This window comes from Rhineura floridana, chromosome 6 (genome assembly GCF_030035675.1).
Source record: "Rhineura floridana isolate rRhiFlo1 chromosome 6, rRhiFlo1.hap2, whole genome shotgun sequence".
Taxonomy (NCBI): domain Eukaryota; kingdom Metazoa; phylum Chordata; class Lepidosauria; order Squamata; family Rhineuridae; genus Rhineura; species Rhineura floridana.
The window spans coordinates 121,212,125-121,455,917 of NC_084485.1; the positions used below are offsets into that span (position 1 = coordinate 121,212,125).

Sequence of the window (243,793 nt, forward strand, 5' to 3'; positions counted from 1 at the left end):
CAGATGTTCTGCTTCTATCCCATGCCTCCCACAGGCAAGGCCCCAAAGCACTGGGATGGGAGGAGGACCTGGGGAGTACCAGCAGCTCATGTCAACCACTGAGGTTGGGCAGCCCCCCATATGAGAGTGCAGGGTGCCATGTCATATGTCAGGGGGAACCTGGCCCTGGCTGGGGTGAGGGGGGCTGCCCCCTCACCACTGACAATGCCACTTCATCCACAGTGCAAGCCACCAGCGCAGTGTGCCTCCTCCTCACCTGTACGTGCTGCCTCCACCTCTCCAGCTGCACCTATTCAACCTCCACCTGCCCATCCTCCTGGTCTATCTCCTTGGCCAGCAGTCATGTTGCAGGGTAAGGAGGTGTCACATACAGTGGTGTGCTCTGTATTTCTCCAGGAAAAAAAATCCAAGCTGGATTTAGAAAGGGAAGAAGCACCAGAGATCATATTGCAAGCACATGCTGGATAATGGAATGGACCAAGGTATTTGAGAAGAAAATCACCCCATGTTTTATAGATTACAGCAAAGTCTTTGATTGTGTAGATCACAAAAAACTATGGAACAGTTTTAAAAGAAATGGGGGTACCACAGTATCTGATTGTTCTGATGCACAACCTATACTCTGCACAAGAGGCTACTCTGCACAACCTATACTCTGGACAAGAGGTTAGTGTAAGGACAGAATATGAAGAAACCAATTGGTTCCCCATCGGAAAGGGTGCGAGACGGGTGTATTTTATCATCCTATTTGTTTACTCTATATGCAGAACACATCATATGGAAAGTGGGATTGGACCAAGATGAAGGAGGTGTGAAAATTCAGGGAGAAATATCAGTAATTTAAGATATGTAGATGATACCATACTCTTAGCAGAAACCAGTAATGATCTGAAATGAATGCTGATGAAAGTTAAAGAGGAAAGCACAAAAGCGGGACTACAGCTGAACGCCAAGAAGACTAAAGTAATGACAACAGAAGATTTATGTAACTTCAAAGTTGATAATGAGGACATTGAACTTGTCAAGGATTATCAATACCTTGGCACAGTCATTAACCAAAATGGAGACAATAGTCAAGAAATCAGAAGAAGGCTAGGACTGGGGAGGGCAGTTATGAGAGAACTACAAAAGGTCCTCAAATGCAAAGATGTATCACTGAACACTAAAGGCAGGATCATTCAGACCATGGTATTCCCAATCTCTATGTGTGGGTGTGAAAGTTGGACAGTGAAAAAAGAAGATAAGAGAAAAATCAACTCCTTTGAAATGTGGTGTTGGAGGAGAGCTTTGTGCATACCATGGTCTGCGAAAAAGACAAATCATTGGGTATTAGAACAAATTAAACCAGAACTGTCACTAGAAGCTAAAATGATGAAACTGGGATTGTCATACTGTGGACACATAATGAGAAGACATGATTCACTAGAAAAGACAATAAGGCTGGGAAAAACAGAAGGGAGTAGAAAAAGAGGAAGGCCAAACAAGACATGGATTGATTCCATAAAGGAAGCCACAGACCTGAACTTACAAGATCTGAACAGGGTGGTTTATAACAGATGCTATTGTAGGTCGCTGATTCCTAGGGTCGCCATAAGCCGTAATCAACTTGAAGGCACATAACAAATTTCTGAACTCTCATACCAAATGGTGGTTGCCTTAGAACCACTCTGCAGTCTTCCTCAATGTCTTTTAGCCATAAAAGGAGCCTAAAATTAGAGCATTACATTAGAAAATTGACCATGATGTGAATCACTCAAAACTAAAAGAGAGAGCAAAAAAGAAAAGAAATAAATGATTGCAAGATAACAAATTAAATATGCCCTTTCTTTTTAATCATTGACATTAGGCAAGTGCCTTCATTATATTCTTTTCGGCGCCTGCTTAAAACTCTTTTGTTTAGGCAAGCAGCAGCCTATCCAGATGCATAGATGCTGATGTTTGTGGGGTTTTTTTCTGTTGCTGTTTTTAATTCATTTAAAAATGTTTTTAAGTGTTTTTAACTGTTTTATCAATAATTTTAATGTGTTTTGTAAAACTCTTAGAGGTTTTATATAATTTTTAATTAATAAATAAATATATTCATCAGGATGGAAGTTTTCAATAACTATCAGGGTTTAATTACACATATATAAAATAACAGAACACAAAGAGAAATCTCAAAAATTAATTGAGGTATGCTTGACATATATGACCTGGAAACTTGATTTTTAAAAAAATGAATAATAATTCTGCCACTAGCATAGGATATTGACATTACTTCTTGTAGTTCTCCATTTCCCTGTCTCTAGCAACTCAGTCCAATAAGAGGAAATGCACATGCAAATGCATGCTACATGCACGTTTTCCATCAATCATAAAGTCCAATAACGAAGCAGTCAGGCTATGCTTGGTACCACTTATCCATTTGGGGGGGGAAGGGAAAGACTAAATCTAGACTTCCATTATGTCCTCTTGTCTGAACTGATGATCAACACTATTTAACATAATAGCTTGTATCCAATGTATTGAGTCATGGTCCCATCAGTGCAAAGATTTTTGCTTGAGCGATAGGATAGGATGTCCCCCCTCTCCTTCCCCCATGCACCCTCTAAATTTGTTGTAGGGGTTTCCCCAATCCTCCAGAACAGATTTGAGAAAGGGGGATATGCAGAGGGTTGAGGCGGGAGTCTTGTTGTGCAAATGGAAATCCTTGCATTAACACGATGTGTTAACTGAATACCATCCAATATGATGGTTTCTGAAAAGGGCTTCTAAGCCAAGGGTAACATGCCCGTTTCATCCTATTAGTACTGGAATTATTTTTCTTGTACTGTTTCTAGGGAAGGGGTAGCCAATATGGTGCCCTCCAGGTGGTGTAGACTACATCTCCCATAATCCCTGACAATTGGCCGTGCTGGTTGTGGCTCATGGGAGTTTTAGTCCAAAACAATGGAAAAGCACCGTGTTGGCTAGCCCTGTTGACAGACCCTAGGGGGACTGTCAAAATTACTGTTTTCAAACAATTGCCAGTGTCAATTAAATAGTTAGAAGCCAGAACCATTAGTCCTAGAAAGCTGCCCTTCAAAAAAAAAATACTCTCAGATTATCAAGATTATTTTAACAGCAGCTAGATTTTGCTCTCTAGTTCTGGCAATATTCCACAATCCCAGCACAATTGCAAACCATGCACATTTCCATTGCATGATTGGCCCAGAATGGTTAAAAAAAGAATCCTGTATAGCACAACATGGCAAAGTACATGAAAAGAATTGCTGCCATCTCAAAATGAGTAATGCTAATCACTATAATTATATTTCTTAAAACCACACTGAGCGGTGTCATTTGTAGCCCTACCCCAAAAAAGGCAGAAAACAAATTTGGTGTTGGGGTAGGTCAGCAGTGATTACAGGAATTGCTTGTTTCATTATTTCCCAGTTTTCTTGTGCTGTTGACAGAAACAGAGCGGGGGGTCGGACAGGGAGGTGAAAGAGCGGGGTGGGGGGGCAGTAGGGCGAGTGCGAAGTTCACTCCTGCAAGCCGGAAAGGGTAACACACACACACAAATCATCGTCACTCACCTCCACAGCTCTTTACTTCCATTCTGCAGCTGCCTTCTCCTCTTGCTTTCTCCCTCCACCGTGGTAGCATTTCCCCCCTCTCTCTCCACTTCCTTCCTCGTGCCTCCTAACGCAGAGCACGAGGGAAGAGCAATGCCGCCTGGAAGCAGAGCTTGGAAAAGTTACTTTTTTGAACTACAACTCCCATCAGCCCCAGCCAACATGGCCACTGGATTGTGCTGATGGGAGTTGCAGTTCAAACAAGTAACTTTTCCAAGCTCTGCTCAGAAGCCGATGCTTCTGGCACATGTCTTTCATCCACAATCAGAGGAGAAGACTTCCCCTGCTCCCTCTGTTAACAACCTGCTCGCAAAATTCTCGAAACTCTAACAATCGGCTCTCGCGAGCCCATACGAGCCGGCTCCAGCACACCACTGTCACAACATACCTGAGCATCTCCAGGCCCTCACCCTGACTGACCTGTAATGCTGCTAGTTCTTCTGACTAGACATGGAAGCCATCAAGGAGCTGTGCATGATGCTGGCCCCCACCTGCATGCCCAGCACCATGCCCACAGCAACAACCCTGTGCTCCAGAAGGTGTTTCTAGGTCTGCGCTACCTGGCCATGGGGGACTATCTCTTATTTACCAGTATGTGTTCATTCCAGGCGGATCCAGCACCTTGGCCATTTAGCCACAGACTACCGTATAACTGGATAGTTTGCCTTAAGGCTCCAAGACAAAGAGTGCATATTTGGCTCTTGTCTTTTGGAATCCTTGGCAGGTTTATTTCTTGCACTTTGGGTTTCCCCTTGGCCCAGAGTGGGTGATCAGGTTTAAGAGGTGGTGGCAGTCTACCTACCTTACAGGGTTGCTGTTGGTTTACCTCAGCACTGGTCAGGAAAGTATGGGTTGTGCCTGGCCAGGATCAATTGTCTTGGGTTTGGGAATTGACCCCCGGCAGAGTTCTTTATAATGTTGATTTATTGTTAGCAGATGATCTTATAAACAAGGCAAAAATAATTCTAAATACTTTAAAGTGATGATCATCTTTGGACACAATTCACTGGAAATTTCTTCTATTCAGGCCCCAACTGGGAGCACAAACTTCTTGGTGGATTGTGCCCCTAGTCTATGGCTAAAAATGGAAATTAAAGTCTCTTAACAATCAAAAGAACAGTAAGAATATATTGCAAAAAGAATGGAAGCAATTCCCTAAAGTATGCAGGACAGATTATTGATGAGCAGCATATGAAAAATGAAGGGAATATTACACAAGGAGAAAATGTTATAAAAAGCAACTTTGAATTTATCTTTTGAAAATTAATAACTTTTAAGAGTGAAATAAAAACATTAATAACTACTAATCCCCTTGTCGGGCAAGATTTAATTTAAGAGGAAAGAGAAAGTTACTTGGATAATAACTTTTTCCAAGGTGTTATCAGCAATAATAATAATAAAAAAACTATCCCAAGTCTTGTAGAATATGAAGACTTTACTCCATTCATTTTATTTTAGGTCCCAGCCAAACATTATTGATGATTGTTACAAAATTCAAAGTATGTAAATAATAAGCCCAAGTGGGTCATTAGGCTGCTGAAACGTGATTTAAGTTGGTTAATGGTTTCCACAATGGTGGGACTAAACCCTGGTATGCTGTAAACCATTTTATAAGTTACACCTGAGACCATGGCCATTGGCTACCACAAATATGAGGAAATCACCCACATATTACAGTTCCTACCTAGGATTATTATGAAGGAAGAAGAACAAGCATTTAAGTATAATTTAGATTTAATTCTTAACTTACATATTGATGGACTAAAATGATAGAAAATACCTATTCTCTTGTTTCCTTGGCTATATTGGTCACTGGGGCACTTTGGTGCATACTGTGGGTTTTTTAGAATCTTGAAGATCCTGGTTTTTATCTTTCAAAAGGATTGTGAAATGTTTGCAAAGCACTTCAAGGGTAAAGAAACTCACCTCCATAGCAATCTTGATGCCAAGTGCACATTCACTGCAGTCTCCAGTGAGGTGTCCATTGCAACATGTACAGCAACTTCTCAGAATCAGTCTCAGTTGATGAGGCTTGATGACGTGGACAAGGTGCTTGTGAAAATGAGGCGAGCAACATGTCTTCTCATTCCTTGTCCCTCTTCGCTTATTAAAGCTTGCTGGGGGAGATGACTGAGTGGATCCAGGGTGTAGTCAATGCATCCTTGTGGGATGGAGTGGTCCCAGCCATCCTGAAAGAGGCGGTGATCCAGCCACTCCTGTAAAAACTCACCCTAGACTCATTGGTTTGTGACAACTATTGTCCGGTCGCAAATATCCCCTTTTTAGAGAAGGTGATCAAGAGGATTGTGATCCACTGATTGCAAGCACTCTCGGATGAAGCAGATTATCTTGACCCATGTTAATCTGCATTCAGGCCTGATGGATAACCTTTATCGGGAGAAGGACAGGGGGAGTGTAATTCTTACTTGATGTCTCAGTGGCTTTTAATACAATTGACCATGGCATCCTTCTGAGCCAGGTTAGTGAGATGGTTATTGCAGGCACTGTTTTATACTGGTTTCTATCCTATCTCCAGAATCAATTTCAAATAAGAGCACTGAGTGATGGGCTTTTGGCCCCCTGGCATTTGTGCTGTGGGGTGCTGCAGGGTACCATCTTGTCTCCAAAATGCTATTTCACATCTATATGAAGCTGCTGGGAGTGGTCATTAGGAGATTTGGGATGAGGCATCAGCAGTACACTGATGATACCCTGCTCTATTTCTCGGTCACATCTGAATCAGGAGAGGATGTGTGCCCTCAACAGGTGCCTGGACTCAGTGGTGGGCTGGATGAGGGCCAACAAATTGACTCTGAATCCTAGCAAGATGGAGGTGCTGTGAATAGGCTACCCATTTATGGGATTCTTTAATGAGATGGGTCTGTCTCCATCATTATTAACTTTCAGGAGGAATTTGAAAACATTCCTGTTTACCCAGGCATTTGATGGCTTTGTTCCTGGCAACCTGATGAAAGAATGCTTTAAACCCGTGTTTTAAAATATTTTAACTGTGTTTTACAATGTTTTAATTAGAATTGTTGTTTTGGCATGTTTTCAACTGTTTTTAGTATGTTTTTCTTGTTAAATTGTTTTGTTTATGTTTGCTGCCCTGGGCTCCTTCGGAAGAAAGAGTAAGATGATGATAATGATTATGATGATAGGTGGTTCCTGAGTCCGGATAATTGGTCACTTGCCTGTTTTGGATGGGGTTGTATTGCTGGATCAATCTTTGTTGTTAGATAGGGTTGCCAGGTCTCCAGTTTTTGCCCAGAGACTCCAGTTTTTTTGGGTGCTCTCCGGATGTCTGGGTAAATCACCTTAATCTCCAGACTCTCAGCTTTTTTAAAAAAAATTAAGTTTCTAGGTGGTCTGGCTTCCAAGATATACACCAAATGTCAGCCACCACCCCCCACAATGTCAGTTAAATAAGCTCATAGCTGGTTGCTCTAATCCTACCCTTTTAGATGTGTAGCCAAATAAGTGAAGTAAGGGTTGTGATTGACAAGGCAGTAACTAGAGCCCTTTGCAATTCAGAAAACTTGTTTTTTCCTGCTTTTCTGAAAATCTCATAAATTGAGTAAGCTTTCAATCTTTTTCTCCCTTGTGTGCAGGAGTCAAACAAATGTAACATTTCCTGGGCTGTTGATGAGGGCACTGTTTTGAAAACCTTCCCAATATGAAGCTTTAACCCAGTACTTGCTTTTCTGGGAGTAAAGCTGCAATGCTAATCTCACATACCCAGAGTAAACCCCATTGAATTGGACTTACTTTTGAGTAGACATGGTTAGGATTGTGTTGGTGTTATAAATCTTTCTCTTCCTCTCCTATTTTTTAAAGCAATTAGGAAGGGCTTACATAGGTATCACTGCTTTTATTATGTAGGAAACTAATATGGATTTTATTTTATTTTTAAAAAAATGTTCTGCAGTGACCAACTGGTTTTAACAATAAACTATTACATGGGGTGTATGTATTTTTACATCTCCAGTGTGTGTGTGTGTGTGTGTGTGTGTGTGTGTGTGTGTGTGTGTGTGTGTGTGTGTGTGTGTGTGTGTGTGTGTGTGTGTGTGTGTGTGTGTGTGTGTGTGTGTGTGTGTGTGTGTGTGTGTGTGTGTGTGTGTGTGTGTGTGTGTGTGTGTGTGTGGAGTCTTTTCAACAATCCTGTGAGGCAGAGTTGCAACCAAGGCAGCTCATAATAAGAAATAAATCCCTTTAAAATCCAATAACCATAAAAACAAGCATAAACAGTTGCAAAACAGCTTAAAGTGGCATGATGCTGAATTTTGGGTTGGATGAATGAAGTTCCTTATCATTTGAGGTTGCAGTTCTGTGCATGCTTCCCTGTTTGAGTAAGCCCCACTGAATACATTGGGACTTACTTCTGAAGAAACAAATGTAGGATTGCACTATACATATATTTACAGGTTGTGTAAATAATAAACATATTTGATAGTCATGCTTATATCAATACTCCTTCATACTATGCCCTGATAAGTACCTGATTTCACACTATGGTTGTACAATATTACTTCCCCTATATTTTCAGTGTGCCCTTCTTCCTTGGGATGGTCATGGTTCCCCTCTGTTGTTTTCATCCTGAGGGGCAGATTAGGCTGAGAGATGGTGAGTAGCCCATGGTCACCCAGTAAACCTTATAGCTCATTTCCATTTTAAAAAATTAATTAAAACAATTTACATGCAGGCAAAGTTTATTAAATAGATCTAGACAATATGTTTAAAGCACATCCAATCTGCATTTAAAGCACATGCCTTCCCCTAAAGAATCCTGGGAAGTGCACACCTAACATGGTGAGGGGGTTTGAGAGTGTTGACAAAGCTAAGAGCAATGCCATCAGGAGTCTAGACCAAGAGCCTAGACTCCTAGCAGGGGCACCCAAGGTGGAATGGTCAAAGCTGAAACACCAGACAAAGATGCATCCAAACTCAGAGGAAGGCAATGGTAAACCACCTCTGAATATCTCTTACCATGAAAACCCTATGAACAGAGTATCCAAAATGCAACACAAGATAGTGCTGGAAGATGAGACCCCCAGGTCAGAAGGCACTCACCAAGCTACTGGGGAAGAACAAAGGACAAGTACGAGCAGCACTGTGACTAATGATGCAGCTGGGTCAAAGCCAAAAGAAAGCCCAGAGGCTGATGCACACAGATGTGAAAGGAGAGTCCACAGTTGTACGACGCACACAATAGGAACATGGAATGTGAGAAGCATGAACCAGGGAAAGTTAGAAATTGTCAAGCAAGAAATGAAACGTATCAACATTACAATACTTAGTGTGAGTGAATTAAAATGGATGGTAATGGGATATTTTCAATCAGGCAACTACAAAATATTTTATGCAGGAAATGAGAAATTAAGAAGAAATGGGGTTGCTTTAACAGTGAGAAGTGATGTAGCAAGAGCAATTTTCAGTGGTGGCCCCCGAATTATGGAATGCCCTCCCAGATGAGATACGCCTGGCGCCTTCTTTGTTATCTTTTCGGCACCAGGTAAAAACCTACCTCTTCGCCCAGGCATTTTAAACTTTTAAACTTAAATTTAATTTTATTTTAAACATAACTGTAATTGTATTTTTATTTTATTCGCATTTTAATTTTGTTTTTAAATATGTTTTATATTGTATGTTTTAATCCACACTTGTTCGTTTTTTAAATGTGGTTTTATTTTGCTGTACACCGCCCTGAGAGCTCATTGCTATAGGGCGGTTTAAAAGCGTAATTAAATAAATAAATAAAATAAAAATAATTAGGAGCTACAATGCAAAGTCTGAGTGAGTTAGGCCTGGTTTCAGGCCTGGTTACGGGACATAGACAGCTTTGGTCGCCTTGGTGGATGACCTTCGCAGAGAGCTGGACAGGGGGAGTGTGTCCCTGTTAGTTCTACTGGACCTCTCAGGGGCTTTCGATACCATCGACCATGGTATCCTTCTGGACCGCCTTGCTGGGATGGGACTTGGGGGCACCGTGTTACAATGGCTCCATTCCTTTCAGGAGGGACGAACTCAGAAGGTGATGCTGGGGGACTCCTGTTCGACTCCTTGGCCGTTGACCTATGGGGTCCCTCAGGGTTCAGTTTTGTCCCCCATGTTATTTAACATCTATATGAAACCGCTGGGAGAGGTTGTCCGGGGGTTTGGGGTTCGGTGCCATCAGTATGCGGATGACACCCAACTCTATTTCTCCTTTCCACCTAAAGCCAAGGAAGCTGTCCTGGTCCTGAACCAGTGCCTGGCATCAGTGATGGACTGGATGAGGGTGAACAAATTCAAACTAAATCCAGACAAGACAGAGGTGCTCCTGGTCAGTCGAAGGGCAGATCAGGGAATAGGGATTCAACCTGTGCTGGATGGGGTTACACTCCCCCTGAAGACACAGGTTCACAGTTTGGGTGTGCTCCTGGACTCAGCTCTGAACTTGGAGGCCCAGGTCTTGGCCGTGGCCAGGAGTGCCTTTGCCCATTTAAGACTAGTGCACCAGCTGCGCCTGTTCCTGGAAATGCCTGATTTGACTATGGTTTAGTTACATCCTGTTTAGACTACTGTAACGCGGTCTACGTGGGGCTGCCTTTGAAGACTGTTCGGAAACTTAAACTGGTACAAAGAGCTGCAGCCAGAGTGAACAGGGGCTGGTTACAGGGACCATACAACTCCCTTGTTACAACAGCTCCACTGGCTGCCAGTTTGTTTCCGGTCACAATTCAAAGTGCTGGTTTTGACCTTTAAAGCCCTATACGGCCCAGGTCCAGGCTATTTGTCAGACCGTATCAACCTATACGAGCCTGCCCGGGCCCTGAGATCTTCAGGAGAGGCCCTTCTCTCAGTCCCAACACCCTCGTAAGTGCGATTGGTGGGGATGCGAGATAGGGCCTTCTTGGTGGCTGCTCCTAAGGTTCTGGAACTCCCTTCCTAGGGAGGCATGAATGGCCCCCTCCTTGCCATCCTTCCGTCGGCAAGTAAAGACTTTTTTATTCCGACAGGCTTTTGGGATAGAAGGTGTTTAGGATTGGGCTTTACAAGGCTTGTTTTATTGTTTTATATTATTATTTGTATTATTTTAAATTGTTTTTAGATTTTTAAGTGCCTTTTAAGGTTTTAAGGTTGTGCATAGTTTAATTGTATTTTAATTGTATGTTTTTCTATGTTTTTAACTACATGTAGTTTTATTTGTAAGCCGCCCTGACTTCCAGTTTGGAAAAAGGGTGGGGTAAAAATAAAGTTTCAATCAATCAATCAATCAATCAATCAATCAATGAGATTAAATGGCAAACCTATCAACATTACCATCATCCAAGTCTATGCTCCAACAGCAAACACGGAAGAAGAGGAATTGGAGAGATTTTACGCAGAAGTACAGGAAGAAATTGATAACATAGAAAAACATGATGTGCTGATAATCATAGGGGATTCGAATGCAAAAGTAGGGAACAGAGAAGAATTAGGAATTGTGGGGAAATGGGGCCAAGGAGACAGAACTGAAGCAGGAGAAAGACTTATTGAATTCTGTGAAGCCAATAATTTGTTTCTTGCAAACACATTCTTTGAGCAACTGAAAAGATGACTGTACACATGGACATCACCAAATGGTCAATATAGGAATCAAATCAATTATATAATTGGTAGCAGAAGATGGAGAAGTTACATACTTTTTGCGAAAACAAGACCAGGAGCAGACTGCGGTACAGATCATGAACTGGTAATATTGAAAATCAGAGTAAAGCTAAAGAAGAACTGCAAAGCAATCATAACACCAAAATACAATTTAAATAACATCCTAGAAGCATATAAAGATCAAATAAGGAACAGATTTGAGGCTTTAAACTTAGTTGACAGAGAACCAGAAGAACTATGGAATGAAGTCAGAGACGTTATCAAGGAAGAATGCAAAAAGACAATACCTCTAGTTAAAAAGAGAGAAAGACCTCAATGGATGACTGAAGAAACTCTTAAAATGCTTAAAGAGAGAAGGAAAGCAAAAGCAAAAGGAGATAGAATCACAGCAAACCCTAAATGCAACGATACAGCGACTAGTACATAGGGACAAAGAGAACTATTACAATAGTTATTGTATAGAAATAGAAGAGGATAACAAAAAGGGAAGAACAGGAGTCCTATTCCAAAAGATTAGAGAAATGAAAGGGAAATTTAAACCAAGGGTAGGGATGTTGAATAATCAACAGGGAAACACACTGACTGACCAAGATGAAATAAAAGGAACATGGAAGCAATACACTGAAGAACTCTATAAAACAGATGCCAGGACGACAGTTTCATTCACAGGGGAATCGTATGATGAAGAACCAGAAATTTTAGAATGTGAGGTGAAAGCTGCTCTTAAAATACTTGGAAGAAGCAAATCACCAGGAATAGATGGCATACCAATAGAGTTGCTACAAGCTACTGAGACTGAATCTGTCCACATTTTGAGTAAAATCTGTCAAGAAATATGGAAAACTAAACAATGGCCCACAGACTGGAAGCGTTCCATATACAACCCAATTCCAAAGAAAGGGGATCCCAGGGAATGCAGTAATTATCGAACTATTGCCTTAATATCCCATGCAAGTAAAGTAATGCTCAAGATTCTACGACAAAGGCTCTTACCATATATGGAGCGAGAAATGTCAGACATCCAAGCTGGATTTAGAAAGGGAAGAGGCACCAGAGATCATATTGCAAACATACGTTGGATAATGGAACGGACCAAGGAATTTCAGAAGAAAATCACCCTGTGCTTTATAGAGTACAGCAAAGCCTTTGACTGTGTAGATCATGAAAAACTACGGAACGCTTTAAAAGAAATGAGGGTGCCACAGCATCTGATTGTCCTGATGCGCAACCTATACTCCGGACAAGAGACTACTGTAAGGACAGAATATGGGGAAACCGATTGGTTCCCCATCGGAAAGGGTATGAGACAGGGGTGTATTTTATCACCCTATTTATTTAATCTATATGCAGAACATATCATATGGAAAGCAGGACTGGACCAAGATGGAGGTGTGAAAATTGGAAGGAGAAATATCAATAATTGAAGATATGAAGATGATACCATACTACCAGTAATGATTTGAAACAAATGCTGATGAAAGTTCAAGAGGAAAGCACAAAAGCAGGACTACAGCTCAACGTCAAAAAGACTAAAATAATGACAACAGAAGATTTATGTAACTTTACAGCTGACATTCAAGGATTATCAGTACTTTGGCACAGTCATTAACCAAAATGGAGACAATAGTCAAGAAATCAGAAGAAGGCTAGGACTGGGGAGGGCAGCTGTGAGAGAACTAGAAAAGGTCCTCAAATGCAAAGATGTATCACTGAACACTAAAGTCAGGATCATTCAGACCATGGTTTTTCCGATCTCTATGTATGGATGTGAAAGTTGGACAGTGAAAAAAGTAGGTAAGAGAAAAATCAACTCATTTCAAATGTGCTGTTGGAAGAGAGCTTTGCGCATACCATGGACTGTGAAAAAGACAAATCATTGGGTGTTAGAACAAATTAAACCAGAACTATCACTAGAAGCTAAAATGATGAAACTGAGGTTATCATACTTTGGACACATAATGAGAAGACATGATTCATTAGAAAAGATAATAATAAGAACATAAGAAGAGCCTGCTGGAACAGGCCAGTGGCCCATCTAATCCAGCATCCTGTTCTCACAGTGGCCAACCAGGTGCCTGGGGGAATGCTGGGGAAAACAGAAGCCAAACAAGAGATGGATTGATTCCATAAAGGAAACCACAGACCTGAACTTAGAAGATCTGAACAGGGTGGTTCATGACGGATGCTCTTGGAGGGCGCTGATTCATAGGGTCGCCATAAGTCATAGTCGACTTGGAGGCACATAACAAGAAGAGAGATATGGACAAAGACAAAAATCAACAAACACCCAGTCCTGAGAAACAGTTGTCTGTTAAACCTCTGTTTGGCAACACAGACAAAGCCTGTTTCAATTGTGGATTAATTGAGCATATTAAATCTACCTGTCCCCGAATGGGACCTAATAAAGGAAAAACCACCTCAGTGAGGCATGTTCAGGTTCAGAATAACACCTTGTCAGAGTAACCTGAGGGGTTACAATGTTATATGTTGAAGTGGAATAAAGTGACTGAGTTTGACAACACTCTTAAGGAAAAAGTGACAAAAATGGAAGTGATTATTTAGCAGTTTTGAACACGGGCAGAAATATCTCTCATATGCTCAGATTTGATTATTTCCAAAAAATATTTTACCTCAAAGACCATTACCATCAATGTATAAGTGGAGAGCCTGTTCAAATAGCTTCAGCAAGAGTTATTGTAAACTGGAGAGGTTTTGAGGGAGAATACAAAGTAGGGGTTAACAATGAGCAAAACGAATCTTTGATTCTGGGGAAAGATTTTATGTCTCATAAAAGACAGGTATACATTGTCACCAGATGCCAGTAAGAAATGGTGGAGAAAACTCTGGTGTTGGCTGAGAAAAATGAGGCCTGTAACAATGTGACAGAAGTAATCAGTTACCTAGCAACCAAGGAGAGGCCCAGTATTTGGATACAATTGCCCTGGTGCCTTCTGAAGCCCCAGCTCAAGTAGACAGAGTTTTAAAATGCTACTTTGAGTGATGACAGCTTAGAATCTCTAAGATCCTTGGCACAGAAGAATGAAAGCTCTTTTAATGAATCCCAAAGAGAACAACTCTTCTGGGAGAATGGTTTACTGTACAGAAAATGGCTGGCAGCTAACAGAGACAGGAGCTGTGAAGCTGAAAAACAGCTAATAATTTCAAAGTCATACAGACTGCACCTACTGAAATTGGTCCATGATGTACCTGTGGCTAGGCACATGGGAAAACATGTAGACATTTAGTAATCAATTTCTCTTGGCCAAATGTCTCTAAAGATGTTACAGGGTTTGAAAGGGAGGGGAAAGGATTAAAGCTCCCTTACAGCCATTGCCCTTAATTGGGAAAGTCTTTTTAGAGTGGCTATGAACATAGTAAGTCCATTTACAAAACCTAAGAATGGATTTTTTTTTGTAATTACAGTGGCTGATTTTGCAATTGGTGCCCAGACGCTGAAGCTCTCAGAATGTCAATGGCAGAGTCTCTATTAAAAAATATTGCCTCATTTAGGATTTCCACATGAACTGATGTCTGACAGGGGAACTGTATTCCTTTCAGATGTAATCAAATGTTTGTGGAGGTGTTGTGGTATAAAGTACCTCACAGCTACAGCATATCATCAGAGCTTGGAAAAGTTACTTTTTTAAACTACAGCTCCCATCAGCCCCAGCCAGCATGGCCACTGGATTGGGCTGATGGGAGTTGTAGTTCAAAAAAGGTAACTTTTCCAAGCTCTGCATATCATCCCCAAACAAATGGCCTTGTTGAAAAATGCAATGGTACTCTAAAAACATGATTAAATCATATTTAGCAGAACATCTGCAAAATGTGCTAATTGCCATTGGGAAAGCAGGTTTAACTATAAAAGCCTTTAAGTGCCAGTTTGACAAAAGAGAAGTGGTTTATTTAGGGCACAAGGTGAGGAGTGGCTCTCTAGCCCTACTAGAAGCTGGATGGTATAAAAATTGGCCCACACTTGCAACCAAAAACATGTCAGAGCTTTCCTTGGACTTGCCAGTTATTATTGCAGATTTATTCCAAAGTTTTGAGAGACTGCAGCTTCACTGCATGAGCTAACCTAAAAGTTGTTTTGAAAACATAACATGGACTGAAGGTTGTCAGCTTGTTCTTGAACAACTAAAGCAAATGCTGTGTAAAACTCCTTATGGTGTCTAATTTTGATTAACTATTCATACTAGCCACAGATTCTTCAGAGCTGAAACTGTTTCACTTAAGTTTATAGAGAGAGAGAAAAAATTACTCCTCCATACAAAAAGTGTGCTTAGCAGTCATCTGGGCACTAGAGAAGTTCCAACCTTATGTTTGAGGCCAGAGATTTATCATACAGACAGATCATCACGCTTTTATGTGGCTTCAAATGATGAAGAATCAAAATCAACTACTGCAACATTGGTCCTGAAAGCTACAATACCAAGCAAGCATTCAACATGTAGCAGGAAAAGAAAATGTCACCTTGGATGGATTGTCCAGAAGAAAGGCAGTGAATTCTACAATCAACTCAGGACTGAATATCAGTAACCTGGACTGTGGTACTGGTTTGGTTTTGGGTGGTGTTTTTTTTTCCTCCCTTTACAGAAAATCATCTTACCATCAAGGACTATTGTTAAGGACTGTTCTTGTTGAGAGATTGGACTCTCTTGCAAACCCTCCAGACAGACCTTTGTGTGGTCAAGCTCCATCCTCTGTATTTATAATTGATGGGGGAAATTGTAACAAAATCAGAATTATTTATATGTTTAAAACTGTTCTGAAATAGTGCTCGGGTAAGAAAATGTTAATAGAATGTTAGTAGGTGCAGATGAGGTTTGACTAGAGTTGTCAGGTCAGAAGCATCCCAAACTCTGAGATTTCAGGGGCAGCCCCTAGTGATGTCATGGGGGCATGCCCTAGTGATGTAATAGGGTGGGCCCTAGTGATGTCATTAAGAATTATACATTTAGAATCAACCACAATTGCTTGGAGATTATCACTTCAGGAAAAAAATTATCTGATTGGAAATTAAGATAGAAATCTTAACTACAGTAAAAGAGGGTGTCTCCAGGTCCAGCTGAAGTGATGGGATCATTCCTTTTCACAAGCTTAGAGAGCCTGGGTAAGGAACATTTAATCTAACCTACTTGCTTGTGGCAAGAAGGGTTTAAGTGCCCTCAGGCCAGGCCTGTCACCAGAAAGCCATTGTAGGAAGAAAGCCTAATGTTGTGGTGATGTTAGATGGAAGCACTCAGAAGTAAAGATGGATGCCCTGAAGGCTGCAATTCTAAACACACTTACAAAGCCCCATAGAACTCAACAGAACTCACTTCTGAGTAGATATTGTTAGGATTGTGCTGTTGATAAGGATCCTCTGCAAAGATATCCATATCAAAGCAGGGTTAGCAACCCCTTGCCTGCAATGCCCTGCCTCTGCCTTTTAACGTAGCTACTCCAAACTTCTTTACAGAATTGACCCTTCACTGCAGAGAGAGGTTTGAGAAATGAGTAAGAGTTAAGAAGATTCTCTACTCTTTCCTGCCTACTCTGTGGGCTGCTATAAACTCACTTTGACAGCCAACCCAATTCCAGTGAGTAATAACTGACATAGAGAAAATACACATGGTTTGCTCTACCTTTATTAGTAGCAGCTTGGGAACAACAATTGCAGCCACACTGCCCAATACGTGAATTCTCTTTTACCACTATTGGGCAAGAAACAAACCATTATGCAACCAACAAGGTGCATCATCAGTGGGTTTAAGAAGGTTGAGCGGAGCGCATGGAACCACTGTTGTTGCTTCTATGGATGTAAGGGAGTAAGGTCAAAGGTAAATGAAATGCAAATAGAAAAAGAAAAAGACAGTGATGATTTCCTAAATGCAATACCATACCAACCACAAGAGACCTATGAGGAATACAGAAAACTCAGCATCCCACAACCAGTCAGGGTTCCTAAGCAAAACTAAAAAAAATCCGGCAGCCAGTCAGCCAAGGTCACAGAAATCCCCATGCAGCAAAACCTGACCCGGGAGCTGCAGTTAGTGCTGAATGCTGTAGCACGACTGCTGACATGAGTGAGACCCTATTAAGCACATAATACCTCTGCTCTGAAATCTGCACTGGTTGCCGATTTGGTACCAGGCCAAGTTCAAGTCATACTTTCCATGTTACAGGTTCCACATAGTACTTGTTCTGCTCTTGTAAGAAATCGATTCTTTAGTGTGGCAGTACCTACACTTTGGAACTCCCTGCCTATTTCCACTAGGCAGGTGCATCATTGTACTCATTTTGGCACCTGCTAAAAACATTTTTGTTTAGGCAAGCCTATGCAGACATGTAGGAGCTATTATGTTTTTTATCTGTTTTTAACTCGTTGGTTTTATTATTTTGGTTTTTAAATACCTGTCTGTTTTTGCCAATAATTTTATTGTTTTAATTCTTTCTATAGACTGCTTTCAGTTTTTTTACAATAAAGTGGTGTATAAATGTCAAAGATATCGCAATATCCCACTGCTAGGCAGCACCACCAGACACTTCCAGTAAACAATAATGCCTTGAGACTGTGCCTTAGTCTCCTCCTGGCTTATTGCTACTTTGTGTCTGGGTGCACTTACAGGCCTCAACCCCCCTGTATCTTTGTGCCTATAAAGATTACAGCCCTGGGTTGCTCTGGATACCTGATGATGTTACACTATCTCTTCACTGCTGCCACCATTGATACTGTTTCCCAATCTTGGTATATGCCCTGCCCACCCTTCTGGTCTGTGTAAACCCAGCCAAGGATCAGGCATTTTGGTAAACCAAGAAATATTTATTTATATACACAGGGAATCACAAGATTACTTAAAGGTTTAGTCAACAAGTGTGTGGTTTCATAAGATGCATTACTCTTTATGTTTCTTAGTCATCAATAACCTGCCTCACTACCCGCCTAATCCAATCCACCCTCCAACCCTCAGAACCAACCAAACCAACCGAAACAAACCAACAGAACCCCCTCTCAACTGTCCTCTCATTTTTACCTTCAGACACTCAAACGCTCAGCCAATCATAATACAACACTCATCAACATTCCAACCCATGTACTCCCCCCTCACTTAGTATACTTACCACATATACTCTAATAAACCGGCACTTACCATATTTACAGTATTATATATATACAGGGTCATCACAGACCACCCCAAGGAAGCAGGGCACACTTAAAAAGTAGAGGAAATAATAATTTGTAAATAATAATTTACAACCATAGTGTGAAATCAGATACATATTTGAATATTAGGCAGGTGCCATCTCTGCTATCTTTTCAGCGCCTTTTGAAGACTTTTCTTTTTCAACAAGCCTTTTAAGTTGAGAGCTATCCCAGTCTGTCTCTGTGTCAGATTTGCTTAATATGTTTTTAATAATGTTTTTAACCTTTTAAAAAAGTTTTTAACACTGTTTTGTCTTAATGTATTTTAAGATTTATTTTTATGATATTTTAAAGTGTTTTTTAGTGCCTTGTTTGCCGCCCTGGGCTCCTGCTGGGAGGAAGGGAGGGATACAAATTAAATAAATAAATAAATAATACATATCAAGATATCGTATGAAGAAGTATTTATATATGCATGAATGCTAAAGATGTTTATTATTTACACAACCTGTAAAGATATTTATAGTGCAATCCTATTCATGTTTATTCAGAAGCAAGTCACAATGTATTCAATGGGGCTTACTCAAACAGGGAAGCATACACAGAACTGCAATTTAGTGATAAGGAACTTCACTCACCCAATCCAAAATTCAGAATCCTGCCACTTCAAGCTGTTTTATGCTGTTTTATACTTGTTTTATGGTTATTGGATTTTAAATGGCTTTATTTCTTATGAGCTACTTTGGTTTCCGATCCTACCTCACAGGATTGTTGGAAATATTCCATATACACGCACACTGGAGATGTAAAAATACATATACCCCATATAATAGTTTATTGTCAAAACAAGTTGGTCATTGCAGAACATTTTTTAAAGAATGTCTTTCCTGCCAAATAAAAGCAGTGACACCTCAGTAAGCCCTGCCTAACTGCTTTTTTTTTTTAAAAAGGATCAGATTGGGACAGATAGATTTACACCACAATCCTTTTCTATGTTCACTCAAAAGTCCCATGGATTTTCAGTCCATCCTAACCATGTCTACTCAAAAGTAAGTCCTACTGAATTCAATGAGGTTAACTCCCAGGTATGTGGAATTAGCATTGCAGCTTTTACTCCCAGAAAAGCTTCATATTGGGAAGGTTTTCAAAACAGGTTATGAATAAGACAAATAAACTGCCCTCTTCAGCAGTCCAGTAAAATTTAAAGTTGTTTGACTCCTTATACAACTGCAGCATGTACTTTTTTAAAACTGCTGTTCAAAAATGATTTGAAAGACAAAATGTATAATATGCCATTTTTGCAAGTAATTAAACAAAACTGCATGTACACTTTTATTATAAGTAAAAAATTTTTTTACTGTATATGCCCACCAAGATCCTTCTGTGATCATCTGTTGTAGTGTAATCCTATGCATGTTTACTTAGAAGCAAATCCCAATCCTGTACAGAGAAAGCTATATATTTACTGAATTCCAGATGTGAGACAAGCAGGAAAAGGAAACTGTTTTCAGAACTTGAAATGGGGTTTAGGTATTGCCAGGGATCAACAAATCTTGTCAATCACAACAGGTTTTCAAAACTTATTGGCTAAAACTCTGAAAGGGCAGGGATTAGATCAGCCGGTACTAACAGAAGTTGCAGGGGGCGGCAGAGGCTGACATTTTGGTTTATATCTTTTGAACCAGACCACCTAGAAACTTAATTTTTTTAAAATGAAAGCTAGGAGTCCAGAGATTAAGGTGACTCACCCTGCAGAGGACTCCCAAAAACTGGAGGCTCCGGAGGAAAAACAGACACCTGGCAACCCTAGGTATGACTGACAGGTGTGAGGGATGTGTGAGTGAGAACTCTGAGGGGAGTTTTAAAGAGAAAAACCGTTGGGGTTTGACGGGGAGTAGATTGGATGAGGGATCAAGAAGAGAACATCTAGTTAGAAGGCCTGGGGTTTGGGGGTCAGATCTCATTGGAATTAGTGGGGTAGAATAGGTAGGTAGGATAGGGACAACTTGTTCATTTAACATCTTGTATATAATAAAGTTTATTTGTTGATTCAAAATTGCATGTGTCAGCTTGGTCAAGACTCCTGTTCTGTACCTATACCTATACCAATTTTACAGACAGATTACACCAGTGGCCACCTTTGGGAAAAGGTTGTGGGCCTGAAGCTTGTGGTTCAGAGGGCATATCTGACTCAGGCTGAGATGGACTTCCTGGGGATTTTCTGATTCAGGCGTTTGGGAATCAGAGGTGGTAATCACAGAGACATAGGAACGTCACATGCTCTATGTGGGACTGCCCTTGAGATTGGTCCAGAAGCTGCAGCTGATGCAAAATGTGGTGACCCGACTGCTCACTGGGATCACCAACATGTTACTCTGCTGCTCAAAGAATTGCACTGGCTGCGAGTTCAAGGTGCTGGTTTTCATGTATAAAGCCCTATACACCTTGGGACCAGGATACCTGAAAGATTCTCAAAGATTCTCACTCCTTATATACCCAGTCGTTCACTGCCCCCTGCAGATGAGGGCCTCCTACAGTTACCATCTCATCAGGAGGTCTGTTCCGCACAACATAGGAATTGGGCATTTAGCATTTTGGCACCTACCCTTTGGATTCCCTCACCTTAAATATTAAACAGGTGCCATCTCTGTTGTTCATTCAGTGCCTAAGACCTTTGTCTTTCAACAAGCCTTTTAAGTAGGTATCTTTATCCCAGTCTGCATCTGTACTGGAATTGTTTTTAAGATGTTTTATTGTTTTATCATTTGCTGTTTGCCGCCTTGGGCTCCTTTTGGGAGGAAGAGCAGGATATAAATTTAATAAAGAAAGAAATAATAAATTGTTTATAGTCTTCATGATGATACAAACATGTCTGAACATGTAACGGCAATGCATGTGAAAGATTCAGGAAATGACAATGGAATATTAATACCATCTTAGTAGTGACATAAAGGACTTCAATCACTTTCACTGATCCACTCAAAATTAGCACTGAATAACTGCTATAGTTTTCTGCATTGTATGAATTCTATAAATAAACAATGGTGCCATGAGTAGATGCTTATATCTAATGGCCAGCATGGTATAGCTTATTTTCCCCTCAGTACCCTTTCTTTTTATAGAGTTCTGCTCAATCTTGGGGAAGGACTTGCTGGAGTGCGTGAAGCTGTCACCAGAAGGAGGAGCTGAAAAACTTCCAGGAATAGCAGTAAGATCTGTTCACATATTTATTTAGATGTATCAAAGCACCATTTAGCAAACCTAGTTTTTGTGGTAATATTCCCTTTGTCAACCTGAACATAAGTTTTGCAGTGTTTCTGAGAATCTTTCTTCACTTACAATGTAAACACATTGGGTTGAATTCATAGGTTCTGTTCCTCTCACAGAAGGAGAGTTCTGCTCATTGAAAGACTCCTTCCACTTTTAGAAACTTCATCTGTGAAGAGAAGTACCTTCCATTCACTGAAAGGTACAAATTCTGATTATGGTACTTAAAAGAAAACAAAGATTGCAAACCAACTTTTTTCTATTTTATTTTAAAATCTCATTGTTTCACATAATGAATAGTCATGAAATTAGTTTAATGTGAGTAATACTAAAATATAAAAATCCCACCAAGAAGATATCTTTCCAGGGATAACTCAGGCACTGTTCACAAATGTATTTACTTAGGAAATGCATATTACAAAGATAATCTTATTTCCCCAAATAAGACTGGGTATAATTTGAAACAAAACAAATAGCTTGGCTCAACAACAATCCCCTTTAGTAAATGGCTTTCTAAGAGATTTATCTTCTACAATATTATGAACAGCAACCTTCTATAAACAAAGATATTTAAATAACTCTACATTAAGTAGTGCAACTAAACCATATAGTATTTTGGTCATTATAGTAAAATTGCCTATTAATGAACTACTGTACATTAAAAAAGAAAATCCCAACTTGGTATTTGAAGATCTCATCCTTAAAATGACTGCTTATGCTTCATCACTAGCAATGTAACTTGCTTACTGTTAGAAAATGCCATCAAATATCCCAATAAAAGGCTTAATATCATCATCAGAAAGCTGCTGCCTAGGAAGAAGAAAGCACAACAGAAACATTTCTGTTTACTATACCAAACCTTATAAAAGCAGATTATTTTATCTGGAGCACAATATGTAGCACTTTTAAACCAAACTGTTGTGTTAAAATATAATTATTTGCATAGAAAGCTGAAGACAGGCAGTTGTAAGCTTATGACCTTTCTGAAATATTGTTTACATACAATTACACAAACAGTAGACCAAGCTCTGGCAGTATCTACACAATTTTTTCATTACCTGAGATCAGCCTCTCCTGTCATTTTCCTGTTAGAGATAAAAAAGTCTCCCTTTTCAATAACGTGGTAACAACCTGAAACTGTTTCTGAGCTTGCAGTCAACTGCGCATTTTCAGGAGGATTGTATTCTTCTTGAATGGCAAACTATAATGCAAAAGTCATAAGAAAAAATATGCATTTCAAAACAACCAGCACTGTCACACAAATAGATTAGGCTTAAGGCCCAATGTGTTTGTGCTAGCACATAAGCAATTCCATGCAACAATTTGTAGACTGCCGGAAACATTATAAGCTGATCCAGAATGCTGCTCTGTACAACCATTGATCGAAGTTACTACAACGGCAATAACCTTCTTATGCAATCAAGGCACATGAAATCGGATATGGGAAGAAAGATGAAGCTCAAAGATATGATAGCTACTACAGCATAATTAGTACTCCTCTTATGTTTGGTGTAATCGGTTTTAACACAACAGCAACTGTCACATATTGTTTGTTATTGCCAACCCTAAATGCCACTACAACTTTGCTGGTGCAAGAAACTGTGCACTGCTCATACATATACCAGAGGGCCTTCTCAGTGGTAGCACCTCAATTATGAAGTATTCTCCCCAGAGAGGTCTGTTAGGCACCTACTTAAGTGTATTTTCTGAAGCCTTTTAGATATAATTTTAAACTTCTTGATTCATGCTGCTTTTATGGCCCTTTGTTATAGTTTTATTTATTTTTACAATTCAGTAATTTTATTATTTCTTGTAAACTGGGCATGTGACTGAAGGGCAGTATAAAAGGGAAGAGAGGAAGGGCCATAGCTCAATGGTACAGCTTGGCATCTCCAGGTAGAATTGGGACAGACCTCTGTCTAAAACCCTGGGGAGCTACTACCAGTTAGTAGCTAGATAGGCCAGTGGTCTGACTTGGTAAAGCAGCTTCCTGAATTCCAATTAATTAATATCTTTAGCATCAGGATATGAAATATGTAACCAAACATTTGGCTTATCTGAATCGCAGCTGTAATTATCAAAATATTTGAGTCAGTACAAATTCTTGTTTTGCAGATTGCAAACCTAACCCTCAATATAGCAGGGGGTACAAAATTAATTAAATGGGATTTGAACCTGCAGAGAAATTTCAGGATTTTAAAACTGGAAATGGCAGATAAACCAAAATGTACAGGTACATTCCAGAAAATGTACATGTAATAAAACTCTAAGCATTCAAATAGCCACAAAGAAACAAAACAGACACAGGAATTTTCAGAAGCAATCGATAAGCATACTCAAAATATGTATGTCTACATATATACATTCAGCAGAGTACTGGCGGGCAAGATTATCAGATCTGTATTTTCACTTACAATATTTTTATTTCCATATTCAGTGAGTGGTTTCACATTTGATGGTGGAGTTAATGAGGGAGAGTCAGATTTTTGTAGGATGATATCAGATTTCTCTTTAAATATGGAAAAGCTAAACAAACCAAAAGAGAACCCAAAGCAAAATTAAATGTTCAGAAATAAAACCAGAAATTGAGGGTTTATATAGTTTAAAGTATGGCAAGAGGCTGATGAGTTATGCATCATTTTAGGACACATTTTGAACATATAAAATATGCACATTTTGGGTAGATGTAGCAAACATGTATATCTCTGCACTTCTCTCTTTCCCCATATTTAGGATATTTATGCAAAAGCTCATTTACAAAATCCACTAGTCACTGAGAAGATCGGGTTTTCATGGACCACAGCATGTGCTGGTCCTCCACTCAGCCTAAGCTAATGTAGACTTGGGTGTCTTCATTATAGATCACATGGTAGTGGCACACATGTTGCCCTGTAAAGGTACCTTTTTTCTCTCTGAACATTTGAACGCTAAGACTTTTTCTAAAGCACTGAACTAGTAGTACAGAAATGTTCCATACACATGTACCCTTTTCCACAATAATTATCCTCTACAAGGAGGTAGCTAACCTATGGCCCTCCAGATGTTGCTGGACTTCAGCTCCCATTAGCCCTAGCAACCATGGCCAATGGTCAAGGATGATGGAAACGATGGCCCGGCAATAACTAGAGAGCCACAGATTAGCCACTCCTCTTGTAAAAAATATGGCCATGCTATAGGAAAAGTTTGATTCTGTAAAGTGCTTTCCTCACTTATTCATGCAGAAATGTGAATTTCAGTTCTGGGCTTCAGAAACTTTTACAAATCTTAATGGCCACCACAACTACCTGAAGTGATTGTGTGAAGTGGCACTCACTGGGCCTACTTCAGGTATTGTAAATGCTCTTATTCACATGGCAGATTGTTGATTGAAACTGGCAGATGGGAGCTATCAGGCCCATGGAGCAAGGCCTTGAAGGATCAGCCCAGAACAACAGGTGCACTTAGCATGAGTATCTTTGCTGAGGTAGCTGAATAGAAGATAGCAAATATAGACAGAAGCAGCATCTCCAAGACCAGATCCAGTCCTATGTAGCACATCATTGCTCCAGTAAGGGCAATGCTGACAGTGTTATGTGTCCATTTCAAATGAAGGGCTACAGGCAAATGAGAAACCTTGAGCAATTGGTACACCAATGTAGAAGAGGATTCAGATTTCTCACTAAATTGCTAGTTTAAACTATAGTCTCAGGATCAAGAGTCCAGGAACATGTCTTCTTCCTCAGGGAGGTCTGCAAATTGTTCCCCTTTGGACTATGTTTGGAGTGGACTGCAGGAGTTTTCTATAATGAGGTACACTTGTGTTTGACAGTATAATGTACTGCTAATTAAAAGCATTCAGATAATTGAACTCCACATACTGCAGGGTCTGTTCCTTCTTTCCAAAATCAAGTGGATTTAAACAAGACAGACCCTTAGTCCTCCCACCTGGCAAGATTTGGAAAAGCCCAGTTCCCAATAGGAGAATCCCTGTTAAGACTCTTTACTAGGAATAAGAATAAAAAATGTATCAGAACTATGTATTTGAACTAATGTACAATATATACTATACATAACGGAGGCTCAGCTACATTGACACAAACCATTGCTTAGCATCACTTTGTAAACTTTTCTGAATTAAAAAAACATGTTTCCTCATTATTCAGTGTTTTCTATTTTACTGTTCCAAATCTAAAAATTCTTGTTAATAGTTTACATGTAATGATAAATATAATATAATTGGCTCAGCCTCTGCGCCTCTGCTCCACCTTATGCCTCCTGTTCCCATTATGGGCAGTGATCCCTGTGTTAGGAAGCCAGTTAAATAATGCCACCCCATCTCAACCCACTCCACCACCTGTTACTGGATTGTGTGTATGTACTGTTGGTACCACGTTATACGTACCTTTTAAAAAGTGCACCAGGAGGTTTGCTCTGTGCAGTCTGGGAAAGGGAGTTCTGGAAACATGTGTTCATAGATCTCAGGGGAGCGTATTCTAAAACATAGAAACAACCCCAAACATCTTGCAAGTAGAATCTAAACATATCTGAAACATGATCTTTAGTTTTTAGTACTCCAAAACAAAAGCAAATCAATCAGACGATCAGCCTAGTAGATATTCAAAGGGCTGAATCTAAGCTTCTTCTTCAGTGATATTTCACAAACTAAATGGGACCAAATTCTTGCTGCTTTACATCCATAAATTCAATAGATAAAAAGAGGAAGTATGATTAGCAACTACTAACAACTAACAGAGCAATGGAAACTCCAGATCAGTTTGTTGTAGGAAGAGCCCCCTATTACACTTATGAATAGCTTCATGACAGCACTTCTACTTCTGATGCTTCTTCTACCAGCAGTAGCTGGTGACAGGTCGTAAAACCACCTAAATCAGGTGATTTAGGGACAAATCAGGTGATTTAGGGACAAATCAGGTGATTTAGGGACAAATCAGGAGAAGGGCAGGAGCAGAATGGAGTGGGCCTTGGATGCACTTGATTCAGAGAAGCTCTCATATCAGCCCACCCCTCACCATTAGCCTGAAGCTAGCATACCTAATTTCCTTTCTACTGGAATCAGACTGACTGACTGACTAAAAAATAAGTGGGTGTCAAAATCTGTACAGAGAAGAAAACAGTAAATCTGCTTCCCAGCATCTCCTACCCTGGCTGGCACATGTCAGCAGGGCTTTGGAAGTGGTATCAATTCACCACTTCACCCTACATAGACAAATATACACCACTTAGGATTACACCATCAGATGGACATAAGTACTACAGCCTAAGTTTTGATATTTATCTTGACTATCATGAGAAAATTATGGTACCTTTCAAAAGCTATATTCTGCCCTTTACTTTCTCCCTTCCCACATAGCAAAAGCCAATTTGAACCATTTTTGTATCTTTTGTATATCATGGTTGGGTTTGGAGATTACTTGATTTTTCTTCAGATGCCAATGGTGTGAATTCTGCAAACACACTAAGAATTGTTTTATACCATAAATGTATGTTACGGACAGTTGCTTTACCTGAATTCTTCATTTTCTCCATATCAGCACAAAATATGCTGGAATAAGCAAGGCTCCCATCATCATAATCATTCCAAACCTCATCTCCCAATTCAAAATTTACATTCAAGGGTTTTGAAAACAAAGAGCTGCTTTTATCTGCATCAGTCAAGTTGCTATTCATTAAAGGTTCTTTGAAATTTTTGTTTGAAATCATTATCCGATGGCTCTTTTCATTCAAAGTTACAGGCTGCTTGCTAACAAAGAAACCTATAATTGAGCATAATAATAATATAGGTGAAACAAATTAATTTCTCCAACTTTTTTAAATTTCTAGAGAATTTATACAAGGCAAGTGTATCCTCCACACTGTTTTAGGGAACAGCGTATCCAGCATTTGCAACAGGAATGAATTTAGGTCTGAGCTGCTTCATCTCACACTTATAAAATGTATTCTAATTGCATTTGGATTTCACAAGCGTTAAAATTGGCATCTATTGATCCTAAACATTCAAAATCATAAGGCTGATCAAAAGACCAACTTGGAAGTGAAGAAAATTTTAGCATAACCAAATGCAGCATTCAGTTTCAGAAATCTACAACAGTAGGAATGTATTAGCTACCAGTTGAGAAGCAGGACAAAAATGTACCATTGGTCTCACCTGAAAGGTGATTTTCATAGGAGGTATCCCATCACTGCGGGTATCAGCTCCACCTATCATGCGAAGGCAAGAATGTTTTTTGAAGTCAAGACTAGGACCGTCAGGCTCCTCCCACTCTCCAGTTCATTCGCAGCAAGTCTAAAGAGAAATATCTAAAAATACAATAACAAGACCAACAGGCCTAGCAGCAGGAAAATAACACAATAATAACATTCATAATAATGTGACTCCACATAGCGATATAACAGAACTAGAAGTCTTGACTTCACTCTTAAGGTTAAATATAATAACGTAACAGGAATATATAACACATGAGAAAATATCTAGTCATCCTGCAACTGGGAGGGTCGTGATGGGATACCTCCTATGAAAATCACCTTTCAGGTGAGACCAATGGTACATTTTCCATAGGAGGTATGCCATCACTGCGGGATGTACCAAAGCAGCCCATACAGGGAGGGACCACCCACATGCTAATCCTCATTAAGAACCTGTTGCAACACTCATCTGCCAAAAGAGGCGTCAGCAGAGGCATAGCGATCAATTTTATAATGCCTTATAAACGAGTGTGGGGTAGACCAGACTGCAGCCCTGCAAATATCAGCAACAGGAGCATTGGTAGCAAAAGCAGCCGTAGTAGCCGCTGACCTAGTTGAATGAGCAGTTATGCTAGCTGGCACTGGAAGCTTAAGGGATTCGTAAGCTAAGGCAATACAAGCCCGCAACCAGCGGGATAAGGTAGAATTAGCTATTTTATGCCCTATAGAACGTGGGTTAAAGGATACAAACAGAGACTCAGTTTGTCGTATATCCTGGGTCCTAGACAGGTAGGTTTTTAGAGCCCTCCGGACATCCAACGAGTGCCAAGCCTTCTCGAGAGGATGGGTAGGATTCGGGCAAAAGGAAGGCAAAACAATGTCCTGGTTGCAATGGAAAACTGAGTCAACCTTGGGACGGAAGGATCAGTCTTCAATACAACAGAGTCCTTATGGAAGACACAGAGATGTCGAGGAGAGGACAATGTGCCCAGTTCCGAAACGCGTCTCGCAGAGGTGATTGCGATCAGGAACAAGACCTTGAAGGACAGCAGATGTAGAGGCACAGTCCTGATGGGTTCAAACGGGTGGCGTTGCAAAGCCTGCAGAACCTTCGACAAACTCCATGAGGGAAACTCCATGGCGAGTTAAGCAGCAGAGCGAAAAGAGGGTAAGTAGCTCCCATTTATTCCATTATTTAATTGAAGTAAAACAGCTCAGAGCAATAACTAATAAGGGCAGCCCAAGGTCACCCTGAGCTAGGAGCCAAATCCTGAAAGAACCTATATCTTAGGAGACAGATCCTAGGAGAAGGAAGCCTATAGAAAGCTAGTTTTCAACACCACCCTAGCAGGAAAGCTTCAGGGGACACTGTAAACAAGGCTAAATTCCAGTCGGAGAGAAGGGGGAAAAGGAAACTCCACCAATACATACAGGGAGAGAGTCAGCTCAGTCCTTGCTAAAAAGGGCAGCTTCAGCCTTCCTGAAACACAACCACAAGCTCTGTTTCCCTAGGTTAAAGAAAGGTCAGGCTGTTCTAGGTGGGAAAACAACAAACACAAAAGACTTGCCTGGAAGGCGCAGCCCCTTGCTGAGATTAAAAGCAGCCAAAAGCTTAAACAGCCCCGCCCCTCGCTCAGGAAGGAAGCCTGAGAGAATACTAAAGAGTTAAGCCCCAGCTGATAGCCATCAGCCTCAAGGAACACATCATTGGCTGGCAGCAGTAGCTGGGAGGAACCAGCCACACATATAAAGTCAGAGCACCCTAGCGAGGGAGCCTGCTCCACGAGCTAGAGGGAGCCCCAGCTGACGAAGCGTCAAGGCAAGTTAAGCAGCAGAGCGAGTTCGGCAGCAGGGCGAGGAGGCCAGGGCCCCCCACTCTGCCCGTCTGTTCCCTGACCTCAACTAAACCGCAGTCTCCAACCCATTGACGTAATAAACCTTAAACAAAACTATGCAGGTAAGAAGCCAGCAGGGGTGTGGGGGCTTTCCAGTGTTTTGCACCGCCTGCAGCATGTACGACTATCTGCCTGTTGGACAGAAGTCGTGGGTATGCTCTCGGTGCAATGAGCTCCTGGCTCTCCGGGAACGACTTCATTTCCTTGAGGCCAAGGTGGCGGACCTGGAAAAGCTGAGAGAGGCAGAGAGGTGTGTGGAGGAGGCCTTCAGGGACGTTATAGCTGTGTCCCACTCCAACGATGATAGCTCTCCTGCTATCATGGACAACGATGGTCTCGGGGAAGGAGAGCATCCAGCTGAGGAAGAGGGAAACGATCCCTTAGAAGGGACCCATTCCTTGGGGGATGAGCAGCTATCCTCTCGTGCCGAGGATATATCTCCAGGGGGTGGAGGGATCCTTGTAGTGGGTGATTCGATCATTAGGAACATAGACAGTGGGGTGTGTGATGGGCGTGTAGACCACAAGGTGTTTTGCCTGCCTGGTGCGAAGGTTGCGGATATCGCCTGTCGTTTAGATAGTTTGGTAGACAGTGCCGGGAAGGAGTCAGTGGTCGTGGTGCACGTTGGCACCAACGACATGGGGAAATGCAGCTGTGAGGTCCTGGAAGCAAAATTTAGGTTGCTAGGTAGGATGCTGAAAGCCAGGACCTCCAAGGTGGCTTTCTCTGAAATGCTACCGGTTCCACGTGCAGGACCAGCCAGACAGGCCCAGCTTCGCAGTCTCAATGCGTGGATGAGACGATGGTGTCGGGTGGAAGGGTTTGGATTTGTTAGGCACTGGGGAACATTTTGGGACAAGCCGGGCCTGTACAAAAGGGATGGGCTCCACCTGAACCAGAATGGAACCAGACTGCTGGCACTTAAAATTAAAAAGGTGGCAGAGCAGCTTTTAAACTGACTGAGGGGGGAAACCCGACAGGAGCTGAGAAAGGTCCGGTTCGGAATAAACCTCCCCCCTGGGATAAAAACCAAAGAAATGATGAAATTTTAAAAGGGGTAGGCCTAGAAGTAGGCATTGTGAGAGCAGGGGCACAGGATATAAATTCAGAAGAGCAAAATTACCACAGGCCTAACCACAAGTGCCAAAGACACTTGAAGAGAGACACTGCTTACAAGTGCCTGTACGCTAATGCTAGGAGCCTGCGAACCAAGATGGGAGAACTGGAGTGCTTGGTCTTAGAGGAGAGCATTGATATAGTGAGCATAACGGAGACCTGGTGGAATGGAGAAAACCAGTGGGATACGGTTATCCCTGGATATAAACTATATCGGAAGGACAGGGAAGGATGTATCGGCGGCGGAGTCGCTCTATACATGAAAGAAGGCATTGAATCCAGCAAGCTCGAAACACCAAAAGAGGCAGACTCCTCCACAGAATCGTTGTGGGTGGTGATACCATGCCCCAGGAGGGACTTAATACTAGGAACGATCTATTGTCCCCCTGATCAAAATGCTCAGGGAGACCTTGAGATGAGATATGAAATTGAGGAAGCATCCAAACTAGGAAATGTGGTAGTAATGGGTGACTTCAACTACCCGGACATAGACTGGCTGCATATGTGTTCCAGTCATGACAAAGAAGCAAAGTTTCTAGATATTCTAAATGACTATTCCCTAGACCAGTTGGTCATGGAACCGACCAGAGGGACGGCAACCCTGGACTTAATCCTCAGTGGGGACCGGGACCTGGTGCAAGATGTAAGTGTTGTTGAACCGACTGGGAGCAGTGACCACAGTGCTATTAAATTAAACATACATGTAACTGGCCAATTGCCAAGAAAATCCAACACGGTCACATTTGACTTCAAAAGAGGAAACTTCACAAAAATGAGGGGATTGGTAAAAAGAAAGCTGAAAAACAAAGTCCAGAGGGTCACATCACTCGAAAATGCTTGGAAGTTGTTTAAAAGCACTATATTAGAAGCTCAACTGGAGTGCATACCGCAGATCAGAAAAGGTACCGCCAGGACCAAGAAGATGCCAGCATGGTTAACGAGCAAAGTCAAGGAAGCTCTTAGAGGCAAAAAGTCTTCCTTCAAAAAATGGAAGTCTTGTCCAAATGAAGAAAATAAAAAAGAACACAAACTCTGGCAAAAGAAATGCAAGAAGACAATAAGGGATGCTAAAAAAGAATTTGAGGAGCACATTGCTAAGAACATAAAAACCAACAACAAAAAATTCTATAAATACATTCAAAGCAGGAGACCATCTAGGGAGACAATTGGACCCTTGGATGATAAGGGAGTCAAAGGTGTACTAAAGAACGATAAGGAGATTGCAGAGAAGCTAAATGAATTCTTTGCATCTGTCTTCACAGTGGAAGATCTAGGGCAGATCCCTGAACCTGAACTACCATTTGCAGGAAGGGATTCTGAGGAACTGAGACAAATAGTGGTAACGAGAGAGGAAGTTCTAAGCTTAATGGACAATATAAAAACTGACAAATCACCGGGCCCGGATGGCATCCACCCGAGAGTTCTCAAAGAACTCAAAGGTGAAATTGCTGATCTGCTAACTAAAATATGTAACTTGTCCCTCGGGTCCTCCTCCGTGCCTGAGGACTGGAAAGTGGCAAATGTAACGCCAATCTTCAAAAAGGGATCCAGAGGGGATCCCGGAAATTACAGGCCAGTTAGCTTAACTTCTGTCCCTGGAAAACTGGTAGAAAGTATTATTAAAGCTAGATTAACTAAGCACATAGAAGAACAAGCCTTGCTGAAGCAGACCCAGCATGGCTTCTGCAAGGGAAAGTCCTGTCTCAGTAACCTATTAGAATTCTTTGAGAGTGTCAACAAGCATATAGATAGAGGTGACCCGGTGGACATAGTGTACTTAGACTTTCAAAAAGCGTTTGACAAGGTACCTCACCAAAGGCTTCTGAGGAAGCTTAGCAGTCATGGAATAAGAGGAGAGGTCCTCTTGTGGATAAGAAATTGGTTAAGAAGCAGAAAGCAGAGAGTAGGAATAAACGGACAGTTCTCCCAATGGAGGGCTGTAGAAAGTGGAGTCCCTCAAGGATCGGTAATGGGACCTGTACTTTTCAACTTGTTCATTAATGACCTAGAATTAGGAGTGAGCAGTGAAGTGGCCAAGTTTGCTGATGACACTAAATTGTTCAGGGTTGTTAAAACAAAAAGGGATTGCGAAGAGCTCCAAAAGACCTCTCCAAACTGAGTGAATGGGCAGAAAAATGGCAAATGCAATTCAATATAAACAAGTGTAAAATTATGCATATTGGAGCAAAAAATCTTAATTTCACATATACGCTCATGGGGTCTGAACTGGCAGTGACCGACCAGGAGAGAGACCTCGGGGTTGTAGTGGACAGCACGATGAAAATGTCGACCCAGTGTGCAGCAGCTGTGAAAAAGGCAAATTCCATGCTAGCGATAATTAGGAAAGGTATTGAAAATAAAACAGCCGATATCATAATGCCGTTGTATAAATCTATGGTGCGGCCGCATTTGGAATACTGTGTACAGTTCTGGTCGCCTCATCTCAAAAAGGATATTATAGAGTTGGAAAAGGTTCAGAAGAGGGCAACCAGAATGATCAAGGGGATGGAGCGACTCCCTTACGAGGAAAGGTTGCAGCATTTGGGGCTTTTTAGTTTAGAGAAAAGGCGGGTCAGAGGAGACATGATAGAAGTGTATAAAATTATGCATGGCATTGAGAAAGTGGATAGAGAAAAGTTCTTCTCCCTCTCTCATAATACTAGAACTCGTGGACATTCAAAGAAGCTGAATGTTGGAAGATTCAGGACAGACAAAAGGAAGTACTTCTTTGGACTTCCGGGAAGGGTGACTTAGCCTGTGCCTGCTTTTGAGACGGGCTCCTGCCTCAAAAGAAGCTTATTCAGATATATCAGTCAGTTTTTTCTTTTTTTTTTGACTGATTAAACTTCTCCCGGGTAGGGAGAAACGAAGAGATTAACCTCAAAGCCTATTTTTGTTGGGACGACCAGATCTCATTAATTTATGGGACGAGGTCCAGCCGACGAAGGTGGGACGGATTTTCAACAGCAAGCTCTATCTGTTAAAGCGAACGTTCATCTTATCTTCTAAGAGAGAACGCACTAACAGGCAAGCACCCTTCTTTCTATATTTTTCTTTTACTTGACTTAAATTGTTGCTGTTTAAAAGAGATTTGCCAGATTGATCGGTTTTTGACATCTCACTGGGGAGCCATAACTTCTCTCTGCTACGCACTAATTAATAGCTTATCTCTGTTTTTGTTGCAAAAAGCTGTCCTGGATTTGCATTCTAAAGATATACACAGAAGAGGGATTTCTATTCCAGATTTTTATTTTGAAAAATATTATACTGTTTTGAGACTACTTTCTTTTTGGTCTATTTTATTTTGACGAATCTGTTTCTTGACGATTGCCATTAATTGTTTCGATCCTGGGAACTGCATTTTGTTTACTTAACTATTGGAGAGATAAGGCTGTCTGCTCTGTTTATACTGTGATGTCACCAAGTTTGGAGTATTAACCCAATTGTTGCTGAAATAAGAAGTGGTTTTCCTATATTTTTCTTTTAAAATGGCAATTAAGAAAGTGGCTGAGAATCTGGAAATAACTATGTTTCAGAAAATAATGGATGAGATTGAGATAACGAAAATTGAATTGAGTAAAATGAAGCAGGAGATTAAAGATATAAGGGTCCCTGTGAGAGAGGTGACCCTGGAAGGGGTCCCTGTGAGAGAGGAGACCCCGGAGATTGGAACAGGGGTCCCTGTGAGAGAGGAGACCCTGGAGACTGGAATAGGGGTCCCTGTGAGAGAGGAGATCCCGGAGATTGGAACAAACGTGGAACAGGAACAAGATTTGGAGTCTATGGACTTTAGAAATAAAATCTATTGTTTGGAACTCAATGTTATCTTTGAAGAAATTAATGAAGATTCTAGAGATAAAGTTATCAATGGCATGGATAATCTTCTGGACTGGAATGATGTGATGGAGCCCAATATAGAGAAAATCTATGGAATTAACTGCAGCCATGTGACAATGGAAAAACTTTTAAGAGATGACCCAGTGTATTTTGAAAAAAAGAACAGAGATATGATTTTACAGCAGTATTTCAGCAACCTATTCAGAATGGATGGCAAGAAAATATTTGGGATAGAGGTAATTCCCATCAGACTCTTACTATATGACTATGGCTTTGACAGCAAGATTATTATGGAATACTGATAATGGAAGATTGGATATTGAAATTACTGGACTTAACAAGACTACTGAAGATGGAAGATGGAAAATGGAACTAATAGAGATAATAGAACAATGGCTACTGAAATTACTGAACCTAACAGATTCTGATGTGATGGATTAATTGAAATGTTTATTTTGACTATGGTTATGACAATAAGATTATTATAATTAGTAATGAGATGGATTAATCGATATGCTTATCTGGAAAAAAAAATTGATAGATATATTTCTTAAAGAATTGAAACCTCTCTTTGACTTTTTGTGGAAAGAATAAAGTAATGTTTATGAGATTTGATGATTAAGTAAGATAACTACTGGAGGAAAGTGATTTTATAATATGACTTAAGAGACAGGATTGTTATATATTATAGACTTATAACTGATTTGATCTTTGACAAATGGGAAGTCAATATTTTACTCTTTATTTTTTATTTTTGTTTTTTTTTTCTTTTTTTCTTTTTGTTTAATTATTTTTGATTTTGTTTTTTGTCTTTGAATGTTTTATGATTTTGTCTTGTATGTTTTATGAAAATCTGAATAAAAATTATTGAAAAAAAAAAAAAAAAAGGAAGTACTTCTTTACTCAGCGCATAGTTAAACTATGGAACTTGCTCCCACAAGATGCAGTAATGGCCACCAGCTTGGACGGCTTTAAAAGAAGATTAGACAAATTCATGGAGGACAGGGCTATCAATGGCTACTAGCCATGATGGCTGTGCTCTGCCACCCTAGTCAGAGGCAGCATGCTTCTGAAAACCAGTTGCCGGAAGCCTCAGGAGGGGAGAGTGTTCTTGCACTCGGGTCCTGCTTGTGGGCTTCCCCCAGGCACCTGGCTGGCCACTGTGAGAACAGGATGCTGGACTAGATGGGCCACTGGCCTGATCCAGCAGGCTCTTCTTATGTTCTTATGAAACCGATGGACCACAGCCGGAGAACGTAGAGCGACTCCCCTCAGAAAGCGTTTGATGAACGGATGTGAGGAAATAGTCGCACCAGAAGAAGACACTGAGAGAATAGATGACAAAGTCGAGGCATGTCGACGTAAAGTGTTGGGTCTAAGTCCCATCATAAAGCCGTTATGGAGATATTGCAGCACCTGTTGCATGGTAGCCTGTGATGGATCATGGTGGTGGGACTGGCACCACTTGGAGAAAGCCACCCAAGTATGTTGGTAAATACGAGTGGTAGATGGTCTTCTCGAGGCCAAGATAATATCAATAACAGCGTCCAACAGGCCAGCCGACCTCAAATGTCCCCATTCAAACGCCACGCTGTTAGATTGAGCCAAGTGGGGTCCTGGTGCCATACTGGACCCTAGGATAGAATGTCTGGCCTTACTGGAAGAGTCCAAGGATCCATCACTGACATTGCAAGGAGATCCGAGAACCATGGTCTGCGTGGCCAAAATGGTGCTATCAGGACCAACTGTGCCCTCTCGCTTCGCGCCTTCCTCAAGGTTTTGGCTAACAACGGTATTGGAGGGAAGGCGTACAAAAGACCGTCTGGCCACGGTATTGACAGAGCATCCACTGCTTCCGCTGTTGTGTCCAGGTATCAAGCAAAGTACCTGGGAAGCTGGCAATTGCGACTGGAAGCAAACAGATCGACTGAGAGGACGCCGAACCGACACTGGAGACGATGGAAAATAGTTGGATGAAGTTTCCATTCTCCCGGAAAGACCTGTTGTCTGCTGAGCCAGTCTGCTGTCACATTCCAAATCCCTCTGAGGTGTTCTGCTTTTAGGGATTGTAGATGTTGTTCTGCCCAGATGAAGATGAGGGAGGCTAAGTCCTGCAGAGGACGGGACCTGGTGCCCCCCTGTCTGTTCAAATGTGATTTTACACAGGTGTTGTCCGTTCGAATGAGAACATGGTCCAAAGGGAACAGAGATTGAAAATGAAGTAGAGCTAGGTGGACAGCCTTTAGCTCCAGCCAGTTGATGCTCTGAGTCTGCTCTGCGGTGGACCAAACCCCCTGAACGTACTGGGAGTTGCAGTGGGCTCCCCAGCCGATGAGACTGGCATCTGTGGTAACAACAATCCTGCGGGGTTCTCTGAATGGAGTGCCCTTAGAAAGATGTTGGACCCTCGTCCACCGGCAGAATGAAAGGCGCAGTGCGGGGCTCAAGGGAACTTTGCGATGATTGGAGCTGGCAATGTCCTGTTGAAAAGGCAACAAAGTCCACTGAAGGAGACAAGTGTGGGCGTGAGCCCATGGCACAATATGGATGGTAGAGATGAACATTCCGAGCGCCCTGGCTAGGAGCATGACGTCTGCGGATGTTTGTTGCATCAGGGACCTTGCGATGTGTGTGATGGCAATGATGCGATCTGGAGACAGAAACACCATTGCCTGCAGAGTGTCCAACATCGCCCCTAGATGAAGTAGGCATTGGGTTGGTTGAAGATGGCTTTTGTCGAAGTTGACAAGCCAGCCGTAGGCCTGCAAGACATTGAGGGTGAGCGTTAAATGACAATGAGCCAGCTCTTCAGAGCTTGCCCGTATTAAAAGATCATCCAGGTATGGATAGAGATGGACCCCTTGAGTCTGGAGATAAGCCACTAAAATGAGTAGCACTTTGGTAAATACTCTCGGAGCAGAGGAGAGGCCGAATGGCATCGCTCTATATTGAAAGTGCTGGTGGCCAAATGCAAACCGAAGAAACTTTCTGTGGGCTATGCAAATAGGGACATGGAAATATGCTTCCTTTAGGTCGATAGAAGCCAGGAAGTCTCCTTCATGCAGGCTTTCTGTAATGGAGTGGAGGGATTCCATTTTGAACCTGCAATATGTTACAAAGCGGTTGACGAACTTGAGGTCCGATACTGCCCTCCATGATAAATCTCGTTTAGGCACAGCAAATAGGAGGGAGTACACCCCTTCCGACCTCTCAGTTGTGGGGACTGGCTCTATCGCCGCTATGTCCAAGAGGTGATGTATAGCTGTCTGCATGATGCTGTGCCTGGCTGTTGCCCTTGGACAAGGAGACGGATGGAATTTGTTTGGTGGGGTCGCCCAAAACTCTATAGCATAGCCATAACGAAAAAGGTCCCTGATCCAGGAGACCGTAGTGAGGCGTAGCCACTGGTCTCCAAAAATAAGTAGTCTGCCACCGACGGGAGGTGCATTAATACTGCTTGTGTTGGCGAGACCCTCCCCTATATGAGGACGATGAGGAACCCCTGCGCCCTTGGTACTGACCTCTGACCTGGAAACGCCGGTTCCAGGATCCCCTGAAGGAATTGGGGTCATATGATCTGAAGTCGTGTCCTCGTCCTCCCGGCCGCGTTCCTCGAAAGGGCTGGTTAGTGCAGAAGGAGGGAAATCGCCTGAAATGTCTGTGATCGATGTTCTTGACAGTGGCCAAAACTGGTTTGTGGGCGTCTTTGGGATCGACCAGCATTGCCTTTAGAGCTTCCTCGCCGAAGAGCAAAGATCCGGAGTAAGGAGCCCTAGAAAGATTCACTCTGGCCGTAGTGTCAGCTTGCCAGTGGCGAAGCCAGAGGGTCCATCGAGCAACTATCTGGGACGTCATGGCTCGTGCCCCCAGTTGAGTGGCATCCAAAGTGGCATCAGCTACAAACGCCGCTGTCTTATGCAACTTTATCAGTGACCTTCTGAGGGAGACAGGATCAGGGTTAGGGTCCTCTAGAAGATCATCTAGCCACTGGAGAAGACGGAAGCTGATGCGGAGGCACGCATGGAAAAGGCAGTGGCCTCATGATTTTTGCGGAGAGCGAAGTCTAGTCGTCACTCAGTAGCATCCTTGAGTTGGGATTCACCTACCCTAGGCAAAAGAGATCGTGAAACTAGGCTAGCGATCGGTTCGTCTATGCCGGGGAAGGCTAGCTTAGTGGCAAAGTCAGGGGCTAAGGAGTACAGTTTGTCAGCCAGGTTCTTGAAACGGCGAGTTTGGAATGGATGAGACCATTCTTCGGTGGCCAGTTTGGCAATGGGATCCGGCACCGGGATGTAGTGCTCAGTTGGTGCAGGGGATTTGAGGACCCTGGCCCCTTTAATAGCTGGAGTGGTAGTTGTTGGAGTCGCAGCTTGGAGACCAAGGGTGTTAACTACCCTGCGTGCTAGAGGCTGATAATCTGAGGCATTAAATAGGCGATACGATGTATCCTCCTCATGTTCTGAACAGTCGCTCCAGTCGTCTCCGTAAGCGTGATCAGCAAAGGTTGACTCCTCCCCATACGAAGCTTCGTCAGTACACCTGCCTCTGGCTACGTCAAAAGGATTTGGGGAGCAAGAAGGGTTTGCCTCATGACACACACGTTGTTCCATAGCACGTTGAGGTATGGCAGGGACTTGTGGTGGTGACTGCATTTGAGTGAAAAATGACAGCATGCCCTGAAGTTGTGAAAGGAAATCATGGGACAGCTGCAGCCCCGTTGGAGCAGATGTTTGTGCCTGAGTAGGTGGCTCCGTGGGTTGAGTCGGAGGATAAGCCCTGGGAGCCAACATGGGAGGAGGCTGGCTAGGCGGAGGCTGATTAGGAAATCCAGCAAAGTCCTCCTCGTCAGAAGAAGCATCGGGGGAGTGAAACATGTCCGTTAGCTGTTCCTGAGCTGCTGTGGTGGGGGTTGGCACAGAAGCATAGCGTGGACGCTTGGGTTTGCTATGGCTTGCAAGGTGTTTGGTCTTAGCCAGTGCTTTAGCATGCTTAGTCTTAGTTGCATTAGATGGTTGAGGCTTGGCTGTCTGAGACATGTCTGACTGTTCCGCCATCTTATATTTACTTTGGGTGCAGTACATGGCCACAGCGGGGGCAGGATGTAGAGACCCGAACAGGCACAGTACACGACCACGGAGGGGGTAGAATGCACTGGCAGATGGCTAAGTACATGGCCACAGAGGGGGCAGGATGCACTATGGTATCGGCGTCAATATAATGCAGACTAGATTTCAGGCTTGGTACACGGCCACAGAGGGGGAAGAATGTACAATGTATACTTCAGGTTTGGTACACGGCCACAGAGGGGGCAGAATGCACTATGGCATCAGCGTCAATATAATTCAGCCTAGGTTAGGCTTGGTACACGGCCACAGAGGGGGCAGGATGTACCAAATGGGGCAGAATGTAAAGTCCAGCCACTGAGATCAGAGCCACAGCCTTAATGATACAGCCACAGAAGTGTAAGTTCAAGTAGTTGTATAGCAGACAGTCATAATGAGCAGCAGCAGGAGTCGTGTGTAAAGAACCTTAGTATAGCTATAGGGTCCTATCTGCAACACACATACAGGGAGCCCTGCAAGGAAGATCTCCTTTGGTTAATAACAGGAAATAACAGAAAGGGCGGGAAAAAAGGGACAAACAAAATGGCGCCCGTAAAAAGAGCGGGAAAAATATGATCAAAAATGGCAGAGATGAAGAAGGAGCAATGGCGGACTCGTGCCAGCGAACTGGGGGAAGAGGCTACCTAGTACAATCTCACAGTAGCAGCCGCGGGACCTAAAAAGCGCACTCGCAGCTCCGAAAACCCAAGGGGGGGGGACGTCCGGGAGAATGTTGTAACGGGTAAGGCAGCAGAGAAACGGCCGCCACCGACTACAGAGTGCTATTGAGAGAGCCGCAGCCGCAGACTACAATGGAGCGCGGCCGAACCCAGGAAGGTATTGACTCGAGCGGTTAAAAAACGTGGGCAGGGAAGGCTAGAAAACGGGTGGCGGGACAACGCAGGGAGCCGCAGCTGCAAGCTCCCGCCTGAGGGAAGAGAGAACCGCAGCCGCGGTCTCTCTGGGGACGCCACAGAGCACAGCTCAAGGCAGCCCAACAGAGAAAAGCCGCTACGGTAGAGTTGCAGCCGCAAGCTCCCGAGGGAAGCGGCAGAACTCGGAGAGAAAAGACTCAAATACGGCCTGAAACGTAGAGAACCGCAGCCGCGGTCTCTCTAAAAGCCGTCAGGTAAGCCAAAAAGGGGAAATAAACTGCCCGGGCAAGGGAGAACCCCCCCCCCCAAGAGAATTCCCCAGGAATCAATTAAACAGTGTTAACACAAGACAGAGGGAGGAAAACACTTGGTAGACACACAGGTAACAATACACAAAGAGACACCAAAGACTTAGCTAAATGCTACGTTATAGATCTCAATCTTGTTCGTACGAAGGCAAGAATGAACTGGAGAGTGGGAGGAGCCTGACGCTCCTAGTCTTGACTTCAAAAAACATTCTTGCCTTCGCACGATAGGTGGAGCTGATACCCCGCAGTGATGGCATACCTCCTATGGAAAATATCCCAGTATTTCCTGAATGTCACCCATGGCAAAGAAAAAGCCACAAGTAAATTTCAAACTGTTAAAAAACAAAAACATAGAATCATAGAATAGTAAAGTTGGAAGGGGCCTATAAGGCCATCAAGTCCAACCCCCTGCTCAATGCAGAAATCCAAATCCTGCCTCTTGAATGCCTCCAGTGTCGGAGAGCCCACTACCTGCATGATGCAGCTAAAGTAAGGCACTTTAAACAGATCTGTTTTCGCAACGGGATGCCTCGGGATGCAGTCCCACTACTTTTTTTGCAGGCAGCCCTCCTGGCCCCCTCCTAGAGTGCCAATCATTTTTTTCAATTCCCAAGTGCAGAACAAACAAGTGGGCACGTTTTCTGGTTGCCTTGGGAAAGACAGGCCTTGAATCCAGCGAGGTGAGCAGTCACTACAGCCAATAAGCAGTCAGCATGGATCCCCCTTGCACACTGTTTGGGTCCTACCATTTGTTGTTGTGGGGAAAGAGAGAGTCATGAGGTCCTGAGAGACAGAAGTTTATGTAAAGAGGAGGGTGGACAGCCAAGGCCAGGTACTTACTTTCTTATGATCACTGCAAGCTCAGGCTGCGAGCCAGGAGCAAGCTTTGGGGGAGTGATTGGGGCTTGCTTTTATAAAAAGTTGTGATGGGAAGGATGGAGCAGTGGATGGGTCCCTGCATGCTGAAGATGTTGTCTGCTAGCAAGTGCTTCCTTTCCTTTGCCCCACGGAGGAGTTTTCTTAAGTGGGGGGGGGGGTTGTTCAAGTTGTGTGTGTGTGTGTGTGTGTGTGTGAGAGAGAGAGAGTGAGTGAGAGATCTTGTTCGGTGGGGATGTACTCTTAAGTAAACGTGTGTTATGATAGCCTTACATCCCAGTCCTATTCATGCATACTCAAAAGTAAGTCCTACTGTGTTCTGTGGGGCTTACTACCAGGTGAGTGTGTAACTCAATAACAACTGTAGGAAGTTCATCAGAAAACTCTGACAATGCAAATGTAATACCATGCAACTGATCTTTGTTGTGTGTATGTGGTGGGGAGCTCCAATTTAAACCAGTAAACAGAAACCTTCTCAGATTGGTTGCTTACTCTTTTGGAGTAGAGAGAGAGAAAGTGTAGTGCTAACTCTGTTTCATTTTTTTAAGGGGCCACCTGCAAAAGGGTGTGTGTGTGGTTTTGTTCCAGCCCAAAGCCAGGAGTTAGGAAGGGAAAAAGAGAGAAAAATAGGTTGGGGGAAGTGTGTGTGTGCGTTGTGTGTAGATCCATAAAGCTGGGTATGTGTCTGGATGTTTCTATTGGGTAGGTGGAGTTATGTTGCTGTAGGTCTTTCACCTGCTACATTCAGTGTGCAATCAGGCATTGTATTTTAGATGGAAGGAGTTGAAAATGATTTAAGATTTATAGCAATTCTGTTCAGATGCTCACGCTGGGATAAATTCAAGATTTAAATAGTTAAAAATCAAGCACTGATTCATTTGTTGTGGTTATTTATTAATACTTAATAATAACTAAAGCATTTTTTTGTTTTTTCATTTTTAAGCAAAAAGGATTTGAAATCCCCCTCAGCCATGAAGCTCATTTGGTGCCCTTGGGCTCAACCTACCTCACTGGTTAGTTGTGAAGATCTATAAGGAGGTGTAAATTGGTTGCAAAGGTGGACTTAGTGCTTGTATCAGAGGCATCAAATTTTGCTTCCTTTACCCAAAATGATGCATCTTTATAAAGGAAAGGACTTTTTTCTCTCTACCCCCAACCCCCCCCCTTAGTACACCTCCAGGCTTCAACCAATCTGGCATGATTGTGTGCTTAAATGCATGCATAAGCCAATTGTATTCAAGTGTGCTTATTCCCAGGGTGGTGTGTACAAGGAGCCCTTTCACCAAGAACCCTCCTCTGTCCCTTCCTCACAAGAAATCCTAGGCTCCCTTACCTGGGAGTAAGTCCCATTAAACACAAAAAGACTTGCTTCTCTGAGTAGAGATATATACCTTGGGATTTTTTAAACTTCCACTCACACTTACTGTATAGTAGAATCTGCAGAAAATAATTTATAAGGTGTACCTGATCTCACATTGAGATTACAAGGAGACAGAAGCCACTAGCTAAGTGTTTTTTAAGGGGACACCTGCAAAATGGGGGGGGGAGAAACAGCAGCTCTTTGGTACCCCAGAGATTCCTGGTGTCCAAACAACTCATTTATCAATTGCAGACACTGAAAGCTTATTTTTACTGAATAAAATACAGTTTTATTGTATTTCCATCCTGGGCTTCTTTGGGAGGAAAGGCAGAATATAAATTTAATAAATAAAATAATCGTAGAAGGTTGCATAATCTTAGGAGAGGGAATGGCTGTGAGAGCTGTGAGAGGGCGTGGTGTGACTATTATGAAGGGGCCCGGCACTCCTAAATTTGCCACTACACTACTGCTTTTAAATGCCATTGTTTGCAACTGAAATAATTTCTCCTGTTGAAACCTATAGCATTTGAAGGTGTTTAACTATGGCTGAATTGAACCCTAGAATAATAAACCTTGGGTATCATTAATAACTTACTAGTCTCTTTGGAACTTTCATGTTCCAGACAAAATCTTTCATGGAGATCAGAATCATTCCTCTCTTCCAATGAAATGAACTCTGAATGTTGTACATACTCTGACCTTTATAAAAGTGAACAAAATCATAAGAAACTTTAAAAATTAAATCTAATTTTATATAGAAAATAAACATTAAGATTGTTGATAATAGACCATACAATAAACTGGATGACAGATTATTGTTATGACAGTACAGTACCTTGACAATCTTGGAAGAAAAGATTTAGGAGTATAACCAAATTGTTTAAAATCCACATTTTGAGATTTATTTGACATCTGCATCTAAAATATAGGGAGAGATTATTACAATGGACATATACGATGGAATGGGTTTGGTTTATGTATGTACAAATGAAACTAGAAAATGAATACTTCTGACACCTTGTCAGGAACAGGAAAATCATATATGAACAGCATTATTTTTCCGCACTTTATAAGAGGTGTTTTCATATGGTAGAAAAAGGTGTATAATATTTTTTTTAAAAAATATGAATTAAATGAACAAATTTATTCAGCAGTGACTTGGAACTATGCAACCGTCTCAGCAAGCCTGGGCTGGCTGTAATCTATAGTTTGTTAACCACATTTCATTCCCTGTTATCAATTGTCCAAGTCATTTTTCACTAGGAAAAAAATCCTGCAGGAAGGAAGAGCAGTTCCACACTCCTTTGTGTAATTTTACAAAGAGCAAAGAATGAACAGCTGTCCTGCAGTGGTACAACTGTTCAGCTTTGATAGAAAAAATATATATTTCATCCGAAACTTGCTAACAAGAAGTCTTAACTCTGCCCAAGTTTTAATTCTACTGAGTTCCAATACAAAATATGTTAAGAATAATATATGATGCCCCATCTTGGTTTTCAAACCTTGCACGCTCAAATCAGGCAGCATTTCTAGATGTAAAATTTGATGTTTCCATACAATGTATAGCACTTGCATCCCAGTCTTTAAGCTACTTCCTCATAAATATTGATTCCAGCCTTACAGCCAGATCCTAATTTCCAAGGAAATAAATTCCAGTAATTACAAATTATCCCAGCAAACTTAACTTTAAAATAAGTCTAATTATAATTTACAATAAAAGTTACTGTCAAGTAAGTTTGCTGGGATAGTTTCCATTATAATGGTTATCTTTATTCTCTTCTAGGATCTTAATCATTATATACAGTTTTGCCTCTCTGCCCACTACATGTTTGACCTGAGTGACTATTTCACTAATAAAACGCTTTTAACTACAGACATACATTTTATGAACAAAGTGAAAAAGCAAAGAATTACTGCATCTGTAAACCTTTAATCGTTTGACTGGAGGAACAGCTGATACTGTATTTCTGTTTCTCAAATCAGCAAGATAGGAAGAAAACTTTGAACCTTTCTTCATTTCAGATTTCTGTGAAACTCCAATTTTACCTTCAAAAGATAAAATGATACGTCTTTTGTTTATTTTATATTTGTATTCATTTAAAATATTCTTGTCACACTAAGTTAGGAACATGACATTTTAAGGTACAGAAATTTCAGAACATCCGTTGGTAAATATGGATCTGAACAACCCGATAATCCGCCTCTATTTCTAAGGAGTAAAGTTGCATGTAGCTACCATTTATTTCATCTCAGACACTTCAGGTGTAGTAGCTTAGACCACAAAGTTTTGCACTAAAAACCCAGACATGTCCTGCTGTATATTCTGTATCAGGGAATCATTCCTAAATCATATTATTCCATTATGTAATTTCACAGCCAAGCTTCCTAAAAATATATATCCAAGTTTTTGTAAATGATCTTTGATTAAGAGAAGCTATGTTCCCGGTACAGAGGGAAACATTAATTTCTTTCTCAAAAATTATTATTTTTTGCGTTGAATCTTCTGTAGCCAAGAAAAAATATGATCTGCCTGCCTGATTAACTGGAGTATAGGCTGGTTCGGATATCACCCTAAATCATAGTTTACTGTTATGAGAATGAGCTACACGCAGTCTTGGGCTCATATACTCCCTCTCCAACTCTAGTGCAGCCACAAGAAAGCATTTAGAAGCTTTCACTTCTGTTTTAGGTTAACTACAGTGTGTCATGTCATCTGAACCTGACAAACTGTGGTTAATCTTAGCCATGATTAATGGAAACAAGCCTGCTTCAAACTATAGTCTGTTAACTTGACTTGTTTCAACTAACACAGATTGATCACAATTTAGGGTTTAAATGGTGGGTGGGGAACCCCTGGCCCTCCAGATATTGTTGAACTACAATTCCCATCATCCCCAGCAAGCGTGACCAATGGCCAGGATGGCAGATCACCTAGGACCTACATGTATGCCACTTCGGATTTCTAGATGAAAGAAAGACAGGATATATATGTAAGAAAATAAATAAATAAATAGTCCAAAACATTTGTAGGATACCAGGTTGGTGAACGGCAGAATAGACAGTTATAGTTGATGAACGTAGATTGTGGGCAGGACTTGCTGCTATGATCCTTCTCCCTTCTATGTGCATACATACATACATACATACATACATACATTTATTTAAAATATATACATATATTTGAAAAATATATTTCATCTTTTAAAAAATATATACTTGACTGTGAAAAACCTATAAGCAGTTTACAAAAAAAACCCTATATGCATATTCGTGTGAGCAGTGCTACTGTTAAAATCACAGGAACTTCTAGAAGAAAAGGGAAAGTAATGTGTCCTGAAGCACTTCTTAAACATACCAAGGAGCCCTTTTTGCTCTTTAACCTAGCAACTGGTGAACAGTTCCTGATTTGGGGTTTTGTGGGGTGAATTTAGTTCCAGTACTGTAGATGAAGTAACTACATACCTGTCTAATCTAATTTACCAAGTAACTCCTGGGGCACTCTCCCTTTAGAAGCCATGGCCCATGTGGCTTTAGCTAGGTATTGGCTGAGATTGGACCACTGGTCTCACCTGAAGGGTGATTTTCATAGGAGGACGGCCATCAAGCGGGTTATAGCTCCACCTATCGTCCGAAGGCAAGAATGTTTTTTGAAGTCAAGACTAGGGGCACTAGGCCCCTCCCACTCTACAGTTCATTCGCAGCGAGTCCAAAGAGAGATATCTGAAAATGCAGGAAAAAAGGCCAACGGGCCTACCAGCAAAGACATAACACAATAACAATAATCATAATAATATGACTCTAACGTATCGATATAACATTAATAGAAGTCTTGACTTCACTAGTAAATCTAATATAATAGCGTAACATGAGTATATGAAGAGGCCCCCAAAAATATCTAGGCATCCAGTTATCCTCCACTGGGAGGGTCGTGATGGGATACCTCCTATGAAAATCACCCTTCAGGTGAGACCAATGGTCCATTTTCCATAGGAGGACTGCCATCAAGCGGGATGTACCAAAGCAGCCCATAACAGGGAGGGACCACCCACGTCCTAATCATCATTAAGAACCTGTTGCAACACTCGTCTGCCAAAAGAGGCATCGGCAGAGGCATAGCGATCTATTTTGTAATGCCTTATAAATGAGTGTGGGGTAGACCAAACAGCAGCTCTGCAAATATCAGCAACAGGAGTGTTGGTAGCAAAAGCAGCCATAGTGGCCGCTGACCTAGTGGAATGCGCTGTTATACTAGCTGGAACTGGAAGCTTAAGGGACTGACAGGCTAAGGTAATACATGCACGCAACCAGCGGGATAATGTGGAATTAGCTACTTTATGCCCCATAGAACGTGGATGAAAGGATACAAACAAAGACTCAGTTCGTCGTATATCTTGGGTCCTAGACAGGTAGGTCTTGAGCGCCCTCCGAACATCCAATGAATGCCAAGCCTTCTCTAGAGGATGGGTAGGATTGGGACAAAATGAAGGAAGAACAATGTCCTGGTTGCAATGGAAAACTGAATTGACCTTGGGACGGAAGGCAGGATCAGTTCTCAGCACAACAGAGTTCTCCAGTATGGAGTCCCGCAGGGGTCAGTTTTGTCCCCCCTGCTTTTTAATATCTACATGAAGCCGTTGGGAGAGGTCATCAGGAGTTTTGGAGTGCGTTCTCATCAGTATGCTGATGACACGCAGCTCTACTTCTCCTTTTCATCTTCCTCAGGTGAGGCTGTCAATGTGCTGAACCGTTGCCTGGCCGCGACAATGGACTGTATGAGAGTTAACAAACTGAAGCTCAATCCAGACAAGACTGAGATGCTGTTGGTGGACAGGTTCTCTGATCGGATGGTGGATATATACCCTGTCCTGGACGGGGTTACACTCCCCCTAAAGGAGTGGGTTCGTAGTCTGGGAGTCTTTTTAGACTCTTCCCTCTCACTTGAGGCTCAAGTAGCCTCGGTGGCAAGGAATGCATTTTACCAACTTCGGTTGGTAGCCCAGCTACGTCCCTATTTGAGTAAAGAGGACCTTACATCAGTGGTACATGCTCTGGTAACCTCGCGTTTGGATTACTGCAATGCGCTCTACATAGGGCTACCTCTGAAGACAGTTCAGAAGCTACAGCTAGTGCAAAACGCAGCAGCCAGACTGCTAACAAGGACCAAGTGGTCCGAGCATATAACACCTGTTCTGGCCCGCTTGCACTGGCTGCCAATATGTTTCTGGGCCAGATTCAAAGTGTTGGTATTAACCTATAAAGCCTTATACGGTGCAGGACCACGATACCTTGCAGAACGCCTCTTCCAATATGAACCGGCCCGTACACTACGTTCTACTACGAAGGCCCTCCTCCGGGTTCCAACTCATAGGGAGGCCCGGAGGGTGGTGACAAGATCTAGGGCCTTCTCAGTGGTGGCCCCCGAACTATGGAACAGTCTCCCCAAGGAAGTGCGCCTGGCGCCGACTCTGCTTTCTTTTCAGCGCCAGGTTAAAACCTTCCTATTCTCTGAAGCATTTTAATTTAAATTGATTTAATTTTAAAAATGTTATTGTATTGATTTTAGACTGTATTATTTTGTATTATATTGTGTCATTTATTGTATTTCCTATGTTATTGTATTTCTATGTTCACCGCCCAGAGAGCTATTGCTAGTCGGGCGGTATATAAATTTAATAAATAATAAATAATAATAATAACAGAGTCCTTGTGAAAGACACAGAGATGGCGTGCAGAAGACAATGTGCCCAGTTCCGAAACTCATCCCGCAGACGTGATCGCGATCAGGAACAGAACCTTGAGTGACAACAGGCGTAAAGGCACAGTCTGAAGGGGTTCGAATGGAGGATGTTGTAAAGCCTGAAGAACCTTCGACAAACTCCATGAGGGAAAACGGTGGAATACAGGCGGTGAGCGTAGAGCGGTTCCCCTCAGAAAACGTTTGATGAACGGGTGCGAGGCAATGGGAGCACCAGCGGAGGACACTGAGAGAATGGACGACAGAGTGGACGCATGTCGACGTAAGGTGTTGGGTCTAAGTCCCATCAGGAGGCCCCTATGAAGGAATTGCAGCACCTGTTGTATTTTAGCCTGGGAAGGATCGAGGTGCTGGGACTGACACCATCTGGAGAATGCCACCCAAGTATGTTGATAAATACGAGTGGTGGATGGTCGTCTCGAGGCCAAGATAATATCAATAACAGTGTCAGACAGGCCAGCAGACCTTAAATGTCCCCGTTCAAAAGCCACGCTGTTAGCTTGAGCCAATGGGGATCCTGATGCAATATTGGGCCCTGGGATAAGAGGTCTGGCCTGACCGGGAACGTCCATGGATCCGTCACTGACATGGCAAGGAGATCCGAAAACCACGGTCGACGGGGCCAAAATGGTGCCATCAGAACCAGCCTGGACCTCTCGCGTCGTGCCTTCCGCAAGGTTCTGGCTAACAGTGGTATTGGAGGGAAGGCGTACAATAGGCCATCCGGCCACGGTAGCGATAGGGCATCCACCGCTTCCGCTGTCGTGTCCAGGTATCGAGCAAAGAACCTGGGTAGCTGGCAATTGCAACTGGAGGCAAATAGATCGACTGAGAAGACGCCGAACCAACACTGGAGAAGATGGAAAATGTTCGGATGAAGTTTCCATTCTCCCGGAAAGACCTGTTGTCTGCTGAGCCAGTCTGCTGTCACATTCCAAATTCCTCTGAGATGTTCTGCTTTTATAGATTGCAGATGTTGCTCTGCCCAGTCGAATATGAGGGAAGCTAGGTCCTGCAGAGGATGGGACCTGGTCCTCCCTTGTCTGTTTAAATGAGATTTGGCACACATGTTGTCCGTTCGAATGAGAACATGGTCCAAGGGGAACAGAGACTGAAAATGGAGCAGAGCTAAGTGGACAGCCTTCAGCTCTAGCCAATTGACGCTCTGCGTCTGTTCTGCTGTGGTCCAAACCCCCTGAACGAACTGGGAGTTGCAGTGGGCTCCCCAGCCAAGGAGACTGGCATCTGTGGTGATAACGGTCCTGCGGGGTTCTCTGAACGGAGTGCCCTGGGTGAGATGTTGGACCCTCGTCCACCGGCGGAATGAAAGGCGCAGTGCGGGGTTCAAAGGAATTGCTCGATGATTTGACCTGGCAATGTCCTGCTGAAACAGCAACAAAGCCCACTGGAGTTGGCGAGTATGAGCTCGAGCCCATGGCACAATACGGATGGTGGACACCAACATTCTGAGAGCCCTGGCTAGAAGCATGACGTCTGCGGTTGCGTGGTGCATCAGAGACCGTGCGATATCTGTGATAGCAGTTATGCGGTCTGGAGACAGAAACACCGTCGCCTGGAGGGTGTCCAACATCGCCCCTAGATGTTGTAGGCGTTGGGTTGGTTGGAGATGGCTTTTGTCGAAATTGACTAGCCAGCCATAGGCCTGCAAGACATGGAGCGTGTTAGATGGTAATGAGCCAGCTCCCTGGAACTCACCCATATTAAAAAATTGTCCAAGTAGGGGTAGATATGGACCCCTTGAAGCCAGAGGTAAGCCACTAGTATGAGCAGCACCTTGGTAAATACTCTCGGGGCAGATGAGAGGCCGAACGGCATCGCTCGATATTGAAAATGCTGGGGGCCGAAAGCAAACCGAAGGAATTTTCTGTGGGCTATGCAAATAGGCACATGGAGATACACTTCCTTTAGGTCGATAGAAGCCAGGAAGTCTCCTGCTTGAAGGCTTTCTGTAATGGAGTGGAGAGATTCCATTTTGAACCTGCGATACTTTACGAAACGGTTGACGAACTTGAGGTCCAACACCGCCCTCCATGACAGACCTCGTTTGGGCACAGCAAATAGGAGAGAGTACACCCCTTTCGACCTCTCTGTTGTAGGGACTGGCTCTATCGCCGCTATGTCCAAGAGGTGATGTATGGCTGTCTGCATGATGCAGTGCCTAGCTGGTGCCTTGGGACAGACAGAAGGGTGAAATCTGTCTGGAGGGGTTGCCCAAAACTCTAGTGCATAGCCATAACAAAAAAGATCTCTGATCCAGGCGACCTGAGTCAGCCACAGCCAATGGTCTCCAAACAGAAGCAGTCTGCCCCCAACTGGTATCGCGTTAATACTGTCTGTGCTGGCAAGACCTTCCCTTATATGATGGCATGGAGGTACCTCTGCGCCCCTGGTACTGACCTCTGCCTGGGAAACGCCTGTTCCAGACTCCCCTGGAGGAACGGAAATCAAAGTTTCGGAAATCGCGGCCTCGTCCCCCGGGCCGCATTCCTCGAAAGGGCTGGGTCATGCGGTATGAGGTGAAACATCTGAAAGGCCTGCGATCGACATTCCTGACCGTGGCCAAGACAGGCTTTCGAGCATCCTTGGGGTCAACAAGCACAGCCTTTAGGGCTTCCTCACCGAAGAGTAATGAGCCGGAATAAGGTGCCCTTGATAAATTAACTCTGGATGTAGAGTCCGCTTGCCAGTGACAAAGCCACAGGGTCCGTCGAGCGACTACCTGAGCTGCCATAGCTCGTGCTCCCAGCTGATTTGCGTCCAAGGTAGCGTCAGCCACAAAAGCTGCTGTCTTGCGCAATTTCATCAGGGACCTCCTGAGTGAAGCAGGATCGGGATTGGGATCATCTAAGAGGTCATCCAACCACATCATCGCTGCCCTGGAAAAGATGGAAGCTGATGCAGAGGCTCGCATGGAGAAAGCGGTGGCCTCATGATCCTTGCGTAAGGCAAAGTCCAGCCTCCGCTCAGTGGCGTCCTTTAAATGTGAGTCTCCTTCCCTCGGCAGAAGGGACCTAGAGACTAGACTGGAGATCAGCTCGTCTATGCCAGGGACGGCCAGTCTGCTTGTAAAGTCCGGAGCCAACGAGTAAAGCTTGTCCGCCAGAGCGTTAAAACGGCGTGATTGTAACGGATGAGACCATTCGTCCTTGGCCAGTTTAGCAATAGGATCTGGCACAGGAAGGTAGTGCTCTGCTGGCGTAGGGGATTTCAGGACCCTGGCCCCCTTGATAGCAGGAGTGGCAGCTGCAGGTTGTGTAAATTGGAGACCAAGGGTGTTCAATACTCTGCGAGCAAGGGGCTGATAATCTGAGGCATCAAACAAGCGATAAGAGGAATCCTCCTCATGCTCCGAATGATCACTCCATTCGTCTCCTTCGGCTTGTACAGCAAAATGTGACTCCTCCCCACAAGAAACATCATCCACAAACCTGCCCCTGACAATGTCAAAAGGATTTGGAGAGCAGGAGGGATCTGCCTCATTGCGTACATAGTGGTCCACACTGCGCTGAGGAATGGCGGGGACTTGTGACGGTGACTGTGTGTGAGTAAAGAATGACAGCATGTCTTGTAGTTGTGATATGAACTCATGAGACAGTTGCAGCCCCGATGAAGTAGAAGGTTGCACTTGTAGAGGCGAGGTTATGGACAGCTCAGCAGTCTGTGAAGATGAATAAGCCATAGGTGGTAACATGGGGGGAGGGTGGCTGGCTGCTGGTTGGTCAGGGAAACCAGCAAAATCCTCCTCCTCGGAGGAAGCAGTGAGAGAGTGAAATAGGTTCGTTAACTGTTCCTGGCCCGCCCCCTCGGGTACCGGAACAGAGACATAGCGTGGCCGCTTGGTTGCGCTGTGGCTGGATAGACGTTTAGTTTTGGCAACCGCCTTGATGTGCTTATGCTTGAGCACCTTGGATTATTTCGGCTTAGTTGCCTGAGTTGTAATTGGCTGTTCCGCCATCATATATTTTCTAGGGGTTTCAGTACACGGCCACGGATGGGGCAGAATGTACAGACCTGAACAGGCTCAGTACACGGCCACGGATGGGGCAGAATGCACCGGCTCAGATGGCTAAGTACACGGCCACGGATGGGGCAGAATGTACTATTTCAACAGCGATGGTACACGGCCACGGATGGGGCAGAATGTACGATGTCAACAGATTTGGTGCACGGCCACGGATGGGGCAGAATGTACAGTTCAAACAGCTTGCACAGTATCAACAGCCTTAGTACACGGCCACGAATGGGGCAGAATGTACAGTCCAAACAGCCTTGGTACACGGCCACGAATGGGGCAGAATGTACAGTCCAATCAGCCTTGGTACACGGTGGAAGAGGCAGAATGTACAGATCAAACAGCTTTTGCACAGTATCAGCAGCCTTAATACATGGAGCCTTGATGAGACAGTCACAGATGAAAACTAAACAGGTTCAAATAGTTGCAAGAGGCAGCAGCAGTAGTAGACGTAGTAGAGGAACCTATGGAGGTCTATAGGATCCTATCTGCAGCACACAAACAAAGGTTAGATCGCGCTGTGGGAGCTAACTTGAAGCCTCTGGCGTTGCTATCCACAACCCTGGTAAGCTAAACCCCCTTTTCAGTAGTGAATAGGTTTAAACAGAAAGAGTTGGAAAAAGGGGGACGAACAAAATGGCGTCCGCAAAAAGAGTGGGAAAAAATGTTAATCAAAATGGCGGAGGGAGGGGAAGGAGCAATGGCGGACACTGAGGAGCACCAGCGAGCTGAATGGGCAGAACGGAAAAAAGAAATGCGAGGGAAACTGCCTCAAATACGCTCTACAACCGCGGGGCTGAGAGATGCAATCGCGGCTTTGAAAGCCAGGTGGGAGAGACTCCGCGAAGGAGGTAGGGCGGTCAGCCAAAATCCCCGTAGTAGTGGGTAGTGGCAGGAAAACTGGGAAAAAACCGCAGCCGCAAACTCTTAGACACCGTCGCGGCGAAGATTTTAAAGTCGCGGGACGAGTCGGGAGAGGCAGAGTAGCCCAACTGCTAAGAGCCGCTAATAGGGAATGAAGAGGAGCCGCAGCCGCAGGCTCCTGGAGGGGGAGTTATGAAGGGACCGCCTCGTAGAAAACAGCCGTGGTAGTAAACGAGAAGGCGGCAATCCAACAAACAAAGGGGACTGAAGAAAAGGGAAGCCGCAGCAGCGGGCTCCTGGGGCAGGCGGCAAGCCGCAATGGCACGAGAAAAGCGGCAGAGTAGACCAGGAAGCTGCAGCCGCAAGCTCCTGGTATAAGACAGCGTCCGCCGCCTGAGAAAGAGGGAACCACAGCCATGGTCTCTCTAAGGCGCTGTTAGGCCAAGCACTGGGGAAAAAACACGGGCCAGGGAGAACCCCCAAAGTAATTCCCCAGGAATAATAAGACAAAACAGGTTGAGACAAGACAGAGGGAAGGAAATAAAGTGGAATACACACACAAAACCTCCACACCCTGTCACACAAACACACAAAAACTTATCTAAACGCTAGCTATATATCCAACTTGCACGGACGAAGGCAAGAATGAACTGGAGAGTGGGAGGGGCCTAGCGCCCCTAGTCTTGACTTCAAAAAACATTCTTCCTTCGGACAATAGGTGGAGCTATAACCCGCTTGATGGCAGTCCTCCTATGGAAAATGGTGGGTATGACAGATTCGCGCTTCCCAAAAAAATGTTTTGTTGAACAATCTCAAAACCCTTCACAGAAGAGCTCGTTGACTTGGACTAAATCTATACTGTCCATTTATGGGATAAGCATAGAGTCTTCCCCCTCTCATTGGTCGAGGCGGGCAAAACAGATTCTAAAGGAAAGAATTTACTTATATGCAAAAAGATGGGACCTACAAGCCTCCACCCAGTCCTCCTTTTCTTGTTGGTACTCCATCTTCAAAACTACTTTTGTTATGGAGCAATATTTCATTAATCTAAATGCACCACTGCTGAGAAGAGCCTTTACGGCTCTGCGTTTTCAATCAATGCCTACAGCAGTGCTTGAAGGGAGATACGCCAAAATTCCAACTTAACTTTGCCTGTGCATCTGTAAATCTGGCGCGGTGGAGGATATCGTACATTATCTCCTGAATTGTCCCCTGTATAAAGAGCCGAGAGCCAAATTCCTTTCCCCTATTATTTGTTCTTTGTCAAGTAGGCCTCTTTTGGAACAAATTAGTGTTCTATTAGCTGGTAGAGATATGTTCCTAACCAGGCAAGTGGCAAACTTTGCCCTTGCCGCAGGTAAAATCAGGTCCAAGTATCAAAAGCAAGTCATACCTTAGGCCCTCCAGTAATTCTGCTGTGAATCTGAGTCTGGAACGACTATTTTAGCTGTAGATTAATCACCGATTCTGGTTTTTAGGATTACCATGGCTATACAGCCTTTGGTTTTAATGGTTTAATAATTTGTTGTATTGTAATTTTTGTATGTAATTGTGAGTTTGCATTCTATTGTGGTGGCCAATGGCCATGAGCAATAAAGCTATTCTACATCTTCTACATTCCTGGGGTAATAAGGTACAGAGAGGAATAAGGACTCTCCAGAGCTCCCCAAAGACATCACAGTTATATATTTTGTATTTTTAAAAGTTAAATGTATATACTTTGTAAAAATATTATTCATTTTATAAAATCAATTTAATTTGCATATGATGACATATTCCTTGTTATAAATCTTATTATTTTGCAGTAACATTCATTCTGTAACTACTTATGGTACAATCCTTCTTTTGCCATCCTTCTCTATACTGCTCCACATGTGAGATTCCCTCCAGCAGATCCATTGTCTAAAATTCAGAGCTTGGAAAAGTTACTTTTTTGAACTACAACTCCCATCAGCCCAATCCAGTAGCCATGCTGGCTGGAGCTGATGGGAGTTGTAGTTCAAAAAAGTAACTTTTCCAAGCTCTGGTCTAAATTCATAAAAGAGTGCAGATGTGTGCAAAACTATGCACATTTCGATGCTCAAAGAGGACTGCATCATTCTCACCTTCACAGGTAAAGATACCAACAAAAATGGATGAAACTCACAGCAATCATGTCCACAGATTTCTTTATTTTTGCAGTGATGGTTGCATTTTCTATTCCCGTGCTTTACGTTGAAGATCTCTTGGCTACATGTGCCTCCTAAAGAAATATATACATATTTTAAAATATTGATTGTATTGATGTTCATTAGGTGACATGGAGGTGTGGAAGAAACGACCTTTGCTGATTTTTCCTGCTCTTTCCCAATAAATTGAGAACTCACATGCTACATTATCCATGTGATATCTGCAGATATAATTTGCAAACTTGAAAATGTAAAACTGTTTTCATGCATTTATCATAGACAAATGCCTGTTACCCTGTCAGTCAATTCCCTAAGATGGGAGGCAATTTAAGAGGTAGTAAACCTGTTGTACGTTTGCTATCACTTAAAGAGAATTGTGAATCTAAGCTTAGTCTCTGTCCCTACATGAATTGAAAATTTAATGTCATGGAAAGAAAGAAGAGCAATAAAAGCAGCAACACATGAATATTTTGTTTCTTCCAATTAGTCAGTGCCAATGAATATCCTACTGAGGTGAATGTGGCTTTCACTGGAAATGCTGTTTGTTCCTAATCCCAATTGTTTGTAAATAAATACCATTTAAATCAACAGGACATACTTCCAAACAAACATATATAGAAGTAGGGTGCCGTCAAGTATTTTATTTTAACTCTTTTATTTATTTATCCATTTGTATCCCACCTCTCAAAAAAAGTTTGGGTAGGCTCATAATAATTAAAATCTTAAGAATGTAACACACAATTTAAAATGTCATTTAGGAGCAACAAACAAAACAACAAAAATCCAGCAGTGGAACTTCATCTAAAGGCAATTATAAATAAAAAGAAACCTGCCCCAGACATATCTCATAATGCCTGCTTAAAAGGTGGTCTTGGCATTTTTTTCTGAAACACATTGATGCTTTTTTTCTGCCAATTCATCCCAGAGCCTGCAAGCAACAACCAAAAATGGTCTGCACCCTCCCTATAGTTGTTCTAGTATCCTGCAAGAAAAAAACTTGCAAGCAGGGCATCAGCCACTGAGGATAGAGGAATTCATGCAAGAATAGGTGCTGTCTGAGATTATGCGGCATTTTCATTTGCTTGCAGTCAACATTTTAGAGCCAATTCACACATTATGTAAGATTACACCAGGATTTGCTAACAAGTATATTGTGCGCACCCCAATCTCTGGGCCGTAAGAGACTTCCAGGTGTTCCAGCACTTACCCAGGGTTCGGTTTCCTTGTAATGAAGGTGACTGAAGACTGTGATGTCTTTGTGATATACGGTTTTATTTACACATATATAAAACCTGAGCATAAGACGAAAGGGGCTTACAGCATTAACACCCCAACAGATCTTGCTTCCCCATTAGGCTTCCAAGGAGGTATCCCAAAGCCATGGCTTTGGATTTAGCACAGAGTACAAGCCTGTGTCTTTCCAGCTCCCAGCTCCACATATGACTGAAACACACAAATACTACCTCTTCACCCTAGGATCAGGGGGCAGGATCCAGCCAGGTAAGGGGAGAGAGCTACCCTTGTTCCTATGGCAACACATCTACTCTTTACCAAGTCTTCAGACATGTGAATCAGGTCCATCAACTTAACTAAGAAATTGGCTTGACCAGTTCAGCAGGTCCTTTTTTACTACAAACTTCACCCCTATAGATACAAAATTATGGGCTTGGAGGGTACCCACAGACATCACCCAAACCAGCCTCCCAATCCTATAACACTATACACAACTGTAGCCAACCCTGGCTCTCAAATCCAATATTCAATACAAAACTATTGCTTACCTTTATTGATTCCTGCTGCCGATGACCCTTCTGAGGAAGTCTGATAACTATCAAATGAACATCCACTTTCTAATTTTCCATGTATGCTCATCATTTGATTTCCAGACATCTTTGGTCCAAGGTAAAAGGCTTTATATTTTTGTTGGATATCTAGACCAACTTTTGCAAAAAATACAAAGTTTTACCAATATTTATACATTTGTACAATTATTTCCTTAATAAACTGAGAGTAATATTAAAATGTCAACAGAATGTTATGGTGCAAGTACAAAGAACAGCTATATCAGGCAGCTGCCTTTCCGAATCTCAGGCTGTAAACATTTTGGTCAATGACTGTGCCAAGGTATTGATAGTCCTTGACAAATTCAATATTCTCATTCTCAACTTTAAAGTTACATAACTCTTCTGTTGTCATTACAGTAGGGCCCCACGCATATGGCAGGTTACATTCCAGGCCTCTGCCGAAAAGCAAGAACCGCCGGAAAGTGGGGCCCTACTGTACAGGAATACCCCACTATACGGACCTTCACTTTAAGGACAGTCGCAAGTACGGACATACTTACTGTAGCACCATTCCCATTTACGTACGCTCGCTTCGCAAGAACGGACACTTAACCTTTGGTTGTGGCCTGTTCTTTTGGTGTGTGGGGGGGTGGAAAGAGACGCGATCACTCGACCGCAAATCAGCTTGGAGGCGCAATCGTGATCAGCTGAGAGGCATGGTGGCGCAGCAGCAGAGGCGCCGCAGCACAGCAGCAGAGGCTTTAGCGCGGGGCTTTGAGGCTTTGCATGAAGGAGAGGTGGCACAGTGGCGGCGCAAGTGAAAAAAGGTATTGCTTCACTTTAAGTACATTTCCAGTTTACATACTCGCTCTGGACTCATTGCATACGTTAATGTGGGGTATTCCTGTATTCCAGCTCCCACTCTCCAGCTGACAGCGATCAGCTGTAGCACGAGAGCTCCCCGTGCTCCAGCTGGCAGCGATCAGCTATAGTGCGCAAGCTCCCCGCACTCCAGCTGATCAGCAGTATTAGCGGAACACCGAAAAGCAGGGCCCTACTGTACTTTAGTCTTCTTAACATTCAGCTGTAGTCCTGCTTTTGTGCTTTCCTCTTTAACTTTCAACAGCAATCGTTTCAAATCATTACTGGTTTCTGCTAGTAGTATGGTATCATCTGCATATCTTAAATTATTGATATTTCTCCTTCCAATTTTCACACCTCCTTCATCTTGGTCCAATCCCGCTTTCCGTATATGTTCTGCATATAGATTAAACAAATAGGGTGATAAAATACACCCCTGTCTCACACCCTTTCCGACTGGGAACCAATCAGTTTCCCCATATTCTGTCCTTACAGTAGCCTCTTGTCCAGAGTATAGGTTGCACATCAGGACAATCGGATGCTGTGGCACCCCCATTTCTTTTAAAGCATTCCGTAGTTTTTCATGATCTACACAGTCAAAGGTTTTGCTGTAATCTATAAAGCACAGGGTAATTTTCTTCTGAAATTCCTTGGTCTTTTCCATTATCCAATGTATGTTTGCAATATGATCTCTGGTGCCTCTTCCGTTTCTAAATCCAGCTTGGACATCTGGCATTTCTTGCTCCATAGATGGTTAGAGCTTTTGTTGTAGAATATTGAGCATTACATTACTTGCATGGGATATTAAGGCAATAGTTCAATAATTACTGCATTCCCTGGGATCCCCTTTCTTTGCAATTGGGATACATATTGAACGCTTCTAGTCTGTGGGCCATTGTTTAGTTCTCCATATTTCTTGACAGATTTTACTCAAAATTTGGACAGATTCAGTCTCAGTAGCTTGTAGCAACTCCATTGGTATGCCATCTGTTTCTCGTGATTTTCTTCCAAGTATTTTAAGAGCAGCTTTCACTTCACATTCTAAGATTTCTGGTTCTTCATCATACGGTTCCTCCATGACTGAATCTGTCATCCTGGCATCTCTTTTATAGAGTTCTTTAGTGTACTGCTTCCATCTTCCTTTTATTTCATCTTGGTCAGTCTGTGTGTTCTCCTGTTGATTATTCAGCACTTCTGCTCTTGGTTTAAATTTCCCTTTCATTTCTCTAAACTTTTGGAATACGGCTCTTCTTCCCTTTTTGTTGTCCTCTTCTATTTCTATACAATAACTATTGTAATAGTTCTCTTTGTCCCTATGTACTAGTCGCTGTATCGTTGCATTTAGGGTTCTGCCCGTGTTTCTATCTCCTTTTGCTTTCCTTCATTTTAAGAGTTTCTTCAGTCATCCATTGAGGTCTTTCTCTCTTTTTAAGTAGAGGTATTGTCTTTTTGCATTCTTCCCTGATAATGTCTCTGACTTCACTCCATAGTTCTTCTAGTTCTCTATCAACTAAGTTTAAAGCCTCAAATCTGTTCCTTATTTGATCTTTATATTCTTCTAGGATGTTATTTAAATTGTATTTTGGCATTATGATTGCTTTGTGGTTCTTCTTTAGCTTTACTCTGATTTTCAATATTACCAGTTCATGATCTGTACCGCAGTCTGCTTCTGGTCTTGTTTTCGCAGAAAGTATGGAGCTTCTTCATCTTCTGCTACCAATTATATACAGGCATACCCCGCTTAAAGTAGCTTCACTTAAAGTAGCCTCGCTATAAAGTACATGCTCCATACTCCACCATACCCCGCTTAAAGGAAGTGCGCTTTGCAATAACGGACACTTTATTGGCACGACGTCGCTGCCATCTAGTGGTGATTGCGTGCAGTACAAGTGAAGATAATTGCTTCACTTTAAGTACATTTTCACTTAAAGTACACTCTCCAGTCCCATTGCGTACGTTAAAGCGGGGTATGCCTGTAATCAATTTGATTCCTATATTGACCATTTGGAGAGGTCCACGTGTACAGTCATCTTTTCGGTTGCTCAAAAAATGTGTTTGCAAAAAACAAATTATTGGCTTCACAGAATTCAATGTCTTTCTCCTGCTTCATTTCTGTCTCCTAAGCCCCATTTCCCCACAATTCCTAGTTCTTCTCTGTTCCCTACTTTTGCATTCCAGTCCCTCATGATTATCAGCACATCTTGTTTTCGAGTGTGATCGATTTCTTCCTGTACTTCTGCTAAAATCTCACCAATTCCTCTTCTTCTGCATTTGCCATTGCAGCATAGACTTGGATGATGGTTATGTTAATAGGTTTAATCTCATTGATATCACTTGCTCAGACCTTGCATTGTAGCTCCTAATTGCTTTTGGTACATCACTTTTCACTATTAAAGCAACCCCGTTTCTTCTTAATTTCTGATTTCCTGCAGAAAATATTTTGTAGTTGCCTGATTGAAAATGTCCCATTACCGTGCATTTTAATTCACTCACACCAAGTATTGTAATGTTGATACGTTTCATTTCTTGCTTGACAATTCTAACTTTCCCTGGTTCATGCTTCTCACAGTCCATGTTCCTATTGTGTGCGTCGTACAACTCCGGACTCTCCTTTCACATCTGTGTGCATCAGCCTCTGGGCTTCTTTTTGGCTTTGACCCAGCTGCATCATTAGTCACAGCACTGCTCGTACTTGTCCTTTGTTCTTCCCCAGTAGCTTGGTGAGTGCCTTCTGACCTGGGGGGTCTCATCTTCCAGCACTATCTTGTGTTGCATTTTGGATACTCTGTTCATAGGGTTTTCGTGGTAAGAGATATTCAGAGGTGGTTTACCATTGCCTTCCTCTGAATTTGGATGCATCTTTGTCTGGTGTTTCAGCTTTGACCATTCCGCCTTGGGTGCCCCTGCTAGGAGTCTAGCCTCTTGGTCTAGATTCCTGATGGCATTTCTCTCAGCTTCTTCAACACTCTCAAACGCCCTCACCATGTTAAGGTGTGCATCCTAAAGGGGGTTTCTTAAGTTAAGTTTGCATTATAGTATAAAACTAGAATGCAGTTTTACTGCAGAATGAACAAAATTGCTTTAAGTCTTACATCACATAAATTAACTTACCATATTCAGAACTGATTAGATTTATACTAAGCTCTTCAGACTTAACGGCTCTTCTCACTTCAATCTTTTTAGTCCAATTTTGAATTTTCAGCAAAGCAGAATCCCTGCAAAGTATCAATATACTGATATTAAATATATACAAACTGGCAATTTTTTAAAGTTTCAAAATGATTTGAGTATACTCACATAATCTTTTGCTTAAAAACCACCTGATTATCATTATCTCCTATTATTAAGGTTACATAGTGAAAATCCGGGGCAGTTCTCTTTCTCTGCAGCTGTTCAAAGTTCATTAGTACGACCGTCACTAGAATTTCAGCTATTGCTTCACTGTACTTTGCCAGCTTGAAAAAGATATTGTATATTTAAAAAATAAAGCTAGTTTTTCACATATGTAGTAATACAAACACCCTCACTTTGCATATATTGGCTACATTCTAAGGTAATGCTAAGCTATGGTTTAATGTTATATGCATTCACCTTGGGGTCAGAAGCTCCCCCTTCCCCTCTCCTCCAGCTTGGCCACAAGGAGATTGCAGCCTTTCACTTCTGCTTTCAAATAACCAAGATTTGTTGTTCTATGCAAACCCTTTAGTCTTTATGTTTGGGTAAAACACCAACTTCAGTCTGTCCCTGATTCTGAACTGTTTCCCTAAACCATAACTGCATCAAATGAGTTTGCACACAACACGCCATGGTTAATTCAAAACAGAAGTTAAAGCTTTCAGTCTACTCCTCATAGCCACACTGAAGAGGAGAGGAGAGAGCTCATGAGCTCAAAGTTCATTCACATAACACTAAATTATGTTTCAATGTTACATCCAAAAGCAGCTATTCAAAACACTATTCAGGGTGGTGGGATGCTTCTCACTAAGGAGAACTGAGCTAAAATTGCATTTCTGTGATGAGCTTGCTGGGCAGCTAGACTGCATCATACCTCCTGTTTTTCACAGGATATATTAGAAGCAACTGGATTACTTCATGGGTTGCATACAATTAAGCCCTACTCAGAGTAGACCCGTTGAAATTAACGAACCTGTTAATAATTTCTATTAACTTCAAAGGTCCTATGCTGAGTAGAACTAACATTGAATACCACCCTATATCTGCTCCTAGATGAAGTCACTTGTTACAGTTCTATTCCTAGCTAAGAGAACCAGTGTGGTGTAGTGGTTAAGGTGCTGGACTACAACCTGGGAGACCAGGGTTCGAATCCCCACACAGCCATGAAGCTCACTGGGTGACCTTGGGTCAGTCACTGCGTCTCAGCCTCAGAGGAAGGCAATGGTAAACCCCCTCTGAATACTGCTTACCGTTATATGAGTAGATGGTTGCAAGTGCAAGCCCCACCCCTAATGCCTTGCATGTGCAGGGCTACTACATGTGTTTGACTGAACATGCTTAGAAACCTCTGCTCAATCAGGAATCTTGAAGTAGGGTTCCTGATTGCCCAAGCTTCTAAGTGCATGCAGTTGAATACAAAGCAGCCCCCTTTAGACCTTCACACTCAACAACATGCAAAGGTTGGAGAGGAACCAATATGCAGGGATATTGGAGCCAGGGCTTGTGTCTGCACCCTTGTTGCTACACATACTTTTAACCCTCAAACACTCTGCCAAATCCTAAAAGAGGGTGTTGCCACTGTCAATTTATTTTCTGTGAGAGAAAATGGAAGTCCTACCCAGAAACAGAACTACCCCAGTCAGTCACTCCAAATAGCTAGATACTGTGCCAAATCCAAAGTTGGTCTGCTATCTAATCTTTTGTATTTTAAAATTTGTATATTTGTTTTTATTGTTTTTAATTGCTGTAAACCGCCCAGAGAGCTTCGGCTATGGGGCGGTATATATATGTAATAAATAAATAAATAAATCTTCCTGTACTTTTCTTTGTATGCATATACTGCAAACATGAAGAGAACTGCACAAGAAGAAACAGGAACAAATGAGAGACTGCAAGGGGCAAGATCAATGGTGCAGACAAAACTTTACACAAGTCACTGTGTCCCAGGCTTACTTTCCCATTTTATAATTAGAAGCTTCTATGAAATCACTGTAAGCCTAGGGATCCTTAGATTGAGGACCTTCTTTGAAATTGTTCAATGCACTACACATGTCATGAGAGTACTTAACCAATCTGTATGAAACTTAGGAACAGAGTTCTCCTAGAACTTTAATCTCCATACAACTGTTCGGGGGGTGAAAGGCAGAACAAAAGTGGAACTGGACCGAAGTATTTACCTGTTCTACAGTAAGTTCATACTTTGGAAGGTGTGCTACTGATTCTTTAATTTGATTTCCAAAAGGAGGATGCCTATTCAAAATCTGGAAATTTAATTTCAGATAGAGTTCATATTAATTTGAAATATTCATTAATTTGCAACATCCTAACACAAAATAGCATCTACTTGTAGTATAGGCTGGTCTATTGGGGTGAATGGGGCACTGCCTCACCAACCTCATTCTGTCCTTAGCCAGCCCCCATTGGCCTGCCTTCTTATTTGCAACCAGCCCAGGGAAATGGCCTTCACTATCAGCTTCCTTCTCCTTAGTCTCAGTGCTGCCCTTGTAGAACTCAGCAGGGAGGATGGTTCTGGGTCCAATAACTGTTGGGCTTCCTGTCTTCCGCCCCACCAGTCCTAATGCACAACAGCCACAGCTATCTATTTGAGAGAGATTGCCCCTCTATATTATCATTGCTAACGATTTCCCCTAAATCCATCAAAATGGCAAAAGCATAATTTTGGGATAGTTTAATTAATCTGTTGGCTGACAGTCCTAATTTTATGAATTATCCTAGTACACATTCCACTTTCTCACTAACCACCAATAACAGCAAACTACAGAGCCTCTGTACGTGCCTACATCCCCCCCAGCACATACTTATTTTTTATTCAGGTGATCCTATTTGGTGCCATGTATAACAACGGTACAATGGAAGTCAGAAAATAAATAACAATAAAAACCTACCTTACTCATTCTGCTCAATTTCATGTTCCAAGCCAGCTTCCCACATCCAACCACCTACTTACCCTCCTTTCTAATTCTATGGTGTCATTATTGCTTTCCCCTTCTGCCAATTAAATGCTGTAGATCAGTACTTTTAACAAAACGCACAGATTAGAAAACAAATACCAATTCAAGTTCCCTTGCATTTATATCTTCTATTTTTTTAAAGGATGTCAGACCTGCATTCATCATTGCATTTGACAGTGTCATACCTGTTGAAAATTGAACAGTGTTAATTGGGTTTTATTTTTTAAATAGCATTTTCTAATAAATTATAATTATGTTCATTAACAGTAAACAAATGACAAAGTCTGGTTTCCGGCCATGTCAGAAAAAAGCTAACACACAAAGTTTGTTGACACAGAGAGATATCAAGAAAAAAACACTTTGTATCCAGGCTGGTTTGACTTTATTAAATAAATAAACGAGGGGGCAAAGGCCCTAAATACACAGCAAGGTATGCAAGTTTATGGAATTCTTTATAGCAAAGAGAATGGACATCAAAGATCAGTGACCAATATCTTGGGAACTCTGTGCTGCATACTATGGAACTTGTGAAAACAGACAGAATAATCAGAGTAACAACACTGACTTTTGTTTTGTTTATTTTTATTTATCTTTGTAGTGATTCTGGGGATTTCTTTAACGTGTTTGTTATTTATGACCTGTAGCCTTGTCTTTTACAAAATCGTACCAGCACATATAAAATACAAAACCCAAAACAATATAAAACTACAGTCCTGTAACTATGGTATAAAAACACTCAGACCCCAAATCTCAATATGTTGCAGAAATTCCCCACAGAGTCCTTTGGGTTCTGTAGCAAATATTAGGGGGGGGGAAAGAATCTTATACATTCTTGTTGACTCTGGTACCTACCAATTTTTTCCAGTTGTTTGGATACATATAGTGAGTTTTCCCAAAGCCTACATCTGAAGCACTTTGCTAAAATTAAAGAGTTTAATAATGCAAGGAAGTTGTTTTGACGTGAGGCCAGAAATTCAGACAACCCTACACAGGAAAACAAACATACAAGTGAAAAAAACAGCTTGCAGTGCAGACTATTATTAAATAATCCAAAAGTAAAAAATTAAATTTTACCATACATTTTGTAACTCTTATGCCACTTCTGAAAATCTTCCCTATATCTTGTGCCAATGTGAAATCTTGCATGGGAATACATCCTAGCTGTGCCTGAATAAGACTGAAAAATACAGTGAATTCTTCAAAATATCAAAACCATCAGAACATAAACATTTAAGCCAGGAGTACTACTGAGAAAAAGTTCAGAATAAAATCTAGAGAATATAGAATGTCAAGAAAAGATCCTACAAGAATTAATTTGCCTGAAACTTTATCATTGTCTTAAATGGCAGCAAACAACAGTTTTATTACTGTTTGATTACTATTTAAAAAAATAAAACAGCATAAGATGCTTACCAATTCACTTTCATTTCTCTTGTTTTTATCTTTCCTTCCATTGGATGCCTGTATATGAAACACACCATATGGCTTTCATTCATTTAGATTGGAACCTTATACACATCAAAATACTCCAATGGAAAACAAAGAGACATGGCTTCAAATGTGGCACACTGTCTATAGTAGGATGTAGTAAATATCAGCAAAGTACATATGTAGACTGTCCCATGCAATTATATATATACATGTCTATTTTAGTTAGTGTTCCTACATCAGGCCTGAAGAATTTGAGATCCACCAAGCCAAATGCAGCCCAATAATGCTTCTGGTATTGCTGTTTGCCTGGAACAGAAAAAGATAATGAAGTTATCAAGCATCTCTATGGACTGTATTTGACTTATTAGGTCACAAGCTGTAACTTGTAGAAGCCTGTCTCAAGTACATGCAAGGAAGTACTGTTAAAATCAAAAGAAGCTAGATCCAACTGATACCCAAGACATAAGAACCTACACATGGGCAGAAAACTCCATTAGATACAGCAGCTGTTGGTTCTGACCAGTGCTACTTCAATCTGCCAGAGAACCCCAGTCCAGTTCCTTCTCTCTGTCATCCTTCTCACACTCCAGCATACCTGGGGATTCTTCTTGCACCACCAGAGAAAAACAAGGAATTACAACATTTCAGTAACTTCTTTGTTCAGTAATTTCTATCATATTCCAAAATGAATTTCTGCACTGTTGCAGAATAAGTGAGGGGTAGCAGAAAGAGGGCTGAAATAGGGCTCTCCAGCTGCTTGCAATACCTGTTAGAACAAGTAGTTGCTACAACCAACCAAAATTTTGACCACATGGAGACTTATATCTCCTCTGTGAACTGGAATTAGCATTAAATAGGACAGAAATTATAAGCACATGTAATTGTTCAAGAAAGCAACAATGGTCTATAATTAGAATGATAATTTATTTTGGATATTTCACCTTGTACCTTATGCTTATTCTGTTCTTGTCTTTATTCAAAGTATTCAATATTTTTTTCTCATTTGTTCTTAACTTGATGTCTGAAAATTCATTGCAGCTGGATATCAATGTGACCTGCAATAGTTTCTTTCATTAATTTTAAATTCTCCTATCTTGGCCTTTTCTAATTATCTTAGTACTGTTTTAAGCACTTATTTTAGAACTATCTATTCATTTGGATGTATCTACAAAGAAACAATATTCAGAGTTCTCTGTGATTTCAGTTGTGAAAGGGCCTGAAAATAGCAGTGTTATTTATGCTACTTCATTGGTGAGTGTGTAATAAATGTGACAAATTATAGATATCAAAGGTTCAGATAAAATAGTTTTGATCCATACTCTAAAATATTACACTATTTATCCAGAACTGGAAATTTCATATTGGGTACATAAGGTAGGCAACATGGTAGCTTTGCAAAACTACCTGACGTCTGAACAAGAAATTATGTACTAAGAAAGTCACATTTGGGGATGATTCATACGTAATGCTAAACCGTGGTTGGACACTACAGAAATGAGTCCTATGTTCATGCATGTCCTCCTTTGTGTTTGGTTTTATTAGTTACTTCCTGGATTGCCGGTTCAGTTGAACCAGCAAAGCATGGTTTGAGTTTGCCCTGAAAATCAGGATAAAACTTGGTTTACAATGCTCATTTGCACAATTAAATGCAAATAATAATAATAATAATGAGCAAGCCCTAACTTGTTCATGTAACATCGAAGCTGGATAGGAATTACATGGGAACTGGCCATTTACATTTCTAGCATTTACAGACCACAAGGAATGATCAATGGCTAGACCAGAACCATATCAGTGTATACAAATGCTGCAAGAATCAATGAAAAAATGTATGAGAAATAACCAGAAGGATGAAAAGAATGGCACCCATGCAGAACTAGTCCATTATTGTTGTTTATTTTAAGGAGTTTGGATGGGAAATGCTGTGGTATCTGGATAACGAAGTTTGACAAAAGTTATACAAGAACTTTGTATAAAATATTATAATATGGTAATATCAAGGGCTTTATTATTTATTTATTAGGTTTTTTAAAACTGTCCATCATAGCGTCCCAGAGTGGGTTACAACAATATAATATACAATTATGAAACAGATAAAACTGTTACAATTATAAAACAAGAAAATAATTCCAAATGGAACAGAACAGGGTTGAATCCAGGCTTGGTCACACTTAGAGCAGACCCATTGAAATAACTGGAATTTCAGTCAGTCATTACTAACTTAAGTATATATTGAAGATGACATTACACATAATGGCTGTGATCCAAAGGTGTCCTTCTGCTAGTTAAAAGTTTCTTCTGAGGGTCATTTCTAACCTAGTGGAAGAGCACTGCATGATAGTATACTCTCAGGGGTTATTCTGTTTGCACAATCTCTTTCCCAAGGTCTTTGTATAATCCACTAGTAAATCCTGATACAATGTGGCACCACACAGCAAGAAGTATTCCACTAGTTGTGCAAGAGCTAATGCAGGGTGTGGGGAACCTTCGGCCTACCAGATGTCTCTGAACTACAACTTCCATCAGCCCCAGCAAGTATGATAGTTGTAGTTCAGCAATATCTGGAGGGCAAAGGTTCCCCACTCCTGAGTTAATGGAACAGCACCAATATATTTTCTCTTTCTGCTCATGATTCTTTAGACCCAAGCCAAAGTAACCAACACTATATGTTACTCATAAAAAGATAACAGTGCCTTGCAAAAGTAATCAGACCCCTGACCAATGCTCTCATATTACTGAATTACAAGTGATACATTGTAATTTCGTTCTGTATATTTTATTTTGAAACACTGAAACTCAAAATCAATTATTATAAGGTGACATTGGTTTTATGTTGGGAAATGTTTGTAAGAACATAAAAAACAAACATGTTGCTTGCATAAGTATTCAACCTCTATGCTGTGGAAGCTCCCAATTTACACAGATGAAAGAAATTGCCCTACTGAAGACAGATTTACCTTACCATTGGCCTCCACCTGTGAACCATTAAAGTTGCTGTCACACTGTCAGGATAAAAAACCCACTGTTAAAGGATCACTGGTCAAGCTGTGGATCTGAAGGAAAATGAAGACCAAAGAGCATTCTATAGAAGTGAGAGATAATGTAATACAAATGCATAGATGAGGAAAAGGGTACAAAATAATATCCAAGTGTTTGAATATCCCAGTGAGCACAGTTGGATCCATAATCAGGAAGTCGAAGCTGCATCACACCACCCTGGCACTGCCAAGAAAAGGCCGTCCCTCAAAACTCAGCACTCGAACAAGGAGACTTGTGAGAGAAGCCACAGAGAGGCCAGCAATCACTTTGAAGAAGCTACAGAGTTCAGTGGATGGGAATGGAGTAATGATACACCACTCAGCCATATCAAGAGCTCTGTATAACACTGGCCTGTATGGGAGTGTGGCAAGAAAGAAGCCATTACTCAAAAAGTACCATCTGAAAGCATGTCTGGAGTTTGCCAGAAAGCATGAGAGTGCCCTAGCTGCAATGTGGGAAAAGGTTTTGTGGTCAGATGAGACCAAGATAGAGCTTTTTTGGCCAAAACTCAAAGCACTATGTGTGGCACAAACCTAACACTGCCCATGCCTCAAGACACACCATCCCTACAGTGAAGTATGGTGGTGGCAACATCATGCTGTGGAGATGCTTCTCATCAGCAGAGACTGGATATCTTGTTAAAACTGAAGGAAGAATGAATGGAGCAAAATACAGGAAAATACCTACAAGAGAACCTGCTTTCAGTCCACTAAAAAATTGAAGCTTGGGAGGAAATTCACTTTTCAGCAAGACAATGACCCCAAGCACACAGCCAAAGCAACACTGGAGTGGCTCAAGAACAAAAAGGTGAATGTCCTCAGTAGGCCAGTTAAAGTCCTGATCTCAATCCCATTGAGAATCTGTGGCGTTCTTTGAAAATAGCAGTACACAAGCAACATCCAACCAACCTGAACAACCTGGAGTGAATCTGCCAAGAAGAATGGGCCAAACTCCCTCCGACACTGTGTGCAAAGCTGGTACATACCAGAAGAAGGTAGGCAGACATACCAGAAGAAGGTAGGTAGCCAAGAAGAGGTGGTAGATGAGGCCTTTCTCAAACAAATCTCTGAAATCTCAAGGAGGCAAGAAGTAGTAGTGATGGGGGACTTCAACTACCCGGATATCTGCTGGGAGACAAACTGCGAAGCACAAAGCCTCCAACAAATTCCTGATGGGCCTTGCTGATAATTTCCTCTTTCAAAAAGTAGAAGAAGGAACAAGGGGATCGGCAATCCTGGACCTGATCTTAACTAACAGGGATGAATTGGTCACGGGAATTAAAGCGGTCAGTACCTTGGGGGAAAGTGACCACGTAATGCTGGAATTCGTGATTCTGGGGAAAGCCAAAGAAGAATATAGTCAAATATGGACCTTGGATTTCAGGAAAGACGATTTTAGCAAGCTCAGGGAAAGGATGGGTAGGATCCCGTGGCTAGATAGAAAAAAGGAGCCCAAGAAGCGTGGGAGTTCATGAAGAACATATTACAAAAAGCGCAATCGCAAACAATTCCAAAGAGGAAGAAAAACGGAAGACATCGGAAAAAGCCAATGTGGCTACACGGAAGACTGCTGGAGGAGGTAAAAGTAAAAAAGAGCATGCATAAAGAATGGAAGGAAGGACGCATCACCAAGGAAGAGTACCGACGAGCGGCTCGGGCTTGCAGGAATAGCGTAAGAAAAGCTAAAACCCAAAATGAGCTGAGGCTGGCGAGGGAAGCGAGGAACAACAAAAAGGGGTTTTTCAGATATGTTTGAAGCAAGAGAAAGAACAAGGAAACGGTGGGACTGCTGCTCAATGAGGATGGCAAAATGTTGACAGATAACAAGGAAAAGGCAGAACTGCTCAACGCCTATTCTGCCTCCGTTTTCTCCCAAAAAGGGAACAGTGTGCAACCTTGCATCGGTAGCAATCCCAGTAAGGGGTCGGGATTGCAGTTCAAAATTGATAAGGAGATAGTCAGGAAATACCTAGTTAACCTAAATGAGTTCAAATCTCCAGGGCCTGATGAACTGCATCCCAGAGTATTGAAGGAACTTGCGGATGTACTCTCAGAACCTCTTGCCATCATCTTTGAGAAATCCTGGAGAACTGGAGAGGTGCCGGAGGATTGGAGACGGGCAAACGTCATCCCGCTCTTTAAAAAGGGTAAAAAAGAAGATCCGGGGAATTACAGGCCGGTCAGTCTGACTTCAATACCGGGAAAGATATTAGAACAGATAATAAAAGAGTCCATTGGCAACTATCTAGATGACAATGCTGTGATTAGTAGGAGCCAGCATGGGTTTGTCAAGAAAAAATCCTGTCAAACTAATCTCATCTCTTTTTTTGATCGGGTCACTAGCTTAGTAGATGGTGGAAATGCTGTAGATGTCATCTATCTAGATTTCAGCAAAGCGTTTGACAAAGTCACCCACGACCTTTTGATTAGCAAACTAGTCAAATGCGGACTAGATGGAAATACCGTCAGGTGGATTCACAACTGGTTGGAAAACCGTACTCAAAGAGTGGTCGTCGGTGGCTCTGCTTCGGACTGGAAGGAGGTCTCGAGTGGAGTGCCACAGGGTTCTGTCCTGGGGCCGATACTCTTCAACATTTTTATCAATGACTTAGATGATGGGGTGGAGGGAAGCCTTATGAAGTTTGCGGATGATACGAAACTGGGAGGGATAGCTAACACAATGGAAGACAGGAATAAAATCCAAAGGGACCTGGATAGACTAGAAAATTGGGCTGAAATTAATAAAATGAAATTCAATAAAGACAAATACAAGATTCTGCATTTAGGCCACAAAAACAAAATGCATGGGTACAGGATGGGAAATACCCGGCTTAGCAGTAGTGCGTGTGAGAAGGACCTTGGAATTGTAGTGGATCGCAAGTTGAACATGACCCAGCAGTGTGATGCTGCGGCAAAAAAGGCAAACGCGGTTTTGGGCTGCATAAACAGAGCTATAGTTTCCAGGTCGAGGGAAGTAATAGTCCCACTATATTCTGCATTAGTCAGGCCTCATCTGGAATACTGCGTTCAGTTCTGGGCGCCTCATTTTAAGAAAGATATAGACAAGTTGGAGCGGGTTCAGAAGAGGGCAACGAGGATGATAGCCGGTATGGAGAACAAGTCTTATGAGGAAAGGTTGAAGGAACTTGGGATGTTCAGTCTGGTGAAGAGAAGGCTGAGGGGTGATATGATTGCACTCTTTAAGTACCTGACGGGCTGTCACATAGAGGAGGGTACAGATTTGTTCTCTGCTGCCCCAGAGGGTAGGACTAGGTCTAATGGTTTTAAGTTGCAGGAGCGTAAATTCAGATTGGACATTAGAAGGAACTTCTTGACAGTAAGGGCAGTTCGGCAATGGAACCGACTGCCTAGGGAGGTGGTGGGATCCCCTTCGCTGGATGTCTTCAAGCAGAGGCTGGACAGCTATCTGCGGGAGATGCTCTAGCTGTGGATTTCCTGCTGTGAGCAGGGGGTTGGACTCGATGGCCTACAAGGCCCCTTCCAACTCTATGATTCTATGATTCTACCCCAAAAGACTTAAAGCTGTTATTACAGCAAAAGGTGGCTCTACCATATATTAATGAGTGGAGGTTGAATGCTTATGCAACCCACGTTTCAGTTTTTTATGTTTCTTACAAACATTTCCCAACATAAAACCAATGTCACCTTACAATAATTGATTTTGAGTTTCAGTGTTCCAAAATAAAATATACAGAACAAAATTACAATGTACTATTTGTAATTCAGTAATATCAGAGCATTGGTCAGGGGCCTGATTACTTTTACAAGGTACTGTATATATCTAAAATTAAAAGGACCTGAATTTTCAATTCTGTTGAAAGTTGTAGATATTTCATTTCATATTTCATTTGAATAATGAACCTACCAGTTCATATAAAGTCTCCGTTCCATGAATCATGAAACATTTTTTCATGGTATCAAATGCAATATAATACCAAGCCATTAGTCGTCCAGTTTCTGTAGAAAAAAATATACATAAAGCAGTTAGTACTTTAGGTGTAGCATTCCATCCACTTTTTCCCTGCATATTATAACCCTTAGCACACTTCCTAGTTTTTAATTACTCACTTTTACAGAGTGGAGACAACACATCATTAAGCAGATTTAACAACAATACTATGGCTTGCTCCATTAACTGGAACTCCAATAACAGAATTTCAATTAATTTTAAAGGGAGTAGTTATGTTCTTATTTACAGCTATGAAATTATACATGTTCATAGGAGCTTTCCATGGCCACAAATTAGCATGAAGTAGCAGAGAACACTTCTCCAACACTATACTTCGGGTGATGTAGACAGCTCCATCTGATCTGGCTGTGCCTTTCTTCAAAACAAATATGGGCACAATGTGGCTTTCAGGAACCATATGTTCTCTCTTTGTTGCCCAGTGGCTGATTCTGTGGCTAAATTCCATAATCTTCAGAAGAGCTATGAGCTCCAGTGGGGCCAGTTAATAATGTATAAGTTTTATACTCTAGCCTTTGGCCATGTCTTTACTGGCACTGGTTCTTAATATCTCTTGCATCTGATTTGAACACTGAAGTCATTTTCTATTTCCCGTAGTTCATGCTTGCAATATAGATGTACTAGCAAGACGCTGCTCTTATCATGGAAATCACAATGGGCTACAGGAAATGAATCTGTAAGATATCTATGGCCCCAACCATTATAGTGATAGTCCCCTATTGAGAAAACATTCTAAACCTTTGAAAAATTAAGCTTCTAACATTTGTAAAATGTAGGTTATGCAGTAAGTATTACCTGTTGGCTTAAAACAAAGTTTATCATCCATCTTGATCAAATCAAATGAGGATAAATCATTCAAATTCTTCAAACATAATTCTGTTTAAGTTGAAATAATAATTATATAGTACATACAGAAAAAATACATTTTGTAGGTACCTAAGGTCACTTTCTAGCTAAGATTAAGCACTTTTAGGTGTCATTGGAAATGTTAAACTCTCCTACTGAAATCAACAAGTATTTGCTAGACTGCATTCACAACAACTAGCATATTTTAAGCAATTTCAGCAATTCGAAGTCAATTAAGGCCTAGCTTACACCTTTATTAACATGGTAAAGTCTTCACATGGTGACCTATTGCCTATTGCATTCATTTTAAAAATGACTATGCTTCCATCTTCTGTGATACACTGCTGTGAAGAAAGCGGTAGATCTGAAATGAAATCTAGGCTGATGTATCAGTCAAGTGGAAATATGGTTTTTAGTGTATTTTCAGAAGAAGAAATAACTACTATGCAGGGGAGAAGCAGTTATCATGACATTTAACAACTTATTGGAATATTACCTACGCTTTGGACAAAATGTATACAGTACTATACTTATAAAGGCATCAGGTATAAGGAAGAAAGAGTGTACAGGTTTAATACAGTGGACAGGAACATATGTAAAATGCATGGATCTCTGTCTTTTCAAGTACAGTGAAAAGCATCTAACCTTGCAGTTTTGCTTCAATTCCACTTCTGTCTAATCCAGCTGGAAAACCTTCATCAAAAGAAACATTTACATGTGGTTATGGATTTGATTTGTAGCAGAACAACCCTCAGGTCTTTCACTGCACAAAATATGCAAACTCTTAAATAAAAATCGTTATCTAAGTTCAACAGATTTGTATAATGAGCATATATGGAGAGCTATCTGCCATGAATGAATGTTTATTTCGGTGCATGACCAGCAAGTAAAATAAACACATACAAAAAACATAAAACACACGTTTCCAAATCCATAAAATACATATTAAAATGGTAAGAACAGGGATTAAAGTGATTAGACCAAGCTCTTTCTGCAGGCTATGGCCGCAACACAGAATCTAGATACCATATCAGTAATGAATGGGTCATGAGCCTCAAGTAGAGCGTGGAAGGAATTTTCTTCTAATATTCTAGCTCTTTTAAGAAGACACGGGGCAATGAACAAAGTACGTAAATCAGAGTAAAGGGCACAGTCCAATAATACATGTTCAACGGTTTCCACCGCACCAGAGTTACAAATACAAAATCGCTCTGAATAAGGCACTCTCTTGTACCGCCCTTCCAATAAGGCTGAGGGGAGTACATTACATCTTGCTAGAGTAAATGCCTTTCTATACTTAGGGATACACAGATTAGATAAATAGCCCACCGAAATAGGTACATTTACATTGACCCAAGTATTAGGGAAAGCTGCCAAATGAGCCAGATTATTTTGAAGTTCAATATCCCTAATACGTTGTGAAATAAGGTCTTTAGCCTTGAAGTACCCAAGATGTAATACTGCTGCCTGAGAAAAACCAAGTGACTGGAGTTTGGAGATCACCGCAAGTTTCCATTTAGATTGGTAAGTATCAATGAGAGTTAGCGGAGCAAGTCCCACGGGAGACAAAGTTAATTTTAGCCACAAATTCAACCTCTGGACCCAAGCCCTAGACTCAATCAGCAGGGTGTCTACTTCCCGGCGGAGAGCAACGTTTGGAACACAGCTTGGAAGACCTAAAATGGTCCTGATAAATTTAGATTGGACACATTCCAGAGGGGCATAATTACCCTGGGAACATAGCTGGGTGCCATAAAGAAGTTGGGACACCACTCTAGCGTTGAACACCATCATAGCTGAGGGAATATGTTGGCCCCCATTACAAAAGAAGAATGCCAATAGCACCCTAACACTTTTCTGAGCAGTTTTGACAACATTGCTCAAGTGGGGTTTCCAAGAGCCCGAGGAGTGGAAAATAATTCCCAAGTATCTAAACAGGGAAACCTGTTCAATAGGGTGATCATTTAATAGCCAGAGATGTAGCCTAAAACAACATTAAACATAAACACACAGAGATACAGATGGTAGAATAACTCTTTATCCATAGGATAGCAGTGGTGGTCTCTCCGCTGGTAAGGGAGGCGGGAGGGAGGCAGAGGCCACTGCTCGGATCTTTGCACGTCAAACCAAGTGCAACCCACACACACATTCAACCTGAAAGCATCATCTCTCTCACTCAATCACCTCCTAGACCCTGCCCTGCCACCAACTAAGGCACACCCACCCAAGCAAACGTTTTCCCCTGGGATGCAGAAAAGTTAAAATACTGCAAATGCAGCAAAGTAGCCAGGGAGGCCAGCAGAGGTAGCTTCATGCAAACACAATATTCACAGACACACGTTGTCTCTCACTTTCATAGTTCTTTATCTCCATTTCACTGCTGCCTGCTTCATCCACATTCTTGCCCTCCTTTCTCCCTCCACTCCATTCTTCTCCACCACTGTCCATTTTTTAAACAATTGTTTTCTCCACTGCACACCCATCTCACTCTCCACCTCCTCCCTCGTTGCCTCCTAAATACCCACAGAGCACAAGGGAAGAGAGATGCTGTACAGAAGCTCAGTTTGAGGTACATGATTTTCATCCATGAATCAGATGAGCAGAAGACTTCCTCTGTTCTCCCCCTCCCCAGGAACGCCCAAAAGTAATGCTGGAAACATTACAATTACTTCTCAAAAGGGCTCCTGCTGGGAGGAAGGGCTGGATATAAATCTTTATTTGATAAATAAATAAATAAAAGTATAAAATTACTCCTCATTCTAATACAATCAAACTAATTCCTCAAAAAAATAATAAATTATAAGTAATTTGTTTTTTGTAACTAATTCCTTCCAAGCTCTGTTTTACCCAAGTACTGTTCTCTATAAATTACCATGTGAAGATGGTGGGCTACATTTGTTATCTGTGGAAGATACAAATTTAACAAACTTATATCAGACAGCATAAAAAGCATCACCCTCAATTCCCTTTCTCAAAGCTTTAATTCTGCAAGTGAGTAGCTCCATCAAGGCTGTTCTCCAAACTTCTTGGTACCAGATTTGTTAAGACATTGAGATGAATTTTTTCCCATTATTTAGCCAGTACCAAATGAGCTGCTGTGATTAGCATAACAGTCAATTCTTTAAAAGGAACATTCACTGTATCATCAAAAATAAATAACAATGCTATTTGAGGGGTTAGGTTGCAGTGACTGACCAGTCATCTTGTTGATTTCACTGGATATTGTTAACCAAAATGTAGACATTTCTTGACACTTCCACCACACATGGTAATAAGATCCCTTTTCACTACAATTACTACAGCAATATGGGGACAATGAAGAATCTATCCTGTGCAATTTAGTAGGGGTGAGATACCAATGAGGAAACTGTTTCAAATACCAATACAGTTCATCCTCCTTCCACCTTGCAGGTGGCTGACTATAACAGTACAGATCAAGACCCAGATGATGCAAAGTGGAGCAAGGGGTGTGATGTACTGGAACAGCTGCAGCACTGGAGAAGACCTGCCCTGGGAGTGAGTACTTGAGCATTTGAGTGCTTGCTTGCTCACTCCTCTGGGTTGCTGTCTCTTGAGACCGCTGAGGTCCCAGGTAAGTGCTGCAAGGACTAGACCCCCTGTCTGACCCTGCCTCCAGAGACAGGCTGCAGTCAATCTTGCAGCCTCCTACATCAACTCCTGGCTGGGTCGGGGGGCATAAAGGCCTGGCTGCCCTTCGGCAGCAGGTTTGCTACCAGCGGGGTCACCACCAAAGGGGTGACACCAAGGGAGTCCTGAGGGTGAGGGTGCTACCTTGCTATTTTTTAAAAAACAATCTAGAGGAGATTGGTAGTGGGGAGGGCGTGTGGCACATGTGTAGTTTCTGAGCAGGGTGAGAGCCTGTGCAGTGAACTGAACAATAGGAAAAAGTCGCCAGATGTCTTCAGAATGAGAGTATGCAACTGGCAGAAGGCTGACCCTCCCAGGGTGTGAGACAGGGGGAGCAGATGTGTTATTGAGTGGGTATGACTGTTCCCAATACTCTCAGACGCCTATTGGGATAACTGATTCAGATAGTTTGGCTGGTGGTCTCTTGTGTTCATATCAGGTGTTTAAGAGGAGTCTTAGTAAGGAGGAACATGGGTGATGCCACCCCAATTTCAGTGATCATGGGTAGAGGGAGGTATGGCCATGGGGAGGTGGTGAACTACCACAGACGACAAGGGCAAGGCTATCTACATCTTGTTCCTCTCTCCCACTCCTCTCGTGGACGGGTTCCTTGTTGCACATTGGCTGTGCCCACTGGCCTGTGTGTGCTGTTTAACTCCAGATCGGTACACAATAAGACCACACTCGTCCATGATCTGATCATGGATGAAGGTGCCGATTTGGCGTGCACTACTGAGACCTGGGTGGGTGAGCTGGGAGGAATTGATCTGATCCAGCTTTGTAGCAATCTTGATGCCCCATCCACATCTAATGTAGTCCTAAGTGAGGTGTTCAGTGCAACTTCTTGGGATCAGTTTCAGTTGATGTGGACTGATGATGTGGACGAGGTGCTTGCAACGATACGGCCAGCAATGCGCCCTCTCAACCCTTGCCCTTCTTGGCTTATTAAAGCTTGCTGAGGGGGTTTGACCAAGTGGATCCAGAGTGTGGTCATTGTGTTGTTGCATGAGGCAGTATTAGTTGTCCTAATGCTCAATCAGAAACACTTTTAAGGTAAGACCAACAGTCCCTTCTCCACTGACAAAACTACTATGCATATACATGCTGGTACATTAAAAAGGGTTGTGTGCATTCTTTGCAACCTCCCTATCGCCTCCCATCAAAGCAGCATGCTATTCATCCAGGACTACTACTTCACAAACTCCATTAAAATGTATTGGGGCTTGTACAGATTCAGTGTTTAGTGAATTGTAGCTATAAGCCCCAATTCTGGTTTAATGTTACTTATTGCTTTCTTAGATTTATTGTTGTTATTATTTATTTCATTTATGTATCACTTCCAATGAGGCATCTCTAAGCTATTTACAACACATTATATACAAAAATTGCTTACATAAAAGCAATTTAAAACCAAAACCAAAAAACAATTACATATAAAACAACTAAACAAAAACAATTACATACCGTATATTCCGGCGTATAAGACGACTGGGCGTATAAGACGACCCCCAACTTTTCCAGTTAAAATATAGAGTTTGGGATATACTCGCCCTATAAGACTACCCCTGCTTATGACATGCAAGCGATGTACCTTACCGGCGATTGACTGGTTGTTGTATACAAAGCCTATCGTGCAAAGGCAAGAATGTCTTTGAAGTCAAGACTAGGGGCGTCAGGCCCCTCCCACTCTCCAGTTCATTCTTGCCTTCGTATGAACAAGATTGAGATCCTATAGCGTAGCTTAGCTAAGTCTCTGTGTGTATTTTGTGTGTATTTGTCTGGCAGGGTGTGGAGGATTTGTTACTTGTGCGTTTACCAAGTTTTTTCCCTTCCCTCTGTCTTGTTTCTAACGTTGTTGTTATTCCTGGGGAACTCCCTTGGGGGGGGATTCTTCCTGACCCGGGTCGCATTGCACAGGGCAGTGTTTTAAGGCCAGAGGCCATCATCTGCCTGCAGCAATTGGCAAGGGCAGTTCAACGGAATCTCCAAGGTTGGAGGCAATCTCTCTCTTGCCCCCCAGAACTCTTTGATGGAAAGAGAACGGAGGGCAAAAGAACTCCTTGCACTCCCCCCCAGCCCTTATGATGTAGCCTCACGCATGGTCAAGTGGGATCCCCACTGCTCACTCCAAAGCCTCTCCTCCTGCCAGCATCCCCCCCCGCAATCCCAGCATGCTGGAGGGGCTGCGTTCCTGGCCTCCCTCCCCTTGTCCAGCCAGCGCCGGCCTCCTCTCTGCCCTGTGGCCAATGCTGCTCAGTTTTGCTCTTCAGGCCATAAGGAAATGGCAAACAGTGGGTGGGAGGGGGCCATCACGCTGAAGGGCAGCCAGCACGTGTGGGAGGGCAGAGCCATGTCTAGGATGTGGGGCTGACTCAAGATAGCGTGAATGTCAACATTCAGAACAAAATATGAGGTTTCCAGTGGGAAAGAATATTTGACCAGAAGTCACATATCCACCTCCTAAGAGCCCAACTCCCTCTTTCCCCCATTCCTTGGAGGTGGTGAGGAGGGAGAGTCCATTTGAGGATGGAGTAAGAAACTCTGGGTCTGGATCCAGCCGGAGGGAAGTCTCCTTGACACCTATCGCCACTTCATGTTTGGCTAGGAGTGACCGAAGGCCTCGCTTGAGGGATTCAGGGCTCCTTGTAAAATATATGCAGCCACCTCTGGAGTGGAGCCTCACTTCTCACACAAAGGAATTGCTCAGGTGAAGAAGGGCAGGAGGAAGGTGACTGCGTGGAACAGAGAAAGGCCCTCCTGGAGTGGGACGTCAAGCCGTAGGCAGATCCCCAGAGCAGCATGAGCCCTCTAGGCCTGAATGACACCTCTGAGGCCACAGCACCCCTTTGCACTCAACTTAGGCAGGGGCTTGATTCTAAGCCCAGGACATTTTTCTGCCAGGCTGTGCCCAAAGGTGCAGGTGTGGGAGGGGGGGGCAGCACAGCCTGACTTCCAAGTGTCCTACACCCTTTTCCATTTTTTGAATGGCACTCCACAAACACCTACAAAGCACAACTGCATCAAGCAGCCCTTCAACAACACGCACCCAAGCACACCTTGCCAAGTCTGGTGGGTAAGGTGTGAACAGCTCTCAGGCCGAGCCAAGACCAATGGGGGGGCGATCTGAGGGGAGGGTCCCAGCGCCTTTGTGCCCCTCACTGCGGGCATGTCAGATCGGGGGAGTCCAAAACACAGAGCCACCTGGAGAGCCCAAAGCAATAGAGGACACTGCCCTAGATGCTGAATCAGAGCAAGAGTCCATCTAGCTCACTCTTGCCTCCACTGACCGGCAGCAGATCTCCAAGGTGCCACACAGGGGTCTTTCCCAGTCCTGCCTGGGGATGCCAGCCTTCCCCATTACAGTTTGCACCGGGTGGCTCTTGATAGCTGCAGATGAGAAAGGGAAATAGGGGGTGGATCCCCAAGACCCTGTCCCATGCGACATCCCCCAGGCCCAGCTTAGGGTGGGGCACCATGTGTGAAGTTCCTCTGCCACAGTGCCCTGCAAGTTGGAACCCCAGCCCAGAGGTGTCCAAACAGCCACTTCAGCACCACAAAGGCCCAAGCTGTTGGTAAAAGAGAGCTCCTAAGCTCATGTCTAAAGAAAGAGGTGCTGGATGTCACAGCCAACCTGGCTGGCAGGTCCTCTGGCCTGCAAGCCCTGCCCCTGAATCCCAGAGGGAGAAGTGCACTCTGCACATGCTCAGAGGCCCCCTGGTTGCTTCTCCTTCAGGCTCTGCGCTCTTTCCACAGCGAACTGCAGAGCTCCTCACTCCTTATCCCTGCCTCCCTTCAATGTTTGTCTGGAAGGAGGTGGGGGATAGAACTGGTTCACCCACCGCGCCCCCCCAACGCCTGTCTGCCTCTTCCACTCTGCTCGGTGCCCATTTGCTCTCCACAGGAAGGTGCCCACCAGTTTGCTTGGCATTCCATGAATACCTTTCTACCACCAGGCCGGAAGGTGCAGAGACCCCCAGCTACAATGTGAGGAATGGACAATGTGAGGAAGAGGAGCCTCGGCGTCCACCCTAGTGCTCTCAGTATCAAATAAGGGGGGGGCGAGAGAGAAGGACAATAGCGCCAGTGAGAGGCAGCCACTCAACCGGCCGAGCACTACACACACCCTCCTCAGCCTCCCCCTCTTCTAAACGGTATGGGGCAGTTCAGCAGGCAAACCCACTGTGAGGAGGAGATCCCAGCCACCCCCCCTCCGTGAGCCGGTCGCCTTCTTACCTTGGCACTAGATGGGGGCGGAGGGGTGGCGTCTTGACGCCGCTTTGTGCGCGCCCACGGTGGGGATGCGATGGGGTGGGCAGAGCCACGAGTCTGTTGCTGCCTCTTCCCTCCCGGGTCCCCTGAGCCGGCTCTTACAAGAGGGAGCGACCTTCAGGAGGAGATTTGTCCATCTGCCTCGGCCACCCCCACCGACACCGACGGGGCGTACCGCCGCAGTGCCACATCTGCGCCTTGGGAGACGGGGAGGAAGGGGGACAACGGGGGGGTCTCTGGCTCTCCCCTCCCCCAGCTCTTAGGGCGCGGGGGAGCGAGTCGTCGCTGAGGAGCGGCTGTGGATCTGAGGTGACCGCCTGTTGGGAGGGAGGGAGGGAGGGCGGATGTCAGGATTCGCGGCCCAGGCGGGGGGAGGGGAGGAGGGTGTTTCCTTCGCGGCGCGCGTGATTTATGACCGCCAGGCTGCGGATCCTCCGCAGGAGGAGAGTGACCAGGTCGGGGCAGCCTCAGACAAATTCCCCATTGCGAGGGATGGAGAGGCGACCCCGAGAGGGACTGAGCGCATGCCCAGCCCCGCCAAGCAAGAGAGCCACAGGAGGGAGGGAGGGAGGGGGGGAGAGGAGGAGGAGGGGGCCATGGTGGGCATTTCGGGAGCCAGAGAGAGGCCCGGGCGGGCCGGCGCATGGCCTCAAGGTCACGGCGGCCTCCAGAGAGGGGAGCTCCATGCCGCGCACACTCACTCCCGCTGCAGCTTTTTTTTTTTACTTACGGTAATTTTCCTGCTCTTTTTCAGCACCCGGCGTATAAGACGACCCCCGACTTTGGAGAAGATTTTCCGGGGTTAAAAAGTCGTCTTATACGCCGGAATATACGGTATATAGAATGAATTTCAAATCAGTATAGATACTAACCAGGATAACAATTTTCACTTAGAAGACTTAATATAATCTTGGTTTGTTAATATAATCTTGGCTTCAAAATCTCTTCAAACAAAATTTGAAATATAATCCTTATGATTCCTGTTTTGGGATTAAGGTCACTATGAACTTCGTGACCCTTTTTCAAATATCATTCCTACTGGAGGGACACCTCAACTATGGGAGTTCCTTATGTGTATACCTGGTTGCTTGTGTGCTGTTCCCATAAGGCTGGACAGCAGGCTCCCAGGGCCCCAAAAGGTTAACAATACAGTCTCTTCTAACAGTCTGCTCTGGCCGTCGGATTGGCTGGTTTTTTCCACAAAATAGGACCAGGAAATAATATAAGATCTAGACAATGTGAGCTCAGATAGATCAGACAAAGAAAGCAGAGGATAGCCAAACAGCTCCTACTGGAAGACTGAACCACTTAATTAAATTGATAAGTGCACAATACTCTACATCTTCAGCAAATTTATCGTCAGATGGCTGGTCAGCTAATGACCCAGATCTGGCTGAAACGTGGGAAGTTACTTTCCACTACAGCTCTTAGGGAAAAAACAATTGGTGCTTGCCCCCACACCTGATGTTAAAAGCAATCTCCCCTAGCACCCAAAATAGGGGGTAGGTGGGCTGAATGGGTGTCATCTCAAAAAAGGAAAGTCCTGTTACAGCTCTGAAATGATGCTTTTTGTGTTAATGGCATATATAACAAATGACATTATATATTGTATCATTATATACATATATGAAAGCCAGTATGACATAGTCATTAAGGTGTTTGACTATGTGACCTGGGAGACCAGGGTTCGAATCCCCACACAACCATGAAGCGCACTGGGTGACCTTGGGCCAGTCACTGCCCCTCAGCCTCATGAAAAGCCTATTCATAGGGTCGCCATAAGTCAGAATCAACTTGAAGGCAATACATTTACATTTTATATACATATACATGTATAGACATATACATAATGTATATGTATATACATTTACATATTGTATAGTATAATGAAACTATATACTGTCCTCCCCTAGGATGCACACCTTAACATGGTGAGGGGGTTTGAGAGTGTTTAAGAAGCTGAGATCAATGCTAGACCAAGACGCTAGACTCCTAGCAGGGGCACAATGGTCAAAGCTGAGACACCACACTAAAATGCATCCAAACTTAGAGGAAGGCAATGGTAAACCACCTCTGAATACCTCTTACCACGAAAACCCTATGAACAGAGTATTCAAAATGCAAAACAACAGAGTGCTGGAATACTCATCAAGCTACTGGGGAAGAACAACGGACAAGCATGAGTAGCGCTGTGACTAATGATGCAACCGGGTCAAAGCTGACAGGAAGCCCAGAGGCTGATGCACACAGATGCAAAAGGAGAGTCCGGAGTTTACGTCATACACAAAAGGAACATGGAATGTGAGAAACATGAACCAGGGAAAGTTAGAAATTGTCAAGCAAGAAATGGAACGCATCAACATTACAATACTTGGCGTGAGTGAAATTAAAACGGATGGGAATGGGACACTTTCAATTAGGCAACTACAAAATATTTTATGCAGGAAATCAGAAATTAAGAAGAAACGGGGTTGCTTTAACAGTGAGAAGTAGCGTACCAAAAGCAATTACGAGCTATAATGAACATAAGAACATAAGAACATAAGAAGAGCCTGCTGGATCAGGCCAGTGGCCCATCTAGTCCAGCATCCTGTTCTCACAGTGGCCAACCAGGTGCCTGGGGGAAGCCCGCAAGCAGGACCCGAGTGCAAGAACACTCTCCCCTCCTGAGGCTTCCAGCAACTGGTTTTCAGAAGCATGCTGCCTCTGACTAGGGTGGCAGAGCACAGCCATCATGGCTAGTAGCCATTGATAGCCCTGTCCTCCATGAATTTGTCTAATCTTCTTTTAAAGCCATCCAAGCTGGTGGCTATTACTGCATCTTGTGGGAATGCAAAGTCTGAGCAAGTGATGTCAATGAGATTAAACAGGAACCTATTAACATAACCATCATCCAAGTCTATGCTCCAACAGCAAACACACAAGAAGAGGAATTGGAGAGGTTTTATGCAGAAGTACAGGAAGAAATGGACCATTGGTCTCACCTGAAGGGTGATTTTCATAGGAGGACTGCCATCAAGCGGGTAACATAGCTCCACCTATCGTCCAAAGGCAAGAATGTTTTGAAGTCAAGACTAGGGGCATCAGGCCCCTCCCACTCTCCAGTTCATTCGCAATGAGTCCAAAGAGAGAGATCTAAAAATGCAGGAAAAAAGGCCAACGGGCCTACCAGCAAGAACATAACACAATAGCAATATTCATAATAATATGACTCTAACATAGCGATATAACAGTAATAGCAGTCTTGACTTCACTAGTAAATCTAAATATAATAGTGTAACAGGCATATATAAAAACCCCAGAAAAATATCTAGGTATCCTCCAGCTGGGAGGGTTGTGATGGCAGTCCTCCTATGAAAATCACCCTTCAGGTGAGACCAATGGTCCATTTTCCATAGGAGGACTGCCATCAAGCGGGATGTACCAAAGCAGCCCATAACAGGGAGGGACCACCCATATCCTAATCATCATTAACAACCTGTTGCAACACTCGCCTGCCAAAAGAGGCATCGGCAGAGGCATAACGATCTATTTTGTAATGCCTTATAAACGAATGTGGGGTAGACCAAACAGCAGCTCTGCAAATATCAGCAACAGGAGCGTTGGTAGCAAAAGCAGCCGTAGTGGCCGCTGATCTAGTGGAATGAGCCGTTATTTTAGATGGAACAGGAAGCTTAAGGGATTCATAAGCTAAGGTAATACATGCGCGCAACCAGCGGGATAATGTGGAATTAGCTACTTTATGCCCCATAGAACGTGGATGAAAGGATACAAACAAAGACTCACTTCGTCGTATATCCTGGGTCCGAGACAGATAGGTCTTGAGAGCCCTCCGAACATCCAACGAATGCCAAGCCTTCTCTAGAGGATGGGTAGGATTCGGACAAAAGGAAGGAAGAACAATGTCCTGGTTGCAATGGAAAACTGAATTGACCTTGGGACGGAAGGAAGGATCAGTCTTCAGCACAACAGAGTCCTTGTGAAAAACACAGAGATGGCGGGCAGAAGACAATGTGCCCAGTTCCGAAACTCGTCTCGCAGACGTGATCGCGATCAGGAACAGGACCTTGAATGACAATAGACGTAAAGGCACAGTCCTAAGGGGTTCAAATGGAGGGCATTGTAAAGCCTGCAGGACCTTCAACAAACTCCATGAGGGAAAACGGTGGAATACAGCCGGTGAACGCAGAGCAACTCCCATCAGGAAACGTTTGATGAAAGGGTGCGAGGCAATAGGAGCACCAGTGGAGGACACTGAGAGAATGGACAACAGAGTGGACGCATGTCGACGTAAGGTGTTGGATCTAAGCCCCATCATGAGGCCCCTATGAAGGAATTGCAGCACCTGTTGTATTGTGGCCTGAGAAGGATCGAGATTCTGGGACTGACACCACCTGGAGAATGCCACCCAAGTATGCTGATATATACGATGGTCGTCTGGAGGCCAAGATAATGTCAATAACAGCTTCAGACAGGCCAGCAGACCTCAAATGTCCCCGTTCAAAAACCACGCTGTTAGGTTGAGCCAATTGGGATCCTGATGCCATATTGGGCCCTGGGATAAGAGGTCTGGCCTGACCGGGAGCGTCCAAGGGTCCGTCACTGACATGGCAAGGAGATCCGAGAACCACGGTCGACAGGGCCAACATGGTGCTATCAGAACCAGCTTGGCCCTCTCACATCATGCCTTCCTCAAGGTTCTGGCTAAAAGTGGTATTGGAGGGAAGGCGTACAATAGGCCATCCGGCCACGGTAGCGACAGAGCATCCACCGCTTCAGCTGTCGTGTCCAGGTATCATGCGAAGTACCTGGGTAGCTGATAATTGCGACTGGAGGCAAACAGATCGACTGTGAAAATGCCGAACCGACGCTGGAGAAGATGGAAAATGGTCGGATGAAGTTTCCATTCTCCCGGAAAAACCTGTTGTCTGCTGAGCCAGTCTGCTGTCACATTCCAAATTCCTCTGAGATGTTCTGCTTTCAAGGATTGTAGATGTTGTTATGCCCAGTCGAATATGAGGTAAGCTAGGTTCTGCAGAGAACGGGACCTGGTCCCCCCTTGTCTGTTTAAATGAAATTTCGCACACGTGTTGTCCGTTCGAATGAGAACATGGTCCAAGGGGAACAGAGACTGAAAATGGAGCAGAGCTAAGTGGACAGCCTTCAGTTCCAGCCAATCGATGCTCTGAGTCTGCTCTGCTGTGGTCCAAACCCCCTGAACGAACTGGGAGTTGCAGTGGGCTCCCCAGCCAAGGAGACTGGCATCTGTGGTGATAACGGTCCTGCGGGGTTCTCTGAACGGAGTGCCCTGGGTGAGATGTTGGACCCTCATCCACCAGCGATATGAAAGACGCAGTGAGGGGTTCAAGGGGATTGTTCGATGATTGGACCTGGCAATGTCCTGCTGAAACGGTAACAAAGCCCACTGAAGTTGGCGAGTATGAGCTCGAGCCCATGGCACAATATGGATGGTGGACACCAACATTCCGAGAGCTCTTGCTAGAAGCATGACGTCTGCGGTTGCATGGTGCATCAGAGACCGTGCGATGTCTATGATAGCGGTTATGCGGTCTGGAGACAGGAACACCGTCGCCTGCAGGGTGTCTAACATCGCCCCTAGATGTTGTAGGCGTTGGGTTGGTTGGAGATGGCTTTTGTCGAAATTGACTAGCCAGCCATAGGTCTGCAAGACATGGAGCATGAGCTTTAGATGGCGATGAGCCAGCTCCCTCGAACTCGACCGTATTAAAAGATTGTCCAAGTAAGGGTAGATATGCACCCTTGAAGCCGGAGGTAAGCCACTAGGATGAGTAGCACCTTGGTAAATACTCTCGGGGCAGATGAGAGGCCGAACGGCATCACTCGATATTGAAAATGCTGGGGGCCGAAGGCAAACCGAAGGAATTTTCTGTGGGCTATGCAAATAGGCACATGGAGATACACTTCCTTTAGGTCGATAGAAGCCAGGAAGTCTCCTTCGTGAAGGCTTTCTGTAATGGAGTGGAGAGATTCCATTTTGAACCTGCGATACTTTACGAAACGGTTGACGAACTTGAGGTCCAACACCGCCCTCCATGACAGATCTCGTCTGGGCACAGTAAATAGGAGGGAGTACACCCCTTCCGACCTCTCTGTTGTAGGGACTGGCTCTATTGCCACTGTGTCCAAGAGGTGATGTATGGCTGTCTGCATGATGCAGTGCCTGGATGGTGCCTTGGGACAAGGAGAGGGATGAAATCTGTCTGGAGGGGTTGCCCAAAACTCGTGTATAGCCATAACAAAAAAGATCTCTGATCCAGGTGACCTGAGTCAGACGCAGCCAATGGTCTCCAAACAGAAGCAGTCTGCCTCCGACCGGTATTGTGTCAGTACTGTCTGTGCTGGCGAGACCCTCCCCGATATGAGGACATTGAGGTACCTCTGTGTCCCTGGTACTGACCTCTGCCTGGGAAACGTCTGTTCCAGGCGCCCCTGGAGGAACGGAAATCATTGGTTCGGAAATCGCGGCCTCGTCCCCTGGGCTGCGCTCCTCAAAACGGCTGGGTATTGCGGTATGAGGTGAAACGTCTGAAGGGCCTGCGATCAACGTTCCTGACAGTGGCCAAGACAGGCTTCCGAGCATCCTTGGGGTCAACAAGTACTGCCTTTAGGGCCTTCTTCGCCAAAGAGTAATGAGCCCGAATAAGGTGCCCTTGATAAGTTAACCCTGGCTGTAGAGTCCGCTTGCCAGTGATGAAGCCAGAGGGTCCGCCGAGTGACTACCTGAGCTGCCATAGCTCTTGCTCCCAGCTGATTTGCGTCCAAGGTGGCATCAGCCACAAATGCCGCTGTCTTGCGTAATTTCACCAGTGACCTCCTCAGAGAGACAGGATCGGGATTGGGATCATCTAAGAGGTCATCCAACCACATCATCGCTGCCCTGGAAAAGATGGAGGCTGATGCTGAGGCTTGCATGGAGAAAGCGGTGGCCTCATGGTTTTTGCGTAAGGCAAAGTCCAGCCTCCACTCAGTGGCATCCTTTAAATGTGAGTCCCCTTCCCTCGGCAAAAGGGATCTAAAGACTAGACTGGAAATCAGCTCGTCTATGCCAGGGACGGCCAGTCTACTTGTAAAATCCGGAGCCAAAGAGTAAAGCTTGTCCGCAAGGGCGTTACAACGGCGTGTTTGTAATGGGTGAGACCATTCGTCCTTGGCCAGTTTGGCAATAGGATCTGGCACAGGAAGGTAGTGCTCTGCTGGTGTGGGGGATTTCAGGACCCTGGCCCCTTTAATAGCGGAAGTGGTAGCTGCAGGTTGTGTAGATTGGAGACCAAGGGTGTTCAATACTCTGCGAGCAAGGGGCTGATAATCGGAGGCATCAAACAGGCGATAAGATCTATCCTCCTCTTGTTCCGACTGATCACTCCACTCGTCTCCTTCGGCTTGCATAGCAAATGATGGACCCTTCCCACAAGAAACATCATCAACAAACCTGCCCCTGGCAATGTCAAAAGGGTTTGGAGAGCATGATGGATCTGCCTCATTGCGTGCATAGTGGCTCTTATCATCGGGTTCTCTGCAAACACTCCGCTGAGGCATGGCAGTGACCTGTGACTGTGTTTGAGAGAAGAATGACAGCATGTCTTGTAGTTGCGATATGAACTCCTGAGACAGCTGCAGCCCCGGTGTGGGAGATGGTTGCACTTGTAGAGGCAAAGATATGGGCGGTTCAGCAGGCTGAGAAGATGAATGAGCCCTAGGTGGTAATATGGGAGGAGGATAGCTGGCTGCTGGCTGGTCAGGAAACCCTGCAAAGTCCTCCTCGGAGGATGCGGCCAGAGAATTAAAGAGATTTGTTAATGGTTCTTGGCCCGCCTCCTCAGAAACCGGGACAGAGACGTAGTGTGCCCGCTTGGTTGTGCTGTGGCTGGATATATGCTTGGTTTTGGCAACTGCTTGGTGTGCTTGTGTTTGGTTGCCTTAGATTGTTTAGGCTTGGTTGCCTGAGCTGTCACTGGCTGTTCCGCCATCATATATTTTCGAGGGGGTTCAGTACACGGCCATGGATGGGGCAGAATGTACAGACCCAACAGGCTCAGTACACGGCCACGGATGGGGCAGAATGCACCGGCTCAGATGGCTAAGTATACGCCAGCGGATGGGGGAGAATATACAGTTCCAAATAGCCTTGGTACACGGCCACGGATGGGGCAGAATGTACAGTTCCAAACAGCTTCAGTAGTCAGCCTCAGTCAGCAGTTTGAGTTGAGAGACCTGTGTTCTACTCTGCAGCGCACACACAGAAACTGACAAAAAAGGCCTCGAAAAGAATCCTCTATTATTGTACTCTGCAGCACACACACAGAAACTGACAAAAAAGGCCTTGAAAAGAATCCTTTACTGTTGTAAGGGTTAAACAGAAAGGGCGGGAAAAGGGGGAACGAATAAAATGGCGCCCACTAAAAGAGCGGGAAAATAAGCCAATCAGTAAAGCGTAGGGACGAGGAAGAAGCAATGGCGGTCACTGAAGAACACCAGTGAGCTGAAACAGGGCCGACCGAAAACACTGCTGCAGCAGAGCAGCGTCAAAATAAGCACCACAGCCGTAGGGCTGAAGGACGCAATCGCAGCTTTAAGGGCCAGCCGTGAAAATCACTGCCGAGGAGGCAGAATGGCCTGCGAAATCCCTACAGTCGTTGAGACAGTCGCAGCTAGCAGGGGGGGGGCAATCGGCAAAGAAAGCTGCAAAACAGGAAGGAGCCGCAGCTGCAGGCCCCTGAGGTCAGTCGCGGCGAGATTTAAAATGCCGCGGAACGAGCCGGGGAGGGAGGGAGACGGAGCAGCCCAACTAAATAAAGGGCCACTGGAAAGGCAAAAAAAGCCGCAGCCGCAGGCTCCTGGGGAGGAAAGACCAAGGGAGCCGCCGCGAAAGTAGGCGGCAATCTATAAAATACACGAGACAGCGGAGGCGCAGAGCAGGAAGATGCAGCCGCAAGCTCTTGGATTAAGGCTGTGTCCGCCGCCTGAGGAAGGGAGAGCCGCAGCCGCAGTCTCCCAGTAAGTCGCCATTCAGGCAGGGACTGAGGAAACAAGGGTGAAGAGCAACCCCCCAAAGAAATTCCCCAGGACAATAAAAAACAAAGACAGAAAAAGAACAATCAGTCCCACACACACTAAATTAAATAACAGAGATACAAAAAACTTATCTACGCTATCTTATACTCCAACTTGCATGGACGAAAGGCAAGAATGAACTGGGGAGTGGGAGGGGCCTGATGCCCCTAGTCTTGACTTCAAAACATTATTGCCTTTGGACGATAGGTGGAGCTATGTTACCCGCTTGATGGCAGTCCTCCTGTGGAAAATTGATCACACACAAAAACAAGATGTGCTGATAATCATAGGAGACTGGAATGCAAAAGTAGGGAACAGAGAAGAACTAGGAATTGTGGGGAAATGGGGTTTAGGAGATAGAAATGATGCAGGAGAAAGACTTATTGAATTCTGTGAAGCCAATAATTTGTTTCTTGCAAACACATTTTTTGAGCAACCGAAAAGATGACTGTACATGTGGACCTCTCCAGATGGTCAATATAGGAATCAAATGGATTATATAATTGGTAGCAGAAGATGGAGAAGTTCCATACTGTCTGCGAAAACGAAGACCGGGAACAGACTGCGGTACAGATCATGAACTGGTAATATCGAAAATCAGAGTAAAGCTAAAGAAGACCAACAAAGCAATCATAATGCCAAAATACAATTTAAATAACATCCCAGAAGAATATAAAGATCAAATAAGGAACAGATTTGAGGCTTTAAACTTAGTTGATAGAGAACCAGAAGAACTATGGAGTGAAGTCAGAGACATTATCAGGGAAGAATGCAAAAAGACAATACATCTAGTTAAAAAGAGAGAAAGACCTCAATGGATGACTGAAGAAACTCTTAAAATGAAGGAAAGCAAAAGCAAAAGCAAAAGGAGATAGAAACACGGGCAGAACCCTAAATGCAATAATATAGCGACTAGTACATAGGGACAAAGAGAACTATTACAATAGTTATTGTACAGAAATAGGAGAGGACAACAAAAAAGGTAAAACAAGATCCCTATTCCAAAATATTAGAGAAATTAAAGGGAAATTTAAACCAAGAGTAGGGATGTTGAATAATCAACAGGGAAACACACTGACTGAATGAGGCAAAATAAAAGGAAGATGGAAGCAATACACTGAAGAACTATATAAAAGAGATGCAAGGATGACAGATTCAGTCATGGAGGAACTGTATGATGAACCAAAAATTTAAGAATGTGAGGTGGAAGCTGCTCTTAAAATACTTGGAAGAAACAAATCACCAGGAACAGATAGCATACCAATAGAGTTGCTACAAGTTACTGAGACTGAATCTGTCCAGATTTTGAAAAAATGTCAACAAATATGGAAAACTAAACAATAGTCCACAGAGTGGAAGTGTTCAATATATATCCCAATTGCAAAGAAAGGGGATCCCAGGGAATGCAGTAATTATTGAACTATTGACTTAATATCCCATGCAAGTAAAGTAATGCTCAAGATTCTACAACAAAGGCTCTTACCATATATGGAGCGAGAAATGCCAGACATCCAAGCTGGATTTCGAAAAGGAAGAGGTGAAAGAGATCATATTGCAAACATACGTTGGATAATGGAACAGACCAAGGAATTTCAGAAGGAAATCACCCTGTGCTTTATAGAATACAGCAAAGCCTTTGATTGTGTAGATCATGAAAAACTATGGAATGCTTTAAATGAAATGAGGGTGCCACAGCATCCGATTGTCCTGATATGCAACCTATACTCTGGACAAGAGGCTACCGTTAGGACAGTATATGGAGAAACTAATTGGTTCCCAGTCGGAAAGGGTGTAAGACAGGGGTGTATTTTATCACCCTATTTGTTTAATCTACACACAGAATGTATACGGAAAGCAGGATTAGACCAAGATGAAGGAGCTGTGAAAATTGGAGGGAGAAATACAAATAATTTAAGATATGCAGACAATATCATACTACTAGCAGAAACCGGTAATGATTTGAAACGATTGCTGTTGAAAGTTAAAGAGGAAAGCACAAAAGCAGGACTACAGCTGAACGTCAAGAAGGCTAAAGTAATAACAGAAGAGGAATACCTCCAAAATGGAGACAATAGTCAAGAAAACAGAAGAAGGCTAGGACTGGGGAGGGCAGCTATGAGAAAACTAGAAAAGGTTCTCAAATGCAAAGATGTATCACTGAACACAGGGCCAGTTCTAAAGGGTGGCTAGGTGGGGCACTGACCAAGGGCCCCTGGAGCTACAGGGGCCCCTAAGGGGCCCCTCCGCTCACCTTCCACGATCCATGGCAAGAGCCACAGATCGCAGGGCAGCAGCTTCCACCTGCCCACTATTCCCTTGCCCCACCTACCTGTCTCTTGCCTTTTAGCACTGCCCTTAATGACGATGGTGGCCAAGGTTTTCCTAAGGTGCTGAAGCCCCTGCCGCCATCTTGGTTGATGGCAGGGATGCGTGCGTGTAGCACGCACGCATGCCATCAACCAAGATAGCGGTGAAGGCTTCATCCCCTTAGGGAAACCATGGCCGCCATCTTGGTTAATGGCAATGCTATAAGATAGGTGACAGGTAGGTGGGGGGCATGGGGGCCCCCGCTCATGCGCACACACACACACACCAGGGCCCGGAGGAAGCTGATGCCCAAGGGCGTCAGCATGCCTGGGGCGGGCCCTGACTGAACACAAAGTTAGGATCATTCAGACCATGGCATTCCCAATCACTATGTATGGATGTGAAAGTTGGACAGTGAAAAAAGTGGATAAGAGAAAAATCAACTCATTTGAAATGTGTTGGAGGAGAGCTTTGGGGATACCATGGACTGCGAAAAAGCAAATAATTGGGTGTTAGAACAAATTAAACCAGAACTAGAAGCTAAAATGATGAAACTGAGGTTATCATACTTTGGATACATAATGAGATGATTCACTAGAAAAGACAATAATGCTGGGAAAAACACAAGGGAGTAGAAAAAGAGGAAAGCCGAACGAGAGATGGATTGATACCATAAAGGAAGCCACAGACCTGAACTTACAAGATCTGAACAGGGTGGTGTATAACATATGCTATTGGAGGTTGGTGATTCATGAAAAATGGAAATGGACTGCCTTCAAGTCGATCCCAACTTACGGCGACCCTGTGAATAGGGCTTTCATGGTAAGCAGTATTCAGAAGTGGTTTACCATTGCCTTCCTCTGAGGCTGAGAGGCAGTGACTGGCCCAAGGTCACCCAGTGAGCTTCATGGCTGTGTAGGGATTAGAATCCTGGTCTCCCAGTTTGTAGTCCAACACTCTAACCACTACACCACACTGGTTACCATAAGTCTTAATTGACTTGAAGGCACTTGACAACAAACTATATACAGTTTATTTATGAGAATATGCAGCATAAGAAACCAAACTAGGGATGAAAACAAAGGCTCAGAAAAGTACTTATTTTTAGTTTTCCTAGTTTAGAATGCCTTCAGTATCTGCCATTTCACTGTATTGCCTGCTTCCCAAAAATGAAATTTTGAGATCTTACTACATTAATAACCAGAAGAAAACAATGTTAATCAACGTCCTGCAATTCTATTGGTTTTAACAAATATATACATTTGTTCTGAATTGCTTATTATGAATATTTTTCCATTTACTAATAAAATAGTTTCACATGTATCTTAAAAGAATTGAAGTCAGTGTGAAAACAGTTGTAGAGAAAGGTGCTAAATGTCCTAACTGTTATCATTTAAGGGCATTTCAACAAAGTAACTATTCCGTTTACCACTTCTTTCCTTTCTTTCACAGCTCTGAAAAGCAGCTGTTCTATGTACAGAGAGATCCTACTGTGCTGAACACCCCAGAATGCCTTATGCTGTGGTGTTGACAGCAAGTAGGATCAGTGCAGAAGGAGAAACTCTGCCTTCAGGGGGAAATAGATCTCTTTTCACTTGATATGAAATGCTTTTCTGAATTTTAATGTTCTCTTTTTGATTCTCTATAAAAACAAGTCTATTTAGACGAAAACTAGAAAATGCACACAGTACTTAATAAAAGTGAACTGAATTTCCTTTAAAAGCAGACTTACAGCTTAATACTGACTAACAGAGGCAAAATATTAGTACTGCCTTCTTATGTGATGATGTTTCTATCTGGGCCATGTTCAAGGTCTTGTTACAAAGCCCTGAACAACCTAGGACCAGGTTACCTGAAATATCGCTTGCCCCTGTATGGACCTGTAAGATCACTTACATCATTTGGGGAAATTTTACTCATGGCACACCTTACAGAATATCATAGAACATTTTCTGCCATTGCCTCTACACTGTGGAATGTCATTTCTTCTGCCATACGTGAAGCATCATCCATCAGTTGCTTCAGAAGTCTTGTAAAGACATATCTTTTTGCCCAGGCTTTCCCTAACCCGTAAGACTGGACCCTGTTATTACTGAATGCCTGTTTTTGTCTGTTTTTATAATAATGTTTTACTGTTTTTTATGTTGTATCTCTGTTTCTACCATACTTTTTATTGTTGTTCTGTTGCATACTGCTTGGAGATTTTAAAATATTAAGTGTTTTAGAAATGTTTTTAAATAAATAAAATATTGTAGCATGTTGCATAGCGAAAAACTATATCAAACCTACTAATGAAGAAATTGAAATCATATTCTAAAATAAGCCTGTTAAACTTCTAGATCCTGCCAGGGCCATCTTACTATGAAGCAAAATGAAGAGGATCTTCATGCATAATATTTCAAAGGGAGGTAATTTTTCTGTATCCCTCTGGTATAATTTTGTCTTTGGGGTGCTGGCCATTTTGTGACCTTTCAGGTACTTGATAAAACCTCTGATTTTGCAACAGATGCTGGTCTTTTACATCTAGCAGCTTGCAATATGCAGCTGATACGCAATAACAGCCCTGGATTTGCAAGTCTAGCAGAGCTGGCAGAGTTCTTAAAAAGAAATAAAATGAATTATGGTCTGATAGTAAGTGAGACATAAAGATATCACAAATCCTTGCATGTATGGGAAACATCAACTACGCAATAAACATCCATCTGGAGGCATCTGACCACTGAAATATAATCAGGCATTACATTCCACATGCTGTTTGTGAGGTGAAAACAGTGGTAAGATTTCAACACCTTCTCCCAAACAGAAGAAGCAAATACAGTACTCATGGATGTTGGCAGCCAGTTTCTACAAGTTATGCAGGTGACTACTTGCAGCTAAACTTATTTGCTTCCATAGCACAGTAGCCTGCAAGGACAGTCTCCCTTTTCTATGGTCTCACAAGGGAAGGAAGGGGAAGAAATAATGTTAAAGGTAATAGTAAAATAAAGCTAGCCAAAGAGACAAATTTTAACATAGAAATTTCCAAGTATTGGCATCAGCCCTGAAGACAGCCTTCCTTGTTAGGTGGGGCAGCCACGTTTCTAGGTGGGGCATTGTGGGGGAAGGAGCATAACGCCAGCCAATTCCACATACACACACTACTAGAAAGGATGTGAGGGCTGGGCCAAGGGAAGGGACAGTGACTTTTCCCTTCACTCCTCTTCCATCCAGAGGGTGTGTTAACTTACATGAATCTTACGTAATCTTACATAATCCAAATTTAATCTGGATAGCTTTAAAAAAGGATCAGACACATTCATGAAGGATAAGGCTATCAATGGCTACTAGCCATGATGACTGTGCTCTTCCACCACAGTCATAGGCAGTATGCTTCTGAAAACCAGTTGCCAGCTGCAGAAGGGGAGAATGCTCTTGCACTCAGGACCTGCAAGCGGGCTTCTCATGGGCACCTGGTTGGCCACTGTGAGAACAGGATGCTGGACTAGATGGGTCACTGGCCTGATCCAGCAGGCTCTTCTTATATTCATAATTGGTTGAACTATCTCACCCTTTTTTGAGAGATCCCTAGGAATGCCAGACTCAAAAGCTTAACTGTCCCTATAGCTACAGTCCTCTTTCTCTTTCACCTGTGATCTGTCCCTGTGTTCTGATTCTTCTTGAAATGAACTACTTTGGTAATGACAGTGAGCTTCTGAGTTTGGCATTGATGCTGCATTACATATCTGTTTTAAATTCCACCTGAAAAACAAACTTGTCCATACTACAAGTTTAGGGAAGGCCATAGAGAAAATAAATTCTATAGGGTGTGTTTGTTAACTTCTCCTTGAGATTCCCTCCTTCTAGTCTTGTTTCTGACCTTTAGATGTTCATTCCTGTTAGACAATCAAGGGAAAACTTTTTAACTGGCTGCTATACAAAGGACTAAATAAGCAATTGGAAACTAACTGTGGAAAGCAATTGGATTTTTGTTGTTGTTGCTGGGGTGATTTTTCTGTCTACAAACACCGAAAAGGCATCATGCTGTGCTGCACATACAGTAGGACCCCGCTTGTCGGTGCCCCGCTAATACAGGGCATTCCGCTAATACGGCGGCACCAGCAGGGCGATCAGCTGTAGCACAGGAAGCTCCAGCCACTGCGCTCCAGCTGACAGCTATCAGCTGGAGTGTGCAAGCTCCCTGCGCTCCAGCTGATTGCGCGCTCCAGCTGACAGGGATCAGCTGGAGCACACGAGCTCCCTGTGCTCCAGCTCATCAGCTGGAGCATGATCAGCTGTAGGGCGGGGAGCTCGCACGCTAGCGCTGAGTAGGGCCCCACTTTCCGGTGGTTTTTGCTTTTCAGCGGGGACCTGGAACGGAACCTGCCGTATGAGTGGGGCCCTACTGTATTGGGAAAATTAGGCCTGAGTTACAGCTTAGGTGGCCAGCCAGCCAGATAGCTAACTGTAGTGTACACACCAATATTTCTACTCCTCTAGGGCTATTTTCATCCTTTGCTATTAAGTATTCAAGAAAAAGAAGAAATAGCCATTATGTGACTGCTTTAAAAGAGTAAAGGGTAGCCATTTTTTCCAGATCACTTTTAAGTTATCTCTTTATTTCACCCTTTAGCAATAAGCACCGAATCCTGCTCTACTCATTATAACTGCAAAATAAACAAACACTTCTTACTGGTGGCAAACAAACATACTCCTTTATGGTTGGCTGGGTAGACAGCACAAATGAAAATGAAAAGCAGAGCAAACGAAAGTCCAAGGGGTAGAGTCTAACTCTACCCATAACACAAAGTTCTAATATTTAACTCTTCAAGGGTTATATTACTATATAGGCTTTTTTCATGATCACTTAAGTAATTATAGGGTGATACATGATCATGAAAAATCCACCCTTAGTCAGGGGAAGTCTTGAGTGAGCAGACTTTTGGGGGCTGTTTCAGATGAGGCTTTTGTTATGCATTCCCACTGCCTTATTCACTGAATTTTTCAGAGGGTCCTATTCTTACATTGCTCCCATTTTAAAAACAAGTTGTCATTCTTTAAATGGAGGTTGTAATTTCTGTCACATCACAAATTAAAAACAAGACAATTTCCCCAAAACATCCTGGGGGGAGTGAAGGATAGCTCTGGGGGAGCAGCATTGTCATCCCCCTCCCAGTGGAGGGCAAGCGAGCAGGCACAGGTGGGCGGGCAGCTCCCTCCCTGCAATCCGTGGCACTACACCCCCACCATAACAAGGGCGAGCGAGGGGGGGGAGAGAGCGATGTATGGAAAAGCGAAACAATCAGCTGTTGCAGGGGGAGCTTCAGGGGGCAAGCACTGTCAGCTGGAGCTCCCCGCATTACAGCTGATCAATGTTTCGCTTTACGGCGGGGGTCTGGTCCCTAACCAATCAATCAGTATATTTATTTCGGTCATAGACCAGCAAATAAAATAAATAAATAACGTCCAAAACACTATACAAGAAATCAGCATTTTGAACTACATCACTATTGTCAGTATATGCATATCCTGATAAAATCGTAAAACAGCATTAAAAAACTTGCAATGTCCTCCTCCTACAAACAATCGTGGCTGCACAAAAGCTGGCCACCTTGGTTGTAACCTGGGGGTTCTGGTCTGCTAGCAGGTAATGTACATAGCTTGCATCAGAGCTGCCAGGATTTTTTTGTAAAATCAGAGTGATAAAAATAAATCGTAAGTCCCGATATAAAGGGCAATATAGTAAGACATGACCTACAGTCCCTAACCTGCCATATAAGTGGGGCCCTACTGTATAACTAATTTATTTTTCAAAATGTGACTACTTTATTACAACTAACTTTATTACAGACAAATCACAGCATATTTTAATGAATGCTGCAGTCCAGAAAAAGTAAGAATAACCAACCATAGTGAGCTGGATTCTTCAAAGCTCTGATGTAGAGGAAAGTTGATCGTATCCATTCTAAAGCTATGTTCGCATCAGTGATGGTGTGGAGCACTATTTCAGCATTTAAGTGTTCAATAAGATGTGTGTGCAAACTAAGAAAATCAGAAAGTAAATACATACAGATGAAACATACCAAATATCTACCAATAGCAAGCAACATGCTATATTCTTAAAATTAGACATAGGTAACTGCAGGTTTGGGGGCAAAATCTAGATCTTCCCATTGAGCCACTAGAATAGCCCCTATTCCAAGGACCATCACACTCCACTGTTACGTAGATACACTGTCAAAGGGCTCTTTAACATACCTCCTTGTTAGTGCAAACAACAACTGAAGCTCTGTAAATACTTATACCCTTACGCACCCATGAGAGTGTGAGAGAACAGCTTAGATGTGTGAGAACACTGCAAAAAAAACCCAACAACTCACAGTTGCTGTATGCTCTGTGTAAGAACAAATAAAGGAGGGCTCTCCTTGTTCCTTGTTTAGTATGAGAGCAAGTAAGTGAGCAGAGCAAATGTTTCTGGCCCTTCAGGTCCTGCTCAGTTCAAAATATGACCCTTGTTAATAATTAGTTTCCAACCAGGCCAATAGATATTTTATTGCTTCTTATTCCTAATGAGTTGTATCTGATTGGCATCCCTCCATTTACGAAAGGTTCTCCATAAGCATATGGTTGGCCAACGTGAGAACAGAATGCTGGGCTAGGTGGCTGTTTGGCCTGATCCAGCACAGCTCTACTTATGTTCTTTCATTTTATTAGTGTCAAACATCAGCAGAACAGGAATCAAGGCAACCTTCAGTGATTCTCCCTTCCTGACAACCTGCCACTCTACCTCCCATACTGTTCTGGAGGGTCTCCCAATCCTCCAAAGCAAATTTGCGGTAGGAGTGTATGAATCACTGAAGATTACTAATCCACTAACAGAAGCTTCCACTGGATCAAAAAGCCATCCATTAGCAGAGGGACACCAACTGGATAGAATCCACTGCATTGAAAATATACTCTCAATCAGGGGTTTACAAACCGTGGTCCGTGGACCACCAGTAATCCATAAACTTCATTCAAGTAGTCCACAGTATGTCTGTAGATTTGTGGTTGAAGACAGGAGATAGCATATCCATTGCATTAAATATTCATATTGATTCTAACTGTATTGTATTGTTTCTTTTATTTCTTTTAATGTATTTTATTGCATTACATTTTGAATTTCATGGAATACAATAAATATAATATAAAAGAAATATAAGAAGCAATTAAAATACAATTAAAAACCATACAGCATCTAGCACATTATAATTTCTAGAACAGGGAGATAAATAATTAGGTGATCTGCCAAGACTCTCAGCAATTTTCAAGTGGTCCATGGGGAAAAAAAGTTTGGGAACCATTGCTCTAAACAGTACAATAATAAAATTAGAAACCTATAGTAAAGCCTCAATTAAATATATTTTCATGTATTAGTAGGTTAAATGTCCATTGCTATGTACAAGGATCTCAACCCCCACTTAAGGGATGGTCCAGTCACCTGCTTGATACTACACGTACCTCTGAGAGTGGGGATTTCCCATGTGGCAGAAGCCAAACGGACTTCCAAGCACAGCTCCAGGAAAGAGCTCTGTGCATTGAAACCTGTTCCCACACACATATTGCTTTTCTTGGATCAAAGTGAATAATGAAATATTATTTTCATTGTTAATTCTAATTTTGGAAACTTTTGATTTGCCAAAATTTATGTGCTACAGAAATTATGAAAAAAAACTCAGATTATAATAGAAGGTCAAACCTAAGCATATTTAGGACCAAATTACACATGATGATCAGATCTTCTCCCTGTATTTTCATTTTTAATTAAAAATAGCTGTTAGGGGCTCAGAACTGCATCAGAACAACAGTGCTGGAGGAGGGTGAGCTTTACCGTTTCTCCCCAGACCATTTCCACCATTCACCTCTAAAGCTGATCTATGCCCAGAGAGAGAGAGAGAGAGAAACCCAGGAACTTGTGTTTATTTTCTTCTTTTATTTCACTGTTTTCATCAAATTAAACACTGAAGTACTGTACACAATTATATGAATGGGACTTTCAAGCATGTAACTATGTGAAAGATTGCAACACAGGCTTGTTTCTGTTCAGATTATTATAGAAATATTCAAGAAAACTTTGGTGTGGATTTTTATTTGTCTTGTTGATTAGTATTCTCCCACATGCAGAGAATATAAAGATTTCCCATACCTCCCTTTCTTCACAGGCCTATCTTCATGATCCATAAGATAAATTTCTTTGAAATAAACAAACATGTTTTAGACTGTATTTCCAACCACATAGAGAAAAATGGCTTAAGTTACCTGCTTTCGATTGTATCTGCACCATTTAACATCTGAACATACTTGTCTCTAGTACTTAGCCTTGTCATGATAACTGCTGTGGCTGTTGTATCAAACTTGGGGGGGGAAACAGAAGAACACCTTAAAATAGAGTAGGAATTAGCTAAAATTTAAGTGTCAACTAATATGATGTTCAGACACTGAAATATTCCAACTCAAAATTTCTGTATTGAAAATCATGATCAGGGAAGTAACCTAGAACTTTAACTAGGCATTTGGTGGATGACAGACATGGTTTCTGCAACCCTGAGATCACTGGTCAAATGTTTTTAAATGTTTTTAGAATGCTTTTGAAAGAATTGTTTTATTGCAAAGTGTTTGCCGCCATTGAATATATTGAATAATAATAACATTATTATTATTATTATTATTATTATTATTATTTAGTAACAATAATGGGAACATCTTGGAAATCTTTACTTTAACTTAAGGTACTAGGCAGGGCTATCCCTATCTACATTGTTTTTTTGTACTCTTTATTGAATTGCTGGCAGATAGCCGTAAGACAAAGTCTTAAAATCAAGGGATTCAGATAAACAATGAGTACAGTAGGGCCCCACTCATACGGCGGGTTACGTTCCGGACCCCGCTGTAATATAGGCTGAACATACATTTAGATTATATTATTTAATCAATTCCTTCAAAAACAAACTCTTTGAAAGAAACAGTAAACATCAACAGTTTGGTCTATCAACAGTTTTGGTCCTAATGGGGCCACTCCACACCCTGCTTTCAACACATGGACGGAACAGATAACAGCCTAAGAAAAACCCTGTAACACCAATAGTTTCACTGATTACCAACAAAAGCTTTGAAAATGAAAGAATCCCAGCCAGTTTACCACTAATTTTGTGTCTTACACTGTCAAAATATGAGACTTTTGTTACACATTCCATTTTAAGTTTTTCTGGTAAAAAATAAAAGTGGGAGCACAGAATCCTTTTAGGCAAATATTAAATTTCATTCCAACAAATGTGGATCCACTATATAGAACTAAAGTAATGATGGCTCGTAAAACATATACAGTGGATTGATTTTTCAAATATGGCACATCTAGATAATTCAAACAGTACTGTGAATTGTTGGTTTTTGTATGAGAGATTTCCTGTTTGATTTTTTTTTGTTAGATATTCAGTAGATATTTCTTCAACAAATAACTCAGAAACTAATTTAGTTTGTAGAAGCCCATTGCATCAATTTTATATTTTCTAGTAAACAAGACTATGTTAATTATACAGATATAGCTGGGTACATAAAAACTTCAGAAACATCTGTAACTACAGAACTCCCAGGGCTCCTACTGGGAAGATGGGTGGGATATAAATCTAATAAATAAATAAAATAAACTTTCATTTAATATTTTGATATCATTGCTGTTGTAGTACATCATTATTTTTACTACTCTCATATTAAAAATGGTTTTAAATGACAGATTCAACTTACTTGAGGTCTTCCTGCTCTTCCAATCATTTGCAAAATGTCAGTTTCACTGTATTCCTGAAACATTCCTCCAGCATAATGCATTGTTGATTTTATAACTACCAGGTGTGCTGGTAAATTTACCCCCATAGCAAGGGTACTTGTAGTAACTGCAAACATTTAAATGCTTTTTAAATTAAATGTTTCAGAAAGCAACAGACAAGCACAATTCTGTAGCATACTGACTACTTTAAATATACCATCCATTCATATCTCTTTCATTATATTTGAAAGTATAAAAACTGGTTGTCACATATTTCCTGCAAGCTCCCACCCACATCATTTTTAGAACATGTTGTGATGTCTCTGGTGCAACCACATTAGGAATACTGTGTACATTTCTGGTTACTGTACCTCAAAAAGGATATTATAGAGCTGGAAAAGGTACAGAAGAAGAGCAACCAAAATTATCAGAGGGTTGGAATAACTTCATTATGAGGAAAGTTTACAGAAAAAGGGCAAGTAAGGAGGGCATTATAGATGTGTATAAAATTATGTATGGTGTAGAGAATAGACATTTGGTTTTTCCGTGAAATGGTCTTTTCTGTGCATGGAAAGATGATCTCAAGTGGGTAACTAGTTCCACCTTTTGGTTGAAGGCAGAAAGAGCGCTGTTTGATTTTGCAGGGACTTCCCGTTCTCCCTGGCTACTTGCAACTGTTCTTTGATAACTAGCCAACTAGATGAGTAAATGTAGATAAAGCGACCAAAGAGATTGGAAAACAGAACAGCATTCACACACACTCTGCTAATAACAGAAAAATAGAATCAATGTTGGCAGCCCAGCACCCCGTAGGGAGTGGCCCTGAGATCAACTTGATATGCATGGAGAAGACCATTTCACAGTAAGACCAAATGTCGCTTCTCCTGTGCATGGAAAGATTATCTCAGGTGGGACATACCAAAGCTGACCCATGGAGAGAGGGAAATGAGCTGGGCTGTACAATACTATTGCCCTGGGAGAAAGTGCTATAACACTCTCCTCCCGAAGGCAGCCTTGGCAGATGCGTAAGCATCTATTTTGTAATGCTTGACAAACATGTTAGGACTAACCTATGTTGGTGCTCTGCAGATCTCCTGAAGAAAAGCATTGAAGGAAAAGGTGCTGCCGTGGTAGAATGCACCACTGTCTTGGCAGGCAGGGTCAAATTCAAGGTGGCGTATGCCAGGGTGATACATGCTTTAATCCACCTGGCCAAAGTTGAGGTGGAAATTTTCTTTCCTAATGAAGCTGGGTGAAAAAAAACAGACTATCTGTTCAGCAGAAAAGCTTTGTTTTAGATATATAAACTTTTAGGGCCCTGTGCACATCCTAGGAGTGCCATGCCTTCTCTGTGGGATGGACTGGGGAAGGGCAGAAAGAAGGTAACACAAGTTCCTGCTGACAGTGAAAGTTAGAAATCACTTTAGGATGAAACAAAGGGATAGTGCAGAGAATGACCCTATCCTTATGAAAAACACAGTAACATTTATTCAGACAAAGCATCCAGCTCAGACACTCTTCAAGCAGAAGTGATAGCCACAAGAAACAAGACTTTAAAGGAAAGTAGACAAAGAGAGACTGGAGGGCACCCTTCTATAGATTTGGTCCATGTACCCACCATAGGAGTGACTGGCGCACCGCCGAAGACAGCATCACCTGTCAGTGTTGCCTTGCAGCTATGTCATCTTGAAATGGTAGCAGTGCCCATTGAAGAGGTTGAGAGTGATGTCTTATCCAGGGAGTAGTTTGACATCTTGAGACCATCAGACCCAGAGCCACTGCATGAGGTCTACCAAGTGCAAAGCAAGAATGGATAATATCGCTAGCATACCTTCTTTATTCCGTCCTGTGCCAATGCTATAGCCCTAGTTCCGAGTCTGTTGTGGCTCCCAAGTGAACAATGCAAAGAGATAGCGATAACTGGCTCTTGGCATGGTTGATTAGGAAACCATGATCTTTCAAGCAAGCTAGAGTCACATGAAGATAATTCCATGACTTCTGTAGCGATGAGGACCAAATTAAAAAATCACCTAGATAGGGATACACATGAATCCCTTTCATTCTGAGGTACGCCACCAGGGTAACAACAATCTTTGTGAATACCCTGGGAGCAGATGACAGACCAAAGGTCATGGCCCTGTACTGGAAGTGGTTTTCCCCCATCACGAACCTGAGGTAGTGTCTGTGAGATTGAAAGATGGGGACATGCAGGTAATCCTTTAAATTGATGGAAGTCAGGAAATCCCCCTATCTCAGGGTCTCCTTGATCAACAATAAGGCTTCCATGCAAAACTTGCAGTAAGAGACATACTCGTTCAGACTTTTCAGGTCAAGTACTGCTCTGTGGGAGCCATATTTCTTTGGGACCATTAAAAAATTGAATAATTTCCAGAGAACCTCTCCCCTAGAGGCATTGGCTCAATAGCCACAATTCACAACAGATGTATGATGGCTTCCTGAATCCTGGCCCTCTTGTCCAGAGATGTGGATATGTAGGAGGGTACAAACCTCAGTGGCAGTGGGGAAGTGAACTCCAGGTGAAGTCCTTGCCACAAGGTCTGTAGGACCCATTGATCCGATGAAACCTTCCTCCACCAATGAGAGCCACTGAAGATGACCTCCCACTGGTGTAGCAGTGGTGTCAGAACTGATGTTTATTTCCCTGCAATTGAGAACCAAACCTTTGCTCTCCCAGATGGTCTGGAACCTCAAAAGGGCTGAGCAGTTTGGTAAGGGTGAAAAGATCTACAAAAATATCTTCTGTCCTCTCTTTTCCTGGTAGAAGGCATTGACTTATTTTCTTTTGACTCTAGGACTCTTGCCAAAGCAGCATTTCCAAATAACTTGCCCCCTATGTAGGGCTCCAAAGCCAAACTGGAGTGAGCAGTAGGGTCAGCCTCCCAGTGACACAACCATAGGGTCCTCCTAGTAAAAAACCCAGTCACCAACAACCTTGTGGAAAACTGCATGGAATCCATGGCTGCATCTGCCATGAAAGTTACAGCATGGGAGAATTTTAGTAGAGACTTTTGGACTCTAGATGGGTCCTGCTGCAGACCATCCATTAAGTCCTCCAGCCAGAGAAGGGAAGCTCATACAAATACTGAAGAAGCCACCACTGCCCGGATTGATAAGGCACTAGCCTCATGAACCCTTCTAAGACCCTGATTCATTTTGCAGTCTGTTGATCCTTAAGATGAGCGTCCAAGTTTTTTGGGTTCAAGGATGAATTCAGCAAGCTCACTATAGGGGCAACTACTAGAGGAACTTTTAGTTGATCCATAATATGCTGCTCAAGTGTATAGTATTTATCTGCTGTAGGCACCAACTTCTTGAATTGCAAAGGAACATCAAACTCGGACTTAATCACCTTTGGGAGTAATGAAGGAAGTTTAAGGACCCTTGACTTGAGTTTTGGGTCCAGACACACTGCCGCTACTCTAGAGGCTGAGGGGCCTGATGAATCCTCTGAAGGATTCAGACTTAATGCCTCCATAGCCTTGCCCAACAGGGGAAGAAAGTGAGCCTCCTGAAAAATCCGGTTAGTGGAAAATTCTTCTGATTCTGAATCTTCACCCCACTCTTCTTCACCCAGAACAATTAACTCATAGTCAGGATCTACTATGTGATCTACTATATGATCTTCCAGTCAATGAGAGTGCCTACCCTGGTGACAGGATGGGGATCCGGTGATACACGGTTATGAGAGATGAGAGAGTTTGAGTAGAGTGCTGTGTCCATTGTGCCCTGGGTGGAATTGGGACCGATGACCTGGCAACATTAATGCCGGCCTGCCCAGGAGGCAGGGGAGAAGCAGCTTGGTGCATAACGACGTGTTGTTGCGGAGAAACTTCTTAAGAAGCTCCATAATGCAAGAAAGAGGACAACACCTCCCTAGTTAGGTCTAGCAAAAGAGCGTCCCTCGGTTGATCTTTCAGTTGCTTCAGCATCTGTGTTGAAAACTGTAACTGCACATTTGTGCTTAACAGGAGGTAGTCTGAGTTTCCATAGGTGTAGGAGTGACTGAGTGAACCACCACCCCCTGCATATGTAGCCTGTGCTGAAGGTGAAGTCTGCATCTCCTGTAGGGGTGGGTAGGATATGTGTACATCCTGAAACCCCCAAAAATCCTCAGGAGAACTTGTGGAGAAGATGGTTCCTAGGGCCACAGCAAATTGCCCCTCTTCCTCACCTGACAGAGGTTGCCCGCTCCCAGGTTCTTGGTCCCTCTGAGATCTACATGATGCGCTGTGTGAACTTTCTCTTATGGCACCTCCCCCAGCACCATGTTATTCAATGCTGCCCCGTTCCCGCCTATTTTTCCTTGAGGTAGGATCCAAATCCTCCCTTGAAGCCACCATTCCCGGCACTAAAATCGTCTCAGCAACCTCCTGCCTGCTGGTGGAAGGGTGGGCTGAAACTGCCTCTGATGAGAAAGTACACATAATGTTGGCCACTGCCATTTGATAAAGTGGGGCACGTGGCAAGATCGGGCCTTCGTGATGGCGGCAGCAGCTTGGATATCTTGGCAGGAATCACCAATTTATTGGTTGCCTTTCCCATGGGAGTGGAAAACAGTTTTGCGGGGCTTATAAGGGCGAGCGGCTCTGCTGGTCTTACAGGGACAAGTGGCGGGTGGAAGAAGTACCTGGGTGCGGCAGCAGAAGCCCCTTAGCTGAGGCCGCAGCATCTGGTGAGACAGAGCTGCTGAGGCTGCTCCAGAGAAGGGGAGGCCGTAGTGTTTGGCGAGACAGAGTTGCTGAGGCTGCTCCGGAGAAGTGGGGGAGCAATGAAGCTGGCTGGCAGCAGCAGCCCTAGGGGGTGGATTGCAATCCAAAGCTTGTTGAGAGATTAAAGGTAATTCTTTCCCGCAAGAGGCAAGGAGGATTGGGAATCGGTTTTTTTTTAAGGGAATTACAATGAACACACATGGGGAAAAACCAACACTAATAACAAGGAAACAGAGAAAGAACAAATACAGGCCTGAACCAAAGGTAAGCAGAGAGCAGAATCAATCGTCTTTGGTGAAGGCAGAAAGAGTACTGTTGCAAGTAGCCAGGGAAAGTGGGAAGTTCCTGCAAAATCAAACAGTGCTCTTTCTGCCTTCAGCCACTAGGTGGAGCTAGTTACCCACCTGAGATCATCTTTCCATGCACAGGAGAAAGTGGATAAAGAGAGTGCTTTCTCCTTTCTCTTAATATTAGAACTTGGGGTCATCCAAGGAAGCTGAATGGTGGGAGGTTCAGGATGGACAAAATGAGGTACTTTCCCCACATCAAATATGGAATTTTCTTACACAAGATGTGACCAGAGTGTGGAAGATTATTTTTAAAAAGTAATAAATTACAGTTACAATTACATAACCCAAAAAAGTAGTAATTGCCATTACAATTATAATTGCTCTGAAAGTAACTGATTACATTACTTTTTCTCAGAAGTAATCACTACAATTACATTTTGGTTACTTTTTAAAAAAAATGCCTATAAGGTGCTGGCCATGGCTGCTGCACATCTAAGTGGCCTAAAACAACATTACAAATAAACACACACATACAGAGGTAGTAGAATAATTCTTTTTATCCATAAGATAGCAATGGTGGTCTCTCTGCTGGTAAGGAAGGTGGGGAGGAAGGCAGAGGCCATTACTCAGATCTCTGCACGCCAAACCAAGTGCAACCCCCCCCACTCAGCCAGCAAGCATAATCTCTCTCACTTAACCACCTCCCGGACCGTGCCCTGCCACCAACTAAGGGCCACTCAACCAAGCAAACATTTTCCCCTGAGATGCAAAAAAGTTAAAATATTGCAAACGCAGCACAGTAGCCAGAGATGGTGCTGGAGGCCACTTTGTGTGCCAAGTGCAAACACAGGATTCTCTCTCTCTCTCTCTCTCTCTCTCTCTCTCACACACACACACACACACACACACACACAGAGTCATCTTTCACTTTCACAGTTCTTTATCTCCATTCTGCTGCTGCCTCCTTCTCCTCCTTTATCCATGTTCTTGCCCTCCGGCTCCTTTTTTTCCTCCACTCCATTTTTCTCCACCACTGTCCATTTTTTTAAATAATTGTTTTCTCCACTCCACCCCATCTCACTCTCCACCAAGGTGGTCTCAGGTGTACTGTTGAGATCCCCCAGACTGTTGGTTCTGGGGGATGTCAACATCCATGCCGAGGCCACCTTATCTGGGGCAGCTCAGGATTTCATGGTTTCCATGACAACCATGGGATTGTCCCAACATGCCATTGGCCCAATACATGTAGCAGGGCATACTCTAGACTTCGTTTTTGCAACTGGACATGGAGATGGTGATCTGAATGTGGGGGGCCTTAAATCAGTCCCTCTGTCATGGACAGATCACTGCTTGATGAAGTTTAGACTTACAGCAGCTTTTCCCCTCTGCAAGGGTGGGGGACCTATTAAGCTGGCCCACCCCCAGAGACTAATGGATCCGGATGGTTTCCAAAGGGCTCTGGGGAGTTTTCCGGCTGATAGGGCTGGCACTCCTGTCAAAACCCTGGTGGAACTGTGGAATACAGAAATGACCCGGCGGTTGACATGATTGCTCCTGATCGCCCTCTCCTGTGTAGTGTTCGTACGGCTCCATGGTATACCCCAGAGCTGAGAGCGATGAAACAATATAGAAGATAGCTTGAGTACAGATGGAGACGAACTGGTGGATGCAGTTACACACTGGTAAGTTCCTATGGTAAGCTATATTTAGGGGCAGTGAAGGCAGCAAAAAAACAATATTTTGCTGCCACTATCAAAACATCAATCTGCCGCCCAGCGGAACTCTTCAGAATTGTCCGGGGGCCACAGAAAATGAAATCATTTTGTGGGGCCAGGTATTACAGACAGTTATGCATAGTGCTCAAGGCTAATAGGGCACAGAGTGATTTCTGGTTTGACTATTTGTCAAGGCCTCTAACATTATTTTTCTTAATGTTATTTGTTATTTAGTTTAATTTTTGTAAATTGTATTGCTTTTATTGATGTATTTTTATACTTGTGTTTATTTTTCTTTGTAAGCCGCCTTGAGGGCCTTGGGCCAAAAGGCGGGGTATAAATAAATTTAATAATAATAATAATATATACATGCTGGCCCCAAGGACATGGTAGAACCATCTGAGGCCCGATGTAATGAATTTGCTAGGCACTTCAAGGATAAAATCTTTAACATCTGCCAGGACTTAGACTCCAGTGTTATAGCAGGTGAATCAAGCGAGGTATCCAGAGCACAGCCTTGTCCCGATTTCTTGGATGAGTTTCAGTTGGTGCAGCTTGAGGATGTTGACAAGGTGCTTGGACAGGTTTGTGCAACCACTTCTGTGCTGGATCCTTGCCCTTCTTGGCTAATAAAAGCTAGCAGGGATGGAACAGCCGGCTGGGCCAGGGAAGTGATTAATGCCTCTCTGCAAGAGGGGGTGGTCCCTGGCTGCCTGAAAGAGGCAGTAGTGAGACCACTCCTGAAGAGACCCTCCCTGGACACAGAAAATTTTAATAACTATAGGCCAGTAGCAAATGTTCCATTCCTGGGGAAGATCCTTGAACGAGTAGTGGCAGGCCAGCTCCAGACACCCTTGGATGAGATTGATTATCTGGAACTATTTAAGTCGGGTTTCAGGCATGGTTTTGGCACAGAAACAGCCCTGGTCGCCCTATATGACCTCTGTCGGGAGAGAGACAGGGGGAGTGTGACTCTGTTGATTCTCCTTGATCTCTCAGCAGCTTTCGATACCATCGACCATGGTATCCTTCTGGAATGACTGGCTGAGTTGAGAGTGGGAGGGAATGCATGGCAGTGGTTCCACTCCTACTTGGTGGGTCGGCTCCATAAGGTGGTGCTTGGGGAACATTGCTTGGCACCTTGGACTCTCCAGTATGAGGTTCCACAGGGGTGGGTTCTGTCCCCCATGCTGTTCAACATCTGCATGAAACCGTTGGGTGCCGTCATCCGGAGCTTTGGAGTGCGTTGCCACCAGTATGCTAATGACACACAGCTCTATTTCTCCTTTTCATCTTCTTCAGGTGAGGCTGTCAATGTGCTGAACCAGTGTCTGGCTGCGAAAATGTACTGGATGAGGGCTAATAAACTGAGGCTCAATCCAGACAAGACTGAGATGCTGCTAGTGGGTGGTTCATCTGACTGGATGGTGGATGTCCAAGCTGTCCTGGATGGGGTTGCACTCCCCCTGAAGGAGCAGGTTCGTAGCTTAGGGGTTCTCCTAGAACCATCTCTGTCACTTGAGGCTCAGGTAGCCTTGGTGGCACAGAGTGCCTTCTACCAACTTCGGTTGGTGGCCCAGCTATGCCCCTATCTGAACAGGGATAACCTGGCTTCAATTGTCAATGCTCTGGTAACCTCCAAGTTAGATTACTGCAATGCGCTCTATGTGGGGCTGCCTTTGAAGACGGTTCGAAGCTGCAGCTTGTGCAAAATGCAGTGGCCAGATTGGTAACAGGGACCAGACGGTTCGAACAGATAAAACTGATTCTGGCCCGCTTACATTGGCTACCTGTATGTTTCCGAGCTTGATTCAAGGTGCTGGTTTTAACTTATAAAGCCTTACACAGCTTGGGACCACAATACCTGATGGAACGCCTCTCCCGACATGAACCCAACCGTACAGTATGCTCAACATCCAAGGCCCTCCTTCCAGTGCCTACTCCGAGGGAAGCTGGGAGTTTGGCAACAAAGGAGAGGGCCTTCTCAGTGGTGGCCCCCAAATTATGGAATGATCTCCCTGACGAGATGTGCCTGGCGCCAACACTGTTATCTTTTCAGCGCCAGGTCAAGACTTTCCTCTTCTCCCAGGCATTTTAGCATGTGTTTTTAAATTGCTTTTTAAAAAACTTTAAATTGTGTTTTTAAATTGTTTTTTGTGTTTTAAAATTTGTATATTTATTCTTATTGTTTTTAACTGCTGTAAACCGCCCAGAGAGCTTTGGCTATAGGGCGGTATATAAATGTAATAAATAAATGAATAAATAAATAAAAATAAATATTGGCCATGTTGGTCGGGGCTGATGGGAGCTGAAGTTCAACAATATCTCAACTGATTCAGACAGTGCTTATTTCTAAAGTAATAATGAAAAATAATGAAGTCAGCAACTCTTAAATAATTCATGATAAATGCAGTTTCATATGGCAATTTATTAATCACATCTCTATTCCTTCAAGGCAGCAAACATGGGGTTATCCTATTTCATCCTTGCAACAGCCATGTGAATTAGAACTGAGTGATCAAGTGAACTGGCCCAAGGTGAAATTTAAAATAGAACAGGGAAATGAATCCAGGTCTCCCTAGTCCATGTTCGCCACATCACACTGGCTCTATATTTTGGTAATGTCCTGTGATAATTATTTATATTTATTTATATATAAACAATAAAATTAGGATGTTTCTAGGAAAGGCTCACCAAAATTCATAAAACTGTTCACTTTTATCAATTGTTTCTCAAACTAGTATCGTCACTGTAAAAAATATTGTTGGGATGGTTATATGTTGGCTTTTTACAATCCCCTCCTCTCGTTTCAATATAATAGCAACACTTTTTATTCTCAGATGTTTGATACTCACAAAGTACTGGTATATCTCCCATATTAAAAGCTGCTTCAATAATTTTTCTATCAGACACCTCTATTCCAGCATGATGATAAGCTACTCCACAGATCAAGAGATCTATAAATGAAATTCAAACCCCAAACATGACCAGATCTTCTCAAGACAAATACACCAATGTTTCTTCAATTAGCACACCCTACATACCCCTCAGCCTGGTTTCTTTTACTGAATTTGCAGACTTTTGTAATCTTCAACAAAACAAAAAGAAAGACATATAGTATCATAATTAATATGACATTAAATACATTGCAAAAACCAACTATGCCCATTGAATATGTTTCTATACAATTAATTAATAAGTTTGAATTAAAATTTGTTACATAAAGAAACATAACAGTCTGTAATGAATTGGTATCAAGAGGGGAGACTTGATTAAGAAAAGAGAATTTTCTACAGTCCAAGTAACAATATCCTGGACACTCCTGTTTACATGACTGACTTATGATAATGGGGTTCATCTCACATCAAGTACGAACAATCCAACTTAGAGATCCAGGAAAGCGAAGGAGCATGATTTTGCCTCTTGTTTTTACTTCTCTGTTTCTTTTCTCATGCAGCTACATCTTCTCTTTCCCCCTGCCTGTCCATTTTACATGTGCCAGTGAATACATGGTTTAGCTTTACAGAAGGGATAAACTTATAGGAAAATCTTTGTTGAAAATTAGGCTTCACGTCAAAATAGACACCAGAAAGCTTATGTGTTGGCACTATACCTACTTCAATAGGTAAATGCATATATTGGGGGAATGTGCATAAAAATGAATATATCAGTGAAAATAACATACAAAAATGCTTTATATCACGGGATACTGCAGTTATATTAATTATATATTAAAATGTGATATTAGGAGAAAAATATGTGCATTAGTCAAAACTGCATACAAATGTGTATTAGGAGAAATTTGCAGTAAAATGCTAAAGAATTTTCATGATGATTTTTTTAAAAATTGCAAATTGTAGCATAAATGTAGTGAACCTAATTTAAAATTGGAAAAATGAGAGAACCGAAATTGACAGATCTTTCCATCCCTAATGTCAACAGACACATATGGCCACTGCTCATATGCAGATTATATATATTAAAGCAGCAACTGCCAACAGCAAACATCACATGGTAAGCATACATATTATGGTAAGCATTTGTACTCATATTCTCCAAAAAGCTGCATGAAACACATGATAAAGGAAAAATATCCTTAGCAAAGTCATTTTGGGTGATAACTAAAATATCAGTGCAGGTTTCATTGTCTATTCACCGCAACAGCCTACAAGCTACAAACCTTAGTGCTATTGATTTCATAAACAGGCCATTATAAAGTGGACAAACTGCCACAATTTTGCTACATATGTAACTCAAGAGACAGTGAGAGAGAACGATACTAGGAGCAAGCCTATATTATAAAAAGGTACCTTTGTTTCTGTTCAAAACTCATAATAAATTTAGCATCTTTTGCTAGGACAGAAGCAGCCTGCTGTACTCCTTTCCTTGTGGCACAGAACTGTAAATAAGAAAAACCATGAAAATCCATTGTTTGTACTAATAATGGTAGAATATACACATGAACATGACAATCACAAGGGAAAGCAACAATACATACCACAAGGGTTGGCTTTTGTTCAGAGTACGTTTGAATAACACTAGCTACTTTGTAGTTAAGTGTTAAGTCAAATTTGAATTCCGTTTGGTTGCTACTGGAGGAAAAACCAAGCACTACTTTACGAAGCTTCACTGGTCGGTGTCTTTCATCTATTTTCAGACATACAGCAGACCTCTTGCCATCTGAAAGCCATTCTGCAATCTTTAAAGAGAAAGGAAAGCATGTTAGGCTTGAAGCTGGAAAATAGTGCCTTGGGCTGAAATCCTGAAAGTACTTGCTCAAGCAGAGCTGTGCTTAAGTCATGGAAGCTCTACTGACATGAATACTTTCAGGTTTCTGTATTGGTTATTCAATGTAGTCTTCTCTGATATGAATATAAAATGCTGTCCTGATATTTTGCTGTACTTATTATTTATTTATTTATTTATTTATTTATTAAATTTATATCCCGCCCTTCCTCCCAGAAGGAGTCCAGGGCGCCAAACAAAACACTAAAAACCATCTTAAAAATGGACTTCAAAATATATTAAAACAAAACATCTTTAAAAACATATAAAACAGAAGATCTTTTCTAAAAAAAGGTTTAAAAACATATTTAAAAGCAATTCCAACACAGACACAGACTGGGATAAGCTCTCTACTTAAAAGGTTTGTCGAAAGAGAAACGTCTTCAAAAGGCACCGAAAAGATAGCAGAGATGGTTCCTGTCTAATATTTAAGGGGAGGGAATTCCAAAGGGTAGGTGCCACTAAAGGTCCACTTCCTATGTTATGCAGAATGGACCTCCTGATAAGATGGTATCTGCAGGAGGCCCTCACCTGCACAGCAGTGATCAACTGGGTGTATAAGGGGTAAGATAATCTTTCAGGTGTCCTGGTCCCAAGCTATATCGGGCTTTGTATCCCAAAACTAGAAACATGAACTTGGCCGGGTAGCTAATGGGCAGCCAGTGCAATTTTTTCAGCACAGGGGTGACATGTTGGCGATACCCTGCTCCAGTGAGCAGTCTCACCGCCGTATTTTGCACCAGATGCAGCTTCAAGACCAGCCTCAAGGGCAGCCCCACATACAGCGCATTACCAAAACCCAGCCTGGAGGTTACCAGTGCATGGACAACAGTGGTCAGGCTATCCCGCTCCAGAAATGACTGCAGCTTTCTTACCAGCTGAAGCTGGTAAAAGGCACTCCTAGCCACTCAGGTCACCTGGGCCTCTAGCAACAAGGATGAATCTAGAAGCACCCCCAGACTATGAATCTGCTCTTTCAGAGGGAATACGACCCCATCCAAAGCAGGCAACTGACCAATTATCCAACCTCGAGAACCATCAACCCACAGTGCCTCCTTCTTGCTAGGATTGTTTGTTTATTGGCCCTCATCCAGCCCACCACCAACTCCAGGCCCCAGTCCAGGGCTTGCACGGCCTCTCCCAATTCAGATGTTATGGAGAAATAGAGGTGGGTATCATCAGCGTACTGCTGACACCTCACCCCAAATCTCCTGATGACCACTCCCAAGGGCTTCATATAGATGTTAAACAGCATCGAGGACAAGATGGTACCCTGCAGCAACTCACAGCACAACTGCCAGGGTACGAAAAGACAATCACCCAATGGTGTTCTCTGAAAACGACCAAGTCGGCTCAGAAGGACACCATGATCAATAGTATCAAAAGCCGCCAAGACATCAAGTAAGAATAGCAGGATCACATCCCCCTGTCCTTCTCCTTATAAAGGTCATCCAACAGGGTGACCAAGGTCAAGTCAATCCTATAACCAGGCCTGAACCCATACTGGAATGGGTCAAGATAATCTGTTTCATCCTAGAGTATTTGCAATTGCTGTGCTACAACCCTCTCGATCAGCATCCCTAAAAAGGGGGTATTTGAAACCAGGCAGTAGTTGTCACAAACCAATGCATCTAGGGTGGGCTTTTTCAGGAGTGGTTGGATCACCACCCCTTTCAGCATGGCTGGGGCCACTCCTTCCCACCATGTCATGTTGACCACACCCTGGATCCACTCAGTCATACCCTCCTCGGCAAGCTTTAATAATCCAAGAAGGGCAAGGGTTGAGAGGACATGTTGCTGGCGTATTGTTGCAAGCACCTTGTCCACATCATTAGGCTACATTAACTGAAACTGATCCCAAGAAGTTGCAGCATACATTGCACTGTACACTTCACTGGGAACTACAGTACATGTGAATGAGGCATCAAGACTGTTACGGAGGCGAGCAGCTTTACCCTCAAAGTGCCTTGCAAACAATTCACAGTGGGTCTCCAAAGGGTCTAAAACTCAATTTCCTGGAGTTGATGTCAACAGATCCCTGACAATATGAAAAAGCTCCACTGGACGGTTACTTGAGAATGAGATGGAGGCAGAGAAGCAGGCCTTCTTTGCCACCACACAGTAGGCACAGTTATGTTTTATTCATGCCAGATCAGCCTCACAGCACGTCTTTTGCCACTTGCTCTCTAGCCATCATCCAGCCTGTTTCATTGCCCTTAGTTCACCAGTTGCCCTGGTGTACCAAGGTGCAAATTAGGCTCTGCAATGCCGGAGAGAATGCTCAGGGGCAACAGTGTTAAGAGTGTGACACATCTCGTTGTTCCACAGCATGAAAGGGCTTCAACAGAGACTCTGCTGAAGCCCGTTCATGCTGTGGAACAATGAGATGTGTCACACTTTTAACACTGTTGCCCCTGAGCACCCTCTCTGGCATTGCGGATAACTACTGGGAACTCCCCCAGGGCATTCAGAAATCCAGTGGATTCCATTAGTTCCCAAGGGTGGACCATCTGCATCTGTCCACTTCTCCTATAGGGGAGGAATGGAGCCTAAACTTCACCAGGAAGTGATCTGATCATGACAATTGGATGACGTCTACCCCTCCTATCTCCAGATCATCTCTTCCTCCATCTGAAGCGAAAACCAAATGTGTCAGACACATGACAACTTGAGACAGCCCCATGGTCGTCATGGAGGCCACGAAGTCCTGAGCCAGAACACTAAAGGCAGCCTCATCATGGACACTGAAATCACCCAGCACTATCATTGTGGGCTCCTCCCATACCACAGCTGAAACAGCCTCCACCAGCTCGGTCAGAGAAGCTGCCGGGCAGCAGGGTGGATGGTACACTAGCAGCAACCCTAGTTTACTGTCTCTTTGGCCCAATACCAGATTCAGGCCCTCACGGCCTGCTCTAAGACAGAGTGTTTTCCTGGTGACAGAGATGGAAATTCTGTGGACTACAGCAACCCCTCCCTGTCCGTCACTGCAGCCCTGTGCTGGTGTTGCACTGAGTATCCAAGTGGGCAAAGCTGGTAATGCACACCAAATCAGCACCCTCATCCATGATCAAATCATGGATGAGTGTGGTCTTAAGCTGTACTGATCTGGAGTTAAATGGACCATTGGTCCACCTGAAGGGTGATTTTCTCAAGTAGATTGCCATCATGTGGGATATAGAGCCATCTAGCGTCCGAAGGCAGAATGGATTGAAGTGAGATATATCTGAGAAGACAAAAAAGGCCAACGGGCCTACCAGCAAGGAAAACATTGTCCCAAATAATAACACAGAGACTACATACACTTTAACAGTTCCAAAAGGGTCTTGACTTGACTAAATAGTTTAAATAGTATAACTCTGAAGAGTGAGAATTTGAAAAGTACAAAATACCCAGATAGCCTCCAACAGGGAGGGCCATGATGGCAGTCTACTTGAGAAAATCACCCTTTAGGTGAGACCAATGGTCCATTTTCCTCAGGTAGTCTGCCATCATGTGGGATGTACCAAAGCAGCCCCAAATAGGGAGGGACCGCCCCTTGATTACTTGTCATAAAGAACCTGTTGTAAAACACACCTCCCAAAGGAGGCATCGGCAGAAGCGTAACGGTCTATCTTGTAATCCCTTATAAAGGAATCTGGAGTAGACCACACAGCCACTCTGCAAATCTCCGCAAGAGGTGCGTTGGTTGCGAAAGCAGCCGTAGTAGCTGCTGACCTAGTTGAGTGCGCAGTTATCCTACAAGGCACTGGCAGCTGAAGCAACTCATAGGCCAATGCAATGCAGGCACGCAACCAACAAGATAACGTAGAACTGGCCACCCTTTTCCCCAGAGTATGAGGGTGAAAGGATACAAACAGTGAATCCATTGATCGTATGTCCTGGGTTCAAGACAGGTAGGTCTTGAGGACCCTCCGGACATCTAGCGAGTGCCAGGCCTTCTCCAGTTGATGGACGGGATTAGGACAGAACGAGGGAAGAACAATGTCCTGGTTACAGTGGAATGCCGAATCGACCTTGGGACGGAAGGAGGGATCTAGACGCAATACCACTGAGTCCTTATGGAAAATACAGAGATGTTGGGCCGAGGACAGTGCCCCCAACTCTGACACTCTTCTCGCCGAGGTGACCGCCACCAGGAAGAGGACCTTGAAGGATAAAAGTCGTAATGGCACAGAACAAAGGGGCTCAAAAGGAGGACGCTGCAGGGCTTGCAGGACCTTTGATAAACTCCACAAAGGAAAATGATAACAAGCTACCGGCGATAGTAGGGTAGCTCCCTTCAAAAAATGTTTGATGAGTGGGTGTGAGCCCATAGGAACACTAGGAGATGTGACCGAGAGAATAGAGGATATGGTGGCGGCATGGTGACACAAGGTATTAGGTTTAAGTCCCATCTTCAGACCTCTATGTAGAAATTGCAGCACCTGTTGAACATTAGCCTGAGATGGTTGGACGTTCTGAGAGTCACACCAGTTAGAGAAGGCAAACCAAGTGCTCTGGTAGATACGAGAGGTTGACTGCTTTCTAGACGCGAGGATTGTATTCACAACCTCCTGAGAAAGTCCTGAACAAATCAAGTGTCCCCGTTCAAATGCCATGCTATCAGTCTGAGCCATTCGGGATCCGGATGCCATATCGGACACTGAGAGAGGAGATCTGGCCTGAGTGGCAACCTCCAAGAGTCCTCCAAGAGACAGGGAGAGCAGATCTGAGAACCACGGCTGGCGAGGCCAATACGGGGCTATCAGGACCAGACGGGCCCTTTCGCGTCATGCTTCCTCAGGATTCTGCCCAGTAGCAGTATCGGGGGAAAGGCATATAGGAGGCCTTCTGGCCACGGTGTCAACAGGACATCTACGGATTCTGCATTGGCATCCAGATACCTGGAGAAGTAGTCAGGTAGCTGGCAATTGTGACTGGCTGCAAACAGGTCTACCAAGAGGGTGCCAAACCGCTGTTGGAGAAGATCGAACACCATAGGGTGGAGCTTCCATTCTCCCGGGATCACCTGTTGTCTGCTGAGCCAGTAGGCCGTAACATTCAAAACACGGCAGAGATGTTCTGCCCTCAGTGAAATTAGATGTGTTTCGGCCCAGTCGAAGAGTTGAGACGCTTCCATCTGGAGGAACTGTGATCTGGCTCCCCCTTGCCTGTTCAGATGTGATTTCACACAGGTATTGTCTGTCCGAATCAGTACATGGCCCAGAAGGAATATAGGTTAAAAATGCTGAAGGGCCAGATGGACAGCTCTCAGTTCCAGTCAGTTGATGTTCTGACTCGCTTCTGTGCTGGACCAGACCCCCTGAACAAATTGGAAATTGCAGTGGGGGCCCCATCCGGACAGGCTGGCATCTGTTGTTATTACAGTCCTGTCTGGTTCTCGGAACGGAGTTCCCTTTCTGAGGTTTTCGACTATCTCCCACCAATGGAAGGAAGCACGCAGTAACGGATCCAGGTGGATTGTCTGGTGGTTGGACGTGGCAATGTCCTGTTGGAAAGGAATAAGGCCCACTGTTAGGGGTCGAGTGTGGTGCTGAGTCCATGGTACGATGTGGATGGTCGAGACAAACATCCCCAGAGCTCTTGCCAGAAGCATTGCGTCCGTGCCTGAACGACATGCCAGGTCCAAAGCCATCTCTCTGATGGCCGTAATTCGATCTGGTGATAAAAAAAGCCATGGCCTGAGTGGTATCTAATATCGCTCCCAGATGTTGCAGTCGCTGAGTTGGCTGAAGTTGACTTTTGTTGAGGTTGACAAGCCAACCGTCGGTGCGCAGAACTGTGAGACCACAGTGAACATGAGAGCAGGCCAGGTCCCTGGAACCTGCCCAAATCAGCAGATTGTCCAAATAAGGGTAAATATGAACGTCCTGGAGGCGGAGGAATGCCACCAGGGTGAGCAGCACTTTGGTATAGACTCTCAGGGCCGAATCTGAAAGGCATTGCCCAATGTTGAAAGTGATGGGGGCCGAAGGCAAATCGCAGGAAACATCTGTGAGCAGGGCAGATAGGCACATGGAGGTAAGCCTCTTTCAGGTCTAAGGAAGCCAGAAAGTCCCCTTCGTGTACAGCCTCTATAATTGACGCCAGGGACTCCTGAGAGAAGAGATCTCTGACCCAAGCAACCTGTGTCAGATGCGACCAGTGACTTGCAAACAGTAGCAATCTGCCCCCAACCGAGAAGGTGTCAGTATTGTCTGCGCTGATGAGCTTGTTGGCTTACTAGGCCATACTACCAATGTCTTTTTTTTCATCAAGTCTGAAATGTTTCAAGATGTATGGGAAAGGAGCTGTGTTATCAGCTATGCCTGGCCTGAGAGAGCAGACATCCAAGGCCAGACAGGTTGTCATGGTAACGGGAGATAACAGCTGGGAAAGTTGTGACAGCCTGCTGTTAGTTCTTCCTTCTTCTGTGTGTGTCTTTGAAGCAAGCAGTGCTACCTAGTTCTATCTTGAAGGGGGGAAACTCTACATGTATCTACTTTAAAAGCCTTTGGCCTTAATGTCTAAGTAAAAAGACTCTTAAACTTTCTCAAGCCTCTGTGATGATTCTTTACCATCTTACATCCAACGTAATGTGTTGTTTCACGCAAGAACCGCCAACCATCAACAGGGTTATGGGCCCAGATCCACAGCACATTACACCGGAGTAAGTGGCTGGTCTGAACGGCAGACGGAGATCCAGAGGGCAGCATGATTGATTGTGCCAGACAGAGGTGAGCAGAGATGGCTGCTGTAAACATGTCTGGAGGCTTGCTGATGGAACGACTTACGGAAAAGAATTATGGCAGTTGGAAGCCAAGGATGCGTGCTTTCCTAATAAAAGAGGATGTATGGGAAGCTATTGAAGGTACACCCCCTGCACCCCTTACAGCGGCCTGGGTACGGAATGATGAGAGAGTGCAGGCTTTTATTACTCTGGCTCTATCAGACTTTCAACTGCTACACGTGAGAGATGTTACAAATGCCAAACAGATGTGGGACATGTTGGAGGCCCTTCATGTGCAACAGACCGCGGGATCTAGATTGTGTTTGGCACGGAAGCTGTACCAGATGCGCTTCACGGGTGAGTGCGAAATGAGTGAGCATCTCACGGAATTCAGACGCTTGTTTGCAGAGCTGACGGACCGAGGCGTCGAACACAGTGAGCTTCAGAAGACCTATTTGATCCTGGCTTCACTCGATGGGAGTTGGAATGATTTTGTTATGGGAATTGAAGCCATGCCCGATGGGGGGCTCAATGTCGCGTTTATTGAGGAAAAGCTGAGCCAGGAATGGCAGCGGAGACAAGAGGCGAAGAAAAGTGCCGTGCCGAAGGAGGCAGTCGGAAGCAAGCAGGATTACAAGCAGGAGCAGCAGCGGCTAAAGGCTTGTTATATCTGCGGAGCTCGTGGGCATCTCCAGAGAGACTGTGCAGTCAGGCGAAACTCCAGGGACAGAGGCTGGAAGACGCATAGCGGCAGTGTGAACTTTGTTTGTAAACAGAAGTCTCAAGATTTAGGACCTGTTGACTGGATTCTTGACAGTGGTGCGAGCCATATATTAATCAAAGACAGGCGTTTGTTTCACACATCTACAGATGAGCAGGACTTTGTTCAACTAGCGGATGGATCGCAGAAAAATGTGGAGGCTCAAGGACTGGTGAGATTTGATAAGCTTGGAATACTGTCAGATTGTTTGTTTGTACCAGAACTGTCTCATAACATGTTGTCTGTGAGAAAACTGACCAGGTGTGGGTTTTCGGTGTTGTTTGACAGAGACAAATGTTATGTAATGAGGGAAGATCAAGTGTGCTTGCAGGGAAGCCTGAATGATTCCCAGTTTGTAATAAAAAGCAGTCAAGCAGGGTGTGCTGTGTTAAACGCTGAGGCACAGACACATCAAGGCTGCGTCCATGAATGGCATCAGAGGCTGGGGCATGCAAACTTATAAAGAAAAAGAAAAACGATAAAGAAAACCCCGATGCATAGTGAAAACATGCGTTTGAAAGACTGTGGGCAGTTAATGATGGATTGTGATGCGTGCCATAAAGCGAAAATGACAATTGCACCCATAAACCGGGAGGCTGAAAGGATCACATCAGCTCCCTATGAACTCATTCATGTTGATTTATCAGGGCCAATAAACACTTCACGAGGAGGTGCTAAGTTTTTTCTGGTCATAGTAGATGATTGTTCGAGATACACTCATCTTTATTTGCTCAAGCATAAAAGTGAAGCTGAGCAGAAGCTGAAACTGTTCATTAAGAGAATCGAAACTCAACATGGCACCTTGGTGGGGGCTATACGCTCAGACCAGGGAGGGGAATTCACGAGCAAAGCATTGAGTGACTTCCTTGAGAGTAAGGGAATAAACCAGAATTTCACAGCTCCGTTTAGCCCGTTTTCTAACGGGACTGCTGAGAGAAAAAACAGGGTGCTTCAGGAAGCAATGAGAGCCATGTTAATGGATTCCAGTTTAGGGAATTCTTTCTGGGGAGAGGCAATCATGTATGCGAATTACATTCACAACAGGGTGTTACACAGTGCACCTGGAATGTCACCTTATGAGAAACTCACTGGGAGAAAGCCGAAAGTGCAACACATTCAGAAATTTGGAGCTAGATGCTGGGTCCACATTCCACAGGGAAAAAGAAGGGGCAAACTTGCACCCAGAGCACAACAGGGATTTGTTCTGGGGTTTCAGAATGCATATTTCAGAGTTTGGATACCAGAAACACAGCAATTAATTCTGAGCAGAAGCATTAAAGTTGCAGAAAAGCTTTGGGATCAAAGGCAAACAGTCATTCTTACAGGGTCCGCTGATACACAAGCACAAACACAAGCACAAACATTTAAACCAAACCTTGACATAAAAATGGAAGGCACACAAATTCCACTTAGGGATGCATTAAATGAACTAATTTGTGGGAAACGGAGATCAAAGAAACGCAAGGCTGAGGAAATGGAATGTCCTGCGCAGGCTGTACCAAGCACCAGCTCAAATGGGGGGGCTGAGAGAGCAGAAGCTCTAGTGCCTTTGAGACGTTCTGAGAGATCTAACATTGGAAAACCGCCAGAAAGATTTACGGTGGGATTAATAACCAGTCCAGGGATGCACAAAGAGGTTGAGATGGACCCTGAGACACTGTATCTAACTTGCGTGCAACCAAAATTTGATTGATAAAGTTTTTAAAATGTCCTGAAATGTACTGAACTGGAAATGTATGATGCAATGTATTGAAATGCATTACTTTGTATTGTAGAAATGTATTACTGTTATTGTTATTGTTGTAATGGATTTACAGACATGATGAAAGGGGAACATGTTGGCTTACTAGGCCGTACTACCAATGTGATTTTTTCATCAAGTCTGAAATGTTTCAAGATGTATGGGAAAGGAGCTGTGTTATCAGCTATGCCGGGCCTGAGAGACCAGACATCCAAGGCCAGACAGGTTGTCATGGTAACGGGAGATAACAGCTGGGAAAGTTGTGACAGCCTGCTGTTAGTTCTTCCTTCTTCTGTGTGTGTCTTTGAAGCAAGCAGTGCTACCTAGTTCTATCTTGAAGGGGGGGAAACTCTACATGTATCTACTTTAAAAGCCTTTGGCCTTAATGTCTAAGGAAAAAGACTCTTAAACTTTCTCAAGCCTCTGTGATGATTCTTTACCATCTTACATCCAACGTAACGTGTTGTTTCACGCAAGAACCGCAGAGCTCCCCTGCCATATGAGGAAGTGGGGACTCCTTGACTTCCCCGGTTCTGGACTGTGCCTTGAAAGTGTTGTTTGTTCCAGGCTCCTCTGGAGGAATGGAGATCAGAAGATCGATAATCGCGGCCCCGTCCCACAGGCCACGCTCCATGAAAGGGCTGAAAGGAGCGGTATGGGGTGAAACGTCTGAACAGCCTACGCTCCTCCCTCTTGGATTTGGCCAATACAGGTCTTCGGCTATCTTTGGGGTCTAGCAAGACCGCTTTGAGGGCTTCCTCTCCGAAAAGTAATGATCCAGAGAAAGGTACCCTCGACAAGTTGCCTTTGGCCGTAGAATCAGCATCCCAGTGCCTGAGCCAAAGCATACGCCGAGTGACCACCTATGCTGCTAGGGCTCGCGCTCCCAGCTGAGTGGCATCTAAGGTGGCATCAGCCACGAATGCTGCAGACTTATGCAACTTTATCAGGCCCTTTCTGAGCTTTAGTGGATCCAGATTAGGATCATCCAAGAGCTCATCCAGCCACATCATAGACCCTCTTGAAAAGATGAAAGCCGCAGAGGATGCCTGAATAGTGAAGGCGGTAGCTTCGTGATTTTTACGCAGAGCATAGTCCATGCAGCGTTCAAAAGGGTCCTTTAGTTGTGAGTCTCCCTGTTTCAGCAGGAGGGACCTCAAAATCAAACTAGAGACCGGCTCGTCTATTCCCGGGACATTCAGGCAATTCATGAAGTCCGAGGCCAATGCATAGAGTCTTTTAGCCATAATAGAAAAGCAGCATGCCTGCAGTGGGTAATCCAATTCTTCTTTGGCCAGTTTGTCAGTGGGGTCTGGCACAGGAAGGTAGTGATCCATTGATCTGGGAGATTTGAGGACCTTGGCCCCCTTCACCAGAGGAGTGGTAGATTCAGGTTGTGGTGTCTGAAGGCCTAACGTGCCCAGAACTCTGCGAGCGAGGGGAAGATAGTCAATGGTATCAAACAGGCGACAGGATGTGTCCTCCTCGAGTTCTGCATCATCGCTCCACTCATCTCCCTCAGCTTGAAGAGAATACGCTGGATCCTCCAAACTGTGATTCTCATCTCCAATCCTGCCTCTGACGACATCGAATGGGTTAGGTGAGGAAGGAGGGAACACATCACTACAGCCGCAATGAGCAGGAGCACAGGAAAGTCGTTGATCACTGTGCTGAAGTAATGGAGCTGTTTGGGCTCTCGACTGCTCTTGTGATAAGCAGCTCAATATATCCTTCAACTGCAAAAGGAATTCAGGAGACAACTGCAGTCCCAGTAAAGAAGCAGGTGGTTGCCCTTGTTGAGGCACAGCTGCAGGGGGCTCAGTAGACTGGGGAGACGTATGAGTTGTAGTTGATAAAATGGGTTGAGAGGGACAGTCCACAGGCTGGGTAGGAAAACCCTCAAAGTCATCCTCAGACGATCCAGCTGGCAAATAAAAGAGGGCTGTTAAACTTTCTTGGCCAGCAGCATCAGAAGGCAGAATGGAAATGTAACGTGCTCGCTTGGTGGCACTGTGGCTAGATAAGTGTTTGGTTTTAACCACAACCTTGGAGTGAAGTCTGGGTTGTTTTTGCTTAGCAGCCTTGTGATGCGAGGCCTTGCAGGGTTGCTTTGTCCCAGATGAATGTGCCTCTTGTTGTTGATCCGCCATTGTACACTCACAGAGATGTGTTATATATATCAACAACACAAGCACAAAGGTGGGGGGTGCAGTGTGGCGAGGGACTATCACCAACACACGCACAGAGGTGGGAGATGCGGTATGGCGAGGGACTTCAGTACACGCCCACAGGTGGGGGAGAATGTAGTCCCAAGTGCACAGTGCAGCAGTTGTGCAGCCAAGTCGACTTCTGTACATGCCCGCAGGTGGGGGAGAATGTACAATCCCAAATGTGCAGCTGTTGTGCAGGTAAGTCGTGTGGGGAGATAGTTCAGCACACGCCTACAGGTGGGGGAGAATGTACAGCCCCAAATGCACTGTAGTATAGAGCCGCTGCTGTGGAGGTGACTTTGCTGTGGAGGTGCCTTGTGATGCTCTTTACGTTTGAACTAAAACGGTCTATTGTTGCCTTTATGTTAAAAATAAAAAACGGTCTAAATAACTCTGAACTATGTCACACAGCAGGGAAGCCAGCACAGCCTGAACAGAAAAGGCGGGAAAAAATGACAAAACAAAATGGCACCCACTGAAAAGAGCAGAAAAAGTTAAAAAGAAAATGGCAGCCAGGAAGGAGACGAAGCAATGGCTGTCGAAAAGGATCACCTGCAGCCTTGAGAATGGTAATGCGAGTGAAAATCGCAGCCGACTAAGGAAAAAGCAGCCTCCGCGTGCTCCAAACGGCTGCAGTAGCGAGCTGTAGGGAACGAGTCGCAGTCCCCTTCACAGCATCAGTAGCGAGCTGGGGGGATGAGGTCTGTTAACGGCCGAGGTTGGTGCCACGAGACTGCCAACAAACTTGTAAGAGGAGCCGCAGGAGCGAGCTCCAAACCGCTGCATGCTAAAAATAGCCACAGCAGACTCCAGCAGTGAATTACAAGCCGCTGCCACCGCCTTGGATTGGACGAAGCTGGCGGTAAAAGTTTGCAAAAGGGAGCCGCAGAGAGGCAGCTAACAGTAAAAGCCACCGCCATCTAGGTGGAATGGAAGGCGGTGGCAAGGAGACGATAAGGCTGGAGAGGGGAGCCACAGTAGTGGCTCCCAGCCAAGGCTCGTCTCGCAAGAGACCTCTGAGCCCAAATGGGGGAACGGCAGCCGCCAGAGCCCCCAACAAAGGGGCTGAGGAGGGGGAAGAAGAAAAAATAAGGAAAAAGGGAAGCCCCCCCAACAAACATATCAGGCAAATAAAACGGAAAACGAGCGAAGGTAATGAAAGGAAAAGAAAACCAATCAGTCCCACACACTCAATCACAAACTTAGCTATACGCTATAGAAGTAAGATCCAAATGCCTCGGAAGAAGGCAAGAATTAACTGGAGTGGGAGGGGCTTCAATCCATTCTTGCCTTCGGACGCTAGATGGCTCTATATCCCACATGATAGCAGGCTACCTGAGAAAAACAACAGCACACAAAGGCCAGTGTGCACAGCACAGGAACAAGGAACCATGGGAGGAGTGGGAGCTAGGAACAAGGTGTAGATAGCCTTGCTCTCATTTTCTATGGTAGCCCATCACCTCTACCCATGATCACTGAAACTGGGGTGGCGTCACCCATTTTCCTCATTACTAAGACTCCTCCTAAACACCTGATATGGACACAAGAGCCCACCAACAAAACCTACCTGAACCAATTATCCCAGTAGACCTCTGAGAGAATTGGGAACAGTCAGACCCACTCAATATCTTTCACACAGGGCACATCTACTCCCTCCCGCTCACACCCAGTGAGGGCCAGCCTTCTGTCGGTTATAGATTCTCAGTATGAAGGCATCTGGTGACTTTCTCCTATCATTCAGTTCACTGCACAGGCGCTCACCCTGTGCAGGAACTACACATTCACCTTACACCCTCCCACTACCAATCTCCACTAGATTGGTTAAAAAAATAGAAAGGGGTAGCACCCTCTCTAAGAGGCTCCCCAAGGAACAATCCCCTTCGGTGGTGACCCTACTGGCAGCAGACCCATAGCCCAAGTGCAGCTGGGCTTTTATGCCCCCTGACCCAGCCAGGAGCTGATGCAAAAGGCTGCAAGACTGAATGCAATATCTCTCTGGAGTCAGGGTCAGGGAGGGGGTCCCAGTCCTTACAGCACTTACCAGGGACCTCAGCTGCCTCAAGAGACAGCAACCCAAGGGAGCCAGCAAGCAAGCACCCAGATGCTCAAGTATTCAGGTCTTCTCCAGTCCCCTAGTGCTGCAGCTGTTCTCCACATAACACTAACAAAGAGTGCCTATATACAAGCTAAATGTTTCCCTCTGTGACAGAGGGCTTGTTTATACATTATGATCAAAGCAGGGATGTTATTTACTGAGTATTGTTTAGTGCCAAACCAAAACATAGAGGGGGTATATTTCATGAGCATATCCAAGCACTGAATTCCCAGCTTTCTTTAACATGTGGCTGGTGAACCTGTAGTCCTTCAGATGTTGTTGGGCTCCAACTCCCATCAGTCCCACCCAGCATGCACAATGGTCAGGACTGATGAGAGTTGTAGTCCAAACCTTCCATAGGGCCACAGATTCCCTATCCCTGCTTTAACTGGAGATGCCAAGGATTGAAACTAGGACCTGCAGTATGCAAACATGTGCACTAGCACTCAGCCATAAGTTATCAATAGATTCTGAAATCAAATAATTAGGTTACCAATGTTGTAAGTTTTATCTGTGTTCACTAAGTGGAGATTAATTAAGCTGGAGAGAACTAAAATGTTTGCCTATTAAAAACTGACTTTTACTTCAAGCTGTCACAACAATGAAATCAATGGACAACTGCCAATGTTTATCCCTTTTTGCATTTAATGTTTGTGTAGATGGATATTAAAAAACACCCCAGCATTTTGAATTCTAGAAATAAAATTTTATTAATTTTTCTTACATCTTCTGCATTTGGAATTGTGGCAGAAACTGCCACAAATCTCATAAGAAGTACTAAGTCAGGATTCTCAGAGCCACGTGAAAGAGAAGACTGAATAGTTTTCATCCGGCTGACCACAACCTCAAGAGTAGCACCACGGCTCTCATCTTTCACAACATGTACCTAAGGAATTAAATAAAGTTGTATATGAAGTACAATATCCTGCTTTTAATAACTTACATTTTGAATAATTTGTTATTGCTTTACCTCATCAATGAGAAACAATCTCACTAGTTGAACTAAAGAGTTATCTCTCCACTTTCTAGTCATGCTATCCCACTTTTCCTAGTGGAGAAGCAGAAAAATTATTATTAATTATTCATATTCATAGTGCAATTCACCACTATCATTCTTCCATTATCTTTTAATGGGATTTTTTTGTGAGAAAACTACTTGGTGATGTATATTGCTATTCTTATTAAAAGTATTATTATTATGGGCTCCTACTGGGAGGAAGGACAGGATATAAATCAAATAATAAAAATAAATAAATAAATCGACATCATTTACAGTGTTAAAGTAAAAAACTACACCAGTTGATCCCTATTTCAAACTAAGGACATTTTATGCCACAAATAGTGTAGATCAACACCCCCCAAACAGTAAATCTTTCATAGTAATCCAATAAAGTATGTAATTCAATTCTTCTAACTTTTTAAAATGAATTATTATATTAAAGATACTATCAGAGTGCATGAAACTTTGCCCATACGTAAAAATGCTTCTCATACTATGACAAACAAAACTGATTGCTACAATTAAAATATATTTTCAATAATAATTATTATTTGTTGATATTAGCAGCGTTTATTGCCTGCTCTTCACCCAGAGGTTCCAGGGCAGGTTACAACAACTTTAACATTCTGAAGCTTTCCACTCATTTCCTAGCATTAGTAATTGTTGAAAAATGTTCACACATAAACAAAGCACTTATATGAAATTAATGTTTTATGTCCAGTTAATTTAAAAAATGCAAAGTTAACAGTTACTTGGACTGGTGAAACTTACTGGTGTAGTCAAAATAATGTGAGCGTGTTGTATTTCAAATAAATCATCCATTGCTGTATCTCCTGTTAGTTCCTTACAGATGAGTCCAATGGGTCCAAATTTTTCTTTCCAGTCATCAAAACGCTGACTGCAGAGAGCTTTTATTGGAGCCACTAAAATAATACAGAATAGAAGGGAAAAACAAGACATGCTTAAATACGTCTCCAAACATATTTCTTACAATGATCAGTTGTCTTTTTGCACAAGTTAAGATCTTCATTCATTCCTGCACTTATATGAGTTCATCCAAAAACTAGATTGTAAATTTCTCAAAGCTTTTGAAAATTGCATATTTATTCATAGAGGCAACATCATATCAATTACTCATATTAGATCCAACATTTCTAAATATATTTGCATCTTCACTGTGACTGGACTACATGGGTAAATCTCTAGCAGACAACAAAAGTATTTATATTAATATTACAAATGGTAATTGCCTTTATTTTTAGAAGATATTATACTAGCAAACCTGTGTTTTCTAAACAAATGCAGGGTTTAAGGTGCTGGGATGGCATTTTGAACTTGGGCATCCAGCAGCAGTCAGGACCTGGCACCTTATCACCTGCACCACTGATATTCTCTCCCTGCTGCAAACTGGGCTAATTAAAGCACTGCAATACAAGGCTGCCACCTAAGCTGCAGTAATTATTAGGTACCACAGAGGTAAATTCCTGCTTACATGTGAAACCCTGATCTGAGCTGGCTGAGCAACTTATTGCTACGAGAAGTAGCAGCAAACTCCTACTGCTTTGCCTTGCTCTCACCCTGCTTTACCCACTGTATTCTTAGAATGAGACCTGGCCTGATTATACCTCTGCCCCATGGACCCTGATCTGCCTTCTCAGAACCTGAGCTATGACCTGTCTCCTACTATGCCTCTGTCTCCTTTGCCTGTTTTGTCTTGGCACCTGATAAACAGCTAAGGCCTGATATAGGGACGCTGGGGAACAGATTTTCAGGGCAGAATTGGCAGGCAGGGTTTGTTCAACCCTTCTTGCATTTGCAAGTTCTCTCTACAAATGTGCCCCCCTCAGTCATTTTTGTCTACAGCCCACTTACTGGTCTCAAAGCCCAGCTTGGGGAGAGGAGAGGACTAATATAAATGGGGGAGCATTCACCAGTGAGAATCAGTGGGCAAGAGAAGGACTGTGCATCCCTTCCAGCATGCAAATGTCCTTCTAGCCCTGCATCAGTATTATGATAGAAACATGGGATTAGGAACCCTATGTTTCCTTGTAACATGCAGTTCTGTCCTGAAAGGCATGGAAAAGGAGGAGAATTGGGAATCCCAATAGGAAATTGCTGGCAAACTCTGCACAGAAATCAAAATGGAAACTAGGCCCTACTGAGATTCATACAGTAATTCAGAATTGGTCCAAGGGCATCCCATATCTAGACTAGAAAGTAGGGATCTCAGAATAGCAACATGCACTGTTGAGCAAAGTGAATAAATTTTGTTGCTATCATATATCTATATTCAGCAACAAAACCTCCAACACAAATAACAAAATTTTCTTCTTGTTCCTTAATAATAATTAAGTGTTAAGCAGATGCCATACTTACTATAGACAATTTTAATATTCAACCAAGGCATTTGCACTTTGATTAATAACCTGGTAACTGCAAGCTCAAATATTACAGTTTTTCCAGAACCAGTTGGCGCACAGATCACAAAATTGTTATCTGTGTAAAGGAGCTAGAATAGAACAACAAACAGTAAACGTAGCACAATAATCAGGTGCATATATTTTGACAAGTAAGTTTGGAAGAATTTGCACACAATAAATTGTTTGTTAATGTATTGATGCACATGCTTTCAAATCACAACTGACATGACCATGCTCAATTTTCTTAAAGATTACATTTTTATGCATCAGATACTTTTTACTTTACAAAAGGGCAAAAAAGATAAAATGGAAGCAACACTTTTTCCTTGAGATCTGCCACTGAGCAATTATGAAGTGGATATGGCAGAAATGGGGCTATTATGTAGCAAAGCCTACAGTAAAGTTGCTAACACAAACTCATTTTCAAGTCTGAGTTGGCAGCAGTGTACTTATTTATTATTTGATTTATATCCCACCCTTCTTCCCAGCAGGAGCCCAGGGCGGCAAACAAAAGCACCAAAAACACTTTAAAACATCACAAAAGCAGACCTCAAAATACATTAAAACAAAACAACTTTAAAAACGTTTTTTTAAAAAAACTTTAAAGACATCTTGTTAAAAAGGGTTAAAAAACATATTATTTAAAAAAACATATTAAAAAGCAATTCCAACACAGACACAGACACTTAGAGGATGATAGGCCTTGACAGTGGTCTCTAGCTAAAAGATTTGTCCTTCAGCATCATTTTCAAAACAAATCTTAAGTAATTCTCCTTTAGCAGTTTGTTTTGTTGGGTTTAAGCAAGCTTGCATGCCGCCCCTTTGATAGGGAGATGATCCCTCTAACTAATATTTGGGGAATATCTCTATGTACCTGTTTACCATAATGTTACTTCCTAAAGGGTGGGGTTACCTGGCTTCTCTTCCTCTTTCCTTTGTAAAGGGGATATAGTAGACTCCTGTATATCCACCATTATTGAGCTTTAACCTCTAGCAGAGGCAGCAGGGCAGATGCTCTTCCTGAGAGCATCATCTCTCTTTTTTTCCTACTGTCCAAGACAAATGGCAAGAACAGGAGGTTTGTTCAGTACTTAGTATAATGGTGGAGAACCTCCAGCCCACGGGCCTATTTAGGCCTACCAGGCCACAGAGGTTGGCCTGCCAGGCCATTTCTTGTGAGCCATACCAAGCACAATAAAGTTCAAGACCTGGCTACTACAAAGGAAGAACACTCTAAGGGCACTCCCAATTCTTCCTTTGCCTGCAACCCATTGTTGCAAAGGAAGATTCTTCCACTGCAGTTTAAGTCATGGCTATAATATGCCTTTGCAGCCATGAACCAAAGTTACCTTCACATGAAGACAGGTGATTAACAGGTTGGCAACCTTGCCTGCTTGCCAAAGTAGCCTGAAACAACTGGCTATTTCTGCATCCCGCTCTCTGGCTGAATCCAGTTCCCCACCCCTGCCCTAGTACTGCCATACATAAAGGTGAGCATCATTAATCTTGGAGGGTCACAAGTTGTTTAGGCAACATTTCTGGGACTGGGACTGGGACATTAATGAGTTACTCTTATGAAATTAGCAATGAATACTGCTTTATGTATGATCATGAATGTATGAATAGTGATTAAAACTAGTCCATACTTACATCATCTAGAGCCTTGGACTGAATATAATTAAAATAAGGGAACTCTTTGAAAATATTTCTAAACTGGGCAGCTAAAAATCATATTAAGGAGTCAAGACATTTTAGTTAAGAATGATACAACTGTTTTGAACACAAACCGTAATACATTATCTAGATTTAAACATTTTTCACTTTTACACATTCGTCTGAAAAATAATTAATTGGATGGATAGTAGTTCCTTGACTAGAAAGAGAAAATTTCCAAGTATTTTGGAGCTGACGAAAAAAAATCAAAGAAAAAAACAGACCTTTTGAGGGGAATTGAAATAAACATTAAAATATATGCAAAATACTGGTTTACTAATCAAAACTAAGCATTATTTGGGCAGAGACCCAAATAGTAGTCCTGCTTTGCTGCTGGCCTGCTAAGCATCTCCTGTTTGTGGTTCCAAAAAGGAGCCAGGGCAATTTAGGTTGGTGCACCACCTGCCTTATCCAAAAGGTGATACTGTGAATGACTACATTCCAGAAGAGTTATGTTCAGTTCACTACATGTCTTTTGACAGTGCAGTGAAGGTGGTGCGCAGGTGTGGGCACAGGGCACAGATTGGGAAGTACGACATCAAGTCGGCCTTCCACTTCCTTTGAGTTCATCCAAAGGATTTTGATTTATTAGGCCTTTATTATGAAGGGCAATATTCCATTGATAGGGCCCTTCCTATGGGTTGCTCTATATCTTGTGCCGCGTCTGAGCGTTTTAGTTCATTCTTGGAGTGGGCTGTGAGGAGGCGGACAGGATCTGACAAGATAGTGCACTACTTAGATGATTTTATGTTTGTTGGGTGTAAAGGCTCAAGTGCATGTGCGCATTTGATGAAGGAATTTAGTGAGGTGGCTAAGGAGTTGGGGGTGCCTTTGGCTCCAGAGAAGACGGAGGGGCCTAGTTCCCTTCTGACCTTTTTAGGGATTGAGATAGTTATGCAGTATTCCCGGTTGCCAGAGGATAAATATGATTCAACCGGTACAGTCAGCTAAGAAAGTTACATTGAGGGAATTACAGGAATTAGTAGGATCGCTTAACATTGCGTGTTGTGTAGTGGCCCCAGGCAGAGCGTTTATCAGACGCCTTTGTGATGCCATGAGGGGTTTGAGGGTGCCACATCACAGATGGAGGGTGACAGCTGAGATCTGTTTGGATCTCGGTGTTTGGCTGGAATTTTTGGATCATTTCAATGGGGTTTCGTTTTGGAGAGATTACCTGTTGTTAGAAACTGAGTTATAAGAGTCATCAGACGTAGCAAGCGCATGTGGCTTTCGAGTCTTTTTAAGGGAGAGGTGGTGTACTGCACAGTGGCCTATATTCTGGCATCAGGAAGGGATGACTCGGGATTCAACTTTCCTAGAGTTCTTTCCCATTGTAGTGGCTGTATACTTGTGGCCAAAGGTCCTTGCAAATAAAGTGGTACACTTCTGGTGTGACAATCAGGCCACAGTCCAAGTGATCAATACACTGACATCCTGAAATGCAGTGCCTGCAGTTCAATATTTTTTTCAGGGCACAACATGTGCTGGGTTTGGATAATGGCATAGCTGACGCCTTGTCATGTGGTCAGATGGGCAGGTTTCTGAGCTGAGGAGCATCCGGGCCCAGGGTCAGCAGAGCTGTGGGAGATTGGAGGAGTGAAGCTGAGAGAGCCATGAGGTTAGCCATTGCACCCGGTACTCGAACAGCCTATGACAGGGCAGGTAAGGAATTTGCAGAATTTAGAGCAGGTAAGGGGTGGCCACAGGCATGGCCCATTGAAGTGGACCAGCTGATGGAGTACAGTGTATGCTTGTGGGCATGAGGATTATCTACAGGCACAATAAGAGGCAAGTTGGCAGGTTTAGCTTTTATAGCTAAGATGAAAGGGGTACAAGATACTTCAGTAGATTTCCACATTAAGAAAATGATGGGAGGGGTGGATGAGGGATCGCTCCAAGACACAGGATCAGAGGGTGCCCATCTCACCAAGTTTACTTAGGGAGATGAGGCAACAGTGGAATAAATTATGCACTACTCCACATGAGGCTGCGTTATTCCATGCGGCTGCAATGATGGCCTTTTTTGGAGCACTAAGTTTAGGGGAATTGGTAGCAGGTTCGAGAGCTGACCTGTCAGATCGGGCACTGCAGTTCAAGGATATTTCATTCAGAGGCCAGGGGGTACAGCTTTGAGTTCAATGGTCCAAGACAGACTGGAAATGAGGGGATCTGTGGTTTGGGGGCCATCTACAGAAGGAGACATATGTCCAGTAAAGGAGTTGAAAGAATACGGGGCATACAGGGGAGATGCCCCAGGATACCTTTTTCGCCATGAGGATGGCCAGCCACTGACCAAGTTTCAATTTGGGGCCATGACTAAGAGGGCCCTTGGTAGGCCTGGGTGTGAGTCCCACCAATTTCGGTACCCACTCATTTCAGATTGGAGCAGCCTCAATGGCTGCACAGGCTAGTATGCCAGTGCATGTCATTCAGAGCATCGGCAGATGGAAGTCAGCAGTATGATATTCTGGGCCAGTCACAGGGCACGGTGCTCTAGGCTGGGGACCCAGTTGGGATGCAGCCAGATGGTAGTGGTCCAGTGGTTGGGCCGGAGAGGGTTAACTTGGGATAGGCTTTTGCCTCTTCTCTTTCACCAGGGTGAGGTCAGATTGACGCCACAAATACTAATTATACACGCTGGTGGCAATGACCTCAGTGTGTTGAAAGGCCCTCATTCTACAGGCATTGAGGAATTTGGAATTGATAAGGGAAATATGACCTGGGGTGGTTATTTTATGGTCTAATATTTTGCCTGGGCGAGTTTGGAGGGGTGATGGGAATCCTAGGGCATTAGATAAGGCGGGCAGGAAAGTTAACAGAGAGCTCAGGTTGGCATTGCTGAATGTGGGTGATGGAATAATTCCTCATCCAGAGATCAAGCATTATAGGGAAAAGCTCTATAGAGATGATGGGGTTCACCTTTCCGATTTAGGGAATGACCTTTTCTTAGAAGACCTGCATAGGGGATTGAAAGAGGCCATTTGGGCCAAGCGGGGGAAGAAGGACTAAATGGAGACTTGTCCTCCTCCTGTGGCAGGTGTGTATGGTAAAGGGAAGAGGGAATTCAAGTGGTGAGTACCCTGAGGCACTTTTCAGGTTAACAGTTATCCCAGAGACTTGGCACAGGGCTGTGGGACCTTGTGAGGCAGGGTATGGACACTGTTGAGGTTAACCTGTGTCACTCACCTGGAGTTATGGGGCTTCAGGGAGGCGTGAATCAGGAAGACCTCCCTCCGCACCTGAAGGGTGTGGCAGGGGGAAAGAGCTGGAAGCATGGCCAGCTTGACTCCCTGTGAGGTAGGCTCACCTGGGTATGACAGGCTTAGGAGCCTGATAAGGATTAATGGATTTCCCGCATATGTTTCAATTTCCTATGTATTTTAGAAATCAGAATTTATAAGTTCTTGAGTTCATACGTTCTTAAGTTGTAGTTAATAAAGTGGCCCTAATTCACCCCATGTGAGAGCCAGTATGGTGTAGTGATTGTGTTGGGAGACCAGGGTTCAAATCCCACATAGCCATGAAGCTCATTGGGTGACCTTGGGCCAGTCACTGCCTCTCAGCCTCGTGAAAACCCTATTCATAGGGTCGCCATAAGTCAGAATCGATTTGAAGGCAGTACAGATGAGTTTACCCTATACATGTGTCTGGCTTTTTTATTTCCTGCCTCCTCACGGAATATACTGAACTGGTCAAACCAGTTTCATTGTTAAATTAATGGGTCTGCCCAAGTCTGTCAAATACCCAAATTACATGTCTAAAGACTTGGTCAAGAGCAGCTGTGTTGCCATAACTGCCTGGTGATGCTCTTTCAGGAATGGGGTAGGCCCTCCCCCCATCCTAGGGCTAGGAGGTAGCCCGTGTGTGTATTTAGTCTGGTCTGGAGTTGGAAAGAGACAGAGAGGTTTAACGAGGTGCGCCTGGCGCCAACACTGTTATCCTTTCGGCGCCAGGTCAAGACTTTCCTCTTCTCCCAGGCATTTTAGCATGTGTTTTATATTGTTTTAAATTTTTAAATTGTGTTTTAAATTGTTTTTTAAAAGATGTATTTTAAATTGTTTTTTAAAAGACGTATTTTAAATTGTATTTGTTTTTAGTTACTGTAAACCGCCCAGAAAGCCTTGGCTATGGGGCGGTATACAAGTATAATAAATAAATAAATAAACTGCTCTCTGTGCTGAATCCCAAGCTATGGCTTTGGGAAGCTCCCTAGAAACCTAATGGGGAAGAAACATCTGTTGGAGTGTTAATGCTGTGAGCCCTTCCATCTTATGCTCAGGTTGTGTATATTTGTAAATAAAACCAAATATCCTACAGACATCACATTCTCCAGTTACCTTCATTCCAAGGAAACCAAACCCTGGGTAAGCGCTGGAACCCCTGGAGTTTCTCACTGCTCAGAGATTGGGGTGTGTGCAACAATAATTTACATAATATGTAGCAGCCAAGAAAAGGTACTTTTATATTTGTAGTGCATAAAAGGATACGGATTTCAGTCACAGGTCTCAAAATCAAGTCCTTTTCAGTAGTTCCTAGTGAATGGATGAATATTTGTTTTTACCACCATCCAGTAACAAAATAAAAAACACAAATACAAAAGCTGAGGAACGGATGTAATTTCACCAACCTGGACTATTTTGGACTACAGTTCCCATCACTGAAAGCAAGCCCAGCATCAGACCCAGCCAAGTTGGCAAAGGTTGCATAACAGTGATGCTGCAGATAGATTCACCAGTTGAAATGTTTGAAGCCAGAGTAAACAGTTGCAAACTTCAAAAACTTTTTCTAGGGAAGCAAATGGCCTGTATCTTTTTGAGGACTGCAACCAAAGTCGGTTGCCTACACACCTTACAATACAATGTAACTCAGGAAGGGAAGCAATGAAGCACAGGCAGATCAACACATAAGAAATCTGTGGCAGAGACATAAACCTAATTCATTGCTTCTGGAAAGACTAGCTCATTGTACTGACTCATGAGAAGGAACTTAACTTCATCACAGAAAGGTGCGGTACATCTGGGATGGAGAACCTGTGCCCTCAAGATGTTTTTGGATTCCACCTCTTATCAACCCCAGCCAACACAGTCAATGGGATAATGGGAGCTGTAGTCCAGCAACATCTGGAGGGTATATGCTGGCTACCACTGCTCTATAGCAATTCCACACTATATCTCGTGCCCTCACTTACCTTCAAACTGCCTAGGGGCCTCTATTTAATACCAGGGTGGAAAGAAAAAAGGATTGCTGGCGAAATGCTAAAGTAATTCTTTACTGCAAAAAAGGTAGATCAAATTTGATGGGGAGGAGTAGAAGAGAAAGATGTGAAGGGACAGTGCATAGCTTTCTTTTAATCATTTCCCATGGCTGACCTCAAAAACAACAGAGCACTAAGTTCTTTGAGACATACATTAATCCACCCCATTATAATTACTTCTGTCTTATCTGGCTTAGATGTACCTTTTTGTGATTCACATCTCTTTTTCTAATTTGCTTCTGACCTTCTATATGAATATGACTACGTTTCTTACTTTATATTACTCAGATTGTTGTGTATTTCCTGACTCCATCTACGGTTCTATTCATGCAATAACTATGGATAATGTATATTCATGAAGCCAGTGTTGTAAATACCTTTTGTAGGGAAAACTTACAGAGAAAATGTGTAATTTACCTTCCATCCTAGAAGTTTTTGAAACAGAAGGAAATGACTGTGCTTTTTCAATTCCATTTCCATTTGCAGAAGCAGAAAAAATATCATTTACACTAAGCAGATTAAAATCTGAATATTGAGCTAAGTGCATATCCTTTTTCCATAGGTCTCCTTTTTTCATTTCTTTGTTGTTAGGAATATTACAGTAAGTGTCCATTCCTCTCTTGGCATAGGTACTCTCCATGTTGCATGTATTTGCATATGTATAATTGGTTGGTTTAAATAAGCTGTAAGAAATGCAAAGGAATATTTTCAAATAATATATTCATAAACACACACCTACTTACATGGCAATTATATAGTACAGTTTACATTGCTTTGTTTCCAATACCTGCTGAAAACCAAACCTGTTCTTTGTTACTTGAAACTGGTTTGCACAACTTTTGACCCACCAAATTCTCCTACACCTGTTCTTGCCATCTCTGGCAGGCAGGGCTGTGGAGTCGGTACGCCAAACCTTCGACTATGACTCCTCTATTTTTCTACTGTCCGACTCCTACTCCGACTCCACCCAAAATTGCTTCCAACTCTACAGCCCTGGAAAGGGCTGTAAATGTCTTTTTAAATTGGAAGCTCTCATAAGAGCATTTTTATCGCTGCCTGAATATGCGCTGATCTTGGCATCACAGCATTTGTCTTCATCTGGGTCCTGTGTCATACACTGACACACAAAATGTTTTCCATCTTGAGTTATGGTGAAATGCTCAACTACAGCTGACTTCATGGGAAGCTTCTTTGACATTTTGAATTTATATTTTAAAAAATTTGTCAATCAAAATTTATTTTGAAGCTGGAGTTGGAACATTTCTACTGACTCCAACTCCGACTCCACCCAAAATTGCTTCCGACTCCACGACTCCGACTCCACAGCCCTGCTGGTAGGGAACAAAAACAGGTTAATTCAGCCCTGGGTAGGTCATTATACAGGGCTGATGGGTCACGTTCAGCTTGCTAACAAGCTGTGCATATCTGGACCTAGAGCTCCAAGATAATGACCTGTTTCAGAACTGAAATAGTGGAATACAGATAAAAAAACAACAATGCTGAGAGAGGGAGACTTGCAGTGATTTTGGACATTACACTTATAACATCTAAAGCAAGGCATTTTGCATCTCTCACACAGTGAGATGCATCTACACTACAGGAGAAATGGGTGACTTTCCACTCTGAAATCTTGTACATCCGTTTTTCCTGCTTTAGCGTAACATCCAAAGCCACTCATATTTGACACTGAGAACATCACATGGTTTACCTGCATACTTCAAGGTATACTATATCTGGGATACAGGATGCCAGGCAACCTAGCAGACCACCTTTCTCCACAGACCTAGTTGACCCCTATGCTAATTGGAGGAGGACCTACTGACCATACCAGAGCAGGCCAATTGCCGCCTTGTGACATCATGGAAAGAGGCCTTATCCATAGTGGCACCAACCTACTGGGATGCATCAAATGTGGAATATTTCAAACCTCTTTTTAAAACCCATTTGTTTATTCAGACTTTCTCCAATTGTTGAAAATGTTATTTTCAGATTCCACTGCTCAATGTTGTGATTTAGTATTTTATTGTAATTTGATACTATATATCTCAGGGATGGGGAACTCGAGGCCCAGGGGACAAATATGGCCCTCCAGACCTATTTGGCCTTCAGAACTCTCCCCAGACCATATCCCTCACTACCTCTACTGTACACCTCATATTTTAACTTTGCTGAAATGTGTCCTTGAATTTGGACAATGCCTCTTACTTGTCTGGATAGAGGAGAGAGAGAGAGAGAGAGAGAGAGAGAGAGAGAGAGAGCCTATTGAACATAAGTAAAATTTACATTAGTTGCTCTGCCCACTTTTGCCTCTCACCCTCCCACCACTGACACGTCGCCCAGAAAGGAATGCAGCCCTCAGGCTGAAAAAAGAAAATTCCCCACTCCTGATGTATCTCTTAGATTTTAGCTGTGGTTTTATTACTGTGCTTTATCATTATGTATATAAATATAATTAAATAAATATAAAAATAAAAATCTGATCAGGAGCAATGCAAGAACTGTACAATAACCAGGAGATAACAGCACTTTCCCTTTGAAAGAGGCAAAACTGTTTACTTGTAACTCATTCCTTACTAGTTCTTACTTTTATTACTTGTGATAATTGTACTTAGTCAAGGAAACTCACTGGATTTTACACATCCAAAAAGAGTTGCACCACCTCTGACTTCAATATCGCCTAGAAAGCTTTCAAGTAAATTCTACATATTTTAGAGTCAACTGAACTTTCAGGACACATTTCTGAAAAGTACAGTTCTAGTCTGCTGCAGCAAATTACAGTAAAGTCCTCCCATTAAAGTAATGATTATCTGTGATTGACTCCTAAAGGAGAGGGATTGCATACACGTCCTGTGACAGCTTAGTATAAAAATAAACTAGTTTGTCTGTAATATGCCAAAGACTATGTCTTTGCACAGGATTTTTAGAGTGCATTTGGTAGTACATCAGCTGCCTCTTAACTAAAGTAATAAACTAAATCCTGTGTTTAAATCCTTGTAAAAAAGGGTTATGTGTAAAGCAAATCTAATTACTGTATTAAAACACTGCCAAAAGGAAGTATCCCAGTTTTTCTTACATTCAAAAGAATATTAACACAACTGCCCGGAGCCCTATTAAGTGGTTTCATTTCAAGGATCAAAAAGTATTTGACAAATGTATCTAAAATAATATGGTTCTGATAGTTGATGAATTATTATAATTGGCTAAAAATACCTTTTCCTGAATGTTGAGCAGACACTTTCATCACCATCTTTTTCTGGAAAATTAATTAATAGTTTATTTTCTGAAAGGTTTCTACAAAACAGTTGACAAGCTCTGTTTTCATATTAATCATCGTCACAGAGGAACAATGGAACCAATTCCCGATTATTGGCCTGAAAATGACTTCTTTACTTCCACAAATTGAACTTTCATAGGCTTTGCTCATTAGAATTCATAGCTAAGGGCACAATCCAACTCACCTTTATGCTGGGCTGGGGTGAGTTGGCTGCCATGGACCCCACCTGCACCAGGCTCCGCCAGACTTCGATGGCAGCAGCCCTCCACTGTGGCTGAGCTGTGATGCCGCCAGAAGCCTAGTGGTGCCGCTGGGGGTCCACCAAGGACAGCCAGCCAGACGGATGGACAGCTGGCAGAAGCCCCGGAAATGGGGTGTCCCTGGGGCGTGGTGGTAGAGGAGCTGCAGGGGGGCCTTAAACGAGATCTTCCTCACGTTCAGAGCCCTCCCCTGGATCCCACTCCACCCAGAAACTCTGCAGGCCAAAACACTGGTGCAGTAAAAAATTGTAATGGGCCTCTGGGGAGTGCTTACTCCCTGGGAGGCCGATTCAACACCCCTCCCGGCTCCCTGGCATTGCTTTATGAACTTGCCAGGCCATAATTCCTCCCATTGATTAGAATTATGCACAGGTTCCAAGGTTCCGTTTGTACCTGTATCTGTGCATTTTAAAAACTTTTCCCTCTGTGTTCTCTCTACTTCAGTCTGTCATTCTGCTCCTGAGCCGTTCTGTCTGAAACAAAGCTCTCTGTTTGCCCCTTCACTGTAATGGGGAAGCTAAAAACAGCTATAACTTTCCCCCATTTTGGCCAAAGTGGATGACATTTACAGGCACAGGAGCCTCTCCAGAGTGGATTAATCTTGCCAAATTACAGACAAATAGGTCCAGGGGATTTTTGTGGGGAAAGTAAAAGGGATTCTCTTTCATCCATAATCCGTTGTTGGGGAAGCAGGGGTTTGTCTCTTCTTAAAATAATTAAGAGGTGGCTAAGTGATATGTATTTTTATGTATACTTTTTTTAAAAAAACTTTGCAGCTTCACACTGGCCTTAGTTTCTGGTGTTATTGATAGGCCTTGTCTGTATCCTCCAATAGGCTGTGGGCCTTACAACATGATGCTGTCTACAAAGCTGCCCATAGGGTTCTGAAGAGCTCTGTTTTTGTTTGTTTGTTAAAGCAGAGCAAAATAGGATTTTAAAAACTTAAATGAAGCTTTTAATTTTAAAAAAAAATCATCCTCTGCTATGCTTAACAAAAAACAACCCAAGCTCTTCACTGCAAACAACCTATTGAGCAGCTTCCCTCCTGGGGCAAATAACAGCTTGAGATGGCGGTATTTTCATCCCAAGATGAATAGCAGCTTGGCGGTGGCAACTCATTATGATATCCCCAACACTGTAGCTGTTATATTTTTAGAAAAAGAAAAAGAAAAATACATGAAAAACAGTCATGCATTTTCATATATAGTCTAGTTTGTCAATTATTCAACTCACTCTATTCTTCAGAAGTAGGCAGAGGTAAAAATATTTGAAGTAAGTAATTTGGTATTTGTTTTTAAGTTCTCTACTTCCTCATATTAAAACTAGTCATGAAACATTCTACCTTTTTGGTTATTTTCCCCCAATTCCATTTGTAGCTCTTGAGTAGGTGGAATTTCAAAAGCAGATGGAACAGGTGCAAGATACCAGTTTTTTGGCTCTTCATTTTCTAGATATCTGTTTCCAACATAAGTAACATGAAACAAAAACATTCAGTGTTTCCAGCCAAATGAATGACAAACCACAAGAGAACATATTGACTGTTGTGTCACTTCTAAATTATCTCTTTTAACATTACACTTGAAAAAATGTGTTATTTAAAATGTGAGGTTTCTGTGTTAACCCACTTCAGTTAAATGAGAATTTGGAATGCTCTAGGACACAACTAGGGAAGGGAGCCGATGTCACCCCTTCACTGACAACGTTACCAGAGCAAGAGAAAGAGGGCAACTTTTGGAGATATCCCCTCCCATCTGCTCCACAGGTTATGGAACAGATTTGGAGGGAGCTACTGGAGACAGAAGGAACCAGCAAAATTGCACCCCTCCCCCATCCTGTTTCTGGATGCCTTCCATCAGCAGAAGGGAAATGTTGGATATTAATCTATAGCTCCTAATAATCTGAGATCTTCTGCTGCTATGTTATCTTACATAACTAATTTACATTGTACATTGCAGTCATCTTTTAGTATGGTACCTTTTATTTTTTCAAAAAAAGAAAACTAACAAAAACAACAAAAGCATGATAAAATAAATCATTATTGGAAAATATTCTAGGGGCCTGCCACTATGTCCATTAGAACATGAAGTGTGAAAATAAGGCACAGCCATTTTTTTCTATCAGGAGTGAGATAGTCTGGAATCAAGAAGCTCATTTATTATAGCGGGGTGAAAGTGAAAATCTGTGTCTCATTTTCCTGAAAACATGTAGCCATGGTAGAGCCACAAAACAGCCACCCAACTTCTGTTGCCACCACCTCCAAAAACAAGCATTGTTCACCAAATCACAGGGCCAACTTACTTTTGCTTTGCCCCCGGTCCTTCAAAAAACAAATTATCCAAAGAAAAGGCAGGGTCTGTCATCGTATTAAGCTGAGAGGTAAATTCTCAATGAGCTGTAAAATAACATGAAACTAACTATAATTATTACAATACACTGATGAAAGAGTATCAGATTTTTGAACCTAATAAGGATAGTGATGAATCTTGTCTAATTTTTATTACATAGTCTGTCTTCTTCAGAATTTCCACCCAAGGAAGGAAGTCTTAAATTGGTTGTAAAAGATTGCTCGTCATTATTTTTTTCACCTCAGAGCAAAATCAGACTGGACTGGCAAGCAGCCATTTTGAAATATCATATATGTCACCAAATGAACATTGAATAAAAGTATATATGCTTGCACAGGTTTATTTACTTGCTTGGAGAAATGGCAGCCCTTTCCATAGGTTAAGAAATGTGACCCGCACCTCCCTGGGTCATACAAATTCAAAGAAAGAGCAGCTCCAAATGAAGGACTGTTTTGTAGCATGCCTTCCTAAAAAGCTGTGGCTGGCTCCTTCGTATCTTTGGGCGAGTACAGCTCTAAGTTACAAACCTCCCTCTCACCTGGTGGGAAAAGTTAAAATCAAATGCCCCTTCAAGTAGCTTCCCTGGCAGTCTGAAAAGGTGAAAACTCAAGAGCAGGCCAGACACTTCAAATCACAGACTGCTCATGTTTTAAATGAGCAGTGTTCATCTTTTTTTTCTCCCTTTTGAAGAAGCCTGTGGCCCCTTCCTTCACAGAAGGGCGCTCTGTTCCTCAGCTTATATCGTAAAGTGTTATGGGTCTTAGTACTAGAGTGAAGGCAAGAAAAAGGAGCTTTGATGGAGCTTTTAATAGGAGGAGTCCAAGGAAGGAAAGGAGGAGGGAATACACTCATAACATGAAGCGGAGGGAGGGATTCTGGGAGGTGTAGTTCCTTAGTCAAGTCTGTTCTTTCCAGGATGCTTTTTAGGCAAATGAATGGGAATGAGAAATATTTTGCCTCGTTCATATTTGTGGCTTACACCCAGAACATATTTAACATTTGGGGGGGAGGGGAGACAAATTGCTTTAAAGGTATTAACTGCCTCCTTAGCTATTAAAGTGCTGATTAGATAAGCCCAAAGGAGGCACAAGAGGGACTTACTAATTTGAGCACTTTGTGAATGAACCCTTTCGCAGGAGAGCTAGAAATAATTTACTTGCTGAAAAATACCATTTGTTTGGTGCAGTGGGATTCAAAAAACAACCATGTGTCATATGAAAAGGCACTTCTAAAGCATTCACAATAGTGGAATGCAGAATTACACAAGGTGATTGAAATGATGTGCGGAATCCATGCTTCAAATGTTAGTTCCAAATATACCTAAAGCAACAGTCATACTTCCACTGTTTCTTCAATTGCAGTCAACTGGGGAGGGGGGCGTTTCAGATTTTCTATGTATACTATTGTCCGCACATTTTCCATGTACCATTCCTCCTGCTTTGCTTGATACATGGATGTTCCAGTCAGCTAAAAGCAAAGTACCATCAAAAGAAATAATTCCTGTGCAAGTCTTCTAAGGCATATATTGCAAATTAACAATTTGGTGATTGTTATAGATTCAAATATATTCAAAGTGAACCAGCAGTTATGTTTTACATGGCAGGTGTTTATGTTGAATCTACTGTTCTGTTGTCTCTACTGGTTTTACACAGTGTGTTTGCTACTTAATGCAATCACTTATTTGTCAACCCAGCCTTGTGTGTGTGTCTGTCTGCCTAGATTTATTACTAGCAAATAACTTAAAGTTAGCAATTCTATTCTTATAACAAGTTTCCTGTTGACAGTCATCCTTCACTGACCAGGTGGCAGCACAGATAATGACAGGAATATACTGCTCCACAAAATGTACTTGCTGAAGTGGGGCACTTCACCACAGTTCATGGTGTAAAGAATCTCTGTGGCTAGGGTCACATCTATGCTATACATATAAAGTACATTTACAGGGCATGATTTCCCCCAAAGAATACTGGAAACTATAATTTGTTAAGGATGCTGGGGTACAAAAGAAAAAACACTGAACTATTTTTTAAATGTTATAGTTTAATGAACTCTCTGTTAAAGCTCATAAAACATTATAAACTTACCTCATTTATACAGCAAAAAACAAAAATAAAATTATAACGTATGAAAATGCACTATACAATCCTGTCAAAGTTAAGCACCTTTAAACCACTGATTTCACTGTAAGAGTTAAGCATGAGTTTAAAGAGTCTCCAGTGAAATCAGTAAGATGTAAAAGTGCTTAACTTTGAATGGATCATGTCCACTGCAGTTTCAGAAAGCAGTTTCCTTTTTTCTTTTCTTTTTTTACCTTTAGAAAGTGTGCTCTCCAATTCTTTTGGCCTCAGGCAAGGTTTCCATCTTAGTTTGCAACATCTGCTTTTAGCTGACCAGTAGCCATACAAACTGTTTTTCAGAGCTATTTTTTTTCTCAGAATCTCTTCCCAATATGGCATGTCCCTCAACACACAGAAATCACATAAAATATATAGCAAAGCAGCCTCTCAACAGCTCTGAGACAGTTTAATTTTTGATTTCCCCCAAGCCTAACATCTGATCAGCCATATGTTTTGAGTCTTTTCGGCTCACAGAGATCACATAACAAATCGTAAACCTGTATATTCTGGAGCAATGCTAATAGAAAAATCACAAACACCAGACAGTCATGGGTCAATGATCCATGCAACAAAAGAATGAGACATGTCCCATAGAAGTACAAATTTTTTAAAAGACTGAGAAGTTCTGAGGAAGTTTCCCACTGAATAAGGAAACACAAGCAGTTTTCAATGTCCAAAACACCAAGTGAGTTATCATGACAATAGAAGAAATAATAAATAGGAAAGGGGAGCTATTACAAAAAGTGTCACAAGTATTCATATGCAGAAAATTACTACATGGTAGTAATTTTTATTGTTATGTCTTTTCATTAACTTACAAGTTTTCAATGTTATTTCATGTATATTCTGTGACTAGGATGATTTCTGTTATGGCCAAAACGCACATGGTGTGTACACTGCAATTTGCCCTTAAGTGCAAGCTTCTCCGCCCCCCCAAAAAAATTGTCGGGGGGGGATAACCCTTTGCCCTCATCAGCTATGGGGGAAAATTGTGAATAAGAGCCTCCCCCCTAGGGTTACCAGGTCTCCGGTTTTTGGCCGGAGTCTCCAGTTTTTTGGGGGGCCCTCCGGCTCTCCGGCTAGCACCCCTTAATCTCCGGACTCTCAGCTTCAATTTTTTAAAAAAATAAGTTTCTACGTGGTCTGGTTCCTGAGATATACACCAAAATGTCAACCGCTGTCCCCCGCATGACTTTTAAATCTGTTGTACACATGTTTAGAACAGCTCCTAGCTCTAACTACAACTCCCATCAGCCCAATCCAGTGGTTATGCTGGCTGGGGCTGATGGGAGTTGTAGTTTAAAAAAGTAACTTGTTCAAGCTCTGGCTCTAACCCCACCCTTTCAGGATTGTAGCCAATAAATGAAGCCAGGTTGTGACTTCTTCATCCAGGCATGCCTAAACTTAATTTCAACGTCAGAAAATGGAGGCTTTCAGATTTTGCAGTTTGTGTAAATAATATGGCTTAAAGTTTTTTTTTCTCTTCTGTGCAACAGTCAGACCCTGGGCTATGAAATATGAAAGTATTTAATCAAATACTCCATTAGGACTTACTTCTGAGTAGACATGGTTAGGATTATATGTGGTGTATTTTTACACCTCTGTGTGTGTGTGTGTCCTTTCCAGCAACCCTGTGAGGTAGGGTTGGTGATTGAAAACCAAGGCAGCTCACAATAAGAAATAAATCACTTTAAAAACCAATAACCATAAAACAAGTATAAACAGTTGCAAAACAGCTTAAAGTGGCATGATTCTGAATTGTGGGTTGAGTGAATGAAGTTTATTTATTTTTATTTATTTATTATTTGATTTATATCCCGCCCTTCCTCCCAGTAGGAGCTCAGGGCGGCAAACAAAAGCACTAAAAACACTTTAAAAATAATAAAAACAGACTTTAAAATATATTAAAACAAAACATCTTTAAAAAAATTTTAAAAGCTTTAAAAACATTTTTTTAAAAGAAAAGGTTTAAAAACATATTAAAAAGCAATTCCAACACAGACACAGACTGGGATAAGGTCTCAACTTAAAAGGCTTGTTAAAAGAACAAGTTCCTTATCACTTCAGGGTACAGTTTTCCCTGGTTAAGGAAGCCCCATTGAATACATTGGGACTTGCTTCTGAGGAAACAAACATAGGATTGCACTATAAATATTTTTACAGGTTGTATAAATAATAAACATATTTGATAGTCATGATTATATAAATATTTTGTCATACTGTGTCCCAATAAGTATCCAATTTCACACTATGGTTGTTCGATATTTCCTTTACATTTTAAGTATGCCTTGGGGTGGTCATGGTTCTCCATCGTTTTCATCCTGAGGGGCAGATAGGCTGAGAGATGGTGAGTAGTCCATGGTCACCCACTACAGTTTATAGCTCATTTCCATTTTGAAAAATTAATTGAAACAATTTACATGCAAGCAAAATTTATTAAGTGGATTCACACAATAAGTTTAAAGCACATCCAACTCGCATTTAAAGCACACGAAGTCCCCTAAAGAATCCTGGGAAGTGTCGTTTCCCCCTCACAGTTATAGTTCTCACCACTCTTAACAAACTGCAGTTCCCATGATTCTGTGGTGGGATTCATGTGCTTCAAATGGGTGTTGGATGTGCTTTAAACGTATTGTGTGGATCTGCCCTAGGTATGATGTGCATTCAAGAGTGAATTGAAAAGAACAATTTTAAAAGATATTTCTTACTCTTACTCATTTCTCAGACCTCTTTCTGAAGTGAAGGGTCAAATCTGTAAAGAAGTTTGGAGCAGCCACGTTAAAAGATAAGGGCAGGGCATTCCAGGCAGGGGGTTGTCAACCCTGCTTGGATATGGATGTCTTTGTAGAGGAACCCTAGTCAAGGTTTACCAACAGCACAATCCAAACTATATCTACTAGAAGTCAGTCTTGTTGAGTTCTACGGGGCTTAATCCCTTAGTAAGAGTGTTTAGAATTGCAGCCTTCAGGAGCATCCATCTTTACTCCCCAAAGCTCCCATCTAACATCTCCACAACACTAGGCTTCTTTGTCCCTACAGTGGCCTTCTGATGACTGGACTGGCCTGAAGGCACTTAACCCTTCTTGCTGAAAGCAAGTAGGCTAGATTAAATGTTCACTACCCAGGCTCCATCTTTTAGCTAAGATTTCTATCTTAATTTCCAATCAATTTTTTTTTAATTGTATGCTCCAAGCAACTGTGATTGATGCTTAATGTACCATGCTTAATGACATCACTAGGGCCCGCCCCATGACATCACTAGGGCCTGCCCCTCAAATATCATGTTTTGGGTTGCTTCTGACCTGGCAACCCTACTTCCCCCTCCTTTTTATTTGTCAAGTTAAAGAGTTGCTACCTGGATGGCTTTTGACCATCCTTGCAAGTTTTTGGGTTTTTTAAAAAAAAAATGCTCAGGCCTTATTTATTTTTAATGACCTATTCTTCAGAATCAGTTTCTTTTTAAATGAAAAATAGCAACTTAAATAAAGAAAAAATTGAAATATTTAAATATTTAATCTCTGCATTTTTTCAGCTCCTACAAGAAATAAAATGCAAACTAGAACGCTCATGTGCTTGAATGAAACATTATAGAGTGATCTCGTTGTTTCTTTTTTTCTTATTTTACTGCCCTCAATACCCAGCCTTTTGATTGTTGTGTCCTGCAAATACTTGTTCATTTCAGTTAGGTTACTCATGCAAATAGTTCTCCTGAAGTTAGTTGAGTGTGTGTTTGCCAAACTAGACCCTAAGAGCACAGCTCCCTCTGGACTCCACCAATACTGTTTGTATGTCGGCCAGAGGGAATCTCCTAGGAGTGATACAACATTCTCCCCTCCTGAGGCTGAGCACACATTTTATGCAGCACTGCACTAACTCACACCTGCTTAGGAAATCCAAGTTTGGAAGCCTGTATTCTAAATCGCTTTCAGTTAGTCTCAATTCCCATTTTGGGATATTCCCCTTCACTTTTCTTCATTCTCTATTTATTTATTTATTTATTTATTATTTCATTTATACCCCTCCTTTCTTTTCATGAAACCCAAGGCGGCTTACATATGGTTCCCATGCACTCTCCCATCCAGGCACTGACCAGACCTGACCCTGGTTAGCTTCAGCAGGGAGGTGGCCTTATGTGCCTTCAGACCATAGCCTGGGATTTTGATTCTCTATCAAAATAGGTTCCTCCAAGCTATGAGCTAAATATGCCTTTCTCATCCTCTTCGGATGCACACCTTAACGTGGTGAGGGGGTTTGAGTGTGTTGAAGAAGCTGAGAGCAAAGCCATCAGGAGTCTCGACCAAGAGGCTAGACTCCTAGCAGGGGCACCCAAGGCAGAATGGTCAAAGCTGAAACACCAGACTAAGATGCATCCAAACTCAGAGGAAGACAATGGTAAACCACCTCTGAATATCTCTTACCACGAAAACCCTATGAACAGAGTATCCAAAATGCAACACGAGATAGTGCTGGAAGATGAGACCCCCAGGTCAGAAGGCACTCACCGAGCTACTGGGGAAGAACAAAGGACAAGTACAAGTAGTGCTGTGATTAATTACGCAGATGGGTCAAAGCCGAAAGGAAGCCCAGAGGCTGATGTACACAGATGCAAAAGGAGAGTCCAGAGTTGTACGACGCACACAATAGGAACATGGAATGTGAGAAGCATGAACCAGGGAAAGTTAGAAATTGTCAAGCAAGAAATGGAACGCATCAACATTACAATGCTTGGCGTGAGCGAACTAAAATGGACAGGAGTCGGACATTTCCAATCAGGCATATACAAAATATTTTATGTAGGAAATGAGAAATGAAGAAGAAATGGGGTTGCTTTAATAGTGAGAAGTAATGTAGCAAGAGCAATTAGAAGCTACAACGCAAGGTCTGAGCGAGTGATATCAATGAGATTAAATGGGAAACCTATCAACATAACCACAGCTTGGAAAAGTTACTTTTTTGAACTACAATTCCCATCAGCCCAATCCAGTGGCCATGCTGGCTGGGGCTGATGGGAGTTGTAGTTCAAAAAAGTAACTTTTCCAAGCTCTGAACATAACCATCATCCAAGTCTATGCTCCGATGGCAAATGAGGAAGAGGAGGAATTGGAGAGATTTTACGCAGAAGTACAGGAAGAAATTGATCACACAACAAAACAAGATGTGCTGATAATCATGGGGGACTGGAATGCAAAAGTAGGGAACAGAGAAGTATTAGGAATTGTGGGGAAATGGGGCCTAGGAGACAGAAACGAAGCAGGAGAAAGACTTATTTAATTCTGTGAAGCCAATAATTTGTTTCTTGCCAACACATTTTTTGAACAACCAAAAAGACAACTGTACACATGGACATCACCAAATGGCCAATATAGGAATCAAATTGATTATATAATTGGTAGCAGAAGATGGAGAAGTTCCATACTTTCTGCAAAAACAAGATCAGGAGCAGACTATGGTACAGATCATGAACTGGTCATATCGAAAATCAGAGTAAAGCTAAAGAAGACCAACAAAGCAATCATAATGCCAAAATACAATTTAAATAACATCCCAAAAGCATATAAAGATCAAATAAGGAACAGGTTTGAGGCTTTAAACTTAGTTGATAGAGAACCAGAAGAACTATGAAATGAAGTCAGAGATGTTATCAGAGAAGAATGCAAAAAGACAATACCTCTAGCTAAAAAGAGAGAAAGACCCCAATGGAGGACTGAAGAGACTCTTCAAATGGTTAAAGAGAGAAGGAAAGCAAAAGCAAAAGGCGACAGAAACACAGTCAGAACCCTAAATGCAACAATACAGCGACTAGTACATAGGGACAAAGAGAACTATTACAATAGTTATTGTATAGAAATAGAAGAGGGCAACAAAAAGGGTAGAACAAGAGCCCTGTTCCAAAAGATTAGAGAAATGAAAGGGAAATTTAAATCAAGAGTAGGGATGTTGAATAATCAACAGGGGAACACACTGACTGACCAAGATGAAATAAAAGGAAGACGGAAGCAATACACTGAAGAACTCTAGAAAAGAGATGCCAGGATGGCAGATTCATTCACAGACGAACCATATGATGAAGAACCAGAAATTTTAGAATGCGAGGTGAAAGCTGATCTTAAAATACTTGGAAGAAACAAATCACGAGGAACAGATGGCATACTAATAGAGTTGCTACAAGCTACTGAGACTGAATCTGTCCAAATTTTGAGAAAAATCTGTCAAGAAATATGGAAAACTAAACAATGGCCCACAGACTGGAAGTTTTGTTTTTTTTTTCATTAATTTTTATTCAAAGTTTCAAAAAACAAAACAGAACAAAACAAAACAAAACAAAAAACAAATTAATAACTAATACAATAAAATAAAATGTTGACTTCCAATTTGTCGCAGATCAGTTATAGATCTATAATATATAACAAACCTGTCTCTTAATATATTACAAAATCACTTTCCTCCAGTAGTTATCTTAATTAATCATCAAATCTCATTAATATTACTTTATTCTTTCCACAAAAAGTCAAAGAGAGGCTTCCACTCCTTGAGAAATATATCCATCAATTTTTCTCCAAATAAACATGTCAATTAATCCATCTCATCAAGTCTGCTAGGTCCAGTAGTTTCAATAGCCATTCTCAGTGTTAATTCCATCTTCCATCTCCATCCTTGCACCCATAATAGTCTTGCTGTCATAGTTATAGTAATCATATAATAAAAGACTGATAGGAATTTCTTTCATCACAAATATTTCCTTGCCATCAATTCCGAATGTACCACTGAAATGTTGTTGTAAAGCTGCATCTCTTCTCCTCCTTTCCACAGAATGCACCATCACATCTCCCGAGAGTTTTTCCATTGTCACACATCTGGAATTAATTCTGTAAACTTTCTCCATTTCAAGTTCCATCAAATCCTTCCAATCCAGGAATTTTTTTGAACCGTTGATATCTTTATCTCTAATCTCTTCACCAATTCCTTCAAGGACAGCGCTGAATTCCAAACAGTGATATTTGTCTCCAGGATCCATCACAGCCATAAAATCCAAATCTTTTTCCAAGTCCATATTTTATATATCTATTCCAATCTCCAGGGCTTGAACCTTTCCTTTAATTTTTCTTTCATCTTCTTTTATTTGTCCAGCCGTATCTTTGGTCTCATCCACCTCCCCTCTCACAGAATCCTGAATTTCCATCAGCTCCTGTCTCATTTTGCCAAATTCACTTTTCATCTCTTGTCTGCTCTGTCTCAGCTCCTGTCTCACCAGCTCAATCTCATTCATTATTTTCTGAAACATATCTAAATAGAGAACCCCTTCCTGTACATCCAGGGTCTCAGCCACCTTCTTGATTGTCATTCTTAACTATTTCCAAGCAAAGAACAGTTTATTTCTTTTTCCAGTCACAAAGGAGTTAATCCTCCAAGCCTGCTGACATCACCCTCTAGACAGCACAAACCGCCTTATCTCTTATGTGTCCAAAAGCGCAAAACAAATTTAGTTCACAGCATCCAAAAAATTAATGGCATAAAAAGTAAGCAGATTCGTCAAAAAAAAAAAAAGTAGACCAGAAAAAATAGTCTCAAATGTCATAAAATCAGATTTCCTGTTTAGATTAGTTGCCCCTCATCCGTTTATATCTTTAAAATGCTCAATTCCATGCCAGCTTTTTGCAATAAAAAACAAAGATAGGCTATTTCGATTTTCTTCCTCCTTAATTCCGTGTATATGAGAGAAAGTTATAACTCACCAAGGGATTCTTTGTTGCTGATCCTTAACAAATCTCTTTTACTGTAACGATAACAAAATGATAAGAGTAGATAGAAGAATGCTTGCCTGTTAGAATACGTTTTTCTTTAAAGAAAAAAAAAGTCTTGCTTAATCAGTTTGATCTTGCTTGAAATTCCTGGCTCCGTCCGACGTTGCTGGCAGGTCCTTCGTTCCTAATGAATTCAAGTCCCCCAACAAACACAACGAAGCTTGTGGATAATCTGTTTGTTTCTCCCTTGCCTGGGAGAAAGTTTTTACCAGTCAAAAAAAACCTTTTGGTTGGTTTTAAAACTGAAAAAGCTTCCTCTGAGACGAGAGCTCGCACAGAGGCAAGCACAGGCTAAGCAATCCTTCCCGGAAGTCACAGACTGGAAGTGTTCAATATGTATCCCAATTCCAAAGAAAGGGGATCCCAGGGAATGCAGTAATTATCGAACTATTGCCTTAATATCCCATGCAAGTAAAGTAATGCTCAAGATTCTACAACAAAGGCTCTTGCCATATATGGAGCGAGAAATGCCAGACGTCCAAGCTGGATTGAGAAAGGGAAGAGGCACCAGAGATCATATCGCAAACATACATTGGATAATGGAACTGACTAAGGAATTTCAGAAGAAAATCACCCTGTGCTTTATAGATTACAGCAAAGCCTTTGACTGTGTAGATCATGAAAAACTATGGAATGCTTTAAAAGAAATGGGGTTGCCACAGCATCCGATTGTCCTGATGCGCAACCTATACTCTGGACAAGAGGCTACTGTAAGGACAGAATATGGAGAAACCAATTGGTTCCCAGTCGGGAAGGGTGTGAGACAGGGGTGTATTTAATCTGTACGCAGAACATATCATACGGAAAGCAGGATTGGACCAAGATGAAGGAGGTGTGAAAATTGGAGAGAAAAATATCAATAATTTAAGATATGCAGACGATACCATACTACTAGCAGAAACCAGTAATGATTTGAAACGAATGCTGATGAAAGTTAAAGAGGAAAGCACAAAAGCAGGACTACAGCTGAACATCAAAAAGACTAAAGTAATGACAACAGAAGATTTTTGTAACTTTACAGTTGACAATGAGGACATTGAACTTGTCAAGGATTATCAATACCTTGGCACAATCATTAACCAAAATGGAGACAATAGTCAAGAAATCAGAAGAAGGCTAGGACTGGGGAGGGCAGCTGTGAGAGAACCAGAAAAGGTCATCAAATGCAAAGATGTATCACTGAACACTAAAGTCAGGATCATTCAGACCATGGTATTTCCGATCTCTATGTATGGATGTGAAAGTGAAAAAAGCTGATAAAAGAAAAACAATTCATTTGAAATGTGGTGTTGGAGAAGAGCTTTGCGTATACCATGGACTGCAAAAAGACCAATAATTGGGTGTTAGAACAAATTAAACCAGAACTGTAATTAGAAGCTAAAATGATGAAACTGAGGTTATCATACTTTGGACACATAATGAGAAGAAATGATTCATTAGAAAAGATAATAATGCTTGGAAAAACAGAAGGAAGTAGAAAAAGAGGAAGGCCAAACAAGAGATGGATTGATTCCATAAAGGAAGCCACAGACCTGAACTTACAAGATCTGAACAGGGTGGTTCATGACAGATGCTCTTGGAGGTCGCTGATTCATAGGGTCACCATAAGTCGTAGTTGACTTGGGGGCAAATAAAAACAACAACATTATAAAATGAGAATTACTTGCTTTTTCCAAGTAATGCATTAAGAAATGGTACTATTAATCAAATCACAGATGAAAAGTACAATTTTCAGATCACTTAGTATAGCTTAATTTATCTACATGCCACAGGACATGTCAGTATATGTAGAGAAATATAATAATTTTATACCTGCCCGTACTGATCTCACGCATAAGCTAAATATTTTCAAAACCTTCATTCTGAAACTAAGTGGTATTAGGTCTTAAGCCTGTCCACAAGTTGCGCTCTTGGACTTGGACAAAGCAACCTATAGAAGACCAGAAGTATTCTCATTATCATTTTACACATTTGTGGATTCAGACCCAACACAGAAAACAGACTCTATGACAAAGCTATGCTGTGGCCTGGTTAAAAATATACACTAGCATTTCTCTCTACCACTATACTTGGGTTGTTTTGTTTCGTTTTGTTATTGGAATTTATGCAAAACCTATATGTGGAACTGGTTGCCAGATACTTCTGTTCTTATAAAATCTCCCCATTCATTTGAGAAGCCTCATGCCTGTAATCAGATATTTGTAACTTCAAGAAACATAGAAGATTCTTCAAGTTTTACTGATACCGTATATCAGGGGTTCCATAAGCTCTCCTGTTTCTAGTTTCAGACAGTCCTGATAATGATTCCACCAAGGAAGCCAGCTGCTTGGAAAACATAAGAGATAGCTTTGTGAGTAAATGAGCAAGAATCAAGGGACTGTGCTACTGGGAGAGACTGCCCAGGGAGGAATAGATATGCCATCTGAATTTATTCTATAAGGCCTTCTATTAAGACAGATCCCTAAACTTCATTAGTGCAATTATTTATGTAATCAATTAAACCTTTGCAGAGTTGGAAGAATAAATCAATGCTTGCTAGCATGACCCTCTCAATCCCCAGTTTCCACTTTACAAAGGTATATCTTTCCCATGGATCAGCAATCTTGGTCTCAGCTACAAATGCATGTGCAGCAGCCACTACAATGGCAACCCGCCTAGGCTTTGACCAGCCCAGGCCTGAGAAATGCACTCCAAACCAAGGGTGCTTTAACAGACAGTTGTTCCCAGTTTTGTAACGGAAACAGCAATACCAGGGGAAAAAAGCTAATGTGAATCCAACCTTGGTTATGCCCAGCAGAAGGTAACAATACTGGAAGTGCTATGTTATAGTATATTGCTTTGTACACAGTAGGGATGTGCTAGAATTCCACCCAATTCAGATTTGGTACCCAATTTTCTACAGCTATTTAAGATATTTAGAATGATAATTTTATTGGTATTTCCTTTCATTTATCTATATTTCCTTTCAAAATATTAATATTTCATTTAAAATTATATTAATATCAATATTTTTTGTGAGGGGGAAAAAAGATCAGTAAAAGCAGTGGCTAGTAGGCAGAGAACAAACTCGAATCGATCCTGACTTGTTAGGTCGACAGAATGCTCCTGAACCGGCACTGGCCAACAGATCCCATCCTTAGTAGACGCCAGAGTGTCAACATACATGTGGGTAGCATAGATTCAATGTTTCCATGTGCACCTATGTGCACATTTATCCACCCATGAGCACTTTAAACTGAACTCTATCTAAATGTTTCCCATCCACACTTCGTGGAATGTATTGGCACTGTGTGTTGTTGTCCCCTCCCCTCAATGACTACTTCCCCACCCTCTCTGAGTTCCAGAAACCTGAGGTAGTTTATGGGCATACATGCAGGCATTTCTTTAGGCTGTGCACTAAAGTTTAACATTCAAGTTTTCCGATACAGTATACCAGACTTGCACAAAACTGTGGGTTAAAAAGTCTATGTGTAAGTGTGTCTGTGTGTGTGTTATGCTGGACCCGACCTGAGTTCCAGAAATCTGAGATACATTGTGGGTATATATGCATGTATTGTTTACCTGTACATAGGGCCTTTTTTTTTTGGAGATATAAGTTTTCTGATATACCAGCCTTGCAAAAACAGTGGGTTAATTTTTTTTTTAAGTATATGTGTCATATAGAGATGGGATCCGTTGGTGAGTACCGGTTCAAAAGCATTCTGTTAGGTCGACACAACGGATTCTAAACTGAATGAGGGGGAAAGTGCAGGCTGCCACTTAGATGAGGACAATGCTGTATAGATGCAAAAAACATGCATATATGGGCTGTATCGAATCCACTTCAAACTGTTGTATATATGTACACAGCTGATATCTGATCTGATTAAAAGTTACTGGGGCTCATTGATCATCACCAACCTATGTGGACATACTTTGCATTCTTCCAGTGTTGGCAAGAATTCTAGCTTGCAATTTAACCACAAGATGAATTTGTAATGTACTGAATTTCTAATGTCCTGAAATCTAAGCCACCATCCTTCAGCTGATTAATTTGTAGCTACAGTTTTCTAATTGTAACTCCTTGTTGCAACGTAGCATGTTGATTTTTCTGGAACTTATCTCCTATTGGATGTGGTACAGAATATATTATCAGGAGGTTAAAAAATGAGATCAACAATTCTACAGCTTTGCAGAGTGTAGGTGGGTGCAGATAGCTCAAATCCAAAAGCAGTTTGGAGCACAATGTATAAAAATAGTTTATTCTTAGTTGAGTCACTTGGAGTTCAAAATAAAATAGTTATTCTAAATCTGGCTGAAAAGCAAAGTCCCTGACACATGTTGGTCAAAAACACATAAAAATTCTTAGAGCATTTTCAAACTGGGATACAAAAGTTAGAAAGCAAACGGGCAGCTTCAGTTGCCCTCAAGCACATTTCAGAGAGCAAAAGAAACAGAAACATAGGAATTTACCCTTCAGTCCTGCCCTTGAATGGGGAAAAGCTATATGTGCACATTTCAAATGGGCAGTTTACTCAAAAGAAAGTGATCACTCCATTTTAGCATTCATGCTTGGGGATATTCTAAATTAAAAGAAAATAGCTGACTGAAAGTTTGAGACATCTCACCATTAAGGATCCACATGTGTTCAAACTCCTGCAGCATTTTTGGCAAAATACATTGAAGATACTTGGTTAAACACTCTCAGGGTAGTCTCAAAGTAGTGCAAAAGTGGTGACAGCAAAGGACCAAAGAAAAACAACATAATGCAAAAGGAAGCAGAAACTCTGTCATATTATTAAATTTCTGATAAAAACAGATGAGTTTATAACAACAAAAGAATGAGGTACATTGACACTACCAAAAGGAAATGGAACAAAACACTTTTATAACAAGATGACTGCTGACAACACTACAGAAAGTAGGTGACAGCATTTCAGAGTCAAGACATGCTACATACTTGTTGATGTGTTTACAACACAGATGAAAGGATAGATTTCACGGGAAATATTAGATGGCACCTTTGACATTGATAAAGTTATTAAAACATTTCCTTGGATAAAACCATCAAGGTAAACTTTATAATTTGCATACTCAATCTAGAACAGTGGCTCATGGTCTTTTACCTTTCTGTTATAATTCTTGTAACATTATGTACAGATTACTTCTTTTATTCTCAAATATCAAGTAAGTATAGTATTTTTCTATTAGCAGATTGTCTTCAAGAAGTGTATGGACAGAAACCGTCTCCACAAAAAAACCTGAACTAGGCCTAATTTAAAGAACAAATGGTGTCATTTGTCATTTCTCAGAATAAGGGCTTATCCACATGGGAGCATTTCTTCGTAGCAAGTACACTGTTTTTACCATCGTAACAGATTTGCAAGGTCCACACTTCCTGCTCAATGTAGCTTCAGATCCGTTTTTTTCCATTCACACGAGCAGATGTTCCTCTGGGAATGATTAATGTCGCTGCTTCTTTGTGGCCCTGCCCTCTAATTTTACATTTTTACTCCCTCCAGTTGCTCAGTTACTGGGCATTTGCAAATATTATTGACCTGCGCAGTATTTCCCACCTGCCCCCACTGCTTCCTGAAATTTGGTGATTGAAAAGAAGTGGGGTCATCTACCCCCCTTTCTCCTCTGCCCCTTGCTTTTTCTGAGTTAATTTTCCCCTGCTGGAAAAACAAATATATCAATATTTTAAAGAAAATATTAATATCAGTATCAAATTAATATCAATATTTTTGAGGTGACTTTAAAAAAATCCACTTAGATTTTTTTAGGGGAAAGAATCGGAAACCAGGCATGGAGAGATATTACTTCAAAATCCTCTCCACAAAGCAAGACTGAGAATGTGAGAAAGAATGATAACATCAATGGCAATTCCTATTGCTTGTTGCAAGGGGTGAAGGAAGTTTACTCAGGGAAAAAGTGAGGAAAGAAGGGATGGCTTCGGCAAACGGTGAACCTGGGAGGATGGAGCAGTTGGAAGTTGCTAGATAAACTTCGGGGGGGGGGAAATTGAATTCATGGGAGAGTTAGTGGGCTGAGAAAGGGGAGTAGCTGAAAGTGACAATTCACCCGTCCGCTAAAAACCATCAAAGTAAACCATCTGCAAAGACGTGTGGAGCAGAGTGGAGCCGCATTATTTACAGGGGGGAAACTGCGTGATAGCTTCTGTTTGCCAGTAACGTCATGTGAACCATGCAAATTAAAAAGAGATGTGAGTAGCACCAAACACACACTAAATCACCGTGTAGATGAACCCTAAGAGTCAGTAACCAGCATCTTGGAAAAAACATTACCTACTCTCTCCCACCCTTGAAATTCTCTGCAGAGCTACTCCGCCTCCATTCTCCTATTTTATGGGAGTCTCTATCCTAAAGCATTAAGGCTGGAAAACAGCATTTAAACTGAAACAAAAGTACCATCTCCCATTTTCTTGACAAACCAGAAATAATAAGTTCTTCTGTGAGTGTTGTAATCAAAGTTCATTGTCACTAATGGATGCTATTGGACTGTTAAGGAAGCCCAGATGGAAGGTGCTAGGAAAGGCCTGATACCTGAAGTCAGCATAGCTGGACACCTGCCATGGCCCACACCCAGTAGCAGACGTCATGGTGGCATGCACTGCTGACCTGAATCTCCAATTGCTTGCATTGCTGTTGCTCACCAAGGGGTAGAGGGTGAGGTGGTGCAGTGCAAATGCACTGTGGAAGCACAGGACTGGCTCTGCCAGTGCATTTGCACTACACTGACATCACTACCACCTTGCCCCTCTACCTTTCCGTAAGCATCAGTGATGTAGCCAATCAGAGGGAAGATACGTGGCACCACTCCACTACTGCCCACGCTGCAGTAAGGGGCCCATCTCTGATCACTGGGCCCCCCGAAACTGTCTTGCCCTTTTACTTCCTTCTTTCTGTTACCCAAAGGATCATCCCTAGAGTAAGCAGGAACCACCTGAGGAAGGTATGTGACTGAAATGAGTGTCGGATGTGTGTACTCTCCAGTTGTGTCTTACCTCCTGTCTCTGCAAAGTATACAATAAAAGGCTTAAAACTTTGCTCTTTTCAATAGGCCCTGGTCTCATCCACCTTGGTCCTCTGTGCAGTTATGTCATCCCCCTTCCAGCTCAATGGTAGTTCCTGAGGGACTTACATAGAACTGGGTGGAGTGAGACGAAAATCCAAAGAACTCTACTCGCTGTGTGCAGCGGAGGCAGCTTTGGGCTTCTGTTTCTCAAAGAGTAGCCCAAATGCAGAACTGCTATTGGAGCTGAAGGGATGAACAAGTGATATGGCATGGAGGTGTGCTAATCAAAGGGCAAAGGCTAGAGAGACTAGACTACTAAATCTGCTCAAGCTCTGGGGCATGCCTTTACAAATAGCTTTTTGGATCTCAGGCTAATCTTTCAAAGGAAACAGGCTAAGGCTTCAATCCAACACAGGATCCTATGCATGTTTACTGAAGAGTATGTAGAGTGGTACTTTGGAGAAAACATGCATACTTTTTGGCTAAATCCTATAAGCATTTAGTTGGGAGTTAAGAATCTTTAGACTTGATGGGATGTAGTTCAGGGTACACCTAAAACACAGGTTGCACCCCAAACTTCCAAATAAAATAGCTATCTAGAGAAAAAGATTGCTGTGAGCACAATATCTTGCACAACATTCTCACCACAACTGACCTGACGTCTTGTGTTGCTGTAGATGGTGAATGCATGGATGCAGAAACAGCAGGATTTCTGCAGCATGACTCTTTGCCTTTTAAACGGAATTCACAAGAAGGAAATTAAGATCACATAAATGCCTTGCCATAAGTATTTAGCAAAGGCTATACTGTTTCATTGTACCCTATCAAAATCCATTATGTTATCTGAGCAATGCCAGAAGATATGCAGGAGCAAATACATATGATCAAAATGACCCAAGAGTAACTTGCCACTATAATCATTTCAATGAAGTATATCAATGCTTTCCCTTTCTTTCTCCTTTGCCATATTTTAAAGAGATGTAAGGTAGCTAGACTAGTACTCCCTGCTCACCTTACTGGAAGACTATAGAACTAATTAGGATGCACAATGATTTTAAAATGCAAATGCTTCAAGTGTGCTGCTTATATGGAAAATAAATGTTACCTTTGAAAACTGCATGTTCCAGATGTTTAAGTGTCTGGGTATATAATATTTAAATATTAGTTGTGAGAACTTTGTGAAGACATACATGATTCATGTCACTTTTGATTATGGTTCCACTTGAAACAAAAGATCACTAAAAAAAGAAAAAAGAAAAAACAGTATAAACGTGGCACATGCAACAAAATGTTGCAGCTTATAGTGTGCAGTTCAAGATTCTAGCCACTCCATTCTGGTCTGTCAGCATTCCATCAGCACTGGGCAGACATAGTTCTCACTGGGCTGCTTGGAGTTCCCAACCTTAGCCCCCCCCCCAGCAACTTTTTTGTACTTCTGCAAATCTTGGAGTTGCCCCAACCCTGCTGAGTCCCCCTTCTTGTGCGTTGGTGATGCCATTTTGGCTACATGGAACTCACAGCCTGAACAGCAGAAATAGAGGGGATTATGTCAGCAGCAGTAGTAACAGCAGAAGCCCCCCCCCAAAAAAAAACACCCACTGGTGTGTTTCTTTTTTTGCAAAATATCTTCATTATTGTCCAGGAGAAACACTTCTCTAGTGCATCTGAATTGCTGCTACATACAGCATGCAGCATTTCATCAGAAGTTATTTGCTGAAACTAATCATGAAATTATTTCATAGGAAAAACAACAACATTTACAGATTCTGTTCAGATAGATTATCAATGCAATAAAATTCAGGTAAATTTATAGGGGTGGGAGAGTGAATGCAAGGCAAACAAAACTACTTTTATGATGCAACACAAAATATTCTGAACACGACAGACAGTGGTTTAGAATATTTGCTTTTTCACCCAAGAATAAACAATTATTGTGAATATCACAGTTAGGCGAATAAAAACTGACTGGTGATCCCATCCCTGTAACTGTAAATGCTGTTACTCTAGACTTTTGTTTCATACATTTATAAACACTAATGGTGTCATTCAGGCAAAGCGAAGCATCTTTAATTATTTCTCAGTTAAGTAAATGGGAGTTGTTAAAGTTTCACTTTAACTAGGTAACAGTCTATTTCTGTCTCTTTTTATAAAGGTCCCTCATGATCCGATGATCCCAATGGGTTCAACATGAGGATAAGTTACATTCAATGATGTCCACTGACTTGCACAACAAAACTCCACTTGCACAACAGGGCTTCCAGTTTCTCGTCTCTCCCCTCCAGCCCCTCCACACATCGAAAATCTACTCCAGAGAGTTTTCCAACCATCCATAGCAGATTTTGGGGGGCACATTAGGGGCTGAACAGAGGCAAGCTCTGTTGTATGAGCAGATGCCTAACTCACACTTGAATGGATCTTACCCCATGAATAAATCATTGCTTCATACCAGCGGATATCTACCCTAATTCTCTTTACAGTTATTGATATTAAAACAAGATCCTACCACTTTCTTAAAACAATAAAAAGGTGTAACCAATAAGCCATATTTCATAGTCCTGGTGTGCTAGCTTTTCAATCCTGTCAAAAGAGTCACACAAGAGTACCTATTTGTGGGCAAAAGTTCCCAGGTACAATCCCTGGCATCTCCAGTTAGAATTGGGCAGACTCCTATTTGAAACGCTGGAGAGCTGCTGCCCATCAATAGAGGCAATATTGAGTTAGATGAACAAATGGCCTGATTTAGTATAAGGCAGCTTCCTGTGTTCCTAGGTAGGGTCTTCAGAAGGAACTCAGGAGTTTGGAATAGACCTCATCATCCTAGTTTAATAAAGTTTGGGTTGTTTACAAGAAAAATGGGAAGACAAACTAATTGTCCATCCCATATGTGACATCATAAGATCTGGACCAACACTACAGACTTGTGCTCCAATTCTTAGATAGCAAAGGATTATTTAGATACGTAGAGTAAAATTGCTCCATCCCAATTATTTATTTATTATTTATTTATTAGATTTATATCTCGCCCTTTCACCCAGTAGGAGCCCAAGGTGGCCCACTTGTCAGGCTTAGGATGCTGCTTTAGATGCAAGACCCCAAACCATTCTTTGCACCACTATAGCAAAAAGAAGAGTCAAAGGAAAGAATGCTCATATGACCATTACCCATAGAAGTATCAATCATTTTCTAAAGTCCTCGCCCAGGAAAATAATGTATTAATTATAATTAAAATGTGTCAGGCTCATTATTATTTACCAGCAGTGCACCATATATATTATGAATGCCACTGATCTAAAAAAAATCCTTTCATAAGCTGGTACTTATTGCTACTTTTTTGTGAATGTAAGATTCATTGTCCTTTTTTCACTGTTTTCTGACACTTTTTGCCCATATTTGCTTTTCTATTATTCTCCAAATTCCTACTGTATAAATTCCACCCTTTCTTCTTTTATCTATAGGATAACCTTCAGCCTATATTCTGAGTAGGTGCAGAGGCTTCTGTAGTGGAGGGATTTAAGATAGGCACGTCTCTTTGGGCAACAGAAGTAGAGACAGTAGGAAAATCAAGGAAAACATTCTGTTAAAATAATTCACTTCGGAGAAATCATGATGCCAAAGCATTCCTTCCAGCTACCATTCTCATAGAGAGAATATTTATTCATTGGTAGATGACCTTCAGCAGGCAGTCGACATCAGAATTTGAATTTTTAGCTTCTACCAAGGTTTCTGATTTTCCTGGGGAAATGAAGGGAGGGGAAAAAAATAAGTAAAGTAAGGGCTAAGAGCTTAATCCAAAAGTTGAGGTACTCTTAATAGAAAACATTTGATATGTCAGCTGATCCCAGGCTGTACATTTTTTTGAGCATCTTGCTGTCCTCCACACAATTTTAGTCTCCTTGGGTATATCTGCACTGGCACAAATCTGAACAGTTTTGCACTACCTGTACACTGATGCACATCCAGTCTGTTCTGTTTGTATCACTTCTTGGTTGTCCACCACACAAATGCCACAGCGCAATTAAGCTGTGGGTTCCACACTATAGATTAGTCTGGTAGCTTCTGCGATTGCTGTTCTAAATATGATAAGATGCCACAATACACCTAGGCCCTATTCCCATGGTATGTTATATGAATTAGTTAAATAATCTCTTTGAACTCTGTTTTTAATTTAAATTGATAACTCTTCCTATCCTAAGGGCTTTGGATAGGCAAAAAGACATTTTAAGAATGGAGAGCAAGGACATTGCCGCCACCACCTATTGTGTTCTGATAGAAACAAAAGCAATCAGGGGCATTTCAGTGCTTATCTAGGAAGGAACTGTTACAAACAAACTAAACCGGAAGATCCAAGCAAAGACTCTGCCTGACACAATGTGATCTAAAATAGCCAAACACTGCTTATTTCAGCTTGGCTTTGGTGCCTGGCTCACACTGGAGTCCTTCAGATGACTTAACAGATGGTCACTACCTCAGAACAGTGGGTTGGACACAAAGATGTGCTTCCTTCAACAGAAACAGTTCTCCAATCAGAGGAAAGGAACCTCTGGATCCAACCAGTGTATATAACAGAAGCTACAAAACTGCAGTAAAACTGCTTGAATGCAGCACTGCCAACGTGACAAATCTGCCATAAAGCATTCTGTATAGTAAGATACATAATCATATATGCTTTAGTGACTTCTGTAATAATTGCTCTATGTTGGCTTGACTTTGAAAATTGTACAGAAACTGCAGCTGGTGTAGCAAACTGTGACTCGACTCTTGTGGATAGCCAGAAACATGAAAATTCTACTCTTCAGAAACTGAACTGGCCTGCTCTTTGTTTTCAGTTGGAAAAGCTGATAATTAAGTATTATGGTGGGAGCAACCCAAACCCAAGATCCACTAGGATGAGCAGAGCTTGAAAGAGATGGATCTCTGGCTGAGCCTGGGCTGAGTCTGAGTTATGCAGCTGAAGCCACTCATCCTGGCTAAACTGGAGATATGCCACCATAAGTCCTCTATCCTAGCTCAGCTGGGGCTCTGCTGAAGTCAGGGTAAATCCTCAACAAGAAGCATTCCAGTGCAGTGGCAGGGACGAGGGGGGGGAACCTTTATTCCAAGCTCCTTTCAGCTTGGCACATGACCTAGTGGACATTACACTGGCAAAAAGAATGGTGTAAGTCAAACTCCATTTTAAAGACTCATTTTCCCTCTGCCATGCTCAGCCAGCAGCAGCCTCTGCTCCTGAATGGGGTTTGGAATAGGAGTAAACTACACTGGCATAATTTACCCCAGCGTACATTATGCTGGTTTCCTATAGTTTGGATTGCTCTGCCATTTTATTTATTTTATTTATTTATAGGCTACAACCCTCGAAACGCAGCTCCTATAAACATAAAACTACTATGTAATGTAATAAATAAATTAGTAAAATATCATAACAAAAATGTCAACAGCAATAACAATAAGATTAAGATCAGCCCAGCATAATATGCATAAAATCAGCTAAAAATATTTTAAATCAGGGATGGCCAGATGATGCAACAGGATCTCATGATAGTTCTCCAGGTGATTTGCAGCAGATCAACAAGGGTGTCCAGCTCCCAATGGTTTAACAATATCAGTGACAAAAAAGCTCTTTTTTTCCTCTTCTAAAGTAGGAAATCAAGGAAGCTTGGAAAGAAACTAAAAGGGTCTGTGTTCTGGTACAAGTGCCACTTTTGATACTAAAAACAAATTCCAGGGCTGGGCATGTGACCACAGGCATCTTATTCCTCATGTTCTCTTTCCAAAGCCACTATTTTGCAACTGGCTCTGGTTGGTGAACCTCAGGGTCCAAGTGAAAAACAAAGTAGATCCCACAAGTCTAAGTGTGCCCACCCATTTAAAAATATTAAGTCATTTACAGCTTGGGCTCCATGGAACAATGAGTACAGAAAAGAGTACAATGAGGGTGCCTGCCTAATGTCAATAGGCAGGGAGTTCCAAGGGCAAGTGCTGCCACACTAAAGGATCAATTTCTTACAAGAGCAGAACAAGTATTATGTGGCACACATAACATGGAAAGCACACCTTGAACTTGGTCTGGTAGCAAATCGGTAACCAGTGCAGATTTCAGAGCAGGGGTATTATGTGCTGATAGGGTCTCACTCATGTCAGCAACTGGGCAACAGCATTCTGCACTAACTGCAGCCCTGGGGTCAGGTTGTGCTGCATAGGGATTTCTGTGACCTTGGCTGACTGGCTGCCAGGATTTTTTGTTTGTTTGTTTGTTTGTTTTGACTGGTTGTGGAATCCTACGTTTTCTGCCTTACTCATACGAATCGTGTGATTGGTGTGGTATTGCATTTAGAAAATCATCACTGTCAGTTCAACCCCCTTAAAGCCACTGATGATGCACCTTGATGGTTGCATGATAGTTTGTTTCTTGTCCAATAGTGGTAAAAGAGAATTTGCATACTGGGAAGTGTGGCTGCAATTCCTGTTGTTCCCAAACTACTGCCTGTGAAGGTAGACCAAACCATGTGTGTTTTCTCTCTGTCAGTTATTACTCACTGGAATTGAGTTGGCTGTCAACGTGAGATTATACCAGTCCACAGGGTAGGCAGAAAAAGGCAGAGAATCTTCTTACTCTTACTCATTTCTCAAACCTCTTTCTGAAGTGAAGGGTCAAGTCTGTAAAGAAGTTTGAAGCAGCCATGTTAAAAGCCAGAGGCAGGGCATTCCAGGCAGGAGATAGCCAATGTGATGTTCCTGTATTAATGTAAATATGGTAAGTGCTGTTTGTATAGAAGATACATGGTAAGTGGAATGAAAGAGGAGGGGGGAGTAGATGAGCAGTAGAATGCTGGATGATTGGCTGAGCGTTTGAATGGCTGAGAGTATAAATGGAAGAATGACAGTTGAATCTGGGTGGGTTGTTTTGGTGGTGTTTGGAGGTGGATGTTAGGTGGTGGATGTCAGGAGAGTGTGGAGAAAGAGGGAGTGGGAGTTGTAGTTAATGATAAGTCAAGTATCACAGAAATAGATGAAACCATATGCTTAAGTACCATTAGAAAAGTAATCTTGTTATTTCTGTTATTTAATAAATACTATTTTGGTTTACCGAAGGCCTGATCCTTGGCTGGGGTTTCACAGACCAGAAGGGAGGGTAAGGTAATTACCAAGGCTGAAGGGCAACAGTAACAAATGGTGGCAGCGGTGAAGAGGAGAATAATAACATTACAAGTATCCAGAGCAACCCCGAGTTATATGAGTTATCTACATTGATACAAGGGGGTTGGGAACAGCATAAGCACGCAGTCACAAAAGTAACCAGACAGGGAGAGGCTCAGACAAAGTCTCTGGGAACATTGGTTATAGGACGTGACTGGTGGTGTTGCCTAGCAGGGGGATCTAGTGAGATCTGTGCTAGAGCGGAGAGAGAAACCATAAAAAAGGACAGTCCGGACTGGTGGAGTCCCTGGTGGTGCCTAGTGAAAGGTAGTAGCCACAAGCAGGTAGGAACCTGACAGGGAGAGCCAGGGAAGGGTGTCACAGCCAACCCTGCCTGGATATGGATATCTTTGCAGAGGATCCCTAGTCAAGCCTCAACAACAGCACAATCCTAACAATATCTACTCAGAAGAAAGTCCCATTAAGTTCTATAGGGCTTAGTCCCTTAGTAAGTGTGTTTAGAATTGCAGCATTCAGGGGCATCCATCTTTACTCCTGAGTATTCCTAACTAACATCTCCACAACAGGAGGCTCCTCTCTTCCTACAGTGGCCTTCTGGTGACTGGCCTGGCCTGAGGGCACTTAAATCCTTCTTGCCAAAAGCAGGTAGGCTAGATTAAATATTCCCTACCCAGGCTCCCTAAACAGGTGAGAAGGAATGATTCCATCATTTCAGCAGGACTTGGAAACACCATCTTTTAGCTAAGATTTCTGTCTTAATTTCCAAGCAGAGAAATGTTTTTGTTTAAATGGTATGCTCCAAGCAACTTTGGTTGATGCTTAATGGCATCACTAGGGCCCACCCTGTGGCATCACTAGGGCTGCCCCTGAAATCTCAGGGTTTGGGATGTCTGACCTGGCAACCCTACCTGGGACCCAAATATGTGTGAGAGAGTATTTTTTCCCATACCACCGTACCCATTCGTTAAGAACACCAATGAGGCCCTGCTTGTGGTCCCTGTGTGGGACAAGGTCAGCAGTGCAGGGATCAGAGTGAGGCTTTTTCAGTGGCAGCTCCAAAATGATGGCATGATCTCTGCACTGAGGTGAGTCTCTCCTCAACATTATACTCTTTTAGGGAGAAGGTGAAGATGCACCTCTTTGGCCAGGCTTTTGAAGGTGAGAAAGTGTAATTTACTGGAGTTCAGCTTTGTATTGTACCTATTTCTCTTTTATGATTTTAGTTTATGCTGTTTGCTTTGTACTGATGTTTTCATTGGTTTTAGAAATATGTATTAGTGTGCTTTAATATGTTGCACATTGCCCAGTGACTGTATGGTGAAGGGTGATATACAAATATCTAAATAATATAAATAAAAGGTTTTAATTGTGTATCGCAAAAGAGCCATGCAATTGAAAAGCTGAAGCTAATTATATGCCAGGCCCACCACCAATTCTAGTCTAAATAAAGACTAAGTATAAAACTCAAAACTGTTTGAGAGAAGAAAGCTTGATTTTCTTCCAACTGAACAGGCTCTCGGGGTTAATATTCCTCAAGAGGGCAAAAAGACAAAATTTCACAAGCAGCAGTTGCTTTGAAATTTCCGTTACATTTTGCATATTTTATTAAAATGTCATTTTAATAGATTTTTCTTGCAGTATTATTTATTACAGGGGTAAATATAAGCATATGTTTTCCAGTATGAAAACAGTTATGATTTATGTATATAGATGGCTTGTGCTGTATAATTATAGGGAAATATTTGTATAATTGAAATTTGCCCTAGATTACATTCTTTAATTGGCTCAGGAAACACTCCATTCATGTATATAAAACATGAGGCCGCAGAACAAATCCAAAACTTTTAATGAGACTGGATTTCTGAACATAGCAAATCTTCTCCATAAGAGACATTCATTATAAACATAGCTATAGTCATCTCCTTAAATGATATACATAGCAATTAAAGGCAGGCAATGAAGAGGATATAGATACTAAATTAATAAACAGCAATTTAACAAAGTGGTTGTATTAAAGAAAGTTACTTTGCTTCAATTCTCCACAAATGCTCCTAAAGGGACAACATATACTTTTAAGCATATATATATATATATATATATATATATATATATATATATATATACATATATATATATATACATATATATATACATATATATACACATATATACACACACATACATATATACACATATATACACATATATACATATATATATACATATATATATATATATATATATATACATATATATACATATATATATATATATACATATATATATATACATACACATACACACACATTACCCATTTTTTCCCCTTTCTAAACGAGACCCCTTCAAAACAAGTATCAGTTAATACTTTAGAGGGCATTTTGCTCCCAGTACTATCCAACTTAAAAATGATTGCTGGCGTATAGGACTTCAAGGGAATAAAAGGGGGCATAAGAAGGGACCAGGAGCTTTCTCAGATTCTCAGCTGTAGAATTATTAGCACGTTTGAAACAGGAGAAAACTAGGTATTATATAAAATAGCTTCAGGGAGCAGCTTCAGAACACTAAGAGACAGTCCACAGGCAATTTTCTAAAAGAAAAGAACCCTTTCCATACTGCTGTCCTCCTTTTTAATATTTTAAGCCAGATGCCTTGAGTGCTATATGTATTACTTTCCCATTAAGTATAAAATTCCTGCCTTTGATGGGCTGCTTTTGTTTCAAGGCCCTAATGCTGCTATCTGCTGTGGGCACCAAAACTGGTTGTGCTGCCTGCTGGGATTTCTACACACCTTTCTTGGGCCGCAGAAACTGGAAAGCGGTGTGGGGGGGGAAACATTGTTTTCTCAGCCTATATTTCTTTGTTCTTTTGTATTGGGAGTATGGAACAGCATTCTTACAATTGGTTGTGCTTTGTTCTTTGCTGGTAGCTCTTTAGAGCTGAAAGAATGGCAGACAAAGTGAGAAACTATCTCAATGCTGTGCCGTTGTTACTTCCTGCCACATCTGTTTAATCAGAGTATGGAGGGCCTTCCACCAGTTACTTTGGTGAGGAGGAGGAGGAGGAGAAGAGCTGGCATCCATGGAGGAGACAAAGCTGTGTATGCCAGTGTGGTGCAAAGAAGCAGCATGGTGTAGTGGTGTAGCTGGAATTGGACCAGGGAACCAAGGTTCAGATACCCACTCAACCATGAAGCTCACTGGGTGACCTTGGGTCAGTCACTGTCTCCCTGAAAAACGGATAAGGAAGGGAGAGGGAGAATCATGTTTGCTACCTTAAGCTCCTTGGAGGAAAGGTCTGATATAAATGTACTAACAAATAACAGCAAACTCTTCTTTCACAACATTGGGGGATTTTTGTTTAAAAAAACAGTAAGTAAGGGGCAGAGGACATGACAAAGGTGTATAAAATTTTGCCGTGTGTAGAGATAGTGGATAAGGGAAAAAACTCTCCCTCTCGGATAATGTCAGAGCCCAGGATCATCCAGTGGAGCTGAATGGTGGCAGATTCAGGACAGAATAAAATGAAGTACTTCTTCACACTGTACATAGTTAAGCGATTGGAATTTGCTACAACAAAATATGGTGATGCCCACCAAGATGAAAGGCTTTAAAAGGGGATTAGACAGATTGATGGGGAATGAAGCTATCAATGACTACTACAGTAGTTGTGCATGACTGCTATAAGCAGTCTGCAGGATCAGATACAGTAGTCCGCTGCATGCCAGCTGCTGGGAAGCAACAAGAGGCAGCCTATTATGCTCATCTCCTGCTTGTGGGTTTTCATAGGCATCTGTATCATGATCACCTCTTGAGTACTCTGAATCAGACTAGAAGTGGGAGGCGCTGGAGGAAGAGTACTCTGAAGGGGAAAAAGACGGGTGAGATGAGCCAATGGAGCAAAGCCCTTTTGACAAAAGCTCTCCTCGGCCTTTGGATGTGCTCAGATCTACTGATGGGGTGGGAATCCCAGAGGCTGCCTCTCTCTTGCCCCCACCAGAGAATGAGGAGGGCTCAGGGGTGCAATCTGCTGTGACAGAGTGGGAAGATTCAGAGGAGGAGGGGGTCTGGCACCATCTCCCAAGGAGAGGCAGTACATCAAGAGAAAAGGAGAGACTCTTCTCTCGGTGGAGCATCTGCCTTCAGGCCAGGAATTCCTGCAGGGCGAGGATTTTCATGAGTAGCTGGGCATTCTCCACCTCTGCTAAAAGCTTGATCCTCAACTGGACTTACTGTTGCTACCTCTTTGCCTTATAAGAGCACCTTGACTGTATTCTGCTCTTTCCATGGCTCTGAGTTCATACTATTAGTCTGCAATAATAAACATTCACTGCTTTACTTACAAGAAAATGCACCTGTTGTCATATTTGGGCGGGAGCCAAAACAATCTGGTTGGACACTGTGGGATACAGTATGCTGGACAAGGTAACTTCTTATCTTCTATTCACAGCAGATAAGACAGTAATTACCCAAACGGTATGCAACAATAAGTAAATAAATCATGTTATAAGAGCTTTTTACTTTTTAAAGTGCCCACTCCAGGAGGAGCCTGGCCACTGCATCTCTGAATGATTCACTTCTCTGAACACCACCTTTTTCCAATGAGACTATGTTGGAGGTAGACTATTCTGCTATCATTTCACAGTGGGTGGGGCTGGAGCATTCCATCACTGTCATTGCAGAGACTTGGCAGAAGGCCTTCACACAGAAACATAGAAGATGGGCTCCATCATGGATACGTTATTCATACCCTTATGTACAATAAAAGTAATCTTATTCAGATGTAAGGATGAAACTTCCTTGTTTGGGTGTCAAACACGTACCCATACATAGACAAGCACCCTGTTCATATTCCTGTGAGCAAAATAAAGGCAAGTTATGTAAACCTCAATTCTGTTGCCTCCTTGTGTCAAGAGCACAAAAATGTACCTGGGGCAAATGGAATATCTGGAGCAAGCAGTGGCTGCTCCCAGCAGAATATCTTTTCTTGCCAGGGGCTGGGACAAGTAGTCCCAGAATTTCTGGTAGGACACTGGTGACCCATGCATCATTTCTGACAGAATAAACTACTATTCAAGAAACATAAATTCTGTTCTCCCTTGGGTGGGCAGAACTACTCACCTAGTTCTTTGTATCCAAGCCATAGATGATACAACTTGGGGGGGGGGACACCCTACAATATTTTACCATAGTGTTGCACTAATGGTCCTTTCTTTGTGAATGGGTCAAAAACTATTTGATAATAATGGAGGGGGTTGTTAGACATTTCACACGGAAAACAGTGTTCAAAATACGTACTGTTATTGCAAAACTTTCCATACAAATTGGGACTCCAATAGAAATCATGCTATAGAAGATCCATCTACGCCGAGCAGGCCTCCACCCCTCTCCTCTCCTTTCCTCTCAGAGCCCATCGTTCCATCTTTCCCATGGGCAGACCCACCCATGCCGAGCAGGCTTCCACTTCTTTCCGAGCCTGTCGTTTCCACCTTTGCAACGACCTGTGACAGCCGGAACTTCGACCGCTTCATCTCTATGATCAAGTTGAATTACTGTTTACCATGGACATTGTCTATGCTGGCAAAAAGTTGGACTACTCCTGCTCCTTTTCCTGTATTAGGACTGGCAGATGCAGTACCAGCAGGACACCTCAGTGGTAGGTTTTGATGTCAACATATTGATGTAAGAACTAGTAGACATTGTCTAATTGTTAGGAATTTATTAGGAAAGTGTTAGGAAAGTGTGTTTTGTTATTGTATTTTCATTGGAAGTTGTAATTGTTGCTTTTTGATATTATTACCTTGTTATTTAATTTTTGTAAATTGTATTGTTTTTATTGATATGTATTTCTATATTTGTGTTTATTTTTTGTAAGCCGCCTTGAGGGCCTTTTGGCCAAAAGGCAGGAAAGAAATAAACTATAATAATAATAATAGAAAGAGGGGCAGTACACCTACATTTTTCTACAACGCTCCAACAACTCATTCACATTCTCTATCATGCATATTTTCAAGCTCTCTGTCTTTCTGATGAAAAGATAAAGATGTCCCCGCACTTATAGTGCGAGTCGTTTCCGACTCTTAGGGTGACGTCTTGCAACGTTTACTAGGCAGACCGTATATATGGGGTGGGATTGCCAGTTCCTTCCCCGGTCTTTCTTTACACACACACCCAGTGTATGGGTACTCATTTTACCAACCACGGATGGATGAAAGGCTGAATGGACCTCGACCCCTTTTACCGGAGATTCGACTTCCTCCTTCCGTTGGAATCGAACTCCAGCCGTGAGCAGAGCTTTGGCTGCATTACCACTGCTTACCACTCTGCGCCACGGAGGGTCTTTTGCGCCACGGAGGGTCTTTTGTCTCTCTGATAGATGGTCACTAATTAGCAGGATCAAATGATGGTTTCAGATCCTGATTGCTCACTAACAATAGTTTAAAGCAAGGGTAGGAATCCTTTTTGGCCCAGCAGACCAGATCTTTATCTCCTCACAATCCCACCACCTGTCAAAATTGGTGTGTGGGAGTGGAGGGAGATAGTGACAAAGCAAGACTGAACTCTCCATACATCAGCTGATGCACAGGAAGTTCAATCCTGTTTTCCGCAGGGTTCAAACATGCCAGCAACTTCCCCGCAGGGCTCTCACCGGCATACCCAAAGCAATTGTGGATAGTTTAGAACCAGAAACTTCCAATCTCCTCGTGGATGTGGAAAGAAGAGGACAGAGGAAGACGGACTGCACAAGCCCAAAGCTCACTGTGGCACATTCACTTAGTGGGAAACCATGGTTTCCTGTTATGTTTGAGCTGTTGTTTTTTATTTCTGCCACAACCATAATGCTGGCATTTTCACATTGCAACCTACAAGTGATAGCAGTGGTATAATAAGAACTCTGCACTAGGTATCAGAATACCAAGATGATCAGCACAACTCATTACATCTGCAGTGGAGACAGGGCTTCTCACAGATGCTATTTCCAGCTGTACCTGTGCAATGTTTGTGCACTGGCTCTTCATAGATTGGCCATGTTGTGGTTTATCAGGAACTAACACTGCTTGATCACTCCCACATCACTTCCACTGCAGTAAGCAGGATGAGTAAACTAAGAAGCCTTGGCTTCACATTATGCCTGAACCATGGATCATGGTTGTTATTCCCTCACAAACCATGATCAGCAAGCCAAAAATAAACCATGACTTTACAGCAGCTAGAAATCATGGCTTGTTAGGGAGTGTGAAAAAAATGAACTTTGCTTTTATAGATTGATTTGTGTTGTATATTAACCTTTTATTTAAGTTTGCTTGGGGATTGTGGTGTTAAGTTGTTGGCTGACTCACAGCTTGGACCATCTGGAAAAATAAGTTGATGGATGTCATATTTTAACTGTAAAAGTTTGTTGTAGATAAACTCTGTCTATCAAGGATAAGGACCACTGCTTTCTTTGACGCTTTTGAAATGCATGTTGATTCTAAATCAAAGGGATCTTCAGGCTATAATTACCCAGGGACTCCTATGAGATGGGACATTCAGGGTGGAATCTCAGAAACAAAGGATCACACACCAGGCAGACGGACTTCAAAAGATCTGCAGATATTGTAAGTTGGTAGGGATAGTTTGAACTCTGTTTAACTCACGTTTATTTGGGTGTACTTTTTGGCTCCAAACAGGAAGGATGCTTGAGTGTATGCATGTAATCTCACTTATGTTTAAACCCTTTTTTCTGAGAACCACCTATTTTATCTTTTTAGTAAACTTTTATCTTTGTTTCATTAAAACACTTGTGGTCTCCATTTATACACCAAAAATGACTGAAGCTAAGTCACATACTCCTTGGAGTTGTTCTTGGGAAGGCACAAGGGAAGTTTTGGGGCTGTTTGGGGAAGGCAGCCTTATAGAAAAATAAATTACAGTACTTTCACCTAATGGCAGCAAAGGTCTAAAGAGAAGAGTGGGTGAGCAAACGGGTACACTCTGACTTGGCCAGGAACTTCCTCCGCCACATGGCACAGGACCCAGGGAAGTGGGAATGCCATCACATGGAGCAACAAACCATGATTCCTCATTCAGACATGCCAAGGTTTCCTGGTTTGTTTATCTTGCTCACACCAGGAGGAGCAAAGTGACAGCAATTGGGTAGCATGTATTAGCATGTTGCTTGTTCCTGAGGAACCATGATAAGCCAAAAAGTCTGGCTTATCATCATGTACAAACATAGTGACAGCATTCAAGCTCTTCATTTTCAACCTATGTACCTTATGATAAGGTATTTCCTCAGAGAAACAAACATTTCACCATCTCCACTCTTCCCCTGACCCCTCCACATCTGTAAAGGGTCATGTTAGTGAAGGAAAATGATACTGTGGCAGACAGATGCAAAATGACTGTGGACATTGGGTTGGAAAATGCCAATATACATTAAGAGGCCCAGGGAGAAATAAATAAAATGATATGTTAAATATTCTCCTTAAGTTGCATGATTTCAGTCACTAAGTTTATGGATCTTTAATTCTTTCTAATCGACTTTCCAAAAGATATCTCTGCCAAGGACTAAGGAGAATAGCAAAGAGATAATGAAAGAGAAAAAATTCATCTAGATAATGCATTGTTTCCATTACAACTCTATAACCTACAATTATGTACTCCTTAAATCTTTGTATTTTGTTACAGCTCTCATAATAACTATGGCTTGATATATAGATTCTCTCCCTTGGCCATTACCAATTGAGTGAAAAAATATGCATTTATGAAGCTTTATTAATAAGATGTGAATAATTCAAACAGCTTCTACCGTGAAGAAAAAGGAGAATATCTTCTTATTTGCATATAAATGAAATGATGCTTTAGTGTCAGAGTTGAAAATTAAATAATATAAAGTTTTACAGTGCAGTCCTAACACTGTCATAAATATTAAGGTCATAAGCTGAGATTTCCTAACATCTCATCTTATCTTCTTTTGCAAAAGTGTGACTGAGAGGCCAAATCCTGCTTTGCCATATTTGTATTAATAGTTACAGAGTCCAATGCATGAATTAACATGGATAATATGAACAGATTCTGAACCATATTTGATAGTGGAAGACAAAGTGCCAGATGCTAATCCATGAAAATAAGCAGAAACTGAAGTTATGCATTGGAAAAAATAATAGAACGAACAGGGGGAAAGGAAAATAAACAAGTACTCTTTGAATTCTGTGGGTATAAGAGAATAGCATTTCAAAAAGGCAAAGGAGATGAACTCTAAGGCTAAGCAGGGATTTTTAAAATGTAATGCATTCCTAGAAAAATTAAAACAACCCCAAATTCACAATAACCGAACTTCCCACTGAATTAGCAGAAAATCACCACTAGGAGCTACCACCAATTAAGCAGTGTCTCAGTTTGACCATTAGTGAGTCTCTAGGAAAGACAGTCTGGCCAACCAGCTGCTCAGTGATTCAGGAAGGGCCAAAGGAAGGGTGGGGAGCTCAGACCTGGGTGCTGAATTAAGTCCTCCAGGCCTCTCTAACAGGACCTCAGGACAACCCCTGTCACACACACACACCTTCAGAGGCTCTGCTCTGGGTCCTCCTCAGATGCTTTTGCGTGAGCAGAAAGTGCCCTTGAACTATAATAATGCCTCTTGCTTGTCTGAATAAAGGATAGGGAGATGGGTGTGGGCGTGTAGAAACCTCTTGACGTGTGCCTGGAATGTAACCTATTGTACAAAGTAGGAGTCACATCCATTGCTCCAACCACTTTTGCCTCTGGCCCCACCCACCATTGGCATGCAGCCCATGGAAGGTTTCCCATGAGGGATGTGGCTCTCAGGCTTAAAAAGAATCCCCACCCCTAGTGAAGAGCACATTGTTTGTACACAACAGATCCCCGGATTCAATCCCTGGCTTCTCCAGGTAGGGCTGGGAAGACTTCTGCTTAAAACAAGCTAGGTAGTCGTCCGGGGTCTTAAGGGGTCTTACACCCCTTACTTTTTTGGGAGCAGGGACCCACAAGGGTCCCTACATCCCTAGCATCCTATGAGCTAATCAGCATGGAAGGTGAGTGTTAGCTGTGAAGAGTCTTCTGACATGCTTCCTTGTCCTTTCCTGCTAATTTGAGCCAATCAGGAGGTGTGTCAGCCACTGAGAAGACTCTACGCAGTAGCTAATACTCTCCCCTTTCATGCTTATTGGCTCCTAGGGATGTCTGTTGTTGTGAGAGAAGGCATTGACAAGGTTTTCATTCTCAATCCTGCAGCAAAAAAAAGGGGCCGTAGCGTGGCTGTGACTACCACGAAGGAACCCTGCACTTCTCAGTTTGCCACCATGCTACTGGTTAAAACTGAAGAGAGCCAGTGTATGCAATACTGAGCTAGATGAAGAAATGGTCCGATTGTGACCAAGGCAGCTTCCTACAATTCCAGAGAACACATCAAGTGCTGATTTCTGTAGTAACAACATAATGTATTTAGAGAGCTTTTTTTAAAAAGTGTTTAAATAAAACACACTACATGGGCTCTATAACGTCACCTCTTCTTGGCTCCTGCATAGGCAGCAACATCCTTATACTCATTTCAGTGGTACTAGAAAACATTTCAACAACTTAAAAGGCTATTGATTCATTTGAATAACTAATCAGCATTCAACTGATCATTTGTCAAAAAGCTTCCTCCCACCTCCATCGAAGCCTGATAGATTAAATTGAAAAGTTTGGGCTCAAAATGTCAGCTCAGCACCAACAGAAGACTTAAGAACATTTAACAAAATGAGACACTCTTATAATTTAATGTAGAAAAGTGAGAAAGAATTACAACTTGGGGAAACTGGTTGGTGAGTATGAACATGTCCATAGTCAACAGCTACCATTCATGTATACAAAACATGATGATTAAACACCAGTAGTTACTTGTCACTATCCAGTTGCCAAAGGCAATAACTATGCACATGTCCTTCTACGTTTGCAGTTACACCCAGGGCAGGCGTCAACCACTGGCACAGTCAGGCAATTGCCAAGGGCCCATACCCCACCAAAGGGCCTACTGACAAGAGCCCCTCCCCCCAGACCTGCTTCGCTCCTTCCTTCTCCATTACAACCTGCTCATTCCCCTGGTACTTGCTCTGGCCAAGAGGGGATGAACAAGCAAACAACAGCAGGGATAAGGAGGTATAACAGCTGCCCCTGCTTGGCTCATCTAAGCTGTTTTTTCTGTATTGTTATTAAGGCTATCCTTAGTTAGGTGTGGGGGTTTTGCACAGTTTTTAAGCTATTTTTAGTTGTGGAAGGCGATTTGTAAATTAATAAAATAAAGTACATCTGGCAAGAAAGTTGTTAGCAATGATAAGGCAGAGGACTGGCAACAGTGGCAGTGAGGGGATAGGCTTATTGAGGGAGGAGAGCCTATTGAGGATATTCTTCCCAAGAGCACCCCAAAAACTACAACTATCACTGGTTACAGCTGTACATTATGCCGGTGCATTGGTTAAGTTTCTTTGTACCATAAATTTGAATGGGATTTTAGCATTTTTGGGAGCTCAGGCAAGTTCATTCTTTGAAATGCTTATGGTGGCTAGAGTTGGGTGCTTCCAGATGGGAGCTTAATAAGTATTGGTCATTGGTAACAATTTTTATTTATTTAATTTATTTATAAATATATTTGTATACTGCTATTTCATTAAAAACATCAAAGCAGTTTACAAGTTAAAACAAACAAACATGCAATAAAAACATTACAAATACAATAAAAACAAAGGTCAACTGTTGCAAAAAGGCATCTTCTTAGGCCTGGCAGAACAGAAAGGCATTTAGAAGTTAAAACAGAAGGCGCCTGCTAAATCTCTGTTGGCAGAGCCTTCTAGAGAAATGGACCAATGACACTGAAGGCTCGATTTCATGTCAAGGTTAAATGAGCCTCGCCAACTTGGGGGACAATCAGAGCAGCTCCTGCTGATGACCTCAGTGATCGAGCTGGGATATAACAGTTCAGGCAGTCCCTAAAATACCCTGGACCTAAGTTGTTCACAGCTTTGTAAATTAATACAAGGACCATGAACCTGGCTCAGGAGTGGACAGGCAGCCAGTGCAGATGTTTCAAGAGTGGTATCACATGTAGTCAGCCATGTGCTCCCATCAGTAGACTGGCCGCTGCATTTTGCACCAGCTAGAGCTTCCAAACCAGGGTCAACGGCAGCCCCGCATACAGCATATGGCAGTAATCCAACCTCGAGGTTATCAGTGCATAGATTAAAGAGTTCAGGCTATCCCTGTCCAGGGACGGCCATAGCTGATGAACTAAACAAAGCTGGTAAAAGGCACTCCTAGCCACAGAGGATACTTGGGCCTCCAGAGACAAAGATGAATCTAGAAGTACCCCAGGCTACGGACCTGGTCCTTCAAAGGACCATGGCCCCATCTAGAACAGGTAACTTGCCTAACTCCTGGACATGGGAACAATCTACCCAAAGAACTTCCATCCTGCAAAGATTCAAGCACTGTTTATTGGCCCTCATCCTGTCCACTACAACATTCAGACACTGATCCAGAGCATTCACAGCCTCTCCTGATTCAGATATTATGGAGAAATAGAGCCGCATGCCATCAATATGACACCTTGCTCCAAAACTCCTAATGACAATTCCCAATGGCTTAATATAGATGTTAAATAGCACTGAGGAGAGAACAGTACACTGCGGAAGCCCACAGCACAAGTGACAGGGGACCAAGGAACATTCACCCAGTGTTACTCTCTGGACATGACCCTAAGGATAACTGTAACACAATGCCTCCAATACCCATCACACTGAGCAGGTCCAGGAGGATACCATGAGAGATCAAGCAGAAGTAACAAAGTTGCACTTCCCTTGTCTCTCTCACGATAAAGGTCATCCATCAGGACAACCAAGGTTGCTTCTGTTCCGAAACCAGGTCTGAATCCAGATTGTGATGGATCAAGATAATCAGTCTCATCCGGAATACCTGCTGTTGCTCTACAACACCTTCTCCACCAGCTTTGCCAAGGGGTGTTGATGACAGGTCCATAGTTGTTAACACTCCTTTGGGTCCAGTGTGGGCTTTTTAAGAAGTGGGTGCACCACTGCCTCTTTAAGGTGTTTACTACACCTGTGACCAGGGCCGGATTATCCATTAGGTTTAGTAGGCTGAAGCCTAGGGGTCCGGAGCTCTTGGGGGCCCGCAATCCACGGAAGCAGGACAGGAGCCGTGGATCGCGGGACAAGAGCTTCCGAACCGCCCGCCATCCCCCCTCTTCACTTACCTTTTTCTCCGCTGTTTTTTGCGGTTTGCCATCAATCAAGATGGCAGCCGAGGTTTCCCTAAGGGTCTGAAGCCTCTGCCGCTATCTTGGTTGATGGCACGCATGCATGCTACACACGCGCATTGCTGCCATCAACCAAGATGGCGGCAGAGGCTTCAGCCCCTTAGGGAAACCTCGGCCACCATCTTGATTGATGGGAAACCTACGTGCGCAATACGCGCAGCTGCAAAAAAAGCAGAGAGGTAGGTGAAGCGGGGGGGATGGGATGGGACGGTGGGTGGCTCAGAATCAGCCTAGGGGCCCTCCTTAGATTAATCCAGCCCTGCCTGTGACCCATTCAGTCACCCCACTCCACCTAGCTTTAATAAGCCAGGATGGACAAGGATCTAACGAGCAGGTGGTTGGGCAAATCACTGAAAGCATCTTGTCCACATCATCAGGCCACATTAACTGGAACTGATCCCACAACACTGGGTCCCACATTCCATTGGACACCTTGACTGGAACTGCCACAAATGGCAGCGCTTAAATCACTATGAAGCTGAGCGACTTTGTCCTCGAAGTGTCTAGCCAGCCAGTTACAGCTGGACACTATGTGATTAACTTCTGGACCACATGAAACAACTCAGCTGGGCAGCTCGTGGAGGATGCAATGAAGGGAGCAAACTAGAATCTCTTTGCTGCCCCCACTGCCATGTGGTAGGCCCAATTTTGAGCCTGAACACGTGCTTGGTCAGCTCAGGAGCAAGATCTACACCACTTACATTCTAGCCCTCACCTGGTCTGTTTCATTGACCTCAGCTCCTCAGTATATCAAGAAGCAAAGCGAGCTCCACGGCACCAGAGAGGACCCTCAGGAGCAATCATGTCAGTGACCCTACGAGTCTTACCTTTCTGGAGTGAGACTAGGGCCGCAGCAGGATCACCTGCTCTATCCACTGGAAAATCCCCCAGAGCAGTGAAGAATCTATCAGATTCCATTAGTCTCCAGGGGCAGACCATCCTAACTTGTTGGGTCAATACGCTGAGTCATTCCTCATGTTGGGAATGGGTTAAAATGTTACTCTGTAAATGTGAAGGACACACAGCTGCAACAGATCAAAGGGCTTGGCTATATATTACAAGCTCAGAGAGCCAGGCTGTGTGGGGGGATGAATGTAGGAGAGTTTATGTTGGTGATTGTTGTATCTATGCACTCTGATAAAGTTTGTTTTGCTTGCACGAAGCCAAAGAGTGTTGGAGTGCTTTCTGACCACCTTACTACCCAGACGCGCTGTGCATTCGCACATCTCTGTGTTTTCCGAGCTACAAGCCTCGAGTAACCTGTTGCTTCGGGACATAGAGCCTAACATAACTAGTCCCCCAGCCATGCAGGGGAGAATTCACAGCAAGACCAAACCTCACTAAGAAATAGTCTCACCATGACAATGGGGTGATACCCATCCCACCAATTTCCAGACCACTACCCTTGCCACATGGAGCAAAGATTAGATCGAGGGTATGCCCTGCTCCGTGTATTGGACTGGTGACCATTTGAGACAGGCCCATAGCTGTCGTGGAGGCCATGAACTCCTGAGCTGGACCTGTAGCGGCCCCAGCATGGATGCTGAAGTCATCCAAAACCACTGTTCTGGGTTCCTCTAACACCACACCCAAGACAACCTCCACCAGCTCGGTTCAGGAGCCGCTGAGCAGCGGGGTGGATGGTACACCAACAGAATCCCTAATCTGTCTCTTTGGCCCAACACCAGATGCAAGTCCTCCAGTCCTGCTCCAAGAGAAAGGGATTTCCAGTGATAGGGAGTGAGCTCCTATGGACTACAGCAACACCTCACCTCCCCCGACCCTCCAGTTTGAGCTGATGTTGTACGAAACATCCAGGTGGACAAATCTGAGTCAGATTTGGGTTGCCCAGCTCCCACACCCAGGTCTCAGTGATACATGCCAGGTTGGCCTGTTCATCCATGATCAAATCATGGATCAACATGGTTTTATTACAGACCAGCCTGGTGTTTAGCAGTAGAACCGCCATACTGTTGGAGACAGTGGTAGAGCATCCATTAGTATCAAGGGTAGGGGACAGCCCAGAGAGGGATATCAGGTGCAAGCACCTATCATCACTCCTCCAATGTCTCCTTCTACCATCCCTACCCCTTCCCTCGATCATTGAGATAGATTGCTCAACAACCCCCTCCTCCAGCATTCTCTTGTCAGGATACATCCTATATATAGAAATACCCTGTTAGAAAAAAAAATCAATATACCAGGCTATGCAGACATCAATACACAACAATTAGATCATCATACAGTCCACCCTAAATATACCCACCCTCCAGCAAAGGGAACAAAACAGATAAGCAGGCATCCCATCCTGTCTCTCACAATCACTTATCTACCCCTGTCTCCCATCTAGTGGTTTTGAACTCTCTGGGACACACTAGTCTCTCACACTGGGCACCCCAAAAAGCATAAGACCAGTATGTAGTGTCATGCAATTCATCTTCTCATACCCCCAAATGCATGTGACATACAATAGAATGAACAAAATACCCACAAGTGCAGAAAGGAAACAAAACAAGAAACCAAAATGGGGTGGTGCCTGTGCCCTCATTCCAACCCCAAAGTAATGACCTCTTTGGTGTCACTCCTTCAGGGTTAACCCACACACACACCAGGTCTGTTTGCTGGACAGTAGCCCAGTGTGTGCAATCAGGCTCCACTATATAGCTCTGCTGCTGATACCAGTTAATTGGCAGCAGCTGCAGCGTCTTCAAACATTGTTTTTCTCAGTTGCTGGGATGTGTGGCCTGGTGGTAAGAGGCTTACCAGGTAATGAATGGCAACTGCAGGTAGGTACAAGGCTAGTAGGAGGATGAGGGGGCAGATGTAGTTGCCTGGATGTGCTTAAGACCTCTCCTTTCTCTCCCCCCCCCACCAGTACCACACACACAACACACTCTTGGCATCCTTGTGGTGTTTTAACTTTATTACAGTGGCTCCTAAACTTTTTTCTGCAGGGACCACTTGAAAATTGCTGAAGATCTTGTGGGCCACTTAAATTATTTTTCTGCCTGTTGTAGCAATTGTAATGTGCTGTGCTAGATAATGTATTGTTTTTATTTTTAGTTTATTTCTTTCATTGTATTTGTATTACAATTTGAATTCCACAACTTCAAATTGTGTGTGCTTCATAGACACACTGCAGACCACTGAACGAAGCTCGCAGACCACTGGTGGTCCCTGGAGCAAATTTTGGGAACCCCTGACTTATCAGATTGTGCTTGAATTTAAAGGGTAAATCCTGACTAAATTGGGGGGGGCGATACAGGATGGCAATTTAATGTTGTATGGATGCTGCAAAAAACAAAATGCTTGCACGAGGAGCACCGATTCCACAATAAACATCCAACTGGAAGCACTCCTTCTCAACCAAGAATGTGTAATCATCCAGATGTTTCTGTTACCAAAGGCATCTCCAGGACAAAATTTACAATGTTAAAATATTAGCGAGCTTGTTTACTTACCTTCTTTGGAAATAATTGTTTTCTTTAATGTTTGATATTTTTGAGAGTGAAGTTCTATCAATTTCTAGAAATCCAGTCGTCTTTTTTGGCAGATTAAAATCCTGTTGAGTTGAGGTCCTACTATCCCCACTCAAATTTTGATGAAAACTGAAGAATAGTTTCCTGAAACCTAAGGTGCTATGTCTCATGTTTTGAGTTATCCAAGATCTTCCTCCAGATTTGTATTCATTTAATTTAGAAATAGCCTCCCCAACCCCACTGTTCTGAGATAGGGAAGGGTTCAGAATAAGAAACAAAATGGGAGTTTCTGATTCTTTAATAGAATAATGGCTATTTTAGAGCTGTGAGTTTTCGATCTCCCTCTTTGGTAGACAGTTTGGGGGTCGCTGAACTAAATTTGCAGAACCAAGAAGGTTTCCATTGTCAATGAGCAAACTGTGCACACAGCAGTTTCCTTGAAGCAGATTGTACAAGACAATCATGCCTACTGGCAAGAAAGAAAAACTTAAGGGCAAGGAGCTTCAGTTGCTGCTAGCGAGCATGCTCTTTTGGACTTCGAAAAAAAAAAAAACCGTAGTAAACCTCAACTATTGCTCACGCGTAATACATTCGAGGGGGAGGAGGTGGCGGCAATTGCGTTCAGCCAATTATCCTCCCCGTTTTTTAGAACGACTGCTGGATTGGGCGGTCATACCTCTTCGAACGGGCGCCGGGATTGGCCGCTGTAGAGCCGTCTGCAGAAGGCGGCATCATCAAGCCAAAGACCGGGCTCTTCACAAGGAGGAGGCGATTTCAGCGCGCGCGAGGAAAGTTTTCTGGGCAAGAGAACGCGAGGCTGCCCGCCCGTCCTTTTTTCCTCTGAGGTAGTCCTAGATTCGTTCCCTATATTTATTCCTTGTCTGTTTTGTTCTGACCAAGGAGATCCCTTTTTCCCGTCTTCAGGCTGCTGGGTGAGGCGGGAAGGTTGAGAGAGGGTGGTATCCGTGCGTGTACGGCAAACGGTTGGTTTCCCGCCAAACGTCTTGCGTGGCTCTTTCAAGTCCTGGGAGGGAAGAAAGAGAGTTCCTAGTAATACAACTGGCAGTGGCTTATTTAGCCTTTCCCAACTACTGGGTCCCCAGATGTTGCCAGACTACAACTCGCATCATTCCTGACCATTGGCCATACTGGCTGAGGCTGATAAGAGTTGTAGTCCGACAACATCAAAAGATTGAGAAAGGCTGGCCTTATTATAAGACTTACCGAATCCCTCCCCAAACAACATAATATGGACTGGGCTGGTCTCCGCTTATACCTCTTCTTGTTACCCAGACCATCTCTTGCTTGCTTGGCTCCTCCTGAGGTGTTATGCTTCATATATTTAGAGGAAGAGCCATAGTTCAGTGGTAGACCATCTGCCTTAATGCTCAGAAGGTCCCAACTAAGGCTTTCAGCCTTTAAGATGGCATGCTACATACTTCTTTAAGAGTAAGCTCTGTTGAATACCATGGGCCTTGCTTATGACTAAACATACATAGTACTGCAGGGCAGGGCTGCAATTCCCTGCACCTTTTTACTTTGGGGGAAGTCTCATGAACCTCATTGGGGCTTTCTTCTGAGTAAACATGCAGAGCAGGGGTACGGAACCTAACGCTCGGGGGAGCAACAGTGGCCACCTAGGACTCTTACCTGTATCCCTCTCACTGGCCCTCCTCAAGTGCTTTTGCCTGGCTGGAATGTGCCTTTGAACTATGATAATGCCTCTTGTTTGTTTGGATGGAGATGTGTGTGTGTAAATATCTAGTTTCTGTGTAGCCTACTGTGGAAAGGTAAGAGTCAAAACTGTTTCTTTGCCCACTTTTTGTCTCTGGTGCTGCCCACTACTGGCATGCAAGCCCCGGGGAAGATTATCCAGGAGAATCCTCTGGCTAAAAATCGTTCCTCATCTCTGGTGTATTGGATTTGGCTGAATGGCTGCATTCCTAAACACACTTACTGCAGAGTAGCCCCAACATGGTGAGATTTGCTTCTCAGCAAACTTGATTAGGATTGTGATGTAAAGGCAGCTACCATTCCAGAAATCTGTCTGTTAAAAAGGAATGGTCTGCTTTTATTTATTTATTTATTATTTATTTATTTAATTAAGCTTATATACCGCCCGACTAGCAACAGCTCTCTGGGCGGTGAACATTAAAAATACAATAAAAATAACACAATACAGTATATCACAATACAAAACTGTACAAAAAACTGTACAGTCTAAAATCAAAATATAATAATTTAGAATTAACAGGAATTAAAATGCCTCAGAGAAGAGAAAGGTTTTAACCTGGTGCCAAAAAGATGATAGTGTCGGCGCCAGGCGCACCTCCTCGGGGAGACCATTCCATAGTTCGGGGGCCACCACTGAGAAGGCCCTAGATCTTGTCACCACTCTCCGGGCTTCCTTATGAGTCGGAACCCGGAGGAGGGCCTTCGTAGTAGACCGTAGTGTACGGGCCGGTTCATAGCGGGAGAGGCGTTTTGAGAGCTTCTTCCTGCCCTAACCTTATTGTGTGGTTAATTCAGCATTTCTCCATCTTTTAATCTGGGCAGTAACATCCACCTTTTGTCCTCATCTCACCCCACCCTACCCCCTGCAACTGCTGGTAATAGGATCTGTAGCAGTCTGCTGATATATTCAGTTGCATGTGTTGCACGTGAGGTTCTGTGGACTGACTCGCTAATCTAATACTGACATTAGAAGGAGACCAGAATAAGACAGCTGGCATCCTCCCACCTCCAAAAAGTAAAGCCCGCTATACAGAGTGAACTATCTTTAGACCAAAGCAGGATCTCTTCTTCCTAAATCAAGTTGGGATGGCAGTAAAGTGTGGATACTATCACATCCTCAAATCTAGTGTGGATCAGTAAAGGTACCCTTCAGGGAATTACTCAATTCACCCAAGTGTTGACTGCAGGTGGAGGGAAGAAGGCTCATTCTGCCTTCAGATCCTTTTGTGTCTTTTCCTCTCTGCGCCCTCCTCCCCTGGGGAACATGCAGTGGCCCGAGTACCACTGGTTTACAGTGCAGTCATATATTTCTGTATGACATATATGTGGGGCAGAAATGTTCCACTGAGTTCAGTGGGGTTACTCCCATGTAAATGGATTGTAGCTTTAGTTTCTGAAATGAAGGGCTGGAGCTCTAGCTTGCCTAAAAATCCCATTCATTGACCTGACAGCATCTGCATCTTATATTTTTTGTTAAAAAAAATTCTAATAGCAAAGAGACTGCTGTTATGGAAAGAGAAGGAAGAAAACCCATCTAAATAAATATTTAAGTCTTCTCCAATAATCCTGGGTATACTTTCTCTGTAATGGTTGTGGGGGGTGGATTTTAACAATTAAAACTGAGTTGGTTTTGAATAAATATGGAGAAAATGAGGTAACAAATAATGGGCATCAAAAGTACTTTCAGAAGTTACAAAATCAGTGCAAGTAAATGATTCCATCTCTAAACAGCTTTTTGGGCGGGGGCGGGAATGATAATGCTTGACAAATATTTGTTAAATGCAGAGTAACAGGATGTTTTCTGTGAAAGCATTCCCCATCAGTCATATCATCATTAAGTGATCATTTATATATTTGTTAAACAACAAGCAGTTCCAGATATGTGTCAAACAAATATATATTTGTGTTAACCAAAAGTAGAGGTAGCTGATTTGTTGTTCCTCCTGCTAGTATTCTGAGCCCAAGACTCTTAGGGGCTAAACCCAATGGTTTCTTCTCAAACTGGGCAGAAGTAATGAGTGGGGTACCGCAGGGCTCGGTTTTGGGCCCAGTGCTCTTCAACATTTTTATGAACAACTTGTTTTTATATTGTTTTACATATTTAAAATTGTGTTTTAAATTGTTTTTAAAATATGTGTTTTAAATTGTATATTTGGTTTAATGTTTTTGATTGCTGTAAACCGCCCAGAGAGCTTCGGCTATGGGGCGGTATACAAGTGCAATAAATAAATAAATAAATAAGGATGTACAGTGCATGCTTATCAAATTTGCAGATGATACAAAATTGGGCACAGCTAATACCGTGGAAGACAGAAACAAAATTCAAAGGGACCTGGATATGCTGAAGCAATGGGCTGAAAACAACAGAACGAAATTCAGTAGGGATAAATACAAAGTTCTATATCTAGGAAAAAGAAATCAAATGCACAGTTATAAGATGGGGGATACTTCGCTCAGCAATACAACATGTGAGAAGGATCTTGGAATTGTTGTTGATCACAACCTGAATATGAGCCAACAGTGTGATGTGGCTGCAAAAAAGGCAAATGATATTTTAGGCTGCATTAACAGAAGTATCATTTCCAAATCACGTGAAGTATTGCTTCACCTCTATTCAGCACTTGGTTAGGCCTCATCTTGAATACTGTGTCCAGTTCTGATCTCCGTGCTTCGAGAAGGATGCAGACAAACTGGAACGGGTTCAGAGGAGGGCAACAAGGATGATCAGGGGACTGGAAACAAAGCCCTATGAGAAGAAACTGAAAGAACCGGGCATGTTTAGCCTGGAGAAGAGAAGACTAAGGGGAGATATGATAGCACTCTTCAAGTACATGAAAGGTTGCCACACAGAGGAGGGCTGGGATCTCTTCTCAATCGTCCCAGAGCACAGGACACAGAATAATGGGCTCACATTGCAGGAAGCCAGATTTCAACTGAACACCAGGAAAAACTTCCTAACAGTTAGCCATACGACAATGGAACCAATTACCTAGAGAAGGTAGTGGGCTCTCCACACTGGAGGCATTCAAGAGGCAGCTGGACAGCCATCTGTCGGGAATGCTTTGATTTGGATTCCTGCACTGAGCAGGGGGTTGGACTTGATGGCCTTATAGGCCCCTTCCAACTCTGATTCTATGATTCTAAACTCATGTTTCCAATGAAATAGAGAGGAATCCTGTGGTTGGGTTTTAATTTTCTTTCAATAGATGATGAGGAAATAACGTGGGGTGAAAAGGCTAAAGATATCAGAGTGGCTTACAAAGATCAGTAACAAGACAGTTCCAGCCCTCAACTTACAATACATGATACACAAGGAAAAGGAATAGGGAGTGTGGAGGAAAAAAGCAAACTCAGGTACTAGTTCTTAATTACAAAACTATTCTAATTATGCCATTGACTTCAGTAGCTCCAGGAGTTTAGTACTAAACTATTGGATGGTTCTGAAGGTATCCACTCATTATTTTTGCTCCATTACTTTCAGTCATCTTAAGGTCTCCTCCCTCAAACAAGTCTGCCTTTCATTCCTTGCCGCTTCTTAATGTATGAAACTGCAACCTAGATAATCTCTGTAATAATATTGCCACTCTTACTTTCTTCAAAGCTCTTTTCCATAAAGACTTTTGCACAACCCTTCTATATTCTACTAAAACTAAGCCTAAGTACATGTCACTGTAAAATGCATTTTCTTCCCATTTTTATCCCTTCCATCTCTGTCCCCTTGTCTCCCCATTGGAAAATTTCAGAATGCAACTACCTCAGGGCTGATGTTTATCCTCTTGTTCTTTGCAAAATGCCATGTACATTGATTGTATGGATGTAAAAGTAACAATTAGGTAATTTGCTCTCAGTTTATTAACTGTATCTATGTATTACTTTGACCAAATATATTTGAGCTATGTATTTACTTTGAACTAGGATAGCTCCATTTACTTCAGTGACACTATTCCAGAATAAAAGAATTAAAAACATATTTTGGTGCAGTTAGTAAAATCTTATAAATGAGGAATATGCATTGGCATGGTTTCCTTTAAAAGTATGCCATTGACTCCTCCTCCCGCAATCCAGTAACAAAGTCTGCTATTATGCTTATCTTGGAAGTCATTGTCATTGGTTGGTGTAGTATTTAAGTGGCAAACCTAAGCGTATTTATGAGAACTTGAAAGTTTGCATGCTATGTGATATTTTGGTTGGTCTAATAAAGGTATTGTCCATTTTTCTGTTGAGCCAACATGCCTATCTTTTTACTTTTCATATATACCAGAACCTTTGAACTCAGTGGGACTGCTCTGAGTAAAGATGCCTGGGACTGGGCTATTAGGTACAAGTAAATATGAATAAATTGGGACATTGTATGATAAAAATGGATGAATTCTCCTGAGGGAAACCTGTACTATGGGCAGATTTTAGTTAATGACTACTTTTGTAAACAAGGGTAGATACTAAACATTCTATGCAACTTGCTACTTTGAATTTGTGGAAGCAGTATAGTCAAGAATTAGCTATTGGTTGTTTGCCTCAACGTATAGCAGATTTTTTTTTAAAGGATACTATCAAATCTTCAAACTAGAAATCTCCTTTTTACAAAAAGTAGTATAGTAAATATTTTTCTTTAGCCAAAGCCTTTGTGCACCAAATCCATGTTACAATTCATACATTTTAAAGTTACTGTAGCATAATATGTGGACTTCATTGCTAAAGGTTAACAAATAACCTAAAATAAAACAAAAAAGGTTTAAGATCAAGATGTGAGTTTGAAAATTATATGGAATGTATTGGGCATTTCATATGTTGGATGGCATTCCATTCAGTGCCTTTGGAAATAGTTTCACATCATGTAAAAACTATACAACAAAGTTTAAGCAAGGTTGTGCTTGGTTTTTTAATATGTATGTTGGCAATCTTCAGTTTAAATGCAGTAGAAGGCTTGTATTTGACCAAGAGTCTTGCTACAATGAGCTACCTTGTAAAGTTAACCTGCTCTGACAAGCCCCAGATGTTGTTCTTCTCTGCAGACCAATAGAGCTCAAACAATGATCATGGAACTATAATTTCCACATTTTGAGTTATAATAGATGGGTATATTTGCCCAGCAATAAGAAATGAGAAAATACAGGAACTTAACTGCTTGTATTGAATTGTTCAAAAGGCACTGGAATTTGTCCTTGATCTCTAACCCTGTGTACAGTATCAATGCAACAAAAAAGGAGGTGGTAAACTTCACATTAAGTTCCTAACTAAAATTCTTTTTGGCTCATGACTTTCAGGCTTTGATTAATCAAGCTTGTAATTAGTCACCTGCCTAGTAATCTATGGTGCATAAAAATTGTGCATTATGGGTGATTAGGCACAGACCTACAGCTGAGAGGAAGGTTGGGGTTCCTATTTTGGCACTGGGCTGACCATGTGCTCCAGACACCTCTCAGCCCAGGGCTAAAAGGGCCTATAGGAGTGGTGGAGTTCTGGGGGCCAAATTTTAGTTTGGCTGCCAAGGCCAGCCAAACATTATGGGACTGCGCCTCTGTGCCTGCAGGAATCTCTTAGTGAGTTACCAAGTGATTCTATGCTCCAGTTATGTGGGGGAGGGAAATTCTGCCAGTACGCTGGGCCAGTGGCCACCATATCCTATACCCACTCAGCCTGGGAGAAGAAACCAACAATGCAGAAAATCCCAAAAGGGAAGCCATGCCCTCAACATCTGTAGACATACCACCAATGCCCATCGATCAGGGTCTGTTCTAGTGACAATGCCCACAGCCACCCGTATAGAGAAGAAACCCATGAACTCATACTGATAGGGACACGCCCCCAGGACAACTCCCAGCATCACAATACACAACATTCCTACTCATTCCTCCATGAGTTCCTCTGGCACAAGTGGTAGCTATCCCACTGCTGCCAGGGCAAGAGTTTGAGCCCCCTTAACCCACAAACTGCTAACAGACACTGTTCTGGAGTACATTACAAAAAAACAAGGAAGGAGAGTTCAAAGAACAGCACCCACAAACTCTCTGGACAGGCAGCCTGCAGAGAGAGTGTGCACACAGCCTTCCTGGGATGAGGATACAACATCCACTGAGAAGGGAGAAAAGTTCTTTTGCATTTGATAAGTATTTTTATTTCTATACTGTGATTCTTAAGGTGAAGGATCAGCAAAAACTATAAAAGGAAGAGCTAAGGTTATTCTACCATTTTTATTTTGGTTTTCAACTAATGGAAATATCTCCTGGCTACTGTAGTTTTTTCCCCTAAATGGATAAAAAGGGGAGTGTCGTTTATGGTACATCCTCCAAGGACAAATGTGTAAGTAAATCCTAATATAAGAGAGATTATCAAATGTTTTACTGAACTCACTTCCTACATTCTAGTAACTGGACAGAATTCATTCTTGAATTACTCGGGTTGAGGTCCACTAGGAATAATATTGTAGTAACAGCAAACTTAAAAACAGAGCTTCAGTAAAAAGTAAATTCTACAATCATATTCTGATATTTTTCTTCAAAAGAAAATTAGAAGAACTTTACCAAGCAGAGAACTCTTGATCACTTACTAGAATTTTAAATCTTCACAGTAAATTCCTCAACTCTTTGAAGCCAGTAGAAATTACTGACCTCAGCATAACCCTAAATTGAAGCCCCATTTTGCCAACACAAGCCTCATTTGAACTGTTGATCCTTAATTATCATAACCTTCAGTTTTTAAAAGCCATTTTTCTTTAGATTTTAGACCCATTGCATTTCAAAATCCAATCTTTGTGTATCAATCAAACTAACTCACACTCCAAGTACCCTTATTGAAATCAGTGTGACTTAACAAGTCCATTAATTTCAATGAGATTTCAAACTAAGATACTCTTGACTTAGTTGTATTCAACACAAAAAGTTAAAATAATGTCCTTTGTGATGTAATCACTTGACTACTTGTATCTCAACTGAGCCCACCAAATCATTGCATAAAATGTTTCAAAATGGCTGCTGAATAATGATGCTTCCCAAATGCTGGAGAAATAGAATGGATTTGAACCTCATATAGAAAAAATGAAAGGTAAAGGAATTTGTTTCATTTTCTGCTTCCTGACATACCCGCTGTCCAGGAACAAGAATGTTTTCATAATATTTGTAAAAATAAATTTGATTATTCGTTAATACAGGAATCAAGTACTTCAGCAGTGTCTTATGCTAGTAATAGGCTTCCTTTAAAGTATATAGAATTCCCTGCTGTAAGAGATAGGATAGTGGGCTATACAGACTTCTGTTTTCTGGAATTCATCAGTTTTAATTGAACTCTAAATGCCTTTTTCCCTTGGATATGTCTCAGTAGCTTTCCCCCTACCCCATCTGCCTGTGCTCCATAATGTTCTCTTTTAATTATTGTTTAAGAATTCATGGTCAAAAGAGACAGAATAATATACAACAGATTTCTGTTTTTCTTCATCTAAGTGTAGGTAGGTCTAGTATTGTAGGCCAGCTAGCTCAAACCCACACTCTGGCCATAAGTTCTGGGTGTGACACTCTCATCCTCCCCCCTCCCCCCACACTCACCATTTTATAGTGCTCAGTTATAACACAATCGTATGTCTGCTCCTAAGTAAATCCCATTCATTTCAGTGGAGCTCACTCTTAGGTAGTGTGTATAGGATTGAGACTTCAGTCATAGAATCTTAGCGCTGGAAGGGATGATGGAGGTCATCTTTTCCAGCTCAATGCAGGATCAGCACAGCAGGATGTAACTGCACCATTCCCAGTAGATAGGTTCCAGAACATGCCCTGGAGGCACAGAAGGTCACCACCTTGCTAACTGCATGACAGTCCTTCAGGTATTTTGTACCACTCCATGCTTCTCCATGCTACACATACTGAGCTCTTCCAACCATTTCTCCTGGGGGTTGGTTTCCAAATCCCTTACCATCTTGGTCTCCTCTGGGCATGCTTCAGTTTATCATTGGGATTAAAATGTGGCACCCAGAATTGCAGGGTAGCGGGCATGATGTATACAGCTGTGGTCCTATCTATGCTAAACAAAGTCTAGACATATTTATTTATTTATTTATTTGTTAAATTTCTATACTGCCCGACTAGCATAGCTCACTGGGCGGTGTACAACAGAGAAATAATACAACAAAGAAATATAAATATACACAGTATATAAGTAGCCAAACAATAATAATAAACAACAAACTAATGAAAACATCTCAATAAATATACAATTAAGCAATCCCCACACACTTCACAACAGTGTCTAACAAAAATATGCTGTAGTCCAAATAACAGCAAAAATGAATCTCCAAAATTAAATCTTGACCCCAAAAACAACTAAAAAACAACTAACCCCAGTAGTCTATAGACATCCCGAGCAGCAGGTTCACGCACGCACGCACACGGTCTCTGGCCCCTTCAGCAGTTGCTGCTTTTGTAGCTGGAGAGAGACAGGGCCCCACCCTTCCAGGCCAGGTGGAAATTAGCCAGAAATGCAGGGAGCAGGTCTTGCAGAAACTCACACAGGTAGATGGTCTCTGGCCCCCTCAGCAGTTGCTACTTTTGCAGCTGGAGAGAGACAGGGCCTCACCCTTCCAGGCCAGGTGGAAATTAGCCAGAAATGCAGGGAGCAGGTCTTGCAGAAACTCACACAGGTAGATGGTCTTTGGCCCCTTCAGCAGTTGCTGCTTTTGTAGCTGGAGAGAGACAAGGCCCCACCCTTCCAGGCCAGGTGGAAATTAGCCAGAAATGCAGGGAGCAGGTCTTGCAGAAACTCACACAGGTAGATGGTCTCTGGCCCCTTCAGCAGTTGCTGCTTTTGTAGCTGGAGAGAGACAAGGCCCCACCCTTCCAGGCCAGGTGGAAATTAGCCAGAAATGCAGGGAGCAGGTCTTGCAGAAACTCACACAGGTAGATGGTCTCTGGCCCCTTCAGCAGTTGCTGCTTTTGTAGCTGGAGAGGAACAGGGCCCCACCCCTCCAGGCCAGGTGGAAATCAGCCAGAAATGCAGGGAGCAGGTCTTGCAGAAACTCACACAGGTAGATGGTCTCTGGCCCCTTCAGCAGTTGCTGCTTTTGTAGCTGGAGAGGAACAGGGCCCCACCCCTCCAGGCCAGGTGGAAATCAGCCAGAAATGCAGGGAGCAGGTCTTGCAGAAACTCACACAGGTAGATAGAGGCTGTGAGTGGCTTTGTGGGGTCTTACCTCCCTTTTTTTAAACACTGTTGAGGGAAGAAATATTCAGGTCCACGGAGAAACGGGGTGAGAGATTGTTCCATAACAATTATTTAATGAGCTGCAAGATAGGCCCCCTAAAATATTGCAAAGGTGTAATTTTGAAGTTTTTGCACATGTGCATACTTGGATAGAATAATAGCACATATTTACAGGATAAATGTTTGAATTCCATCATAACTGGATGTGTTAAATGTAAGGGATAAATGTAAATACTACTCAAACATGGGGAGGATGACATCTACTTGGCATTTTGAATCAAGTTAAACATGGAAAATAAATGCTACTGTTGGGAATAATTACTGTGTGTATATAGCTATTAATGTACTTCATAGCTTAGAATTTCACTGTTCTGAGAATTTTCATTACATGTGCATGTTCCATTAATGTTTCTAAATAAGGTGGTTTTAAAGCTATATTTAAGTAGTTTGGGGGGGAGAGATGACTCTAGTAGTGTTTCAAAATGTAATGTGTATTGCTTGCTGTCCTTCAGAAATATGGCGCAAAGAGTGTATGAAAAATTAGTGTTTGGCCACTAATTTCTGATAATTGATCAAAAGGTTTGATTCCTCTTTAATTGTTGGAAAGACAAAGCCAATTTTCTATGAGAGAAAAACACCAGTGTAAAGGAGAGAGGGATCTAGGGAAGTTCCCTTAGTATGGTGATGAGTTTGAACCAGAGAACTTTTTACAAGACGGTACCAATGGTATCTAACTCTACATACAATTGACATTTTATTATTTCAGTTATAATTGTTGGAGATGTAATGCATGTTTTTTATTATCTTAATTTATATCCCATATTCCCTTATCACTAACAGCTCAAGGCAGCATTTTTCTTTAATTTATGGTGGAACTGTCCAACCATTCTAAAATATAGAGGTGTTCAGAAAAATTCAAGAAAACAGGTTACTGTATAAATTCTTTTTTTTTTACATGTCTCATAGCGATAATAGAATAAAAGCAAGCAATGCATAACTTTCTTTATTTAATGGCTGTAACCAAAATGTGGAAGAATGTGTGTGGAAGAAACCACACGCTCTGTAATTGTGCAACTGGTTACTTTTGAGTCTAGGATATGACTACAATGGATTGTAACCTAACTCCATTCAAAATGGTTAAGTGAGTAGAATAACACTTTCCTGCCCTCTCCTTCCACCTGTTCCCCCTCGAGTTACTCTGAACAGTTGGGGGCCCCTCAAGAATGGTCTCTAGGGGATTGCCGCCAGAGGATGGAAATTACAAGCACATTTTTGCATAAGCTCATTCTAGGGTCCCATTAGAGGAGGGAGGGAGGTTGGGATATAAATTCAATAAATAATAACCCAAATGTTAAAGCTGACTGATTTTGTGCAGCTAAGGAAAGGCTAAATAAATAGACAATTAATTAGTTTATGATTATTATTATTGATTTTTGCTAATTTGATTTTATTTTGCGATCCCTATAGAATCATACCAGAGTAAAGACACTACATGTGTTCATTTATTTTAAATTGATACTATTAAGGGCCTGGCACATATGCCACCAATTCTTCATAACACTTAAAACCTTTGTTTGACTAGTTCAAATTTTACCATGAAATTTCATTATGGATTTTAGGTGGTAATTAACAATACAATCTTGTGCGTATTTCTTCAAAGTATGTATGTATAGATACATATATACGTATGGTATGTCTAAAATAACTTGGAGAACAATTTGGCTCTTCAGCAGCTTTACCATAGGAAAGTGTCCTAAAGGAGCTGTTTTTCCCATCATGAAATGCCTCTAACTCCCTATTGCCTCGAAATCTAGATGCATTTAGTACTATATACTATGTAGCCTTCTAATCAAAATAAGTGTTAATTATGCATTACTGGTACCCTACCCCTTTGTGTTATCCAGCAGTCTATCTTAGTTTACTATATTTAGTAAGGCCTGTTAGTACTTTAAAGAAAAAAAATCTATGGTGCAGTGCAGGCTGCTTAACTAAAGCTGTAGTCCTGTGTATGCTTTGGAAAAAGAAAATCTCAGTGGCCTCACAGGTACTTCCAATGCATAGGATCAGATTGTATAGCAGAGACTAACCCGTGCACATTTCTATACACCAGAGCTGCACGTTGGCTCCATTTCCCAGACTTTTCGGTCATCTGCTTGTATTGCTCTTTATATAGAGGGAAGGTAGCAGACTTGTTCTGAACCTGTTTAGTCCTGAAAAGCCTGTCTCACTTATTCTGAAAAGGTCTTGTTGCTTTCTGTTATCATTGCCTTCCATTTGACTGCAGGTAGTTTTGTGATGGACACAGCTCATCAGGATGAACATCCTCCCTTGCATTGTGAAGAGTCATGTAGAAAATACGACCACAAGAAACTGTCAGGTATACATTGTCACACATCTTAATGTCCTCTAAAATATTCTTACTAATACTTTCTCTTTTCCTGTTTTCTTGGGATCTTTCCACATTTGCATTGTGGTGTGTACAGTGATTATTTCAACACGAGAAAAGTACATAAACTTTATTGCAACCAAGAAGTGTTCTGGTGTATACTATAGCACAGAGAAATTTGTAGTAGAAAAAAAGGCCACATTTGAAGTACTCGGTTCTTTCAAATGTACTGCTTAATTATTGTTCCAAATTCCAGCGAAATTTGTTTTTCTTAAATAATTGATCTCATTCAAGCTACACGAGAGTGGTATGGATGTTAAAGAGAGTGTGTTTTGTTAGATTTTATGGCTAGGAACCAAGAAACTGCTTGGGATCATGAAAGGAGCTTGCACTAACTTGGTTTTTTTAATGGTGAGCAGCTAATCCTCATATCACAGACTTCCCAGTTTCAAAAGCAATTTGCTGTACAACAAGAGGAGGGGGAATTCTGCTAGAGAAATACCAGACTAAAGCCCCCTTGGGCTCGCATAACAGATGTAGGCTTATGGTTCTTTGCATCCTGGCCCCTAGGTTTAACTTGCACTTTTCAGGGGGCTGGGGGTGACCTGTACGTATGGACATGGCTTGCAGCAGCCTTACAGAAGATAAAAAGGGAATGGCAGAGTAGTGTGAGTATATGTACCGCCTTGTGGCTCTAGTTCCAGATAGCTGAATCAGCTGCCCTTGAAAGGGATACAGATAAGGAAAGAGCATGTGTTGTCCTGCAGCTGGGGATGTATTCTATGTGGCATAATTTGAGGTGGGTCAAGAGTGGCTCTAGATTTCCATGGCTTATCAAAAAGATGCTTGTAGTGGAAAAGAGCAATGCATTACAGCATTCAGTAGCTTTCCACTAGTTAAGCATAATTTACAGAAGAAAGCATATTGTACAAATATTGTGTGTGTGTATTTGCTGTATGTGAACTTGATAGCCAGTTATGATCCAGATTATGCTCCAAATTTGATTGAAAATTTATCTTCATAGAGTATATGCTTGTTAATGTGACACCTACAGCACTTTGTAAAATGATAGTATTCAAGCACTTAATAGAATAGGTTACTATATTTTTGTAAGGTTTGGAACTAGAGCAGAGGTGGCTAACCTGTGATCCTACACTTGTTTGAGTCCAGTTCCCTTCAGCCCCAGCCAGCATGGCCACCAGTCAAGGATGATGGGAGTTGCAGTCCAATAACACCTGAAAGGCCATAGGTTAGCCACCACTGCTCTAATAAACACATTATTTGAGTCACATAATAATGTAATACAGAACACTTGTTAGATAAGGGGCCCTAGTTCAGTTAATGTTGCCTTGGTTTTTGCAGCAAAATGCAGTGTAACATCCTTGCCATGCCATCTAGTGATAAGAGTATGAAAAGCAGTGACTTTTAAATTCCACAGCTCTAGTTAATAGTGTAAGTCTGCTAGACTGCTTTGTGTTAAGGCCTCCTTTTCGACTTCATATCTAGAAAATAATGCTTAGTGATTTACATGGCCTTGCCCTTAGCATCATTCGTTTGTTGTATGTAGAAATGTTTATTGCAGTTTGATCTACCAGTACATTTTTTCTCTTTGCCTAGTAATTTTCAATTATTTTCAACATATAACTTCATAGAAGTGCTTTGAAAACAGTACTTGCTTTGAAAACAGCAGTTGCTATTGTACCCAACTATCCTTGGAACATAAACTATTGCAACTCAGAATAGGAAGCTAACCCACCTGGTATCCCAAGAAAAGCACCTAAGTGTTCATATTGCAAATAATCAAACAAATAGCCGTTTGGAAACCATGTTTTTTATTTATTCCTTGCTCCAGGTTTCCCCAACCTTTCTGGAACCAGGGATGCATTTAGAAATCTAAGAAATTGTTATGGGCACCACAAAATACTTAAATCACAGAAGAAAAAACTGTGATGCTAAAAACTCCCCCCCCAAATAAAAAAACAGCTGGTAAAAAAACCTATCCTCACACACAGAACAAATAAAGCACACACAAAACCCTGAACTTCAATTAAAAAACATTGGGAAGGGGTAGTGGGATTTGGCAGGTGCCAAAGAAGGCATCTGAGGGTGCCCATGGATGCCACATTGGGGGCTCCAGCTCTAGATTCTCTTGCAGCTAGTTCAAATTGTAGGGGGATGGAGGAATCATGTTAAAGGAACATAGATTCGCTCTTCTAAGGAAAAATGCAGTTCAAATGTATGCACTGAATTGATGTACATAACATCCCTCTTTTGTCATCTTCTTTTAAACTCTTGTGCTGTCTTGCATAAAACTTACTTGACATTATTTGCAACTCGTAGAGGGTTCGCTGTTGCAGTGCTGCAAATTATACATTTATATATATGATATGTTCATGACATGGCCAAACGGGTGGAGTTTGAACAATAGCTGACTCATAACTAATGGCACTTTTTGAGAATTATATAGCAAACGGGTGCTATGGGAGCCCATTGGGTACAGTCTGTTATAGTGTTTCCATCTACAGCCAAATAGAGCCTGGATTCACTAAGAATGCAGTCCTATGTGTGCTTGGACTGTAACCCAAACCAATTTTGTGCTGGACTGATGGGGGGCTTGGAGTGGGTGCCCCTATCCCCAGTGCTGCCAGACTCCACCAGCATGGAGTTCTCCATGCCACCCACTGAACGTGCAAGCAAATGGAAGTACCAGCAGCAGCAGCAAGCCCCAAAACATAGAGGGCCCAAGTTGGATCCACTATCATCACTTTACGGCATCTGGCCTGATCGCTGCAGGCTGGTACAACAATTTGATTCCACCATCACCACCTTTTGCTCAGCTAGCATAAGCAATGGGGCTGTGGAAGCAGCTGTAGTTTCTTTTCACCACTGTCCTGTCTGTCAGCATTAAGCCCCATTGAACACTGTAGCCTTAGTTCTGGGTAAACCTGTTTGTGATAGAGCTGTGCATTAGTATTATTACTGTTTGTTAAGACTTCATGTACTTGCATCTATGATCGCAGGAGGTACAGCATGTACCTTGAGCAGTGCTAATAGAATAAATCTGGCTGCTTATTTTCAACTGGCAACCACTGACATTCCATGTGGTGAGTATTCTAGTGGAATGCATGTGTGCTAGGAGTATTGTAACAGTTTCATTTATTTTAGGTGAAAGCCACATATCCTTTGAATCAATGGCAGACTTTAATTGATATGGATTGTTTAGGCCTTAGATAGTTTATGCTAATATTTAATTTTTTTTTCAATTAATTTTTATTCAAATTTTCAAAACTAAAACAATACAAAAAGAAAAAACACAAATCAATAACTAATACAATAAAAAAGAAAAAAATATTAAAATATTGACTTCCGATTTGTCGTAGTTCAGCTATAAGTCTATAATATATAACAAGCCTGTCTCTTAATAGATTATAAAATCACCTTCCTCCAGCGGTTATCTTAATTGGTTACAAATCTCATTAACATCATATCATTTTATTCTTCCACAAAAAGTCAAAGAGAAGTTTCCAATCCTTGAGATATATGTCCATCAATTTTTTTTTCTAGATAAACATGTCAATTAATCCAACTCATCAAGTCTACTAAGTCCAGTAATTTCAAATCGCTCTTCTTCCATTATCTGTATTGGTTCCATCTTCCATCTTTACACACCCAATAATCTTGCTGTCATAGTCATATAATAAGAGTCTGATAGGAATTTCCTTTATCACAGATATTTCCTTGCCATCAATTCCGAACGTATCACTGAAGTATTGTTGCAAAGCCGCATCTCTGTTCCTCTTTTTTACAGAATACACTAGCACATCTCTTGAAGATTTTTCCATTGACACAAAACAGGGATTAATTCTGTTAACTTTCTCCATTTCAAGTTCCATCAAATCCTTCCAGTCCAGGAATTTTTTCGAACCGATAATATCTTTATCTCCAATCTCTTCATCAATTCCTTCAGGGACAGCGCTGAGTTCCAAACCGTAATATTTGTCTCCAGGATCCATCACAGCCAGGAAATCCAAATCTTTTTCCAGGTCCATATTTAATCCAATCTCCATAGTTTGAACCTTGCCTTTAATTTTTCTTTCATCCTTTTTTGGTTTTCCAGATCTATCTTTATTCTCCTTTCTCATAGAATCCTGAATTTCTTTCAGCTCCTGTCTCATTTCGTCAAATTCAATTCTCAACGCTTGACTATTATTTCTCAGTTCTTGTTTTATTGACTTAATCCCATTCATTATTTTCTGAAACATATCTAAAGATAAAGTCCCTTCTTGTACATCCATGATCTTCTTAATTGTCATTCTTAAAACCAAAGGAACAAAACTCCTTCAATTTTCAATGTCCCAAGCAAAGAGCAATTTATTTTTTTATCCAGTTACAAAGGAGTTAATCTTTCAAACCAACTGACGTCACACTCTAGACAGCCCTTATCTCTTATATGCCCAGAAGTGCAAAAACAGCTTTAGTTCACAGCGTCCAAATAACTAGTAGCAGAAAGAATGAGCAGATTCGTCAAAAAAAAAAAGTAGACCAGAAAAAATAGTCCCAGACATATATTACACAAAAGTCTTATAAATCAAAAAGATTTTTCTTTTCTCTTCCAATCAGAAACCCCTCATCCGTTGTAATCTTTATAATGCTAATTTCCATGTCAGCTTTTTGCAATAAAAAAAAGATAGGCTATTTTTATTTTCTTCCCCCTTAGTTCCATGAGTAAAAGAGAAAGTTTTGACTCACCCAGGTTTTCTTAATTGCTGGTTCTTTGACAAATATCTTTAGCTGTATAGATAACAAAATAATGAGCGTAGACAGGAGAATGCTTGCCTGTTAGACCGTTTTTCTTTGAAGAAAAGAAAAACGGCTCACTTATTCAGCTGAGCTAGCTAGAAATCCTAGCTCCGTCCGAGCTGCTGGAAGACCTTCTTTCACAGACAATTCTGACGAATTCCAGTCTCCAACAAACACAACAAAGCTGTGTGGGAAATCTCACGTTTCTTCCTTATCCGGAATAAATTATCCCCAGTCAAAAAAAACCCTTCTGACTGGATTTAAAACTGAAAAAGTGTCATCCAAGACGGGAGCCTGTCTCAGAGGCTGCACAGGCGGAGGGATCCTCCTGGGAAGTCGCTAATATTTAATTTCTCTATTGAAATGGTTACTTTACAAGAATGATACGTAACAAATTCAGGAGAAACTTATTTTTAATTCTTAAATTTATCAACAGGAGCCAGTACAGATATCGAAAAGCTTTATCAAGCAGTGCCACAGCTTGGAAATGTGTTCAAAGTTAAGGGGAAAATTGGTGAAGGTAAATGTGACGGTTTTTGCTTTTGATCCTAGAAAATCTATATTAAGGTATCCTTGTGGAAATAGGCAATCTGTTTACTTTAGACTGCATGTGGGAACTTACGTGATTATTTTATTTATTGATTGATTTGATTTCTATCCCGCCCTTCCTCCCACCAGGAGCCCAGGATTAAATGTTCCTCCATACAAAAAATGTTCCCTGCACATAGAATACTAGCATTTCAAGAAGAAGGAATTACTAAGGGCCTGCACCTGGTGTCAGGCCGAGGAGACAGTAAACTAGGGATGCTGCTGGTGTATTATCCACCCTGCTGCCTGGCAGCTTCTCTGATTGAGCTGGCAGAGGCTGTGGTGTTGGAGGAGCCCAGAACAATAGTGCTTGGTGATTTCAATGTCCATGCTGAGGCTGCCTCTAGTGTTCCAGCTCGGGACTTCATGGTTCCATGATGACCATGGGGCTCTCTCAAGTTGTTACTGGCCCAACACATAGGGCAGGGCACACCCTCGACTTGGTTTTTGCTCCAGATAGAGGAAAGGGTGGTCTGGAGATGGGGTGTGTGGATGTCACCCCATTGTCATGGTCAGATCACTTCCTGGTGAAGTTTAGACTTTTGGCTCTGATCCTTCCCTGCAGGGGTGGTGGACAGATTAAGATGGTCCGCCCCTGGAGCCTAATGGAATCCACAGGATTCCTGAATGCCCTGGGAGAATTCACAGTAAATAGAGCAGGTGACCCTGTTGAAGCTCTTGTCACGCTGTGGAACAGCGAGGCGTGTCGGGCTCTTGACACAGTTGTCCCCGAGCGCCCTCTCCGGAATTGTGGAGCCCGGCTTGCACCTTGGTACACCAGTGAGCTTCAGGCAATGAAACAGGCTGGATGACTGCTAGAGCGCAAGTGGTGAAAGATGTTTTGAGGCTAATTGGGCGCAAGTAAAATATAATAACCATGCCAACTGTGTGGCAGTGAGGGCAACGAAGAAGGCCCACTTCTCTGCCTCCATCACATCCTCAAGTAGCTGTCCAGTGGAGCTTTTCCGTATTGTCAGGGGTCTGTTGACATCAACTCCAGGCAATGGAGTTTTAGACCCTTCGGAGGCCCACTGTGAATTGTTTGCAAGGCACTTTGAGGGTAAAGTTGCTTGCCTCCGTAGCAGTCTTGATGCCCCCTCCACATCTCCTGCAGTTCCCAATAAGGTGTCCAGTGCTTGCGATGATGCAGCCAGCAACGTGTCCTCTCGACCCTTGCCCTTCTTGGCTTATTAAAGCTTGCCAAGGGGGTCTGACCGAGTGGATCCAGGGTGTGGTCAACACATCATTGAGGGAGGGAGTGGTTCCAGCCACCTTGAAAGAGACAGTGATCCGATCACTCCTGAAAAAGCCCACCCTGGACCTATTGGTTTGTGACAGCTACCAACCGCTTGCAAATACCCCCTTTTTAGGGAAGGTGATTGAGAGGGTTGTGGCGCAGCAATTGCAAGTAGTCTGGGATGAAACAGATTATCTTAACACATCCCAGTCTGGGTTCAGGCCTGGTTATGGGACTGAATTGGCCTTGGTCGCCCTGATGGATGACCTTTATCGGGAGAAGGACAGGGAGAGTGCAACCCTGTTATTCTTTCTTGATCTCTCAGTGGCTTTTGATACCATTGACCATGGTATCCTTCTTGGCTGACTTGGTGAGATGGGTATTGGAGGCACTGTTTTACAGTGGTTCCCATCCTATCTCCATGGTCGCTTCAGATAAGAGCATTGGGTGACTGTCTTTTGGCCCCCTGGCAGTGGTGCGGTGGGGTGCCACAGGCTACCATCTTGTCCCTCATGCTGTTTAACATCTATATGAAGCCCTTGGGAGCGGTCATCAGATTTGGGGCAAGGTGTCAGCAGTATGCTGATGATACCTAGCTCTATTTCTCCATAACATCTGAATCAGGAGAGGCCATGCAAGCCCTGTACTTCTGCCTGGACTCAGTGGTGGGCTGGATGAGGGCCAATAAACTGAATCTGAATCATAGCAAGACGGAGGCACTGTGGGTTGGTGGTTCCCGAGTTCGGATAATTGGTCAGTTGCCTGCTTTGGAGGGGGTTGTACTCCCTCTGAAAGAGCAGGTCTGTAGTCTGGGGGTGTTCCTGGATCCATCTTTGACACTAGAGGCCCAGGTGACCTCCGTGGCTAGGAGTGCCTTTTACCAGCTTTGGCTGGTAAGATAGCTGTGACCGTTTCTGGACCGGTATAGCCTGACCACTGTTGTCCATGCACTGGTAATCTCCAGGCTGGATTACTGTAATGTGTTCTATGTGGGGCTGCTCTTGAGATTGGTCCGGAAGCTGCAGCTGGTGCAAAATGTGGCGGCGAGACTGGTCACTGGGGCAGAGTATCGCCAACATGTCACCCCACTGCTGAAAGAATTGCACTGGCTGCCCATTTGCTATCGGGCCAAGTTCAAGGTTCTAGTTTTGGTGTACAAAGCCCTATATAGCTCGGGACCAGGATACCTGAAAGACCGTCTTACCCCTTATATACCCAGTCGATCACTGTGCTCTGCAGGTGAGGGCCTCCTGCAGATACCATCTTATCAGGAGGTTTGTTCAATATAGGAAACAGACCTTTAGTGTGGTGGCACCTACCTTGAATATTAGACAGGCGCCATCTCTGTTATCATTCCAGTGCCTTTTGAAGACTTTACTCTTTCAACAAGCCTTTTAGGTTGAGACCTATCCCAGTCTGTGTTAGAATTGCTTGTTAATGTGTGTTTTTTTTAATAATGTTTTAACCTTTTTTTTAAAACATGTTTTTAAAGCTTTTTTTAAAAATGTTTTTAACGTTGTTTTCTTTTAATATATTTTAAGGTCTGTTTTTATGACGTTTTAAAGTGTTTTTACTATTTCTGTTTGCCACCCTGGACTCTTGCTGGGAGGAAGGGTGGGATATAAATCAAATAATAAATAAATAAAATAAAATAAATAAAACCTGTTTTCCTGTGATGTTATTCTGTATGCTAATTTCCCTTGTATGCAGGGCACTTTTTGTGTGTAGGAACATTGAGGGAATCCTTTGGTGAGGAAGAGCATTCAGTCATGTGAGCTGCTGCTTGCAGTTGGAAGTGGTACTGCCCAACAGTAGGCTTGCCACTTCAGCTGCTGTTTGTGAGGACCAGGCCCACAACTGGGTCTATGGCTGTCCTAATGCCTGTCCCATGAGAAGAATATCTGGAGACATGCATATAGTTATGAAGCATTTTCACATTTCTCATAAATACTTTGGTACCCGTTCCTTTTCTTCAACAACATTGGCTGGAAGAAGCACCTTTAAATGATCGTGGGGAAGAGGAAGTGCCAGTCATGATAGAGGGGGGTGGAAATAACACCTTTGCTTGATGAGTATGTCTTCCAGATTGTCTTCATGGTTTCTAAGCATAGTTGCTTGAAAGCTACTATAAATGCAAGGGTGTCAAATGGACTGAGCATATACTGTATCTTATTTTATTTTTTAAGAAAAGAGCCTTTTATATCTCCACAAGCTGTTTGAAGATTTTCACAATGCTTTTGCCCCGTTTGAGAATCACTATCATATTTAACCCAACAGATTAATTTTTTCAGTCTTTTTAAATAGGTTTGCATTTTAATGGTTGCTCTGAATTTGTGAAATAGCTATCTTGAAAATGTACTATTCACTTAAAACTGCACTCAGTTCTTTTCTCCTTGTTCCCTGAACAGTACAACATTCATGAAGTCTTGTCTCTAAATACTGCTGCTGTCATAATTATACACTATATCCCAAATGTAACTTCATAGAACTGTAGATTCAGCATAGAAACAGAGCTGCTTTACAGATACATGAAATATGCTACTACTTGTAACTAGTGAAAGTTAAGTGTATACTAAAGAAATGTACCTTTTTACAGGTACATTTAGTTCTGTTTACCTGGCCATAGCCCAGCTACGAGGAGGCCATGAAGAAAACGTGGCTTTGAAACATTTGATTCCTACTAGTCATCCTGTACGAATTGCTGCTGAACTTCAGTGCCTTATAAGAGCGGGGTAGGTGTTGAAATGGAAATGTACAAAGTTCTTAAAGTTCGAGGAGACTCAATAGGCTTGTTAGCATTCAGATTACTCTGATTTGTGATATTTAACTCCATTCACCTGGGTATTTTCTTCATTTATTTTAAAATATGTATATGCTGTATTTTGAGGCGAAGCCAATAATGTAGAAAGGGTCTGGGGGCTCTGCAAGTATCCCCACCCCTTACACACTGCTCCTCCTGGCCCTGATATCTCTGTACGGTGATTGTCCGTGGTTTTGGAACCTGGTAGCACAGGGTACTGTGAACTAAAGAAGCCTGTAGAGGTCAGTGTGGGTAGGGTGCCGTGCCTTTTTGTGGGCAGGGTTTCAGGCTACTACTGTTTAATATTCCCTAAAGTATCAGTAGTGTGACAGCCTGTTATGTTCCTGCTTATAGTGTAAATATGGTAAGTGCTGTTTATATAGAAGACATATGGTAAGTGGAGTGAAAGAGGAGGGGGGAGTACATGAGCAGTAGAATCCTGGATGATTGGCTGAGCGTTTGAATGGCTGGGAGTATAAATGGAAGAATGACAGTTGAATCGAGGTGGATGTTAGTAGGGTGGAGAAGAAGGTGTTTGGTGGGTGGATATTAGTAGGGTGGAGAAGAAGGTGTTTGGTGGGTGGATGTTAGTAGGGTGGAGAAGAAGGTGTTTGGTGGTGGATGTTGGGAGTGTGGAGAAAGGTGTTTGAGGGTGGAGGTCAGGAGTGTGGAGAAAGAGGGAGTTGGAGTTCTGATTAATAATAAGTCAAGTACAAAACAGGAATAGATGAAACCATACGCTTGTGAAACATTCTAAAACTAATCTTGTTATTTCTGATATTTAATAAATACTTATTTGGTTTACCAAAGGCCTGATCCTTGGCTGGGGGATATACATACCAGAAGGGAGGGCAAGGTAATTACCAAGGCTGAACAGAAACAGTATCTAATGGTGGCAGCGGTGAAGGGAGGAATAATAACAATTCAAGTATCCAGAGCAACCCAGAGTTGTATGCGTTATCTATAAAGATACAAGGGGGTTGGGAACAGCATAAGCACGCAGTCACAAAAGTAACCAGCTAGAGAGAGACTCAGGCAAAGTCTCTGGGAGTATTGGTTATAGGACGTGACTGGTGGTGCTGCCTAGCAGGGGGATCTAGTGAGATCTGTGCTAGAGTGGAGTGAGAAACCATATAAAGGACGGTCCGGACTGGTGGTATCCCTGGTGGTGCCTAGTGAAAGGCAGTAGCCACAAGCAGGTGGGAACCTGACAGGGAGAACCAGGGAAGGACGTCACACAGCCCCACACACAATACATCAAAACATGGTTCATAAACTAATCCATTTTCCAGTGAACTATGTTAATGATGTATATTGGCAGAGTTATGTGTATTGTGCCCTTTCAAAAAAAAAACTGTGTTAAAGCAATCTAATCTAAATTCTACCTCTTCAAAACTCCAGGTTCTGTAACCTGTGTACATTTTGAAAATGATTGTATTGTATAATTGGCTTAGTTTATGTAATTCACGCTGAAATTTCTTTTACTTTGGAACACTGTTTTTGTGTCTGCTTGTTATGGCAAGGGACAAGGAGGTATATGGGGCACTGTGTTCTGACACACCCCAAACACAGAAAAAAAGTTTCAGGTACACCATCTCTTCAGCAAGCCTATCTTCACAACCACAATTGCTTTATTTTAAGTTTATGCTCTGCCTCAAGGAGTAGGGAAATGAAGCTGCCATCCTACTCATCCAGTACCACACTCTGCATTCTTTCTGTGTCATAGATACAGCCCTGTGTACTGGTTAGCAGCTAGGTGTAACTGTTTCTTAATAGTTGTGTCTTCTGTATGTCATAATGGATAGTTGTTGGTATGCTGAGATTTTTCTTAGAGGAGAATGAACAATCTTAAGGAAAGGAGTATGGAGAGAGAATAATGCTCACAAGTTTTAGACATGGACTTTATAGGGGGAACTCTTTTTTTTTCTTGTAGGGGACAAGATAATGTCATGGGAGTTAAATACTGTTTTAGAAAAAATGATCATGTGGTTATTGTTATGCCATATCTGGAACACGAATCCTTTTTGGTGAGTTCTAAACTTTTTCTTTTATAAGAACTAAAAACACATGATTGCAAGTTACATAATTATTTATTCTGGTATTCTTACAGGACATCTTGAACTCTCTCTCCTTTGAAGAAGTAAGAGATTATATGTTTAATCTTTTTAAAGCTTTGAAGCGTATTCATCACTTTGGCATTGTTCACCGTGATGTCAAACCCAGTAACTTCTTGTACAATAGGCAACTGAAACAGTAAGTCTGTCCAAGTTGGACTGTGTTATGTTGTTCTACAGCATAATAAACTTGGCAATTTCCAGATGTCCAGCAGTATACCATGTACTTAACAGTAAAGGTAATTACTGCACCAGATGTTCACTAGCAAGCATTGGGCTATGATCTGCTAAGCAGCAGGTGATAGGATAGTATTTTATAGAGGATAGGAAAGGAGGTGTTAAACTGTTAATTTGCCACCTCCTGGGCTGATTTCTAGACATGTTTGGCACATATAGGGGCTTACAAGTGGAAAGTAGTAAAAGAGTTAAGCCTGACCTGCTATTTCTCTGCTGACCCCCCCCAATCTTAATGCACACACAGTTTTATAACTGTCAAAGGGGGCTCTCATAATGGGTCTGCTTCCAAATGTATACCTGTCATATATACTGTAAGCTGTAAGACCACACTGAGGTACTTTTCATCCTAGGAAGTGGGAGCAAGACTGGTACAGCCTCTGTTAAGGGATCACCACTTCCTTCTTTTCATTAGCGTTTATTTCCAGATAATATACCTTGTCAAAAGAGAGTAAGCTGCCTTGCTCTAATTAAAGAACTAAATTACATGCAATTAAAAAATAATAAAATATTTGGAACACAGGAATGCAGGCCACACCTTTTACAAGCTGCTGTAGCTCAATCAAACGTAGCCTCCTTTACTTCCTTCAAGACAGCAGCTAAAGTTCATTAAGGGTCTGAGTTCTGATAAACCGCTACTGCAGCTGAAGTATGTGTTAAATCATTTACAATGATGTGTTTTCAAATTGTCTTTTAGGTATGCCCTAGTCGACTTTGGTTTGGCGCAAGGAACTCCTGAGACAAAAATTGAACTTCTCAAAGTTATCCAGTCTGAAGCCCAGCAGGGAAGTTGTGCATACAATAAGCCTCAGATAACTTTGGGAAGCCAGGTTTCTGTTACTTCTACAGCACCTAGACAACTAATTCATCAGTCAGCTACAAAAACTACTAACAAAAGGCCTTGTTCCTTTTCACAAACGCAGATTAAACAAGGACAGAAAAGAAAGGTTCTGTGCTTCTTAATTTTGTTGTGTGAATTTATTGAATGAGTTACTTCATCCAACAGGGGGAGATGTAATACTAGAATAAAATTTCAGTCTAGATTTCAAAATCTTTGTGCTTACATAAAGTATTGAATCATACAAATTTGGAATTTGTTTCTCTGCAGTAACTGTTTTTGCACAACTTTTGTATGAGGGCATTGCCAAGTTACTGTGTTCCAGATTAATTACTGCAGAACAACTAAAATCCTGGCTTTGGTTCTTGCCATCACAAACGTGTGCACGTGCAGCTAGACATATACAGCTACCTCAGACATGACAGTGTACACACAGTATACATTCTAATGTATGAAGCGGTACACTTCATACATTAGAATGTATACTGTGTGTACACTGTCATGTCTGAGGTTGCTGTATATGTCTAGCTGCATGTGCACATGGGAGAGCTATAATCACTTGTAGCTTCTTGGTGTGTAAAAGTGGCAGGGAAATTGGATGTAAGAATATAGATGCTTTAGGCATGGCAGAGTACACCTTGAACACTAAGGCCAACCCTAGGTAGCATGTTCAGTCAATAAACATGAATATATTAGCATTTTAATATGCTTTAAAATATGCTTTGTTGCTTGTGTAATCAATGTGATTAGATCAGCAGGATTTCCTTGTATGTATTATTTCAGATGAATTATCTGAATTCTCAAAATCAAGACATAAAGTTAAAATAATCTTACCAAGACTATTTTTAAAAGCTTTCTGGGAAGGTCTATTTTTATACTCATAATTGCCATTGCTTGCTGTAATCCACTAACAGTGCAATCCTATGTATGCTTACTTACAAGTAAGTCCTCTTGAGTTTAAACTAGCTTACTTGGGACTAAGTATGCATAGGATTGTAAGAATTCCTAAGGCAGCAGTCTTAGCCCTACTTGAATTCAGTATGACTTACTTCTGAATAGACATGGTTAGGATTGCACTGTAGATCCCTAACATGCAAGTTAGTACCAGTGACTCTGAACTGTTTGCTTCAGCTAATTTTCATTTGTCTCTGAACTGGCAACAGCGATAGGGGAATAATCCCTTATATGACAGTTCAGTAGATGGAGCAGTTGGGGAAGTAAAAGTGTAAGCATGCATAAAACCACAAGTATAGTATTAGGAAATCAGTAAGTCATGGTCATTGTGTGTTTAGGGTAGCTACACCATTTTAACTCACTGAGCATCCCCATATAAGGAGAACTTACATGCCACTTGGAAAGTTGATTCATCCCCCAAATGAATTGCTTTCTTCCCTACAGAGGGCTAATCCTATCACAATGTTAGATTAATTTTTTAGATTTATAGCTTAGCTCTATACAGTATCTCAGTTGTTTCTAAATAGTGTTTCTCAGTATAAAATTCGGCCTCATTTATCCAGGTTGTCAAGATATACTAAAGTACTTTATCAGAATTTTGAAAGCATACCCTTACCCATAAGGTTATCCTGATAGGTCTATCTGAAGAACTGTACAATGAATTTAGATGAGTAGTGCTTTCATGAGAATGCTTTTGTATAGCAGTGCAAATACCTACCTTCTTTCTCCAAAAAATGAGACATAGTTTGCTATGTAAGCATGTTTACTGTTCCCTGTGTTCTCTTCATAATACTTCAGTCTACTGAGAAAGCTTGTATGCAGCTGTTTTTGTTATTTCACTTTTAACACTTTTTAAAAGGATTGCAATTAACAGTGTGTTGAAGATAGAATCCTTATTGCCCTCTTTTTGACTCTGCAGGAGGGGCCTGAGTGCCTTTCTGTTCAACGCTCTGTCTTTGGGGAGAGAAATTTCAATGTCCGCAGTTCTGCATCTCAAGACAATTCTACAGTTAAAGTAAGTATTGCTGGTTAACCACAGATAAATCTACTGCATAGTTAGCAGCACATCTAGTATTTATTCTAAGACTAGATAGGTCAAGTTCATTAGGCAGATGTGGAATGTGAACTGCTTTTGTTGGCACAAAGCCTATTGCATATTATTGTGGTGGTGGTGGTATTTACCTGAGCAGTTTGAAAGTTAGTGGATGTTGTGGTATGTGTGTCTTCCTGTTTGAACTTCTGGTTCTTAGTGGCTTGATTTTTATTTTTTTTAAAGCAGTGTATTAGTCTAGCTAACAGTGATCATACATGAACCTTTTTATAAAAGAGCAGTTACAAAATAGAGGGGAATGATCTGATAAACAGTTTGCTCTGCTTTGCTAGACATGACCCAGATATAAAGTGACACAGACCCACTGAACTGAATTAGACAACTTTTGTCAGAAATATTTTAATTCTTCAGTAGAACAGCCTTGCAGTTAAGTACACAAGGTACTCGTCACATCCCTGTTCACATGGCTCAGTGTTCATCATTAAACACACTTTGATAGCCTGAAGAGGGGAAGGTAGTTTGTGGATGACTAGAAATAATGCAGCATTACTAATACTGCTGCTGAATATTGGTTTCTAAATCAGGTTTGTAAATAGCCATTCACCTGATGAGTGAGAATTCTAGGCAAGCAGATAAGAGTGATTATCAGCTAAGCCCAGCCCAGAAAAAGCTGGTCACACTTAGGTCCCATTGAAAGGATTGAGACAACTTTGCCACAGATTTGATGAAGAATTCATGGTTCTGCCAAAAAAAGGGCAACTTTGTGTTTATTATTTTATTTATTTATTTGATTTATATCCCACCCTTTCTCCCAGTAGGAGCCCAGGGCAGCAAACAAAAGCATTAAAAGCACTTTAAAACATCATAAAAACAGACTTTAAAATATATTAAAACACAACCATTTAAAACATATTAAAACAAAACATCTTTAAAAACATTTTTTAAAGCATTAAAAACATTTTTGAAAGGTTTAAAAATATATTAAAACAATTCCAACACAGATGCAGACTAGGATAAGTCTCTACTCAAAAGGCTTGTTGAAAGAGGAAGGTCTTCAGTAGGCACCAAAAAGATAACAGAGATGGTGCCTGTCTAATATTTAAAAGAGGGAATTCCAAAAGGTAGGTGCCACTACACTAAAGGTCCGTTTCCTACGTTGTGTGGAACAGACCTCCAGATAAGATGGTATCTGCAGGAGGCCCTCACAGAGCATGGTGATTGACTGGGTATATAAGGGGTAAGACGGTCTTTCAGGTATCCTCAACCCAAGCTGTCTAGGGCTTTATACACCAAACCTAGAACCTTGAACTTAGTCCGGTAGTTAATAGGTAGCCAGTGCAATTCTTTCAGTAACCAAGTAACATGTTGGTGATAACCTGCTCCAGTGAGCAGTCTCGCTACCGCATTTTGCACCAGCTGCAGTATTCCCTCTTTTTGCCCCGATAACATGTAGTTGTCAAATCATGCATTTACCCACCCCAGTGGCAGTCAGTAATATGGAGTTGGAACAGGGAAGTGCATGACATGATGACATGTCCCATATGTCCACAAAGATAAATTACTGAAAGGGGATGGCACCTGAGATCGAGTTGCTTTTTTTGCAACAGCCTCTGTTGAGCATCACTTGATTACTGTATAAAGTTTTTAGTTTAAACATGACATAACTCTCTGTACTTTCATAATATTAAATTATTCTGGATATTAGCACAATTATTTTAGTTGAATCCCACTGAATTAGAATACCAAAAAGAGCCTGTGTGGAATAGTGGTTAGAGTGTTGGACTATGACCTGGGACACCAGGGTTGGAATCCACACACAGCCATGAAGCTCACTGGGTGACTTTGGGCCAGTCACTGCCTCTCAGTCTCAGAGGGAGGCAATGGTAAACCCCTCTGGATACCGCTTACAATGAAAACCCTATTCATAGGGTTGCCATAAGTTGGAATCGACTTAAAGGCAGTCCATTTCCATTTTCCATTATGTTTAATAGCCATGGGGATTTATTGCTAGCAAGTCATCTGAATTTGGCGATCTGCCTTTAAAAATGCTACTTAATACAACACTTATGCCTTTGAAGCTAAAGTGAAAGTTGTGTTTAAATGTGTCTTAAATTAAAACATGTAATTTGTACTGCAGCTCATAAAGCAGCCCAGGGTGACAGAAGTTGCATCTAGAAAATTGTCGGCAAAGAAGAAAACTTCAGCTGTGAATAATGGCTCAGCCAAGAAAGTTGCCAGCAGTTGTCCAGCTAACTTGACCTGTGACTGTTATGCAAAAGATAGAGTCTGCAGTGTTTGTCTTTCAAGGTAATTAGCTTTGATGCAATCTCTGTGCAGTCAAGATTTTATTAAAAAATAAATATTTGTCCAATTAATCCTTGTTTAGTAAAGTACAAATTTTGACTTTACATTTGTTTAGATTTTTATATAGACTTTCTTGATAATACTGCCAACATTTTATGCAAGCTATAGAAAACCACTTGATCCCTCTGAAGTTTGAACTCTCTTCTATGATTCTGTCTCTACAACATCTCAAACCAGAAGGACATGCCAGTGTTATAGAGAACTTACGGAGTTGGAGGCACTATATATTGTCACAGGTGCATAAGTTCAGAGTGTCATTGTTATGCCTTTGCCTGTGGATTGGTCTAAGTCATATATCAATGTCAAAGAACGCTTCTGGCAATGTGCAGCAGTAGAATAAATACTTGCTGTGTTTTGTGTCCTCAGATCTATTGGATGGGATCAGCATATGTAACCAGGCTTTTCACAACTATGATGTCATAGCTAGATGTGAAATCCCTGTGCACATGTAATTCTGTCTCTATCATCCAGAGAAATGTAAGCCCTGTCTGTGCATATAATATTTCCAGAGCTTCAGAAGTTAGCACATAGTCCTTGAAGGCATAACTGACTGATTCCAATTCTGAATCTGAAAGAAAATATTGCAGCCATCTTATAGGGAGGAATTAATGAGAGAAGGTTCTATTGCCTTTCATAATGTTCACTCATATTGCCATAGAAGGCCATATCTTAGATAGCTTTACTTACTTTCTGACCTTGAAAAGCTTAAATTGTGTGCTATTACCTTCTAAATGTACTGTTCCTGTTTTAACTCCCAAGGCGTCAGCAAGTTGCCCCAAGGGCTGGTACACCAGGATTCAGAGCACCAGAGGTATTAACTAAGTGTCCTAATCAAACTACAGGTACAGTATATCAAACTGAAAATATATACTTCTATGCCATAGATACCGCTGTAGGTCTTCCAAATAATATATATGTGGAGTCTATTCTGTTAGCTAAAGAATAGCTGGTGTACTTCCTAATACTGTAAAACCTTTATTCTCTTTCACAATCTTGTTTCTTGGAATAAAAATAAGTTAGGTATATGCTCCGTTTTATCGAGATATTGGGGGAGGGGGAGAGGCAGAAAGTTCCAGCATTTTGAGCTCTGTGTCAACTTAAGAATTTTAGAATGCCGCCACTGTTCACACTTCAGAGGTTCTGAAATATCAAATCCACCAATGTGTTCTTTTAGAGTAAGCATAAGTAACATAAGATGCTTACAGAAGATTTTTAAACAGCTTACACGAAAAGCTGACATTCAATATTTAATCTTTTTAAGTAGATGGAAATCTGTAGATGTCAAATGAGCAGCATTAATATTGGCATGTGGATATTCTATCCCAAGTTAAGTATTGGGCAGCATGCTCATAACTGGAAGACATGGTCAAGTGACTTGCCAGGGGAAGAAACATCCTCCCCTTCCAGATTAGTCCTATCTAATAAGTGGGAAGCAACATCTGTGAAGTCTAGGTGTACTTCTTGTTTTTTTTCTAAAAAAATGCTTTTTCTCTGTACTGTTTAATTATTACTTCAGCTACAGTCTGATGGGCCCCAAGCATTCAAGAAGGGTTTGGATAGGCATGGGGAGCCAGAGCTTTTTCTGGAAAAAATCTCACCAGTTCAGGCCTGCCAAAAGCATTTCAGTGTTCCCAGTCTAGCAGCAAGCGCTATTGGACCAGAAAGGATTCAACTCAGCATTTTCTGGTTCCATTCCAACACTATCTACTTTGCCATACACTTCTTCCCTTTGATGTTGGTAGTATTTACAAAAATATCTGTTTCACCAGCTTTCCTTCCCCCATTTCACTTTGTGAACTTAATAAAATATGAAAAATTAGCAATTATTATAGCTGTCATTATCCAAAAATTGTAATTTGGTTCAAGTCTCATTAAGAGCAGGATGTATTCATATGGAAATGGGGTATCAACCAAAATAACCACATCTGTGTCTCATTGATTTCATTTCATTGGCAGCATTAAGCATGTGCTTTTCACACCCTTTCATTGAAGTCAGTGAGACAGAACTGCTAAATTTTGGCTGGATTATACCCATAGCCTTTGGTGGCATGACAGAGCATATTACTAGTTCCCTGCTTTAGATAAACCTTGTCCAGTCTTATGAATGCAGTTGTTTCCATGTGTATACAGAATGCTCTCACTTTTAGCTGTTTTCCCATTCATTTATGTGGGAGCATCTCTAAGAATTCAAAACTGCCCCTTCCACTTAAGTGGATGAAGCAGCCCACACATGCAAAATCTTGGTTTAGGGGTGTACACCAACCACAAGATTCAATTGGGACCCCAATTTGGTGCTTCATAAAACAACCTGATTTGGTTCAAATAAATCCAGAGGCTTCCCAATTTGGCTCAGGGATCTTTTAATCTGCTTTGTTCTGTGCACCCCATTCACTTCTAGGAAATCAAAAAATGTCTATAGCACTTTTCCTTTTGACAGAAGTGGATAAATTGCCAAATTACAGGCAAGTAGGACCAGAGGCTATTGTGCTGCACACCTCTAAAATGTGATTATTGTTGTTACTGCTTTCAAAAAGGAATAGTTAACTTTTTTTACAGAGTGGATGGGGAGGAAAGGAATAGCTTTTGTGGGCAACTGGTCTGAAAATTGAAGACATGAGAGAGGGGTCCCTGGTCAGAAAACTTGCCAAATTGCAAACAAATAGGCCCAGGGGCTTTTTTGCTAGGCATCTTTAAAGTTGGATTTTGAGTGGGAAGAACTGATAGAGATTCACTTTTGGGGTAAAAATAAGTCCCTCTGATTGCAACTCAGATGTGTCAATCATGAAGAAGCTCTTCCTCCATGTGATCTCCCTGCTCTAGTCTTTGCTCCCCCTTTCCCCATCACCCCATTCTAGCATAACGCGTTTAAGCATTCCTTTTACTTTCTGCAGACGCTTGTTTGCAGCTTTTTTTTTTTTGATGTCTGGATTGCGAAGGTGTCTTGATTTAGGAGAAATTGCTGCAACTTGTGTCCCTTCATAGAGATCCCACTTCACTTCAGGATTCATCCAAATCCAATGCACACCCATACTAGCTATATACGTGTTTGCGGAGTTCTCTTGGATTTTCTGTAAACATGTTTGACAAGTGCATTTTCTTATGTATATTCAATTTTAAATACTAGGTACAATTAAATCTATATGCTATTGTGTTGTTGAACGCATCAGCGGTAAGACAATTGCTCAAATACATGTGTAACTTATAACAGCAATGCCATTTTGCAAATAGAGCAGATTTATGCAAAGTCTAACTCTAAAAGTAACTTTTTATAATATCAGCTTATCATTTGACCAAATGTTAAATCAAAATGAACTTTTGATTTTTCACTCAGTCTTTTAAACTCAAAGAATTATAAGTAATTACTAACATTTGTTTTTAATTGCAGCAATTGACATGTGGTCTGCAGGAATCATATTCCTTTCTCTGCTGAGTGGCCGTTATCCATTTTACAAAGCGAGTGATGATTTAACAGCTTTGGCACAGATTATGACTATTCGTGGATCCAGGGAAACTATTCAAGCTGCTAAAACATTTGGTATGCAGGTTTTATTTTTATTTTTTTAATGAAAGTATGTTCAGTCTGTTTGTAGCTGTCAGTTAGCATTGGAATTCATTGGTCTAAACACCAGGATCAGAACACCTCAAGTCAATTTCATGACTTTTAAATAATCCCGATAGAAACAGTCATTTATAGAAATACAATCAAACTAGACGGCTGCAACCAAAGATGTGACTTACCTTTCATTGATACATGAGCTCTGGCTTTGCAGCTGCTCCTGATATGTTCTTCCCATTCTCCTCTCTTTGAAATCTTCCCTCCCATTGCTTTATTCCTCTATACCACTTCCTCTTCCATCCCTCTGTCCTAGGCTTTATTTTCACAAGACTTTTTGCCTTCTCAGGCCCCTGCCACCTCCTTTTCTAGGCCCTGACCTTTCCTAGGATCAGAGCAGTTGAATCAGTGGTAGCCAGAGGACCTTCCACCTATTCCATCCCACTGTGACTTGCAGGCAGCTCCACAAACTGCTGCCAGTGCCTTCACCACTACTGCCCCACATAAATAATTCCTTCATGCATCATAAATACATTTATAAAATATCTGCTATTCTTGGTGCTTCAGAAACTGAACAACCAGATATAAAATAAAATATTTAACAAATTTGGTTTCGTATAATGCAAATAAAAATGTGAATAGGTACATATATAAGCTTAACCCATCTTAAACTTGATGGTGTCAGTCACTTTGATTTTCATTATTTTACAAATTACTTTAACCTGTATGGAAAAGATAGATGACATGAAGCTGCATATTTTCTAAAGGTGTCTACCATCTCTTCTACCTCTTAATATAGGTGAGACTGTATAGAGTAGTGCCCTCAGCTCCTAGTGCTCCAACCATATGCCCTTCTTCTCTAGTACGCACCTGTGCTGCAGGTATACTCAGTGGGACTTACTCCACAAGCAGAAGCCAAGGAATTATTCTTGGATTATCACTTAAGGTTTGGGAGGAAACAAACCATCAGCGCTGGTTCACACATAATTGTAAGCCAATGTTGTGGTTTGTTTCCTCAAAGCAAAGCAGGAGCAGAGGAAGGAATGAAGTTGAGACAGTAGAGCAGCATGCTGCTCGTTCATATTAAATCATTATTTATTTTAAACTATGGTTAATGTTAAGGGCAAACCAGTTCACTAAGTGACAAACTAGCTACATTATTTCAAAGGCTGGCAGTACTACTTTAAAATATTGTATGCATACAAATACAGCCTGTGTTACAGTGTTAGCATGTGTCTTCTGAAAACTGCCACGTTAAAAAGCACCCATTCTAACAACAGCACTTTTCACTCAGGTAAATCAATACTATGTAGTAAAGAAATCCCAGCACAGGATTTAAGGAAGCTTTGTGAAAAGCTGAGAGGAAGAAGTACCAGCTTTGATGTCTTGACAGGTGATGTACAGATCAACCCTTCTCAGGGACTTGCATTACCAGCTGAAATCTTCTATGCTTCAGAGTCTGCACTTCAGACAACCAAAAAGCATCTACAGTATCGGAATCAAAGTTGTCATGAAGGTGATGGCCTAGATATTAGAACTTCGGAAAAGGCACCTCATCTAAAAGGATGGGACAAAGTTCCTGATGAGGCCTATGATCTTCTTGATAAACTGCTAGACTTAAATCCCGTTACAAGAATAACTGCGAAGGATGCCTTGCTTCATCCTTTTTTCAAAAATATGAAGCAATGAAAAAACACCTGGGTCTACTGTGTGTGTATGTTAATTCCCCACCAGAAGCTGTGGAATTCACGGTCTACGCATCTTTATATGAAATCAGAATCCTGAGGAACACTGTTTTCCCTAAATTGCTTCATAGCAGCATCCATCTTGCTGTAATAAAAAAAGCTTGTCAAATAATAAATGTGCTCACGTGCAAATCAGAGGCAGACTGTGGGACTGATTTTTTTTCATAATCGTACACCTAGTGGACCATTTCTAAATGCTTTTGATTCTGTTGAACCATTGACAGTATAATCTGCAGGTTTATTGAACCTTAATTAACCAGTTTGCACCCCAGAATGGACTCTTGGTTTGCACCCCACAGTGGTGCCAGTTCAGTCTCAACACAAGATCTGCACAGGCGCTGCTGCTGCTTCCTATCCAGCTCCTAATACCAATGCAAATGTCCCTTGAGTGGACAGTATTATGTGAAAGATGCTAATACGAGATTCTGACAGGAAAGATTCAATCTATATACTTCCAGCATCACGGATGTAAAGGGCTGATAAGTATACTTGGTAACTTGTCCTGTTCATTGAAAGACCTGTAAAAGACTCTGGAAGAAAGTGAGAATTCTGAAGTTTGGGGAGCACATAACAGTGGTTTCTACCTGCTTCAAAGTACATCCTGTGAAGCACATTCTTTTTTGGTATAATGTGAAGCAACTACATAGGTACTACTTATAGTGTGTGTTGTCTTACTATCTAAATTAAAACACCCTGATCCCCACCCCCATGTTTAACTTCTTCCCAGGAGCAACTTGCAGGGACGGGTGCAGCTACAGACCTGGTCTTCTAGTATCAGCATTGCTGCTGCTTATCCGGGTGGGGGGAGGATGGCGGCAAGGTTAGGGCAGGGCAGGTGCACCAGTGGAGCCAACTGGCACTCCTATTGGTGTGCTCACCACCCTTATCTAGCTGCTGCCCTGCCACACCCCGTCCTCCACTGTCCCGGTAAGCAGCAGCAATGCCAGGATGACAGATTTGCAGTGGCACCCTCTCTGCCAGCTGTTCCTGCTCTTCCTATCTCTTTAACTATTAAGACTGGTGTGATTTTCATACCATTAAATAGTCATTGGAATTAATAAGGCTTAGGGCTTCCCATAAAGGTTTGCTTTTTGTGAATTGTTGGAGTGGAAAGGAGTATAGATTGTGTTTTTGGAATCTTTACCCTTAGAGAAGTGACACCTTTTCCTCCCTACTCAAATGTTTGAGATGGGCACCAGTTCTGCATTGTATACCATCCATATTTTCTTGCATAAAAGCAACATGTGTTTGTCAGTACTTATCAACCACTAGCCTACGTTCTTTTGTACATGTCTGACTGTCAAAACAAATGTGTTAAAAACTTTGATTTTCCTAGAATGACCAAAATAAAGCTATATTTTATAAAAATGAAAAATTACTATGACACAAAAAACTGATAAGAAAATAGTACTTGGGGAGATCTTATTTTTGTTTTTGGTTACAAAAATCAGTTTTAGGCTGGGCTCAGTCAGCGCATATCCTAATCAAAATGACAGTGGACACTGGTCCATTAGAATGAACAGAACACTGCCCCAGGAACTTCAGTCAGCCCCCACCTTGCCTGCCTTACTTGAAACCAGTCATGGGGTGCCTCTTCCTGTGATTGGCACTGGCTCCACCTACTGTTGACCTCCCTGCCTTCCACCTTACCAGTTGCAGTGGGTACCAGCCACCACTACAAAAGTACTGTTGTGTCAAGCTTAGAAAGAACACGTTTTACAAAGGAGTGCAGATTATTAAGGCTACAGTGCTAGGCATACATACTCTAGGGTAAATTGGCCTTCCTGAGGAAACATACATAGGGCTGCATCCTGACTCAAATATTGATTGCGTTTTCAATATGGAGGAAGCATCCAACAGGAATAGATTTAAGTCCTACTACTACCCAGGAGGCAGAGGACAAATCTCCTAACTTCTTTGATATTGCAACTACTGCTCCAGTCTCCTCCAGTTTGTTGTCTGCCTGCGCCCAGAATAGGGTTTCCTTCACAGCTCCTACTTAGTGTCTGACTCTTCTCTAAATGCTTCTGCTAGGGCTAAAACCCAACACCGTTAAATGCCAGATGTCTGCCCTGTCCTCAGTGCTTTCCATACCAAGATGCTCTACCCTGTTCACACATTGTTATGTCAAAAGATTTTTGAGGGGGAAAGCATGAATGTCTGCCCACTCTTCATAGATTTTCCTTCATGGAATCTTCACAAGGTGTTCACCGCCCTCACTAAAGCTCCCTCCAAACCTCTGGCCTCTGTTCCCTTGCAGCTCCTAATGCTCAAAGTAGCCTTTTTTGATGGCAATCACTCCAACCAGAAGGGTGGCAGAACTAAGTGCCTTGTCAGTTCGGAACGACCTTTGCGTTTTTCAGAAAGACAAAGAAAAACTTAGAACAGATCTGACTTGCATTCCGAAGATTTATTCCACCTTTCGTTGGTCAGAGGAACTCATCCGCTCATCTTTTTGCCCTAACCGCTCACATAAGTTATGGCACAAATTGGATGTGAGGCAAGCACTTAAGATTTACATTATATGCACACAAGCATTAGGACTAACTACTAGCCTGTTTGTCTCCTTTCATGCTTCCTCTATGGGGGAAAAAGGCCCAAGCAGCCACCATTGCTAAGTAGATTAAGGCCTGCATTGGGCTAGCTTTCAAGTCTTAGCACCTTCAAGCACCCAGACAAGTCACAGCCCACTCCACCAGGGTAGCAGCTATCTTGATAGCATTGGCAACTAAACCAGGATTGTAGAAATTGACAGAGCAGCCATTTGGGCAATGCCATCCACCTTTATTAGACAGTGCAAAGTTGACATGTACGCTTTGGCAGAAGTGGTCTTTGGCCAGTGTGTCATCCAGTCAATAGTGCCGACATAGTAAGCGGAACTGTAAACACCCACCCAAAGGATTTCAGGCTCTGGTTGGTCCCGGCAGTGGCTGTGTGGCAAGTCTACAAGGAAAATAGAATATTGGCCACTTACCGTGAAAGGGTCTTTTCTAGCAGACGAGCCACACCACACCCTCCACTCATCCACCCACTGCAGCCATCTGGTTCTTTATTTTTTCTTGGGCATTCGCCCAATTCTGTGTTTTCTAAAGTTTTAACTCCACAAGTCAAGAAAGTCTTTAGGGCTTGGCTAGAAGAAAAACCGAGGGCACTGGGAGGGAAAGGAGGAGGAGTATCCAAATTAATGAAAGATTTCCTGCCTGTTAGAGGATCTTGAGCCCAGCAATGGCTATGTATTTCTGCCAGAAAAGGCCCTTTCACAGTAAGTGACCAACGTTCCAATATAATGATTGTTTGGAGCTCTCGCAAGCACTTCCTCTCCAGCATTTGGGAGCCAGCAATGCTGACAACTGCCTCCAACAAGAGGTGATCCTTCCTGAGTCCTACCATGACTCTCAACATGGCAGACTTGCTGCAACCAGATGGCAATGAGAGGAAGTGAAGACTGCACTTCCTTCAACAGCAGGTAAAGTAGGAATTTCCTTTTTTGGAGGGGAGGGATCCATTGAGTGCCATATTACTCTCTAAAATGCGAGGGCCAAAAGAATTAAGCAAACTGTTATCGATGACTGTTCTTAACCACATTTTTCAACAATACAGGGCAAAAAGCGCTTCCTTCAAGCTGGACCTGATCTGGACTTTTAGTCCACTACCCTGTGCTGGCTCTCTCTTCAGTCGTCTCAAAGAAGGGATCCAAGCCCCTGGGAAGTCATCCACAACTTAACTGGTTGGAGAGGTGCTCCCCTCTTCAGCACCCTCACCTCTCTCCCCGTAAAACCATTGAAAGAGATCCCATTGAGATAGTTTACCTAGAAGGTGGCCTTCTGGGTTGCCACAACTATAGCATTCAGAGTCTCTGAACAATCTGTTAAACGTCATCTGTGTGTTTCACAAAGACAGAGTAATCATGCAAAGGGATCCAATATTTACTCCAAAAGTGAACTCAACCTTTCATCATCCTCTGGAGAGGACCTGGCACAAGGTGGTTTAGGGACTATAATGCTATGGTCTATGATGCCCAACACCTTCCCCAAATCTGAGGAGGACACTGCACACTTCAGCTGTGCTGTCCATTAATGCACTCCTGGAAATCTGTAGGGCAGCCATGTGGATGTCCCCTTTAACCTTCACTAAGATGCACTCCTTTGCCTCCACAAAAGCAGCTTTTGGCAGATGAATGCTTCTGCATGCCCTGTCTCCCTCAGAAGCTTGCCCAATGGTCTGTTTCAGTTCCCATCTGAAGTTCAGGGTAACTTAGGCATATCCATTTCCGTTAGATACCTCATTCACCCCAAACTGAGTAGGGGATGTAGAGCACTTACCATGAATATCTTCTCTTGGGATAGAAACACACTCACTGTTGTGCTGGTTCCAGTGCCAAACCCTAGCCCTTCAAAGAGATTTTGCAGCTGACCGGCAGATCAACCCATTCCCCTTCTAGGTGTGGCCAATGGAAACACTTTGATCTGGCAACTAGTGTGTTCATAGTTCTTGGGGTTAACAAGGCACCCAAGCTGCACCCTATTATGACTAGTGGGCTGTACAAATTGTTCTTTCATGGTCTCTGGCTCATGGCAGGACTGCTAAAAGAAGGGAGGGGTACTGTTATTCTTCATGTTCAGACTCCTGTTTTCTTCTGTGGTTTGGTTATTGTCACTGCTTAGCTTACTCTGTTTCTGGCTTGGCCGTGGACAGACTAGAAAGGAGCCTAGAACACCAAATGCAGCATCAAATGTTGGTCATTTTCCCTCTGCTTTTCTGGGCAACAGGAGGACTTGACCCATTTCTGTTGAATGCCTCATTCACACCAAACAAGGACATTCATGGTCAGGGCCCAATGTCTGCACTCATTGTATCTTCCGGGACAAAGGCACATCTGTACTAGGCTGCACTGTGTTGCAATACATCCCTGACAAGTGGGTGGTACACAGTCATAGAATCAGGATTCTGTATTCAAGTGAACAAGGCCTGGATCAGAGGTTACTCTCACTGCAAGATTAAAAGAAGGGGTCTGCATATGCCTAACTTGTGTGCGTGCATGCGAAATACCTAACAGATTAAAACTAGGGTTATAGAAATTATTTTTATTTCTACACAAAAGTTTTGATAAAATTTGATTGCAAAATAATCCTTTTTGCATTGATGAAAAATATTAATAGGGATGGCTTCCTCTATAGTAATTACTCAGTTATGGAATTACTGGGTGTTAGTTATAAGAACATAAGAGGAGCCCTGCGGGGTCACATCAAAGATCCCATTCAGTCCAGCATCCTATTCTCACATTGGCCAATGAGATTGCCTATGAGGAAGCCTACAAGCGGGATATGAGCACAACAGCACTCTCCCCGCTCCTGCTCCGCAGCAACTGCTACTCGGGCATCCTGCCTCTGATACTGGAGATAATACATAGCCATTGTGATTAGCCATTGATTAGCTATAATGTTCCATGAATTTGTCTAATCCCCTTTTAAATAACCCAAATTAGTCGTCATCGTTAAAGAAAATTCAAGATAGGCTAATAATTACATTGCAGGCACTCATTACAGCATTGGCAGAGCTGGATGACCATCTATCAGGGATGCTGTAGTAGTGGATTTCGTGCATCAGTGGGGGGGGTGTTAGACTTTGATGTACCTTCCTACACTTACCATTCGTTTCTAAACAAGACAATCAAATATAATTCTGTCAATACGTCTAGCTTTTGTCACCTTGTACTAAATATATATCCATTTAACTGCTATATTATACCAGTTTCATGACTCCCCTAAAATTAGTTAATATAGAATACTTACAGCACAATCCTGTACGGTACTCAGAAGTAAATTAGTTGAATTCAATGGGACTTACTCCCAGGTAAGTGTGCGGTGGAATGCAGCCTTAATTTTAACATTTGTAACAAAAGCTTTTCCATATAAAGTGTCAATTATAGAATAAATAATTTCAGAGCTGCAGATGAAAAGTAGTTTTTACATGGAACATTACTTGAATTGGAAGAGTGAAGTGATAGGTTGTGGTTTTTTTACTGCTTTTGGCATCAACTGTTAGAGGTAAATGTTTGCAGATGTCAGAATACTGATTGCAGAAAGTTTTGAAACCCACAAAACCCCAGGGCCTAGATCTTAGCAATTTCTGCTGTTTATGTAATTTCAGTACAGCACGTCACTGAGAAGTTATTTATCTAAAGGAACTGTGGTCAAATTTGGCAAGCAAACCCTTCTGCCAGTATTTGTAGATGTATTGTTTCCTCCTACATTTTTGCATTGTATCTGAGGGCTTACTAGAATATTAGTTAACACTAACCAAAAATGTCCACTTTCCATGCTAAACTCTCAAAATTGAGTAAAGTTGATGGTGGGTGTTGTTTTTTGGCTTTGGCTTTTTCACTCCTTGGGCATTTAATGTTTTTAAACAATTATATCTGGGCTAATTCAAGCATCAACACTCTCTCATTGGGGGGGAAGGGTGGTTAAGTCCCTATCAGCCTATTTCAGCACCCTGAAAAAAGCAGAGTTCTTAGTTGACTGAAGCACAAGAGTTGTAGAACTAGCTTAATCATGCATCTGGCTTTGATCACAGAGATAGGAAAGTTGTCAGAAACTACTGTCAGACCCTCTCTCTCTCTCTCTCTCTCTCTCACACACACACACACACACACACACACACACACACTTATCAACTTGTTGCCATAGGTGTTACAGCTATCTTTTTTTCTTTCAAAAATAGCTGCTCCGTCCTAATCAGAGGAGAGTAGCTGTTGCCACAGGAAGCAAGGTGCTCCTGCCTTAAAGAGAAGACAGGATGGTTTCTTCTGCAGCAGAGAGAGCTTCTCTTCCCCTTCCTGCTCTAGCTGCTGATGCAAGAGAGAATGCTCTATTCATAATTTCAAAACAGGCAGAAAGGCACCTAAACACGTTGTTTCCTTCACTAGGAATATGTGAATCAGCTCACAATCTAATACATAGATCTCATAATATATGAGCTAAATAACTGAAGAAAAGATTGGTTCAATTGTTGCAGATTTGAAATTGTAGTTTGGAAATGCCAAGGTATTTTATAGAGGTGCCCCTTGTGATAAAAATAAGTGCATTTTAAAAAATGAAAGTACATGTTACATAGTAAATCTTTATCAAATCTCAACATTTTTATTTTAAAGTGTACCCCGCAGGAGGTGGGATGGGGGCAGGGAAATCCAAATTTGAAATAGCACTTCTTGCTGGGTGGAAGCTTAACCGTTTCTCCCTTATAAATTTACCTCCCCTCCCCAGGCTGCTATTATTATTTATATTTCTTGGCAATCATTCATGACCGAGTAAGATTGTCTTCCAAACTAAAGTATTTAACAAAAGATCCGTCTGAATTTGTATCCACAGCCGATGTACCAGTTCATGACTAGGGGCTTCTGGATTTCATAGTCCTGCCCCCATCGTCATTCACTGATCACCATGGGATTTTTGTTATGGAAGACGCCTGTGCGTGAATTTGTTTTATGTGGGGAGATTGGCGCACCATGATCAACACACAATCTTGACAGAAAAAGGCTTTGATCCAATGGCATGGGTACCACGACGATTCAGCCTTCACAGCCGTTGTAACATACACATTGTTATCCTTCACCTGTTCTGCTGTTGAGGACATTCTTGGATCGTTCTTTGACTGGTTACTCTCCCTTGACCTTACCGCCATGGGTGACCCTGCTGGGAGTACATGATTCCCGAAGGCATCGCTCATAGGGTTCATTGGAACACGCAAGCCCACTCACCACTACAAGGTGACAATCCAGCGACAGTATATTATATACTGTTTGGGAACTGTTTGCATGTAAAAAGGTATAAAATTGTTCTAATTTTGCCCCCTAGTATTTTTTTCCCACCTCAGGAAGGCTAGTAATAACAGCTTCAGGGGGCAATGTAGATTAGGAAAATGGTTCAAGGTTAAGTAAATGCACACAAACACCACCCTGGTTCTCCTACAGTGCTGCTTCATTCAAATATGGAGTCTCCTGCAGCTGCTTATTAAATAAAAAATCAAAATGTCAAGAGATGATGATAGATCTCCTGCAGTATATGTACTTTGGTCCTATGTGACTTCTGTATTTATAGTGTTCTGTCCTCTAGGAAAAGGGGGGAAATGGACAGGCAAATGGACAAAAATGAATAGATATACAGACAGCTAGAGCAGCATAACAGATGGTACTCAGACACGCACTTTATTTGCCTTCACCAACCTGGTGCCCTCCAGCTGCTTTGGCCTACAACTGTCATTGGCCCTAATCAGCATGAGGGCACCAGGATGGTGAAAGCTGACATACAGATTAAAGCTTAGAAAATTCTTCCTGCTGTCTTGCTGAAGGCTTCATCTTATATCCAAGCAACTGCTGTCTGTGGGGTTCCTTTGAAATGCCTGCTATCATTATTTGAGACCTTGTGACTGAAGTCCTCGTTTTGGATATTTTACTTATTAAAGCTGCCTTGGGAACAAGCCTTGGAATACTTCCAAACCACAAATCATGCCTAGCTGTAGCTGTTCTAGCTTCAGGAAATTTCAATATAGTAAGTAGCCTTGTGCTGCATTGGGAGGAAATTGGTCTCCTGTGCCAACAAAGTACCTATGTGTCATGTGGACCCCAAAAGAAAAGCACAGAGCCTAATATTTGGGAGAAATGGCTTACAGGTTCTAGTATTTTAACACATTTGACCAACTCTCATTCTAGGTTACTAGAATGTTACCAGGACTACAGAAGTGAAGGGAGGCACACTCTGGTCTGTACCACCAGTTAAGCAAACATAATGGCAAAGAGCAGACCGACCAATCTCCATCAGTGAGCCAGTGAAGGGGCAGCTGTTCCAGTGCTTGCTTTCCTCTTCCCTTCTTTTCTTCCTTTTGTATCACATCTATTAGAAAGGCCTTTTTAATATAGCACTTTAGGGGGGAAAAGACATTTTATGAGCGTTAAATAATAATGATAGATTTATTGGTCTCAGTCTTTTGGATATGCAACCTATCTGCAGGTTAGCAAAATCCAAAAATTGGCATGCAGAAGTGTTGCTCTCTATCCTGCCTGCATGTCCCCCTTTTGAAGTCTGGTCCACAACTTGGAAGACTTACAGTCTTTGCTATGAAAAAGCTGGTAGTAAAACTGGGGGGGAAACCAAAGAAGTGCAGCAAAAAGTTCCTGGATTTGAGAAATATGACATATGAATCTGGAGGTTAGGAAGCCAGCTACAGCATCCTTGAGAAAATACAATTGGGATGCCTAAAAGTACACTAAGAAACTAACACAACTATAAAAGAAGAGCAAATGGGGACTGATTTAATGGTATCGTAGTCTAAATAGCCTCATGCCCCCATTCTCATACCTAATTTAACAAGGGGATCCTATTTAAAAAAATAGGTTTCATTGAGTTCAGTCAGACTTACTCCCAAGGAAATGGGTAAAATGGTCTCAGTTGTATTAATACAATGGCCACCATGTTCCCCTGAGCTAGACTCAAAACACAAATGACAAAAAAACACAAAACAAACCTGCAAGGCATGATCTAAGAATAGTAGTAATCGCTTTTTTTAGTAATGAGAAAGAGAATAGACTGCCTTGAGGCAAAAAAATTAATAATTAGTTTGATGTAGCCAATTACACTATATTGTCATTTTCCTTTACCCACGCTCCTGCAAAAGATTAGATTAAGAGAGAATGGCTTCTCAGAGACCACCCAGTAAGTTTCATGCCCTGATGAACACAGAGATTTCCCCCTCAACCTGTATGCCAAAGTAAACAATTAGTGGTTGTTCTTTAAGTGAGAATATATATGTAATCTGTAGAGGTAGATGGACATTTCAGGCTATGAAGGGAAGCAAGAGCTTAGTGCAATTGAGAGAATATAGGTACCAAAAAAGAGCCCTGCCCTTTTAATAATTTCAATACTACTGAGCTAATTTCTGGGGGCTACATTTGTATTATAATTAATACGTTTGGTAGCTTGATTTTTCTAACCCCAAGCTCATCCTGTCTCAGTGAAATCTCCCCTCTGCGTTCAGGGGGACTTTATACGGATGGGTTGTATCCAGTGTTAGTTCTACTAAGATCAGAGACCCATTGAAATGAATGAACATGATTAACCTAAGAGCCATTAATTTCAATAGGTGTACTCTTCATATAACTTTGTTGTTTACAAACCACTATTTCTTTTTTTTTATATAGTTTTTATTCAAATTTTTCCAAAAAACAAACAAAACAAAGTAAGAAAAAACATAACAATACTACAACAAAAAATAAAAATAAAATGGTTGACTTCCGATTTGTCACAGATCAGCTATAAGTATATAATATACATCAAACCTGTCCCTTAATATGTACATACAGAATCCCTTTTCTCCATAAGCTGTCTTAATTAATCATCAAATCCCAGTATCATCATTTTATTTTGATCTTTCGACAAAAAGTCTAAGAGAGGCACAAACCACTATTTCTAAGCTACAGCATCTACTAAATCCCCTGTTGGTAATTGTCATTGTGGTTGAATCATGGTACCTGCCTTCTCCTTTGTTTCAGCCGTTTCTTATTTCTCCCTCTCGCTGTATCATGCCTACCAAACCAAACCAGCTTTTAAAATCTCCGTGGTGTTCTTTTTCATTTGTTTCCAGCCTGGCCTCTCATTGGTCCAGGCTAAAGTTCCATCTTGCTTCCTGGGCTAGGCCATTAACTTGTACATTTTTGTCCTACAATACATTTTTGCATTAAAAAAAAAGAAAATGCTTTAATAAATAGTTAATAAAAACGGGAAAATTTCACCTTTTGAGTCTTGACTGTGTCCTCATTTTCTCTGTAATGTGTGTCATTTAACTAGTGTTGCAAGCTCCTCCTGGTTGAATCTGGTTGGCTTAGGGATAATTCAAACTATTTTCCAAACACATCAAAAAGCAGATTATTTCTGAGCCAACCTGAATTCAGACTGAATATGGTAGTCCCCACTCCTGTAATCCCCACACCCCCTCATTCACTTCCCTAACAAGTCTCCTTCCCTCCACTCACTCTGTGAACTTTCAAACTCCTTCTTACCTCTCCCACTTATCTGGCTGCTGGTGGTGCTCTGATGTTGGGAAGGTCTCTCCCAGCATTCACCCTCCATCAGCTGATACGTGACTATGCAACATGCCAGGTGGTAATAGGCTTTGAGAAATATAGTATTCCCAAGGGCTACTGCAATGTTAGTAGCCCATATAAAAACTACATTTCTCAGGTGCTGTTTGCACTTGGCACGCTCTGTAACAACACACCAGGTACTAAAGGGAGATAAACCTTTTTTCTTTTTCTCCTGCTTGCAGCTGCAGCCAGATATGTAGGGCAGAAGAAAGGGGGTTTGGAGAACCTAGCAGTAGGTAGCAGGATGGGGGTGCCCACTGGTGGTACATGCCCTGGTCACCTCTCGATTAGACTACTGCAATGCGCTCTACGTGGGGTTACCCTTGAAAACGGTCTGGAAACTACAACTGGTGCAGAATGCCGTGGCACGCCTGCTTACAAACAGCCGCCGCCGTGATCACATCACGCCGGTGTTATTTCATCTACATTGGCTTCCAGTTGTTTTCCGGGCCCAATTCAAGGTGTTGGTCTTAACCTTTAAATCCCTATACGGTCTCGGCCCAGTTTACCTGAAGGAGCACCTCCAGTATCACCAACTAAGCCGCCCGACCAGATCAGCCACACAGGGCCTTCTCTCCGTCCCACCAATGAAAACAGCTAGGTTGGTGGGGACTAGAGAGAGGGCATTCTCAGTGGCGGCCCCCACTCTCTGGAACTCCCTCCCGTTCGATCTTCGCCATGCCCCTTCCCTAGATACATTTCGCCGAGCCTTGAAAACATGGCTCTTTGGACAGGCCTTTGGGATCCCCGGGGTGGGCTAATTTCTTATATTGTTTTAAAATTGTCTATTGATGGCCCTGTACTCCCGCTTTTTAAAATGGTTATTGTTGACTGCATTGTATTTTATTATGTATTATATTATGTATTGTTGAATTTAATGTTGTACGTCGCCTAGAGTGGTTTCGGCCAGATAGGCGACACAAAAATTAAATTTATTATTTTATTATTATTATTCTCTAACTCAGGAGCAGAGAACCTTTGGCCATCTAGATGTTGCTGAACTACAACTCCCATCAGGCCCAGCAAACATGTCAATGACCCAGGGATTATGGGAGTTGTGGTTCAGCAACATCTGGAGGGCTAAATGTTCCCCACCCCTGCTCTAGTGCATATTGAAATCTGAACCAGAGAAGAATTTGTGTTCATAATGCTTGCCTCATATGGAAGAATCAGCATTACAAGCCCCTGAGAGTTGCTATTTGCAAACCTAGAAACATGGGTATTTTTGAAATCTGTATTTTCAAAATTATCTCCGTATAAATAACATATCACATGTGAAGTAGCCATAACTGTTGGGTTTTAATCTTGGTTTCCCACAGTAGAGTGGACCCTTTGCTGGAAAGAGCAAATTTTAGATGCATTTCCAAGTCCTATCCACAGTAGGGTAGGTATGTCTTCAAATTTCTCATCAATTATGTTCAAAAGGGGAACACATTTGCTTGGCTTGAGGTTTGTGCTGCTACTCCTGTATCAGAGTTCTTGCACAGCACATTCTCAATAATCATCCTTATGCTCATCTCATTTTGCAGTCCATCTCTTTAGGCTTGGAACATTTATAGAAAGCAATTCCTTTCCTCTAGCAAGCATAAAGTGAAATGTAGAAGGTATACTGCATCAAAGACACACAGCAAAATTATACAGTATTGCATGTCTATTCCTGAAAGCAATTTTTTTTAAAAAATAGAAAAATCTTTCTTGGCTATCTCAGATATATTTTTTATGGTTTTTCTACATGTATTTACTGGCAACTTTTTTTAACGTATATAACTTAATAGAAATACTATGCTATCATACTCCTACAAACATGTAACTCAATCTTATGCATGTTTAATTGAATGTAAGAGCTACTCAGTTTAATGAGGCTTACTTGCTAGTAGGTGAGATTAAGATAGCCTTATACAGTACATGTGACAGAGATGCACTATAGGAAAATGCACATTTTAAAAATTTATTTTGAAACACATACCGCTTTATATTTTAAAAAAATCCAAAGCAGTGTAGAGAGACAATATCTCATATCAAACATTAAGAACAACCCGTAAAACTATAACAAAATTCCTAATACAATAACTGCTGTATATGATATACTGACTGTATATTATTTTTATCATATGTTATTGTTACTTTGGTGCTGGAATCCTTGGCTTCTACAGTAATATGGGAGGAAAGGATAAAGCGCATTAAATTGGGAAATGTGGGTCACCAAATTTCCCTCTATAGCAGGAGAACCTGTGACCCTCCAGGTGTTACTGGACTACAAATCCCTTTGTCCCTGACCATTAGACATGCTGGCTCAGCCTGCAAATTTAATACGGAAAGACATCTGTCAAAAATGCAAGCTGACATTTCTCACAGTACCCTCAAGAATCCAACATAGCATCACTCCAGGGCATTCAGAGTAATTTAAATGGCCTGAAGACCCAGCCACCTTGAGGGCCCAGGACCAGGTGTCAGTGATGGTGAGCCTTATAGGACCTTCTGAAAATGACTATTACTCTGAGATGATAAAGTAATTGGTGGCTGGACTCTCAGCATTACTCCCAAACTTTGGCTGGGAGCTAAGCCAAAGTCCACAAATAATAATGAAAAAAATATTACGGATGCCTATAGATCAGGATGGATTTTATAGCTCTTAAATTACAAATCTTACTGTACTGCCTTTTTGTTAGCACAGGCCCAGAAATGGCAGCTAGAGCAAAAAGACAACCCCCCACCCCTAAATTAGATAGTTACCAAACAAGCATTTTAAGACTGCTGTCAGGGACTGCTGCCCTTGGATCAAAGTTAAATGTGTGATATATAGCAGCCCAACTCTCTTGGAAGCAAGAAAGAGGTGGATTAAAACAAAATGGGTAATATGCTGGATTTTGACCTATATACCCATGAAGAGGCAGTTATAATGGGGGGGATCAGTCTTTAAAATAGGGGTAGTATTATTAAACCATCATGGATCACATATGGAGTGTTGTCCATTGGACACCCCAAGAATGACTTACTGTTGTTTCTAGATTTAGTGGCTAAATTTGGACTGCAAACCAAATCAAGAAGCCAACCAGAAGCTTGTACATTTGTTAGAGATGGAATTTGGACCAGACGCTCCTTCTCCCTCAGAGATCCCAGCTCTCATGAATATTCTGGCAAAAATCAAAAGACGTGCTGTGTTCATTTCTCCCAGCAAATCAGACTTTTTGGATGGATTTAGATCTCTGTAGCAGCAAGTGGCCTGTCAAATTTGGCACACACAGCCATCAATAGTTGAAACAGCTCTTTGATCAGTTTTGTCTTCCTACTTGGATTTGCATCTGAAATTAATCCAACAAAAGATGGTGTTGAGAGTATAATAAATAAAGGTAAATAATCAAAAATGCCACTGCAGAATAGATGCAATGTCCCTGAGGCTATGCTTATGTATACATTACGGACTTGCTCTGCAATAATATCTTGCTGGCCCAAGACTGGTAGCCTATTAAGATTCCAGAATAACTTCCTTTTAAAAAACAGCAAAAAGGGTAATAACTAAACTTCATAAGCAGTTTCTTTTTAAAAAGCTCTTTGTAGCCAAATGATTATTGATGGTTTGGAAGTCATGAATTCCACTAGGCACAAAATGGCAACAGAATATGTGTGTCTTACCTCTACATGAGGGCATAATGGACCATAGAAGTTGGTCTGGAGGCACCTTCAAAATGTTAGAAAGTATTGAAGCATGAGGATTAAGGATTTATTAATATTATGCAGCACTCAGTTTCACTGTCTTCCATATGTTATCTCATAACGTTGAGTGTTGGGAAGAAGATAGCTTTAGGAAACACAGCCTGTGTGCTGCAGAGAGTTAACATTTTTGAATATATTAAACAAAACAAGAAAGTGCCTTGGCTGGATAAACAGTTTGTTTTATAAAGACACAATTCTAAGTACTGTCTGCGTGTTTTTTTCCTGCAATCTGACACTTTCCTCCTGCTTGTGAATTTGTGAGAAGCACGCCAAAACGAAGATTCAGTCATGTTTTCATGTGTGGCTGTTTTTATGTATTTTAAATATTTTTAGATTAAATAAATAGGAAATCATAATTGTGAACCTCCCTAAAAGCAATTTACCTATCCTTATGTTTTGGCAAAGTGATGGTGTGAAGGCATGCTGGTAGAACAAGAGACCATGTTTGAGGCATGTTATAAGGTATTTGAGGACTTTGTCACACATTACTTTTTGAGACCTGTAGATTCATGTTGGAAAGAACACATGTATGTATTGAATGGTGGCTTGGGTGTTGTTTTTTCAGTCTATGCTGCATGCGCAGGGAAGGTGATACATCATCTGGCAGCTAGCTTCATAACGTGAGAATGAAAAACATTTGGATCACCATTCACTTGTTTACTTTTCTCACTATTGAAACCACTTCATATATTACTTTTTCATACACAGAAATTTAATCTTTTTATAGGAAAAAGTATTTTGTAAAATATGAAGGACAGTGGCTGCCCAGTCAGTATAACCACCGTACAAGATCTACTCAGCCACTGTAATTACCTTTTTGTTTTGAGTGCCCTGTTGTCTGGGTCTTGGTTCAGGTGTGTATCCAACTTTGATGTGTTTGTGGAAGGCGTGTGCAAGTAATGCCCCCCCCAAGTTTGGAGGCTTGGACAAACATTGTGTTATGGAAAACCAAAGTCTGTGTGAAAGTACGTATTTGGGAATGCCATCAGTGTAATCCTAAACACACTTAATAAATAATATCGAACTTGCACGTCACAAAATATTTTACCTTCATGTCCATAAGCACCAGGAGGGTAGTCGCCCAGGGGGTCTTAGTCCCTCCGCTTTTTTGGGAGCAGGGTCCCTATGTCTCCAAGCATCCTGCAATCAGCATGAAAAGGGAGTGTGTTAGTCACTGAGAAGAGTCTTCTAATATGCTTTCTTGCCTTTCCTGCTGATTGGAGCCAATCACAGTGAAAGGAGGTGAGTCAGCCACTGAGAAGACTCTTCTCAGTTGCTAACGCTCTCCACTTACATACTGATTGGCTCCTAGAGATGTTTGTTGTTGTGAGAGAATGCATTAACAAAGATCTCATTCTTAATCTAGGAGCAAAAAAGGGTGTACGTGGCTGCAACTATCATGAAGGGACTCTGCACTTCTGAATTTTCTACTAAACAGCTGATAAATACCTATGTGTGTCTGGAGACTTATTATTAAGAATCACTTTCCATAATTGTAAGGAGGTATGTCCACACACATGTGTCCCAGGCACCTAAACGAGAGGTGAGAGCAGCATAGGGACATAAGCAAATGTCTTATACCAGGGGTTCCCAAACTTTTCTTCTACATAGACCACTTGAAAATTGCTGAGGGTCTGAAAGTATCTGAAAATTTACTATGGGCATATGCAAGATAATTAACTCCCATTAGTGATAAGAGCAAGAATTTATAATTATTATTTTAATTAAAACAAGAGGCTTATCAGTACTTTGAAGAGGTTGTTGTTGTTATGTGCCTCCAAGTCAACTATGACTTATGGTGACCCTATGAATCAGTGAGCTGCAAGAGCATGTGTCATGTACCACCCTGTTCAGATCTTGTAAGTTCAGGTCTGTGGCTTCCTTTATGGAATCAATCCATCTCTTGTTTGGTCTTCCTCTTTTTCTACTCTCTACTGTTTTTCTCAGCATTATTGTCTTTTCTAGTGAATCATGTCTTCTCATTATGTGTCCAAAGTATGACAACCTCAGTTTCATCATTGTAGCTTCTAGTGACAGTTCTGGTTTAATTTGTTCTAACACACAATTATTGGTCTTTTTTGCAGTCCATGATATGCACAACGCACTCCTCGAACACCACATTTCAAAGGAGTTGGTTTTTCTCTTATTTGCTTTTTTCACTATCCAACTTTCACATCCACACATAGAGATTGGCAATACCATGGTCTGAATGATCCTGACTTTAGTGTTCAGTGATACATCTTTGCATTTGAGGACCTTTTCTAGTTCTCTCATAACTGCCCTCCCCAGTCCTAGCCTTCTTCTGATTTCTTGGCTATTGTCTCCATTTTGGTTAATGACTGTGCCAAGGTATTGATAATCCTTGACAAGTTCAATGTCCTCATTATCAGCTTTGAAGTTACATAAATCTTCTGTTATCATTACTTTAGTCTTCTTGACGTTCAGCTGTAGTCCTGCTTTTGTGCTTTCCTCTTTAACTTTCATCAGCATTCGTTTCAGATCATTACTGGTTTCTGCTAAGAGTATGGTATCATCTACATATCTTAAATTACTGATATTTCTCCCTCAATTTTCACACCTCCTCATCTTGGGCCAATCTCGCTTTCCATATGATGTGTTCTGCATATAGATTAAACAAAAAGGATGATAAAATACACCCCTGTCTCACACCCTTTCCGATGGGGAACCAATCTATTTCTCCATATTCTGTCCTTACACTAGCCTCTTGTCCAGAGTATAGGTTGTGCATCAGAACAGTCAGATACTGTGGTATTCCCATTTCTTTTAAAACCGTTCCATAGTTTTTGTTATCTACACAATCAAAGATGTTGCTGTAATCTGTAAAGCACAGGGTGATTTTCTTCTGAAATTCCTTGGTCCATTCCATTATCCAGCGTATGCTTGCAATATGATCTCTGGTGCCTCTTCCCTTTCTAAATCCAGCTTGGATTTTTTCCCCCGGAGAGCTAGTTGTTAAATATTTACCAGCACATCACTGCATAAATGCAAAAGGTTATTTAAAAGGTTCTGCTTTCTCCCACCACCACCACCTCACACACACACACCCATTTGTAAACAGTTCGTCTTGTGTATCATAACTATTACAACTTAGCTCTGCAATTCCACTGCATCAGAAATCTGTACATTTGTAAGGGATTTATATCATACAATGAAATGAACATTCATGTAAATATTATAACTTTCCCAACAGAGAGAACAGTTGGGTGAAGCATTCTTCAAGGGCTTTTGGATATTACTCGACCAAAACTGCTTTTTCTGGCTTCGTGTCAAATAATGTGCAAAAACAGAAAGAGAGAGGGGGGGGGTGGAACAAGCCATTTAAAATGCTTCACTTAAGTTTCATTAACTATGAAATGTATAAGGCATGCAATAAAACTGGTGAATAAATTAGATTCAATAATTTTACAAGGCCTGCAGAGATGCCACTTCCAGCAGCCCTCTCTAGAATATATAGAACAAATGTGTCATTGCCTTGCTTCCTCCAGCTACCACATGCTGCTCCTTGGAGACAAGAATGTACACAAAGCACCAGTTCCCATCACATTTAAGAAAATAAGAACAGACAACCTGGGTATAGGAGAATTTACCACATATTTTAATAACACTGAAGAAAGATGAGCTTGTTTCATGTAATCTCATTTGCCAGTGAAAAGTGTGAGAAATGCTGTTTTGATGGAAGACACACACAGAGAGATCTGCTAAATTTACCTAACTTCCTAATGCCTTTATTTTTTTATTTTTTTTCCATAGTTGGTTTGTTTTAGGAAGCTTCATGTTATGTTCCACAGCATATTTATTACTTCACTGAGTACTCTAAAAATATTACAGCTAAAAAGCACTGTTGTCAATGAGAGGAAACAGAGGATCTTATTCTGAAGGATCAAGGACATGTTTGAAAATATTGGGTGGTACTGGCCTTCCTGGATGTCACTTCAAATCAAAGTGGGCGGTTGTGTGTTTCAATACTGCCCCAAGTCAAAATGGAAGCAGGGTAAAAAAAACTCTTCTTACCCTGTTGCAATCAATGTGATTAAAAGAGCTTTCATTAATTATGGGAGTACCTCTAGAAAGCTAGTGTTATCAGAGAAAAATATTCTACATTAGCCTTCCCCATGATGTACTACTTTTCTATGCACATGGAATTTTCCTTCTTCTCTTACACAAATGTTTATCAAAACTTGTGAATAACTGACTGTTCCTTCAGTCTCCATCTTTTACATATGAACACCCCGATCCATGCATGGTAGCAGCTTCTCCACATACATTGGTTGACTGGAATAGGGATTTCATGTACAAACAGGATATAGATGCGTCTCCTGATGCACATCTGCATTGCAATGTACATTCCAGACAAGGAGGCACATGCTGTATTTTTGTCTCCATAGGTGAGAGTAGTAATAGTAGACCACCTCACGTCAAACCGCTACACCACGCCCCTTTGGAGTTTGATGGGTGACGTCAGCGGAAGCCCCCCGGAAGGCCCACCCCGGAAGGCCCACCCCACGATTTCCATTTCCCCTGGTGACCTCACCGGATATCCTGTCCCCCAGAAGCCCCAGCCCTCGTGCCCCACCCTGGAAACGGTAGCCCTGTGACCCCCCAGGAGCACGTGGTCCTCGCTGGACCACTGGGCGTATTTTTACTCAAAATGGGGTCCCGGATTGGTCCCTATAGGGGCATGTGACCCCTCTATGAGCACGTGGTCTCCGGGGACCAATCTGAAGAGGTTTAAAACCCCAAAGGTGAAAACAGGGTACCGGAATTGCACCCCAAAGGGGTGCATTTCTGCCCCCTCTCCAGACTGCTCCCTATAGGGGCATGTGACCCCTCTACGAGCACGTGGTCTCCAGGGGACCAATCTGAAGAGGTTTAAAACCCCAAAGGTGAAAACAAGGTACCGGAATTGCACCCCAAAGGGGTGCATTTCTGCCCCCTCTCCAGACTGCTCCCTATAGGGGCATGTGACCCCTCTACGAGCACGTGGTCTCCAGGGGACCAATCTGAAGAGGTTTAAAACCCCAAGGTGAAATTAGGGTGCCGGAAATGGACCCCGAAGGGGTCCATTTCCACCCCCTCCTCTCCAGAGCAGCCTAATAGGGATAAGTAACCCCTCTACAGTTGTGTCACCCAAGGGGGGAGGTTTTGAATCCCCAACCAATCAGGAGAGGGGACAGTGAGACCTGGTACACAGGTGTATTATGCATGCCCAGACACGCTTTGAGGATCGAACATGGAACCTGCCAGCACCCCTTTGAGTCCTACGGAATTAACTATGCCGCCACCCTCAGAGAGGCCTAACCCTCGAAAGCGCTTTATTAGCACATGTTCTAATGAAGATGAACGTTTTTCACCAACTAAACTGCTAAAAGAGGAAGAGAACAGCCAAATGTGGAACAGCATGTTGGAGGCCATTGCAACAGATAACGCTGTAATGCCAGTAAGATTTAAGTGTAAACTACATGCGTGGAGAACTGCAAAATATAGGAGAGGCAAAAAATGTGAAAACATGTCCTTACTTTTCTAGGGATCTTCAGTAACTGAAAACTCTGCTGAAGCTAGCTCCCTGCCATGTCCAACGCCCCTGTGGAAGACGGTATCAATAGAAAACATTCACATGCTGGTTTGTAGTGGGATTATATGCATGTGTATTATAAAAACAGAGGTATGTGTTTGATTTTTCTAATTTTTTATTTTCTTTTTTAGAACTCTGCAGATCTGCCAAGAAATCATCCCAGACATCTCATCCTTAGAAGCATCCTTGGCATTCAAACCCATGAAACAGACAATATTTTACCAAGAAAACGGAAGACAGCAATGAAATGCATTGTCAGAGCAACTGTGTATGCCATTTTGAAGCAATGTTTAATGCAAAATACGTATAATTCTTGTGAGGGGTGCCTAATTCAGGCCCCATCTCAGAAAAGACATGACTGTCTGACCTGGACAAATCCTGTCCTTTATAGAATGTTGAGAATTATATGTGGAAAGATCTGTTTTAAAAGTGTGCTCCATGTTGTTATCTTAGCAGCATACAGTCTGAATTGTCTTGTTCTAACACAAGCAACTGTTGATGCAGTATTAACCCTTGTAACAAGGGTAGGCCGTTCCCAGAAGTCTGTCAAATTTGTTGAAAAGATACTGAGAGACACTGACCAGTCATATCTAAACCACATTTTAAATGTTATTAAGAACAGAAGTTACAAAACTTTTCTTACATCTCTCAATGAATCTTCTGAATAAAACGCTCTTTTGGAAACATAGTGTGTTTTTCTTTCTTTTTTTAAAATAAAGATGTAAATAATCTCCTCCTGTGGAACACATGAATGATTAAATTAGGCAGCCCTCACGGTGCTGAGTTAATCATCCTCACCATTTCTGCTTTAATGCCAAAAGTAAATAAATATAATGGATGCTGACCATGAGCAGCTTCCTAGGATTTAATCCTAAATGGTCAGCTTCTCCTAGGTCTTAATTCAAACTGGGGAGATTACGGTTTAAACAGAATAAATGTACAGGATCTGTTTTTTTATATCCCTCTAGGTAAATCTCTGAAAACTTAAATATAGGGTTACCCTTGAGCTAAAGAAGCTGCCCCCTGCATGCAGCATGCTTGTAAGATGCAGGGTTTTTATACTGTATAATCTGAATGAACAGTGTTAAATTCAGGCTTACCAGAGAGCTTCAGTTATAACACCCCCACCCCCTAAGAACAACAAAAAAGCCACTTTGCAACATACCTGTAATATTGTGGAACCAATCACAGATCAAAGATACCCTGTTTTTTTCAGGATGCAGTTATCCCTGGTTATTTTTGTAAAACACATGGTTTTTGCACGGCATCCTAGAAACTAGCCAGCCATGCAGTGACCACACGGGCCAGAAAAATGGCTGTGACCACATGGGTCAGAAAAATGGCCGTGACCACATGGGCCAGGAGAAAATAAAATGGCCGTAACCACACGGTATGGTCATATGATTCTAGAGGAGATCACCTGGTATTGGAATGGCCAATACAGGACGCTCTCTATAGGTAAAAAAAATAGCAGCTCTCCAGGGTGTAGTGTAAACCAATCACAAAGCCAAGGTCTGCATACATTAGGTGTGATGATATAAAAGGGCCTACGCAGCTCAGGATCTATCTTTCTTTTATCTGGCATTGGTGAGTACCATATATTGTTTTTATAGCACAATTTAATAAATTTGAGGGCATGTGGCTGTTTCTAGCCCTTTTTAAATCATTAATGCGATGCATAGTTTAAACATCTATTGTTTTTCTAGCATGTTTTAATAAGTTTGAGGCCATGTGGCTGTTTCTAACCTTTTCTAAAAATCTTTTTAAAATAAACAATTTAATCTTCTAGAAGGTAACTATTTATTTCATTAATGCGATGCATAGTTTAAACATCTATTGTTTTTCTAGCACGATTTAATAAGTTTGAAGCTGTTTTTAGCCCTTTTTAAATTTCTTTTCCCCCACTGGGCTATTTCTCTCTGCAAACACACTCTGAGCTTCTGGAAGACACATGTTTATTTCATTATTGTGATACATAGTTTTATTTCATAAATATATTATAGTTTAAATGATGTATAGAAAAGTCCACAGCAATTATTTGCAGGTATATACAGTTTCCTAGCACAATTTAAAAAGTTTGAGGCTGTTAGCGCTCTGCTGAAATAACAGGGTTTAAATTTACTTTTCTTTTTAAATATAGTATAGAAAAAAGCCCCCAGCATCATAAGAGAATGTCTGCAAGTAAGTTCTTTTTTTTCTCGACAAGTTTGCAACATATAGTTTATTTCTGGTCCCACATGAAGAATTTCCCCTTTTTTCCCCACAGATTCTGTAACTTCAGCTGTTGGTGATGGTTTGTTGTACACTGTGAGGAATAACAAACATATTAGCTCTTTTGATGGTTTCCTTATTGACCTTAAATGACCACTACAACTTGAAATAACTTATTTACCTATACCATCTGAGG

General features: G+C 42.1%; 2 protein-coding genes across 17 annotated transcripts; one reads left to right on the forward strand and one right to left on the reverse strand.

The window, feature by feature from the left end:
* Window positions 1–21,636: 21,636 nt before the first annotated feature.
* Window positions 21,637–185,884, reverse strand: HFM1 (helicase for meiosis 1). 12 transcript variants are annotated; one of them, XM_061633640.1, is made up of 40 exons: window positions 185,341–185,410; window positions 144,434–144,527; window positions 143,478–143,590; window positions 141,812–141,854; window positions 139,019–139,284; window positions 137,835–137,879; window positions 133,285–133,355; window positions 131,591–131,723; window positions 129,986–130,137; window positions 129,185–129,262; window positions 128,939–129,100; window positions 114,410–114,610; window positions 114,222–114,310; window positions 112,956–112,999; window positions 112,767–112,868; window positions 103,158–103,303; window positions 101,676–101,770; window positions 99,286–99,419; window positions 74,730–74,777; window positions 74,034–74,114; window positions 73,137–73,228; window positions 67,161–67,267; window positions 66,195–66,242; window positions 65,861–65,958; window positions 65,634–65,765; window positions 64,881–64,966; window positions 63,987–64,070; window positions 61,933–62,090; window positions 61,747–61,850; window positions 57,772–57,930; window positions 55,969–56,064; window positions 45,098–45,216; window positions 44,006–44,088; window positions 43,766–43,869; window positions 27,123–27,371; window positions 26,000–26,090; window positions 24,033–24,144; window positions 22,677–22,819; window positions 22,366–22,428; window positions 21,637–21,813 (listed from the first exon to the last, which is right to left on the reverse strand). In XM_061633640.1, exons 2-39 carry the CDS (start codon window positions 144,493–144,495, stop codon window positions 22,368–22,370), a joined length of 4,191 nt encoding a protein of 1,396 aa, XP_061489624.1. In that variant the 5' UTR covers window positions 144,496–144,527; window positions 185,341–185,410; the 3' UTR covers window positions 21,637–21,813; window positions 22,366–22,367. The 12 variants fall into 12 exon arrangements, with proteins under 12 accessions (XP_061489624.1, XP_061489631.1, XP_061489629.1 ...); XM_061633647.1 differs by lacking the exons at window positions 21,637–21,813; window positions 67,161–67,267 and adding an exon at window positions 66,448–66,518 and having other exon boundaries at window positions 21,926–22,428; XM_061633645.1 differs by lacking the exon at window positions 21,637–21,813 and having other exon boundaries at window positions 21,926–22,428; window positions 64,899–64,966.
* Window positions 184,577–222,317, forward strand: CDC7 (cell division cycle 7). Of its 5 annotated transcripts, none has more exons than XM_061633653.1 (12): window positions 184,577–184,665; window positions 198,563–198,655; window positions 203,901–203,984; window positions 207,886–208,021; window positions 210,023–210,116; window positions 210,200–210,342; window positions 211,135–211,384; window positions 213,149–213,244; window positions 215,418–215,587; window positions 216,404–216,486; window positions 219,030–219,179; window positions 220,492–222,317. In XM_061633653.1, exons 1-12 carry the CDS (start codon window positions 184,653–184,655, stop codon window positions 220,884–220,886), a joined length of 1,707 nt encoding a protein of 568 aa, XP_061489637.1. In that variant the 5' UTR covers window positions 184,577–184,652; the 3' UTR covers window positions 220,887–222,317. The 5 variants fall into 5 exon arrangements, with proteins under 5 accessions (XP_061489637.1, XP_061489636.1, XP_061489640.1 ...); XM_061633652.1 differs by having other exon boundaries at window positions 184,583–184,645; XM_061633656.1 differs by having other exon boundaries at window positions 184,583–184,645; window positions 220,591–222,317.
* The last annotated feature ends 21,476 nt before the right edge of the window (window positions 222,318–243,793 follow it).

What these genes read in the sequence shown, in the direction of transcription:
- HFM1 (XM_061633640.1), bottom strand. Translation starts at nt 144,495, where the DNA reads ATGACAGACCCTGCCTTTTCTTTGGATAATTTGTTTTTTGAAGGACCG. An exon ending in TGCTCAACATTCAGGAAAAG is followed by an intron (nt 139,285 to 141,811) that starts GTATTTTTAGCC and finishes CATTTCTTACAG; the next exon opens with CTTATTTAAACCAACCAATT. An exon ending in TGGCATAAGAGTTACAAAAT is followed by an intron (nt 65,766 to 65,860) that starts GTATGGTAAAAT and finishes TTTCCTGTGTAG; the next exon opens with GGTTGTCTGAATTTCTGGCC.
- CDC7 (XM_061633652.1), top strand. Translation starts at nt 184,615, where the DNA reads ATGTGTGGCCTGGTGGTAAGAGGCTTACCAG. An exon ending in CGACCACAAGAAACTGTCAG is followed by an intron (nt 198,656 to 203,900) that starts GTATACATTGTC and finishes ATTTATCAACAG; the next exon opens with GAGCCAGTACAGATATCGAA. An exon ending in TGCAGTGTTTGTCTTTCAAG is followed by an intron (nt 215,588 to 216,403) that starts GTAATTAGCTTT and finishes TTAACTCCCAAG; the next exon opens with GCGTCAGCAAGTTGCCCCAA.